Source organism: Lithobates pipiens, unplaced genomic scaffold (genome assembly GCF_037356315.1).
Source record: "Lithobates pipiens isolate NorthernLeopardFrog02 unplaced genomic scaffold, aLitPip1_a1.2 Scaffold_13, whole genome shotgun sequence".
In the NCBI taxonomy this organism is placed as follows: domain Eukaryota; kingdom Metazoa; phylum Chordata; class Amphibia; order Anura; family Ranidae; genus Lithobates; species Lithobates pipiens.
The window spans coordinates 434,929,924-435,218,281 of record NW_027507718.1 but is presented as its reverse complement, the minus strand read 5'-3'; positions in this window follow the sequence as shown (position 1 = coordinate 435,218,281).

The window sequence follows — 288,358 nt, the reverse complement described above, 5'->3', positions numbered from 1 at the left end:
ATGACCTTTGTGGACCTAGTAGCTAGTAAATTGCAGACTGTCCCTGCTCCAAACACCAAACTGTCCCTACACTGAGAAACGACAGCTGCAGAATCGGTCAGCACTGCATGCAGTGCACTATAATATGCTTTCTATATTTGAAAGAAAGTATATTATAAGTGTCTTACAACCCTATATACTGTACACCTATACCAGTCCTTAAAAGGACTTTTGTGGACCTAATAGTAATAGCTAGTGATTAGACTGACCGTCCCTGCTCCACACAGCGTCCTTTCCCTACACTGAAAAAAGACAGAATGTAAAATGGCCACCAGATCAGGTCTATTTATAAGGTGGGGGTATGTCCATGTGCTGAAATGTCTCAATTGGCTGCCCTGTACCCCATGATGGGTGTGTCATGGGTCAAAGTTCTTCACAATGTAAACGAATATGTCCGCCGCGAACAGCGCCAGAAGTCCGCTGGTTTGGCGAATCGCGAACGAGCAAAGTTTGCCGTCGGGAGAACCGCAAGGCCATCTCTAGTAAAGCATGCTTGTTATACTTACTGTGAAACCTAAGGGGTTAGTCCTCTGTATTGTGTAAAAAGGTTGTTTGATTCTGTCTTCTCTGATCCTTTCTTTATTCTTCAGTCTCCAATCTATTCCCTGATAGTACAGAGCCTTGTGGGGCACTCTGCACATGCTCAGTTTGGTGTGTAGTGCTACAGAGTTTTTTTTTTTTGAGAGGGTGCATGTAATTGGCACAGGGCCAATCAGCACAATCCAGACAGAAGGTCAGGGGTCATGAAGCCTCATAGGACAGTCAGATGCGGATGAAAACATCTCCTACAAGCTTTAACCGGTGCTCAGTCAGACACTGATAAAAGTCACAAGATTGCTATAAACTGCTGATGAGAAAAGTGATTGAAAAGTTTATATTTACTAAAATAATTGCATTCCCATGCCTTCTTAACAACCATTGAGTCATCAGCCTGGCAGGGCAGGAAAGTAGGGGGACAAGCAAGCACCCCCCCTCCTGAACAATACCAGGCCATATGCCCTCAACATGGGGGAGTGTTTGGGGCAGGGGGCTCCCTTCCAAAGCACTTTGTCCCCATGTTGATGAGGACAAGGGCCTGTTCCCCACAACCCTAGGCAGTGGTTGTGGGGGTCTGTGGCCAGGGGGGGTTCTCAGAATTTTGAAGCCCCCTTTAACAAGGGGGCCCACAGATCCAGGCCCCCACAATGTGAATGAGTAAGGGTATATAGTACCCCTACTCATTCAACAAAAAAGTAGTAAAAGCTGTCTCCCACTGTCTAACATCCCTGCATTATCGCTGCTGCTAAATAAACTAAAGAACAGAGCCCCCCACCCTAATGCACCCTAATTTTGAGGGCATGTGGCCTGATATGGTTCAGGAAGGGGGGCGCTCGCTCTTCCCCTCATTTCCTGGCCTGCTGGGCTGCGTGCACAGATAAGGCTCTAGTATGGATTCTGGGGGGGCCCACGCCATTTTTTAACAAATTGTGGCATGGGGTTCCCCTTAAAATCCACACCAGTCCTAAGAGTCTGAAATGTATTGGGGAGACCCACGCATTTTGTTTTTTTATTTTGCCGTGGGGTTCCCCTAAGATCCATACTAGACCTGAAGGGCTAGGCATCAATTGGGGGGGGGGGGGGGCATGCTATTTTCTCTTTAAATGTGATGCTATTTTAAATAGGCAATGCTAAAAAATACAACACAAATTCCAAAATTCCAAGAACAAATTGGTCCATTGACGCAATATTGGACAAATTCATCTTCATAATTTCAGAATTATTTTGGATCTGCAGCATTCCTTTTGTATATTTAGAAATCAGAATAGCTGTTTGTTAAGGAGTGGGTGGCCACTGACATCCTTAACAACCATGACTCTTTGCTGACAGTAAAGTGTAAACAAAACAAAAACAAAAAAAGAAAAAAAAAGAAAGAAAAAATGGTGTGTGTGTGTGTGTGTGTGTGTGGGGGGGGGGGGGGTTCCTTCCCAGCCCTTTGGATCTGGTATGAATTTTATGGGGAATACCATACCAACATTGTTTTAAAAATTGTGTGGAACCCCCCAAAATCCATACCAGACTATTAGGTCTGGTATGGGTTTTAAGGGGAAACCCCACGCAAAAAAAACAAGCGGTGTAGAGTCCCCCCAAAATCCATACCATACCCTTATTCGAGCATGCAGCCCGGCAGGTCAGGAAAGGTGGGGGACGAATGAGCGCACCCCCCTCCTGGACCATACCAGGCCACATGCCAAAGCACCTTATGCCCAGTGCAAATAAAAACAGTACACTGTTTTTGACAAAGCCCCAGGGCTGAGACCCCTCCCTCTCATGATGTCACCACCTGGGGGCATGATGGGGTGGTGATGTCATAAGGGGGTGGAGTCTCCGGTAGAGATCACTGCATGGCCACGCCCCATGTCTATATAAAAACTAGAGAATGGAGCTGGCACAACTATGGGAGCTAGCATCAAGAGAAGAACCAGGAGAAGAACCTGAGGAAGAAGAAATCAGCAACGAAGGGAGAAGATCCAGAGAAAGAAGACATCAGCAGTGGAGGGAGAAAACATCACCGGAGAAAAAAGACAAGGAGCTACGACGAGGGACATTCTTTATTTTTAATTAAGGACTGTACTGTTTTTATTTATTTTTTACACTTTTTTGGTGAATGGTTAGGGGTACAATGTACGGTTACTGATTCACATTGGGGGCTGAACTCTGAGGGCCCCCTTTTTAAAGGGGGTTTCCAAATTCTGATAAGCCCCTGCCTGCAGACCGCGACAACCACCACCCATGGTTGTCGGAAAAAGGCTCTTGTCCCAAACAACATAAGGACAAGATGCTATGGAGTGCAGAGCCCACTCTGCCCCAGAGTATCCACACCCTAATGTTGAGGGCCTGGTATAATCCAGGAGATAGGGGCACTCGCTCTTCCCCCCTTTTCATGATCTGCCAGGCTGCGTGCTCTGGTAAGGGTCTAGTATTGATCTTGGGGGGATCCCCACGCTGTTTTTTTTACTTTGGCATGAGGTTCCCCATAAAAGCCATACCAGATCCAAAGGGGCTTGGGGTTTTCCTTCAAGATCCTCAGAGCACTCAAGTCTTATGCCACAAGTCAGATCAGTTGAAATCATGCCCAAGTTGAACCAAAGTAGTTCAGGAACCTTTTTCAAAGCCGGACCAACTTGTGTCAGACCAGTTAAGACGGCTCTCATAGGGAACCATTGATTTATACATGTCAAGCGACATGTGCTCCCAAAGTCAGAGCGTATGTTGCACCAGTGTGATAGATATATATATATATATATATATATATATATATATATATATATATATATATATATATATATATATGTGTGTATATGTGTGTGTGTGTGTGTGTATATGTATGTATGTGAATATATATATATATATATATACATATACATACAGTGCCTTGCGAAAGTAACTTTTCAACCTTTTGCCACATTTCAGGCTTCAAACATAAAGATATAACATTTTTATTTTTTGTGAAGAATCACCAAGTGGGACACAATTGTGAAGTGGAACGAAATCTATTGGACTTTTGAAACTTTTTTAACTAATAAAAAAATGAAAAGTGGGGCGTGTAAAATTATTCGGACCCCTTGTGTTAATACTTTGTAGAGCCACCTTTTGGTGCGATTACAGCTGCAAGTCGCTTGGGGTATGTCTCTATCAGTTTTGCACATCGAGAGACTGAAATTCTTGACCATTCTTCCTTGCAAAACAGCTCGAGCTCAGTGAGGTTGGATGGAGAGCATTTGTGAACAGCAGTTTTCAGCTCTTTCCACAGATTCTCGATTGGATTCAGGTCTGGACTTTGACTTGGCCATTCTAACACCTGGATATGTTTATTTGTGAACCATTCCTTTGTAGATTTTGCTGTATGTTTGGGATCATTGTCTTATTGGAAGATAAATCTCCGTCCCAGCTTCAGGTCTTTTGCAGACTCCAACAGGTTTTCATCCAGAATGGTCCTGTATTTGGCTGCATCCATCTTCCCCTCAATTTTAACCATCTTCCCTGTCCCTGCTGAAGAAAAGCAGGCCCAAACCATGATGCTGCCACCACCATGTTTGACAGTGGGGATGGTGTGTTGAGGGTGATGAGCTGTGTTGCTTTTACGCCAAACATATCATTTTGCATTGTGGGCAAAAAGTTTGATTTTGGTTTCATCTGACCAGATCACCTTCTTCCACATGTTTGGTGCGTCTCCCAGGTGGCTTGTGGCAAACTTTAGACAAGACTTTTTATGGATATCTTTGAGAAATGGCTTTCTTCTTGCCACTCTTCCATAAAGGCCAGATTTGTGCAGTGTACGACTGATTGTTGTCCTATGGACAGACTCTCCCACCTCAGCTGTAGTTCTCTGCAGTTCATCCAGAGTGATCATGGGCCTCTTGGCTGCATCTCTGATCAGTCCTTGTCTGAGCTGAAAGTTTAGAGGGACGGCCAGGTCTTGGTAGATTTGCAGTGGTCTGATACTCCTTCCATTTCAAGAGGATCACTTGCACAGTGCTCCTTGGGATGTTTAAAGCTTGGGAAATCTTTTTGTATCCAAATCAGGCTTTAAACTTCTCCACAACAGTATTACGGACCTGCCTGGTGTGTTCCTTGGTCTTCATGATGCTCTCTGCGCTTTCAACAGAACCCTGAGTCTATCACAGAGCAGGTGCATTTATACAGAGACTTGATTACACACAGGTGGATTCTATTTATCACCATCAGTCATTTAGGACAACATTGGATCATTCAGAGATCCTCGCTGAACTTCTGGAGTGAGTTTGCTGCACTGAAAGTAAAGGGGCCGAATAATTTTGCACACACCACTTTTCAGTTTTTTATTTGCTAAAAATTTTTAAAATATCCAATAGATTTCGTTCCACTTCACAATTGTGTCCCACTTGTTGGTGATTCTTCACAAAAAATTTAAATTTTATATCTTTATGTTTGAAGCCTGAAATGTGGTAAAAGGTTGAAAAGTTCAAGGGGGCCGAATACTTTCGCAAGGCACTATATATATATATATATATATTCCATTAACTAACAAGCTGACATGAGAAATTTCAGTTTCTGACTGTCTTCTTTTTTTAAATCATTGTAGGCTCTCAAGTCTGTCTCCTCACTCCAAAGTGATTGTGGTTCCAAAATTCCAATTCCAAAAATACAGTATTTTGCCACATTCATGTATTCATCTGGAGAAAGATCTATATCTCAAAATGCTTATTAACCACTTCAGCCCAGGAAGAATTTGCCCCCTTAATGACCAAAACATTTTTTGCGATACGGCACTGCGTTGTTTTAACTGACAATTGCAAGATCATGCGACACTGTACCCAAACAAACTTGACCTCCTTTTTTTACCATAAATAGAGCTTTCTTTTGGTGGCATTTTATCACCTCTGTGTTTTTTATTTTTTGTACTATAAACAAAAAATTGTGACCATTTTGAAAAAAAATTTTTTTTTTTACTTTTTGCTATAATACATATCCAAATAAAATCTATTGGTTTGTGCAAAAGTTATCACATCTACAAACTAAGGGATCGATTTATGGACTTTTATTTATTTTTTATTCTTTTTACTGCTAATAGCGGCAATTTGCACATTTTTTGTGGGACTGCGACATTGTGGCAGACAAATCTGACCTCAAATTACACTTTTTGGGGACCAGTCACATTATTACATTGATCAGTGCTATCAGTGCTATAAAATGCACTGATCAATGTAAAAATGACACTGGCAGGGAAAGGGTTAACACTTGGGGGTGATCAAGGGGTTAAGTGTGTTCCCTCAGTGTGTTCCAACTGTAACGGGGATGGGCTTACTGAAACATGACCGAGAACACTGTTCACTGATCACTTGGAACAGAACATCCCTGTCATGTCACTAGGCAGAACGGGGAACTGCCTTGTTTACATAGGCAGTTCCTCGCTCTGCCTCTCCTCGTCATGATCACAGGCTGCTGGCAGACATCGAGTCCGCGGGATCTGTGGGCACGCTCCCACAGCGTGCCCGCTATCCTGCTTTTACAGACTGATGTACATGTACGTCAGTTTGCGCAGGAGAGCCATTCTGCCGACGTATATTGGTGTGAGCCGGTCTGCAAGTGGTTAAAGTAGTAGTAAATACCACTTGGACACTTGTACCTACAGGTAAGCTTATAATAAAGCTTCAAAAACAGCTTATTAAATCATTAGTAAACACTGCTTGGACACTTGTACCTGCAGGTAAGCTTATAATAAATCTGTAAAAAAGGTGAATATTTCCTAAACGGCCCATTTTGAAGATATTCACTGTTTCTGCAGCTGGTGATGTCACCGGCACATGCGCTCTGAAGGGATGGCATAAGCCATGTTGTCCCTTCAGAGCTCTATACTGAGGCCTTGACTCTCGCACACATGCATGGGAGTGATATCACTGCAGTTCAACCTTTCAAATGGGTGGAGCCTGCGAACCTGGAAGAAAGACCAGGTGAACATGAAAGCCCTGTCAGCCGTGACAGCGTGCTGCTGAAGGGCTTTGTTTTAAGGTACATTTTTCATTATGTGCTAGTGTGTAATGAATACTAGCACATTGGAATTTTTATTATTATTATCATTATTGAAATTTTACTACCGTTTTAAAGAATTGAAAAAAAAAATGGTTTTCTAAATGTGGTAGCATGTATTTTTCTTTCTTCATCTTTCACAATGGATAGATTCAGGAAATATGTGAAATACTCATGAATCTCACTGGTAAAATACAACCACACTAAATTCTTGTTAAATACCATGGCAAGGTCTGTTTTTGTTCAATGCCACAAAATAAAAACATTGATACATTTGGTAAAAAGTGAAATTGTCGAAGTGTATCTGAGCATTTCCTAAACACTACTGCATCTTTCTCAGGGGTCAAGTCCTGGGGAAAAAAGTGTGGGAACTCCCACCCAAGATCCACTCCCCCACCAAAAAAAAAAAAAAAGGTACGCTCATATGCATATATATTTCACAGAAAATACAGTACAACATTTATTGTAAAGTGCCAGTTTACAAAAACAAATTAAGTTAACTTGTCAAACAGAATAATCAACACAATGGGTGATGATCTTTCCCTCGCAGGGAATTTCTAACACAAATACACCCTGTTCCAAATTCAAATACAGCAAATTAGAAAATATCCCACAAACTGGAATAACATTGTCCTTGCCATGCAAGATTATCAGCAACGGATCAAAAAACTCATGGATCGGATCATTCCTTACATCAGAGTCACAGATTGGATAATTTTTCGGATCAGCAAATAATAATTGAATTTGCAAAAACCTGTGAAAATGTCACCACCATATAGTCCCCACTGCAATATACATCTCCCCCACTGTAATATCCACGTCATCTCCCCCAATAATATGTTGGCTGAGCATGGATGGGTATGGCTGGGTATTAGCAGAATATGTATTGGCAGGGTAAGTATTGGCAGGGTATTGCAGAATATTGGCAGGATAAGTATTGGCAGGGTATTGCAGAGTAATGGCAGGGTATGTCAGATTGTTACTGGGTATTGCAGATTATTGGCAGGGCATTGCTGGGTATTTCAGGGTAAGTATTGCAGAGTCTTGTCAGGGTAAGTATTGGCAGGGTAAGTATTGCAGAGTAAGTATCGGCAGGGTATGTATTGCAGAGTATTGGCAGGGTATTGCAGAGTATTGGCAGGGTAAGTATTGCAGAGTAAGTATCGTCAGGGTATGTATTGCAGAGTATTGGTGGGGTATTGCAGAGTATTCGCAGAGTAAGTATTGCAGACTATTGGCAGGGTATGTATTGCAGAGTATTGGCAGGGTATTGCAGAGTATTGGCAGGGTATGGCAGATTATTGCTGGGTATTGCAGATTATTGGCAGGGCATTGCTGGGTATTGCACGGTAAGTATTGCAGAGTCTTGTCAGAGTAAGTATTGACAGGGTAAGTATTGCAGAGTAAGTATCGGCAGGGTATGTATTGCAGAGTATTGGCATGGTATTGCAGAGTATTGGCAGGGTAAGTATTGCAGAGTAAGTATCGGCAGGGTATGTATTGCAGAGTATTGGCAGGGTATTGCAGAGTATTGATAGGGTATTGCAGAGTATTGGCAGGGTATTGCATAGTATTGATAGGGTATTGCAGAGTATTGGCAGGGTATGTATTGCAGAGTATTGGTGGGGTATTGCAGAGTATTCGCAGAGTAAGTATTGCAGACTATTGGCAGGGTATGTATTGCAGAGTATTGGCAGGGTATTGCAGAGTATTGGCAGGGTATGGCAGATTATTGCTGGGTATTGCAGATTATTGGCAGGGCATTGCTGGGTATTGCACGGTAAGTATTGCAGAGTCTTGTCAGAGTAAGTATTGACAGGGTAAGTATTGCAGAGTAAGTATCGGCAGGGTATGTATTGCAGAGTATTGGCATGGTATTGCAGAGTATTGGCAGGGTAAGTATTGCAGAGTAAGTATCGGCAGGGTATGTATTGCAGAGTATTGGCAGGGTATTGCAGAGTATTGATAGGGTATTGCAGAGTATTGGCAGGGTATTGCATAGTATTGATAGGGTATTGCAGAGTATTGGCAGGGTATGTATTGGCAGAGTATTGCAGAGTATTGGCATGGTATTGCAGAGTATTGGCAGAGTATTGCAGAGTATTGGCACAGTATTGCAGAGTATTGATAGGGTATGGCAGAGTATTGGCAGGGTATGGCAGAGTATTGGCAGGGTATGTATTGCAGAGTATTGCAGAGTATTGGTGGGGTATTGCAGAGTATTGGTGGGGTATTGCAGAGTATTGGCGGGGTATTGCAGAGTATTGGTGGGGTATGTATTGCAGAGTATTGGCAGGGTATGTATTGCAGAGTATTGGCAGGGTATTGCAGAGTATTGGCAGGGTATTGCAGAGTATTGGCACCGTATTGCAGAGTATTGATAGGGTATTGCAGAGTATGCATTGCAGAGTATTGCAGAGTATTGGCAGGGTATTGCAGAGTATTGATAGGGTATTGCAGAGTATTGATAGGGTATTGCAGAGTATTGGCAGGGTATTGCAGAATATTGATAGGGTATTGCAGAGTATTGCAGAGTATTGATAGGGTATTGCAGAGTATTGATAGGGTATTGCAGAGTATTGATAGGGTATTGCAGAGTATTGGCAGGGTATTGCAGAGTATTGATAGGGTATTGCAGAGTATTGGCAGAGTATTGCAGAGTATTGATAGGGTATTGCAGAGTATTGGCAGGGTATTGCAGAGTATTGATAGGGTATTGCAGAGTATTGGCAGGGTATTGCAGAGTATTGATAGGGTATTGCAGAGTATTGGCAGAGTATTGCAGAGTATTGATAGGGTATTGCAGAGTATTGGCAGGGTATTGCAGAGTATTGATAGGGTATTAAAGAGTATTGGCAGAGCATTGCAGAGTATTGATAGAGTATTGCAGAGTATTGGCAGGGTATTGCAGAGTATTGATAGGGTATTGCAGAGTATTGGCAGAGTATTGCAGAGTATTGATAGGGTATTGCAGAGTACTGGCAGGGTATTGCAGAGTGAAACTTACACACTAGTTACTAACCTGGTATCCTCTTCCTTTCTGTTCTCAGGAGAGAAGTAAACCGGAAGCAATGCAGCAGCTGTGGCCCCAGGAGGCCAGGACTGTCTGGCACTGGGTAGAGGGGAGGGAGGGGACAGTCCGGATCCAAGCAGGCGCGCAGCGTGTGTCACACTGCTCACTGACTCGTGCCAGTGCGTGCCCACGTGTACGGCCAACGTCATGTGACCGGTTGCTAGTCGCGAAACGGCCCCTGCCTAGCAACCAGTCACTCGGGCGGCCAAGGAGCGGCGGCAGACTACGCGCTGCATAGCCTCAACCCTCAGGCGGCTAATGGGGACAGCGTTCCCGCTGTGGAAATAGTACGGGAACGCCGTTCCCATGCGTTCCCGCAGGACTCGAGCCCTGATTGATAGGGTATTGCAGAGTATTGGCAGAGTATTGCAGAGTATTGATAGGGTATTGCAGAGTATTGCAGAGTATTGATAGGGTATTGCAGAGTATTGGCAGGGTATTGCAGAGTGAAACTTACACACTAGTTACTAACCTGGTATCCTCTTCCCTTCTGTTCTCGGGAGAGAAGTAAACCGGAAGCAATGCAGCAGCTGTGGCCCCAGGAGGCCAGGACTGTCTGGCACTGGGTAGAGGGGAGGGAGGGGACAGTCCGGATCCAAGCAGGTGCGCAGCGTGTGTCACACTGCTCACTGACTCGTGCCAGTGCGTGCCCACGTGTACGGCCGACGTCATGTGACCGGTTGCTAGACGCGGAGCGGCCCCTGCCTAGCAACCAGTCACTCGGGCGGCCGAGGAGCGGCGGCGGACTATGCGCTGCATAGCCTCAACCCTCAGGCGGCTAATGGGAACGGCGTTCCCGCTGTGGAAATAGTACAGGAACGCCGTCCCCATGCGTTCCCGCAGGACTCGAGCCCTGATCTTTCTACCACCCAAATAAGGATTGAAGTGTGTGGAAGTGCATTGCTGTCTTAGTAAGTTGTCTAGATTTTTCCATCAAACAAAAAAGTTATGTTCAAGAATGAATCTTAACCATTTCCTGCCTGCCCAATGTCATATTATGTTGAAGATTTTGAGTGGGGATTTCTGAAGGATGCCTGCAGTTACAGACATCATTCAGATATCTTCTTCTTTTCAGTGATTCCCTTCATCATAAGAACAATCATAGTGGCTGTTCAGCCACTTGATCGTTCTTACAGGTGATGGGAGGGGACGTTACCCCACTCCCGCCACTCTCTGGTGCTTCTACTGACTCTCCCATGCGATCAGAGAACCGGAGAAGTAATCGCCCACTGCCGGATGTTGACCATGGACCATAGAGATTTCTGGCGGGCCAGATGGTCCCCGAAGTCTCTATGATTGAGGCCGGGCATGATATTATAACATAATGCCCGGTCTCTGCATTTGAAACTGGGAAGCTAATTCTGTTCTTTTGTTTATTTCAGGCTTCTCAGCCTAGAGGCGAGATCTGGGGCCTTATAGACCCCAGATCTCCCTTTAAAGAGGACCTATCGTGCCCTATTGCTATTACAAGGGATGTTTACATCCCTTGTAATAGGAATAAAAGTGATAGAAAAAGATGTAAACTGAAAGCATTAAAATATAAAAATTAAAGTAAAATAAACAATAAAAAGTCCCAGCGTGCTCGCTCGCTGAAGCGCGTGCATACGTAGGTTGTGCCCGCATATGTAAATGGCGTTCAAACCACACATGTCAGGTATCGCCACAAACGTTAGAGTGAGAGCAATATTTCTAGTGCAAGACCTCTTCTGTACCTCTAAACAGGTAACCTGCAAAAAAATTTAAAGCGTCGCCTAAAGGGATTTTTAAGTACCGAAGTTTGGCACCATTGCACAAGTGTGCGTGATTTTAAAGTGTGACATGTTAGGTATTTATTTACTCAGCGTAACATCATCTTTCACATTATGCAAAATTGGGCTAACTTTACTGTTTTGTTTTTTTAATGCATGAAACTTTTTTTATTTTCCAAAAGAAAGCGTTTGAAAAATTGCTACCCAAATACTGTGTGAAATAAAAAGTTGCAACAACTGCAATTTTATTCCCTAGGGTCTCTGCAAAAACAAAACAAAAAAAAAACATATATAATGTTTGGGGGTTCTGAGTCATTTTCTAGCAAAAATATGATATTTACATGTAAGAGAAGTGTCAGAATTGGCCCGGTAGGCAAGTAGGTAATAATTTCAAAGCAGAATGTTTGTGTTTTAAAATTGTTTCTCCTTTTGTTTTGAGGAAATATTTACATGTTTTTATAACCAGGTCATATTATATGTTGCAATACAGAGTTTCAACATCAAAACTAGCAAGTAATAAGTCAACAAATACTAGGAGATATTTCAATTTCTTTCCTCTTTATTATATTATGAAATGGTTTGTACAAAAAGTTGTAAGATTGTATCAATATTTCAGTGCCCTCTCAGTAAAATTTTGATCCCTTGAAACATTCTGGCATACTTGATTAAAGTATGTATCTTGGGCAAGCAGTAAATTTTTTCCATGGTTTGATTACTGTTAATTATGAATTTATATTCCTCATTTGACAACAACTTTTTGTGTTACTTAAGATATGTAAGCACATCTTAAAATACTGATGTATATCCAGCAGAACTATGTTTTCACCTTTTTCCGCTGGTTTAATCAACAGTTCATTCGTTTTTCGATACTTTTGCAATTGTATTTCAAATCTTAGAATGCTTTACTTTGTTTAAATGTTAAACTGTTTTTCTTGACTTTCCCTTCCTTTTCTTTTTTCCATAGCAATCCTTATTTTATCTCCTCCAGTTGCACAAACAGTTGTATTCTTCTTTCTTGAGAAAATATTATATCAATGTGCACTCTTAACCACTTAAGCCCCGGACCAATTGTCAGCCTAAGGACCAGAGGTCTTTTTACAATTTCGCACTGCACTGCTTTAACTGGTAATTGCGCGGTCATGCAATGTTGTACCCAAACGAAATTTACATACTTTTCTTCCCACAAATAGAGCTTTCTTTTGATAGTATTTGATTGCCTCTGCGATTTTAATTTTTTACGATATAAAAGGAAAAAGACAGAAAATTTTGAAAAAAAAAGATATTTTCTACTTTTTGTTATAAGAAAAATCGAATAAACTAAATTTTAGTCATACATTTAGGCCAAAATGTATTCAGCCACATGTCTTTAGTAAAAAAAATGTCAATAAGCGTATATTTATTGGTTTGCGCAAAAGTTATAGCGTCTACAAACTAGAGTACATTTTCTGGAATTCACACAGCTTTTAATTTATGACTGCCTATCTCATTTCTTGAGGTGCTAAAAGGGCAGGGCAGTTCAACCCCCCCCAAATGACCCCATTTTGGAAAGCAGACACCCCAAGAAAATTGCTGAGTGGCATGTTGAGCCCATTGAATATTTGTTTTTTGTCCCAAGTGATTGAAGAATGACACAAAAAAAAGTTTACAAAAAGTTGTCACTAAATGATATATTGCTCACACATGCCATAGTTATATGTGGAATTGCACCCCAAAATATATTCTTCTGCTTCTCCTGAGTACAGGGATACCACATATGTGGGACTTTTTGGGAGCCTAGCCGCGTACGGGACCCCGAAAACCAATCACTGCCTTCAGGATTTCTAAGGGGGCAAATTTTTGATTTCACTCCTCACTACCTATCACAGTTTCGAAGGCCATAAAAGGCATTTTGGAAAGTAGACACCCCAAGCTATTTACTGAGAGGCATGTTGAGTCCATGAAATATTTTATATTTTGCCACAAGTTGCGGAAATAGTACAAACTTTTTTTTTTGCACAAAGTTGTCACTAAATGATATATTGCTCACACATGCTATGGGCATAAGTCAAATTACACCCCAAAATAAATTGCTTCTCCCGAGTACGGGGATACCACATGTGAGGGACTTTTTGGGAGCCTAGCCACGTACGGGACCCTGAAAACCAAGCACTGCCTTCCGGATTTAAATATAAAACGCTACCAAAAAAAACTGTTAGCGATCGCAGGGATCAGGCCTGACTCTGCGAACGCTGCAGTTATGTGTTTAGTGTTTTGTAAGTGACAGCGATCGATCGATACTGCACTTGGGTGGGCTGGGTGGAGGGGCAAAACGCAGGTGCTAGCAGGTATCTGGGCTGATCCCGCTAACAATGCGTTTTTTTTGGAACCCTAAACTGCTGGGGACGCTAGTATAGATCTGATCAGATCAGATATTGATCAGTAAATAAATGATCACTGCAATCAGTGACACTGTGACTGGGAGGGGGGGCGATCGGGGGGTGATCGGGGGGTGATTTGTGTGCCTACGTGTCAGTGTAGTGTTGGTGCACTTACTATCTCTGCTCTCCTCGCAGTCCGGTCAAAAAGACCGCCCGAGGAGAGTGACATCACTTACTCCCTGCCTGTGTTTACACTACACAGGCAGGGGAAGCTTCTCATTTGCCAGGAGCGATCGAGAGGGGATGACCAGAAACCAACGGACATCCCCTCATCCCGGATCGCTCCTGACGCGAAACGGACTGCCGCAGCCAGCGGGAGGGGGTCCAACCGGACCCCCCACCCGCTGGAAGGCAAGCATGTACATGTACGTGCTTGTGCCTGTCGGTGCCATTGTGCCGACGTACATTTACATGTGGCGGTCCTTAAGTGGTTAAAGAGCAAATTAGCCTAAAACATATTTCTCTTTTGAAGGTGGCGTGGGACAGGATATGATTCCATTTTAGACATTTTGTTTTTTTGCACCTCCATTCTTACAGTAATAAACTATGCTTGGCTTTCTAGTTGAGCTTCAGTTATCATATAATTCCTATAAAAAATGTACAGGGCATTAAATTATTGTTTAATACATATACAATCTAGCTATTTATTAAAAGATTTTTTTAAGGGCTTTGTAAAGAAGTCTATTTTAGAGGTGCTAATATTGATCTTTCCAGAATTCTTGTGAGCAGATACTTTACTAAAGGCAAATCCACTTTGCACTACAAGTGTACTTGGAAGTTCAGTCGCTGTAGATCTGAGGAGAAGATCTTAAATGAGGGGAAGCTCTGCTGAGTTTATTATCCAATCATGTACAAGCAAAAATGCTGTTTTTTATTCTCCTTACATGTTCCCCTCAGATCTACAGCCACTGCACTTCCAAGTGCACTTGTAGTGCAAAGTGAACTTCCCTTTAATATCTCTGAGGCCTACAGAACCACTTTTATGTTATCGAAAGGGGTTCATATCTTCTTGGTCTTGGTACACACCTAGTCGCCTGACAAGACACGCTCCATTCAGTACCATGGAACCGTTCTAATTGGATCGACTCAAGTCACTCCCACTTAGGAAAAGGTTCCTGTACTACTTTGGGGCGACTTCGGAGGGGTTTGCATTGACTTCTATTAAAGAAGTCATTTGCAAGCTATGCTTAAGTCGTGCAGTGTGGGGTGGCTTCAGAGCCGGGCGACTCCTGATAGAGAAGGGTGAAAAAGTGTTGTCATCCTAGAGCTGCAAATGTGTTACTGGCAGAATTACCAGTTGCAAAAAGGGCAAAAAGCTTTAGGAATGAAGTCACCACATCTAAGGACTGGTAAGCTGTAGGGATGAGCCTGATGTTCAAGTCGAACGTAAGTTCGACTCGAACATCGGGTGTTCGCCTGTTCGCTCAATAGCGAACAATTTGAGGTGTTCATGGCAAATTCAAAAGCCTCGGAACACCCTTTAAAAGTCTATGAGAGAAATCAAAAGTGCTAATTTTTAAGACTTATATGCATGGTATTGTCATAAAAAGTGTTTGGGGACCTGGGTCCTGCCCCAGGGGACATGTATTAATGCAAAAAAAGTTTTCAAAACTGCCTTTTTTTCAGGGGAGCAGTGATTTTAATAATGCTTAAAGTGAAACAATAAAAGTTAAATATTCCTTTAAATTTCATACCTGGGGTGTCTATAGTATGCCTGTGAAGTGGCACATGTTTCCCGTATTTAGAACAGTCCACGAGCAAAATGATATTTCTAAAGGAAAAAAGTAATTTAAAAGTACTTGCGGCTATAATGAATTGACGGTCCCGGCAATACACATAAAAGTAATTGAAAAAAATGGCATGGGATTCCACCACAGTCCAGTACCAGGCCCTTTGGGTCTGGTATGAATATTAAGGGGAACCCCAAACCAAAAGGTCTGAACTGTACCAGGCCACATGCCCTCAACTTGGGGAGGGTGCTTTGGGGTAGCCCACCAGAGCACCGTGTCCCCATGTTGATGGGGACAAGGGCCTCATCCCCACAAGGCTTGCCCGGTGGTTGTGGGGGTCTTCAGTCGGAGAGCTTATCGGAATCTGGAAGCCCCCTTTAACAAGGGGACCCCCAGATCCCGGCCTCCCCCCTGTGTGAAATGGTAAGGGGGTACAAAACGCTTGCCTGGCGGTTGTGGGGGTCTTCAGTCGGAGGGCTTATCAAAATTTGGAAGCCCCCTTTAACAAGGGGACCCCCAGATCCGGGCTCCCCCTGTATGAAATGGTAATGGGGTAAAAATGTACACCTACCATTTCTTTAAAAAAATATGCTGGGACTGACAATTCATTATAGCCGCGAGTAGTTTTAAATTACTTTTTTTCCTTTAGAAATTTTATTTTGTGCAGAGACTGTTGTAAACACGGGAAACATGTGCCACTTTACAGGCATACTATAGACATCCCCCAGGTAAAAAATTGAAAGGAATATTTCACTTTTATTGTTTCACTTCAAGCATTATTAAAATCAGTACTCCCAAAAAAACTTCAGTTTTTAAAACTTTTTTTGCATCGATACATGTCCCCTGAGGCAGGACCCGGGTATCCAAACACATTTTATGGTAACAAATTGCATATAAGCCTTTAAAATTAGCACTTTTGATTATTGATGTTAGTCTCCCATAGACTTTAAAGGTGTTTGCGCGTTCAAGCAAATTTTTTGCCTGTTCGCATGTTCTGCTGCGAACCGAACCGGGGGATGTTCGGCTCATCCCTAGTAAGCTGCAATATATTACATTTCTTTTTTTGGGTTTAGATACACTTTAGGTTATCAATCATTTGTACTGATACTTTATTCTGAAGAGCTAAAGAGAGGACTACTTACCAATACCAAGACATTAGATGGCATTAGATTTAGATCTTCATATTTATAACTCCTCTGAGGATAATAGATGTGCCTGGCATATCAAGCCTCAAATGCCCTAGCAGTAGCATTTTAACAGATAAAATGAAATAGCACTGTATGCTTGCCAGGCTCTGCAGAAAATAACTTTGAAACAAAGGATAACTCACTGGATACTCAGATAACAAAACACCCATCTAATTAAAGGAAATAAACTCACTCTGGGCTTTGATCTCAGTATACGGGAGCCAAACTGTCATGACTCCACAAGCCCCTGCCATACATCTGCCACCAAGAAAGCCAGACAATAAAAAACAAATCTGAAAAAAAGAAGCATAAAAGAAAGCAGGTGGCACAACACCCAAACTGACCAAATAAATGATTGATTACATTATCTAATACAATGAAAGAGGCAACTATATCACAGTAGAGTGAAAGAAGAAGGAACAACTCATAGCACAGAATCTGATACTTTCTGTAGCAATACTTTGCATTTGACTTTGAGCCAGGTGGTGACAATGATGAACTGGCTGCAGAGCAGAGTAAAATGGAGTTCCAGCTTGTTTTTTTTTTTTTTTTTCAAAAAACACCCTCATGATAGTCTCAACTAATCCTATACATAACAGATTTAGCGATAAATGTATGTTTTATAATTAATTTTCTTTTTAAAAAACTCACTCTGCCATCTTTAGTGTGGGCATCTGAAGCCCACTCACTCCAGGTTACGGCACTGTGGCGAAGTATATAGATTACAGGTAAACAAAAAAAAAAAGGTCCAATGAGAAATTGTACAGTGATCATGAATGCAGGGAGGGGGGGGGGGGGGGTGCCAACTATCATATCTTTTTACTCAGTCAGTGGGTTGAATAAAAAAAGTTAACAGATTCTTTAACAGAATCCTTCCCACTGAAATATTGTGCTCTGACAGCAGTTCAGAATACACTGCTCAGCACTGCACCCAATTGTCTTCAAGCCACTGACTGAACAAGGTTTTACAGCTATACTTTTTAACAGAAGCCGATCTAATGGTTGGCTTCTGTCTAGCAGGAAGGTCTACACACAAATCGAAATTCAATCCATATAAACCCAGCTTAAATTAAAGGAAAACTGTAGTACAGAATGATAATCTCTGCTCCATTAGGCCTCATTCATTTGGAGCATTTCAATCCATGCCCCATGCAGGACCATGTTTACCAGCATGGGGATGCACAGGTCTTGTCCCACGGCTGTAAATTGGGATGCGGTGGCACCATGGGCACAGCTGCTGCTCCAAATTTGACATCCATGTGGGTGTGGGTGCACATTCCTGAATGCACACATATATTGGCAGCAGCAGCTGAGTTCATACAACAGCTGCATCCCAATCAACAGCAATGGGACTGCCAGCATAGGGATGCACACAACATCTGTGTATCCTCATGTGGGTAAAGAGTCCTCCATGTGCACAGGCTTAAATGTCCCATGTGAACAAGGTCTTAGGCAGTGGCAGAGCTGTGCATATCTCAGGACAGATTGTACATAATCAAATCCTTTGATAGATAAAAATGTGACATAAAATTATTTTGTACTGTGTGCGTTACTGACAGTTTAACGCCATACAGTTTTGTGTGTGTTACTACCAGTTTAACGCCATATAGTTCTGCAAGTCACTGTATGTTTGGCGCATTATATTGCAGTATATTATGGTGTATCCGTGGAGTGTGTCTGTATAGTGTGAGTACTCAAATTAAAGTGCACCAAACACCTCTTTACATTAATAAAAGGGCTTCTACATACAGATTTCCACTTCTTCTTTATATTTGCTTATAAGTCCCAGCCCCTCCCTCCCAATAAGGTCTGGGAGGCAGACATTCCCTTGGCACTGTAAGGGGGCCAGCAACAAATGTGTTCACAGGCAAAGGTGGACGTGGTGGTCAGTCCTTAGGCAGGGCATAATTTCCGCTGTTTAGTGATTTTGCCCATGCTATCCAGCCACAGCATGCAGAAGAGGTAGTGAACTGGCTTACTAAACCTTCCTCATCCTCCTCATCCTCTGTCATGCAAACAGAGACAAGTATACAGTCCCATGCAGTTGCCAGAGTGGATAAATCTGCCTCATTGTCCACATCTATTCCTGTCATAGCCCCAACATCAGCCTTTGATGAATCAGCTGAATTATTTAGTTACTTGATCCTTGATGATGCCCATGCAATACTGGATTCAGATGTTGGTTCTGAGGTTGAGGATGACAGGAACATGAGCCTAGAGAGAGGGAGGAACACTCGTAGACAAATTAGCATTCATGTTCTCCAAGCCACAGCATATTGCCAAGTTGTCTCCAGTGGTAATGATGAAGATTGAGGAGATGGAGATGATGATGATGAGGTCACTGATGCAACTTGGGTCCAGATAGAGCAGAGGAGAAGGTGAGGTGGCACAGACCCAAGGAGGCTGACATCAAGAAATAGTAGAGAGCAGCCACCCTATTCCCATTCACATTCTGCAGCTGTTATCTCCCGGCCCACTCCCCAAAGTTCAGCTGTCTGGGCCTTTTTCAGCACATCTGCAGCAGATTGCACTGTTGCCATCACAAACTGTATCTCAGGCACATCAAACGTGGCAAAAACCATATGCCTAACAAAGCATTTAACATCCAACCACTCAGCCCATTGGCAAGAGCACTTAAAAGCCACACAAAAGGGGCACAAATCTGTACCTCCTCCTCCTCCTTACCCACTTAAGTCTGCTCCTGTTATACCAAGGCATTAGCTCTCAGCAGCCTCCACTGACAGGGATTATGGTATAGCACAAGAGGTCCCAGGTTCTAGCAACACATCTGCCAGCAGCACACCACCAGCTGTAGACTGTAGCCGGCAAATTTCTCTGCCCTATCTGCTGCAGCTGGGAAAAAAATACAGTCCCTGCCACCCACATGCCCAGCGTCTAAATGCAAGCTTGTCAAAGCTGTTGGCTCTCCAACTTCTGCCTTTCAGCCTGGTGGATTCTGCCCCCTTCTGTGAATTCACACAATGTGTTGTACCACAATGGCAGGTTCCCAGTCACTACTACTTTTCATGTAAGACCGTTCCATCTCTCTACCATGGCGTTAACGGGAATGTTCTGGCATTGTTGGGCTGGGCGAGGCAGTCAGCCATAAAATCCACCTTACTGCTGACATGTGGTCCAGCAAGCATGGACAGGGATGATATATTTTGTTCACAGTACACTGAGTAATGATGCTTGCACTTGAAAGGATGCAGGACAGGGCTCGGTGCTACAGCTTGATGTGGCCCCATGTCTCAATACAGCTGGTGGTGATGATGCCAGACATGTGCTACCCCGTCTTCCTCCTCCCCCACCTCCATGCCCTCCTCTGCAGAATAGTCCTATGAACATCAGGTATCTCCTAAGCATTCAAAGGGCTATTCCCAGAGTCAGGCTAAAAGGTAACATGCAGTGATTCAGCTGGTGTGTTTAGGGGAGAGGAATCACACTGGAGCAGAGATTCTTGCAGCTCTGCAAGGACAGGCCCAGAGGTGGTTCACACCATGCCAGCTGGAGCCAGGAATGGTGGTGTCCGATAATGGCTCAAACCTCCTGTCCCCCTTCAGACAGGGAACGTTGTCACATGTGCCATGCCTGGCACATGTCCTCAATTTGGTGGTGCAGTATTTCCCCAGTACGTACCCAGGGTTGTAAGATGTACTAAGGCAGGCCAGAAGAGTCTGTAACCATTTCAGGTGGTCATACACAGCCAGTGCTCGGTTGGTTGAAATTCAGTGGACATTCCACCTTCCCCTAAACTGCCTGATTTTTGACATGCCCACCAGGTGGAACTCAACTTTGGGAATGCTGCAGCGGCTGCAGCAGAGGGCCGTCAATGAGTACCTGTGCCAGTATGGCATGATGACAGGCTCAGGCCGCCTCTGCTTTTTCTCCCCATGCCAATGGCTGATCATTAAGGATGCATGCACTGTATTGTCATCGTTTGAGGAGGGCACAAAAATGGTGAGAAGTGACAGTGCATGCATCAGTGACACAATCCCTGTTGTGTTCCTGCTGAAGCAGACTCTGCGTGGCATTATGGACAGGGCACTTGGGGCTGACCAGCAGGAGGAAGAGGAGGACTTCCTTTCCTCTCAAGGCCCACTTTATCCAGACACCATCATTCCGATGTCACAGAACACATAGGAGGAGAGAGTGAAGTAGGATAAGGAGGAGGATTGGGGCCCTTTCATAGGCTTCGAAGGAGAGGAGGACATGCAATGGCTTTCCAACCCCAGGACCCTTGGGAGTAGTATGTGGCTGGGAGGAGGAAGTTTCAGATGCTGTCATCCTGAGTGACCCAGAGGAGTCTGCTTCTCAAGCCTCTGCAAATTTGAGGCACATGGGCAACCTCATGCTTCAAAGCCTGCGAAAGGATCCAAGAATGCGTGCCATAAAGGAAAAGGATGATTATTGGTTGGCAACCCTCCTTGACCACCGTTATAAGGGGAAGGTCTCAGAACTCATGCCGTCCTAATAGAGTGTGCAGAAGATAAAAGCTCTTGAGGACTAAAGAGGATTTTTTTAAACATTTTTCCTGACCCCAGGTTACAGTGTCGTGGAAAATGTAGTTTTGAGTCTTCTGTTGGTCAAGAGAGGAGAGTTGGAAAAGGTGTCTGCTTAAGTGAGGCATTTCAGAATTTTTTTAGTCCTCGCCCGCCCAGGGCTGTCAGCTTCCACATCCCATCCGCAGAGTCTACATCACATGGTGGATGATTACCTCTGGGCCAAAACAGAGATGGAGAGCTTTCCAGCTGATGATACACTGACTTACACTGGGTCATGAGAATAGACCACTGGCTAGAACTTGTCCAGTATGGTATTGAGTTGCTGGGCTGCCCTGCATCCAGCGTGCTTTCAGAATGGGCATTTAGTGCTGCAGGAGGTTTTGTTACTGATCATAAAACGTGTCTGTCCACAGACTCCATGGACCGTTTGCCTTTTATAAAAATGAATCAGTCCTGAATTAATAGCTATGAAGCCCTGCTGCCGATGTCACTGATTAAGTCTTTTTGGGATGTGGAATCTCTGCAGGACTTTGAGGCTGCTTAGCTTTGAGGGTGTTTAATCATTTAATCTGGAAGAATGTTTTTGGTATAGGTTTCATGGGCACAATTAACATCCAAAGACCATTTTTTCAGCACCTGCTTAACAGGTGCATATCATTGCAATTTTTTACAGCAAGGCCAATTCTTGCTTTCATCAAGTTTACATCTATAGGGTTATGGTGGCAAAGCACCACCGATACCCAAAGATCAATTTTTACACACCCGTTACTTCTATCCAAAGTCAAAGTGACACCAAATGTATCCAAAAAATCTCTTGTTACCAGTGCACTACATTATGGCCTCATCATACACACTGGCTCCCCAGCTGTTAAATAAAGGAAGCTTGCAGGTAAAATGTCATTTTTTTGGGCTTTATAAATGCAATTATTGCCGCAGAAGATTCTACACAGGGTACAGATCTGCCACTTTACAGGTAGACTAAAGGGACCCCCCAAGCACTATATTGGAAGGAATTTTTCATTTTTATGCTTTCACTTTAAAAATCAAAAAAATCACTGCTCATTTAAAAATGACACTTTTCACAAACTTTTTTTTTATTGATATATGTCTATCAGGGCAAGACCCAGACCCATATAACCATTGTATGCCCAATTACTTGCATATAAGCCTTCAAAATGGGCACTTTTTTTAATGTGTTCGTTATTCGGGTCCAAACTTTCACTGTGTTCAAAAGCTCTGGTGCAAACCGAACAGGGGTCCATTCAGCCCATCCCCATATATATATATATATATATATATATATATATAACTATTTTTGTTTTCTAAATCCCATACTTCTCTTTTAATATCCCCTATAAAGCCTGGCAGCGTGAAGGCTCTTTGAGAGCAGTTGTCAGTGCAGTCTAAAAGATCAAATGAACGTTTATAATTCTCAGTGTCAATGAGAAGCTTTCACTTAATTAAAAGGAGGAAATAAAAATGTTACATATGAATTATTTGCTTACAGGTTTTTACATTACCTCCTGATTGTGTCATCTGTACTTTCCACGAACTGCTCTAAATATATTAAAAAATCTAAAACAATTAAATTCAAATAATTAAATGGATATTCTGTTACAGTATATAGATAAAGTAGATATTTGGTTTTCACATTGCCCTACATAAATGTATATATTCACCTATAGTGGTAAAATTGCAAGCAAATGATGCTTTTCCAGATCACAATTGCATTATCTACTCCATTAGCAAAATGTGGTTAGGAATCAGGAGCTTATTCCTGTTAATAAAATAATGCCTGTAAAGTAGAATATAGTATAATAATTATACAGACTTGTTCCCTGTTTCCATCTTCAAACCAAATATTATGAACTATTTCCTTAACTAAAGTTACATATTGGGACAAAAAAAACTCTCTAATTTTGTTAGTATCCCTAACATTACATGTATATAAGAGGATGGTTGCTTTTTTGCAGCACTTTAAGGCAAGACTCAGATATCTCCTGTGGCCACCGTTACAAATGCACATCTGTTCTATTTCTCCATCAGTCTCCTTGAGACAAGAGTAAAATGCAGATGTCACATGGGTACAGTGGAGGCATAGGGAAACACAAATTAATCCCTATGCACCCAAGGGTTAGTGAGGGCCCCTACATCATGTTAAGTCAAATCAGTACCTTTTCTAAGTGAAGCTCTCACCTAATGTTCACAACCATACTAGCATAAAAGGACCTTCACATTGGAGTATATGTGTGCATAAGCTCATGCCTGAAATAGTGGATATACAATGGGCAATATGTGTATGTTGTCGAATTATATTAACAAATGATTGAGGTACCCTGTCATAAAGGAGTTCCCCCACTGGGTTTTTAAGCAGCACAAATATCACAGCTTGTTAAGTGTATAAAAGGGTCTTTACTAAGAAAAAATTGAAACACAGGCATTAAAACACGAGCTCTAGTCATGAGGCTAAAGTAAATATACCATAATACAGCGATGTCAACATGGATATATAGAAAATTACATTACAGTGATACACATGCAAGAAGGTCTGACGCATTTTGACCTAGCCGATTGTGATCTTCTTCTGGGGGGCAAATTGCTCTAGATGCATTCAAGTTTAGATTTTTTCAAAATATTTTTTTTTTCAAAAACATGCAATAGTTTCTATGTATATGAGCATTAATATATTTACCACTGAAAGCTGAAATGGATAACCTCATGATTGGTGAGTCTAAAATTGATTGAAAAGATCCAACGGACTTGGCAGACACCACCCTATGGGGAACGGGGAAAGAAACGGCCCAGAAGGCTTATGAGAAGCCACGTTTTGTGCCCCCCACACAAAGGGGGGGCAGAGGACAGCACTAATGTATGACTTCCCAACTGTTATTATATATCAAAATAAGATAATATTAGTATAATGCTACTAGAGTTTAGAAATATTTTATATATGTGTTTATACGATTCAAAGAATAATAATAAGAAAAATTGTAAGGATGTATCAACTTGTTTTTATTAATGTGCTAGAGAGGTAATTCAAATAATAGGTATTAGATCAGTGGTGTGTGAATTTCTATATCATAATGTGTAAACTATACATGTGTATTACATAAAAATGTTGTGAATGTGGTAAAGACATACAGGATAAACATAAAAACCTGTATTGGCAAGATCATTGTGTATTGTGAAAGGGATTGTTTTGTTTAATTACAAGCAAACTCAATAAGTTATATATAAATATGTGAATGCTATAAAAGTGAGAAGATGGGAGGAAAGGATTGCATGGATCATGCTAATGTGATTGTGTTAAAAAAGTAAATAATATTATGATAACTTAAATGTGCTAATAAAAGCAATCAAAACAAAAAAGAATTATAAGTGCAACAAAAAAGTAAATAAAGGTGAAAAAGATTGCATGTGACATAATTTACCTTGAATTTTTTTTATATAGTTAGAGTGAGCTTTCAGATTGTAATGAAGGATAATATCAAGCTTGAAAAAGCAAAAAAGACATATGTTCTTATGAAAAGAAGCCAGAAGAACCTAATGATCAAAAAGATGAATGTAGATTAGGTTTGGTTGAATATTGGTAAGGGTAACCTATCCTGACTGCCTAAGTAGGTATCTGTCCATCTTAGTTGTTGCATGGGATCTTAATGAGATCCTCATGCCATTTAGCTTATGAATGTTACCTATGGTTCCTGTGTCTTGCCTGATTGGTCAATGCTCTCTCCTCCTCCCTCCCCCCCAGATGGCGTCCCTGGTGTTCTGGAAGGCAATGCCTTAGACTACTGTCCACAAAAATACGTGACGTCATGACATGCTGTGCACGCTGATCTACCGTGCATGTGCGGCCAGTCACCAACTTCCAGAGTGATCTCGGGATGCCGCTGGCAGGATAATGCTCACCCTAGTAGCCAAAACTAGGCATGGCCGCCACATGGAGCATATTGTGGAGAAGACGGGGAACCACATTTCCCCCTTTCCTTCTGTGAAGCTGAAGGACTAGAGCTCCACTCCATGTGAGTTGAGGGGTGTGCCATATTGCCGCCAAGATCTGCAATCAAGCATATTCAATAATTAGTAACTTCCAATGAATACAGTTAAAAAGATTAGCAAACATTATGTATTTTTGGGATAAGTTAAATATATTTTATACAATTTGAGCTGTGTATACATTCAATGAATGTGTATATCTCTCCTTGACCTAAACAATATTGTTTTGAGAGGTATAGTATCCTATATGTTCTACTTTATCATGGTCATTATTGTCTCTTGCCTAATACAAAACCCTACAAGAATAGAGAAAAAGAGATGGACTCATTCAGGCCAGGATACATAGTGGCCTGTAACCTGAAGATCCATCTCTGCTCTCGTTGCAACAGAATTTTGTTCCAATTGCCACCTCTGATGGGAACGCATACTCGATCAAGGGCGGCAAAGGAAACTTTTGGCATTTTATAGTTGTGTTTAAAGACTACATGTCTACCAAGTGGTAAATATAAATTTTCTATCTGCATGCTGTATATGTGTTTAGTGATGCAGTGGCAAAACTCTTGTTTTTTTTTCCTATGTAGAATGCACCGCATTCACATACCATCATGTAGACCAGTCTGCGAGTCTGGCAATTAGCAAAGTGGATAGGTAGAAAGGTTTCCCCACTGGGGAGAAGAAATGTCTTCTCTCTCCTAGGGGGCAGTGGGAGCAGTGGCTACACAGAAAGGAATCCCGTGCTGGGCAGTGCTCCTTCCTGGACACCCCTTGTATTCACTTTGAACTAGTTTGTCCTTTACTGATATGGCTCTTTTGAATGTGATTGAGAGGACATTGGATATAAACTTCTGGACTTTTGAATCATCCATAAGTATTGTCCAGTGGCGTTAAACGATTTCTCTAATTTGCTTGTGTTGTTTTGAAAAATGAAAAATTATCCTGGTTGGGTCACAGTCTGAAGCTTTTTTGGGGTTAGATTTGAAGAGAAGTTTGTTTTGAGACTTTGCAGCTGTTCTATTAGATATTGTCCATACGGAATGGAATTTTTCAATGAGGTAGGGTGAAAACTATCAGCATGCAGCAAGGTGTTCCCAGTCATGTTATTCCAGAACAGAGTGCTGCAAAGTTTTCTTTCAGGGTTACAAAATATTTGAACATCCAAGAATGTGATGGTATTCTTGTTATGTACCATTGTTAAATTTAAATTCAAATCATTAGTGTTGATCTTATGGAAGAACTCCATCAGGGTTTCTTCTGGCCCCTCCCAAACAACAAAGACATTGTCGATGTATCAGACCCATGACATGGCTTGTATACTGGACAAGGTCCTCGCTGCTGAGAAGGGATTGTTCCCACTCCCCCAGGTACAAGTTGCCGTAGGATGGGGGAGGTAGTGGGAATCATCAAACATGAAAAAATTAGGATTAAGAATGTATTGAAGGCCATTAAATATGAATTCATCCAAGGCCCTATTATGACAGGAATCTTGATGGTGGAGCCCATGTACTGCAACCAAGCCCTTGTCATGGGGGATTGAGCTGTACAGGGCCTCTACATCTATGGCAACAACGATAGACTCATCTGAAATGGTTAGTTCATCAATTGTTTGTAGAAAATAAATCATGTCTTTAATGAATGAAGGCATGGTTAGGACGTATAGTTGTAAATATGCATCTATTACTCTACTGAGATTCTAGGAGATGCTTCAGTTTCTGGAAACTATGGGACGTCCTGTAGGATTTGTAGAGTCGTTATGTATTTTTAGGAGGCTATAAAAGGTAGCCACCCTCGGTGTTTAATCCTAGTGAATTCATAGAGGTCCACAGAGGTCCCCGTATCCTTATTATACCTCTAAGTAGCATGTATCTATATAGGGGAGTGTAACATTTGTCAAAAATACTAAAACGCACTAAAGGAATACATCCTATATTTGGAAGTTTGTTCTAAAGAAAAACTTTTTTAAAATAAAAAGTGTATATATAAATTGTAATCTAAATGAAAAGTGTCATAGACAATAAAATGGCATGACAAAGCTTCATGCTGCCTAGGCAAAATGGCTGCACAAGCTGAATTAGGGCAGGTATAGGAGAAAATGTTGGACAATTCAGTGTATAGGTAAAAGAGTGATGCCGCAGAGCAACCTGCAGCACCAGAGATGCAGATCAAGAGACAAGTCCAAACACAAACATGAACCCATTGTACAAATCACTGGCTAACTATGCTGAAAGTGAATATAAACAGAACTGTGATACATTAAAAACAGAAGAAAAATTAAACTCAGAACAGGGAGAACATAGGAGGTGCCAACACCTGTAGCAAAGTGGTCCAACAGGCAGCAGAAACATATATAGAAATGATAAAAAGAATATCCACAAACTTGTGATATGTATCTCCAGGCCCAGAGTGGACAGCAAGCAGAAGTGAGCAGAGAGGATGTGTGAATCAATGTGTGGCAGTGTGAGAGCCAGAGTAAATGTTTGCAAAAAAGTATGCTATCAGAAAATGGTGCCAGAGATCAATATATCCAAGCTGCCAAGTCAACTATAAAAATTCTGAAAATAAATAGGATTTAGGTCTGGCAGATTGCACTAAACCCTGCTGAAAACCCAGCTTCTTTGAAGTGCACTAAACTCTGCTCAAACCAAACCCAAGGCAGTTTGGCTCATCCCTGCCTATGGCGATTCTTAATCTTTGCTGCTACTTGTCATTCCCCCTGGCTGTAGAATTTCTCTTCTTCATGCTACTTGCCCTTCCTTCTGTGCTGTGGAAGGGTGGGCAGCTTTTTTTTATGTTTGATAAATTTCTCAATGCCAGCACCAGAGATTTTCTCCTCTTTAATGTCCACATCCAAGGAGGAAAAAGGCACATTAGCATTGCAAAAAACATAGCTATGTGCCCAAGAAAGGAAAATGCGGCAAAGACCACATGCCTGTAGAAAAGTATGGAAAGGTCACATTAGCAGCACCTAAAGTGGCTGCTATACGCTATTGAGGAAGTGTAGGCAGTATTAGGAGTCCATAAGAAAAGGCTGATGTGCACTGTGGAGGAGAAGAAGGAGGAAAAAAAAGTTGCATTAGCAGGCGCAAAGAAAGTGTTGGTATGCATTCTGAAGGGGGAGGAGGAGAAGGAGGATAAAAAGGCCTAAGAATCTTCCACTAGATTATATGGGAAGAGTTGCAGTGCAAGAAATTAAAAAATAGCTGCTATGCACCCTTGAGTAGTAAGTAGTAAGCCCCCCAAAAAATGGCTGCTAGACACCCTTATCTCATTGGGGTGATTCTCCCACCAAGCTCTTTGCTGCAGAGTCAAGTGTTTCCCCATGCATGTGATACCCATTTGGCAGTTTTTTACCATGCCTGATAAGCTGCTGGCACATGCTGAAGATCACAAAGCTACTCACAGTAGCAGATGAGTTCAAAAGGAGGTCCAGGGAATGGTGGGTTGTGATTTTGTAGTTTTTTTAGCTATATTTTGACATTTTATTAAACTTTTGTGACAATACAGTGTGGTACTGTGAAAAAAGGAAGCTGACAGATTATACTATGAAACAATTTTTCCACTGCCCTATTGTTTTCCATAGCTTTTACATATATTGTGGCTGCTACTTCCATTGCTCAATTAAATTCAGGTTCCTTTTATACTTACTTTTCATTGTAGTCCATTTCTTGAACTTCCAAGGAACTGGTGACATATATAGGACCTCACAGCTACTCTCAGGAAAGACTACAATACCAGAACAAATAGGACACTGGATTCAGATTTTCACTGAACTTGTCACTGGGCTCCATGGCAGCACTCCATAAGACAAAAACCCTCCTCAGGGGGAAGGGAAAGGACCCAGAGTCAGTGGTGGCTGGTGAAGTTTTAGGATGGGGGGGGGCATACCCCGCCCTTCCTTTTTGACCCCTCCCACTTGGTGAAAATGGGCGTGGTTTCAGCGAGATAGCGGGTGTGGCTCTAAGGTGGTGTGGTTAGCATCTCAGAGGGAGGGACAGCAGGCCCAGATCCTACACAACAATAGAAATGTGTATTCTAGAAAGTTTAACAATCAGCAGATAAAGATACTCCAAACACCTGGTGTTAGCACTTCAATCATCCCGGCACCATGGTTGTTGTGGTGTCAGGATGATTGAAGCGCATTATTTCTATTATTACATTGTCAATTACACCATCAATTTTACCAAGTGTTTATTAATTAAACCGGTCATTGTCACCAAAGGGCATCTGTAGTAATCCAAACCTCAATACCTAAATTGTTTTAATAGTGCAGATTTACCTTTGAGATATTAATAGACATTTCATTGCTTGAAAGTTGCTACAAATACATCTTCTATTACAGGAAAATACTGCTGGACACAAGGCTGAATTATACACGCCTGCATACTCCAATCAATATAAGTGCTCTAGTGCAATAACTTCAAAATTCATATATAAATTATCAAATTATCAAAGTGCTACAGTGCAAATTGTTTCACATTAGTATAACGCTATTAAACAAAAAAATAAAGTACTCTTGTGTATTCCAAATAAATATAAATATTCCAACTGGCTTCGTAAAACATAAATTGAACCGATACTGTGAGAAATCCACACTAAAGTGTAATAAACAGATTCTAACAAAGTGCTCCTGTGCCATTAAATATAAATAAACGGAGTCCCAGAAAGTTAATAACTTATTAGGTGAACTAGGTGAACTAGAATCAACTCCAGCTTCACTGCTGTGCAGCCACCACTGCCAGAACTAGCCTCTAACCAAATTAGGGGTTAAAATGGCAGATAACACTCCCCATAGGATCACTGCAAAGATCTAGCTCCCACTGTGCGCCTCTCTCCAGGACTCCAGGGATCCATCCAATCAGATTTTTTAAGTTTTTTTTTTTTTCTTTTTTTACAATTTTATTTGATTTTTTATATTTAATGTTCAATTCATTTTAACATTGTGCGCAATCTGGAGCCAGCTGATTAGTGAACTTCTGGGCTCGGTCTCTACTTGTGTGGTGGGGTGTGTGAATTTAAACCACTTCCCACTGCCTAATCGGAGGCTGAGCCCAGCAATTCTTTAAACAGCTGGCTTCAGACTGCGCATGCACAGTTCAGAATCAGACATTTTTTTCCCCCAAAGTGTTTTACTGACAACCATTTGTGAGTTGTGGTTGGCCAGGCTGCCAAGGGAGCCAGAAGTACTTGCTGAATGCTTCCCCGCAGAAATTGCAGGTAGCAGGGCCAGAATTTGTGATGACAGACCAGGCTACTGCTGAGCAAGACAGGTACTCTTAGGCTTGGTTCACACTGCAGTGATGCGGGAACCCTGCAAATCCAGTATGGGTTCCTGCATCGCATACAGCTCGCAGGCAGTTCACACTGCCCTTTGCAAACTGCTGGGGGTGTCAATACAATGTTAATAATACATCCAGTAAAGTTTGCATATCGCAGTGCGAACTGTGAATTTGGGCAGGAATCAGATCACATGGGTGTGAACACTCATGTGATCTGATTCTGGTGCGAACCAAAAAATGGGTCCTGTGTGAGTTTGGTCCGAATGCAATTTTAGCCATTTGCATCACACAGACATCACATGAGATTTGCACAGCAGTGCGGTGCGAATCACATGTGATATCTGACATCACAGCAGTGTGAACTGGCCCTAAATGTGCCCCTCTTCTACTGTGGTGTTTGAGGGATCTCAGTGAGATTCACAGCAACCAGGCATGCAGAGAAAGCAGGGACGGGAGGTGTGCAGTCTGTGAGGCTGAAAAGGAGCCATTATAGTGACCTCTGTTATCAAGCCCAAGTAGAGAGCACGAGGGAGGATCAGAGAGTCACCGTGCAGTGGTTGGAAGAACATCAGAGACAGTAGTTGGCTGGGGAGGACCACCTCCATTATCAAGCACAGGGAGAGGAGGTGGGGGCGCATGGGAAGGATCAGAGGCATCTGCTTTGTGGCTGCAGGGCTAGAGTTTTGTCAGGGACAGGCTGGAGCCATGTGATATCAAGTGTACTCACTGGCACGGCTCTTCTACTTGCTATTATGTCCAAAGTAAGTGCGGGAGGGAGAGCAAAGTTACAGCTGCCCAGGAAAGCTGCAGATCAGAACAGCACAGCTCTCTCTATGTGTTCTCTCCAGACAGGCAGGAGCAGGCTCAATCGCTCAGAGAGAAATAAAACCACAAAAAATCCAGCTGCTTTAAAGAATGTTACAGATACTCCCCCCCCCCCCCTTCTCTATGGGAGCACAGCATCAGCACTTACCTTGATAACTGTGTTCTCCTCTCCTGAGGTGTGCTCCACTCCTCATACTTCCTGTTTTCTCTCTCGGGTGCAATGGGAGAAGACAGAAAGTGACATCTGAGTCAGGTGTTAATCAAACCTCCCGGCCTTAGTAATACATACTACAGCGACGGTCGGAAACTACTCAGCGCTTCAGAAAGCGCCCCAAGGTGGGCTAAACTCCCACAAATGAAGCGCCACGCCTGCAATCTCATGATTGCATTGATATGGCGATTCCCATAGTGCACTGTGTCCAGCGCTCGAACACAGTGCACTTCCTTAAAGGACTTTTTTTCTTAAAGGGGAAGTTTTATTTTTTTATTTATTTTTATTTTTTTGTGACTACACAGAAGGGGGGGGCAGCGCCCGGGTGCCCCCTATGGACGGGCCGCCACTGCCCAGAGGTGAGAATCCAGACACAGACAATCCAATGAGAGCATGATTTGATGATTGAAGAAAAGTTGCCTGGTCTGATGAGTCTCAGTTTCAGCTGCAACATTTAGGTGGTAGGGTTAAAATTTGGTGTAAATAACATGAAAGCATGGATCCCTCCTGCCTTGTATCAACAGTTCAAGCTGCTGGTGGTGGTGTAATTGTGTGGGGGATATTTTCTTGGCACACTTTGGGCCCCTTAGTATCAATTAAGCATTGTTTATATGCCACAGCCTACCTGAGTATTGTTGCTGAGCATGTCCATCCTTTTAGGACTACAGTGTACCCTTCTTCTGATGGCTACTTCCAGTAGGATAATGCATCATCTCACAAAGCTCAAATCATCTCAAACTGGTTTTCTCGAACAGTACAATGAATTCACTGTACTCAATTGCCTCCACAGTCACCAGATCTCGGTCCAATAGAGCACTTTTGGGATGTGGTGAAAGGGGAGATTTGCATCATGGATGTGCAGCCGAAAAAATCTGCAGCAACTGCATGATGCTATCATGTCAATATGGACCAAAATATCTGAAGAATGTTTCCAACACCTTAGTGAATCTATGCCACTAGGAATTAAGGCAGATCTGAAGGAAAAAGGGGGTCCAATCCAGTACTAGCAAGGTGTACCTAATAAAGTGGGCGGTGAGTGTATGTATTATCTGATTCCAGTAAGTAGCAGGCTCAAATATAATAGGATCTTATGTATGTAAGATATTATTATCTTTGAGCCTGCTACTTACTGGAACCCGATATTATTTAAAAACAGGTATATACCATTTGACTTTATAGCCATTATATTTTTTAAATATATTATATAATTTTTTTTATTTATGACCTTTACCTTTAAATGTATGACCTTTGTATTGGTACTTGTTTTGTAGCCCTGATGAGGGGCAGTCTGTTTGCCCTGAAATGCATTGGCTCTATTCTGCTGTGAATATATTTTATTATTAAATTATGTTGAACTCTCGGACTTTTGTTTGATCCTCTCATTGGAATGTTTGTGCCCAGGTAAGGCTACTTCCCCAGTGCCTTTGAGGAAGGTCTCATATAAAAATAAAATATCTTACATGATTCATGAAATCTTATGCCGCGTACACACATATCAGACTATCCGGCGGACTTAGTCTGGCGGACAAACCGCCGGACTGTCCGAAATGAGCTACCTGCCTACACATGGTACTTTTGCGCCAGACTAGGTTCGGCGGACTTAGTCCGCTGGATTACCCACAGTACTTTTGAAATGAACGGACTTGCCCACACACACGGAGGCAAGTCCGTTCATTTTGAGCATGGTTCCAGGTAGCCGGGATCAGCGAAGGAAGCGTCGCTGGCCCTGTCACCTGGTATGGAGTTAAAGGGGAAGCCCTACGCTGAAAAAACGGCGTGGAGGTCCCCCCCAGGTCCATATCAGACCCTTATCTGAGCACGCAACCCGGCCAGTCAGGAAAGGGGGTGGGGACGAGCGAGCGCCCCCCCATCCTGAGCCGTACCAGGCCTCGTGCCCTCAACATGGGGGGTGCTTTGGGGAAGTGGGGGCCGTGTGCTTATTGGAATCCGGGAGCCCCCTTTAACACTGCACCCCTACCCATTCACCTGTGAAAAAAAAAAATACAACACACAAGGGTTAAAATAGTTTATTGCACAGCTCCGGGGGTCTTCTTCCGTCTTCGGGGTTCTTCTCGCCGGACTCCTCCGCTATCTTCTGCTCTTTTGCTAGCTCTTTCACTAGCGGAGGAGCCCGGCTTTCTTCTTCGTCGCCGCCGCCCTCTTCTTCCGACTTTGGGGGTCTTGTCCCCCTCTTTGGTTCTTCTTGCCAGGCCTCCGCGCCTTCTTCTAGCTCTTTTACAAGTGGTGGCCCGGTCTTCTGTCACCGCTGTTGCTGCTGCCGCTGTTGCCGTGTTCTCTTCTTCCGATAAGCCCCACGCCCGCAGACCCCAACAACCAATGGCCAGGGTTGTCGGGAAGAGGCCCTTGTCCTCATCAACATGGGGACATATTTTGGTGTAAAACTACTTTCTTAGTCTGCTGGACTTTTGGGTAAAAAAGTCAGCCGGAGCCCACACACGAGCGGATTTTCCACCGGATTGTTTGATCGTGTGTATGCGGCATTACAAGAACATGCAGAGAACATGTCATCGGAGGGGTAGTGGCAACAAATTCCAGGAAATAAGGGATATCATTCTTTTAGAACATTTCTAATAGTGCCTTTATTTTAATTTGGGTATTGAGGAGAACGTCCATTTTAAGATAACCAATAATGCTATTCATTAGTGATGGACGAACTTCCGACGGGACGTTTCGCGAACGCGAAACGCGAACGGACACAAACGTTCGCGAAAACGACCGTTCGCCGCGGGCTCCATTGACTTCAATGGGAGGCGAATTTCGCAAACCTTTAGGTCGAATTTGCGGCCACGGGGTAATTATTAGGGGGTAGCACGTAGTCCCACCACCTGGACAATAGCATAATACATGTATGAGGTGAATTTGGGATCGATAACTACAAGCATTTTTTTTTTATTTGGGAAATTGTTCTGACAATTCAGGACTATGGAGCTAATGAAGGCAATGGAGGAGAGGGAAGGTCAGGGACCAGGGTAGGCAAACAAGAGGGTGCAGGAGATACAGAGCACTGACAGCAGCACCGTAATACAGAGCACTGACATCAGCACCGTGACATACAGCGCTGACAGCAGCTCCGTGACATACAGCGCTGACAGCAGCTCCGTGACATACAGCGCTGACAGCAGCTCCGTGACATACAGCGCTGACAGCAGCTCCGTGACATACAGCGCTGACAGCAGCTCCGTGACATACAGCGCTGACAGCAGCACCGTGACATACAGCGCTGACAGCAGCTCCGTGACATACAGCGCTGACAGCAGCTCCGTGACATACAGCGCTGACAGCAGCTCCGTGACATACAGCGCTGACAGCAGCTCCGTGACATACAGCGCTGACAGCAGCTCCGTGACATACAGCGCTGACAGCAGCTCCGTGACATACAGCGCTGACAGCAGCTCCGTGACATACAGCGCTGACAGCAGCACCGTAAGCAGCCCCAGGAGGAAGTCAGCACAGCACAGGGATGGTGTGATCCCCTCATAATAAGAACCCCCAGGAGGAAGTCAGCACAGCACAGGGATGGTGGGAGCCCCTCATAATAAGAACACCCAGGAGGAAGTCAGCACAGCACAGGGATGGTGGGAACCCCTCATAATAAGCAGCCCCAGTAGAAATATGACACCGCTCAACCTCTTCAAAGAGGAGGGTAGGGGCATATAGTACGGTGTGCTTTTTTGGGTCAGGGAAGTGAGCCAAATGAATTAAGAAGGTCTGTGTGCTTGATTCCAAAAATTGTTTATAGACATATACATGGTCTACTGATCACATGTGTTGAATTCCTCCGAGATCCATGCCTCATTCATTTTTAGAAATGTGAGGTAGTTAACACTGTCGTGAGCTAGGCGAGTACGCTTATCGGTCACAATCCCCCCTGCTGCGCTGAACGTCCTTTCGGACAGGACACTGGATGAGGGGCAAGCCAACAGTTCGATTGCAAATTGGGCAAGCTCTGGCCAGAGGTCAAGCCTGCCCACCCAGTAGTCTAGGGGTTCATCACTCCTCAGAGCGTCCACATCGGCCGTTAACCCAATGTAGTCGGACACCTGACGGTCTAGGCGTTCCCTGATGCTGGATCCGGATGACACCTGTCGATGGGTCGGCTGAAAGAATGACCTCATATCCGAAGTCACCAACACATCTTCAAACCGGCCTCTTCTTGCAGGCGCTGTTGGATTGGTACCCGCAAATCCTTCTCTGGGAGTGGGAATTGCTCCTCTGCCAGCGCACGCAAAAGCAGAATGCAGCATTTCTCGAAGCAAGGCCTGGAAGTGCTGCATTCTGACAGCCCTCTGCGACGGCGGTAACATTTCCGCCATTTTGTGTTTGTACCGGGGATCTAAGTACGTTGCCACCCAGTACTGGTCCTTGACCCTCATGCTTTTTATACGGGGGTCCCTATTAAAACACTGGAGCATGAAGGCCCCCATTTGCACTCAAGCGGAAGGTATGTGGTGGTGGTGGTGTTGTTGGTGGTAGTGTCTTTGGGGGTGCACATAGCAGAGAGTGAAGAAGAGGGTGCAGATCGAGAGGATGAGGAGGGTGCAGAAGAATAAGGCTGAGTGAGCCACTCAACCAAGTCTGGTGCGTCCTTTAAAGTAATTGAACGCACCTTCTGCAACTTCCCACTTTGGCTCAAGGCTGTTGCTCCTGCCCTACCCCTACCACCCCTGCGGAAGGGCCTGCCTCTTCCTCTGCCTGTCATTTTTTAAATCACCCTGTGACAAAACTCTTAGTCCCTATACCGCTGAAGGACTGCTGCAGTATAGGGCAGCGGTCAGCAGTAGTGCACGTCAACCCTATGTATTGTGGACCGATAGCGGTCCTTACAGAACAGCAGACTGTACTGCACTCAGGCCTATGTACCGTAGCACCCTATACCAAGTTACCAGTCCTTATAAAAACTTTTGTGGACCAAGCAGGTTGTGTGTTAGTGTTTAGCAGACTGTGCGTCAGTCCCTATACCGCTGAAGGACTGCTGCAGTATAGGGCAGCGGTCAGCAGTAGTGCACGGCAACCCTATGTATTGTGGACCGATAGCGGTCCTTACAGAACAGCAGACTGTAACGCACTCAGGCCTATGTACCGTAGCACCCTATACCAAGTTACCAGTCCTTATAAGAACTTTTGTGGACCAAGCAGGTTGTGTGTTAGTGATTAGCAGACTGTACGTCAGTCCCTATACCAATGAAGGACTGCTGCAGTATAGGGCAGCGGTCAGCAGTAGTGCACGGCAACCCTATGTATTGTGGACCGATAGCGGTCCTTACAGAACAGCAGACTGTACTGCACTCAGGCCTATGTACCGTAGCACCCTATACCAAGTTACCAGTCCTTATAAAAACTTTTGTGGACCAAGCAGGTTGTGTGTTAGTGTTTAGCAGACTGTGCGTCAGTCCCTATACCGCTGAAGGACTGCTGCAGTATAGGGCAGCGGTCAGCAGTAGTGCACGGCAACCCTATGTATTGTGGACCGATAGCGGTCCTTACAGAACAGCAGACTGTAACGCACTCAGGCCTATGTACCGTAGCACCCTATACCAAGTTACCAGTCCTTATAAGAACTTTTGTGGACCAAGCAGGTTGTGTGTTAGTGATTAGCAGACTGTACGTCAGTCCCTATACCAATGAAGGACTGCTGCAGTATAGGGCAGCGGTCAGCAGTAGTGCACGGCAACCCTATGTATTGTGGACCGATAGCGGTCCTTACAGAACAGCAGACTGTACTGCACTCAGGCCTATGTACCGTAGCACCCTATACCAAGTTACCAGTCCTTATAAGAACTTTTGTGGACCAAGCAGGTTGTGTATTAGTGTTTAGCAGACTGTGCGTCAGTCCCTATACCGCTGAAGGACTGCTGCAGTATAGGGCAGCGGTCAGCAGTAGTGCACGGCAACCCTATGTATTGTGGACCGATAGCAGTCCTTACAGAACAGCAGACTGTACTGCACTCAGGCCTATGTACCGTAGCACCCTATACCAAGTTACCAGTCCTTATAAGAACTTTTGTGGACCAAGCAGGTTGTGTGTTAGTGTTTAGCAGACTGTGCGTCAGTCCCTATACCGCTGAAGGACTGCTGCAGTATAGGGCAGCGGTCAGCAGTAGTGCACGTCAACCCTATGTATTGTGGACCGATAGCGGTCCTTACAGAACAGCAGACTGTAACGCACTCAGGCCTATGTACCGTAGCACCCTATACCAAGTTACCAGTCCTTATAAGAACTTTTGTGGACCAAGCAGGTTGTGTATTAGTGTTTAGCAGACTGTGCGTCAGTCCCTATACCGCTGAAGGACTGCTGCAGTATAGGGCAGCGGTCAGCAGTAGTGCACGGCAACCCTATGTATTGTGGACCGATAGCGGTCCTTACAGAACAGCAGACTGTACCGCACCCAAGCCTATGTACCGTAGCACCCTAGACAGACCAAGTTACCAGTCCTGATAAAGAGCTTTGTGGAACAAGTGAGTTGTGAATGATTAGCAGACTGCAGCAGAAGGGCAGCAGTCAAGTATAATATTCTTTCTATATTTGGAAGAAAGAATATTATACGTGTACAAGCCTATTACCGTACCACTGATACCAGTCCTGAAAAGAACCTTTGTGGAACTAATAGTAACAGCAAGTCTTTAAAATTATCCTCACTGCCTGACACACTGCTTCCTGCCTGTCCCTATACAAATTGGCAAAAAAGAGTAGGCTGGAACGATTAGCTGGAACAGCTCTTTTGTGGACCTGATAGTAACAGCTAATGATGATGATGATGATGATGATGAAGAAAGACTAATCTGGCTGAGCTGTCCCTAAAATAGCAGCATACAGCGCTCTGTCCCTTTATCTAAACTGACAAAAGAAACTCAGGCTGCTGACCTAACACCTATACCAGTCCTGAAAAGAACTTTTGTGTACCAAATAGCTAGCGTTTTCTCTGTCCCTACTCCACACAGGATCCTTTCCCTACAGTGACAGAAGAAAGAATGTAAAATGGCCACCGGATCGGGTGTATTTATAGGTTAGGGGGAATGTCCAAGTGTCCATGAGCTGTCATGTCTCAATTGGTTGTCCTGTAACACATGATAAACGTGTCACGAAAGGTTAAAGTTCTTGTATACATTAAACACGTAAGTCCGCCGGGGCGAACGACGGAAAAAGGCGTTCGAACCCGCGGACGGCGAAAGTCGGAAATTCGCCGCGAAACGACCGCCGGGCGAAACGTTCGTCCATCACTACTATTCATTTAAGAGTAAAAAGATAAATTATACATTCAAGTAATGTGATGCCAGAATATTGTGTTGATGATGCCTTCATCCTAATATTACTGTTCTGTAACAACATATATAGTTGTATGAATTACATAAAAGCATCTCTCAAATACATACTTTAAAGCAGTGGTTCTCAACCTTGGTCCTCAAGTACCCCCAACAGGCCATATTTTGGGAATTTCCCTTAGATAAAATAGCTATTTTCAATACTATGATATTGATATTGATTTAAAGCAGCTGTGCAAAGTAAAGGAAAACCTGAAAACATGGCCCATTGGGGGTACTTGAGGACTGAGGTTGAGAATCACTTCTTTAAAGGATCCATGTTGTCCTTAAAGCCACATTAAAAGGAAGACACTCTCCATGATGTAATTTTAAAATGTACTTTTTGCTCTAGTACATGTCGCCTATGGCAGTGCACAGCCCCCCCCCCCCCCCCCCATGCCATTTGTTTGATCATACTGTGGCAGCAGGCAGGTAAAGTCACCTGGTTGTATCCAGGATGGGAAATATGTGTGCCCTAGATTCAGGCTTTATGCAGACTTGTACAACTAGAGGGGAAGAGTTAATGAGCCCAGCTGAAGTAAGTGGGCTCATTAAGACCTCTACAAAAAACCCCAGCATGCTTAGGGAGATGCTCCATCCTGGAACCAGTTTTGTGTTGTATAGACTGGGGAGTGTGACACCTGTTCTGTGCGGTGAGTTAACGCCTGTGTGGCAAACCTCTACAACAGGGACAGGGACTGGTGCAGCACAAGGCTGCACTCAGTTGTTAGACAGGGAATCTAAGTGTGTAGTTAGAGGTCGAGCTGACCAGGATTTATTTTCATGTTTTATTTTTGTTTGGCTGTTATATGTATCACTGTATGTAGCATAAATAAACCGCTTCTTTTGTTTTTTTGCACCTACAACACTGTCTGCTGTGCCTGATTTTGTGTTGTGAACCCATCCAGGGGGTCACACACACCCGCTGCCAAGCCAACCCCTCACAGTTGGTGGAGAATTTTGGCAGTTTTTTTTTAAGGCCAGCATGGAGGAGATACTGAGACAGCTGGCTCTAGCAAATGCAAATCAGCAGCAAAATGCGGGTTTACAAAGGAGCCTTGCAGCTCAACAACAGAGCCTTGCAGCCCAGCAGCAGACAAATGCAACTTTGCAGCAGAGTCTGGAAGCTCAGCAGAAGGCTCACCAGCAGAGTCTGGAAGCTCAGCAGAAAGCTCACATGCAGAGTTTGGAAGCTCAGCAACAAGCACAGCAGCAATCTGAAGCCCGCTTCATAGACCTGTTGCAGAAGCAGGAGCAGAGTTTTCAACAGCAAATAGAGACATTGATACAGCAACGTCCGCAGACCAATGAAGCAAGTGGTTACAATAATACCGCATCCTTTGGTGTGAGCCGTTTACTGACAAAAATGACTGGAGAGGATGATCCGGAGGTGTTTTTGACCACATTTGAAAGGACTGCTGAAAGGGAAAAGTGGCCTAAGGAGCAATGGGCTGGACTGGTGGCCCCTCTGTTAACTGGGGAATCGCAGAAAGCTTATTATGACCTAGAGCCTGACCAAGCAAAAGACTATGTGGTACTAAAAACAGAAATATTGGCACGGCTGGGTGTCACCCTGGCCGTCCGGGCTCAGCGTGTGCATAATTGGACTTTTCAGGTTGGAAAACCCCCCAGATCTCAAATGTATGATCTCATTCACCTGAGCAGGAAGTGGTTGCAGCCAGAGATTTTGACCGCACCAAACATTGTGGAACGTGTTGTTATGGATCGTTTCCTGAGAGATCTTCCTACTGCCATCCAAAAATGGGTAAGCCATGGAGATCCAGAAAATGCAGATAAACTTGTGGATCTGGTTGAGAGGTACTTGGCTACAGAGAACTTGACCACCTCTTCCAGGGACTCACGGACTTTCCATCCTAAGACCAGATCATCCCCAGTGGCGGGTAAGATGACTCCAAGGGGTGAGGGTGGAGAGAGTGAGAGGATGGGAGTTCTACCTAAGGTCTGGCGGGAGCAGCCCAGGAAGCCCATGCTGCAAGAGGCAGCAAAAAAGATTATTTGCTACCGCTGCCGGCAAGAGGGACATATTGCAGCCAATTGCCCAGTTGTGGATGAGCCTATGCAATGTGACTTTATAAGGGAGAGACGTCATTGCCATTCGGGGACCTGAGAAACATTTATGTAAAATGTGTATTAATGGTAGAAATGTTGATGTGTTGCTGGATTCAGGTAGCCTGGTAACATTGATAAAAGCTGAATTAGTTACTACAGAGGTCTCTGGGAAGAACAAGGTGGCTGTTATTTGTGTGCATGGGGACACCCGAGAGTATCCTGTAACTTCAGTGTTTTTTGAGACCCCCAAAGGTAACCTCTCTCATCAGGTGGGGTTAGTGTCTCACTTACCACATGATGCTATTGTGGGAAGGGATTTTCCAAAATTCTGGGAACTCTGGGATTGTCCTGAGCCCCCCACTGGTGCCCCTATAAACCAGGAAGATGACCAGAATTCCTCTGGGAGTGGTGAGGACTCTCCTGAATTTCCCTTGTCGGTATTGGCGGGGGAAACTCGAGAAACTGGGGAGGAGCCAACATCCTCAGATGAAAACATGCCGTCTGTGGAGTTTTCGGATCTTGAGGTTCACAGGGAAAATTTTGCCACAGAACAGTTAAAGGACCCCACCCTAATAAAGGCACGGTAAAATGTGATGAAAATAGATGGCGAGTTAGTGAATCCAGATAAGACTTGCACTTATCCTTACTTCACTATGGAAAGGGACCTGCTGTATTGAGTGGCTCAAAGGGCAGAAGAAACCATTGAGCAACTTGTAGTGCCCAAACCTTACAGGAAGTTGGTGTTAGAATTGGCCCATGGGCACATTCTGGGAGGTCATCTGGGGGCCGAGAAAACCAGAGAGAGGGTACTGCAGAGATTCTATTGGCCTGGGGTCATGAAGGAAACAGAAAATTATTGTTCCTCCTGCCCTGTGTGTCAGAAGTCAAATGCCACATTTCCGTAACCCGCTGGTACCTCTTCCTATCATTGAGGTCCCCTTTGAGAGGATCGCAATGGATTTGGTAGGTCCGATAATGAAGTCTGCTAGGGGGCATCAGTACATTTTGGTTATATTGGACTATGCCACCCGTTATCCGGAAGCAATTCCTCTTCGAAATACCTCGGCCAAAACCATAGCCAAAGAGCTATCTCTTGTTTTTAGCCGCGTGGGTATTTGTAAGGAACTGCTTACGGACCAAGGTACACCCTTTATGTCCCGGGTTATGAAAGAACTATGCAAGTTGTACAAAGTGACACAATTGCGTACATCTGTGTATCACCCCCAAACAGATGGGTTGGTTGAAAGATTCAACAAAACCCTAAAACAAATGTTAAAGAAGGTGGTGGATAGAGATGGAAAGAATTGGGACTGTCTAATACCCTATCTGATGTTTGCCATTAGGGAGGTACCCCAATCCTCTACGGGTTTCTCACCCTTCGAGTTGCTCTATGGGAGACACCCAAGAGGGCTGCTGGATATCGCCAAGGAAACTTGGGAAAATGAGAGGTCTCCTCACAAAAGCGTGATTGAGCATGTCGCCCTGATGCAAGATAGAATTGCACAGGTAATGCCAATCGTAAAGGAACATTTGACCCAAGCGCAGTTAGCACAGCAGAGAGTGTACAACCGTGGGGCCAAGACCCGTACTTTTTCCCCGGGGGATAGGGTCTTGGTGCTAGTCCCTACGGTTGAAAGCAAATTTCTGGCCAAATGGCAAGGTCCATACGAAGTAATTGAAAAAATTTGTGAGGTGAACTACAAGGTTAGACAGCCAGGAAGGCGAAAGCCAGAGCAGATCTATCACGTCAATCTGCTGAAAGCCTGGAGGGATAGGGAATCCCTAGTCGCAGAGACTTTGTCACAAGTACAGCCTGATTGCTTAGTTCCTGAGGTTGGAATAGCAGACACCTTATCGAAAGCCCAACAACAGGAGGTTAAAGAGTTTGTACTTCGCAACAAAGAGATTTTCTCTGAGCTGCCGGGACAAACATCTGGCGTAGAGCATGACATTATCACCCCGCCAGGAGAAAGGGTAAAACTAAAACCTTATAGAATACCAGAGGCCCGACGGGAGGCAATACGTGGGGAGGTTCAAAGGATGCTGGAATTGGGTGTGATAGAGGAGTCCCAGAGTGACTGGTCCAGTCCTATCATACTAGTGCCCAAACCTGATGGGAGCTGGCGGTTTTGTAACGATTTTCGACAATTGAATAAAGTTACAAAATTTGACACCTACCCCATGCCGCGTATAGATGAGTTGATTGACCGGTTGGGAACAGCCCGATATATGACAACTCTTGATCTCACCAAAGGGTATTGGCAAATTCCCCTGGCCGAGTCAGCCAAGGAGAAAACTGCGTTTGTAACCCCAGATGGGGCATTCCAATATAAGAGAATGCCGTTTGGGTTACAGAATGCACCGGCAACATTCCAGCGGAAAATGGATAAGATTCTGAGGCCCCATCAGAAATATGCTGCAGCTTACCTGGATGATGTGATTATCCATAGCACAGACTGGGTCTCACATTTGCCAAAAGTACAAGCAGTCCTAGACTCTATCCGGGAAGCTGGGTTTACGGCCAATCCAAAGAAGTGTACCATTGGACAGGAGGAGGCCAAATATCTTGGGTACACTATTGGGAGGGGGGTGATAAAACCCCAAGTCAATAAAGTCGAGGCCATACAGAGTTGGCCACGTCCCAACAGCAAGAAACAGGTACGAGCCTTTCTGGGAATCGCTGGCTATTATCGACGATTCATTCCCCATTTTGCTTCTCAGGCTGTGCCCCTCACCAACCTGACAAAAGGGAAAGAGTCGGTCATGGTTAAATGGTCCCCAGAGGCTGAAGAAGCATTTCAGTCCTTAAAAACAGCCTTATGTAGCCAGCCAGTGTTGTACTCACCAGACTTCTCTAAGGACTTTGTTGTACAAACTGATGCATCAGACGTTGGGTTAGGAGCAGTGTTATCCCAGGTCTGGAACGGGGAAGAGCACCCAGTTATTTACCTCAGCAGGAAGTTGAAGTCCCATGAGGTAAATTACTCCACGATTGAGAAGGAATGTTTAGCAGTGAAGTGGGCTCTAGATTCCCTTCGGTACTATCTGCTAGGTAGGCACTTTGACCTGGTGACTGATCACGCTCCTTTTTTTTATTTTTATTTTTTTTGTTTACAAACGATTTTTATTATTTGTAAGGTCAGAGTATAAAACAGTTAAGCCTTCTATTGGTCTCCATGTTTTGAGCCATCCACTTTAAAGGAGCGTGATCTATAAATTTGGCATAAGGCCAGCAAAGTTATAGATCACGCTCCTTTAAAGTGGATGGCTCAAAACAAGGAGACCAATAGGAGGGTAAATAGGTGGTTCCTGGCCCTACAGGAATTTAACTGTACAGTTAAGCATCGCCCTGGTGTTAAAATGGGGAATGTGGATGCTTTGTCTCGGATACATGGGTGTCTGACTGCTTGTGTTACAACCCCAAGGTTGAAACAAGAGGGGGGGGGGGGGGTATGTGGCAGCAGGCAGGTAAAGTCACCTGGTTGTATCCAGGATGGGAAATATGTGTGCCCTAGATTCAGGCTTTATGCAGACTTGTACAACTAGAGGGGAAGAGTTAATGAGCCCAGCTGAAGTAAGTGGGCTCATTAAGACCTCTACAAAAAACCCCAGCATGCTTAGGGAGATGCTCCATCCTGGAACCAGTTTTGTGTTGTATAGACTGGGGAGTGTGACACCTGTTCTGTGCGGTGAGTTAACGCCTCTACAACAGGGACAGGGACTGGTGCAGCACAAGGCTGCACTCAGTTGTTAGACAGGGAATCTAAGTGTGTAGTTAGAGGTCGAGCTGACCAGGATTTATTTTCATGTTTTATTTTTGTTTGGCTGTTATATGTATCACTGCATGTAGCATAAATAAACCGCTTCTTTTGTTTTTTTGCACCTACAACACTGTCTGCTGTGCCTGATTTTGTGTTGTGAACCCATCCAGGGGGTCACACACACCCGCTGCCGAGCTAACCCCTCACAATACCTTGACTTTTATTCTTGAAAATGGTCAGTATTAATTTTCAAGATTCGCTCCCTAATTGATTTCAATAGGGTTTACATTAAAGTACTCAAATGTTGGGCTCTGCAATGGGTTTGGTAAATGACTCCCTAGTGCTTACATGCTACTGGTGGCCAGGAGAAAATAGTACAATATTATTCTATAATGACCCTTAAGAGGAACGATTGGCTGTGGTTATTAACATACCAAAGTCTACCCAATAATGAATTATTCAAATTCATTGGAAGTATCTTTAAAAAGCAACTCAAAATAAACAAACACACAATTTAATCACTGTAAATTACTGAAATTATTTCTAGATTACCAATAAATCTGATTTATTATACAGCTGTTTTGATGATTTTATATTAAAATTTTTGTAAGCATTTCACTATTGCCAGACAGTTTTTATGTTTTGTAATTTTTAATTGGCTTGGGAATTATGTTGAATAAAAATAAATTAATTTGTGAAAAGATGCAGCAAAAAAATAAAATCTATTTAAAAGTCTTTTATATTTCCAGCTACTTGAAAAAATGAAATGAAATAACAGAAACTGGTCTTAAGTTCTGTATGTTTGAACCTGCATGTGAAAGGGGTTCAATATAGGATCTTTGAAGAAGAAATGTCCTTTGAATTAAGTCATCATACCTCTGTATGTTTGTTTTTATTGAAAAGGTTGAATTAAACAATCAAAGGAAGTTAGAACTTTGATACTAAATTATACGGAAGGTTTTCATTCCTTTAATGTCAGTGTGTTTACTTGCCTAATTGGCATTGCAATGCTATAAGGTGGTTTCAATTATAAATTCATGAAATGGTTGTTATTTTTGTGTTTAGTTTAACATATTAACTAGAGTCACTTGTTGTCTTCCTGATAGGATTTTGTGTTTAAAATGTTTTGATGTAAATGTTAATTGATTCATTCTGGTGGTTCCTTTATATTGTTTCCTAGTGAATGCCATGTTAAATCCATTTGTTTCTAAAGAAATTTGTTTTCTAGTCCAATATACAGATTCTTATTGCTCATTTCTTGTTCAGATTATTCTTGCCAAAATACACATCAGTTAGCAAATTTAATGATGATGCATGCATATTAGTGTATTTGGTGATAGATAAGACTTTTTTTCCTTCTTATAATGGGAAAGTATGCAAACTGTGCATATTGCAAAGATTTACAATATATAAACATATTTTCTAAATCTGATTTGAATGAATATAAAACAAACCGATTTTTATCTTAAAGTGCAAATCTTTGCTATAAAAATAAGAGCTGAAGTTTTCTTGATTGCTAACGGCAGCCTTAGCTGATGCGTGTAATCAATGACACTTAATGTGGCTTAAAAGTTTTCCCCTGATTTTCTACAGTACCATGCAGAATAAACTGATTTTCCACAAACACTGCTCTGGGGGATGCAGAAGATGCAGTTGTCCCCTTAATGATCACCAGAGATTATATTTATCCCACCCCTAGAAGTAAACGATAGTTTCTTCAGGATAACTGGTTATGGTCAATTAGGGAAGGTGTGTATAAGCAGTTTGTGGGGCTGCTATCAAAGGTATCCTGTTGATCTGCAAAGCACAAGTCTTTATTTGAAGTAAAAAAATTAGGAGTACCATACATAGCCTATTTTGCACTGAGGGTAGATTAATTTTTAACCACTTGCCAATCTACTGCTACAGAACGGCCTGATGTCTGCCGGCACCCACTGATCATTTGGTACACTGACAGAATGGTAGTCTGCCTATGTAAACAAGACAGATTGCCGTTCTGTCAGTACCAGTGACGTAGATCGCCCCGTACTACTTACACCATCCAGGTTGAGCATGGTTTCTCCACTGCTTCTCTACCTCGTCCGCTTCCCGGGTGGCTTAGGTGGCTTCTTAATGGCTGCTTCTGCTCATCAGTTTCCCAGGGTGGCTTTGGCGGCTTTCGCACTGCTTCTCTTACCGGCCAATCCAGGCGCTTCTCCTCCAGGAATATTAATTCACTAATGTCGATGGGGTCGGGGTGCCCTGAGCCTACCAATAAATTAGAGCCTCTGGCTCTGATAATGGACTTCTAAAAAAAAAAAACCCCAGAGAAATCCATGTATCTGGCGCCCTGCATGGAGATTAGGGGCTGGGTGGGTGGAGATGACGGGGGAGGTGCCCCTGTGACCCATATGAGCAGCTTCTACTGGTCAGTAAAGAAGGCATGGCATGGATCCTGTGTTTCTGTAGAAACACAGATCCATGTCTTGCACTAGTAAAAGCCCCTTCCCCACTACAGTGAAACATTAGCTAGGCACACAGTAAACCCTTTGATCGCCCCTGATGTTAACCCCTTCCCAGCCAGTGTCATTAGTACAGTGACAGTGCATATATGTAGCACTGATCATTGTAATGATGTTACTGGTCCCCCAAAAAAGTGTCAGTTAGGGGTCCAATTGTTTGCCGCAATATTGCTGATCACCTCCGTTACTAGTAAAAAATAAAAATAAATAAATATCCCATAGTTTGTAGATGCTATAACTTTTGCATAAATCAATCAATATACGTGTATTGGGATTATTTTTACCAAAAATATGTAGCAGAATAAATATTGCCCCAAATTGATGAAGAAATTTAATTTTTTACATTTTTTTATGTGTTTTAGAGTCAAAAGAAAAAAAACATTGTTTTTTTTTCAAAACTTTCAGTTGTTCTTTATTTATAAAAAAATGAGAAGATGGGGTTTGGCGCCAACTTCAATATCATATACTATAATTAACTGATGCTGCACCTAAAGTTAGTAACGACTAATAACATGTGAAACAATAAAGGGCGCAACAGTTGTAGAGTGTCAAATGGACTAAATAATCATTATGTGAATGCACAAACAAAAAATTATCATGAATACAAGTCCATATTTATATCAAACATTGCTATGAAACGTAAATAGATGAATCTTCTAAATATACTCCAATCACTGTGTTGTACTAAAGTGCAAGAATGCTTCAAATAAAGTGCTTCACCAAATATATCAAAGCGCTCACCAGATTACATCGGCCACCAAGGGACCACCAGGCAAGCAGTAAACAAAAAACTTCTTTCATCCAATGTACCCCTTCATGCATTTCCTGATGACACCTGAGCGTGAAATGCATTGAAAGTTGGGGGATGTCGAGGGCCTTCTCCTGTCAACTGATGTGGAGAAGGCCTTCGACCGTGTAGCATGGGACTACCTCTTTGCTACCTGTAAGCATATTGGAATGGGCTCTAATATGATGATGTGGTTGGCGGTCCTCTATCATAAACCCCAGGCAAAACTTAAGATAAATGGCACCCTTTTGGAAGCGGTGGATATCAGTATTGGCACCAGACAAGGCTGCCCCTTATCCCCGCTTCTGTTTATCTTGTCTTTGGAACCCTTTATCCGCACAGTAAATGATAATCCAAACATAAAAGGTTTCCAGATTAAGGATTGCAATTTTAAACTAGCTGCTTATGCAGATGATCTTCTATTTTTTCCTACACAGCCACATATCTCCATTCCGAACCTAATTAAAGCCTTCCAACTTTTTGGATACATATCCAATCTTAAGATCAACTATGAGAAATCGGAGGCCCTCAACCTTACCCTATCTGCTGAGTCACTAGCTAGAGCACAGGCCGCTTTCTCATTTAGATGGGTATCCTCTTCCATCGTATACCTCGGTGTTACCATTACGAGAAAATTGACAGACATTTATAGGGCTAATTTTCCCCCCCTACTGAGTAAAATTCAAATGGACCTATCAGTGTGGAACACCAGACCCTTTTCATAGTTTGGAAGGGCGGCAATAGTCAAAATGGTGGTGTTACCTAGAATTCTATACCATTTTCATACTCTCCCAGTGTCGCTCCCTTGCCAATTCTTTAAATGCCTAGGGGCCATGATCTGCACCTTTATCTGGATGGGGAAAAGACCATGTATAAAATTTGACACCCTCACCAAACCCAAAATGGCAGGAGGCATAGGCCTCCCTGATTTCACACTTTATCACTGTGGGGTCCACCTAACTAGAATCCTGGACTGGAGTTGTCATCGGGAGCAAAAGGACTGGACCTTCCTAGAAGAGGCGGCTACTGGCCTGCCTTTGAGGTTCATTCCCTGGATCCCCTGGGGTAAGCTCCCGCGGGATGTACAAAATCACCCCCTTATAGGAACAACGTTAAAAACTTTCCACAAGATAGTGAAACATCACAAATTGTCCTCCATACCGGGACCTCTCACGCCTATCACAAGCAATCTGGATTTCCCTCCTGGGGACAATCTGCATCTGACTTCCCCTCAGAACATATAAGAGCCCCTATTAGTGACACATTGTATAGAGGCCAACAAGATAAAGCCTTATGGAGTGCTGAATCAATATTTGGGTGTCCCAAAACATTTTTCATACTCGACTTTTCCCCAAATACATAACTACATTCATACTTCCAGAGAGAAGCAACATCTACCCTGTTTCCCCTAAAATAAGACCTAGCGTGATTGTCGGTGTTGGCTGCAATATAAGCCCTACCACCCAAATAAGCCCTACTCTGTTTCCACAAAAATAAGCCCTACCCTGAAAAGAAGACCTACAAGGACTTTAACTAGGGCTTATTTGGGGGGTAGGGCTTTTATTGCAGCTATCACCGAGAATCACACTAGGTCTTATTTTAGGGGAAACAGGGTAATTAGGCCTCTGACTCCTTTTGAAAACTTGTGCTTATCAGGTTCCCTGATAACTAAATCTACATCCTTAATGTATGCCACGCTACACAGTGATAAGGGCGCCAAACACCCAGGCGCCAGAACACTGTGGGCCAAAGCCTTTGACATGACCATTACTGACAAACAATAGCAACAAGCCACCATCTTTGCACATAAATGTTCTATAGGTACTAAATTACAGGAAATGTCCTATAAAGTTCTTACGCAATGGTATGCCACACCCGTGAAAGTGAAAAAATGGTTCCTGGGTCCTGCCCCAGGGGACATGGATCAATGCAAAAAAAAGTATAAAAAGTTCAGTTTTTTCGGGAGCAGTGATTTTAATAACGATTAACGTGAAACAATAAAAGTGTAATATTCCTTTAAATTTCATACCTGGGGGTGTCTATAGTATGCCTGTGAAGGGGCGCATGTTTCCCGTGCTTAGAACTGTCCCTGCACAAAGTGTCATTTCTGAAGAAAAAAAAGTCATTTAAAATCACTCGTGGCTATAATGAATTGTCGGCACAAATACTCATCTCAGGATAATCTTTTAAGCCAATATAGGCATCAATCTAGATTCAATATAGTCCGCTCATGTCACCAAAGTTAAAATCTTACCTTCGTTATAACGTTCGTCACTTCCTTTCCTCCTTCCTTTGCACACAGAACGTAGTTATGACACACATGTGTTTATGCTTAATATACACTGCGCATGCGTGAAACTCTGCCCGCATCGCCCGCATCGACTGCCGCTGATGTTCTTTCTAGAATATTCCCCACCCCGTCTCCTTCGTCGCAGTGGGAGGAACATGGCGGAGACACACCAGGTGCATAATAGCAGTAATGAGGAGGAAGAAAGCCCAGAACCAGGAATGATCCCAGAGGAGATTTAAGGCCATAAATATGTCCTTTGCTGAGATGTTGGAGATGGTCGACATCTTGAGGAGGAACGACTATGACGGGAATTATGGTCCATACCTAAACCCAAATCTGAGAAAGGTCAAGATCATGACTAAAGTTGTGTGAGTCTGTACAGGAATTTTGGGTTACAACGATCCAAGGAAACGCTGGTCAGACCTCAAATTAAGGGAGCAGGATCAGTATAGAAAGATCAAGAAAGTTCTTCGAAAAAGTAAGCATTTGTCGTGTGTTCCTATTATTATTAATATTGCATGCTGCGCCATGTGTTTTTCTTCATGGTGTTGTACATTTAAAAATGGCAACTTTCATGTTCATACGCACAGTAATCGGTCGTGGTAAACATTGTTTGTTTCCCAAATAAATACGATATTTTCCCAGAGACCTGATTAAATACATTTGTTATATATGTGTAATGTATGGAGATGACAGTCAGCAGCTGTTTACACATCTGGACTCAGGTGCACTAGTGTGGGACACATGAACATACTTTTTAGGGTTTCAAACACTTGCACGATCGACATTTCTAAAGGTTTCTACAATGTGCCTATGCCATTGTCTACAGCACATGCACCATAGACATCGGTGCCCGCCTCTTTTGCAAATATCTCCTAAACAGTGGCGGTTTAGAAGATATTTTGAGCACCTACAGGTAAGCCTTAATCTAGGCTTACCTGTAGTTAAACGTGGCTGTAAAGGGTTTACAACCACTTTAAGTGGTTAAAGGCAGATTTTTGCGATGTTGCACGAGAGACTCGTCTGTCCAGGACTCCCCTTCTCACTGGCTGAGACAGCAGCACAGCACCATTGGCTCCTGCTGCTATTAAAGTCAGTAAGGGTTCAGAGAAGAGGAGGATCCAGGCTGCTCTGTGCAAAACCACTGCACAGGGAAGGTATGTTTGTTATTGTTAATGAAAAAAAAGAGACTTTAGTATTAGTACTATTATTAGTATACAGGATTAATATAGCTACAACAGTTTAGTCAGCTCTTTACAATATAAAAGGGAGACAATCACAAGTTAAGTGCATGCATCGAGTTAGCTCTAGGTGCACAGTGGGGCTCCATATCATTACTGGGTGTGAGGTAGCGGTGATACGCTGGACAGGAGTAGAGGGCATTGGCTTTGCGTGTCCCTCCTAAATGCACAAGTAACCGTGGTGATGTAAAGTAACATTGAGTGAGCATTTTAGAGATCAGTTGACTTTTCTAGTAAATGTAAACACTGTGTAAGGCAAGTGAACATATCCAAAGTGCCTAGCGCAGCCCAGAAGAACCCACCCTGGGGAAGGCCTCCCATGTGACCGTTGCTTGGTTCCCAGTGAGGATGGAAACATGGAGGACATGATGACCACCCCTTCACACTACCATTACAAGTGGGGTTTCCGGGGTCTGGTCATTGTTTTGTTTTGTTTTTGTATCCTGTGCACTAATCCTTTCTCCTTGAAGTTTTTTGGCTTGAATATTCTCTGTTAGCTCTCCAAAAGTGAACTAGATGGACTTGTGTCTTTTCAACCTGACTAACTATGTAACTTGTACCTATCTGTTCACACCCTCACTAGGAGTTAAGAGCCTAACTCTGAGGTGAAATGTCAGCCCACATGGCCTCTGAGTATCTCTAATAGCTAACAGAGGGTGGTGCTACATGAGTTATGGTAGAACTGGTTTGTACTACATGCTAGTTCCCTTTCCCCACTCTAGTGAAAGCAAATGGGTCAGTCATTTCATGGATTTTAACCCTTAAAAAAAGGTTAGCATAAGAAAACTGTTAATACCATTGTAAACTTTGATTTTGTGTCCCTCTGATTTAATTATCTATTGTAATAAGGACTAAACCTATTGATCTTTGGGCTACACTCAGTTTAATTACCATGCCCTATACTATAAACAAAAATGCTTCAGGTTCCATTAAGGCCGCACCTATAGAGCAGTGAACAGAAAGGCCTACAGGACTTCCCCCTGAAGTAAGGAAATATTTGTTTTTTGCTTTTAATCCTCCTTTGATAGAAATTACCCAGTCCAAAACCATAAACCAGTTTTGACCCTTATAATAGGTCTATAGTTAAAAAAAAATCAAAGCACAAAGGGGTTGTGTCGGCTACAGATTCACTTGACTGACAGGGTCTAAAGGTTACAAAGGAAGCCATGGTTCTGAACAAAGTAAGGATAATAAGGAAAGGGATATGTTACACAAGCATCCTCAGTCAGTTGGTGAATTCATGGTCATGAAGTAGCACAAATGAAAGTTTTTTATAAGATTTTGTACGCGTACAGTATCATAAACAATAACAGATGTATGAATGAAAGAAAAAAGTGACAATATTGTTCGTTACATGCAAGAATCTACAATTTCGTAAGGCATGCAACAAGTAATTCTAACCAAAACTATGAGGTCATGCTTTAAGGCATATATCTGTAGGCTTGGTCTACTTAACTAAATGGTCTAATAAAAAGGGAAAGCGTATCAGGTCTTGAGATCCCATTGGAGGGATTTATTTACACTTCAGATAAGTTTGATGTCATAATGGGGAGAAGCAAATGTTCAGTTTGAGTTTGAGTTTGAGAAGCTTTGTCGTCCAGTCACCCCAATAGGGATCAGACTGTGACTGGAGAATTGGTAAGGGTTTAGATTCAAAGTTCACGAGTACCTAAGGAATAGAACAATATGGTGAGGTAATGATACTTCAGAGAAATATAAATTGAAAATAACTAAAAGCATATTCCATAACATTGGGTGAAATAAATGCAGTCGAAGCTGCCTTCCGACTGAATATCCGACACCAAAGTGGTATCTGAGTAGTAAATCTATAATGGGGCAAGGTAGGGGCGGTGGAAAGATGGTAATGTAAAAACATCAAATGGGATATACAGCCTGTTCCGATATTTTAGAATGGGTAAAATGCTCCCACTGGCATTAGTGGTTTGTAAATTCAAGTGGTTCCTGAGAATGTAAACAGAACCTCTATGTAAACATTAGTAAAAGATAAAGAGAATCTAAAAAGGGGTCTAGGTGAGTAAGGAGAGGGGGTATGGAAATGCGGTGATTCAAGATTTATTTGTGATAAATGTTATTAATATTATGATGAGTTTTCATATCATGTAAGCAGATCTCGATATTCCTGTGTGGTGGTGAAATGTTGCCAACAGAACCACGTCTGTATGAATTTGGAAGGTGTGTCTTTGGCTTGATGTATCAGGTCTTCCATTTCGGCTGTTTTGTGGATTCTATTGAACCAATCACGCATGGTTGGGGGGGTAGATAATCGCCATTTCCTGGGGATGTACATGTTTGCAGCGGCGATCATGTGCATAGTGAGGGATCGTAGGTAGGTACGGTTCGGTTTTGCAGGGTAGTGCAATAGGAATTGTGCAGGCGTGTATTCAAGTTTGTACGTGGTGATTTTTTGTATCAAATGGTGGATTTTCTTCCAAAACGGTTGGATCTTATGGCAGGTCCACCATATGTGTAATAATGAGCCGGGTTCAGTGCCACATCGCCAGCATTGCGGTGAGAGGGAGGGGTAAATGTGGTGGAGTTTAAGAGGTGTGCAGTACCATCGTGAAATGAGTTTAAAGGCATTTTCTTGCGCATAAACGTTCAGGGACCCTTTGTGTGCGATGGTAAATATTGTTTCCCAATCTTTATCTGTGAGGTTGATAGATAAATCAGTGGACCATTTTATCGTGGTCCAGCAGTTCCGTTGTTGTTGTTTCGGGAACAGTAATCCGTAGGTAAAGGAAATAAGGTGTCTACGGAATTCTGAGTGTTGGCACATGTCCTCAAATGGGGTGAGAGGTCGGGACCACTCCGATTTTGGAGCTTGTGTGTCGAGGTAATGTTTAATTTGGATATAGGTCCAGTATGGAAATGTGTTTGGTCTAAGATGGTTCGAGAGAGTAGAGTATGAGAGTAGTTTGTCGTCTGTGAAGAAGTGGGTAGCCCGGACAGGCGTGTGCGGCCATGCAATCTTCAAAAAGGGAGCGTGCATTCCTGGTGTAAAAGCCGGGTTCATTGCAAGGGGAGTCATTGGTTAATTTATCGACGATATCTTGTATTTTGAGCCTGCCATTTGAAAAACGGAGCGTGTAGGGTAAATCAAAGGGTGTGATTTATAGATAGTTGGAGTGTGTACATTCGGTATCCATGGTGTCTGAGCTAGGGGGATGTGGGATAGTGAATTTTCTAATTTGACCCAGTCATTAGTGGAAGCGTGTAGGTTCCAGTCCAGAATTCTTGTCAAATGTGCTGCCTGATGATATTTTTCGATATCAGGGAGGCCAAGACCACCACTGAGTTTAGGAGATATGAGCTTGTTATAGTTTAGTCTAGGGCGAATCGGTCCCCATATGAATCTAGTGCATAATGTATGATAGGTTGAGAAAAATGTGGGCGGTAGTTTGATAGGGATCGTCTGGAGAAGGTATAAAACCCTCGGGAGGACGTTCATCTTAAGTATGGCCGCCCTACCGAACCATGAGAAAAGTCCAGATGACCATTTCTGTAGGTCATTTTGGATGTTGCGTAGCAGGGGTAGATAATTTGAATCATATAGGTCGGTTAGAGACGCTGGTAGTTGGATGCCTAGATAGGTGACTTAAATGGGAAGTTGAGCTGGCATTGGGAGCATTGTTGTGGGGTTAAAGTAATATTTAGTGCATGAGATTTTGTGAAATTAATTTTGAGATGGGAGATTTGATTGAATAGGTCCAGTGTTTTCAAAAGATTTGGAAGTGTTGTCAAGGGCTCTGTAAGGAATAGGAGAATATCATCCGCAAAAGCAGCTAATTTGTAAGTGCGATTTTGTATAGTGATTCCTTTGATGTCCGGATTCGCTCTGAGACATCGAAGGAGGAGTTCTAAGGTGAGCACGAATATAAGTGGGGATAGAGGGCAGCCTTGTCGCGTGCCGTTGGATATGGGAAAGGCGTTCCGACAGGTGGCCATTAATACGGACTCTTGCAGTGGGCTTGGAGTTAAGCATGAGAATGTATTGGAGCATGCGGTCAGGAATGCCAATGGATTTCAAGGTCTCTGACATGTAATCCCAGGCCACTCTATCGAATGCCTTTTCCGCATCCAACGACAAAAAAAAACCTTTTTGGTCAGCTTTGTTAAGCCAATGTGGATGTTAAGGGCTTTGAGGGTATTATCCCTCGCTTCCCTGCCCGGGATAAAACCTACTTGGTCGAGGTGTATAAGGTCAGGGAGTAGGGGAAGCAATCTGTTGGCCAGGATTTTAGCGTACCATTTTAGGTCTACGTTTAGTAGGGAGATCGGTCTATAGTTGGGAACTAATAGAGGGTCTTTGCCGGGTTTGGGGATTACCGTAATGTGTGCTGTTAATAAATCTCTCGGGGGCGTAGTAGGTGTTGCATATGCGTCAAACGTGGTGGCGAAAAAAGGTGTCAATAATTGTTTAAATGATTTATAGTAACCGACAGTCAGTCCATCGGGCCCCAGACTTTTACCAACTTTCAGCATGTTTAAAGCTAAATCTGCCTCTTCTACAGTTATAGGTTTGTTGAGATCTTGGGAGAGGGTTTCTGAGATCGGGGTAGGGCTGTATTGTGCGAGAAAGTGTTTTATCATGGATTTTCGGTTGGTGGATGTTTGGAGAGTTTCTGGGGAGTGTAGGTTATATAATTTAGAGTATTATGACAGAAATTGTTGAGCTATACTTGAAGTAACTTTACGTCCCTGTGAGTCTGTGATGGAGCGGATGGTTGTGGTGGCTTTTTTGGAATGTAGGGCTCTAGCTAGGAGTCTGCTAGCTTTATTGCCATATTCGTAGAAGTTTTTTTGGGACAAAAGACATTTGCGTCTAATTTGTTTTCCTAATAATTGCAACAATTCCTTCCTGGCAGCCATTAATGAGTCAAGGGCCGCTAGGGCTAGGGTCTTTTTATGGAGGTTTTCTAAGGACCTAATTTTTTGGAGTAAAGTTGTTTGATGTAGCTCCCTGAGTTTCCGTCTTTTGGAGGCTGCAGCAATGAGTATGCCCCTAATCACACATTTATGTGCTTCCCATGTAATTTGTGGTGAGGTGTCAGAGGTGTTATTTTCCGCAAAGAATTGTTGTAATCCTGTTGTGACATCTGAGACAATAGTCATGTCAGTAAGTAGGGAAGGATCTAGTTTCCATGATTGGGGACGGGGATGTGATTCAGGAAATGTTAGGCTTATTGAGATTGGGTGATGGTCAGATAAGTACATAGGATCTATAGAAGCTTTCTGAATATAAGGGAGGGCTGATTGGGACACAAAGAGGTAATCAATTCTAGAATATTTGGCATGTGGTGGAGAGAAGAAGGTGTAATCTTTGCCATCTGGGTAAAGTGTGCGCCACGTATCGTGGATTAGGAGTGATTGTAGTTCAGATTTAATTGTCTTTAGGGCGGTATATGGTACAGAAGAGTTACCATTCGATGTGTCAACTAGGGGGTTCAGTGGGGTGTTGAAATCACCACCTAGTATTAGTGTACCTTCTTGGAAGTCTATCAGGCGCCGTATTAAGTCGTAAAAGAAGGGCACTTGTCCACTATTCGGGGCGTATAAATTTACCAGGGTGAGTTTCCGATCGTGATATGTACCCTTAAGGAAGAGGAATCTGCCCTGATCATCAATACATGAATCCATAATTTGGAAGGGGGTATGTCGGGCCAAGAGTATAGAGACTCCTTTCGTTTTTGATTCTGTACTCGTTGAGTGGAAGACTGTGGGGTACTGAAAGTTGTGGAGTTTTGGAATAAAGTTTGTGCGGAAGTGGGTTTCCTGTATAAATATTATATCTGCATGGTTGCGTTTCATATTGAGAAGGAGTTGTGATCTTTGTTTGGGTATGTTTAAACCCTTAATATTCAGGGAGATAATCTTTAGTTGTGGTACAGGTGGATGCATCGATTTGGTAGCCATTATGCGTTAAGGTGGAGAGTACCCTTAAGGAAATTATTTGGAGTGGCCAAGTGTGTAGAGGCAGTCCGGGAGTTTGATTGTCGAGGCTGGACTTGGGGTAAGATGGATAGTCAGTTAATCGGAATACAGAACACTCCTAAATATGTGGTTGAAAAAGGGTATGTGGGGCAGGGGAGTGAAGAATGGATAGGGGTGGTGTGGTGGGTAACAGGGAGACCGGCTATAGGTGAGGACCAGCTCACCTATACAAGTGGAAAAGGGTGAGAGCCGGAGTAGATCAGTGGTAACGAGAATATATGTGGAGAGATAAAAAGTAGCAGGACAGTGTACCACTTCGTGGGAGGTGGTTTGGTTGAAAAGAGGTGTGTTCTTAGAGTAGTCGTCAGACTGTGAGCCTAAGAGCTATGATATTTAGTGCAATTTGGGGAGAAATGCGGTTTTTAGAGTATAGGGGGAATAAACGTCTGGTGTAAGTTGACATGTGAGGAGGGGAGAGAATGGGATTCAGGGGTCGCATTACCTATGCGGCTATATTTGAGGGCACTGGGTGAATTGCATATCTTGGGTTTTGGCAGTACAGCATGTATATTCAGTAGTCTGATATTAGGACAATAATGTAAAACTGTGGGTAGGTAACTTATCAGCCAGCATATATTTAACAGTGTAAAATAGAGGAACCGCTGTAAGAGCAGTTCAGTCTGAAACAGAAATATATGATTTTCAAACTGCAAGATAACCATAGAACGAATATAACAGCAAAAACTCGGGTATAACCCGGCAATAAAGCTAAGTATAGCACGTCTACTGGAAGTTCTATATCATTGTTAGTGTAAAATATAACAAGACATATATTTCTTCCTCTAATATAGTCAGGATGCGGGAAAAAGAAAAGAAAAGACGAGAAAAAAAAAACACACAGGGGAAGAGGATAGAGAGGAGAGGGTGGGGTTGCTTCCTAAGAGCAGATAACCTGGTATATTCTGTATACCTACAGGGGTCCTTATAAGAGGAAGTTCGTTTGTCATCCATGTCAGCCCATTTGGAACAGTCACTGCAAAGATGCATGACCTTTATTAGTCTCAATCGGATCCTGCAAGCAATGGATATCAGGGAAGTATCCTTCTTTGCAAAGCTCGAGTGGTGAGCCAGAAGGTGGATCAGAGGGGTAGAAGACCCATCTCTGGATGTCAAGGAGATAATTTGCGGTGGACATGAATCAGAAAGGTGCAGAGCAAAAAAACGGGCACTGGTGTTAGCGACCGTGGAGATGGAATCAGGTGCGAAGGTCATAAGCAAATATGAGGCTAAGTGTAAAGACCGTATAGCACTCGAGGTGATCTGGGTATAGTACATAAGTTTGTGGTACCTACTGAAGCCCTGTTGACAGCAAACAATGCTGGGCGGGTCCAGAGTATGCAGGAGGCCCCAAAGTATGATGAAAAACAAAAAAAAAAGGGGGGGGAAGTCTTTTGCCCGCATCAGTTTGGTGGTAGGATAGAAATGGGTTGAAAGGGATCTAACGATCTGTACGAGCTCTTCTTGGTAGAGGGGCAGCCATAGGGCTTTGTTGTGGTGGATGTGAGGTCGCATGAGGACTCAATCTCGCAATGGATGGAGAGCGGCGTCTCCCAAAGTGAGAGGCCTGTGTTTCCATGCAATCTTCATTCAGTACCTTGGAAGTCGGATTGGAGGCGTAAAATTCCGCATACCAATTCGGTACCGCTGTGAATGCAATATCCAGGGCTTGGCAGAAGGAATCTAATTCATCAGGGTTCCTAAGCACTGATGAACGGCTGCGGTATGTTGCAGATAACGTGAAGGGAAATTTCCATCGGTATGGTATGCCTTTAGCTTGTAGCACTTCCAGTAGAGGGCGCAAATCCTTTCTATGCCGCAAGGTTATGGCCGATAGATCTTGGTAAATGGTAATCTTGCATCCATCATATTCCAGTGGTCCTTTGAGTCTTGCCTGTTTTAAAATGTCTTCTTTTAATTTGTAGTCATTGATATAACATATTATATCCCTAGGGGGATCGGATTCCCTACCGCGTGGTCTGAGGGCTCTATGGATACGTTCCATTTCAATGATGTCTGTGGCAGGTTTCTCTAATAAGGCATTGAATAGAGTTGATACTGTGGGGGTTAATTTAGAGTTATCCACACTCTCAGGCAGACCTCTCACTCTCACGTTGTGCCTTCTCCCCCTGTTATCAAGATCTTCTATATGTCTTTGCATATCTCTCGAATGGGCTGTGTGAGAATCTATTACAGTGGTGACCTTTCGCAGCACACAGTGTTGTATAGCTGTTTTCTTCTCTACCTCCTGCACTCTTCCCGCCATTGCCTGCAGTTCATAGCGGAGGTCCGTGATCGCGGCGGTAAAGGTGCCTTTTATGTCAGATGCCACCGCTCGGAGGTCTTGCAGAGTGGGCTGTTGGGGGGTAGGGGGACCCGCTGCGGTGTCAGTCGAATGTGCGGTAGCCGGCGCCAGAACGATCTCTTCGCGGGCTTGTGAGGCGGCTGAGGAGACGGTCGCCATATTGGCTCTCTGAGTCCGGAATAGTTCCGGGATGTTATGGCCGCTGTGGATCCTATTACCCCTCGGGGATCTTGATCGTGAGGCAGAGTTATTGTGGGATGCCGTCCCCATACTCGGAAGCTCAGAAGAGAGGGTAAGTGTCCCATGATAGCTGAAAGAAGGCTATAGTCTGACGGAGGTGGTGAGTTAAGCGGCCATCTCTCTTCAAGGCAAGCCACGCCCCCAATTATACTATATTTTAATTAATGTTTTACTATAATTTTTTAACATTGTGACATATATTTAAACCAGAGAAATGTTTAAACTAACCACAAATGTTTTGTTAAATAATTCAACCTGCATACATATTTATTGTAATGAAATAGAAATCCCTATTGAGCAATGTTCCATGTTCTTTAACAATGCCACTGATTTTCTAAACAGTTTAACTTTTTATTTATTTTTGAACATTTCATCTTTTTAAAATGTCCAGAAAATCATACCCGAGATGGAAAAAAGGATATAATTTAATGTAGCCCAAAGGGACAGTTGCTAAAACAACCTCATGTATTCAAACAGAGAACAGGCAAATGGATTAGAAATACATTGAAAATATAACTAAAAAAAAGACCTTGCTTTGACTTCAGCTGAAATTATAAAGTAATCAACCAAGCTACACTACAAGATTTCAAAGTTTGACCAGGGGGTCAGCAGTTCAGTGGCAATAGAACATAAGGTCCACAGCTATTTGCAGATTATAAGAATTTGAAAGTCAATATGGTGCCTGGCTCTTAGCCAATGTTAGGATTTGAGATACTGAATAATAACCTGCGACAGGACCCATCGTAGCACTAAGCATTTATATGCCACTGCTTAGGCTTACCAGGAGTCTAGGTTATAGCAAACTTAAAAGGTCAGGGAGAGTGCAGTCTTTTTAAACTGTGAAGTATCAGCCACAGCCTGACTGGAATAAACAACTGGCACATTCTGTAAGATCAAGAAAGATCTGAAGACAAAAGATATAGGATAATCAATGCTCACTACAGTAAAAAATAATAACCGTGTCATTATCAGCTGGGGTCAGACTACTGGGGCTCATCATTAGAGCTAAGTGTACATCATGGTATCCATTCAGCCTCCGAGGGTGAGGCACATTTGAAACACTTATTCAGCTCAGCGGGTTAATTGATGCTGTTCATTAAAATGATTGTGTCTGTTTCTGTTCCAGAAGGAGGCATGAAAATGAAATGTATCTGCTGCTATTCTAGTGAAATATTCCTACCTGGAAAAAAGCAACCCATTATGCTGCTACTGTAAACAACAGTCTATTTAGTTCAACTGTTGATTTGGGTAATTGGATATCATATTTTTGTTGTATACAGAAAATGAGACAGTCCTGAAATATATTATATGAGATATAGCATTTGCATGTACAGTATACTACATAAAATTATTTAGGTGACAAACTGATGTTTTTACAGTAAAATTTAATTATGTGGCATGTAATGAATTTAGCATGTTTTTTCGCCCCACCATTCATACTCACACATATACCCAAGCACACACACATGGCACAACAGGAAACAGTTATAAAAATCCTAACAAGAATTATAAGCTCAGCTTACAAACTAGTAATTACTTAGTTAAAAGCTCTCCATAATTTGGATACACCCATGGTTATCCCACTTCTGTGCAAGAAGACAAAGCCATTGCCGACAGTTATTTGACTTGTATGTTCCAGCTGTTACTCTTGATGTTGTCAGAAACCATAAAATCAGACCGAGACAAAAGTTCAGTTAAATCACACTCGTTTAATAATAAAAGTAAATAGAACAAACGTAGTCAAAACATAGCCAGAGTTCAGGAACCAGAACGGATAGTCAGACAAGCCAAACGTAAGGGAGACGGAGATGAGTGTATTCAAACAGCAAGCAAGGGTGTGTCAACATGTGCTATGTGCGACGACAGGGAATGGGAGGAACCGTGGACACGTAGCGGCCGTCGGATCGCGTCCTTTCCCCCCGCCGCACCCGCCCATGCCTCCTGATCCACCCGCCCCGCCCACCCGCCGTCAGCTGTTCGCTTCCACGAGGCGAGCGGACGCCCCGGATCAAGCCAGGAGAGAGAGCGAGCGGAGAATGCTTCCTGTGAAGCGGAGACACAGCGGTGGGAAGGTGGCTCTGTAGGAAGCCTTACGCCCCCCCCTCCTTTCAGCGGAGCAGGCTTGACGGCACGGACCTTCTCTACCCTCCATAGGTCGGTAAGGCAAAGAATTAGAGGGTCATTGACAGAGTGGAGGAGCAGTGAGAGGTGAGCAACCGTATGGATGAGTGGAGGGGAGATGGCCCGCTGGAGATTTGGTCATTATCAGTGATCAGAAGTTATCATTCTAAAGACCTCTCTTTGAAAGCGGTAAGGTACATACATGTATAAGCTGGTTAACGATTGCTGCTAATGTGACGTCTACTACCTGTCTATCAGTGTACTACCAATATCGCCTGATTAGCCGGACACGGACCTTTCCACCCCTGCACAGGCCGGCAAGGCTATGAATGAGATAATCAGCGATAGAGTGGAGGAGCAATGATAGCTGAGCAATCTGTGTGAATGAAAGGAGGGGTGATGGTCGGCTGCATATCTTGTCATTATCATGGACTAGAAGCTGTTATTGTAATAACTTCTCTTGGAAAGTGGTAAGGCGGATATATACATAAGCACGCTAACAACTGCTCTTAATGTGACTCCTTCTCTGGAACTATCAGATTGTTACCAACACTGCTTGATTAGCTGGATATAAACCCTGCAGGGGGAGGAATGATGAGAGGTGAACAGATGGACATTTGAAGGATTGATAATCAGTAATGCTATGCAGAGTTTTTTCTTTTCCTTTTTTTCTTTTTTTTGTCCTCTATTTACAATGTTAGATAGAGGCATAAAATAGCGGTCGGGTTGGGGGCTCATTTCACAATTGTTGGTCCTTCGCCCATTGTGCACCCAGCACTCCCTGACAGCAATTTTGTCTTGTAGTTGCCTGCAGGCATACAGATACAAGGGAATGAGGTATCCCGCCCCCAGAAAGTGATTTGAGCAACCCGGACCCCATAAGAGTCATAGGGAAAGGGACAGGGCCTGGATCTGGGTGTTAACCTGCAACAAAGGAGAATGCCGGGGAAGATGAATAAAAGGGGGGGTACGGGACCTGTTAGCCCGGGGGGGATACAACGATACTTAGTAGGGGAGACAAGTGTGCTGGAAAGCAGCCAGGAAACCCCTAGCCAGAAGACATCAAGAAAATCAGGTGCAGGCACGAGTAAAACTATAGACACGGGAGAAGTGCGGGGAGCAGGAAAACCTAAGGACGTAGGCCCAACTCGTACCAGGACGGGGGGGGGTAAGCCCCCGAGAGGAAGATAAAGGCAAAAAAAGGGAAGAACTGGGGAGAAAAGGAGAGGCTACCCCCCTACCCGAAATTCAACCTGAATTCCAACCCGAATTAGAAGGAGCCCTAGTGCTGGCAGACTCACAAGTGAGCCTGAGCATGCTGAGAGAGGTATTTACAGAGGCATTGACCAAGGTTGAAACATCACTTAAATCTGATATAGCCGGGATTAAGACAGATATTGGCCGAGTGCTAGGAAGGGTGGAAGAGTTGGAGGAAAGAATGAATGGATATGAACAAAATATGAGGGATCTAAAAGAACAAGTGAAATTAGCCCAAAAAACAAACAGAACGATCCTATATAAAATCGAGGACCAAGAAAATCGCGGAAGAAGGAAAAATTTAAGGATAAAAGGCCTAGAAGAAAAATTTAAAAATGAAGAGCTCCCTAGGGTGATGCAGGATTTGTTCAATCCCATTCTAGGCAGGGCGGAGAAGGACAAATTAAAAATAGACAGAGTACATCGAGTCACGGGATACCGCGCCCAAGCCACAGAAAAACCAAGAGACGTAATAATTAGATTCCATTTTTACGAGGATAAAGCGTTAGTGTTGGAGAATATCCGAAGGTTGGATAAAATTTTGTTTCAGGAGGCGGAGATACAGATATTCTCGGACCTAGCAGGGGAAACATTGAGGAGAAGAAGGCTCCTTAAACCTCTGACAGATCTGATGAGGTCACTAAATGTCCCCTATCAATGGGGGTTCCCAGCATGCCTTAGGGGAAGGAGAGATGGCCGCTCCGCAGTACTAAGGTTCCCAGAGGATTTAACGGACTTTTGTAATAAGTTAGAAATCCCCCCACCAGCACTACCAGGATGGGAGGAGGTGTTGGGGAACGAAGGAATTAGTAGGGTGGTGCAATGGTCTCGGGTCCAGGACGGGGGGGGGAGGGAGGGGGTATAATTACCATCATTGGCGGGTGAGGGGGGGAGGTGTGGGCACGCGGACAGGCCGTGAATGAGGCGGTCCTCCCAAAGAATGCTAGGTGGGCAAAAGGTGACCTGTGGGTCACCGGGACACCTAAGCGAGGAACAAATGTGGAAATTGTTCACTCCTCCGAATGGAGGAGGGGGAAGGGGGGAGGGGGGATGGGAGGGGGGTGGAGGGGGGGGTGGGTTAGGGGGTAATCTCTCTCTCAAACAGGGTTTAGGTGCTCTCTCTCCTGCTCTCTCGCCCCCCCCTTCTCTCTTCCCCCGCGTCGACCTCCGGTGGGGGGGGGATGTCTCCCTCCCGGGGGGGCGGGGGAGGAGGGGAGGGGGAGGGGATCAGTGAGATATGACAAGACTGAAATTGATAACATATAATGTAAGGGGTATAAGTACTCCCCAAAAAAAGTTCAGAGTTAATAGGGAGTTGGAATTGTATGGAGCGAATGTGGTCTGCTTGCAGGAAACACATTTATCACACGAGGCTACAGGGAGACTGACGTCCCGGGGGTTCCCAACATGGTTCTACGGTGACTCTACAGCATGTAACGCCAGGGGGGTAGCAATAGGCTTTGAGAGAAGTGTGAGGTTTGAAGTCGAGAAACAGATGGCCGACCCAGAAGGGAGATTCTTGTTTATAAGAGGGAAACTATCGGATGGAATATACACCTTTGCGAATATATACTCCCCAAACAGGGACCCAGATAAATTTTTAAGGAAGGTTTTGGAACTATTAGCGGAGTTTAAAAAAGGTAAACTGATAGTAGCGGGAGATCTGAATATGGGCATCGACCCTCGGGTGGACTCCTCAGCCGGGTCCCCGCGTTGGCCGGAGCTTAGATATAAAAAAATAAAGGCCCTGCTCTTAGAATTTCAGTTGGTTGACGCTTGGAGGATTAAACATCCGAACAGCAGAGACTATACTTTCTACTCTTCGGTGCATGGGACATTCACCCGAATTGATTATGTTCTGATTGAACATCAAATGCTCCCAGCTCTCAAAGATACAGTAATAAAATCTATCTCCTTATCTGACCATGCTCCAGTCATGGTGCAGCTGGAGCTAGTAATAGATCAGGCTAAAAGAGAGACATGGAGATTAAATGAAGCTTTGATCCAGGACCCAGAAACTAGAAGCAGAATTGAAATAGAACTAGAAGAGTTTTTTATAAGAAATGATTCCCCTGGGGTTACGAGGAGTACGATATGGGAGACCCACAAAGCATATATACGAGGAATCCTAATAAGCATTGGGACAGGGAAAAAAAAGGAAATGGGGAAAAGGTTACAAGATCTAAATAAGGAGATTTGGGAACTGGAGCAACAAACTAGATCAAAGGGGATCCCAGAGAAAGTAGAGCTAAAAGATAAGAAGCTACAATTAGAAGAACTTATGGAGGAGGAAAGGGTGCGAGTTAACCACTGGGCAGAGAGCATAAGATACCAGGAGGGGAACAAACCTGGGAAATGGTTAGCGAGAGTAGTGCGGGAGAGAAGGAATTCGTCTTTCATACCCAAAATTAAAAAAGAAAAGGGGGAAATGAAGCACTCCACTCCTGAAATAGCGACGGTCTTCCATAAATATTATAGTCTGTTATATAAGGTAGGACAGGGAATGGAGAAAAACAGAGATAAGGAGGATACTATTGAGTATTTAAAAGGGATAGATCTTCCTAAAGTCCCGGAGGAAGAGCTGGAAATGTTGGAGACCCCGGTCACGGTAGACGAGGTGGCGAGGGCAATAAGAGGGATGGCAATAGGGAAAAGTCCAGGCCCGGATGGGTTTCCAATTTTATATTACAAAAAGTTTGAAAAGATATTGGCCCCCAAATTATGTGAGTATATGAATGCAGTTGCAGAAGGGGAAGATCTGAGGGAAGAGGCATTGATGGCTTACATAACTTTGATATTAAAGGAGGGGAAGGAGCCAACAACCCCTGGGAGTTATAGACCAATCTCTCTTCTGAACACGGATGTGAAGATATTCTCAAAAGTGATAGCAGAGAGATTGAAACCGTTGCTCCCCCAATGGGTCCATAGGGACCAAACGGGGTTTGTTACGGGCAGGGAGGGGAGGGATAATTGTCTTAAAACCCTAATGTTGATTCATGGGGTGGAGAGCAGTGGACCCCCAGTCGCCCTGTTATCGGTGGATGCTGAAAAAGCATTCGACAGGGTAGACTGGGGCTTCATGTTTGAGACCTTAAGATATTTGGGGTTAAAAGAAAAAATATTACGATGGATAAAAGCATTTTATTCCCGCCCGTCGGCAAAAATTAAAATTAACGGTAATCTCTCCCCGGTAGTGAAGCTATACAATGGAACTAGACAGGGATGCCCCCTGTCTCCAATGCTGTTTATACTCGCCTTGGAACCCTTGTTGGCTTCAATTAGGAAGAATGGAGACATAAGGGGGGTGAGAATGGGCGGAGAAGAGTATAAGATCTCTGCGTATGCGGATGACATATTATTTTATGTTTCGGATCTCAGGGTGACTTTGCCAAATATAATCAGGGAGATCCATAGATATGGGAAGCTGACAAATTTTAAGATTAATATGTCAAAAACTGAGATTCTGAACATAACGGTACCAAAAAAAGAACAAGAGGAACTCCAGAGGTTCTTCCCCTTCATCTGGTGTAGGGAAGATTTGAGGTACCTGGGAGTAAAAATCACACCCACATTGTCATCCGCATACGCAGCTAATTATACAGATATATTAAATAGGGTGAAAGAATGTATTAAACGCATGAGATATAAACCCCTGTCGCTAATAGGAAGAGTAAACGCGTTGAAAATGTTTATTTTACCAAAACTGATATATGTGTTCCAAATGATCCCAATAAAAGTTCCGCAAGAGTTCTTTAGGAAACTCCAAACCCTAATTTTAAAACATATATGGGGACGTAGGAATCCTAGAATCTCATATGCGACTCTGGAAAGGGGGAAAGTAGAAGGGGGATTAGCCGCCCCGAACTTTAGAAGATATTATCAGGCAGCAGTAATTTCACGGGTGGTGGATTGGGTGTATGATAAAGGCGATAAAGGGTGGGTAAATATAGAGAAAACACAAAGTGGAGTTAATCTAGGAAAAAGGATCTGGATACCTCGGGACTACCGTGACTTGGGGAGAAGCACTAACCCACTAACTACTAATCTGTTTAGAATATGGGATAAAGTGGGCGAATTAAATCACTGGCAGCACAATTCACCTTTAATTTCTTTATTAGACACAAGTTTTTTTAAACCAGGGAAGGAAGAATATGTTTATTTCACAAGATGGGCAAAAAGGGGTGATATTTTTTTGAAAGATGTGATGAATGGGGACAGAGTTTGTACTTTAGGAGAAATAAGACAAAAATGGGGATGTAGGAAATTAGACAGCTGGAGATATGCACAAATTAAACATTTTGTTCAGGCGCTACCCCGACCACTTCGCGGGGAAGGAGATCTTAGACCTATGGAGAGAATGCTTTCAGACCCGAGCTGTAAAAAAAAAAGTTTGTCCAAAATCTATAAAATTCTGGAGGAGGAAAAGGAACCAGGAGAACCACTGTTTTTGAAAAAATGGGAAGAAGAGTTGGGTACTCTGGGAGATAAGGAACGTAGAAAGAAGATTTTAAGAATAGCAGGTACAATATCTAAGGACAATATGTCAGCGGAAATGTCATTTAAATTAATGGCAAGATGGTATATTGTCCCACAAAGAGCGCATAAGAGAAGGCCGGACATATCAGCACTATGCTGGAGGGGTTGTGATAAGGTGGGAACTTTTGCACATATCTGGTGGGAGTGTGGTAAGATTGGCCCTTATTGGGAGAAAATAATAGGAAACATCTTCCAGATAACAGGGGAACAGGTAAAGAAGGATCCTTGGACATGTCTATTTCATGACACAGATAAAACAATAGGGGAATATAAAAATTCATTGATACCTCACTTATTGATTGCTGCAAAAAGCCTGATCCCAAAGAGATGGGGCTCTGTTGAACCCCCATCCATGAGGGAATGGTTAGCTAAAGTAGAGTGGTTAAGATCAATGGAGGAATCAATATTTAAAAGAGGAGATCAAGTGGAAATTTATCATAGCAAATGGGGAAAATGGTTGGAGTTTAAGAAACAAGGGAATGTCCCAGAATGAGTGGTCCCGAGGGGAGAGGAGGGGGGGGGGCGGGAGAGAGAGACGGAGAGAGAGAGGGGGGGGTTGGGGAGGGAGATCTGAGGGGGAGGGGACGGGAAGAAATAAGTTTATGGAATAGGAAGCATATTTTTGTAATATTCCTACTTTTTCGCAATTCTTATAAAATAAATAAAAATAAAATGGAGGAAGATGTTAAAAAAGAAAAAAGGAAAAAGGATTGCATGTGATGTCAAAGTAGCACTGCCAATAGGCAAAATAGTGGCGATGAGAAGAAGGGCACCAAAAATCACAAGGGCGTAAAACTTGCCACAAATTTGTTGACGAGAGATTATGGCGTGCTATAAACTGATGCAACTTCAAAAAAAAAAAAAAAAAAAAAAAAAAAACAAAAAAAAAAAAACAAACAGCAAGCAAGATCTGGAGCCAGGAGGGATGTCAGCCAAGCAAATCTTTTAACAGGAATGCAGGAAAGCATCTCTGTGATGTTGAGTAAAACAAAGGCAGAGATCCTCTGGGCTGGACGGCTTAAGTAGGCAGGACTGACGAGCAGGATATCATCAACAGCTCGTTAACTGTGGAGAGATAGGAGCTGGCAACAGCTGAGTGGACAGCTCAGAGAAGGAAGGGCTGAGCTCAGCCCTGACAGTACCCCCTCCTCAACGACCCCTCCCCCTTGGAGGACCACCAGGCTTGAGGGGAAATGTCTATGGAAATCATGGAGGAAAACAGGGACATGTATGTCCAAGGATGAGACCCAAGTGTTTTCCTCTGTACCCCTTCCAATGCACCAGGTACTGTATGCACCCACGGAACCTATGGGAGTCAACAATGGACTGTGCTTCATATTCCTCATGGTTCTCAACATGTACAGGGTGAGGAAGTGGCAGCAGTTGCAGCCCAAATGTTTTCTAAAAAGAGACATGAAATACATTTGAAATAAACATGTTAGAAGGAAGGTCTAATGTGTAAGCCCCTGGGTTAATCCTGCAAAGAATACAGAAAGGTTCAATAAACCGAGGTGCGAACTACAGTGAGGGAACACGAAGTCGGAGGTTGCGAGATGACAGCCAGACCCTGTCCCTAACCTGGTAGGAAGGTGCGGGGCAGGCATCTGCGGTCAGCATGGAGTCTGTGCCTATCATTGGCATGACACAAAGCCTCCTGGACCTCATTGTTCCAAGCAACCTCTGCTGCCAGAGTATGGAATTCAATGGCGTAGGCGGCAACAGTTCTCGTACTCTGTTTGATGGACATGAGGCACTTAGCAGAAGAAGCGGAGCACGCGGGAACGTCAAATACCCTTTTAAAGGAGGCCGCAAACTCAGGGTAACTCAAAACAACAGGTTTTTGCATCTCCCATAGAGGGTTTGCCCAGGCCAAGGCTCTCTTAGAAAGCAAATATATCACAAAACCTAATTTGCTTCTGTCTGTGGGAAACGTCTGGGGCAGCATCTCAAAGTATATCTCAACCTGGTTGAGAGACCCTCTGCATTGATCTGGATCACCCTTAAATCACTGGAGAAGCAGAGCGAAACCAGAAATACCTCTTATAGAGATAATACTCGAGGCAGGTGCCTGTACAGAGACTGGCACAGCAGCAGGGATGGCCTGCAACTCAGGTTGTACCGGAGCAGCCACAATGGGAGATTCCAGGTGAGCCGTGTGACAGGAGCGTTTGTAACACCAAGGCAAACTGCTCCATGCAGTGATCTTGCTCATCCAATCTGGAAAAAAATTTACCAACAAGTGGATTGACTGTATCTTCTGAATTCATGGCCTTCGCCTACTGTCAGAAACCATAAAAGCAGACCGATACAGAAGTACAGTTAAATCACACTTGTTTAATAATGAAAGTCAAAACATATCCAGAGTTTAGGAACCGGAACGATAGTCAGACAAGCCAAACATAAGGGAGCCGGAGATGAGCGTAGTCAAACAGCAAGCAGGATCTGGAGCCAGAAGGAATGTCAGCGAAGCAAGTCTTTTAACGGGAATGCAAGAGAGCGTCTCTGTGATGTTGACTAAGGTGAAGACAGAGATCCTCTGGGCTGGACGGCTTAAGTAGGCAGGACTGACGAGCAGGATATGATCAACATCTGAGTAACTGTGAAGAGATAGGAGCTGGCAATTAGCCTACAGCTGAGTGGCCAGCTCAGAGAAGGAAAGGTTGAGCCCAGCCCTGACAGATGTTGAGTTACTTCTGAAGAAAAAAAAAATTACTTACAGTTCATATTCTAAAGTTTCTTCTTCTAATTAGTTAAAATATTTTTTTTACGATCTTACTTTTTCAAGGATAATCGTTTCTAACATATAAAATAGATGGTTCAACCTACTTGTATATAGTATATTAATGTAGCGGTGGCTCTGGAAGAGAACACGCTATGCAGGTTTTTCTAAAATTAAACTTGCCTAAACTGCAATTTGGTTTGGGTGTAATTATCTAAATTGGGCCTCAGCATCAGTCTGACTGGACTGTGAGATGTTCAGCCTGGCCACAGGGGGCACTGTCTCTTCTGGCAGGTATGGAACTATGGTCTGGTCAGGTGCTTAATTTAAACTCTCTCGGAGCCCGCCCAGTGGGAGGGGCGTTCTCACTGTGCTTTCTGGGAGAGGGTACGTAAGGTGCAGAGGTCACATGGTTCGGGGATGCATCCAGTATGATGTGCTGACTACACTGGAAGGCTTTGGCCTGGGGTGCGGATTCACCTGACTTTAATGTCTTTGGGCTGGCTAGCTTGAGGCAAGGAAACTAAAGGAGGATTCTGAGGTGGATGGGTGCCGTCTCCGGTTCGGGAGAGACCCAGTGTACTTCGACCATTCCAGGGGAGGACTCTTCAGAAGAACACCGCATACGGGTTGGTTTTCTTAGCAAGAGCCTGGAAGGGCTGAAGTAACCGAGAGAATCCGGTCTTGTGGATATCGCCAAGCAGGCTGAAAGATCCAGGTATCCTACAAGTGTTTTCAAGCTTAGTTTTCCTACGGGTTTTACAACAACGTCTGTGGCAGAGACATTATCTTGTACATTTCTACAAAGTCTGTGGCAAAGACTTGTTCCTAAGTAAGCACCAAGTTGGCTGCTAGGCCTTGTGAGAGAGGGACTGTCCAACCTGAGTGACCATCCAGCTGTGAATGGCTTTTCTCTGGATGCAGTCAAAGTAAGCAAGTTCTTCAATGTGTTTTTGACTTTGACACTAAGAGTACCTTAATTTCCATTCCAACTCTCTGATCCCAAGTTGAAAGACTGTTCACTGAGTTTTGCAAATAAAATCCATTCAAGTGGATCTATTGTCAGTCTCAAGTTACTGGGCCATCTACCACGGGACATCCCCTAGATCCCCGGGACATCCCCAACAAGGAGAATGAAGGGTAACAGTTAAAATTCTTAGCTACATATTATGAGTATCGCCTCTGGTCTAAATCATTATAATATTGTATAAAGTACCATCATCCAGAATTTGTAGTTTTTAAAGGAAGGGGGGCTTAAATGGAAATACCGGGTAGTCGCTCACACCAACCCCATATGTAGTTCCATTCAGCCATATAATAGATTGGACTATACCGGTACTTGGTAATGAAAAAACACTAATAAAATTTAAAATCAATATAATTTTAATAAGGATATAAAACAAAACAGTAATGAAATATCACTTGAAGAAGTACAGTAATATGCACATCACAGTTGAGGTATTCCTGACGGGTTCTCCATGGGGAACATTCAACCGTAGAGAGTGCACAACAAATTTCCTCGACTAGTTTCGCGGGAACAAGCCTGCTTCCTCAGGAGGATATCTATATAAAGGTATCACAATCATTAGATAATACATACATATAAAGATATAAGCAATACAATTATCACAATGTTATTGATTTTACATACACAAATTCCCTACATGTTTAAAAAGGAGATCAGCTCACCCTACTTCAAGGAACAGGCTGCAGGCAGGGAGATCCACAAAGTCCCCCCACGGTGAACATGGGGGATTGGTAAACGCCGGCTCTGGGTAAATAATATTATAATAATTTATCAATTGAGTAGAGGTATATCTTGAATTAAGAAGGGGAAGGGAGGGGGAGGGGGGGGGGGAAGGAAGAGGGGAAGAAAGAGGGGGAGGGGGGAAGGGAGGGGGGGGGTGGGGGGAAAGGGGGGGGGGGGCGGGGAAAGGGGGAGGGGGGGAAAGGGGGGGGGGGAAGGGGGGGAGAAAAAGGGGGGCGAAGGATAGGGGGGTGGGGGGGGGAGAGAAAGGAGAAAACAGACCTCGTGATGGATAAATCAGTGAGGTTAGGTGAGGGGAAAGATGGGGGGGGGGGGAAGGAAAAGGGAAAGAAAGAGGGGGGGAGGGAAAGGGGGGGGGAAAGGAAAAGGAGGAGGAAAGGAAAATTCTTAGCTAGTTGAGGAATCAAAGTTTAAAGTGGTTGTAAACCGCTGATGTTCAGAAAAAAAAGGCAAGGCAATGGCATAATGTACTAGTAATCATTGCATACTAGCACTCACCTTGTAACCAAGCCCTCCAGTGCTTTAACGTCACTACTGAGAGGGCAAACATATTCCCCCTGTCTGTCTTGCGGGTTTGCGAGCTCCGGCTATATGAGCTCCTATATACATCACTCCTGCGCATGCATGCAGGAGCCAACATTTCCGGTACAGGCTCTGAAGGTCCGGCACTGTAAACTGGACCTTCAGAGCGCATGTGCAAAGTTTAGGAGATATTCACAGTACCAACAGGTAAGCCTTTTTATAGGCTTACCTGTAGGTACAAGTGGTAGTAGAGTTTACTACCACTTTAAGTGTATGTGAACCTTAGCAATAAACTTTTTCCATATTTGTTCTCTTATGGTCTGTTAAACACACTGTTGAAAGCATTTTGCTTTATTTGTTCACTACATGCTAAAAAGACTTATCCTGCCAGAAATGATGTGGGCTAATAATGTCATGTGTTCTCTGCACCTGCTGACTATTATTATACTGCTACCACCAGCATTGTTCCTAGTTCTCTGGAATAAAGAACACCTATTAATGTTGATTTAGATACGTTGGACTGCTGATGTAGCATGTTCAACGTTACCCGAACCTTTGTTCTTTACGGACCCCCGTGCCCGGGCGGGCCGGCCAGCCTCCCTCCCCCTGTCCACTCTCCTTCCCCATTCCTCCCTACTTCACATTTCCTACCTCTTTCTCTTCCTCTCCTTTTCTCAATATATCCCCCCCACCGAAAATTTTCCATCACACAGTATGACGATCCCTACCCGGGATCGACCCACAAATTCAGGAAGGCTCTGTCTCTCGCCTTAAGTGTCTCTTAACTTATAACCTTCCTTATCATATATTTGTTGTGCATTTTTAATCTATCTTTTCGTGACCACTCTACTTTACTGTTCGGGTTTTGACGCCCATTGTGTATGCAAAGTATTTGTTACATTATCGCAAAATGATCTGTAATCCTGCACTTCAACAAGTGATCTGCACTGTGTAACTGTTATGATGCATGTTAATAAAATGTGTTACCAGAAAAAAAGACAGAAAATGTAAAAAAAAAAAAAAATATTGGTTTCTCTGATAAAATTTTGCAAATTATTATTTTTTCTTCATAAATTTTAGCCAACATTTATACTGCTACATACCTTTGGTAAAAATAACCCAAATTAGTGGATATTATTTGGTCGTTGTGAAAGTTAGACAGTCTACAAGCTGTGGTGCAAATCACACAAAATTGAACACATCTGATGTACTGGTGGCCTATCTCATTTCTTGCGACCCGAACAAGCCAGGAAAGTACAAATACCCCCCAAATGACCCCCTTTTTGAAAATAGACATTCCAAGGTATTTAGTAAGAGGAATGGTGAGCTTTTTGATGTTGTCATTTTTTCCCACAATTCTTTGCAAAATAAAGATTTTTTTATTTTATTTTTATTTTTTTCCACAAAATTGTCATTGTAATAGGTTATTTCTCTCACTTGGCATGTGTATACCACAAATAATGCCCCAAAATAAATTCTGCTACTCCTCCTGAGTATTACGATACCACATGTGTGGGACTTTTTCACAGCCTGGCCACATAGAAAGGCCCAACATGCAGGGAGCGCCAATCACGTGTTCTAGGAGCATAAATTACACATCTAACTTGTTGACTACCTATTACACTTTTGAAGGCCCTGGAGCACCAGGACAATGACACGTGACACCAACGTGGCACTGATGACAGATGGCATTGATTCTTGGCACCGATGACAGATGCCACTAATACATGGCACTGATGACACGTGACACTGATGACAGAGGGCACTATGTGGCACTGATGACAGATGGCATTTATACATGGCACTGATGGCACGTGGCACTAATACGTGGCACTGATGACACATGGCACTAATACGTGGCACTGATAACAGATGGCACTAATACGTGGCACTGATGACACGTGACACTGATGACAGATGGCACTGATACCTGGCATTGATGACATATGACAATGATAACAGATGACACACACATGACACTGACAGGTGGCACTGATGACAGATGGCACTGATACGTGGCACTGATGACAGATGGCACTATGTGGCACTGATGACATGTAATACTGATGACAGATGGCACTATGTAACAATGATGACATGGGGCACTGATGACAGATGGCACTTATGCCTGGCACTGGGGACAGATGGCACTGACGACAGGTGGCACTGGGGACAGATGGCACTGATGACAGATGGCACTGGGGACAGATGGCACTGATGACAGGTGGCACTGGGGGCAGATGACACTGACAGGTGACACTGGGGGTAAATGACACTGACAGGTGGCAGTGGGGGCAGATGGCACTGACAGGTGGCAGTGGGGACAGGTGGCAGTGGGGACAGATGGGCACTTTATTTTCCTTTTTTTTTACACTAACCGCTGCAGCGGTTCATCTCTCTCTCATCACACACTGTCTGTGTGAGAAGGGGAGCCGGTGTTCTGCCATATAGTGTCCGGCCATCATATAGTGTCTGCGCCGTACTGCGCATGCGCAGTACGGAGCAGACGAAGCTTTGGAAAATCTCCGAAGCTGAACGGTGCCTGCGCCGTGAGTGGAGGTGGTAGCCCCACCATCCAAGCGGACATAGGGTTGTGAATATTAGAGGGCCCCTCGCAGGCGAGCTTCGCTCGACATGCTTCAGGCTCGGCCTTACTGCGCTTGGCTCTTTTATATTCCTACTCTATGTCCACTTGGATGGTGGGGATAGAACCTGGACTCACGGCGCAGGCGCCGTTCATCCTCAGCAATTTTCGGAATCTGTGTTGCTGTGTACTGCGCATGCGCAGTACGCAGCGGACACTATCGGATGGGGGATCTTATATGATAAGACACCGGCGATAAGAGATGATCTCATATGTTTACATATGAGATCACCTCTCATTGGACACGCCGATCACGCTGTAAACGGCCGCTGTGATTGGCCGTTTACAGCGATCTGTGACTGGCTGTGTCCGAAGGACACGGCCAGCACAGAACTTCCCCGATGCACGCCCGCGATGACGTGCAGAGGGGAGGTAAACAGGAGGACGTCCAGGGATGCCCTTCCCGGCAGTTAGCATCCGCGCTGTAGCCGTCTTTTGGCTATAGCACGGGCACGAAGTGGTTAAAAAAAAAGCATAATAATATTATTCTTGATATCACTAGAAAAAAAAAAGCCTTTGAAAATTCGTTTTACAATAACACCATCAGTATCACTAGCAAAGCAGCTTCATTATTATCCCACTAGGCTTAATGTACATGGGATGTTTTTACAACCTCTGAACAATTTAACTTGACAGATAGTAACCAACGTTTAAAACGTCAATTTTTTTATTTTTATTTTCAAAATAGCCAAAAATGAAAAACGCCTTTAAGCGAAAGTCAGTTTTAACTCGTGTTTAGACGCGTTTAGAAGCCTTTATTGCTTGAAATGCCTCTAAACTCAGCGTCTGAACTCACTTTGCTTTCCAAAAAAGACCTCTAAACTCAACTGCCTAAAAACGACATTAAACAACCCTGTGTACATGTACTGATAAGATAACATTAGATGAGTTCAGGGGCAGCTGAAATCAGCCAACTGCCTCTGAATGTCAGTTTACCAGTAGCAATGTACACGAGGCCTTAAAGAAGAAGAGAATTGTGTGCTGCATGCTAGTTTACAAGACCGACTGCTTCTGGCTCGTTCTTGCTTTCGAGCATGCGTGTTTGTACTTTTAACTTTTGTCTGACGGACTTGTGTACACACACTCAGAAAATCCAACAACAGACATTTGTCCGCGGAAAGTTTTAAAACCTGCTATCCAACATTTGTCTGCGGAAAATCCGACAACAATTGTCTGATGGAGCATACAAACGATAGGATTTTCCGCCAACAGCCCGCCAACAGCACACATTTCCCGTCGGAAAATCAGATTGTGTGTAAGAGGCATAAGACTTTGGCCATCGATGGTTTTAACCTAAGTTGTTTTTACAGCTGTTGTTAGGGGTGTCTGACATTTTTTTTTTAACTGCCTCTAAACGCCCCTTCGTGTTAGCCTATGTTTCCATGCACACATAAACTGTCAGAGGCATTTTGAAGTTTAAGCATTTAGGGGCAGTAGAAAAAAATGACAGCCTGTGATTCCAGGAGCAGTAAAAACAACTTTAGCCGCATTTGGCATTTTTAGGGGTTTTTACATTATAGTGAGTGTTTCTACTGAAAAAAAGCCAAAGAACACTAAAAATATCCATAAACATTATTCAAAAACGTGTCTAACAGCACGTTTTTAACTCTGCTTTTTCCTGGAAGCAGCGCTGGCGATTTTTAAACATCCTGTGTGCATGGGCCCATAAAAGACTGCTTTTCCAGCAGCAGTTTGCCAGTTTGTTGGGAGATCAATGAAAGACAGCTGACATTGCTTTGCAGGAGAGAGAGTTAATTAGTGTAGTGTAGTGTAGTGTACAATTCATAAACTATAGCCTAATATTGGCTGTAGATATAACTTTATTTATAGACAATTTTCGAATTATGCTTGTGGATTTATTTATATACTTTCGTTTTTAAATCTATTTTATTTTTTAATCAATTTTTTTCATATTTTATTCATCATTTTTTATATTATTATTAGATAGTTATTGTCAATATTGTTTTTGTAAACTGGATGTGAGTTGATGATTGGGCCACCTTTATTTAGTAGTCCTTCCTTCAACCAATTTACCCTTTAAATTTTTTTTTTCCATGGGGGTCACCCTAAAAATCCATACCAGACCTAAAACACCTGGTGTAAATTTTGGAGGGAGCTCCTTTTTTATTTTTTTATATTAGCCCTGCTGTTTGTTTACATTACCAGTCAGTTGGGAGCCCCCAGCTGAATGTGCTTGCCAGGGATAAGTGCTTGCCAGGGATAGTTCTTAGGATACCGGTGAATGCAAGCTCCCTAACAACCAGATGGAAACAGTTATATTTAGCAGTGGTAATAATACCACTCATAAATCTTTCACTTCATGCTGCAGCTGGAGGTTCGCTTGGCCGCACACCCATTTGTTCAGCTGTTTGCACAGGAATCTGGTCTCCCTCATATTATTTGCTGTTTGAATGTTCTTAGCCTATAGTGTTAAGCTATTTTCTCTGTTGGTGACTGTTGACTGTCATGCTCAAATCTTCTTAAAGTAAAACTAAATGCAAAACTTTTTTTTTCCATTTTGGATAGACTAATGGAAGTTGTAACCCCTATCTGTTTTTTTGCTATCTGTGGCCCAGTGAGGAGATCTTCCTTCACTTCCTGTCTCATAACCAAAACAGGAAAAGAGAGGAAATTCCTCCAAAGTGAGGGAATCCAAGGATGGCCCCATGGCCCCCCTAGTGTCCTATTGGAAAATTTTCTACATAAAATGGTTCTGGAGACAACCCAAATTTGTTTTTTTGTTTTACTTTCACTTTTGGGGATAATGGTAAACAGGATATACCGAGAGGGTAAATCTCCCTAATGAACAGATGTTCAAATTCGACTTTATTCAAAACAGAAAAAAACGGGTTTGCCTTTAGTTATACTTCACAGCTTTTTTTCTCTTAGGATCTAATATTAGATTTGCCCAACAATAACACTTACACACCTATTGCAAACATTAAGGGTATTATGTGTTATGTTTGTACAAATGTTGGGACATTCACAAAGCCCTTTTTCTATAAACAGACCCCTACATTTATGTAGGACCCAATTTTTGGGCTTCGTGATTTGCAGTATTTAAAGCTGAGGGAACACATGGCAGTTGCCCTTTTCCATTATTTATCTATCTACCTATCTATCTCTTTTCTTGGAAGGAAATACTCAGAACAGTTTAAAAAAATTTGTTTCCAATGATACTCTTTAATATCCTCAGTTATCATTCATCAAGCAAATCACTCTGAAAAAAATGTTTGACAAATTATCCAAGAGACATTGCTAAAACAAAAAATAGTCTTATTCAGTGCTATAAAACCCAAACACTACCTAGAATAAAGACTGATCCAAGTTTCCTGTTATTTTACACTATAAAGAAATAAGTTTATGAATGAGATATATCAGTATTGACTGTAAAACCCAATGTCCACACTGTACAGTGCAAGGTCATATATACCTCCAAGGAGGAAACAGTGCATTAAGTGAAAGTCATTTTGTTTCCAAAGTATTAGTAGCAAAACAGCTTTACTTCCCATTGACTGTACACTTTGGAATGTCAGTGTCTTGAAGCCTTAATAATAATAATTGTGTATATATATATATATATATATATATATATATATATATATATATATATATATATATATATATATATATATATATATATATATATATATATATATATATATATATATATATATATATATATATATATATATATATATATATATATATATATATTTCTGCAGCATACTGTTTTTGATCTTCCAAAGTGCCTTTCAGGATCTTTAAAACAGCATATGATTTTTTTTTAGCTTCTTTGTTTGCTCCGCATATAAAACACATGCAAGTTTTTTTTCCTCCAGATATTTTCACTACATTTCTTTTTCTTCTGTGGCTAATCCCTCTACAAGACAGAAAGAAGGAAGGAATACAAAAAAAGGTTTTCCCTAGAGTTTGCATCATTATACAGGCAAACATTTTCTATTCAGTTATGGACAGGTTCAGAGAGTTGATGTTCCACATCATAACAGTTTTGCAGTGAAAAGCAAAAATACTTTGAAGTTCAGATCCCTGGGAAAATGCGGATATAAAAAAATAGATGACAAAGCCTCTTCAAACTTTTGAATTATTAGTGTGACTAAAACACATGTATTTTATGCAGATAAAAATATTTTTGACATGCAGTTTTTACTGTAAACTAATCATTTGCTATATGAACGCAGTATTGTAGTACATTTATTAGTAACCTAAAATTGCTTTTAAATGTCATTAATTGCACATCTCACAATTATAATATCAGTAGTACACTGGAAAAAAAATTGTGATGGGTTTACTCAAGAAAAAAATGGGGCAACTATTTGCATCAGCTTTTTAAGTACTGTCAACTAAACATATTTTTGTCTGACTCATTAGACTTTTCATGTTTTCAACTTTTTTGTTTTAAATAAAGCCAACTCAATTGTTTTCAGTTTATAGACCATAGTGTTTTAAGTTAGGAATACATACCTTAACTTGTCTGGAATGATAGTTTTAAGTAAAGCCAACTTCGTTTTTCCAGTTTATAGACCATAGGTTTAAATAAAGCCAACTTAGTTTCTAGAAAAGTTCAAGTTAGGAACACATACATTAACTCATTTAGTTATATATAGCACTGTCAATTTGCGGAGCGCTTTACATATACAGGAGCTTTCAATCTAAAGATCCCTAACTCACATTCATACACATACTAGGGCCAATTTACACAGGAGCCAATTACCCTACCAGCATGTCTTTGGAAGTGTGGGAGGAAGCCTACGCAGGCACAGAGTAGAACATGCACACTGAAGGCAGGTAGTGCCGTGGTCTGGATTTGAACCAGTGACCCTTTTTCTGCTAGGTAAAAGTGCTAACCACTACACCACTGTGCTGGCCTATTACTTACGTACTTAGTTTTAAGTGATATTAACTTGTAACTTACTCATTTTTTTTAAGTTGGTAAAATGTATTTTCCAAATGTATTTGATATATATTTGAAGGTTTTTATATAAAAATAATACAATAATATGTTTTTTTTTTTTTAAGAAATAGTCTCATGAAGCAGGCTTTCAAAACAAATTAACATGTTTTATTTATAACGTGTTACAAATGTAATATTATTAAAGCAGCATCAAATGTAAATGTAAACATACAAAAAAAATGCCTCTTTCTCAGTTAACAAATCAAACTGAAACACACACATGTATATACAGTATATCTGTAAAGAACATAGAATACAGAATGTATTAACTTTTTTTTAAGCCTTTTAGCAAAGTAATTTGTACTTTAACCACTTCAGCCCCACAAGGATTTGTCCCCTTATGAAAAAGCAATTTTTTTCCATACTGCACTGCGCCGTTTTAACTGACAATTGCACAGTCCCCAATTGCACACTGTACCCAAAAACAATCAATGTCCTTTTTTCCCATAAATAGAGCTTTCTTTTGGTAGTATTTGATCAACTCTGCAGTTTTTATTTTTTTACGCTATAAACTAAAAAAGAACGACAATTTTGAAAATATATATATATATATATTTTTACTTTTTGCTATAATAAATATCCAAAAAATAAGAAAATCTAAAAACAAAAAACAAATGTATTCATCAGTTTAGGTCGATATATATTCTTCTACATTTTATTGGTTAAAAAAAATCGCAATAGGCGTATATTGATTGTTTTTTGCAAACGTTACCATGACTACAAACTGTGGGATAGATTTAGGGACTTGTATAATTTTTACTGGTAATGATGGCGATCTGCATTTTTTAGCGGGACTGCGACATTGCGGCGGGCACATCTGACCCCACACTTTTTGGAGACCATTAACATTATTACATTGATCAGTGCTATAAAAATGCACTGATCAATGTACAAATAACACTGGAAGGGAAGGGGTTAACAGTAGGGGGCGATCAAGGGGTTAAGTGTGTTCCCTGGATGTGTTCTAACTGTAGGGGGATGGGCTACCAGATCCCTGTTTTGCCTCTGTATACCGCGATCATGAGTCGCAAGTGGACATTGAGTCCTCCCAATCTGCGGGCACGCTCCCGCAGCATGCAGGGGGTGCGCAAGCCCGCTATCTCCTGTGCAAAGACAGATGTAAACCTACGGCGGTTTGCGCAGAAGAACTGACCTGTTGCAGTATAATGATGGTGGCTGGTTGGCAAGCAGTTAAAGTATGAACTTTGAAGATAGATTCCGCACACTTAGCTCGAAAAAGATCTTCTGAAAAATGTCAAAGGTATATTTTAGGTTTTTAGGGTAGCTCAGGCTAAAAGCATAAAGGCGTTCCATAATCATTCATTCTGATACAAAATGAGAGTGATATATGAAAAAATAAACTATACCAATATGCTTGTTTTTCCTACCAATGCAGCATATATATGGTATATTTGCTTTTGAAATCTAATAACAGTGCTAAGTTACATAGGTTACATAGGTTACATAGGTTACATTATGTAACATAGGTTACATAATCTAACGTTGGATGTTCAATATCTCAAAAACCAAACAAAGAAATTTTGTTTTTGTGGTACAAATCAGCACAAACGCAGCACAAACAAATTATAAAATGTTTTCAAAATGTAATAACATGTGGTGCAAAGTGGGAGAGGTTTCATCAACTATAATGCACAATATCTCTGAAACCAAACCAGCACATACATTTGTTTTTACACAACAAATCAGCACAGATGTAGTGCAAACTAATGCAATTTTTGTTCTTAAATTGTAATAACATTGGGCGAAAAGTGGGCGGGGCTTGAAGTTACATAATCTGAATTTGAATTCCAATGTCTCAAAAAACTAACCATCTGAAACATACATTTTTGGAGCACAAAATTGTTTTTAAGCTTACCAGCTGGCGGTCCCTCATCCTGCATCTTCGTTGCGTTCTGTTGCATGCAGTAAGTGCAAACTTTGCGTGCGCAAATATGAGTTGTCTCAATAGGTGCATACAATGGACATATGTCCATTTATTATAAATATATTCATCTGCAAATAAAATAAACATTTTGAATTGTATGTTAAGCAACATTTAAAGCATGTGAATAATAATTTGTTCAATGTTCACTCTTACCTTTTAATGGCATTGCATGGCTTTGTAGTGACTTGGAAAATTCTTGTCACTGGTGGCGCTCTTCCTGATGAGCCTCAAACATATGGGAACTGCCTTGTGCAGGCTTTCAAACTTCCAAAAGACGTCTAAGGCTGCATTCACACCTGAGCGTAGCGTTTTCAAGCATTTTTTACCACGTTTTGCGGCGTTTTTTTTACCGCGATTTGCCGCGAATTTGTGCAGGGCAAAGGGTCACCAATGTTAAAAGAAGAAAAACGCCCAAATCAGCCCGATTCGCGCGACCATTGAGAATAATGGATTTTTTCCCCTCCAGCGTTTTGTAGCTTCAGGCGTCAAGCTACAAAACGCTCAGGTGTGAATGGGGTCTAACTCTTTAAAATATACAGCATCAAAACTTGTGCATTTGCATGTTTGGCAAACATATACTTCCCGCAATTACAGTCAAGTGAAAAGAACATTTTTTCAAGTAAATGTAACTCAGTTAGAATATGGAAATACACATACCTTAAAAGTTTTGTCTAGATTACTCAATATTATACATTATTCCTGTAAATGTAAAAGGTGTGTTTTGAGAACAAATTACATTAAGTAAGGTACTTAAAATATCAAAGTAAATTAATTAAAATGTATTTTTATGTTAAAAAGATACATTTTTTTTACGTTAAAATTACAAGCCAACGGAATAATATTTATCAGTGTAATAGTTCTTGTCATAGCATTCCCAAAATAGCTACAAGTCCATTTAAATACCATGGGCACTGACATAATCACCAACCACCAGCTGCACAATAATGTATGACTGGGAACTTGATTTTTCAAAATCAAAGTAAACCAAGGTACATTAATGGTATATTGGTACATAGGGGAGCTGGATTTTAGAAAAAAAAAAGGGCTTCCTCCTCTTTTTGAGCTGCTAATAATGCTACTATCTATCTGGGATTGCTGATCGTGAGAATTGTCATGTGACGCTGCTACACACGGGGAAAGCCGATCCATGAGCTTTTGGTGTATGGAAAAAGACACAGATGGTTCAATAATAAGGCTCTATTTGTGTTGCTATCTGGTAAGCGCATCCACTTCTCGGTGACGGGCACCTGTTTTCTGTTTTGTGTGGATTCACCGTGGTGTCCTGAAAAGAACCCTTACAGAGGATTTTATTTTATAAGCCCTGTTTACTTCTTCTCGGTTGATGAACTGTGGCCTTGAAGTCTTCTTATTAACTTATGCGGGATTAATGTGATTCATATATCAATTAATTAATTTATTTACATATAAATTATTTATTTATTTATTTATATACATTATACATCTGGTCATCTAATAGGGTCTGTGGCACAGCTCTTGAGCCCCCTTTTCCTATGACTGGGAACTACCACAAACATTTTCAGCATCTCAGATAATACTAGATCATTGGGAAGGATTTAGTACACAGTACAGACCAAATCCAGACAATAACATATGATTGACTGTGGTTGATGTTTGTGTTATTACTTGATTAATATTCCAAGTTATGAAGATAGCGCCCAGTCTAGTTATGAAGATAGCCCCCAGTCTATGTACTCTAAAGTATTTGTATTGTCTGAACTACGATTGATAATTGTGTTTGTTGCAAAAAAAAGTATGGACTGAGTACGGGCCTCAGTTTTTTAAACAGCTACTAAACATTTTATGACCATACCCACATCTGTGAATTTCCTGTTCCCCATTCCATAGCTCTATTCCTTGTCTCCTGGAACAGTAACTGTACTCAACCGTTTTTGTACATATTCTGAATAAGCAGTAAAAGCACTAAAAAAGAAACCCCCATTCCCTTCTCTAGATATAGGCTAGGGATGAACTAAAAAGTCAAAGTTTGATTGGAAGGACATTCAGCAAACCCTGAAAAAGTCTGCTAAACTTACACATAGTGCCAGACTCCATTGGAGTCTATGGGAGCTGATTTTTTTTTTTTTTTAAGTACATTTTAAGATTTTGTTAAAATAAGTGCATGGTGCCATGGGGGACATTTTCAACTCAAAAACATAAAAAAAAAATACTGTTTAGCAGGGAGAAGGTATTTTAATTAGTCTTAAAGGGCAACATTAAAAATACACAAATCCTTAACATAACATAACATATTCTGGCCCACTTTGGGGCTGCCTTACATCTCCATCTGAAGTTGCAGAGCACTACAATATACTTTTTCAAAAGTGACTTTTTATTTTTACAAATAGTGGCTGAGGACTGGTGATTTAATGGTAGAAACACTACAACAGCTGCTAAATGACAGATCCCATCAAGCCTCTGTTTGTATTGTATACAAATAAGCAGAGGATCCTGGGTGAAGTCACTAACCAAATATGGTTATGACTTAATTTAGTTCATGATTTCCTCCAGCAATCTCGACTCCTTTGTCTACACAAGAAAGCCAGCAGAGATCATTGTCATGTTGGCAGGTCATTGTGATTTACATGAATTTTCATTACTGGACAATGTTTCTGACATTGAATTTACATCATTGGACATTATTTATTTATTTTTTATTTTTTAAGAATTTTTGTCATAGTGTGTTTTTTTTTATTTACATTCCATTTTTTGTAAATGCGTAACATGAGTAATATATACCCTGTACTATATATTCATTTGGGGATGCCTTGGGACTCTATTCTAAAGGGGACTTCCAGATCCTGATAAGTTCCCCCAAAGAACTCCCACATGACGTTTAGTGGACATGATGTGGGAATGAGGTCAATGTCCTACTTAAATTTAAGTGTGTTGAGGGCATGTGGCCTCGTATGATTCAGAAATGGAGTCTTGGGTTTGTTTAGTCCCCCTTCCCACCCAGTATAAGGGTCTCTTTGAGTTATTAAGGGGACCCCATGCTTTATAGGGACCCCATGCTATCCCCCCTCCAGCCCAGGTGAATGAATAAGCAATACTACATATATCAAAAAAAGTCCTTCACCTGATAAAAAAAATAAATAAAAAACAGACAATGCCCCATAGCAATCACGATGGACATGTTAACCTGCTGCCACGAGGACCCACTGCACCCACTGATCTTCACACACCACTACTTTTATCATAAATGGCAGAACCCTGGTGACTTCTGTTTGTAAAGATGTTGTCAAGAATCCTTAGTGATGTATTTGACAAAATACAGAAGCATACTTGGTTAAAAGGGTCATCCAGGATCCCATTTAGTCTGTTTACAAAAAGAAACCAGAGGGATCAGTCATATCATTTAGCAGCAGTTGCCCTAAATGTCAGACATCCAGCTGATGTGTATGTTCTAACATCAGCTGGAGGTTCAAGCAGGTGAGGTGACCAACAATGGCCAATATGTTTGCCACCTTTGTCAAGCTTTGAACAAGCTAGGATTGGACTAAACTAAACCCAAGAAACCCACAGTTTATGAGTACCACTGACATTGTGGTAAACTGAAATTAGGGATGAGCCGAACACCCCCCTGTTCGGTTCGCACCAGAACCTGCGAACAGACCTAAACTTCGTGTGAACTTTAGAACCCTATTAAATTCTATGGGACTCGAACGTTCACAATCTAAAGTGCTCATTTTAAAGGGTAATATGCAAGTTACTGTCCTAAAAAGTGTTTGGGGACCCGGGTCCTGCCTCAGGGGACATGGATCAATGCAAAAAGAAGTTTTAAAAACGGCAGTTTTTTCAGGAGCAGTGATTTTAATAATGATTAAAGTGAAACAATAAAAGTGTAATATTCCTTTAAATTTCGTAGCTGGGGGGTATCTATAGTATGCCTGTGAAGGGGCGCATGTTTCTGGGGCTTAGAACTGTCCCTGCACAAAGTGTCATTTGTGCAGGAAAAAAAGTCTTTTAAAATCACTTGCGGCTAAATTTTCGGCTCCCGTAATACAGAGAACACTCAATGAGTGTTCTCTGTATTAGCCGACAATTCATTCATTCATTGATAAAAAAAAAAAAAAAAAAAAGCGTGGGGGTTCCCCTAAATTCAATTACCAGGCCCTTCAGGTCTGACATGGATATTAAGGGGAACCCCGTGTCAAATTAAAAAAAAAATTGACGTGGGGGTCCCCCTAAATATTCATACCAGACCCTTCAGGTCTGATATGGATATTAAGGGGAACCCCACATCAAATTTTTTTTAAAAATTGACGTGGGGGTCCCCCTAAAAATCCATATCAGACCCTTTATCCGAGCACGCAACCTGGCAGGCCGCAGGAAAAGAGGGCGGGACGAGAGAGTGGCCCCCCCTCCCTCCTGAACCGTACCAGGCCACATACCCTCAACATTGGGAGGATGCTTTGGGGGTCTGTGACCCCTCAAAGCACCTTGTCCCCATGTTGATGAGGACAAGGGCCTCATCCTCACAACCCTGGCCGTTGGTTGTGAGGGTCTGCGGGCGGGGGGCTTATCAGAATCTGGAAGCCCCCTTTAACAAGGGGACCCCCAGATCCCGCCCCCCCCCTGTTTGAAATGGTAAGGGGGTACAAAAGTACCCCTACCATTTCACAAAGAAAGTGTCAAAATGGTTAAATAAGACAAACACACTTTTGAAAAATTCCTTTATTAAAAATGAAAAATAAATAAAAAAAAGATTCCAGCGGTGCTAATCCACTCTTGCTATCCAGCGATGGATCTCCGGGGTCCAGCGATGGATGATCATATCCAGCGACGGGGGATCTCTCAGTCGAGCGCTGTCCATACCTCCTTCTTCTGTCTCCACTCCGGAGACACTGCAGAGATCCCAGCGCTGACGTTTCTTATATTAGGAGGGCGGGGCCACCCGTCACCTGACCCCGCCCCTCTGATGCTGGAGAGGGAAGCCAGGGATTCCCCAGTGACGTGTGGGTGACCCCGCCCCCTCTGATGTAACGCAGGTTTCCGTTACATCAGAGGGGGCGGGGTCACCCATACGTCACTGGGGAACCCCTGGCTCCCTTCACCAGCGTCAGAGGGGGCGGGGTCAGGTGACGGGTGGCCCTGCCCTCCTAATATAAGAAACGTCAGCGCTGGGCTCTCTGCAGTGTCTCCGGAGTGGAGACAGAAGAAGGATGTATGGACAGCGCTGGACTGAGAGATCCCCCATCACTGGATATGATCATCCATCGCTGGACCCTGGAGATCCGTCGCTGGATAGCAAGAGTGGATTAGCACCGCTGGAATCTTTTTTTTATTTTTTTCATTTTTAATAAAGGAATTTTTCAAAAGTGTGTTTGTCTTATTTAACCATTTTGACACTTTCTTTGTGAAATGGTAGGGGTACTTTTGTACCCCCTTACCATTTCAAACAGGGGGGGGTGGGATCTGGGGGTCCCCTTGTTAAAGGGGGCTTCCAGATTCTGATAAGCCCCCCGCCCGCAGACCCTCACAACCAACGGCCAGGGTTGTGAGGATGAGGCCCTTGTCCTCATCAACATGGGGACAAGGTGCTTTGAGGGGTCACAGACCCCCAAAGCATCCTCCCAATGTTGAGGGTATGTGGCCTTGTACGGGTCAGGAGAGAGGGGGGCCGCTCTCTCGTCCCCCCTCTTTTCCTGCGGCCTGCCAGGTTGCGTGCTTGGATAAAGGGTCTGATATGGATTTTTAGGGGGAACCCCACGTCAATTTTTTTTAATTTGATGCGGGGTTCCCCTTAATATCCATATCAGACCTGAAGGGTCTGGTATGAATATTTAGGGGGACCCCCACGTCAATTTTTTTTTTTATTTGACACGGGGTTCCCCTTAACCACTTTCAGACCGGACCATTTTGCTGGTAAATGACCAGAGGTCTTTTTACACTTTGGCACTGCGCTGCTTTAACTGGTAATTGCGCGGTCATGCAATGTTGTACCCAAACAAAATTTGCGTCCTTTTCTTCCCACAAATAGAGCTTTCTTTTGATGGTATTTGATTGCCTCTGCGATTTTTATTTTTTGCGATATAAACGTAAAAAGACCGCAAATTTTGAAAAAAAATGATATTTTCTACTTTTTGTTATTAGAAAAATCCAATAAACTCAATTTTAGTCATACATTTAGGCCAAAATGTATTCAGCCACATGTCTTTGGTAAAAAAAAAGTCAATAATTGTATATTTATTGGTTTGCGCAAAAGTTGTCACATCTACAAACTAAGGTACGTTTTCTGGAATTTACGCAGCTTTTAGTTTACGACTGTCTATCTCATTTCTTGAGGTGCTAAAATGACAGGGCAGTACAAAACCCCCCCAAATGACCCCATTTTGGAAAGTAGACCCCCTAAGGAAATTGATAAGAGGCATGTTGAGCCCATTGAATATTTTATTTTTTTGCCTCAAGCGATTGAATAATGACAAAAAAAAAATTTTTTTTTTTTTTTTACACAAAGTTGTCACTAAATGATATATTGCTCACACATGCTATGGGCGTATGTGAAATGACACCCCAAAATAAATTCTGCTGCTTCTCCTGAGTACGGGGATACCACATATGTGGGACTTTTTGGGAGCCTAGCCGCGTACAGGGCCCCGAAAACCAAGCACCGCCTTCAGGCTTTCTAAGGGCGTAAATTTTTGATTTCACGCCTCACTACCTATTACAGTTTTGAAGGCCATAAAATGCCAAGATGGCACAAAACCCCCACAAATGACCCCATTTTAGAAAGTAGACACCCCAAGCTATTTGCTGAGAGGCATGTTGAGTCCATGGAATATTTTATATTTTGCCACAAGTTGCGGGAAAATTACAAACTTTTTTTTTTTTTTTTTTTTTTTCACAAAGTTGTCACTAAATGATATATTGCTCATGCATGCCATGGGCATATGTGAAATGACACCCCAAAATAAATTCTGCTGCTTCTCCTGAGTACGGGGATACCACATATGTGGGACTTTTTGGGAGCCTAGCCGCGTACGGGGCCCCGAAAACCAAGCACCGCCTTCAGGCTTTCTAAGGGCGTAATTTTTTGAGTTCACTTCTCACTACCTATTACAGTTTTGAAGGCCATAAAATGCCAAGATGGCACAAAACCCCCACAAATGACCCCATTTTAGAAAGTAGACACCCCAAGCTATTTGCTGAGAGGCATGTTGAGTCCATGGAATATTTTATATTTTGCCACAAGTTGCGGGAAAATTACAAACTTTTTTTTTTTTTCACAAAGTTGTCACTAAATGATATATTGCTCACGCATGCCATGGGCATATGTGAAATGACACCCCAAAATAAATTCTGCTGCTTCTCCTGAGTACGGGGATACCACATATGTGGGACTTTTTGGGAGCCTAGCCGCGTACGGGGCCCCAAAAACCAAGCACCGCCTTCAGGCTTTCTAAGGGCGTTACAGTTTTGAAGGCCATAAAATGCCAAGATGGCACAAACCCCCCCCCCCAAATGACCCCATTTTAGAAAGTAGACACCCCTAAATTTAGGGGTACACTAGTGAGACTAGGTAATAAATGGCGGGTGCCCTGAAACTATAAAAAAATAACTAACCAACCAGCGTCACCTGTAACAGTTATATGGTGATCACTGGTGAAAGGGTTAACTAGGGGGCAATCAGGGGGCTTTATGCGGTAGTATATGGGGGTCCCTGGCGCTATAAAAAGCTGCGGCGAACCTAAATACCTACCTGCCTAACTAGCGTCACCTGTGACACTAATACAGCGATCAGAAAAACGATCGCTTATTAGGCTGGGTTCACACTGGAGCGATGCGGGAACGCCACGAATGCGCGGCGGGTTCCCGCATCGCATGCCTCCCGGCGGCAGTTCACACTGCCCTATGCGAACTGCTGGGAGTGTCAGTGAAATGTTAATGACACCCCCAGATCAGTTCGCATATCGCAGTGCGATCTGCAAACTTGGATCGCATGGTGTGAACACCCATGCGATCCGATTCTGCTGCGGACCAAAAAAAGGGTCCCGTGCGAGTTTGCGGCGGGTGCGGCGGGTGCGACACGAATTCAGCCATACTATCTGTATAGCTGAACTCGAATCGCACAGAGATCGGATGTGATTTGCACTGCAGTGCGGTGCGAATCACATCCGTTCTCATAAACCGCTGCAATGTGAACCCAGCCTTAGTGACACTGGCGACGGGGGGTGATCACGGGGTTAAACCTTTATTGGGGGGGTTAGGGGGGTACCTTAGAACTAAAGGGGGCTAACCCTAACTGCCCTAACAGTTATTAGTCACAAATGACACCTGCCGGGTGATCAGGGGGTTAAACCTTTATTAGGTAATAAATGGCGGGTGCCCTGAAACTATAAAAAAATAACTAACCAACCAGCGTCACCTGTAACAGTTATATGGTGATCACTGGTGAAAGGGTTAACTAGGGGGCAATCAGGGGGCTTTATGCGGTAGTATATGGGGGTCCCTAGCGCTATAAAAAGCTGCGGCGAACCTAAATACCTACCTGCCTAACTAGCGTCACCTGTGACACTAATACGGCGATCAGAAAAATGATCGCTTATTAGGCTGGGTTCACACTGGAGCGATGCGGAAACGCCGCGAATCCGCGGCGGGTTCCCGCATCGCATGCCTCCCGGCGGCAGTTCACACTGCCCTATGCGAACTGCTGGGAGTGTCAGTGAAATGTTACTGACACCCCCAGATCAGTTCGCATATCGCAGTGCGATCTGCAAACTCGGATCGCATGGTGTGAACACCCATGCGATCCGATTCTGCTGCGGGCCAAAAAAAGGGTCCCGTGCGAATTTGCGGCGGGTGCGGCGGGTGTGGCGGGTGCGGCGGGTGCGGCGAATGGCTGAACTCGAATCGCACAGAGATCGGATGTGATTTGCACTGCAGTGCGGTGCGAATCACATTCGTTCTCATAAACCGCTGCAATGTGAACCCAGCCTTAGTGACACTGGCGACGGGGGGTGATCACGGGGTTAAACCTTTATTGGGGGGGTTAGGGGGGTACATTAGAACTAAAGGGGGCTAACCCTAACTGCCCTAACAGTTATTACAGTCACAAATGACACCAATGCAAAAAAAAAAAAAAAAAAAAAAAAAAATGACATTGGTGTCACTGTGACTGGGGGGCAGGGGTAATTGGGGGGGTGATCGGGGGGTAAAGGGGGGGTGTGAGTGTGCCTGGCATGTTCTACTGTGTGTGGGATGTGTTGGTGCAACTCACTGATCCGCTCTCCTCCGTGTCGGAACGAAAAATACCGACACGGAGGAGAGAATACATCACTTCCTCTCCTGTGTTTACATTACAGGAGAGGAAGTGATGTCACCGGGGATTTCCATTCGTCGGGAGCGATCGCGAGGGGGTGGCCATGAATGAATGGCCGTCCCCTCGTCCGGGATCGCTCCCGAACGAAAACCGACCGCCGCAGGCACCGGGCGGGGGCCCGATCGGGCCCCCGACCCGCGGGAGGCAAAGCACGTACATGTACGTGCTTATGCCTGCCCGTGCCATTCTGATGACGTACATCGGCGTGAGGCGGTCGGCAAGTGGTTAATATCCATGTCAGACCTGAAGGGCCTGGTAATTGAATTTAGTGGAACCCCCACATTTTTTTTTTTTTTTTATCAATAATGAATGAATTGTCGGCTAATACAGAGAACACTCATTGAGTGTTCTCTGTATTACGGAAGCCGACAATTTAGCCGCAAGTGATTTTAAAAGACTTTTTTTCCTGCACAAATGACACTTTGTGCAGTGACAGTTCTAAGCACCAGAAACATGCACCCCTTCACAGGCATACTATAGATACCCCCCAGCTACGAAATTTAAAGGAATATTACACTTTTATTGTTTCACTTTAATCATTATTAAAATCACTGCTCCTGAAAAAACGGCCGTTTTTAAAACTTTTTTTTTACATTGATTCATGTCCCCTGGGGCAGGACCCGGGTCCCCAAACACTTTTTAGGACAGTAACCTGCATATTACCATTTAAAATGAGCACTTTAGATTTCTCCCATAGACTTGTATAGGGTGTTCCGGCTTTTCGAATTTGCTGCGAACAGCCCAAATTGTTCACTGTTCGCTGAACAGGCGAACAGGCAATGTTCGAGTCGAACATGAGTTCGACTCAAACTCGAAGCTCATCCCTAACTGAAATAACATCTTCTTGTATATTGCACTGTATGTACAGCACAATCTTTGCAGACTGCTAGCCTTTAACTGTAAGCACATAGTATAAGCTGTTAGCAACAGATGAAAGCTGGACTTCATAGTGTCTGTTAAGGATTTTGATTTTTAAAAAATAAATTTTTAAGTGAGTATCAGTGATGGCTTGTTTTACTTCCTATGATGTCTATATTGTGAGAACAGGTGCACTTTAGGAAATATATTAATATATATTTTGTTAATATATTAACAATATATACAATCATATAGCGCAATATAATATACAATAAAGATGTAGCGCAATATTCCCAAGATCAAAAAAAGTATAAAAAATATTTAGTCAATGAAAAGTGCCTCAACCAGAATACAAACAATTATCTTCCTGTTTATCACATATCACCCATACTCCACATGCTGCACCTCATGTAAAAAGTGAATGTTCACTTCTAGTATTTGACCTTAATGATTAATCAAGGGCAAATGCACTCCCCCCCCCCCCCCCTCCTGGGCTTTATTTACTCAGATGGGTTCCAGGATCACCTTCATACATCCATCACTTGTACCGCGTATGTGCATTAATACCATGTAAAAATAAAAATAGAAATGGCATCAATAGTGTTCTCTGTTTAAAACATTTAATGAAGCAAATAAAATTACAAAGATAAGATAAGATAAATTTACACTTGTAATAAAGCACACCCAAAATGATATGGGACTCGCATTGCTTTAAAAGTTGCATATGGCAACATCACCTTCTCTTCATAGACTCGCCAGATTCAAAGAGGGCTGCAATGGGACGTCACCGACATAGCTCTGCCACTATATATGTTACCCCTGGAATCAGGCTTCCTCAGTAGAAGTGGAGCAGGCAGGTCACAATATACAGTAATTATTAATATTTTACCACTATTCCTAGTATTAATACTTGTATTAACAGTTATAGTGATAACAGTTGAGGATCTGTAAAGTATAAAATAAAACGGATTAGTAAAAAACAAAAAATGGCGGTATATCTATGTAAATTTTAAATAATTTTCTTTTATGCATGCCTCCTCCTTTTTCTCCTCCTCCTCCTTCTTATTTTTCAGAGTGGTGGTGGAGAGTGAAAAAAGTACATTGGAATTCAAAATGTTTTATGAGGGTAATCTGTGTGTTCAGAGATTTTCAATATTTTTTCCTAATATTAAATAAAGTATTTTCTTATGGATTATATGCATTAGTCACATAATATAATAAGCCTTTTAGTTATTTATTTTTTATTTTTTATATATAATAAATGTGGATAAACAATATCATTACTTTTTCTCTCATTAATTAGAAATGTTCTGTAGGGCTGTAAATAATAAGTCTGTAGTGCAATGTTTAATGAATAGTATCAAAGGTTTACTGGGTGCCCACTGACCTGGGCACACACTTAATTCAGCATTCACTTTATTAGAAAAAGAGCAGCCAAAGCTAGCCAAATCTAGTTAAAATGGGAATAGGGTTCTTATCCTTATTCTTAAACAAAGTTATACCAACAGTATCAACCGGCACTTTACAATATAAAGCAAGACAGTACAGTAACAACACTATTCAATAAAAGAGGGTTCGGAGGGCTCAGCTACTAGCTTAAAACCTAACAGGGACGGTAAGTGGAACAAAAGGTAAACACTGTGAGGGATGATCTTATGGTAGAAATAAAATTATCAGTTGTTAGCTGAAGGCTGGATATCCTTCTCTGAAGATATGAGTTTTCAGGGATTGCCTAAAAGCAGGGCCACCACCTCTGGCTCAGGTCTTCTGCTCCCTGCTCACCACTAGCACTTGTTAACACAGAAGTCCAGCTGCTGCATTTACAAGTGACAGCTTATCTCCTAGTAGCTCCCACAGATCAGGTCTCCTGAGTAGATCCCACTGATTGCAGGACAGGGACAAGCAAGATACAGAATAGGTGCTCAGTGCAGTAGGGTTCAGTGCAGTCATGGGTGGGAGAGGGCGCATTGGAAGGCTGCATCCTCTGTGGTCTCCATTTTTTCCCTGGTGACCAGTTGTTGATGCTCCCACTGCACAATCTCCCTTGTAAGTGACTATAGTATAGTATGCTGGGAGGTACTACAGCCGGATGGGTGCTTCAGCTTAATATTACAACAAAGGTAAGACACATGGAAGATGGTGAGCTTTTAAGAAGGGGGAAGAAGATGAGGGCAGTGGAGGGAGGGGTTGTATGCAGAGGGAAGAGCTACTATTTGATGCCATTTGGCAGGTATGTGTGTGTGGCAGGCATAATTGAGTTCCTGCACCTATTCTCTGTGAAAAAAAAGCCCTGCCTAAAAGTTTACAGAAGAGAAATTGGGACACATTGGGGAAGAGTGTTCCAGAGAGTGGGAGAGGCTCTGGAGAAATCCTGAAGAGGAGTATGGGAGAAGGAGACAAGTGAGTTAGAGAGCAGAAGGTCTTGGAAGAGTTTAGAGGATAGTTTTGGTGATATATTGAGACAGAATTGGTGATGTAGTTTAAGGCTGAGTTGTACATTGCTTTATATGTTGTTGTTAGTATTTTGTATTTATTCACTGGGCAAGCGGAAGCCATTGAAGGGATGGCAGAGAGGGGTGAAGGTCACTGAGCCATTGGTAAGTTTGATGAGTCTGCCAGCAGTGATCATGCTAGACTGAAGGGGGGATAGCCTGTGTAGAGGTAGGCCAGAGAAAGCAAAGATCAGTCCAAACTTATGTTCCGGCCGAGACAAAAGTTCATCCTTAGAGAGGAGTATCGCAAAAGTAAAAATTGATAACATGTTCACTTATTTAAATTATTACTTCTGCTAGTAATTTTTAAAAAATAATTATTTTCTGGCCTGTGCATGTATCATACTTTGTTTATCATTCAATCTATCTGCAAATTAGTAGAGAGAAATAAAACCTTTTATATGTGGACATTATCATGTAGTCTAATGTAAGAAAGAATAGTGAAGGCTTGCAAGCAGCATCTGTGTTTGGAAAGTGTGGTGGCAGTTAGAAATCCTGCAGACTGCTTCAAGAAATGTTCTTACAAAGTAGTAGTAATTAGTGCATTTCAGTTTCAACAACTGTAATTAAATTTGACCTTTTAGTTAATTATGTCTTGACATTTATGATTTTAAACTAACTTTCCCTGTAGTGTCAATGTGTTATATATATGGATGCTAATAAGCAGTTTCTGCATTTCGATACCATAGTTACCCAGTTCAGATGTTTCTACATTGTGATCTGCATCATTTCTGACACATACCCGTGAAAAGAAAAATGGTGTGAAATTTCCATGTACAGCTTTCCTCGCAGATGCCTGTTGTGTCTACACTGCATACCATTTTACCTAGAACAACAATGTAGTTGATCATTTCCTGTAAAAACATGTTTAGTAATGTTCAAAACTGCAAAACAGTAAAAACAGTCTGATCAAAACATTGTTTATGAGCTATATGGTGCCATACTATACATGTAACCAACTTATTAAAAATGTTTTCACAACATTATGAGTTATACATTGAAAAACAATATTTAGACTGTAATCTGACGTTTTAGGATTATAAATAACGAATGACTAGGTAATTGATTAGTATTTAACAATCAATTAACATTATGACCACCCACCATAACAGGCATGGAAGCCACTAGGCTCCACTAGACCTCTGAATATATGCTTTGGTAACCGGCAGCAAGCCTTCACTAGCAGATCTTTTAAGTCCTGTAAGTTGTGACCTCCATGGATCAGACTTGTTTTTCCATTACATCCTACAGATGCTCGATTGGACTAAGATCTGGAGAATTTGTAGGCCAGGTCAACACCTCAAAGTTATTGTTGTGCTCCTGAAGCCATTCTTAAATTCATTGGCCCAGACCACCTTCTTTCATTACTCCGTGGTCTAGTTCTTATGCTCATGTGCCCATTGTAGGCACTTTTGGCAGTAGACATGGGTCAGCATGGGCATCCTTATTGGTCTGCGGCTACACATACACAACAAGCTGCTTTGCACTGCGTGTTCTGACACTTGTCTATCGAAACCAGCATTAACTTTTTCAATAATTTAAGCTACAGTAGTTCTTCTATTGGATCAGATTACTTACATACACTAAAACTCACAATTTCTAAAATAATTAGCTATGCTATCTCAAATACTAACTATTATCTTTCATATTAGTCTTTGTCTGTGACTTTGCACTATTTGCTTCATTATATTCATTGGGTCCCCAGAATAATTTTTGTAAACATTTAAAGGAGCAGCATTGACAAGCTTTTTTTATTTTTTAATAAAGAACTGCTTTGTTGCCAGTTAACTGAATATAAAAGCAGTATAACCAATTGCCAACCTACTCCTGTAGATATATGTTGGCAGAATGGCACGGCTGGGGAAAGTAACGTACCTATTGGTTACTTTGAATTTTCTGCCGTGTTTGAGCATGCATGCCTGCCACGAGCTCTGTGATTGTGCCCGCGGGAATCGATGTCCGCCGGGTGCCCGCGGTCATGTCACGGAGCTGAAGAATGGGGAGATGCCGATATAAACACAGCATCTCCCCGTTCTGTCTAGTGACAGGACACTGATCGTCTGCTCCCTGTTATGGGGAGCAGTGATCAGTGTCATGTCACTGCTATCCCATCCCCCAGTCAGTTAGAATCACTTCCCAGGACACACTTAACCTCTCCCCTGCCCCCTAGTGGTTAACCCCTTCACTGCCAGTGACATTTTTACAGCAATCAATGCAATTTTATAGCAATGATCGCTGTATCAATGCCAATGGTCCCAAAAATGTGTCAAAATTGTCCGATGTGTCCACCATAATGTTGCAGTCACAATAAAAATCACTGATTGCTGCTATTACTAGTAAAAAAAATATTAATAAAAATGGCATAAATCTATTCCCTTATTTTGTAGACGCTTTAACTTTTGCGCAAACCAATAAACGCTTATTGTGATTTTTTTTTTTTTACCAGAAATACATAGAAGAATATGTATTGGCTTAAAATGAGGAAAAAAAAACATTTTTAAATATTTTTGGGGATATTTATTAGAGCAAAAAGTAAAAAATAATGTGTTTTTTCAAAATTGTTGCTTTTTTTTGTTTATAATAAATAAAAGATGCAGAGGTGAGCAAAATACCACCAAAAGAAAGCACTATTTGTGGGGAAGAAAGGACGTCAACTTTGTTTAGGAGCCACAATGTACGATTTAATTGTCAGTTAAAGCGACGCAGTGGCGAATCACAAAAAGCGCTCTGGTCTTTGGTCAGCAAAATGGTCCAGGGCTTAAGGGGTTAAGCAGGCCATATGCAAGTCAACTGTACATGCAATTTTGAATGATCTTAGAAGAATCCTAAAAATGTTGGAAGCGTGCAGCCCACTAAATAAACACAATTTAGGATGAGATTTACTAAAGGAAATAGGCCTTTTACCTAGAAAAGTGGCGTCTCACTTTGCAAGGGAAATGTCCTTAGCGTAGTGAATAAGGCAAAGCTTTGCTTGCTTCCATCACCCAATCTTATGTAAGCCAAAATATTTTTTTTTCAATTTTCCTTGCTTGTGATTCGGTTTTGCAAAGTGAACATGCTCTACTCCTTTAGTCAATCAACCCCTCTGTGTCTCAGTGTCATCAAAGTATATCTACTGTAAGTCCAAAAACAAAAACTTAATATATAACATCTTACAATGTTTTGATGAAGTAGCTGTATTACTTTTTTTGTCAGGCTTCTTTTTCTTTTCTTTTCACTTGGGGATCCTGACACTTCCTGTCATAGGGTATCAATGCTCACATAACAAAATTAGATAGATTTACTAAAACTAGAGAATGCAAAATCTTGTGCAGCTGTGAATGGTAGCAATCAGTTTCTAACTTCAGCTTGTTCAGTTAAGCTTTGACAAAAAAAACTAAAAAAAAACTGGAAGCTGATTTGTTTTTATGCAGAATTGCATAGAAACACCTCTTCAGTTTTTATTTTTTTGTGCTATTAATAAAAAAAGCCATAATAAAAAAAAACAATATTTTTTACTTTCTGCTATAAAAGAGTCCCAATTTAAAAATCTAAAAAATCAAATTTCTTCATCAATTAAGGCCAATATGTATTCTGCTACATATTTTTGGTAAAAAAAAATCACAATAAGCGTATATTGATTGGTTTGTGCAAAAGTTATCGCATCTACAATTTATGGGACATTTTTATGCCATTTTTATTTTTACTAGTAATGGCAGTGATCAGTGTTTTTTAGTGGGACTGTGACATTGCTGCGGAAAAATTGGGTGCTAAGTGACACTTTTTGGTGACCAGTGACACCAATACTGTGAAAAAAAGTCACCAATACAGTGCTAAAAAAAAGCACTCTCACTGTATAAAAGACACTGACAGGGAAGGGGTTAACACCAAGGGCAGCCAACGGGTTAAGAGTGTGCCTGGGTGGTGCTTTCTAACTGTGTGGGGGGGGGGGGGCAGATACACTGGCAGAAAAGAGAGATTGTGTCTCAGTTTATCTGAAACAAAAGATCTATTTTTTTCTCCTTGACACATCAGCGGTTTGCCTTATTTACATAGGCACACCGCTGCTCCGTCTCTCCACAAAACGATCGGCAGGTTGCAGCAGCCATCACGGCCACCAGACCTGATGATTGTCTCCCCCTGTGTCCAAATCACAGCAGGAGTGGCACTCCGGCGGCATGCACACGCCTCCTACACCATATGCACAAAATCACATGCAGGTACGTGATTTTGTGCAGCCGGGTCACCCTGCTGCAGTATATATATGTGAGAATCAGTATGGGTACCCCTCAGGGAGGAGACAGATATCTAGCTGTATGGGAACAACTGTCCCCACTGTCCTGTATTTTAATTGTAATCACCGACAGGCCACTTATGATCTAGTTTACACAAAGCATACTAAAGCATACACCCATGGAGGACACAGCTGCCGCTCTCAGTTTGACATCCTTGTGGGTTCAGGTATGTGCGTATGTCCCATATAGCCAACCTGGCAGCACCCCCCCCCCCCCAAATAAACAAAATTTACTATGCCTCAGTTATGAACAAACACAGTGAGTGATCGGTACCGATCACTCATTGTGTTCATTCAAGAAGGAAAGGAACTGGTAATTGTAACATACTTATTGGATCCTTTCCCTGCTCTTCATCCTGAAGAATCCTATTGTGTCCTTTCGGGTACCTGTGGGAAGGAGAGGAGGGAAGCCAGCAGCATGGTGGAAAGAGGGGCACACAGAGGGGCCTGGTCAGCAGGGGGAAACATATGATGCACAGGGAGGATGGTGATATGATTGATATATGGTGATATGATTGATATGACAGGGGATGTTACTGGAATCGATCCCTTGTATGGCTCTCTCTGCAGCACCTGAATGCCAGCGAGAGGGAGAGGAGAAGAAGCCAGCTTTCTGCTGCAGAGAGAGCCATACAAGGGATTGGTTCCAGTAATTGCCCCCCCCCACTGCGCCGATCACCCTCCCTGCCCACATCCGATTCACCCAGCTGCCTAGGCCTCATACCCCTTTATCAACGGCCCTGTATGGGTGTGTGTCCTCAAGTGCACACTGTGTACAGTAAGTTAATGGACATACACCCGCATACATTCGCACCCACACAGATCAAATGTCAAATTGGGAGCAACAGCTGTGTTCATGCATCCGCTGCAACCCAATTGATATGAATGGGAATGCACAAAACATCAGCACACCCTCATGTGGGTAAATACAGCCCTCCAGGGTACATCCTGTATGAACTTGGCCTAGCACCCTGAAGTGGATACTTTATGAATATTATGCATTAAAGTGGTTGTTAAGCCACTATAATCTATTCATGCCACACGCTCTGTTATAGAACAATATGTGTACCAGTATCTGATCTATATAAAAAGAAAAAGCTGATTTTAGCTTATATCAGAGCATTCCCCGGCACTCATGTGACTCCTGGGTTCTCGCCTCTCCTCAGCTGACAGCTATAGCTGGTGGGGCAGTTGGGGAGGAGAGAGAGCCGAGGAGTCATGTGAATGGCAGTAGAAGCTCTGATATAAGGTATAATCTGCATATTTTTTATATAACACAAACACTAACATATTGTTATATAACAGAGGGGATGGCATGAATAGATTATAGTTTTGAAAAAGCAGCAGGATGGGCAGGCAGTGTCTCGAGCTGACAGGCAGGGAGGAAGGGGGGATTAGAGGACAGAGAGGGACAGAGCAGCTCTGCGGATGACGGAGGCACGTTAATTGACCACGGTATCAGGGCTCAGCAGCCATGATAAACCGTGGTCAGTTTACAGGGGGGGGGGGGGCAGAACCAGGCAGTATCAGCCAGGTTATTTAGGTTCTACAGGGGACAAAATTACACAGAACAAGCACTGTGCTGTGTAACATGCTTTAAGGGAACAGGATCTATTTTTTTTTAGGTTAACAAACACTTTAATATGCATTACAATACAATGTTTTGTATTGCTGCATAGAAAAAAGTAAGACCATCACATGACCCAGGCTTCACCTTTTGGTAGTTCACATTTCTCCTTTTTCCTGCAGTAAAACACATTCATATTGCTGCACAAAAATGAATGCAAGTAAAAAGTATTTTAAAAGTGGGGCATTTTGTGTTTCTAATACATGTTGTGCTTTAATTGGGCCTGTGTATTATAGAATTTTGTGCATGCTTGATGCATCTGAACATAATTCATTCAGTGTATCACAAAATGTGTAGCTACATAAGTGTGTACAAAAGTAAAAAATGTAGGCATACTTATGAAAGGGCCTTCACGTTCATTATCAAAAAAAATATATAAAAAATATATAAAAAACAAGAGCATTGTCAAACACCTTTAATGGTGCTCATATATCTCTATTTTTGATAGATATATTTTATCTACAATATATATTTTGCTATATGTTCTTATACTATTAATATATATATATATATATATATATATATATATATATATATATATATATATATATATATATATATATATATATATATAGACAATATGGTACAGGATGACTGAAAACAAATTCTAATTGCAATGTAAGACTAGATGAAGAAAAACACACACATACTGCATATTTAATGCAGCCAATTATTAAGAACAGTTTACCTAAAAAAGAAACACAAGAGAGATCACTGAAGAGTTCAACCACTTACTGGAGTAAACATGCCGCAATGTATTGACATGGAGTTCACACCATGCACAGAACACGCTATCCTATTTCATTATTGATCTCATATTTTACCAACGTTAAATCTCATTTTTAATGACCTGTGTCTCCGAGTGTTCTTTTTTTTGCTCTCCTTTAGGCAGTATGACAAGATTTAGATGAATACTGATTTATTTACTTGTCTGGTACACCGTAAAGAGATTTCCACTGATGAAAAGGAGTGTCAAGAGAATAAGCTAAACAATCCTGCAGGCTCAACCTAACACCGTGTCCCTGGACTTTAAACAGCTTGACCTATTCATTGACTGTGTTTACTAATTGGGTAGTCATTGCTGTTACCGTTAGCACTATATTGGGATGATGCTTGGTTGTTTAGCTGGAACACGGAAATCAATCTGACAATAAGTGGCCAAGAGGGCATAGCAAATCCTACAGAGGAAGCGGAGTGACCCTTTTGCCTTGACACATATACTGTAGCTATAGCGTATCACTGTGAAAGATTTATATGTATTTCAGATAATTAATAGTACGTGTTGTGTTGGGAAAAGAAACGTTTCACAGAAAATACATTTAAAAGGTATAATGCTAGTACATGCTTAAGGCTACCTTTAAACGATGGCTTAAAGCATTATTCGTAGATGTATCCTCTCTATTGTTTTCAGGGTGAAAAAAAAAAGTATTTGCAAGAAAGTGAGACTATAATACTCAAAATCACTGAGTATAAAGGAAAGAAGAAGTGCCCCATGTTTGTTTGGGGATTATAAAACTTACAGCGTAAAGTAGAAGTGTTCTTTAGTTTTATATAGGTGAAGATTAAAACCTTTTGTTGTTGCTTTCTGGGTCTCCTGTGGGGATTTATCTCCTTATTTCCTTTCCTGGTGATACTCAAGGCATTGCTATGAGCAGAACTTTTTGTTTCCCCTTTCTGATGTGAATTCTCTATATACTGTAGTCCTACTCAGAATTCTTTAGGGGCTGGTGACAGTGTCACTGGTTCCCTAATACGTTCTTTATGGAAATAGTTGGAGAACACGTTGCAGTGAAGGCAAATAGGATATGAACCATTTCAACTGTAAAAGGTTTATCCCCCTTCATGATCAGGCCATTTTTTGCAATACGGCACTGCGTTACTTTAACCACTTCAGCCCCAGAAGGATTTACATCTTTCCTGACCATAGCACATTTTGCGACTCGGCGTTGCATCGCTTTAACCCCCCCCCCCCCCCCGGCGGTATTCCCGAGTCTGGCTCGGGGTGGAAGTTTTATACCAAAAGCGGTAACCCCGAGCCAGACTCGGGACCGCATTGCTGAATCCAGGAGGAGGTTTACTTACCTTCTCCCTTGGATCCAGCAATGTCCCACCGCTGTACGAGCGGCTCGTCCTCCGCTCGATTCATCACTGAGCCGATCTCCGTTCCCTGCGAGCGTTGCAACGCACGGGGACGGAGATCGGCGCCAAATTCAAAAAGTAAAACACACACATTACACACAGTATAATGTAATCTTACAGATTACATTGCTGTATGTAATAATTTCACATCCCCTTTGTCCCTAGTGGTCTGCCCAGTGCCCTGCATGCAGTTTTATAATATAAAAACTCTTCTTTATGCCTGGAAACTGGAGATTGTCCATAGCAACCAAAACTGTCCCTTTACATCAAAAATGATTTTAGAACAGCTAGAAAACAGCAATAATAAATTAGAATCACTCGCAGGATTGAGCGATAGCGATTTGTGGGGAGATCCATCATCAAATATTGAAAAGTAATGACAGTGACAATTCTGCAACTGAGCAAATTTCAGTGTTTTTGATTTGATTACATTATTGAATATTTTTTATTATTGTTATATTATTATTTGGTATAATTATTTATAGTTATTTATTATATTATAATTTATGATTTCATTTTTCAAAACGTTATCATACCCGGGATGTCTGCTAGACTCTGGTTTGGACAAATTTAAGAGAGTTATTCCTAAGAATTACAGGACTACAATATAAAATGCCAAATTTTCATGCAAAATAATTGTACCCTTTTAGCACCTAAAATCCGAAATAATCGTACCGCCAGGGAGGTTAATGGGTACGTTACTTTGCCCAGCTATGCCATTCTGCCGATGTATATCTACAGGCAGCGGTCGGCAAGCGGTTAACTGACTATTGAGCAGTCCATGCGATACTGTACTCAAATAAAATGTATGTCCTTTTCTCCCCCAAAAATAGAACTTTTTTTGGCAGTATTTGATCACCTCTGCGTTTTTTTATTTGAAAAGCAACAATTTTGACTCAAATAAAATATATGTCCTTTTCTCCCCCAAAAATAAAACTTTTTTGGTGGTATTTGATCACCTCTGCATTTTTTTATTTGAAAAGCGACAATTTAAAAAAAAAAAAAAAAAAAAAAAATATATATATATATATATATATATATATATATATATATATATATATATATATATATATATATATATATATATATATATATATATATATATATATATATATATATATATATATATATATATATATATATAGATTTTTTTTTTTACTTTCTGCTTAAAACACATTCAGTTAAATAATGTAAAAAATCGAATTTCTTCATAAATTTAGGCCAATATGTATTCTGCTACATATTTTTGGTAAAAAAAAAATTCCACTAAGTCTATATTGATCGGTTCGCACAAAAGGTATAGCGTCTACAAACTATGGGATATATTTATAGGATTTTTATTTAGTTTATTTTATTTTTTTACTAGTAATGGTGGTGATAAGTGACTTATAGTCGGACTGTGATATTGCAACAGATAATTCGGATACCTAACTGACACTTTTGACACTTTTTTGAGGACCAGTGACATTATTACAGTGATCAGTGTTTTTACTAGTGGAAGTCATGGATTGGTGTTCCTTTACATAGGCAGACTGCCGTTCTGCTTGTGTACACAATGATTAGTGGGTGCTGGCTGACATTGGGTCCATGGGTAAAATCACAGCGGGAGTAAGCCGTGGCCGCCGCCGGTGCGCACTGGCGTCGATTCCTGGAAGTGCAGAACCACATATGTATATATATATATATATATATATATATATATATATATATATATACATGATCCTGCACAGCACAGTGCAGCTGCCCTGTAGCAGTAAATGTGTTATAGGGCAGTCAGCAAGTGTTCTTCTATCGCTAGGATAAAAACATGTTTTTTTGGTGTAGACCTTTCCTGCAATACAACCCAGCTATTAGGATTTTTAAATTTGTGCATGCAATCTAAAATAAAATAAAAAAAATACTCTGGATATAATTTCACTTTTGAATTGATAAAAGTAAATATTCCAAATTAACTTATCAACAAAAAAGTGACATAATTCATCTGTATAGTTTACAAAGCAAAATTGCACTACTGCATTCTCGCACAATATACTGTGAATTACAGGGATATAAGGAAGTGGAACCCCCAGCCATTAATACATCTAAAAAGACGTGGAACTTTGAGAAGTTTAATTGCAATATTTTTGACTCAGGCACAGGGACGGCCCCATCCATTAAGAGTGCACTGGCGCCGCTCCTCCTGTGCATCACCACCTCCCTATCCATGTGTCCGGCCCCTTTCAGGACATCGGCACATGGATTCCAATGCGGAGGGGCTGTTTTTTTTTGAAGCACCGATTAGAGCCAGAGCCTGCCACCCAGCCACTGCCCACCACCCATAAGAGCCCACCACCTGCAACCAATGGGGTAAGTGCCGGGGTAGGCGGGGTGCTGCTGACCTACCAACCAACCAACCGGGGGGGGGGTGGTGGGATGGTTGTTTGCTAGGGCAGAAAAAGTTTGAAGTGTTTCAGAATATTTACCTGAAGAATACATAAGTAGGTTTCCTCTTCTTTATCCTGAAGTATGAGAAGTAGGACATTGTATCTTTGGTTTTCCTCTGGTCCTAATAACATTCCCTTACTGTCCACTTCAGCATTGGTCCGGCTGATAAAAGTTCTAGAAGTTACAAAGCATCGTTGTGCCACCACTGGCAAGAGTGAGTAACTGGGGAGACATTTAAGGAATGTCTGGTCTTCATCAGAGTTAAGGATTTTAGCTGATCCTTATACATATGTCATAGTCCTTAGATATGCCCTGTGGGTGATACCTGGGTTCATGCCTCCAACTGACCATGTGCCGGTTGCTGTTTGTTGCACTCGCTGCCAGGGTTGGTAAGTGTGCTTTGCTAATTCTCTTAAGTATATATTCTTTTTTATTCTCCTCTATATAGAGTTGTGGTTTACCATATCTGTAAATTTGCATGAATCTGTTGCATCTGCTCCTGATGAGTGATTAATGCTACAGTGATATCTTACAACCTGATGATGTCATAAATATCAATTCAGTACATTATGCTTATACCATGCGATTACAGACATAGGTATTGGGTATGTCACTCTTGGCACTTGCAGGCCATATTACTGCTCGACATACCATAGATTAGGGATGAGCTTCGTGTTCGAGTCGAACATACGTTCGACCCGAACATCGACTGTTCGCCCGTTTGGCGAATTCCGAACGTTATGGGCCGTTTGCGCCAAATTCTTGTGGCGCTCACGGCCCACAATCGGCTCATGATTGGCCAAGCATGCACTGTGACCCCGCATGCTTGGCCAATCACAGCGCCGGCAGCGAGGAGAGCCATGATTGGCCACAGGCGTCTGTAGGAGTTAGTGGGTGTTCTGTGTACCTTCAATACAGTATACACCGATCGTTATCGGCCGATTTTTCGTTCTTGCTCTTCTGTAGTGGTTGTTGTCTGCCTGCCCTGACCGCAGTATACACCGCTATATTCATCTATATAGCTAGCTATATTTCTCTTTTTTAATAGAGCTTGCAGTCAGTGGTAAGAGATTGTGCGTGCTGTCTGCGTGCCCTGACAGCAGTATACACCGCTATATTCACCTAAGTAGCTAGCTATATTTCTCTTTTTTAATAGAGCTTGCAGTCAGTGGTAGGAGATTGTGCGTTCTGTCTGCATGCTCTGAACCCAGTATACACCGCTATATCCACCTATATAGCTAACTATCTTGCTCATTTTAAATAGAGCTTGCAGTCAGTGGTAGGAGATTGTGCGTGCTGTCTGCGTGCTCTGAACCCAGTATACACCGCTATATCCACCTATATAGCTAACTATCTTGCTCGTTTTAAATAGAGCTTGCAGTCAGTGGTAGGAGATTGTGCGTGCTGTCTGCGTGCTCTGAACCCAGTATACACCTCTATATCCACCTATATAGCTAACTATCTTGCTCGTTTTAAATAGAGCTTGCAGTCAGTGGTAGGAGATTGTGCGTGCTGTCTGCGTGCTCTGAACCCAGTATACACCGCTATATCCACCTATATAGCTAACTATCTTGCTCGTTTTAAATAGAGCTTGCAGTCAGTGGTAGGAGATTGTGCGTGCTGTCTGCATGCTCTGAACCCAGTATACACTGCTATATCCACCTATATAGCTAACTATCTTGCTCGTTTTAAATAGAGCTTGCAGTCAGTGGTAGGAGATTGTGCGTGCTGTCTGTGTGCTCTGAACCCAGTATACACCGCTATATCCACCTATATAGCTAACTATCTTGCTCATTTTAAATAGAGCTTGCAGTCAGTTGTAGGAGATTGTGCGGGCTGGCTGCGTGCTCTGACCTGTCCTGTGACTGTGAGAGCTTCCAGAGAGGTACAGGAGGAGAGGGAGCTGATGGCGTCTGCCAGCCCAGGTTCGGGGCCCTCTTCCCGGCCTGGGCACACGGTTCATCCCCCTGGAGTGAAAGACCTCTCCAGGGAGGAGAGGTTGTTCCTGCAAACACAGTTTGAGCTGCTGGATTGGACCCAGGCCCAGCCGGGAAAGGACCCTGGAAGGATGCAGAAGCGTCGGTCAAGGATCAAAGCCCTTGTGCAGAAGGCCACGTTGGCCTATGTGCTAAAGTCTGAGAGACTAGCGGACCTGCGGAATTGCAGAGACCGCTCAGCCAGTAGCAGAAGGGGGGAGTACCGGGAGGCCATTGAGGGCCTGAAACATGAATGCAGAGACCTATGGCGGCTGCTGGGCGGTCTCTGCGAACGCGGTGTTGGTGAGAGGGGCTTCCTCTCTGAAATAAAAAAAAAACTCCTGAGGGCGAGCCAGGAAGGATCCCAGGCAGCCAGGAGGAGAGGCTCTTACCAGAGAGTGTTGCTGGACACCAGGGAGGGTGGGGGCGGGGAGGTGGATGTGTCACTTCCTGTTTCCGGAGGTGTGGCCAGAAGTGACCTCCGTGAACCGGAAGTGCCACTTGCAGTGACCCCGGAGGTTGTGAAAGAATGTACTGAGGAGGTGGGGACACCCCGGGCCTCGGTGACCAAGTCTCCTGCTCCTCTGGGTCAGGTAGGGGCTTTGGGGGTCTCGGGGGCTCCTCTGGTGGCTACTGCCTTGGGTACCCCAGAATCCTCCAGTGGAGCTTTACCGGGTGGACAGACAAGTTGGGGGGAGTCCCCTATGGGGGAACTAAGGGGAGAATGCCCGGCCTTGGACTTCATCAGGGAACTGGAGGGGTCCCAGCGGCAGGAGCAGGATATGGCATGGGGAATGGAAGTGGCTTCCTCTCAGGCCCCCGCCACTGTGGGGGGTGTGGCTATGTCTCCATCTGCGGAGGTGGTTGGGAGCAAGGCACCTGTTGGGGGAGGGATAGAGGGTGGGAGTGGGGGGATGTGTGCTGCTCCGTCAGAGCCCATGGGCTCATCTCAGCGGGGGTCTGACCCTTCCCCCACAGTCCCCAATCCCATCTTGGGCACGCGGGAAGAGGCAAACCTCTTAGGTGCCCTGAAAGCTGGGCGCTCATTTGCCCAGGTGGCAGGTTCCTCTGTTCCTCTGGGCCCCCTGTATGGCCAGTTTGGTGCCCAGAACTTCAGGGCCCCCCCTGAGGAACAGCTCCAGGGGGCACAGGCTTGGTCAAGGGGTACGGGGGGTCCGGAGAGGCGCAGGCGGAATGTGGTGCAGCTCAGGTGGGAGGGGACGGCCGCGTGTCCCAGTAGGGGTCAAGTAATTGACTACCTGCTGGGATTACGCTTCAAGGTTTCTCACTTGTTCGCGGTCATACATCCTGCGAACAGCAAGGAGTTCCATGTGAGCTTCGTCTCCGTGGTCTCTATGGAACTTTTCCTGACCCTGTACGAGATCGTCAGGAAGTCAGATCCGTGGAAAAGTTTCTGTGTAGTACCTCTTTCAAGGCAGGAGGAGATAAAGAACGTGACCGTCTTGGTTAGAAACGAGTCCCTTCCTCCTGAGGACATCGCAACCTGGCTGGCGCGGTATGGGCAGCTCCAGACAGGGTTGAGGAAGAATTTGGACGATCGTGGGGTCTGGACAGGTGCTTGGTTGGTCAGGATCTGGCTCAAGCGCCACAACAACACCGTGGCGCATGTACCCGGGATTGCGTTTATAGGGAGAGACCGGATCCTGGTCTTGTACCCTGGCCAGCCCCGTCGCTGTTTCAAATGTGGCAGTCCCACGCACCTTAGCGCGGACTGCACTATGCCTCGCTGGGTGAGGTGTAATGGTTTCGGCCATTCACCTGAGGGTTGCAGACTCATAGTCTGCAACCTCTCTGGGGAAATGGGGCACCCCTTCAGCCGCTGCCCCAAAGCTTTTAGGGGGTGCCAGGCTGAGGAGAGTGCTCCAGGCCCGGAGGGTGGGCGGGTCCCTAGACAAAGTGGGGGCCCCAATCCTTCTGGGTCACAGAATGAGGGTGCCCCCCTCCCTCAAAGGGTCAGACCCCCCAGGCGTGAGCAGGGGGCGGGTACTGCAGGGGTGGGTATGTCAGCAGGTTCCCCGGCCCCGTCCGGTTCTGTGCCCGATGGGGCGACGGTAGGAAATCCAGCAGAGGTTCAGGCTAAACCAAAAAATCCCTCTGTTAAGAAGCATCCTCCCCCCCTCCCCCAGTTCCTGCCCCTTCCCCCCCCCTTGTTTCCCCTCTCCCTGCCTCCCCTCCCTGTCCCCCGCCACCTTCCCTTTCCCCCCCTTCTTCTCCTTCCCCGTCCGCCTCTCCCCCCCCAGATGTACCATGTCCGCCTCCGGATCCGGCAGCCCTTCTCATGCCTCCTCCCGCCTCCACGGAGGTGGTGGGTGGTCGGCGGGTTGACTTGGAGGGTGGTATCCCAATGGACACCTCTGAGGTGGGTAAGGGGGTGAATAAGCGCCCCAAGGAGGTGTCTAGTGGGAGGTTGGACGGCGAGAGTGGGAGAGAGCCCCCCAAGTCGGGCTGGGTTAAGAAAAAAAGAAAAAAACGGAAGAGGAGGGGCCTGGGGAAGGAGGGTGGCGAGGACCCTCAGCCCAGCACCAGTCTGGGGGTGGGTGGGGGACCCTCGCTCGCCCTCTAGAACTGTTTTGGGGTCCTATCCTCTGATTCCGAGGAGGATTAACTTAGGTTTGTAATATAGAGAGGAACGCAAACTTTAATCACTAAGGATGACGGTACCCGCTCCAATACGCCTTGCGACGATTAATGTTGCAAGTGTGCGTTCTGTGGCGGCTAGGTTTTCAGCCTTTGATTTTCTCGGCCGCGTTGAAGCCTGGCTTCACCTGGCTGGCATCTGGCTGGCATCTGTGGCAGAGATGCACCTAGCAAAGAGGGAGTGGAGACATGGGCCCTCCCTCTGGTCTCTTGCGGCCGAGCCCTGCAGTGGTGTTGCGGTCCTTTTTAAGACCGGTTCGGTGGCTTGTCGACGAGTGATTGAATTAGAAATCGGTAGGTGTTTGATTGTGGATGCAGTCGTGAGAGGGGAATTTCTCCGCCTCATAAATTTCTATGGTCCCCAGTCAAGGAGAGGGAGGAAGGACCTTCTTGCGCTGCTGAAACCATACCTGTTTACATCCCAGCAGGTGGTCTTTGGTGATGACTTTAACTTAGTCACCAGGTCAAAGGACCGGGCAGGCACCTCAGGCCCTCTGGGATATGATAGTATATTTTTGAATCGCATAGTGAGGGAGGCCGGGTTGGTGGATGTGCACGTTCACCACTTCCCCAACCTCACTGGTTTCACATACTCCAGAGGTAGTAGTAAGAGTAGACTAGATAGTTTTTTTTTTGAAGGGGCAAAGGGGCACTCGTCCTTTGCGGCTCCTGTGCTGCATGCGGTCGAGTTTTCCGATCACTGTATGGTGTCGGTCACTCTGAATGTGGCAGACACCCCTCAGAAGGGTAGGGGCCTGTGGCGACCAAATGGGTCGCTACTTGAGGACCCTGAAGTCAGGTCGGCCTATGAAGACTTCTTTATGGAACAAGCTTCGCTCCTTGAGAGCGGCTGCTCTCGCCAGGAATGGTGGGAAGTAGTGAAGAAGAGGTCGGAAGGCTTCTTCCGTGAAGTCTCTGGTCGTCGGGCAGCTTCCCGGTACCAGGCCTACCAGAAGTTGCGCAGGCGGCTTGACCGCTTGGTTTCTGATGGTGGCCCTCAGGACCAGATTTCAGGTCTGAAGCTTCAGATGAAGGAGTGTCAGTATGACCGTCTCGCCTCCCTGGTTCTTGAGAGGGATTACGGCAAGTTCACCAACCCGGACCCCTACAAGAGCTGTGGTGACGCGGTGAGTGGGAAGGTCATACACGGACTGAGGGATCCCTTGGGTTCTTTGGCGAGGTCCAGGCTGGGAATCCTGGGGATCGTCAGAGCCCATTTTTCGGACCTCCTGAAGAAGAAGCCTTTGGACCTGGGAAAAGCCAAGAAATTTCTTGATGAGACTCCACTTGAGGTGGGGTCTGACCCCCTTGACTCTTTGACAGAGGAGATCTCTGTGGCCGAAGTTGAACAGGCCATAGACTCTTTGTCTCTAAAGAAGTCGCCGGGACCCGATGGGTTCACGGCAGAGTTCTACAGGACCTTTAAGGGCCTCTTGGCTCCTTGTCTGAGGGAGGTGTTCAGTGAGTGTTTGGCGTCTGGCCTGCTTCCTCTCTCGATGAGAAGGTCGGCCTTGATCCTTCTGTCAAAGGGGAAAGATCCGTCCCTGGTGGAGAATTGGCACCCTATCGCCCTTCTCTCCACAGATAGAAAGATCCTGGCGAAGATACTGTTTGTGCGTATGTCTGCAGTCGCGGGCAAGCTACTGTCTGTTTCCCAGCACTGCACGGTTCCTGGCCGCAGCACCTTTAGTGCTGTCCTCAACGTCCGGGAGGCTGTGGAAAGGTGCAGGGCAACGGATGATGGGCGGTATCTGTTGGCATTAGACCAGGCGAAAGCTTTTGACCGGGTGAACCATGAGTATCTCTGGCTTCTCTTGGGGAGATACGGTCTGCCTGATCAATTCATCGATTGGCTCAGAGTTTTGTACAGGGGGGCTGAAAGCGTCCCTCTTGTCAATGGTTGGGTGGGTCCTACCTTTCCGGTGGACTCTGGTGTTAGGCAGGGCTGCCCGCTGAGTCCCCTGCTCTACGTCTTTGCGGTTGACCCCTTCGTAAGGAGGCTAGACTGCGGACGCCTGAGGGGGGTCCAGGCGGAGCCCTGCAGTGGCACGGATAAGGCGGTAAGGGTGATGGCCAATGCGGACGACGTCTCGGTAGCAGTGGCTAGCCGAAAGGAGGCCCAGTTTGTGGAAACACAGATTGGAGATTATTCCGAGGCATCCGGTTCGTTGGTCAACTGGACTAAGAGTGAAGTTCTCTGGTTGGGGAGGGAGGGAGAGCAGTTTGCCCTCCCGGACGTGTTCCCCACGCCCCGGCCAGAAATTAGAATTCTGGGCATCCTTTTTGGCCAGGGTGACTATCCCAAACTAAATTGGGAGCGCAGGCTGGTGAGTGCCACCCAAAAGGTTAATGCCTGGAAAGGCTGGAAGGTGTCACTAAGGGAAAGGGTGAGTCTGGTTAAAACCTAATTGCTTCCGGAATTCCTCTTTGTCAGCTACGTTTGTCTTCTGCCAAGATCGCTCTATGCGAGGATCTGCGGTCTGTTCTTTCTGCTTTTGTGGGGAAACAGGCTGAATGTGATAAAGAGGGAGGTCACGTACCGACAGAGGAGGCAGGGTGGGTTGGACATGATTAATCCCACGGTTTTCTTTACCGTGGTGTTTTTTAAGTTCAACCTACAATCCTACAATACAATTTTTCAGGACGAACCCTCCCTGTGGGAACGCTCATGTAAGAACTGGTTTCTGGTTTTCCTGAGTGGGTGGGAGGGGGGCGGTCGCCCCGGTGATCTACGGAGATCCCATGGGTACCTCCCCACCTATGTTCCAACTGCCCTAAGGGTACTGAGGTGGTGGAGGATAACAGCCCTGGAGGTGGGCTCGTTGGGTCGGCGCGAGCTGTACCAGCGGGTCATGACCTCAGACTTTTTGAGACCACTAACCTTAAGGGATTGTCCGGACAGGGTTCTCAGGGAGGGATTAGCCCTTCTGAATTCTAAGAGAATTCCGGCCAAGTTCTGGGATCTTGCATGGAGGGCGTTCCATGGACGGCTCTATGTGAGGTCGAACTTAAAGTACCGGAGTCTTGAGGACAGGGGCTGTCCTCGTCCCGAGTGTGGAGGGGCACTGGAGACCATGGACCACTTTTTGGTTGAGTGCCCTTTCAACTTTGAGGTTCTGGGGGAGGTTGGGGATGCCATTGGCTATCCCCGTCTCCGGGCCCTTACCTATTCTGAGAGGGTGTAAGGCGACTTCAGGGTCCGGAGGGGTCATGAGTTATCGTCACTGTTTTTAGTTAGTACAGTTTGCCTTTATTACACCTGGCACGTGCGGTGCTTAGTGTCCACTAGGGGCAAGTTCCTGCCCGTGCATGAGGTGGCGGGTGATATCTTTCGGGAATTGGTGAAGGTGAGGTATCTTGAGGGAGAAAGAACGGGCAGGGAAAGGTGTGCCAGAGTGTAGAGAGGCTTTTCTTTCCGGCCACCTTGATGATCCTCCCCCTTTTTCCCTAGGTGGTGGGTCTGTCTGTCCTGTCCTTCACGTTTCGTTTTTTGGGCAATCTAATTTTAAAAGCATGGTAAGTACTGATGGTTTCGTTACGTTCCTGTCTATAAAGGGTGTGTAGTGTATATAGATAGGTTGTTATTGTAGATAAACTGTTTTAATCTGAGTGACTTTTCTTTTAAGCTGGTGAAGAAAGCATGTTTTCTTTTCTATTTTATAAAGTCTGTTTAAGTTGGTTTTCCTTTCTTCTTTTCAAGAATGAGTATTTATGTCTTTGTTTTGTAAATACAACTGGCAGCAGTTTTTTTTAAATAAAAACCTCCACCTATATAGCTAACTATCTTGCTCGTTTTAAATAGAGCTTGCAGTCAGTGGTAGGAGATTGTGCATGCTGTCTGCGTGCTCTGAACCCAGTATACACCGCTATATCCACCTATATAGCTAACTATCTTGCTCATTTTAAATAGAGCTTGCAGTCAGTGGTAGGAGATTGTGCGTGCTGTCTGCGTGCTCTGAACCCAGTATACACCGCTATATCCACCTATATAGCTAACTATCTTGCTCATTTTAAATAGAGCTTGCAGTCAGTGGTAGGAGATTGTGCGTGCTGTCTGCGTGCTCTGAACCCAGTATACACCGCTATATCCATCTATATGAATGAATGAATGAAATACTTGTATAGCGCACAATGCGAACTGAATCGCCTCTAGGCGCTGTGGCGAGCTTTGATTATCTGCTAAAAGAGGAAGGTCTTGAGTTTTTTCCTAAAAGCCAGGTGATTTTCTTCCAGGCGGATGTTGATTGGTAGAGCATTCCATAGCCGAGGCCCTTGGACAGCGAATCTCCGATCACCCTTGGATTTATACCGGGCTTTGGGCACGAGGAGGAGGTTTTTGTTGGCTGATCGAAGACTGCGGTTTGGTGTGTAATGATTTATTTTCTCCATTAGGTATTGCGGAGCTTCTCTATGCACGCATTTGTGGGTGAGGCAAAGGGTCTTGAACGTGATCCGATTTTTTACAGTTAGCCAATGTAAGCTCCTCAGCGAAGGAGAGATGGATTCCCAGGGTTTTTTCCTGTTATCAGCCTTGCCGCCGTGTTTTGGATCAGTTGTAATCGCACAAGTTGATATTGTGGTAATCCTATGTAAAGCGAATTTGCGTAGTCCAGACGTGAATTAATGATTGTTCCAACTACCACTGCTTTGTCATTCTTTGGGATAAAAGGGATGAGTCTGCGAAGCATGCGCAGCAGATGGTGAAATCCACTGACTACAGATCCTATTTGCGCATCCATTGACATTTGTGCATCTAAAATAACCTTCACTTTGGTCTTTGGGGAGATAGTCTGCCCAAAGACGGTTGGTGGAGACCAGGCTTATGATTTGGGTGTAAGATAAGAAGCTCTGTCTTTGATTCGTTCAGCTGGAGGGAGTTAGTGGTCATCCAGTCCTCTATTGATTTGAGGCAGTTTTCAAGTTGTTGTTGGTGATCTTTTTTTCCATTGATCCGGAAATAAAGTTGCGTGTCGTCAGCGTAAGAGTGGAAGCAGAGATCTGAGCATCTGATGATTTGAAGGAGTGGGCGAATGTAAATGTTAAAGAGAACAGGGGTGACAAAGGAGAACCTTGAGGGACTCCGCAGGTGACTGCCCGAGTTTCGGAGACAAATTTTCCTAGTTTCACTGTCTGTGACCAATTTCCTAGGAAGGACGCGAACCATTGGAGATCTATGTCTTGGACTCCGGCTACTCCTGTGAGGTGGACGAGTAGAGTATTGTGATCTACTGTATCAAACACTGCACTTAAGTCTAGCAGTACGAGGAGACACGGCTCTCCATCATCTGCTGCTTCGAGGGCGTCACCCCCAAATCTTAAGGAGAGCTGTTTCTGTTCCATGACCCAAGCGGAAGCCTGATTGCAGCGGGTCCAGGAGTTTGTGAGTATCCAGGTGAAGTTGTAGCTGATGTACTACAGCTTTCTCCATGATCTTCAAAATGGTGTTGATGCTCGTAATTGGCCTACGGTTGTTTGGATCCTGAGGGTCCAGGTTTGGTTTCTTGAGTAGAGGTTTGACGATGCCTTGTTTGAGGATGCTGGGAACAATCCCTTCGTGAAATGATCGGTTTATGAGGTGGGTTATGGTTGGAGCCACAATGTCGGAGCATTCTTTCAGTAGTTTTGTGGGGATGATGTCAATAGGTGAGGTACTGTCTTTATTATTAATGATGTTTTTTGCGGTGTCTACGGTAATTGGGGATAGTGAAAATTTTGGCGGTTGCGGTATGTATATAGCTAACTATCTTGCTTGTTTTAAATAGAGCTTGCAGTCAGTGGTAGGAGATTGTGCGTGCTGTCTGCGTGCTCTGAACCCAGTATACACCGCTATATCCACCTACATAGCTCTTCTCTATTTGAGCCATCTGCCATCTGCAGGAGTTAGTGGAAGTTGTGTGTGCCTCCAGCACAATATACACTACCCAATTGCTGGTTTTCCCAACTCCCTTCAGGCCATTACCATGTCTGGAAGGCCAGCAAGGAGAGGCAGACAGGCGCGAGCCGATAAAAGAGGGCAAGCAGGCTCTATGTCTAGAGACAACAGTGCTGGTCGTGGACGCGGTGCATCATCATCATCAGCACGTGGCCATGGGACACGCTTGTCCTTCTTTTCGGCAGCTGGACATGTTGAGCTGCAACATGCCGAAGACTTGGTAGAGTGGATGACCAAGCCCTCTTCATCCTCCTCATCCTCTCTCACCCAGGCTCAGGGTACTAGCAAAGCAGCTGCCAACGCATCGTCTTCCCTCCTCTCAATGTCATCATCAGTGACTCCTTCCCTAGACCCACCACGTCCTCCTGAGGAGTCTCCTGAACTCTTTGAGCACAGTGTTGGGTACATGCTCCAGGAAGATGCCCAGTGTTCTGTAGGCTCTGATGATGATACTCGGCTAGAGGAAGGAAGTAGCATGAATGCAGAGAGAGGGGATGCTCAAGAAGGACAGCAATCTGGCAGTCATGTTCCATAAGCTGCAGCATACTGCCATTTAACAGGGGCGTTTAATTACAATTTTTGATGCAATGCTTTGCAGCAGGGCTAATTCCTGCACTAAAACGAGAGTATATGGGAGAGGTTGCAGTGTCGTGGCACCAGTGCCTAAGGCCCAATTTTTCTGCCCCTGTTTAACAGGGGCGTTTAATTACAATTTTTGATGCAATGCTTTGCAGCAGGGCTAATTCCTGCACTAAAACTAGAGTATATGGGAGAGGTTGCAGTGTTGTGGCACCAGCACCAGTGCCTAAGGCCCAATTTTTCTGCTCCTGTTTAACAGGGCGTTTAATTACAATTTTTGATGCAATGCTTTGCGGCAGGGCTAATTCCTGCACTAAAACTACAGTATATGGGAGAGGTTGCAGTGTCGTGGCACCAGCACCAGTGCCTGAGGCCCACTTTTTCTGCCCCTGTTTAACAGGGACATGTAATTACAATTCTTGATATAATATTTCACAGGAGGGCCGTTCCTGTGCCCACCCAGAGTAACTGTGAGGACTTATAGTGTTGTGGCACCAGCACCACAACCACCAAAGGTCAATTTTTCTACCACTGTTCAACAATGGAATGTAATTACAATTCTTGATATAATCGTTCACAGCAGGGCGCTCCAGCGCCCACCAAGAGTCACTTTGAGGGCTTACAATGTTGTGGCAAAACCAACACCTTGTTCTGCCATTTCTGCAGAGCATATAGGGCAGGCCCCTACTTTCAAACATCCAACTTACAAACATCTCCTACTGCAAATGGAAGGAGACAACATCAAGTGAGATGAAAAAAGAAGGACAGCAAAGCAAATTATACAGGGGTGATAACCCTTCCCTATGTTTTCCAAAAAGCTTAAAAATACTTTTTGACTGGAGCTACACTTTAAAAATGTACCAGTTGAAAATTACAAACAGATTCAACTTAACACAACAAATCTACACAGTCCCTGTCTTGTTTGCACCGCCTGCATACTGCTGTTCTGAGTATATAGGGCCTGGGGGCCTATATATTTCCTTTTTTTAATATGGGTACGGGGTTCCCCTTAATATCCATACAAGACCCAAAGGGGCTGGTAATGGGCAGGGAGGGCTACCCATGCCATATTTCTCAATGATTTTCAACCATATTGCAGGAACAAGATATAACATTAAAACCGCAAGCAGTTTGAAATTACGTTATTTCCGTTAAATGTCATTTTGTGCAGGGACTGTTCCAAACACAGAAAACACGTGGCACTTCACAGGCATACTATAGACACCCCCCAGGCATGATATTTAAAGGAATATTTCACTTTTTTTTTCACTTTAATCATCATTAAAATCAGTGCTCCCGCCAAAACAGCCATTTTTAAAAACATTTTAGGCATTGACCCACGTCCCCTGGGCCAGGAGCCAGGTCCCCAAACCCTTTTTAGGACAGCATCTTGCATATTAGCTGTTAACCACTTGGTTCCCACACTACGTCTATTGACGTCATGGGGTTTCGGTGGTTATATCTAAATGATGCCTGAGGCCACAGACATCATTCAGATATTGCCGTTTTCAGCCGGCGATTCCCTACACCATAAGAATGATCATAGCGGCTGTTCCGCCGCTTGATCGTTCTTACGGGCGGCGGGAGGGGACGCCCCCCCTCCCGCCGCCCTCCGGTGCTTCTACCGACTCACCGTTTCCATCGGTGAGTCGGTCACAGGATCCGCCGGCCCCAGCAAGTAATCATAGAGATTTCCGGCAGACTAGATTGTCCCCGGAGTCTCTATGATCGTTCGGATGTTATGACGTCACGCCCGGCCTCGGTATTCAAATTAACGGCGCCGATCTGGCTAGGAAGCCATGATCGTTTTTTTTTTTAATTCTTCCCAGCCTAGAGGTGAGATATGGGGTCTTATTGACCCCATATTTCACTGTAAATAGGTCCGATCGTGCCATATTCCTATTACAAGGGATGTTTACATTCCTTGTAATAGGAATAAAAGTCATCAATTTTTTTTTTGGCGCCATTCCACGAGCGCGTGCAATTTTGAAGCATGACATGTTGGGTATCTATTTACTAGGCGTATCCTCCTCTTTCACATTATGCAAAAAAATTGGGTTAACTTTACTGTTTTTTATTTTTTTTAAGCATGAAATTGTTTTTTTTCTGAAAAAAACGCGTTAGAAAATTGCTGCGCAAATACAGTGCGAGATAAAAAGCAGTGACCGCAATTGTATTCTCTAGGGTCTTTGCTAAAAAAAACATATATAATGTTTGGGGGTTCTATGTAATTTTCTAGCAAAAAAAATAGGAATTTTACATGTAGGAGAGAAATGTCAGAATTGGCCTGGGTCCGAAGTGGTTAAAATTAGCACTTTTAATTTCGAACATCGAGTCCCATAGACTTCAATGGGGTTCTAACGTTCGTACGAATTTGGGGTCTGTTCGAAAGTTCTGGTGCGAACCGAACCAGGGGGTGTTCGGCTCATCCCTACCATAGATTGTCTATATATTTATTTTGATTAATATGATTACATATACCTTGATATTATTATGCTCATACCTTGTGCTAAACAGATGTACATGTATGTATGTATATATATATATATATATATATATATATATATATATATATATATATATACCGTATATATATATATATATATATGTACATATATATGAATTTACTTTTTATTATACATTGTCATGAATTTTATTAAATATATTTCAACTACTACCTCCGCATTTCAGCTGCTTAATCAAAAGCCCCAATCGCCTTTCAATGTACGTGATACCTGGAAAAGGGATGTAAGGCCAAAGGAGATGTTAGTTCTCCTTGAAGAACTAACTAGAATTTTGTTCATTTCTAGTAAAACTTTTCTTGTAAGATGTAAGATGTAATTTATAATTCAAATAGTTTCATTTTCTCTGAAGGCATACAGTATTTATAATTATTTAAAAATGTTGATTTACAATGGCAAATCTACCATAAGGCTGGATTCACACTAGTCCGGTGCAAATTCCAGCTCCGTTCTCTGCGCAAAGAGAAAAAAGCAGCTGTTCAGCGCTTCCTCTCTGTCGTAGCTGTGGATAAGTTGAGCAGGGGGAGGGGGAGGTGTAGTGAGGAGGGGGAGAGAATGCCTGTTCTCAATGGAACACATCTGCGAATCAAATGCATTCCCATGGAAGAATATGTGCCTGCAATTCGCACCACACTGCCTAGAAAACTCATACTTTTTTGGGCAATGCGGAGTGCGAATGCAAAGCACGTATGTGAACCAGACTGATTGAAAGTAATAGATTTTAAAATGTTCAGCAAATTTGATGTGGTATAGGCCTCATCCAATTCGCATAGGTGTGAACCCAGCCTAAGCCTAGATTTACACATTTCGAACCTCATCCAATTTGCATGACATGTGAAAAAACATTGATTTCTATTGTGCCTGTTCACATATGTCTGGTGCAGCCGAAGTGTGGATTCAGTGCATATTGAAAAAGAATTCTGTCAGTTTTCTGAGCAGTGTGGCCCCGCTCGGGTGCAACTTCGGGCCCATTGACTTCTATGGGAATGCTTCTGAATCATACATGTCATTCAGTTGTGAACAATATAAAATCCTGATCTGATCCTGATCAAAAACTGACCTGAAACGCTGAACAACTACTTTGTCTATTAGCTGTGAGCTTTGATTCACATTGCACTTGTGTAAAACCAGCCATAAGGCTAGGTTCACACTTAGTGCAAGCAACGGAGCATACATGCTCCAAGTCACTACGTGTAGGGCCATTTATTCATTTCAATGGGCTGACCTACATGTGAGAAATGCACATAAGAAGTCCCTGACCCTTTTGCAAAATCAGGCTGCACCGAACTGCATGGTGCTGCGGCACTTGTGTGAGCAGTTGCTAAAGGGCAGCTCATTTCTGTGCATGTCTGGAAAACACGATTTTGCACATGTTCACAACATGTGCAAAGTGTGAACTTAGCCTCAGGTGGTTTTTTTTTTGTCTAAATTTGATGATTAAAGCCCAAGAGAAAAGTTGTATTATAGTGCAGCTTACCAGTCCTTGGGGCTGACGGCTGCATTATATAGCCATCCTAGGACAGGACTACAGAACACCTACTCCTTCCCTTCCATAACATGGGGCAGGGCTTTTGTATTCCACAGAGGTTGCTGCAAACAATGTAACTGATAAGAGAGAAGTACAGATAGAATACACAAAGTGGTCAGCTCAGTTTTTTTTTTTTTTGCTCTTATTGAAGTGATATATCAAAGTACTTTCAATTGTATATTTAACTTCCTCCCACTCGCCTTAATTGCCAGGAGGGGGTCAATAGACGTTCTCTAGTGCATGAGCTGCATGAGCTGCCTGCGTGCCCCCTGAGAGGTACGTGTGGGGAGCGTTGTGATCACTGTCTCACGTGATCACCGATCCCAGCCCCTTACCATAGCCAATGATAGCTGATCACTTAATGTAAACAAAAAATTGTTAATCTGATTTTTTTTCCCCCTAGTGTTGACATTGTGAAAAAAAGCTGATCGCCAGCTTCTGAAAGAGGGATATCGGAGAAGAACAGGGAGAAGCACTGCTGCTATGCAGTGCCCTTCAGTGCCAGCTGCCGGTGCCCAGTAGTGACACCTACAGGTGCATATCAGTGCCACCTACCAGTACCACCTAATAATGCCCACCAGTGCAACCTATCAATGCCCATCAGTGCCTCATCATCAGTGGCACCTATCAGTGCTGTCTATCAGTGCCACCAGTACACTTACAGGTGCATATCAATGCAACCTACCAGTGCAACCTAATAATGCCCACCAGTGCCACCTATCAATGCCCATCAGTGCTACCAACCAGTGCCCATCAGTGCCTCATCATCAGTGCCACCTATCAGTGCCCTTCAGTTACACACATCAGTGCCCTTCAGTGTCGTCCATTAGTGCCACCCATTAGTCCCCATCAGTGCCACCCATCAGTGCCACCTATCAGTGCCCACAAGTGCTGCCTCATCAGTGCCCACCAGTACTACCTATCAGTGCCCATCAGTGCTGCCTTATCAGTGCATATCAGTGAAGCCTATCATTGCACATCAGTACCCATCAGTGCTGCTTCATCAGCGCACATCAATGATGGAGAGAAATTACCTGTTTTCAACATTTTATAACAAACTATGAAACAGTTTTGTTTTTTTCAAAAAATGTTAGCAAAAAAAAGCAGTAATTAAATACCACCAAAAGAAAGCTCTATTTGTGTGGAAAAAATGATAAAAAAGGAAATTTGGGTACAGTGTAGCATGACCGCACAATTGTCATTCAAAGTGTGACAGTGCTGAAAGGTGAAAATTGGCCTGGGCAGTGCCCAGTAAGCCAGCGGTTACAGGGTAACTCCACTTTCATGAGGAAAAAAATTCCAAATAAAGAGAAAATAGTATTGACCAATTTTCCCAGAAGTCTGCATTCAGATACAAGTCAGATTTAAGGCATCCCCTGCAACAAAAATGTCATTTTTGGTGAGATACTCCCAATAGGAAATCGTGGCTAAAGGGATGCAGGCCCAGCAGAATTTCTTATCGGAGCCATACAGGTGCACAGCTGATTGATAATTATGAAACCACTCCCATTAGACAAATTTTCCCACATGGGCACAGCGAAACACACATAGATTTCAGAATAACAACGAGTAGGAATCTGCAACAAAGTTTGTTAAAATCCTTGCAATGAACATCGATAACCCAGAGGAGAATGTTTTTTTCTCAACAAAAGTGGAGTTACGCTTTAAAAGACCAAAAAGACCAAAAGGAAGAAAATAAGAAAAGTTCAATGTGAGGGTTTACATATGTTTTAACCACTTGAGGACCGCCGTATTGCCAATGTACGTCAGCACAATGGCACAGGCAGGCACAATCACGTACATCTACGTGATTGCCTTCCAGCGGGTGGGGGGTCCGATCGGACCCCCTCCCGCTGGTTACGGCGGTCCGATTCGGTCCAGGAGCGCTCCGTGATGAGGGGATGGCCGTTGGTTTTCGGCCACCCCCTCTGGATCGCTCCTGGCCAATGAGAAGCTTCCTCCCCTGTGTATTGTTTACACAGGAAGGAGGAAGTGATGTCATTCTCCTCGGGGCGGTCTTTTTGACCGGACTACGAGGAGAAAAGTAAAAGTAAGTGTGCACCAACACTACACTGACATGTAGGTACACACAGGCACACAAACCCCCCCCCGATCCCCCCCCCGATCGCCCCCCGATCCCCCCCCGCCCCCCCTCCCCCCCCAGTCACAGTGTCACTGATTGCATTGATCATTTCTTTACTGATCAATGCATTCAGTGTCAGTTGTGACAGTAAAAACTGTCAGGACAGTTAGTGTTAGGTCCAGGGTAGCCCCCTATCACCCCCCAATAAAGATTTAACCCCTTGATTGCCCCTAGAGTTAACCCTTTCACCCCCTTTTGCCAGTGTCACTAAGCGATCATTTTTCTGATCGCTGCATGTGTCGCTAGGTAGCTAGTTATTTTTTTAGGTTCACCGCCAGGTTTTTATATCGCTAGGTACCCCAATATACTACCCAATAATGGTTTTAACCCCTTGATTGCCGCTAGTTAACCCTTTCACCCCCTTTTGCCAGTGTCACTAAGCGATCGTTTTTCTGATCGCTGCATCAGTGTCGCTACAGTCGCTAGGTAGCTAGTTATTTTTTTAGGTTCACCGCCAGGTTTTTATAGCGCTAGGTACCCCGATATACTACCCAATAATGGTTTTAACCCCCTGATTTCTGCTAGTTAACCCTTTCACCCCCTTTCACCAGCGATCACAGTATAAGTGTCACTGGTGACGCTGGTTAGCCAGTTAGTCATTTAGGTTCCCCGTCAGGTTTTTATATAGCGCCAGGGACCCCCATATACTACCTAATAAAAATTTGAACCCCCTGATTGCTCCTAGTTAACCCTTTCACCACTGATCACCGTATAAGTGTTACGGGTGACTCTGGTTAGTTTGTTTTTTATAGCATCAGGGCACCCACCATTTATTACCCAATAAAGGTTTAACCCCCTGATCACCCGGCGGGTGATATCAATTAGGTTTTAGGGTCAGGGTCTGCGTCGCCCCAGGCAGCGCTAGGTTAGTGCCAGTACCGCTAACACCCACACACAAAGCATACACCTCCCGTAGTGGTATAGAATCTGAACAGATCAATATCTGATCTGATCAGATCTATACTAGCGTCCCCAGCAGTTTAGGGTTCCAAAAAAACGCATTGTTAGCGGGATCAGCCCAAATACCTGCTGGCACCTGCGTTTTGCCCCTCTGCCCAGCCCACCCAAGTGCAGTATCGATCGATCACTGTCACTTACAAAACACTAAACACATAACTGCAGCGATCGCAGAGTCAGGCCTGATCCCTGCCATCGCTAACAGGTTTTTTGGTAGCATTTTATATTCAAATCCGGAAGGCAGTGCTTGGTTTTCGGGGTCCCGTACGTGGCTAGGCTCCCAAAAAGTCCCCCACATGTGGTATCCCCGTACTCGGGAGAAGCAGCAGAATTTATTTTGGGGTGTAATTTGACTTCTGCCCATAGCATGTGTGAGCAATATATCATTTAGTGACAACTTTGTGCAAAAAAAAAAAAAGTTTGTAATATTCCCGCAACTTTTGGCAAAATATAAAATATTCCATGGACTCAACATGCCTCTCAGTAAATAGCTTGGGGTGTCTACTTTCCAAAATGGGGTCATTTGGGGGGGTTTTGTGCTATTTTGGCATTTTATGGACTTCGAAACTGTGATAGGTAGTGAGGAGTTAAATCAAAAATTTGCACCCTTAGAAATCCTGAAGGTGGTGATTGGTTTTCGGGGTGCCGTGCGCGACTAGACTCCCAAAAAGTCCCACATATGTGGTATCCCCGTACTCAGGAGAAGCAGCAGAATGTATTTTGGGGTGTCATTTCACATATGCCCATAGCATGTGTGAGCAATATATCATTTAGTGACAACTTGGTGCAAAAAAAAAAAGTTTGTAATATTCCCGCAACTTGTGGCAAAATATAAAATATTCCATGGACTCAACATGCCTCTCAGTAAATAGCTTGGGGTGTCTACTTTCCAAAATGGGGTCATTTTGGGGGGTTTTGTGCTATTTTGGCATTTTATGGCCTTCGAAACTGTGATAGGTAGTGAGGAGTTAAATCAAAAATTTGCACCCTTAGAAATCCTGAAGGTGGTGATTGGTTTTCGGGGTGCCGTGCGCGACTAGACTCCCAAAAAGTCCCACACATGTGGTATCCCCATACTCGGGAGAAGTAGCGGAATATATTTTGGGGTGCAATTCCACATATAACCATGGCATGTGTGAGCAATATATCATTTAGTGACAACTTTTTGTAAAAAAAAATTTTTTATTTTTTTTTTGTCATTATTCAATCCCTTAGGACAAAAAAAATAAATATTCAATGGGCTCAACATACCCATCAGCAATTTCCTTGGGGTGTCTACTTTCCAAAATGGGGTCATTTGGGGGGGATTTGTACTGCCCTGCCATTTTAGCACCTCAAGAAATGAGATCGGCAGTCATAAATTAAAAGCTGTGTAAATTCCAGAAAATGTACTCTAGTTTGTAGACGCTATAACTTTTGCGCAAACCAAAAAATATACGCTTATTGACATTTTTTTTACTAAAGACATGTGGCTGAATAAATTTTGCCCTCAATGTATGACTAAAATTTAGTTTATTCGATTTTTCTTATAACAAAAAGAAGAAAATATCTTTTTTTTTCAAAATTTTCGCTCTTTTTCCATTTATATCGCAAAAAAAAAAAATCGCAGAGGCAATCAAATACCATCAAAAGAAAGCTCTATTTGTGGGAAGAAAAGGACGCAAATTTCGTTTGGGTGCAATATTGCATGACCGCGCAATTACCAGTTAAAGCAGTGCAGTGCAAAATTGCAAAAAGACCTCTGGTCCTTAAGGTATTTATTGGTCCGGAGCTGAAGTGGTTAATATAACCTCTGGGGTCTTTTTATAAAGCAGTGACTGCGACATACATCAAATGTTCTCTAGTGGAAAATTAATCGCTGTCATTTAAAATGCATGGATCTGAAAGAGGTCCCCCTGCAGAGAATATATGCTGAATGTTAGATGCACTGCTAGTGTTTATGTGGTCATTGAACAGTCATAACATATGTAGGAATTAAAAACATTAGGAGCCCCACCTGTTCCTCCTCTGAATATCATAGCTGTGATTAGTGGTGGCAGACATATATGCCTTCCTACTGACTATCTATTATATTAAAGAAGGGTGGGCGAAGAAAACAAATTATTTTGAAAAGTTGGCTTTAGATGTTCGGCTGACTTATACATTAGCAGCCCACCAGCTACAGAAAATCTATACAAATTGTTAGTTATATTTAAAGATTCATACATCTCCACTGTGGGTAGCTATGTATACACAAGTTCTTATTCAGACTGAAGTTCTTGAACAAACAGCAAAGAGCCTTAATATGCAATAAGCTGAAGTACTGTACCAGGGCAAAATTCTTTAAACTAGAAACTATTTAGCTGTGGCTTTTTAAAACTTGAAATGATCCCTAGCAAATCAAAGTTTGCAGCAGTGGTATTTCTTTATCGTACATCACAGGACACAGGGCAGCCGTTATTATCTGGGTTATACGCCACCTACTGGTGAATGGACACTGGTAGATCTATCAAACAAGAAGTCCTTCTCTATATAACCCCTCCTACACAGGAAGTACCTCCCTTTTTTCACCAGTGTCTGTAAGGTGGTGGTCACTGATGTAATACATATTTGGAGGTCTGAACGGTTCTATTAACCTCCCTAGCGGCATTCCCTAGTGTGGCTTAGGGTTGATTTTCAGTAGGAAAAGCGGTAACCTCGAGCCACACTCAGGATCGCATTGCAGGATCCAGGTACAGTTACCCCCCAAACCCCCCAAACACTAAAAAAAAAATAAAAATAAAAAAAAGTCAGCAGCTACAAATACTAGGGCATTTACCTGTCCAGGCATCCAGTGATGTTCACACCTAAGCCGATTCTTCAGTCGACAACTGGTTCTGGTGCCGCCATCTTGACTAAAGGAAACTGGCAGTGAAGCCTTGTGGCTTCACAGTCAGATTCCTATTGCATAACGCACACTGTGCTTTGTGAATTGGCTGCAGTCTTCTGGGACCTGTGAAGTGTCCCAGAAGGCTGCATAAGAAGGGGGGGGGGGCGTCCGACTAAGTTCACTGCAGCAAACTGAGCCAGAAGTGGGAGCAGATGCCTGTCAAAACAAGGTACTCAACCCCCCCTCCCCCCAAAAGGTGCCAAATGCAGCACCAGAGGGGGGAAGAAGGCAGATAAGTGGAGCGCCCCCTTTTGAGTTCACCACTGCTTTAAATGGAGTGCATTCAACAAGCAGGTTTTCCTACTGAATCCAATGGAGAGGGAGGGGGTCCTGGAGGGGATGTTGGTAAAATCATGTCATAACTGCCTGTTTTACCACCCCCACAGCCACAAGTCTAAATGAGGCTGGTAAAAGCAGGCAGTTGAGCCATGGCTTTACCAATCTGACCACCCATTTCAGGGCTGTACGCATGGCAAAAATTAAATAGCCTGTCACCATGAACGGGATTGCACCATAACTGCCATGCAACCATGTGCAATGCACATGGTTTGCACCATAGTGGATCAGCATTTTCAGCATTTTCAGGGTTATAGCATGCAGTGCGCAGGTGATATATCACTCCCTCACTGGGTGTTAAACACCAGGAAGGACAACTGCACATCTCAGCAAGCCCTTTCAGACCCTCTTCCTCCCTCCAAACCCCTCTAGATCCCTTTAGTTTCATGCACTAACTAATTATTGACTTGTGAATGTGTCTCTTTCTCTTTCAAAAGTGAGACTTCAGGGGTCTATTAAGACCCCTGATATCGCACCAAAGACTCCCCAACAGCATTGTGAAAAAAAAGTAAATAGTTATTTTTAAAAATGATGAAGAAAAGGAAAAACATCAGACTAAAGATCCACACCCAATATATAGTATATTTTAGCCACACCCACTGTTTGTTGAGATTACCATCCCTCTTGTAGGGGACCCAGCGCATTGCTTTTCCCAGGTGCCCATGATGCTATTAAGATGGCACTGAAATTTCTGACCTCTGCATGATTTGCTTCTGACCTCTGGACTCTGTGCCACATACCACTGGCCTCTAAACTCTCTGCCACTTAATACTGACCTCTGAACTTTGCGCCACTTATTACTGAACCCCTGCACTCTGCTTCTATTTTAACCGCGGCCAATAGTCAACACGATAAAAAACACACCCAATTACTGTGGTGCACTGCACACTCCTCATTTTTTTATTATTGCTCAGAAGGGCCCAACATTACTCTCTACGTCACTGTTACCACATATTTTAGTTTGGGATAGAATACTACATGGTTCAGTGGTTCATCCCACACCCTACTCACCCAACCAACCCCCCCTCCCCTCCCCTCCAGTTGGTGGCATATTCACCCTAACATGAGCTTATCCTGCTACTGGGGGGGGGGGTGAAAACTTTTTGCCCCGGGTGAAAGAATGTCTAGTTTCGCCACTGTTTGTGGCACAGACTTTTTACATGGCTATTTGGTAAATGGAGGATTTCTTTCCCTTTCATAATTGTTATTAGGTTTTGGGGTCTTGCCATGTTATTTTTTAGCCTGACTATTTTTGTTTGTTTCTGTTCTATCACAGGGAAGATTCTCTTTATTATCTTTACGAGAGACACTGTTTCATTAACAGCTTCCGGACTTTGAGGTCTGGGGCGGTAGCCAATCAGTGGGTCCGGCAGCCGCTATGGCTGCTGGGACCCACCGACTGTTCACAGGAGAGGCAGAATGGCAGTCTGCCTATGTAAACAAGGCAGACCACCATTCTGTCAGGGAGGAAGAGAGAGATCTTGTGTTTCTGCTAATCAGAAACACAAAGCTCTCTTTTCCTCCAGTTAAATCATCCCCCGCACAGTTAGAAAGCACTCCCTAGGAGCACACTTAACCCTTTGTTTGCCCCTGATTTTAACTCTTTCCCTTCCAGTGTCATTTATACAGTGACAGTGCATTTTTTAGCACTGCTCACTGTATTGGTGTCACCGTGTCATTTACTAAGATTTCCTGGGAATTACTAACGCTCTACATGTAATAGCAATGATTTTGGGCAATTAAGAAGTGAACATGTGCCAGAAAAATCTCTCTATTAGCGGCAAACATGTCTTAGTAAATTTGGAATCGGCACTAATCGGCGATTCCACGGATCTGTAAGTGCCAGTTGCGAACCCCATTGAAGTCTATGGGAGCCAAACAGGAAAAATCTAAAGTGCCCATTTTGAGGGCTTATATGCAAGTAATTGGCCATAAAAGGGGTATGTTTAGCACAAAAAAATTACTTTTTTTCCTTTGTTTCAGTTATAAAATGTTGTTTTCCACTTCACAGACAGGCACTGATGAGGCAGCACTGATGGCTTGGCACTGATAAGGTGGCACTGATGGGCACTCATATGTAGAATTAATGGGCACTGATATTCAGCACTGATGGGCACCGATATGCAGCACTGATATGTGGCACTGATGGGCACTGATAGGCGGCACTTATGGGCACTTATATGTGTCACTGATGGGCACTGATAGGTGTCACCATTGGGCACAGGGGGCTATAATGGGCACTGGCTGGCGGCTGTGGTGGGCACTGACAGGCAGCTATGGTGGACACTGACAGGTGCCACTGATTGGCACTGATAGGGGGGCGCTGAGGGGGACACTGATGGGCAACACTGATGATGAGGTACTGGTGAGGTACTGACAAGTTTTACTGCTGGCCACTGATTAGCACTGTGATGGGCACTGACTGGCACTGTGGTTGGCACTAATTGGCACTGATATGGGCACTGTCATCTTTTTTTGGGGGCCACTGACTTGCAGCTTATGGGAACTTTTTGGCAGCAGAGGTGGCACATCTGATGGGGCTATGCTAATAATCAATGTGCTGATTATCAGCACAGACCCCCCTCTGACAGGGAGAGCTGCCGATCGGCTCTCCCTGTCAGTGTGAACCAAGAAATTACCAGTACTTCCTGGTTCATGCGATGATCAGTTGTGATTGGTCACAGCTGATCACGTGGTAGGGAGTCACCGTCAGAAGCTCCATACCACGATCAGAGATGCGGTGTGTCAGAATGACTCAGTGGACGGGGTCTCTGGATGACGCTATCTGGTGGCCATCCTCCTATAGTTGCATATGAAATGTGTGAAATGTGTGCTTGGTGGTTTGCACTAATGTTTACAAAGCACTCAGGTTATGAGTTTGAATCCCAGACAACTTACCACCCACCTAAGGTGTTGATTTTTGCAGTGCATAAGCAAATTAAATCCCCAAAAAAGTAAACTAACACCCTGCACATTAACTAGTATGTGATTTATTGGAATCTGCTGCTGAGTGCAATGCAAGTTTTCCACAGGTGATACCATCGGTGGGATTCAAATCAATGGCTTGGACCTTTGAAGGTAGCAGGGCTCACCACTATGGTACTGAGCTGACCACAAGCATACATAGGAAATACATGTACTAATGTTTGATTCTTTTAATTCTATACAATAATATTTTTCATTTGAGGCATTAATATTATGGTAACAACCATGCTCATGAGCCAATGGCTTTTAGGCATTTGCCTATTGTCAGCATATGCTGCTTATTAGGATGTAAGCATTGCGGTTTTTATTTTTCACAGTATATAGCTGGCTGCTAAGCAAGGGGCCGGGAAGCCAGCCACCGCATCCTTAACAACTGATGAGTCATCAGCTGTCAGCGGGATTCCCCACTGACAGCTGAATGTAAAAAAATTGCCCGCAAAAAAAGTGAAAAAAACTGTGTGGGGTCCTCCCAGGTCCGTTCCAGGCCCTTCAGGTCTAGTATGGATTCAGAGGGAACCCCCCATGCCAAAATGTAATTTTGAAAATGGCACGGGGTCCCCTTAAATTCCATACCAGACCCTTATCTGAGCATGCAGCCTGAAGGTCAGGAAAGGGAGGGGACGAGCGAGTGCCCCCACCCTCCTGAAGCATACCAGGCCACATTCCCTCAACACATGGGGGTGGGTGCTTTGGGGTGGGGGGACTCTGTGCCCCCCACCTCAAAGCACCTTGCCTCCATGTTGATGGGGACAAGGGCCTTTTCCTGACAACCCTGGGCTGTGGTTGTTGGGGTCTGTGGATGGGGGGCTTTTCAGAATCTGCAAGCCCCCTTTAACAAGGGCACCCCCAGGTCCCGCCCCCCCATGTAAATGGGTATCGGGTACATTGTTCCCCTATTCATTTAACCCAAAAAGCAGTGACATTTAAAAAGGAAAACAAGAGCTGGTTTTTGACAAGTCCTTTATTGTAAAATAGCTCTGAGCTGTCTTCTCTCTAAGCCGTCGTCTCCTGCCGCTGTCTCTCCTGCTGCCATATTCTCCTGCCACCATCTCTCCCACCGCCATCTTCTCCTGCTGCTGTCTTCTCCTGCCATTGTCTCTTCCGCCACCATCTTCTACTGCTGCTGTAACTTCCGCTGCCATCTTCTCCTGCCGCTGTCTCTCCCGCCTCTCCCACTGCTGTGTTCTTCCTTGCTGTCGGTTATCTGCTAAATAAAAAAAAGCTGCTCTGAGGCTGTCTTCCTCCATTGTGTTGTCGCCCACTGTCTGGCACCTCTTATATAGCCATGGGACATGGCCATCCTATGATGTCAACCGGACAGCCCGCCCCTGCTTTTTTAGCGACTAACCAGTGGCAAGGAAGAACACAGCAGCGGGAGAAGATGGTGGCAGGAGAAGATGGAGGCGGAATATACGGCTGCAGGAGAGACAGCAGCAGGAGAATATGGCGGTGGAAGAGACAGTGGCAGGAGAGATGGCGGCAGAAGAATATAGCGGCAGAAGCGACAGCGGCATGAGACAATGGCTGCCACAAATGCGTTTTAACATTCACAATATTTGCTGTAACAGCGCTGGTCTAGAATATTCACTGTCATTCCAGACAGGGATATAACAGAGGTCAAAATTTGGTAACTTTCTTTAAAGAGCAAGGATTCTTTAGTTCTTATTTAGGAATAAGGTTTAACGATTTTAAAATGTTGTTAAAGAAAGAAAAGGAAAAATAAAGAAGGATAATATTTACGAATAGATATTACAAAATAGACAATAATAGTAACAGTAAAATAAACAAGAATAAATGTGAAAAGTACAAGGTTTTGCCTTGGCTGTGGTTCCCACAGAATCATATAATTTCAGTGCAGGTCTGATCTGACAGAGTCAAATCAAATACATTTCAACCTTTATGAATAGATTCAATTCTGTTTCAGCAGCTTTTTTGGACTCTCTACAGTCTGTTTCTGAGCCCACAACACCCAAGTAAAATACTGAGGAGGTGTGGGGTAGAAGGGCAAAAGTGTATGGTTTTTCTTCATTGGCCATTGGCCTGGTGAGTTAACCACCTCAATACCAGGCACTTAAACACCTTCCTGCCCAGACCAATTTTGAGCTTTCAGCACTGTTGCACTTTGAATGACAATTGTCATGCTACACTGTACCCAAATTAAATTTTTATCATTTTTTCCCCACAAATAGAGCTTTCTTTTGGTGGTATTTGATCAACTCTACGATTTTTTTTTTTTGCTAAACAAATAAAAAAAATTAAAAAAAATGTTTGTTTCAGTTTCAAAACTTTGTAAATACCTACATTTTCTCCTTCACTGATGGGGCTGCACTAACGGGCACTGGTAAGGCGGCACTGATGAGGTGGAAGCAATGAAGTGGCACTGATGAGGTGGCATTGATGGGCACTGATAGGTGGCACAGATGGGCGACACGGATGGACACTGATAGGTGGCACAAATTGGCACTGATAGCTGGCACGGATTGGCATGGATAGGCGGCATGAATGGGCATGGATAGGCGGCACAGATGGGCATGTATGGGCACTGATAAGCGGCATGGATGAGCACTGATAGTTGGCAGGGATGGGCACTGATAGGTGGCACGGATGGGCACTAATAGGTGGCATGGATGGGCACTGATAGGAAGCATTGGATTGTTTTGTACTGATGGATGCCAATCAGTGCCAAACAATAATGCATGCCAATCAGTGATGCCCATTGTGGGCACTGATTGCCATCCATTGTGGGCACTGACTGGCATCCCTGGTGGTCTAGATGGCATCCCTGTTGGTCCAGTGTGGGCATCCTTGGGGGGACTGCGCTGATAATCGATCAGCACAGACCCCCCCGTCAGAAGAGCAGCGGATCGGCTCTCCTCTACTCGCGTCTGACAGACGCGAGTGAGGAAAAGCTGAGCACCTGCTCTCACTATTTACACTGTGATCAGCCATGATTGGACACGGCTGATCACGTGGTAAAGAGTCTCCATCAAAGACTCTTTACCGAGATCGTAGTTGCGGGGTGTCAGAATGACACCCCGCAATCACCGCAATGCACGCCCCCGGGGGCATGCAGCGGCTCAAAATCCTGAGAACGTCATATGACACCCAGTCAGGGTTTTGAAACCACTTTGCAGCCGTTATTTGCCTATAGGCCGGGCAGCAAGTGGTTAAGCAACCCATATATTATTACACAGAAAAAAGCCATGAACTGTCAACTGGAGCAAATTTAGTGTCAATATGGTGACTATGGATTTGATTTACTAAAGTCAAATTTACTGTGTACTTTTGAAAGTGCAGTTGCACTCTGCAAGTGCAGTTGCTCCAGAGCTTAGTAAATGAGGGAGAGTTCTGCTGGCTTCCATCATCCAATAATACTTCTTTGTAAAGTGAACCTTTACCTGATTTACTAAGCTCTGGAGCAACTGCACTTGCAGTGTGCAACTGCCCTTTCAAAAGTACACAGTCTAAATCAACCCCATTGTACTGCTGTGACAGTGATGTACAATGGTTAGCTGTTCTGATAAAACTGTATGTCAATGTAGCTATCCATTGTACATAACCATCGCCATAGTGGAACAAGAGTTTGGATCGCTCTTCAGAGAGAATTTGACAGATGGTAAGAAGGCATTGTATCACTTCTTGAGTACCTCCTTTAACCCTTCGGACCCCTCACAAGTGCCCCCATTCACATGAATGGGACGTAATCAAAAGTAACAGTTTATAACTCCTGCCATGAATGAGAAATAAAGCTTTGCAACTGTGGCATGTGTACACCCTCAGGCGGTAAAGCGGGTAGATGTTGGAGGGCAGTAAAATTGCAGCTCAACTGTAAGGGTTTACCATCCCCCAACCTCAGGTGTGAAAGAGCCCTAATAGCACTGCCAGCTACAGTATCCATAAATGTGATAGGTAGTCAGGAAATAAATGTGTAAAAGCTATGAAAAAGCCTAACTATGTAGCATCGCCATTCTCAGAAGGAGTAGCATAATGTGTTTTTGTGTGTAATTATAAGTATGTTTATGATGTGTGTTAGAAATATCTTATTGATTGACAACTTTGTGTAAAAAAAAAAATAATAATTTTAATTTACTTACCTACATTTTGCAAAAATCTGTTGCAAAAAAATTACATTTTCAAAAAACTCTCTATGCCTTTCAAAAAATACCTCAAAATACCTAAAAGACTCAAGAAATGTGATGGGTAGTCAAGAAATTAGATGTGTAATTTATGCACATAGAATGCCTGAAGGTGCTCCTTGGAATTTGAGCCCTCAATGTGTCTCGTGAAAAAGTCTCAGATGTGGTGTTCTCATACTCAGGATTAATAACAGAATATGTCAAAGTATATAATTGTAAGTATACTGATGCTGTGTGTGAGAAATGGCAACTTTTTGTAAAAAAAAAAAAAAAAAATGTGCTTCTGTATGTTCCATATAATTCTGCTTATTTACTTATTTCCGCTTATTAAATACCTTAGACTGTATACTTTGAAAAAAAGGGGTAGTTTGGGGGGTATTACCTTGCATTTTTGAAGGTCTCAAGAAATTAGACAGGCAGTAATCACATCAGGATTGATCACTTTTCAAATTTATAAAAACATTATTTATATAGTTTGTAGACTCCAAAACATGCACACAAACTAAATAATATATAATGATTTCTTCACCAAAGAGATGTAGCAGAATACAATTTGGCCTACATTTATTTATTTGCAAAGTTTTATAAACAGAAACTAGGATTTTTTTTCCAAAATGTTTTTCCTTTATATAGTAAAAAAAAAATCCAGCAGCGATTAAATATCACAAAAAGAAAGCTTTATCTGTCTCAAAAATGATATAATATTAATTTGGGCATAGCATTGCATTCTCATTTAAAGAGTGAGCACAGAAAACTAAAAAATGGCTTGGAAGCGTGAAAAAGGAAGGTCTTAAAATGGTTAAAGTGGTGCCAAAGTCAAAATAAAAAATTACATATATGATGCAGTCTGTCACTACCATTAATACAGCAACCTTTGTTTTTCTGATTATAGCATACAGTATACAGTGCAATATATTACCAGTTCATCCAGATAGCAGATCTGTTATTTTTTAACTTCCTTTACAGACCAAGCTGTACAGGAAAATTGGCAAGTAGTGGGTTGAGATAAATCATTTAACATTGACAGGAGTGCTTACAGTGGTCAGTTTTTATTAATCTATGTAAAATCTTTATCCTAAAATTAACCCAAAATTCAAAAAAAAAAAGCTTCAGCTTCAATTTGCTAGTCACTTATGCTAAGTTCATCTAAATCTACTAGTCTATCTCTTGTGATATCTCTTTCATAGTTAGAGGTACCACCCTAAAGCAGGTCATACATGGCTCGAATTTGAAAGAATTTTCTTATGGAAATCGTAGCTAAGAATTATCTTTCTAACTTCATACCATTAGTGGGCTGCCTATTTTTATTGAATTTGAGTGACCGGGCATATTTGGACATGTTGGAAATTTTTGGAAGAACAAACAAATTTCTAATCAATGATGGGAGAATTATGTAAGAAATAAATGTACATGAGCTGTGACCTGGAAAGAAAAGAGGATTCCCGGCCACAAAAATTATTTCTGTAGCATCATGAGGTGAAATTGAAGGTTTGGTTGGTCAAGTTTCGAAATCAATAGTGGCACCATCTGATGCACAACATTTCTGATATTCAAAAGAAAATTTGTTTGGAATTCGACCCATGTATAGCTTGCTTTAAGGTGGCACCTCTACCTATGAAAGAGACATCCTAAGACAACAGCCTGGAGAGGGTAGTGCTAGATGGACTAGTAGATTTAGATGAACTTAGCATAAGTGTCTAACAAACTAAAGCTGAACTCCAGCTAACTTTTTAAGCAGTTACAGAAACAGTAAACGTAATACTGTCTAAATTACCAGGTGAAAAAAATGAAAATAGAAAATCAGTGCAGCCACCACATATTATATTCTTGTTTTTGGGTTTAAATGCACTTCAATCAATTGTGGACTGTCAGCTTAAAAACGTTTGGGTATTCCTCTCTGAAATCTGTCCTTAACAACATTTTTGCTCACTGAACTGTCATTTGCAGATTTTGTTTTGTTTTTTCATGGCAGTCTTTGTAAACTCAATGCGATGACTATAGTGTATGAAAATCCCAGGTGATCAGCATTATCTGAAATACTCTAATCAGCACATCTGCCACTACAATCATTACACAATTAAAGTTGCTTCATGTCCATTCTAATGTTTGGTAAAATACTAAACCTAACCTCGTCCTCGCCCTGGCATCATCAACACACCTAGTACATTTTCAAATGAGGCTGACATATTGTGAGTGGTGAACAATGTAGTGCTAAGGAATAAACACTTATGTTTATATATACATAAATAGTACGAAAATCAATTGTGCAAAAAATGAGAAGAATGGCAATGTGAAACAGTCAAATAAATGAGAAGGTCTTGGAAAGCACCGCTGTGAGTCTACCACCAAATAGTGGCTGATCAGGGATAGAATACACTGACACTGTCCAGCATAGAGAGCATCAAGGGTGGTACATCTTTAGCCAAAAAAGGGAAGTATATCTACTCTTACCAGAACAGGTGGACTCGAATGTCAGCGACAACGAGTCATTAAGGCATGGATGCCAAGAAGGGCGGTTAGCTGCACCCCTTTATTCTTTAGCGTTATATTATTCACCGCTCACTATTTAGCATCTTCGTCACATTCTTTATGTAGCAAAGTTTCACACATTTTTTATTGGAGTTAGCGCTTTGACATATTGTGCCATATTAGGGGTACAGTGTTGGCCAGATATATGGAGGTAAAACATTTAAGGGTATGTAGCGGCGCCACTTTGGAAAAGGTGTCTGCTATGTACACATTTAGTTTTTCCTCAGAACAGTAAAGGGGTTCTGAGGGCTGATTTTGTAGGTTTAACTTTGGCATCAGTTTGGTTGGGCTGCGTTAGAGTTCTACCTGGTCATGTGTACAGTTAGGTGCATATGACAGGCTCAGAACCAGGCCTGGTTGGATGCTTTGGGTACCAGCTTTCCCCAGAGCCAATCAGTGGGTGCGTCTGGCCCCGCTGAGGATTCTGGGGAAGGGTAATTAAGATGTTGAAGTCACGTGTTCAGGGTCGTTCGTGAGGCCATAGCTGCCTGTTCCTGTAGCTGGACCGGGGTAGCCCTACTAGGGGTCCCAGTCACGGGAGCGTGTGCCGCCCCGCAACATGGTCGATTTGACTAGCCCCATGAGACTCGCATGGTCTGAGGGGGGGATCCATCTGTTCCCGAGTCTCGGAGCCGGCTGGTCCGAGGCGCAGTAACTGAAGGAGTATTCAAGGCGTCGGGGTGTGCTCTCAACTTGGAGGAGCACCGCACACCTTGTAAGCAATCGGGAGAGGACTCTTCGGAGGAGGGCCAACAAGCTGGCATCCCAAGAAGTGCCTGGTTGCTGGGTTGTCAGGGACACTAATGAATCCATGATTTTCCAGTACTGCCAAGGAGACAGAGAACATTCCAGGTACTGAGGAAAGGGTTCCTGTTCATTTTCAGTTGAAAGCTTTATTCAAGGTCAAAGACTTTGTAAATTCTGGATCAAAGTGCTGACTGCCATATTCTCTGGCTAGAGATTTGTTCAGCCTTGAAGTGCCCAGCTGTGAGTGGCTACTCTCTGCGTCGTATTAGAGACTTTCTGGTGATTAGCAGTTCAAGATGCCTGAGTTTATTCACCCTTGCCCTCTGTTTCCATATGAGACTGTGTTACCCCTGCAAATAAAAACCTTTCTAAAGGACTTTTATGGTGTCAGCGTCCAAAGTTGTTGGGTACTAACCCTGGGAACCCCTAGATGTGGAAGAACGAGCCAAGCGAAGGCAACCGGTAAGCCCAAAAGTCAAGACAGCCCTATAGAGGGTTAAGGCCGCTACAGGTATTTACATCAGATGATTGTAAAATAAGGGGTGTACTCCAGTTAGGGAGATTTAACCTTTTCATTTGTTCTGTTTACTGTTATCAGTGAAAGTGAAATACATAAACCTAAATTTCGGGTTTTCACTAGATAAAGACTAGAGTGGAAATCCTCTAAGAGGGACACTATTCCTGGTGTCCTTGGTGGCAACTAGGGATTCCTTCACTTTGAAAACATTTTCTCTCAAATCCTATTTTGCCTATGGGACAGGAAGTAAAGGGAAATCTCCTCAACAGAACACAGATAGCCAAAAATCTGGCAGAGGTCAAAACCCTCCCTTATTCTATCCAAAATACAAAATTCTATTTTATTTTTTGACTATTGCAATGCAATTTCAGAAAACAATCAATTCAAGTGGTATTCTACAGTATAGTGAGGATCTTATTTTGACATTCATAAATATCCACAAATCAACCTTTAATATGCTGAATGTATGAGATATATGGGTTAATTTACTAAAGGCAGATAGACTTTTCAACTTTGCAAGGGAAATTGCAAATTATAATGTAATTATGTCCAGAGCTTAGTGAATGAGGTGAAACATTTGCCTTCCATCATCCAATTGTGATAAGCAAAACTACTGTCTTTTCAATTTTTCTTGCACATGATTGGGTTGTCCTTATAAAGTGAAACTTCACCACCGTCATTAAACTCTGAGGCTAATTCTTCTGCAAAATGCAACTTCCCTTGCAAAGGAAACATCATGTTTCCAAGTATTTCTAATAAATCAACCTCACATGATGATCCACAGTTGTAAAATAACTTATCAAGGCTATAGCTCTGGCAAAGCAAGGTGGTTAGTTCCATGTGTTTATACTTCACAGCATCATGAAGGTATTCAGCATTTAAATTGACAAAGAAGGTTAATGCAGCCATGCAAAGGCATGCACAGAGAATGCAGAATCAAAGCAATGTGCATGATACATGTGTGCGTGATACATGTGTAGCAATTCAGATTTCCAGCACAGCATGGCATGTGCAAAAGCACAGCCGAGCAGAAACAGCTTTGCATAGCATAACATGCCAATATACTTGGTTCAGATGAATCCAAAATAATTGCTATTGCTTATTTAGTGCATATACATGTTTTAAACTGTATTGAAGAGAGTATAATTTCAACCATTAACAGACACCAATACAAACCTGACAGGTTTAATCACTTTCTACTCTGTCTATTGCTAAACCTTTAGTAATACTTTAATCACATGCTGACCAGCCGCGGTCATTATACTGCAGCAGTTGGCTCTATTGCATAAATTGGCGTAGCTGTACGTTGATTTGAGTAATAGATACAGTGGGCACGCAAACAGTGCCTGTGGCGCAGTACCAGAGCTGATGTGCGTGACTGGCATTGGTGATGTCTGCCAACCACCTGCGATCGCTGGTAATACTTTAGTAATACTTTAATCACATGCTGACCAGCCTCAGCCACTTGACCATTGTTCCCTTAATATTTTTTTATCTTCTTACAAGGTCACGAACTTCCAAGATGCACAATTGGCCAAATGAGTGCAGATATGATACAGTGTTTAAATGATCTTGAGCAAAAAAGGAGGCTGGCACTGCTTTACAGAGAAGAATACGTGATTATGTCAACATTCTTGCCAAATTTTTCATCTGGCCTGGGCTGAAATTTTGTTCCACTTTTTGGCTCCTGTTTGCACTTTTCTTATTTCACATGTTTTTCTGACTGTTAAGCCCTGGTTCACATTGATGCTACTTGGAAATTGCGCTACTTCACATGAAGTTGCTCAATTTCGAAGTAGCAAGGTCAGCGCGATTTCCGTTGCTACTTGATAGACATTTGTGTGGCTTCATTCCAAGATGTCTACTGAAGTCGCACTTGAAATTGGCAAAAGTAGTGCAGGAACTACTTTTATTAATTGTTGCGGCTCCGCTAATTTGGTGTCCAAGGTCAGTGTTTCTCCACTCCACTTCTCTAGGTGCTCAACCAGGTCCTGATTTCTGTATTTTCAACAGTATAAAAATGACTGTGTGAATTGCTAACCTTGAAAATTACATTATTACCTGTGACGAAAGCAAAAAATATGGAAAACATGACCTGGGAAAGCATAAGGAGAGTTGGGAAACAGTGCCGTAAGTAATGTTAATTGTAATCTTTATGTGTTTTTAAGAATCGCAAAGCCAAAATTTGAAGATGCCCACAAATTGTGCCAAAAGATACTTATTTCCCTCATGATCCAATGCCTAAAATGTGTGTCTTTCCCTACATCTAGTTTGCTAAAGCCACAAAACACACAGTGGGTCAACATGTGCTAGATCGCATCATGATGTATCAATGGACATGTTCAGAGGGTGTTATAAACAATGTGTGGCTTATTATTTCAATGCTCAATACCAGTGTATTTGTTAAGTTGGTGTAGTTGCAGTGACAATGTGCTCTAAAATGTGGCCAACTCAGGCAATTTTATGACCTTAAAGAAATTAAAGTTGAAGTTGAAAAGGCATAATGTTTTCAAACCTAATGCATTAGATACATTAAGAACAAAAACATTGTGTGTGTGTAGCAGACCCCCAGCACAACATAATAGTTAGCTGAAGAAGAGATTGTTGCCTCATGTAGCAGATAAGGTATGTTTGCACTATTGTATAAAATTGCCAAAATAAAGGCCATTTGAGAACCTGTTATACAGATAAGAAACACAGACAACAGTAGTTAAAATGAAATAGGAGTTTATGATCAAATACAAATATTAATCTGGATCAACTACAGTTTGCTGCCAAGCCACTGCCCCTCTACCCATATAATAATAATCCATGTATTTTTGCCGGATATCGCTGGCATTTTGGGAGGGCAACCAAGCACAGTCAGTTTTGAGAGCCGTCATCACGCCCACCGACGGACGAGCTACAGCCTCGTCTGTCCCAACTGATGTGGACCCACAACGGGGTCCACATTAGTTGGCACTGAGGCAAGGTAGCTGCTAGCATGCCTCCGTAAAAAACTGTGGAGAATACAACAGCACAATTCAACATGTTTTTTTTTATATTGTGCCAGGTTAATAGGTGTTAAAAACAGCCTGAAGCAACTGGAGAGGACTCCAAAGGCATTTTCAACCACCTTTCTGGCGTGAGAGAGACTATAATTAAAGATTCTCTGCTCTGAGGTGAGGTTCCTCATAGGAAAGGGCTTCATAAGATGTTACCTCAGAGCAAATGCCTCATCTACCACAAAAACAAAATTGAGGCCCTCAACATTGTCCTCAGCAGGTGGCAAATTTAAGATGCCATTCTGGAGCCAATGGTAGAACTCTGTCTGCATAATGATGCCTTCATCCGAGTCGCAACCATTCTTCCCAACATCCAAAAACAGGAACTCATATGTTGCAGACACTACAGCTAGCAGGACTATGCTGCAAAACCCTTGTAGTTAAAATAATATGAGCCCGAGTTGGGTGGTGGGACAAATCTGACATATTTGTCATCAATAGCACCAACACAGTTGGGAAAATCCCACTGATGCTGGAACTGGGCTGCAACATCCTGACATTGCTATGGGTTGGAAAGAAACTGTGGTGTCAAAAATGAAATAAGAATTTACTACTTCCACACATAACATTGCAAGCAAATTTGACACAAAAATTATTGTCCAACATAAGTATAAAATTTAAATTAGTGTTTAAAGACAAAAATGTAAGGTCAACTTAGCAGATTCCTCACCCCCTCTGGTGGCCCATTCGAAAAAACATTTTTGGTGGGGGGAGGTAATGGGTAGATGTTTTGGACAGGTAACCTTCTCCACTGCCATGAGAGCTGAATGCGTAAATAATGTGTGATACTTTGGCCAAATATGGGTTCAAATTGAAGCACATTTTGTCATTCATAAATTACCTATCAAGATAATAGGAGACAAAAACTTTCTACGCTACAATTTGAAGGTACTACATCCTTTGGTGAATTCATCCAGAAATATGACCACAAAAGAGGTATAGTGTGTATGGGTTTTGCAAAGTCAGCACATAGAGTATTTGTATCGGTTGACTTAGCATTTTTAGGGGGAGGGTTCCAAATGAGTTTGTGCCCCAGAAAATTGCCTCTTGCATTCTGCCTGAATTTGAGGACAACAATAACATTTGGAAACATTTTAGGGGGTGTTTAGGGTAAGCACAAAAATGGAGCTGACAAAATAAATTTTTACGTTACTAGGCTAGGTGTTTTGGCCCAGGATAGCATGCTGGGGAGGTTAGTGAAGGAAAATATGCATGAAGGGCAAAAAAGAGCATAAAAAGCTTACAGCATGCATGAGGACAAAGAGGACATTCACATATTACAATTACAATATTACAATAATGGTAAATAATGGTAATTATTGAATAAATAAATTAATACAATACATTAGCAAGCATTAAATACATAGAATATGATGTTAAAGGCTAAAACTTACCCAATAAAGTCCTTCTGCAGGACTTGAATAATGGCAGAACAGGTCTCTGGAATAATGAGTCCCAGAGCCTGGGGGAGATCCCAGTTGTAATCTTGAGGTCCTGGATGTCAGGAGTAATGGCAAGCCTCATGCATGTGTCCTGCTTCTTAACCACCTCAGTACAGTGCAGTTACACCCCCTTCCTGACCAGACCAATTTTCAGCTTTAAGCGCTCTCACACTTTGAATGACAATTACTCAGTCATCCAACACAGTATCCATATGAAACTTGCGTCCTTTTTTCCACACAAATAGAGCTTTCTTTTAGTGGTATTTAATCACTAGTGGGTTTTTTATTTTTTGTGCTATAAATAAAATAAAACGTAAATTTTGTGAAAAAAATGCCTTTTTCTTAGTTTCTGTCATAAATTTTTGCTAATTAGTAATTTTTCTTCATAAATTTTGGCCAAAATTTATACTGCTACATATCTTTGGTAAAAATAACCCACATTAGTATATATTATTTGGTCTTTGTGAAAGTTATAGAGTCTACAATCTATGGTGCCAATCACTGAAAATTCATCACTTCTGATCAGGCCTTCAGTACATCAGGTGTATCTCATTTCTTGAGACTCTAACTAGTCAGGAAAGTACAAATACCCCCCAAATGACCCCTTTTTACAAAGTAGACATCCCAAGGTATTAAGTAAGTAGCATGGTGAGTTTTTTTAAGTTGTCATTTTTTCCCACAATTCTTTGCAAAATGAAGATTTTTTTTTTTTTTTACTAAATTGTCATATTATCAGGTTATTTCTCACACACAGCATATGTATACAAAAAATTACCCCCCAAAATACATTCTGCTACTCTTCCCGAGTACGGCGATACCACATGTGTGAGACTTTTACACAGCCTGGCCACATACAGAGCACCAACATCGATGTAGTACCTTCAGACGTTCTACGAGCAAAAATGACGCATCTCATTTCTCAACCACCTATTACACTTTTGAAGGCCCTGGAGTACCAGGACAATGGAATTTCCCATAAAATCACCCCATTTTGGAAAGCTAACACCCCAACGTATAATCTGTGAGGCATAATGAGTCTTTTGAATGGTTAATTTTTTTCCAGAAGTTTTTGGAATATGTGGAAAAAAATTTAAACGCATTTTTTTTTACACAAAATTGTCAATTTATAAGATATTTCTAACACATAGCATGTATATAGCAAAAATTACACCCCAAAATACATTCTGCTACTCTTCCCGAGTACGGCGATACCACGTGTGTGAGACTTTTACACAGCCTGGCCACATACAGAGCACTAACATTGATGTAGTACCTTCAGACGTTCTATGAGCAAAAATTACGCATCTCATTTCTCAACCACCTATTACACTTTTGAAGGCCCTGGAGTACCAGCACAATGGAATTTCCCATAAAATTACCCCATTTTGGAAAGCAAACACCCCAACGTATAATCTGTGAAGCATAATGAGTCTTTTGAACGGTTCATTTTTTTCCAGAAGTTTTTGGAATATGTGGAAAAAAATTAAAACGCATTTTTTTTTTTACACAAAATTGTCAATTTATAAGATATTTCCAACACATAACATGTATATAGCAAAAGTTACACCCCAAAATACATTCTGCTACTCCTCCCGAGTATGGCGATACCACATGTATAGGACTTTTACACAGCCTGGCCACATAGATGGGCCAAACATTGAAGTAGTACGTTCAGGCGTTCTAGGAGCATAAATGACACATCTTATTTCATTCCTACCCATCACACTTTTGAAGGTCCTGGACCACCAGGACAGTGAAATTACCCACAAAATGACCCCATTTTGGAAAGTAAACACCCCAACGTATATTCTATGAGACATGGGCTGCAAATAGGTACTCGGGTACTCTGATGGGCTGGAGATAGGTACTCGGGTACTCAGGTGGACTGTGACAGGTACTCGGGTACTCAGATGGACTGGAACAGGTACTCGGGTACTCTGATTGCCTGGTGACAGGTACTCGGGTACTCTGATGGCCTGGTGACAGGTACTCGGGTACTCTGATGGCCTGGTGACAGGTACTCGGGTACTCTGATGGCCTGGTGACAGGTACTCGGGTACTCTGATGGCCTGGTGACAGGTACTCGGGTACTCTGATGGCCTGGTGACAGGTACTCTGATGGTTTGGTGACTGGTATTTGGGTACTCTGAAGGGCGGTGACAGGTACTCAGATGAACTGTGACAGGTACTCGGGTACTCAGATGGGCTGTGACAGGTACTCGGTACTCTAATGGACTGTGACAGGTACTCGGTACTCTAATGGACTGTGACAGGTACTCGGTACTCTAATGGACTGTGACAGGTACTCGGTACTCTAATGGACTGTGACAGGTACTCGGGTACCCTGATGGGCCGTGACAGGTACTCGGGTATCCTGATGGGCCGTGACAGGTACTCGGGTACCCTGATGGGCCGTGACAGGTACTCGGGTACTCTGATGTGCCGTGACAAGTACTCGGGTACTCTGATGTGCCGTGACAGGTACTCGGGTACTCTGATGTGCCGTGACAGGTACTCGGGTACTCTGATGTGCCGTGACAGGTACTCGGGTACTCTGATGGGCCGGGACAGGTACTCGGGTACTCAGATGAACTGTGACAGGTACTCGGGTACTCAGATGGGCTGGGACAGGTACTCGGGTACTCAGATGGGCTGGGACAGGTACTCGGGTACTCTGATGGGCTGGGACAGGTACTCGGGTACTCTGATGGGCTGGGACAGGTACTCGGGTACTCTGATGGGCTGGGACAGGTACTCGGGTACTCTGATGGGCTGGGACAGGTACTCGGGTACTCTGATGGGCTGGGACAGGTACTCTGATGGGCTGGGACAGGTACTCTGATGGGCTGGGACAGGTACTCGGGTACTCTGATGGGCTGGGACAGGTACTCTGATGGGCTGGGACAGGTACTCGGGTACTCTGATGGGCTGGGACAGGTACTCGGGTACTCTGATGGGCTGGGACAGGTACTCGGGTACTCTGATGGGCTGGGACAGGTACTCAAATACTGTGATGGACTGTGACAGGTACTCTGATGGACTGTGATTGACAGGTACTATGAGGGGTGGTGACAGGTCCTCTTTATTGGGGGGGGGGGCAATCAGTATGTTTGGTGTACACTGTATGCGGTAACGAGATGTTACCGCAATCTCCTCCTCACACATGATCGGTGTGTGAGGAGGAGAACCCGGTAACATCCCGTTACCGCGGTTTGTTTACATTTTAGTGATCGGCTGTGAAAGGATCACAGCCGATCACGTGGGTAAACAGCCAGCCAATGGCTGTTTACCAGTGTCGGTGACGAGCAGTGTTCCCGGGGAACACGCCGCCACCGACGTGCACGCGCAGCGCGCTCGCGGTCGCGCGCATGCACCGTGCACGTAGGGGGTGTGACCATCTGTGATCGGCCGTGACTTCATCACGGCCGATCACGTGGTAAACAGCCATAACGAATGGCTGTTCACCCCCTTCGGTGGCGAGCGGTGTCTCCGTGACACGCCGCCACTGAAGAAACAGGGATGCGCGCGCACGATCGCGCGCATCCCTGTTTAAACGGGAGGCCGTCATATGACGGCCTCCCGCCACAATAGCTGCGCCGCCTGGCCGTCATTTGACGGCCGGCGGTCAGCAACTAGTTAATATAGGGGGTCAACAATGCCAAGAAACAGTGAAATCAGGGGTCCGTCATCTGGAAATAATTCCTAAAATCATCAGGATTATTCTCCTGGAGCTCCCGCAGCAAAGGCATATGAGATAATTGGTCATGATTAAACAACCAATTTTTTATCCAAGAACTCCTCCTCCTCCTGTTCCTGGACTGGACTTGGGTCAAAGCAATAACTCCAAGCCCAATGATAGCACATTCTCTCCTCCGACTCTGCAATATGGCTGGTTGATGAATGGCCATTCAGAAATGAAATGAAAAGCAAGATCTGAAAAGCAACACTTACCAAACTTCTACTACAAAATTAGCAGAAGGAGCACAAAGGGTGGCGTATGACTATTGAACTTTCTCTTCATCACCTTGTAGTATGTCTAATATGTCACTAAGTTTGTGTTTGTTGGCCGACAATTGTGTGCCATTTGTATGCTTGTAAGACAAGTTTTGGGCCAGTGCCCTTCGGACAAAAGTCCGAGCCTTTGTCCATGGAAAATCCAATTGTGTGTACGAGACTTTAGTTATACATCATTTAGAATACTGTGCCCAGTTCTGGAGACCTCACTTCCAAAAAGATATTGATAGGATAGAAGCACAAGCACAGAGAATGACAATAAAAATTGTAAAAGGTCTGAGAGATAAAACCTATTAAGAGAGACCTCAAGAACGTAATATTAACAGTCTGGAGGAAAGAAGGGAAAGGGGAAACATGTCTGAAACTTTTAAATGCATCAAAGTGGAACTGAACCTATCGATTTAACCGTTTGAAACAGCTACATTCCTGGCATGCAGGCCATGCTTGCCACATTTGCTTGTGCTTTAAACCAAACTGTCAAACCATGGCTGATTTCATAACTGATTACATGTTCAGCACAATGGACGTTACAGTTCAAACAGAGGCTAAGGTGGCAGCTTTCTTGGCTGAAAAGGATAGGAGGGTTTAAAATAAATAAATAAATAAATAAAAATGAACAATGCACTCTAAAATGTGTAAATGTAATAGCATGTGTTACTTTAGTTACTTATTGAGTTGAATTGTTAATCCAAGATGAGTAAGGCCCCTTTCACACTGATATATGGCCCGATCGGATCTGCCTGAAAAACTGACAGGCGGACCGGATTGGGCCATCCATTGCTCTCTATGGAGTGGCAGATGTCAGCAAACGTGTCCTGTCCGCTAAGAATAGACAAATGGGAAAATGTCTCAGATGATATGTACAGTAAAAATTGAGAGCCAGTGGTCACTGTAATTGCTTCAATATATGTAATTTTTTGTTGGAGTTCCTTTAAACAAATATTTGATAGTAGGCTGAATTGTATGAGTAGAGTAAAAGCATGAGGACAAACATGTTCTGAACAGCATTCCCCAGTAACGACTTGTAAATCTGTTCTGGGCTTTAGTGAATATTTAACTGCATGTTCAGAATATATTGCGTTATACAGGTTTCATAATATCTTGAAATAACTGGAAACACTTATTTCAAGGGAGTATTATAGGCTTACACAAGGAATATAACAAGGCAGTGGTATTAATCTGCATGCTTCGTTTTATTGTATTTTCCATGCAGCTTAGCAAACATTATGTGTCCTCCTTCTGTCGAATCCTTAATGTTATCTTATTATCACTTCTCTGCATATTGTTAGACACACCACTTCCTTCAGGCATAATATACCATACATAATATACCGTATATATATGGGGGTTTTTTTTGTTTTGTTTTTGCAGCATTGATACAGTTCATAAAACTTTGCAAAATACTGCCATGTGATAAAACTGTGCAAATAAATTTTCACGTTTTATTTTATCACTGAGATGAATTTTAATGTGTTTATAGTCATTGTTATTTATCTATGATATAATAATACAAAGTGTAATTGCCGGAAAACATAAATATCTTGCACATTATTTTGTCCCACTTCCTTTGTGCAAAAAGACTTTTAATAGTGCTCATAATTTAGATTTCTGTATAAACAGCAACAGAAACAGCAAGACTGAGGACAAATGCAGCAGACACTTTCTTTGCTATGATCAGGGACCAATGTATTGTACTGCCAATTAGACTTCTCAGGGTGTCTGGACATATGGATTCTGGTTGTACAGAACAGAGAAGAAATCTATACTGTGTGTCCTTTACTGTTGACCTCACACATTAGCAAAAGAAAAAGCTCAGTTTCAGCAGACATATACAGTCATATTCACATATTGATAATATATTGATTACATACTCTCCAACATTTCAAAAAGAAAATAGTATCAACCATGTGCGCCGCCTTCCAAGCACGCATGATCAATAGACTGTGGTAATGTCAGGCATAGCTCAGAATTGGTCTCTCGTTGACTGTTAATGGTTGAAATTATACTCTCTTCAATACAGTTTAAAACATGTATATGCACTAAATAAGCAATAGCAATTATTTTGGATTCATATGAACCAAGTATATTGGCATGTTATGCTATGCAAAGCTGTTTCTGCTCGGCTGTGCTTTTGCACATGCCATGCTGTGCTGGAAATCTGAATTGCTACACATGTATCACGCACACATGTATCATGCACATTGCTTTGATTCTGCATTCTCTGTGCATGCCTTTGCATGGCTGCATTAACCTTCTTTGTCAATTTAAATGCTGAATACCTTCATAATGCTGTGAAGTATAAACACATGGAACTAACCACCTTGCTTTGCCAGAGCTATAGCCTTGATAAGTTATTTTACATCTGTGGATCATCATGTGAGGTTGATTTATTAGAAATACTTGGAAACATGATGTTTCCTTTGCAAGGGAAGTTGCATTTTGCAGAAGAATTAGCCTCAGAGTTTAATGACGGTGGTGAAGTTTCACTTTATAAGGACAACCCAATCATGTGCAAGAAAAATAGAAAAGACAGTAGTTTTGCTTATCACAATTGGAAGATGGAAGGCAAATGTTTCACCTCATTCACTAAGCTCTGGGCATAATTACATTATAATTTGCAATTTCCCTTGCAAAGTTGAAAAGTCTATCTGCCTTTAGTAAATTAACCCATATATCTCATACATTCAGCATATTAAAGGTTGATTTGTGGATATTTATGAATGTCAAAATAGGATCCTCACTATACTGTAGAATACCACTTGAATTGATTGTTTTCTGAAATTGCATTGCAATAGTCAAAAAATAAAATAGAATTTTGTATTTTGGATAGAATAAGGGAGGGTTTTGACCTCTGCCAGATTTTTGGCTATCTGTGTTCTGTTCAGGTGATTTCTCTTTACTTCCTGTCCCATAGGCAAAATAGGATTTGAGAGGAAATGTTTTCAAAGTGAAGGAATCCCTAGTTGCCACCAAGGACACCAGGAATAGTGTCCCTTTTGGAAGATTTCCACTCTAGTCTTTATCTAGTGAAAGCCCAAAATTTAGGTTTATGTATTTCACTTTCACTGATAACAGTAAACAGAACAAATGACAAGGTTAAATCTCCCTAACTGGAGCACAGACACCAATACAAACTTGACAGGTTTAATCACTTTCTACTCTGTCCATTGCTAAACCTTTAGTAATACTTTAATCACGTGCTGACCAGCCGCCGTCATTATACTGCAGCAGTTGGCTCTATTGCATAAATTGGCGTAGCTGTACGTTGATTTGAGTAATAGATACAGTGGGTACGCAAACGGTGCCCGTGGCGCAGTACCAGAGCCGATGTGCGTGACTGGCATTGGTGATGTCTGCCAACCACCTGCGATCGCTGGTAATATTTAGTAATACTTTAATCACGTGCTGACCAACCACCCTCATTATACTGTAGCAGGTTAGCTCTATTGCATGAATTGGCGTAGCTGTACGTCGATTTGAGTAATAGATACAGTGGGCACGCAAACGGCGCCCAGCAGTGGCGCAGTGCCAGAGCCATTGTGTGTGACTGGCATTGGTGATGTCTGCCAACCACCTGAGATCGCTCCACAGAGAGTCAGATGTTAACAAACAGATCCCCATTCTGCCAGGGGAGTAAAGAGAGATTGTCTGTTCCTAGTGACTAGGAACAGCGATCTCTCTACTCTTTCAGTCAGTACAATACCCCCACAGTTAGAAACACCTACCAGGGAACACATTTAGACCCCTTGATCACCACTAGTGTTAACCCCTTCCCTGCCAGTTTCATAGCACTGATCTCTGTATAAATGTCACTGGTCCCAAAAAAAAGTGGGAAATCCTTCTGGTCCTTAACCACTTACACCCCGGACCATTTTGCTGGCTTAAGACCAGACCACTTTTTGCGATTCGGCACTGCATCGCTTTAAGTGACAATTTTGTGGTTGTGTGACGTGGCTCCCAAACAAAATTGACGTCCTTTTTTTTCCAAAAATAGAGCTTTCTTTTGATGGTATTTGATCACCTCTACGGTTTTTATTTTTTGCGCTATAAACAAAAAAAGAGCGACAATTTTGAAAAAAAAATATTATTTTTTACTTTTTGCTATAATAAATACCCCCCCCCCCAAAAAAAAAAAAAAAAAAAATATATATATATATATATATCCACTTCCCACACGGCCAATGTATATATACGGCCGGGTGGGAGCCGCCTGCTCCTGATAGGACGTTCAGGAACGTCATTCAGGAGCAGCGGGATCGCGCGCGCGCGCGCCCGCGCAGCGGCGCGATCCCGATGTGCTCGTGTCACCCGGACACGGCACATCTCAGATCGGCAGGAGGGCTCTGTGATTGGCCCTCCTGATCACATGACGGCCGTGTCCAATCACGGCCGTCATGTGATGTAAACAAACAGCCGGTTGCTAGGCAATCGGCTCTCCTCTCCTCACACGGAAGTCACCGCTGAGAAGAGGAGAGCAGAACGCTGCAGCCGGCTGATGATCAGTGAGTATGGGCTGCTTTTCACAGCTTTTTACTCACTGATCATCAGTGTAGTGTAAACACACAACACACCACACAGTGAAAACACAGTCCCCACATATGTCCCCAAAACACACATGTCCCTAAAACATACATGTCCCCAAATAATAAAAACACATGTCCCTAATAATAAAAACATGTCCCCCACATATGTCCCACTAAAATCACATGTCCCAATGATTATCTGCACACATATGTACGTGATCACCTGCACACATATGTACATGATCATTTGCGTACATATGTCCGTGATCACACAAACCAATTATTATACACTTAGCGGAATTTTTTTTACCAAAAACATGTAGCAGAATACATTTTGGCTTAAATTTATGACAAAATTTGATTTTATTGGATTTCTTTTCAAATAGAAAAAAGAAAATATTGTTTTTTTCCCAAATTTCCGCTTTTTTTGCGCTTATATCGCAAAAAAAAAAAAAACGGAGTCGTGAATAAATAACACCAAAATAAAGCTCTATTTGTGCGAACAAAATGATAACAATTTCATTTGGGTACAGTGTAGCATGACCGCGCAATTGTCACTGAAAGCGCTAGAGCGCTGAAAGCTGAAAATTGGGCTGGGAAGGAAGGGGGTGAAAGTGCCCTGTATTGAAGTGGATATATATATATATATATATATATATATATATATATATATATATAAATTTCTCAGTTTAGGCTGATACGTATTATTCTACATATTTTTGGTAAAAAAAAATCGCCGTTTACAAAATAGGTGATAGTTTTATGGCATTTTTATTAATATTTTTTGTTTTACTAGTAATGGCGGTGATTAGCGATTTTTATTGTGACTGCAACATTATGGTGGACACAGCGGACATTTTTGACACATTTTTGGGATCATTGTCATTTATGCAGCAATCAGTGCTATATAAATGCACTGATTCCTGTGCAAATGACACTGGCAGTGAAGGGGTTAACCAGGAGGTGGCAGTGTAGGGGTTAAGTGTGTCCTAGGGGCATGTTTCTAACTATGGTGGGCGTGGCTGTGTTTTACAGATTACTAATCTCTGCTCCAATCACAGGGAGTAGAGATCAGTGTCACTTGTTGCTAGACAGAATGGGGAAATGCTGTTTACATTGGCATCTCCCCATTCTTCCTCCCTGCGAGACGATCGCGGGTATCATCGTGGCAATTGAGTCTGCCGGATCCGTGGTCGGAGTCACAGAGGTCCCTGACTGGCAAGAGCACCACCGGCTGGCGCGCACGTGATGGCACGACGGCAAATTCAAAGGGACGTACCTGTACGCCCATTTGCCTGTCCTTGCCATTCTGCCGTCGTACATCGCCATGCGCCAGTCAGGAAGCGGTTAAGTGGTTAATATACACAGCTCCATAAGTATGTATGAGCTATCAGATCGACAATACATAAATCCATGTAATTGATATAAATGGTGTTTTCATGGTGCACCTGATTAGATTGATTTCAATTTAATGAAACCAATTTATGGTACAGGTCCCCGCTGCTAAACATGATTTAATAGGTTTATTGGAGATGTTACATGGTTTGTAATATGAATTCATTAAAATGTATAATTTTGTATTATTTATTGTTCATTACTGTTTATTACCAGCTTTAGTCCATGGTCTGTAGAATCTGTTTCTCTTATTTTGCTGTAAAAAAAAAGCAATGGAGTTGACTTACTAAAGTCAAGTACACTGTACACTTTACAAGTGCACTTGCACTAATTTTCCAAAAAAGCTTAGTGTATGTGGTGAAGCTTCATTTTGTAAAGAATATTTGAACACGTGCAAGAAAAAAAAATGAAAAAGACTGCATTTTGATTGCATATGATTGGATGATGGAAATCAACAGATCTTCACTGCATTTACCAAGTTCTGTGGAAAATTAGTGGAACTGGACTTTTAAAGTGTACAGTCAATTTACCTTTACTAAATCTCCCCCTGTATGTCAAAACACTAAGATACAATGTGGCCATCTGTAAATTAGTGCCCAGACTGTACTGACGAAGATGAGTGCCTGCACTTCTTTTCCCAATTAATGAAAGCTGTGTAGGAAGGAGATATCAAGAGACTTGGTTTGTGAGAACAAGGGAACCTGTTCTTTGGTAGTTGACCAAATAGTGATGATTCCAGCCATTATTGGAAATCACGCCCACCTGCGTGTGTAATAATGAAGGGCGAAAATTGTTAAACAGATGACTGTAAATTCAAAATTCTGATTTATATGTAAATCTCCTTTAAAACCAAATTAACAATCCAACCCTAAAGTAAGGAATATATTGAAATTTAGCTTTTTAAGCTACTGAGAAATGACAAATAATAACAGACCTAAACAAATCTCTACAATTTCTACCAATTTTACATTCTGCTCCACGAGGTTTTAATAAATCACCAAGCAAATGAGCCTGGTGTGATAGAGCCATAACCTGCAAATCTCTTTATGTTTGCTCCATGCTTCAGTGATTATTAACGATGGCTTTTTAATGTATTCATGTAATAAACTCCTAATTTACAGCAAGCAGGGAACATCTTTCTTTCTCGCAAATTACCTTGTGAGAATAGTGACTGTCGATTGTTTATTATAGGAAATTTACTCTCATATACAGTACATTAGTATTATGCCATTTTTGACATTGACCTCCCTGCAAATTACATGAAAAATACTACACAATACACAGAGGTCATGTTGCTACTTAGATAAAAGGGAATTAAAGGAAAGCTTGTGATTTTTTTTTACTTGGAGAAACTGAAGTATGTTTAGTGCCGATAACATGCAGTGGAGGCCTTAAATAATATTCTACTTCTGAATTCCATTGTTTCCTCAGAAGACTTGTGTTTCTTTCTATAGTACTCAGAAAAAGTGTTGGGTAATAGCTAGGTAAACCTAAGCCCATAGAGATAACACAGAAATGATTCATGTTAGATTTGTGTTAGCATCTAGACATCATAGTCTCATAGAGGTTGATTTACTAAAGGCAAATAGACTATGCACTTTGCAAAGTGCAATTGCACTCTGCAAGTGCAGTTGCTCCAGAGCTTAGTAAATGAGGTAAAGCTTTACATTGCAAAGAATACCCAATCGCGTGCAAGGAAATGTAAAAAAAAAACATCCTTTTTGCTTGCATATGATTGGATGATGGAATTCAGCAGAGCTTCTCCTCATTTACTAAGCTCTGGAGGAACTGCTCTTGCAGCGTTCAACTGCACTTTACAAAGTTCACAGCCTATTTTCCTTTAGTAAATCAACCTCATAGACTATTGCTTCCCACCCTTAATTCAGTCATGTGCTTTTATTACCCCTAAACTCCACTTATAATCATGCCATAAATAATTGGGAAAATTGTTTTTTTTAGGCATATTAATAAAGATGTCCTACCCTTAAGTGCTACATATACGTGTAATAATCCAAAGAAACCAATTAGAATCTGGTCTGACTTTAGTATTTCTGAAAATGGAGTTGGTGATTTAATTTTAATTGATGGCAATCCCACCACTGAGAACTACAGGTAGATTTTTTTTTATAATGCAATATCATTAAGAAAGTTTTGCTTTGTATATACTTATCTTTGTGTCACAATGCAATTATTCTGTACAAATGGTACTGAAATCTAAATGTATTTTCCTCTTAAATGGCACATAATGAGAGTTTTTTAAGTCTGTGCCCAAATTACCTACTATGAAGAAAACAGATTTTAAAGTGGCGCTATGGAAAAACACATATCACACAGTCTGTCAATAACAATAAAGCAGCAGTTTTTGTTTTTCTGAGCATTCCTTGTAACATTACAATATTTTAATGCCCGATGAACATGGCAGAAGATCTGATATTTTTTAATTTCCTGCAAAAGGTCAACACCCTTGGACAGGGTGGTCCTAGATGAACATGAACATTTTTTTTTTATTTTTTTTACTTTTTGCTCTACTATTTTATGGCATCACTTGTATGTTGACTAAGTTTTCTTCAAAAGCTCACAAAATGTAGGATCTTTCTGTTTCTATTAAACATCTGCTTAGACTAGTTAATTGGAACGTGACACATGGCTTGATAACTTTTGTACAGGGCTGGATTTCACACTAGCTCTACTATTTTCTCAAATTTATCATTGCCACTTACCAAGTGTTTTGCGAGCAATCATTTCAATTAATGATTGAGTAGTTCCAAGTGAGATTCTCAAAATGATGAAATTTTACTCTACAATAATTATTATGATTTTATAACATATTTTCTTATAGTAGAATTCTATTAAACAATATTTGCATCTTATCTTATCTTATCTTGCATCTTATAACGCAATGTAATTCTATTAAAAATAGAAAACTTTTTTTGTGACGAAACCTCTTAGGAGTTTATTTATAGAAGATGAATCTTCTATAATATTCCATCCTTTTGAAAGTTCCCCGTGTTCACCTGACATTTCATGTCCAAAATCACCTCATTAATAATAGGTCAAATGTGCAACAGACAAATGCGGGTCTCCACTGAATGTCTTTTTTACAGTAAGCTGTTAAAAAACAGCTTTTAACCAAGAAAGGGTATTTGCTGGCTAAAACTATCCATGGTGCTGAAATTGTATTTTTAGAAAGTTTCAGCAGGGTTACATGTAACTTTTTTTTATAAAAAGCTGTGTTTTACTCACTTCTTATAGACCATACTACCCAGAACACCAAGCATACCAGCTGGTGTCCCCATGGCAATGGGGCAATGAGCTTGCAGCCTGCACTATGTTGATACCCACTCACATGCCTTTCAGCATTGGGAGGATGCATAGGGATGTGTTACCAAATTGGGGTACCCCTACTAAAGCACCAGTGGTTTATGTGCCACCTACTTCCCCCCCTGGGGGACAAGTAGAGGGTTCCAACATACCTTAAGAATTGACTTTTTATGTCCCTAACCGATTCATTGTGTGTAGGAAAGTAACAAAAAATAAACAAAACACAAAAATACTCTAATGTGTTAATTTTACAAATATTTGCCTTTCAGTTTCCAGCAGCATCTAAAACTGTTCCCTGTTGAGTCTCCTCCAGCCTCCATCACTTAAATCTGAAGAAAGGGATCACCGGCTCTTTCCTATTTACTTCTTTTATGTATTTTATTTGAAAAAAAATATATAAACAAAAAATGAACCTCAGAAGTACTGACCCGGAGTAAGAGAATAGTTCAGCACACCCTAAAGTAACAATTGCAATTTAAAAAAAAAGTTTAATAATCCAACATTTCAGACCTATAGATTTTATTTTGTAATGTTTTCAGTGAATGTAACATGAAGGTGCTGGTAAGGTAATGGTAATCCTTTCATAAAAGAAGAACACACATTTCTGTAAGGCCCTTTAACAATGCAAGCACATATGTTGCTGAATGTCAGGAAATGCATTTTTCACCAGGCAAGCACTTGGCAAATATACATGAAAATGTGTTTTATGAACAGGATGAATTTTACCCAATGACTTTTGGTGGAATGTATGGCAAATGTCCCAGTAAATTCTTTATCAATATGCTGCAAAATGTTTATTGGATTGTAAAGAGAAAAAATAGAACCTATGAGAAGCCTACTGGCTTACTTGAGAGTAACTTTTTTGTTCCCGATTCTGAACTGTTGTGTTTGAATTGTGAAGTTTTACTGGGTTTATGTAAGTGATCGTTGGAGTTTTTTCAATATAATTCTTATAATTTTCAAAATTCTGTATGTTTTGGTTTGTGAAAATTTAGCATGTTTGTTTTTGACGTTGGGAATGTTCATTGTGGAGAGAACTGGTGCATAGTCTCCACCCAGGTCAGAAGAAACGTAAACTCCCTTGCCACTATGGTGTTGTCAGATTAGATCCGAGGCATTTGATGAGCCTGAAAGTTTTCCTAGAGCAGACACATGTGAATCGTCCTATCCAAAAACAGGAAGGGCCTCTCTCACACTGAGAGAATGATATATTGTAGATATCTTGTGTGAAACTGAGAAAATGGAACCTAAATGAGACTTAAAGTCTTCATGCGAAATCCCAGAGAAGACTGAGGTTGACTGCTGATGTGACAGACCAGAAACTTCAACTTTAACAGTTTTTACTGAGGTAGAGACATTCTTGTGTAGGACCCTCTACTTATTTGGTGTGAGAAGTTAGGATTTTTGTAGTGCTGGCAAATTTAGGCAGGCCTAGATGGAAGCTAGGCCTGTTTGTTTTGATTAACTGTTTACTGCTAGTGATATGCACAATGTGTTTGATGTTCTAATTGACAACTTATTATACAAAAAATGTAATGCAGTTGCCTTATATGTATGCTTTGTATTCATCCTCCTATATTTATTACAAATTGTGCACCCCTTTATGTGAGATGAGAGTCCTCCAAGTGACCCTGAATGTTAAAAGCTGCCTGTCCAATCTTGGATGAACAGGTAGGATGGGCCGTATTTCCAAACAATGGAATATTGGAAAGATATGAGATGACAGCTAACCTGGAGAGATGTAAGAGATGCTTCAAAGTGGAAGGGAAGGAGGGAGCTAATTATCATGGTGAAAATTTTACCCTATTGAAGCTAGGAAAAAATGTAAATTCCTATTTCAGTCACTGCTTAGATCATCCAGTGAACCACAACACAAAAGGTCACCCTTGAAGGAGAAAGCTAAGCACTTTGGGAGTGTTTACCAGTAAGCCAAATGATTTTGGGACCTGGACTGATAGGAGGGTGATGCAACAGTACATGACTGGTATCTAGCACTACATTGCATGAAGCCAAGGTTATCTAAGTGGCACACTTGACCTATACAAAAAGAAAGTAGTCCACGCTGTGTGTAATTCACAAATAAGTGTTAGTGAACAGCTGCACTCACTGTATTTCATACAACAATACTCAAATAAATATATCCAAAAAAATAGTGTTGTGCTGTTGATAAACTAAAATAACTCAATAATGCAATGTTCCCACATTATCAGTATTAAAGTGCCTTATAAGTGCAAAAAATGTATATGTATACACAAATGAAAACATATACGATTAGAACTAATCATATGCAAATAAAATGCCAAATCATCAGTGCTAACATAAAAAAGTTCATTCAAATGCCAAAATCAGCAGATATGGCACAGATAAGTATTTAGTAGCAGAAGCAAAGGATAGCCCTAATTACAATACCTGTGATGAAGATGGTACTACACAGGTATTAATTTCTGTTCAAATGGTGCTCCAAGTGCTCCACCACCATGCAAAAGGTGGATGCTTACCAGACAGAGAATTCTGTTATAAGGTCTATCCATCAGTGATCAAAGCCGCCCACAACGGGCATAGAGATAGGGCAATTGTCCTGCTCCCCGGCATGCATGCTGGAGTCACTTTTATTTCCTCCACCCAACATACGTTTTGTCTTCGAAGACATCTCAAAGGAAGGAAATAGTTGTGTTGTCAGAATGTCTGCCAGGGGGCATGAAGATGTGTAAACTGAATGTCTGAAGTTTTCATCATACCTGGAGCCATATCTCTATGCCCAAAGCGGGGGGCCCACTCATGGGGTGTATGCCCGTAGCAGGATGCTCACTGATGTGTGGCTCACTGATGGGGTATATGCCCATAGTGGGGGGCTCACTGATGGGGATGTATGCCCATAGTGGGTTGCTCACTGATGCATAGCTCACTGATGCATGGCTAGACCTTATAACAGAGGTCTCTGTGTCTGATAAGTGTCTATCTTTTGCACGGTGGTGGAGGAGCACTGTTAATTGATCACTTGGAGCACCATTTGAACAGACGTTAATACGTGTGTAGCCCCATTTTCATCACAGGTATTGGAATTGGGACTATCCTCTGCTTCTGTCCTAAATACCTGCTGATTTTGGCATTTGAATAAACCTTTTATGTTAGCACTGATGATTTGGCTCTTATTTTGATTAGTTATAATTGTATATGTTTACATTTGTGTTTATATTATTTTTTTTTGCACTTATAACATACTTTAATACTGATAACGTGGGACCACTGAATTATTGAGTTATTTAAATTGATCAACAGTGCAGCACTATTTTTTGGGATACACTTGACCTAAAGTTGGATGGCACTTGTAGCAGATAAATTTCTATGGATAAATATAGACCAAATTAATAGGGACTGAGATAACAATGCCAGCACTATGCAGGTTACAGGGTTGACCCCAACAACCTACAATGACCAGGATAAGTATTCCAACTACTTATGGTTGGATCCTAACAGGGATGAAGCTGAAGTAAAATAGCCTTGGAGCTTGGAGAACTCACCAAGGAATAAGGGACCCGTCAGAGGCCGAAGCTGAACTATGAGGCAAAATGCAATGTTCCTTATAGGAAGCAAAACTGTACACTACACAGGGAACAAGCCTAAATATACCCCCTGTATTCTGAGAGGAGAAACCATTCCCTAAAACGCAAAAACAGGCATGCTGGCAAATGACACTGAGGAATAAGAACAAGACCAACCAGTAATACATAGGTTCCACTGAACCCCCTATGAGCAACCAGGCCACCAGCCTCAGGATCCTGCAGATGGTGGATGAAGATCCACAGAAATTTCATTCAAGGGCACATGCAAGTAGAGCACAACTACAGAAAGACAAATAGAAGTGAAATCTCTACATACTTCTCCAGCATTCTGACAGAGCAAGAAAACATGCATATGGCTCAGCCCTGCTTTGTTGCATCATTGACTTGGCCCTGCATGGTGAGGAATTGCCCAAAATGACTGCCCTAACACTACCTTGCATTGCATGATCCCAAGATATTATCAATTGTTGTCTGAGGAACTTGAGCACTCTTTTATCCATGTCCACAGACTTATTTTTTTTTTGGATTTGTCTTCATTTGGCAATATAACCGGGTACTTCTTGAGTTTAGATCTATTGTAGCTTAGTGGGGCCTGTTTGCCTTTTCTTTAGCAATCATGATGATTTATAGAGCCCATAATAGTTGTGAATACCTTCTCTTTTTCTTTTCAGGTGTTTTGCCATACTTACATCATGCCATTCAGTTTATGGGATGGGCACCTGTTGCAGTGTGCTCCCCTCGCAACAGACCACACATTTGGTATACATTATTTCGAGCCCCTCCTTCTGGTAAGCTTTCCCACCTATACTGCAAAGATTTTTGTTCTTTCAAAATTTTCCTCCCTAATTTTCACATCTACTTAATGCATTGGGCATAACTAATTAAGTAAATAATCTGTGTTAGAGTACGTATGCACTGCTATGTCTAAAAAGAATAAAAACTCAATCAATAAATCCATAGTGAACTCAGACACTATAGACCAGATATTGATGAATGTGTGAACAGTGCACTCGTTCAAAACCCTTCTGTACTACTATACAGTGAAATACTATATCAAAAAATTATTAAATAAAGTAAATAATAAAAAACTCAAAACTGACTCTAATGCCGCATACACAAAACTGGACTTTCCAGCAGACTAGGTCCAACGTTCTTCCCGACTGACTTTTCAGCGGAGTTCCGATGGACTTGGCCACACACAATCACACCAAAGTCCAACGGATTCGAATATGATGACATACAACCGGACTAGAATAAGGAAGTTCATAGCCAGTAGCCAATAGCTGCCCTTGCGTAGTTTTTTGTCCGTCGAACTAGCATACACACAAACAGGTTTCTCGATAGGAACTGGTTCCGGTGGAAAAATTTGAAACATGTTCTATTTCTAAAGTCTGTCTGATTTTTAGACAGCGAAGGTCTGATGAAGCCCACACACGAGCGAATTGTCTGGTGAATTAGTTCCGTCAGACCTTTGCTGTTGAAAAGCCCGGTCGTGTGTACACGGCATTACACTGCCAGAGTCACATGAAGGGTGCAGAGGGACAATAAAGCTGGACCTGTAAACGGGAAGCTTGAGGAAAGGACCTAGATAGCCCCAACAGGGGGGACCGCTGGAGAAAAGTGTGGATAATCACATTAGAGGGATTGCTGGTGACACATATTACATCTGGAGCATCTGACAAGAATCTGGAGACCAGTTTTTTATGATAAAAAGTGTTATCTGACCGTATGGTCTTTTCCAAAGGTGAGCGGACAATTCACTAGAAGGTGGTTGGGGGAGGTCACTCATTCACTATTTTATAACATTTGAGCATGTCTGGTAACAGGGGTTAATCAACTATGGATGAAGCACCTGCATGTTTGTTTGGACTATAACAATGTATATGTTTTTTCTTAAACCAAGGTTTTGAACACAATTTCCTTTGGATTTATTTTTAAATAATAATATTGCACATGCAAAAGGGACATTGAATATTGGTATTAGTTTTGTGTTTTTTTATTATTTATTTTATTTAAAAAAAAATGGCATAGTACTTCCCTGTATACTAGTACAGAAGTATTTTGAACAAGTGCATCATTCACACATTCATCATAACTAATTGAGTGCTACACTGGTCATGCTCAAGGCTGGGTTCACAGCAGGGATCTGGTCCATCCCTGTTGTCCATTTCAGGGATGAATCAGGGCCAAATTTTAGGCTGAATTTGGACCTGAAATGGAGCCAAAGACACACAGCACTCCTGTGCAAGCCATTCCGGAGCCGCAATGGAGATATGTGAAGCGGCTCCATAGAGAACACTGAACTTTGAAGAAATTACACTTTGCTACAACATAAAGTAATACAACAGCTTAACCCAACGTATAAACCTATCCCCAAGGCCAAACAAACCCATCACCTCACCCAATATGTCCACTCAATGCCTCAATGCTATCAAAAGCATTTGCAGTGTTGAGTGACAAAATTTCTCTCTTCCATGGTTATCAAATGGTATTTGCATATTTAAAAAAAAGCCTCCTTAAATGAATGGCCGTAGACCTTGTAGGGATAAAACCAGACTGATCTGCATTAATCAAGCCCTACATATATCTGCTTAGTCTTGTTGCCAGGACCCTAGCTAGAATCTTAGCATTCAAATTCAACAATGATATCGGTTGGTAAGATTCCAGAGCCAAAATGTCCTTTCCTGGTTTTGGTAACAGAATGATACAGGCATCCCTCATAGAGTCTGGAAGCTAAAATGATTCTAAAGCCTGGTTAAGGACTTTTAACAGTTCTGGAAGCAAGACATCCCCACATTGTTTATACACTTCTGATGGTAGACAATCAGTACCCGGGGCCTTATCATTTGGGCAATCTGCCACTGCTTTGACAAGTTCCTCTAACATCAGAGGGGCATTAAGTTGCTGTCTAGAAATTACAGAAAGAGAGGGGAGTTTTCATGGGTCCAGGAATTCATTAGATGCTTGTCTTAGAATATTTAACTTTACTCTGATATAAATTACTTTAGAAGGTAACAAACAATAGCAGTATTTCATTCTGATCATAAGTAATAGCACCCACTACTGTAAGAATAGAGGAAATAATTTTGATATTTTCATGAGACTTTTCGATTACTGATAGCATTTTACCCGATCTTTCCCCCTCCTCAAAACCGTGGCGTGTGCAGCTTTGTTCAATGTTGCCTGTCTATACAGTAATTGTGCATCCTTCCAAACTTCACGGTTAGAGGCGGGAGGATCCTGAATATACTGAGCTTCTTTCTGCTGCACCTCGGCTGCTGACGGGGATTTCCATTCCCACCTAGTTTTTTTTATAAACACTTATGGCTTTAAACAAAACTCCCCTCAAAAAAGCTTTGATAGTATCCCATGCCACCTGTGGTGAAGCTGAGTTATCATTAAGCCTGAGCATATAGCCCAATAGTGGAGGAGTTCTGTATTGATATCTGTTTATATTTGTTACCAGTTTATATGGTTAATATACATGCAAAACGAAGATAACACCAAATTTAACACACCTGCTCCTCATTCACACCTGAGGCCTTGTAGCATTAACGAGTCACATGACACCGGGAAGGGAAAATGGCTAATTGGGCTTGATTTGGAAATTTTCACATAGGGGTGTACTCCCTTTTGCTACCAGCAGTTTAGACATTAATGGCAGTGTGTTATTTTGAGTGGGCAGCAAATGTACACTGTTATACAAGCTGTAAACTCACTAGTTTACATTGTAGCAAAGTGTAATTTCTCACATGAAAAGATATAATAAATATGTTACAAAAATGTGAGGGGTGTACTCAGTTTTGTGAGATACTATAGGTGTTCATTTTTAGAGGACATGAGGGCCTCCAAGATCTATACTAAACCTTTGTTCAAGCATACAGCTTGGCTAGCCAGTTAAGGGAGCTGAAGCAAGCATTGAGCCTCCTTCCATCCTTAACCATACTAGCCGATTTCTGTGAGACGAAACAGAATTCTTATAGTACCATGCAGCCTTTGTTTATATATATATGATTGTTTTGATTGGTTAAAGCAATCACATGGCACAGGCCCAATTTCATTGGACAGATCTGTGATCTTCTGTATACAAAGGACAGAGCATGCTTAGAGGATAAACATAAGCGGTGGGAGTGGGAGGATGCTTATATATGCCCCTCAGGAGTGAGCCATCAAGCTGTTTATGTACAACAGCCAACCAACAAGTGGTTAAAGCAGAACTTCAGCCAAAAGATAAAATTAAAAGGCCATTAAAACATAAAATAAAAAAGCAGCTTTTATTGCAATATTCACCCTTAAACCATTGCTACTCCCTCCCCCTAGTAACTGTTTTTCACTATTAGATGTCTTCAATGTGATGTCTAGCATCATTCATCCCACTTCCTTTAAAGTGAAAGTTCAGGCAAATGCTAAACTTGCTCTCTGCCACATTCTAAACCTAGTCTATTTAACCCTGTAAAGAAAAAATCTCTGTACTTACCTATTCCACAGCTGATCCAGTCTGGACCCAGCATCAGCTGTCAGTGGCAGCTTCAGTGTGGCGGCAGGTGCAGGAGAGGCAGCCGACAATGGAAGCCCCATAGTATGTCTATGGGTGATGCCACTTCCCAGCCATTTCACAGCCATGGTCGGTCCTCTCCTGCACACAGCTTCCACCGCTGGAAACCAGACTGGATCGGCTGCAGAATAGGTAAGTGCGTGATTTTTGCTTTACAGAGATAGATTAGGTGTAGAATGTGGCAGAGAACAGGTTTAGAGTATGTTATTTTTTGCCTGGACTTACACTTTAAGCCCATGCTTCCCTTGCAACCCATCTCAGCCTCTGACTGGACGATAGAAAGAGAAGTAGCTCATCTATCTGTTATTTTGCTTTCTTTTCCTATCAGCATGTTTCTTGTTAGAACAAAAACCGATTTGCTCCTTTTACTGCTTTTCCTCTCACACTCAATCCCTATGATATAGAGACTGCAAGATGATGATACCATGTCAAATTCAGGTTTTTGCATTGCTTGCCTTGTGAAAAAAAAAAAAAACATTTATTTATGCATTATTTGTTACAGAGCTGTGTCAATGTGTGTCTCTTGCCCTCAGCTTGAAAACAAAATTGAAGAATATTAAAGGGGTTGTAAAGCTTGTTTTTTTTATTTTCTAAATAGGTTCCTTTAAGCTAGTGCATTGTTGGTTCACTTACCTTTTCCTTCAATTTCCCTTATTCGTTTTTTTTTCTTTGTCTGAATTTCTCACTTCCTATTTCTCTCAGTAAACTTCACACCATCATCTTAGAGGTGTTTAGTCAGCCAGAACAGCTTACTGAACAGCTTACTGAGGAGGAACAGGAAGTGAGAAATTCAGACAAAGAAAAAAAACATTTAGAAGGGAAATAGGAGGAAAAGGTAAGTGAACCAACAATGCACTAGCTTAAAGGAACCTATTTAGAAAATAAAAAAACAAACCTTTACAACCCCTTTAACAGTATGTAAAACAATGTGATCATAAGCTATGCTGTCTTTAAAGTGGACTCATTACAGAAAGTCCTACTTCACATGAATTGAAGAGGAAGATATCAGAAATACTAGATTAAAGAAATAAACTGACTAACAAAATATCTATATACAATTTACTTGCCATGATTACAAAACTGCTGCTCTTGAACTCCCTGTCAAAGCAGCCTAGATTATACATTTTCTGCCTGGCAATCATTAAAGTATGCTAGACTAGACAAAATCCACACTTCTTAAGCCTCTTTAAATACAATTTTAGTGAGATACAAGGATCAGCATCAGGTTGAAAAAGAAAAAAAAAGGGTGTGGAAGATTCCTTTGTGGGTCTGTTCTGGCGTTTCGGCTAGTGACTGACTACACAAGTGGGCAGCACAGTGGTATAGTGGTTAGCACTCTCACCTAGCAGTAAGAAGGGTCGCTGGTTCGTATCCCAACCATGACACTACCTGCCTGGAGTTTGGATGTTCTCCCTGTGCCTGCGTGGGTTTCTTCCGGGTACTCTGGTTTCCTCCCACAATCCAAAGACATGCAGGTAGGTTAATTGGCTTCTGTCCAAAATTGGCCCTAGTATATGAATGGGGACCTTGGATTGTGGGCACCTTGAGGGTAGGAACCGATGTGAGTGTTCAATGTACAGGTATAGGGACAATTGTAGACACTCACTCAGGTTGAACTGGATGGACTGGTGTCTTTATTCAACCTTACTAACTATGAAACTATGAAACAAGTATTAAGAGCTGAACGGTGGGGAGGCAAGCAAATGTACTGGGCTAAGGGGCCTCAAGGATGTGCGAGGAAGATAAGTAAATTATCATTTCATTCTCTATAGAGACATAGGTCTGTTATTTTGCTGAGTATAGATTCATTGTAAGCATTGTCTCTGATTGCTCTGTAAAATAATATCTAGAAAAGACAGGTTAGTCTAAGCTAGGTCTGATCCTCAATAGCCTATATGAAGTTTACTTTACCATTTTGACTGCCACTATGATCTTAATATAAACCACACAACTCATGCTAAAACTGTCATTTCTATGTTATGTGTAACATTCTAAGTAAATTGTAGAATCCTTCTGGAATCTGTAAATAGCTCAAAGTGGCATTTTAAAGTTCCTTTCAGGGTTAAATCCTGTAGCAGTAAAGTCAGATCAATAGTGCAATGAAATATTTTTTTTTTTAGATATAAAGGTCTCAAAATTATAGCAAACAGTTCAATCCACATAGTACAACAGCTCAGTGTCCATGTATAAAAGCTTTATTGGCTGAATCCCCAATCCCCTGCATAGCACAGAGATCAAGTACTGCCATGCACTGGGCATTGTGTGACAGGTGAAGAAATAAGATATAGATCTTTTTCTCTTGTACACATGAGTTTTAATCTCTGGCACATTCTTTTCAGACCATCAAATCCTTTGCTTTACACTTGAATATTGGGTGTAACAAAAGTGGATAGATGGTATTTTAACAGTATACTGTAAAAACAGTATTTCACACGGTAGCTCAAATATATATCACCAGTATTTCTGAATAAATATTACATAAATTAGTATGCAAATGCATAAAAATGGGTGTTTCCCTAATGCACAAACTAATTTTCCTAGGTTCCTGGGTCATTCAGTTTGAGAGGCATGTGCATCTGGCTTCTGTTTTACTACATGGAACAAAAAGTCTACAAATGCAAATCTAATCTCACAGCACCTAGGCAAGACTAGTATGTTGAATGAAAAAACAAAAAAAAAACAAAGATTTGATTCATACAGTGTTGAGGGGGGAACCCCTCCCATGGAGCTATTGTATTCTGAGTTCCGCATTGTCAGAATACAATGATCAATGTTGCCAGCTATAGCATCACTGAGTAAATGAAAAAAAAAAAGAAACAACAACAACAAACCAACAGGCCGATTGTAAGGAAGTTGATGAAGAGATAGCCTTCTCTATAACCAGCCCGACCATAGATGGATTAAATTTTGATCCATCTACGGCCAGCTTTACACATATGAGATAGAAAGGTAATCTTTGAGTCAGAGACACCACCTAGATCCCTCACAATGACTCACTCTAGAGGTAACTTACAACTATGAATGAGGTTAAGATTTAAAAAAAAATTCTGGGTAACCTAAAAATTATCACTTTCCCTGGGACTGTACTTTCATTGCAAGGATCAATTACAAGTTTTGATCTATGGAAACAAAAAAAAAAAGAGATTTACTTACCTGATCCTCTGTTTCTCCCCACTGCTAGACTAGTCCTTGCAGCTTCTTCTCCCTGATGCTTCAGCAAGCCAGGGTTCTGACATCATCAAGAACAAAACAAGGTCCATAGCTCTGCAATGGATATGATGACACTGAGAGACAGTCCACTGCCAGACTGGGGGGAGTTCCATATGCTGGAGGAGGATCAAGTAAGTAAACCTGTATACTAGATAAAATGAGTCATGTAGCCCCATTGCAAAGGATACTTTTTTAGTCGCTTGGAGTTCAAGTGGGCAAGTTAATTGTTTGTGGATAAGCGTATATTGGAAATTTAGCATTCATTTAAGGGTTTATGTTATGTTTAATGGCTGAAATAGTAAAAGGGAAATGTTAGGTAGAAACAGGGGTGAAGTGGGCAGAGGGGCAATTACCAAGGCCTGCTCTGATGCCTCATAAAAAAAAGGCCACTGCTTCCACTGCAGACACTGGGCCCCCGTAAAAACATGGCCACAGGCTGACTTTGGAACTGTGCATGTGCAGTTTTGAAATCGGGCAGGGTCAGCCATGCTCAATCTAGCTTAGCCGTTTTCACAGGGACATCATGGTGCCCCTTGTCGCCTTTTATCTTGGCTGGAATGAGAATTTAAATGTGAACTATACATGAATCCTCCTCATCTATGTGTGTGTGTGTGTGTGTGTGTGTGTGTGTGTGTGTGTGTGTACCGAGCCCATTGCACTGACCTGTGTAATGTACTTACCCCACTAGTATCCCTTCCCCCATACACAGAACATTGTACACATGCATGGCATGTGTGAGAAGCCTCTGCTGTCAGCTGTGTCCTTAATCCTGTAATATGTCCGTAGTCTATGACCATCTTTGGTATCATGTCCGTAGTCTCTGGCCATCTCCAGTAGTATGTCTGCAGTCTCTAACCATCTCTGGTATCATGTCCGCAGTCTCTGACCATCTCTTGTAGTATGTCCACAGTCTCTGACCATTTCATGTAACATGTCCACAATCTCTGACCATCTCTTGTACTATGTCCGCAGTCTCTGACCATTTCCTGTACATTTTCCAGAGTTTCTGACTGTCTCCTGTAGTATATCTGCAGTCTCTGACTGTCTCCTGTAGTATGTCAACGGGCACTGGCCATCTACTGTATTAAACAAGAAGGAGAGGCACCTCTAGGTGTAGGAGTAAAACCAGTTTAATGGGAACCAAACAATTGGCAGCTCGTAGGTACGTAGAATAAAAAAGGCACATCTGTTGTGTAAAGATCCCAGAGGATGTCATCAGTAGGTGTTATCTCTGTCCACTAGCAGCGCCATGTGATGATAAAATCTCTACTAATCACCATTGATGGAAAGCCGTCGTGTGGGGAGTAGGATCCCAAAGTGAGGCTTGAGGCACAGGTGGCTGGGCGGTGTAGGTTCCCATTAAGCTGCTTTTACTTTTACACTTAAAGGTAACTCTCCTTCTTGTTTACTTTCAGCCTTGCTGAACTTTGGCTTCTATTCCTATGTTGGTGGCAGCCCTCAGTGAGGGCTGCCCCCAACAGTAATAGGCAGTGACAGTAATAGGCAGTGACAGGTACTCTTTATGGAGGGATCTGGGGTCTAAAAGACAGTATTCAAAATTACAAAATCCGCATTTTGGCACACTAGAGTTTTTTTTTTAATTGCCGCCATTGGCAGCCGAGTAAACCGTAACTAACGTTGTGATGTCACTTCTGGTTTACTACATCAGAGACCTGATCAAAGCCGATTCCGGCTTTGTTCGGGATCCTAGCCAGCCAGCAGGCATGCTGGTCGCTCAGGTCTCCCAGTGGGACGGGAGACCCGGGTGAAGCAGCAGAACGTGGTGGAAGGGGGCTTGTCCCCTCCCGCTACTTGTGATAATGGCCTAGTGGTTACTGAGCCACATCCGTTGTTATCATCAGAAATCCGACTGCCAGCTCTAAAAAAAAAGGTACCGGGATGATGCCTGTAGCCACGGTACAACCACTTCCTCAAAACGACATATAAGTGGTTAAAGGGGAACTCTGCATGCTGTGTTACCATCTCTGGCAAAGTTTATTTCTCTTAAAAAGGAGACTACACTTCCATTGTGCACCAACATAAAGAGCACCAACAAGCTGGTAGAGGAGTTCCTCCTACATTGTATGATAGGTTCTATATGGAAGCATTTGCTTTCCAAAATCCTCAGAGAGTTAAACTCTTGTTCTGACCTGCAAGCAAGCTAGCCTAACATCCCTTGTTCTCTCCCTCTTGCTCATTTGGGAAAATCCTCTCAGTAGGAGAGCCACGTCTAATTTTTTAGTCCTGCATGACAATTACGTGTATTTAAAGTGGCACTGTTCTGTGTTTTATTGCTTGCTTTGTTATATGTGTTTTGCTTTGGTGTATACCAGTTGCTGTGTTTGTGCCTATACTACTGCCCATCTGATTTTCCATATAAACTAAATATTTTCTTCATTAAAAGTGTTGTGCCTATCATTTGTGTGATAACCAAAGTGACTTGTGGTTGCAGGTTTACGGTGGTTTCAGTAGAGGTTGTGCCTCAATCAGGGCTCAGAAGTGAACAGGGGTCCCATTATACTCAGCAGCTTCTGAGGGGGTAGCACTACACATGTTTGAAGAACAACACAAATAGGAGCTGAAAATTAAATATCATGACTTGTGTTCAAGGGTCCTGTGCAGCCTGCTCATAAATCTAAAGAACAATACAATAACACATTTCTATTAATAAAAGTGATACTGAAACTTAAAACTTCAGTATTCAAGGAGAGAGTAAAGAAAATAGCATAAGCTAAGGTTCATAAGGTAACTGAAGAGAATAAAGCAATATAGGGAAGCCCGAAAACGCAGGCTGGACGGAGGTGCAGGGCTGGCATGACTGATGCTAGGTAGCCCCTATAGGGTTAATCCTAGTGAGAAGACAGAGGGAGGGGTGGAGCTGCAGGAAGGGAAGAGGAGAGGGCGGAGTGATATAAAAGTAAGGGGAGGAGTCATGGCAGGAAGCGTGGGGTCACAAGGAAGAAGTTGGCCAGCAGTGAGGACGCACAGGACGAGCTCCGGCGGCACGGCGGTATCGCGGGCGGGACGGGTGGGTTTTGGCACACGGGGGGGCTTTTGCTGGACAGTAATAACCATGGGGGACGTAGCGGAGCTTTTGGAGCGGCTCCGGGCGGCAGCGGGAACACGTGGGGCGGACTGGTTACAGGAGCAGGTGGCGGCCATAACACGTGCGGCGGCGGGGGGGCCAGTAGAGGGGGGGGATGGCACACCACGCGCTCGGCGGTCCAGGCCACCGGAGCGCTTCTCACCTGGCCCCTCCACCAGAGTCCAGCGCCCTACCAGGAGCCCGATAGCGGACCCGCCGGCCCCCCCGCGAAACGGTCTTCAGCGGGGGCTCGGGGGGGTCCGGGCGGAATCCTATTCGTGGGCGGGACTCGGGGAGCGGGGGCTTGGAGTCAGCAGTCACCCCCTCCCCACCGGCGCGGTCAGGGGACGGACGGAGCACGGTCCCCCTTGCGGCCGCGGTGCTGCCGCCGCGGGGGGAGACCCGGCGGAGGAGATCCAGCGACACACCTGCGCGTCCGCTACCAGACGCGGCGGGCAGGTCGGAGCGGAGCGGAAGTGGAGCCCGGAGGGTGGACGGGGACAGGCCTACGGGGCCCGCACGGGGACGCAGTGCGGGCGCCTTGCTCGGCAGGAGGGTCGGTCGGGCCTGCTGCGACGACAGAGCATCTACTAGCACAGCTGCTGCACCCCCGGGCTGCTCCACGGCTGAGGGTCTGCTACGCCTATGCCGTCCGAGGCAGATGCGCGGTCCGAAGGGGAGCTGTCGGGTTCCGAAGAGGACGTCCTGGGTCGAGTGGCGGCGGCTGGAGTTTCCGGAGGGACGGCTGACGGGAGGGGACCCACGCAGCCAGGTAAGGGGCTTCAGTTTCCTTCTCACATTTTACCTGATGCTTTGGGGTGTCTGTCGGGGGGAGTAGGTGGGGGCGCGGCATGGGGCCGCGCGGGGGGGGTGCCGCGGGAGGCGGGCGGTTTGCCCGCCTCAGGCGGGACCCAGGGATCGTTGCAGGCGCTGTTGGGGGGTTTACAGGATCTGCTGCAGAGGTTTGCTGCCGGGGCGTCCGCGGGCCCCCCGCAGGTTGCACCTTGGGTGGGTGGTCTGGGGGCTGGGTTGGGCTTGAGTTCCCTTCCGGGGGACGGGGCGTCCCGTGGGGGTGAGGTATTAATGGGGCCCGGGGCTGGGGTGTCAGCGTCGCTGGAGGCGGGCTCCCCCTCTGGGGTGCAGGCGCCGGTGTCCGGGAGTGTGGAGGTAAGTTCGCGGCAGGAGGCGACGGTGGCTGGAGCATCCTCGGTAAGTACGGGGGACGACCTGACGGCAAAGGAGGCCGCGGCTCGGGTGGATTTGGTGCGGCTGGCGGAGGCGGCTAGGTGTGAGGTTTATGTCTGTTACGAAGGGCCGTTGGGGGCGCATCTCAAGCAGGAGGTGCGGGAGAAGATCAAGAAGGGTGAGTATGTGGAGATCTTTTCGTTGCTTCCCTTGGAAAAATTCAATTTAGATAGGGTAAAGCCGGATAGCTCCAAAAAAGATGATGAGGAGAAGAGGCGGTACCGGCTGATACCGCGGACTTTCCCCAATTGGCTGCAGGCGTTTGCCATTCTAGCCAGCGTGATTGGCGAAACGGCGCCGGAGCATTGCTCGGCCCTGTTTTGTTACATGGACGCTATCGGGGAGGCGCATAGGGTGTATGGGGGTACGGCTTGGCTGCGTTACGACGAGCAGTTTAGGCAACGGCGGGCGGTGCGGCCTGATATTCGGTGGGACCACAAGGATATCAGCCTTTGGATGCGGTTGATGGCGTCTGCGCGGACGCCGTCGCAGTTTTTTCAGGGGGGGGCCGGGGGAACCCCCGCCTCGGGACTTCCGGCCGGGAAAAAAATGGGCGTCTGCTGGCAGTTTAACGAGGGGGCCTGCAAGTTCGGGGGGTCCTGTCGATTTAAACATGAGTGTTCCGGTTGCGGTGGCTCTCACTCCCTCTCCCGTTGTTTTAAAAAGGGCAAGCGCGCCGGGGAACCTGCGTTCAAGGGGAGCAACCCCGGTGAGGGTGGAAAGGATGCGTCCTTTTCTAAATAGGTACCCGGACAAAAGGGCTGCGCGGGTGCTGGGGGAGGGGTTTGCGGTGGGGTTTCGGATTCCATGTTCGTTAGAAGTTGTTCCACCGTTGGCTAGGAACTTGAGGTCCGCCCTGCAGCATCCGGGGGTGGTTAGCGAAAAATTGGCTAAGGAGGTTGCCTTGGGTAGGATGAGTGGCCCGTTCGTGGAACAGCCGTTGCCGGTTTTGGTGGTGTCGCCGTTGGGGGTGGTGCCTAAGAAGGAGCCTAACAAGTTCCGGCTTATCCATCATCTGTCCTTCCCAAAGGGGGGTTCCGTGAACGATGCCATCGATCCCGAGGCCTGCACGGTGTCTTACACGTCGTTTGACGCGGCGGTGGGCTGGGTGCGGCGTTACGGTAAGGGGGCCCTTATGGCGAAGTCTGACATTGAAGCGGCGTTTAGGCTGTTGCCGGTGCACCCGGAGAGCTTTTGGCTCTTGGGGTGTTCTTGGCAGGACCGGTTTTACGTGGATCAGTGCTTGCCCATGGGCTGTTCCGTCTCCATGTGCCTTGTTTGAACTGTTTAGTTCATTCTTGGAATGGGTGGTGCGCGACGTGTCGGGCTGGGCGTCGGTGATTCACTACCTGGACGACTTTCTCGTCGTGGGCCCCCCGTCCTCCAATGTGTGTGCGATCCTGTTGGCCACGTTGCAGCACATTGTGGATCGTTTTGGGGTGCCGTTAGCGGCCGACAAAACGGAGGGGCCGGCCACGGTCTTGAGTTTTTTGGGCATTGAAATAGACACCGAGGTGATGGAGTGCCGCTTACCGGAGGACAAAGTCGAGGGACTGAAGCAGGAGCTGAGGGAGTTGGTCGGCGTGCGGAAAGTGCAGCTGCGGAAGTTGCAGTCGGTCCTGGGTAAGTTGAATTTTGCTTGCCGGATCATTCCGATGGGGCGGATATTTTGCCGACGGCTGTCGGGGGCTACGGCGGGTGTTCTGGTTCCGACCCACTTCATTCGTTTGACAAGGGACCTTAGGGAGGACTTGAGGATTTGGCAGACTTTTTTGGAGGGCTTCAACGGACGGTCGGTGTGGATGAAGGGGCCGGTGAGTAATTTTGACGTGGAGTTGGTGACGGATGCGGCAGGGTCAGCGGGCTATGGGGCCTTTTTCCAGGGGCAATGGAGCGCGGAGGCGTGGCCCCGGTCGTGGGTGGAGGCGGGGTATGCGAAGAACCTGGTGCTGCTGGAATTGTTTCCGGTGGTGCTGGCTATGGAACTGTGGGGGGAGTCGTGCCGGGATCTGAAGATCAGGTTGCACTGTGACAACATGGGCGTGGTGCAGGTGATCAATCGGATGTCGGCGTCTTCGCAGCCGGTGATCCGGCTGCTGCGCCACCTGGTGCTGAGGTGTTTGCAAGCGAACATATTTTTGTATGCAGTTCACGTACCGGGGGTGGACAATAACGTGGCTGATGCCTTGTCTCGATTCCAGTGGAAGCGGTTTCGGGCGTTGGCTCCGGAGGCGGCGAGCGAGGGGATCCCCAGCCCGGGGTGGCTCTGGGAGGTTGCGTTGGAATCGCCACGGACTGGATCAGGAGGTCGGTGAGCGGTGCGACATGGGCGGCATACAGTAAGGTGTGGAAGGAATGGATGGACTTTACACGGCTAGCGGACGCTGAGCTGGGTGGGGGTGGCGATCAGGGGCTGTTGGTGTTGTGCTTTGTAGCTAAGATCATGGAACGCTTGGGGTCGGTGTCATTGCTTGAGCGTAAGCTTGCGGCGCTGGCCTTTTGGTTTAAGTTGCGGGGGGAGGTTGATCACACAAAAAGTTTTTGGGTCAAGCAGGCGGTTAAGGGGTACAAGAAGGGCAATCCGCGAAGGGATATGAGGAGGCCAGTGACCTTCCAGGTCTTGCAGGTTATCTGCGAGCGGTTGGGGGAACAGTGCACTTCTGATTATGAGGTGCGGTTGTTCCAAACGGCTTTTTCGTTGGCGTTTTTTGGGGCTTTTCGGGTGGGGGAGTTGGTCAGTCCGGCAAAGACTGTTGGGGGGGGTCTGTTGGGTCCAGATGTGACCTTGGGAGCTGATAGGGTGCGTTTGCGGCTGCGTAGGTCTAAGACGGATCAGACTGGGAATGGGGTGGACATATGGTTGTTTGCGCTGCCGGGGTCGGGAGTATGCCCGGTGAGGGTGGTTTCGGAGTTCCTGGGGGTTCGGCCGCAAGGGGTGGGCCCGTTGCTGGTGCATCAAGATGGCACCTTTTTATCTCGTTTTCAGTTTGTGGCTGTGTTTAGGAGGTGTCTGCGGGCCGGGGGTTTGGATTGCTCTCAATTTGCCTCACACTCCTTCCGCATTGGGGCAGCCACTGAGGCGGCCAGGTGCGGGTTGGACGAGGCTGTGTTCAAGAGGATTGGGCGCTGGGAATCACGGAGGTTTCGGTCGTACGTGCGGCCACACCTGATGTGAGCGGAGTTCGGGGTTGGTTCATGTTGTACAGGTGGTGGGGGGGGGGGTGTATGTGTTAAGGGGTCGTGGTCGGGTTTTGCATAGTTGCTTTAGTATTTTGTTTTTTCCTTTCAGATGGAGGTCGCGAACGCCTCGTCTGGATTTTGGGGCACTCCTATGTTTTTTGGGGTGCCAGGAGAGCAGATGTCAGGCCGGAAGGAAGGCAGCTGGGGATTTCCCGGGGGGAGGCAAGCATACGGTGGTTGGGGATCCCCGGGCTTAAATGGGAAAGGGTGGTGCCGGAGTTTCATAGGTACGCCAGACTGGATAGGCCCCCGGATGTGTTGGTGTTGCATGTGGGGGGGAACGACTTGGGGGTCCGGTCCACCAGGGACATCGTTTCGGATGTAAAGAGGGATTTTCTCATGCTCCGGAGGGATTTTCCGAGTATGGTGGTGATCTGGTCGGACATTGTTGCGCGGACCGCATGGCGTATGGCTCGCTCGGTGGTTCGACTCAACAAGGCTAGGATTAAGGTTAATAAGGCCCTGGGGAGGTTTGTGTCCCGGAATGGGGGATTGGTGATACGGCACACGGAGTTGGAGGTGAATGTGGGCATGTACCTCAGGGGGGATGGAGTACACCTCACGGCAGTAGGAACTGACCTTTGGACCCTGGGGGTGCAGGGGGGGATTGAGAGGGCTCTGCGGGTGTGGAGGGGCCCTTAAGGCTAAGGTGGTCAGCCTTGCGGGCGGTGGCGGTGTCTTTGGTCTTTGACGGGGTAAAGGAAATTAGGTGATGGAACGGTGTGGGGGGCTCATAGGTGGTATGTCCCCCTTTTTGGTGTATCCCAGTGGAAGGGTAGGCTGGGATACGGGTTTGGTGACACTGCGGGAAGGTGGGGGTTGTCTCCGGGCTGTTAAACGGCCGGAGGCCTTGTATGGTACAAAATTTGGTCCCGCAGTGGGTTTGGAAAAGGGTAACGTTAAAATGGAACCGAGGTACCGTCAAAGACCAAACGACTGGGAGTTGTAATTGCTGCTGCAAGATATATATATATATAAGTATGTTCTATTTAACATTAAAGTTATTTATTTTATTTTGGTTAAAGGTTTTGGTTAAAATAAAAGGCTGCTATGGCCAATTTATACTCCAAACTCCGGTGTGGTCTATTTATTGGGAATGGGGGAGGAAAAAGGGAACGGTACAGGTATGAGTAGTAAAAGGGAATATTTACGGAAGGGGTAATTACCGAATGCATAGGTCAGGGGAAGCCCGAAAACGCAGGCTGGACGGAGGTGCAGGGCTGGCATGACTGATGCTAGGTAGCCCCTATAGGGTTAATCCTAGTGAGAAGACAGAGGGAGGGGTGGAGCTGCAGGAAGGGAAGAGGAGAGGGCGGAGTGATATAAAAGTAAGGGGAGGAGTCATGGCAGGAAGCGTGGGGTCACAAGGAAGAAGTTGCCCGCCCACCCGCCCTTTAGGTTAAGATGCTATGTTTGTTTTCAGGTGGTTGTCGGTTGTCTCATTTTTCTTGCAGGTTCGGTTGAGGAGGTCGTCATAGCAGTGGAAGGCGGTGTCTTTGGTCTTTGACGGGGTAAAGGAAATTAGGTGATGGAACGGTGTGGGGGGCTCACAGGTGGTATGTCCCCCTTTTTGGTGTATCCCAGTGGAAGGGTAGGCTGGGATACGGGTTTGGTGACACTGCGGGAAGGTGGGGGTTGTCTCCGGGCTGTTAAACGGCCGGAGGCCTTGTATGGTACAAAATTTGGTCCCGCAGTGGGTTTGGAAAAGGGTAACGTTAAAATGGAACCAAGGTACCGTCAAAGACCAAACGACTGGGAGTTGTAATTGCTGCTGCAAGATATATATATATATAAGTATGTTCTATTTAACATTAAAGTTATTTATTTTATTTTGGTTAAAGGTTTTGGTTAAAATAAAAGGCTGCTATGGCCAATTTATACTCCAAACTCCGGTGTGGTCTATTTATTGGGAATGGGGGAGGAAAAAGGGAACGGTACAGGTATGAGTAGTAAAAGGGAATATTTACGGAAGGGGTAATTACCGAATGCATAGGTCAAGTCAAAGAAGGAGTGCACTACAAAAATAATTAGGGCAGCACAAATGTGAGAAAAAGCATTATCTGAACAGGAGAACGGACAAGAGCAAAAAAAAGAGCAGTAATTGTCAGGCAGATAAGGATTACATTAGGAAAGAAAATAAACATTCTGTTCCTGCAGCACAACGCAGATTCAGCTGGTTTCCTTCAGCTCCTCACTGCTTAAGTCTCTTCAGGTTTCTGCAAACTGTTCCAATAAAAAAAGAAAAGAAATGTTTTGTAACTGGCTAGTACTTTGTGTTTTCTGCCAAGATTTCAGACCACACAAAATCTAGTGGTAAATAAAATGTTTGTGAGAATACTTAAGCATCCATGCATCATTCGCTTCACCCATCTTTGTTATTCACACAGGGATTTATTCTGTCTTTCAGTAAAGAAAAGTCTATTAATCCTTTTATCCCTGTGACCAGCAACACATTCGATAAAGCAGCAGCTGGTGACTAAAAATGTATGGCAATATATTTTTAAATAGCAGAGATGAGATTTGGGTTTGCCGCTATCATGGGTTCGAGGTGAATCTTGCGTGTTTGCAGTTCACGGACCTGGCATACTGATACAGGAATTCACCATAATAACCATAATGCATGCACTGTTTGATCTTTGAATTTAGATCAGCTGGCTTAGGAGGACCAATAAGAGGTTTTTTGGATAAGCCAAAATAAAAAGAATTATATAACAATAAAAACAATTTAGTTGTGATTGGGAAATCATAAAAAGTGCTGCTGATAAAGTGCATAGAAAAAAATTAGTTTAGGGCTTGTAGGCTCCAGTGGGACTCTTAGCCCTTGTACACATGGTCGGAAATTCCAATCACCAAATCCGTTGGATAATTTTCGATGGAATTAGTCTGGAAGTGGTGTTGCATACACGCGGCCGGACAAAGTTGTCGGAATTTCCGGTTGACAAGAACGCAGTTATGTAAATCGCATATGACAGGACTAGAAAAGGGAAGTTCACCACCATGTGCGGCACCCTTTGGGCTCCTTCTGCTAATCTCGTGTTTATTGCGTGTTAGAAGATGAGACGATTTGTGCTTTTCAGATTTGTGCTTCAGATCTTTACTGCTCTTCAGTTTGTGCTTGTCGGTGCGTATCTGCTTATCAGTGAGTGTAGTCAGTTTGCATTTGTTGGTCATAGCGGACTATATCTTGGTATAGTACGCTTTGATTTTCTGTTGTCCATTCTGACCAGCCGACCGCTTTGAAGCCATGTTTCGTGTACGTACTCGTCGTAGAGTTTGTGCTGTGCAGGGGTGCTTGGTGTTGGGCTTTTAGATTTGACAGAAGCCCAGTCCATGAATAGGGTGAGGAGGAGTTCATGGAGCAAGAATTGGTTGCTCCAGCGTGACCAATTCTCACACATGCCTTTGCTTTGTGTGACCCGGGAGAATAATCCTGATGATTTCAGGAATTATCTCCGGATGACGGACTCCGTTTTTCACTGTCTGCTGACTTTGCTGTCCCCTTATATCAGCAGGCAGGATACCTGCATGCGGCAAGCCATCACTCCGGAGCAGAGGCTCATCGCCGCGTTGCGGTACTTGGCAACGGAGAAGTCTTCAGGACCTCAAGTTCTCGACGGGCATCTCCCCCAGGCTTTGGGAATCATTATTCCAGAGACCTGTTCTGCCATCATACAGGTCCTGCAGAAGGACTATATTAAGGTAAGTTTTCTCATTTAACATCACATTATATGTATTCAATGTTTGCTAATGTATTGTATTTCTTTCCTTATTCCCTAATTACCATGATTGCAATATGCTGTAATTGATACGCTGTGCCCCTTTGTTAGCTTTTAAAGTTCCTTTTTTGTCCTTCATGCATATTTGCCTTCACTAACTTCCCCAGCATGCTCTTCTGGGCCCATAAACCTATAGCCTAGTCACTTAGCAATGTATTTTGTCAGCTCAATTTTATTGCTTTCCCCTAAACACCCCCTAAAATGTGTACAAATTTTAAGTGTGTGCTTCCATAGTGTTAGGCCCTCTCGGCTACACTCTTTTAGCTCAGAGTGCACGCCAATGCATGGCCCTTATGGCAACCTGGAAAGTCAAATGCCAAGTTTCCCTAGTTGGCATGCACCCTTTAGAGTTTGGGCGCATGCCAACACGTGCTCTTAGAAACACAGAAGGGTGCCCAGTAAAAGGTCCACCAAAATCCTCAGCACCAAGCACATGATGCTCTAAATCCAGCCCTGCCCAGTTAGTGCTCCAGGCAGTTCCCTTTTAATATGCATACAACTTCCCCATAATTAGAATAGATGGACAAGCCAGGGGTTCGTGATAACATTACTTTACCACAGTAATGGTGTCAGATGAAAGCATACACTGTAAGTGTATTAAGAAATATCTTGCTCATTTAGACCTCAATCTCTACCAGTCTCTGTGTCCACTATCCTGGAAGACCCCCTCACAGAAACAGAGCTAGCTCAGGCAATTAAATCTATGAATACTGGTAAGTTCTGAAGGGATGGCACCGGTATGCTGTCGTTTTACAGTGACATCACAGTTTACATCTAGTGTGAATATCTCTTAAACACCGCAAGATTAGAAGATACCTGTAGGTACAAGGCTTATTTGTAGGTACAAGTTCAAAAGCGAAGTCTACTACCACTTTACGTGAGAATGTTTGATCTGACCACCAGTGTACTCAGTAGATGGGAGAAACCCAAATGTGAAAATGATTAGAAAGCAAATTAGAAACAGTTCAGCTTTGTAGATATGAAAAATTCAGGAATTATTGGAGGCCCACTATTGCATTGACGTAAGTAGGACTCGACAAAGTGCCTGAAGAGCTTTAGGGTGACAACAAGATTAATTGAGTATCAAACATAAGAACAAAATTAACATAGAAAAGCAGGAACATAAGAAACAGGCAGTATATGGTTTAAGAAAAATGAAAAAACACAACTAGAGGTGTGTAGGGCTAGTCATTAAGAAATAGCAAGTTCATGGAGGTCAAGCACTGTGGGAAGATCCCTGATGCAAACTAGGAGCAACAGATAGACTGTTGGAGGTCAACCCATGGGGACCTCAGGAGTATGGGTTGGAAATGTGAAATGGCCTCTTTGTCATCGGTGGTGTATCAGGGGTAGCCAGCTGAACATCTGCCAGTATAGGCTGAAGGTCCTCAGAAGTATGACAGGTGTGTCGTTTTCCCTGGTACTAAAATGAGACTCCAAATGGAAAGCTCCATTTATACTTGAACTGTCATTGTTGCAGGATTTGCAGCTGGGGTTTCATTGTCCTATGTTTGGCTATAGTGCAAGATCTATAAATATATGGTAGGCCAGAACCTGAAAAATAAGGGCGTTCTTTTCACAAACAGCTGACAATGATCGCTCTTTCACCCATTGTTCCTCCCATCTGGGGAGTGACAGGTGAGATTCCTATGAACTTTGTAGATTTTAAGATGTTCAATCAGGAGTGAGGGTGAGAGTCCAGGAGTGAGGGTGAGAGTTCTTGGTAAAACTATAATCATGATCTGTAATCATGGACTGGAGGTCCTGGACTGATTTGGGATACCCTGAATCCTCAGATTGGAGCACCAATATCTAATTTTAAAATTTTCTAAGCGGTGTTGAAGAGTAAAGTTTCATTCCTGAGAGTCTCCAGCTCCTCATTGTGGGTTTGCATGATGGTTGCCAAGCTCTCTACACAGGTCCCCTAAGCATTGCCTCAGGTTGCAGATGTCATGTGAGAGACAGTCAGTTTTCTGGTCTAAGGTCGCTTTAAGGATTTTCTGCAGATTTCTGTAAAATTGCTGTAGAATTGTTTATGGAGAAAATACCCCTTGTAATTGCCCCAGGTGGATATCAGTGTCTGTCTTAGAGTCCCCATCCACACCTGTGGCATGCTGTGTTGAAGAGAGGTGGCATGGTAAATGTAGTACTGGGAGCAGAGAGAGGCTCCATTTTAGTGGGGGCTTCGGTCAGGTACCTGTTAGAACCATCCTGGTGGGTGTAGCTAGTGGAGGGTAGGATGTAGAGCTTAGGCGCTATAGCAGAGAGGACCGGGAGCATACTGTAACCTGCTGTTGTTCCCTGGACACAAAGGGCTCCAGCAAGAAATGTCTGGTTTCACTGTGCTTTGCAAACATTTGTAAACATTGTTTAAACCTGCACAGCTTTAAGTTATGTATTGGGGCCCACTTGATGGTATAGACTATTTTCTTTAAAAGGTGCCTTTAAGTGAAACATTCTTATATCACAAAGTAACACAGACAAAGAATAGCTGAGATGGCTGAATGGATGTAATTTCAGATTAACTCTTTTTTTCTCAGGTTTGCAGGTATTCGAGGAGAGCATTTTGCAATCTGCCAAAAATATTCAGCATTTATTTTTAACTATACCATTTTGAAAAAGAATACACAATTGATTTTAATTGTCTTGTTTTGTTTAGCTCATAGCATTATGCAGAGAAATCAAAGGGAAAAAGTGATTATTACGATTTTGATAGATTTACTGAACCTGTGATAAATGGTAGACTACAACAGGATTGCATGCTAACGCTTTATATATTTACACTACTTTGAGAGAGGAAAGAAGGAAAGGAAAAATCTGATTTTTCTACTTACTGTAAAAAATGAATTTGCTGAAACACACAGCATTCAGAAACAATTATACTGCTGCATAATGGAGGATTTGAACACTGACAAAAAAAAGAACAGTAATCAGACTGGTGTAACCCCTTCCACTGTGAGCATGACACCTTTTTATCAAGTAGTGCTGAGAACAAGACCATAAACATAGAGAAGTGGGACCTGAGTCCCTCAATGAAAATAATTTTATGGTCAGTAAAGAAATCCTATTTCTTTTTCTCATTCATTGAGGGAAATAGGATTTAGAGACAATTGTCATACCCCAAAACAGTCAAGCAGTGTTCAATACAGTGATCAAACGCTACAGGTCCAACTATAAACAACAGAGAAAATTAGGGACTGCCTGAAGGTCAAGGAGCCACATGAAACAATTGTATGCCTGACGCTGGTATCAGATGAAACCTAAACATGTACCTCATTGACCTGAAGAACAGGTGGACAGAAGATCAGGTGGCAGTCTTGAAAATCTGGCAAACAGTATCTTAATGGTGAAAAGCCCAGAAAACACTCAAGGGTGGAACTCGATCCTTAAGACAGTAAGCTTGAATGATGATCTCTGTGAGCCACCAAGAAATGGTGGAATAATAAACTATTTCTCTTTTTTAGGAACCATCTGAAATGACAAAAAGAAAAGTGAATTTTTACAATGGAAGCAGTGGCTGATAGGAAGTGACACACAGGCCAAACTACATCCATCATGCATGCAATTGCTAAACCAGGCCTAATTGCAAAAAAGTCAGGATTTTTTCCATTGAATATTTTCTAGGACAAAACCTTCTTTACAAGCTAAGTATGCTTTCTATGTGCTATGCTAAACTTAGGGAAGTCAACTTCCTGACTGTCTGATAACATTGCGAGGATCAGCAAATTGGAGAGGCTTCTGTGCCTCAAGACATGGGCTTTAAAGTTAATGCTGCTGGAGCCAGTGACTGTAAAGTAGGATGGTGAAACATTCCTAGTGATAGAAAGTAATCTCAAAGAGCTCATGGAGCGTCGGTCAGGAGTATGACCAGGTCAAAGTACATATGCCTGTGTAAGTTTGGCATTATGGGTATTAGTGAAATGCCTTCCAACTTGATCCTGTGCAGCAGATGAGGAAGGAATTTCAGGGGAGAAAAGGCATATGTAGCACCACCCCCAAAAGATCTGATTGGTAATTGCGGGCCCTCTGTTCTGAACCTCAACCCCAAGAACAACCTCAGCCCGTCTGACACACCTAGTTGAGTATAAATCACTGCAAGAATGTAAAAAGACACCAATATGAAATACCTTCTGCTTGGCTGTGGGTTGCTACTAGAAAAATAGACACACACCTGTTTAGTAATAAATTCATGACTTATAGAGCCCACACAGTGCACCAGCAGCGGGAAAGGGGGGGGCAGCTTTATGATTTTTTTTGCATGATTTTGTCACACTTAAATGGCTCAGATCATCAAACTAATTTTATTATTACACAAAGATAACCCCAATAAGTACAAATTGCAGTTTTTTAAATTATGGTTTCCTTTATTAGGGCAAAAAAACTGTCCAAAACTGTTTGGCTTTATGTGAAAAAGTAATTGCCCCCTAAACTTAATAACTGGTTGTGCCACCCTTGGCGGCAATTACTGCAATCATGCACTTGTGATAACTAGCAATGAGTCTTTCAAATTTCTGTGGAGCAATTTTGGCCCACTCTTCTTTGCAGAATTGTTTTAATTCAGGCATATTGGAGGGTTTTTCAGCATGAACCGCATGTGTAAGGTAATGATACAGCATCTAATTTGGATTTAAGTCTGGGCTTTGACTAGGCCACTCCAAAACCTAAATTTTGCTTTGTTTGAAGCATTTGGAGGTGAACTTGCTGTTGTGTTTCAGATCATTGTCCTGCTGCATAACCCAAGTGCACTTGAGCTTGAGGTCACAAACTGATGGCCAGACATTCTCCTTTAGGATTTTCTGGTAGAGCTCAGAATTCATGGTTCCATCAATTATGGTAAGTCATCCAAGGCCTGAAGTTGCAAAGCAGCCCCAGACCATCACACTACCACAACCATGTCTGACTGTTGGTATAATGTTCTTGTTATGAAACACTGTATTCATTTTATGCCAAATGTAACGGGACACACACCTTCCAAAAAGTAAAATTTTTGTCTCATCAGTCCACAGAACATTTGCCTAAAACTCTTGGGGATAATCAAGGTGGTTTTTGGTAAATGTGAGATGAGCCTTCATGTTCTTTTTTGTCAGCAGTGACTTTGGCCTTGGAACTCTCCCATGGATGCCATTTTTGCCCAGTCTTTTTCTTATTGTTGAATCAGCAACACTGATCTTACCTGAGGCAAGTGAGGTCTGCAGTTTTTTAGATGTTGTTCTGGGTTCTTTTATGACCTCCTGGATGTGTCATTGTCATGCTCTTGGAGTAATTTTTGTAAGGAAGGTTCCTGGGAAGGTTCACCACTGTTCCAAGTTATCTCCATTTGTGGATAATGGCTCTCCCCGTGGTTCATTGGAGTTCCAAAGCCTTTTGCCGCATACACACGATCGGAAATTTGGCCAGCAAAAGACAGATGAGAGCTTTTGGTCGGAAAATGCAATTGTGTGTAAGCTCCATCAGACTTTTGCTGGCCAAATTTCGGCCAGCAAAAGATTGGGAGCATGTTCTCAATTTTTTGGTCGGAAAAATTCCTTTCTGAAAATGTGTTTGTGTGTATGCAATTCTGATGTGCAAAAACTCACGCATGCTAAGATTAAACTACGAGACAGAAGCTATTGGCTACTGGCTATTGAACTTCCTTTTTCTAGTCCTGTTGTATGTGTCATACATCACCGCGTTCTTGGCGGTCAGAATTTGACTGTGTGTATGCAAGACAGCTTGAGCGAAATCCCATCTGAATTCCGTCGGGAAAACCATCAGAGCTTTCTCTGACCACAATTCCGATTGTGTGTACGCGGCATTAGAAATGGCTTTGAAACCCTTCCTAGACCGATACATGAACATTACTTTATTTTGTAATCTGTTCTGGATTTTTTTTAGATTGTGGCATGATGTGTGGCTTTTTGTAATCTGTTAGCAAACTTCACTTTCTCAGACAGCTACTATTTATGTGATTTCTTGATTTAACAGGTCCGGTAGTAATCAGGCCTGGGTGGGGTAAGTGAAATTTAACTCAGCTTTCCAAATAATTGTGGTTAATCACAGTTTATTTATGATTCAGCATGGGAGGGGGCAATTACTTTTTTGTGTAGGGCCAGGCAGGTTTGAACAGCATTTTTCCCTTAATAAATAATAATTGAAAAATTGCATCTTGGATTTACTCGTGTTATCTTTGTGTAATATTAAAATGTGTTTGATGATCTGAATCATATAAGTGTGAAAAAATATGCAAAAAAATAAAACATCAGGAAGGGGGAAAAAACTTTTTCACAGCACTGTACTTGTGCCACAGAGCCACCAGGAGAACTCTGAATCTGGAGACAAAGTCTAATTTCTTGTTGAACCTGAAGGCCAGGAGGTCCACATCTGCCATTCTCCATCTGTGACACAGGCTCTGACGCACCTGGGTATTAAGACGATTCCCCTGGGTCCAGGGACTGCTAATTGAGGTAGTCTACCTGCCAATTGTTTGCACCTGAAATGTGAACAGAGTATAATGCTGGAATGTGAAGTTTTTCCCATGGCAGAATCATTTCTGCTTCTCTTGGAGTGGCAAGACATCTGGCTTCCTGATAATAGTTGATGAATGTAACCATTGTGGAATTGTCAGACTTTTTCCCTTCAGTTGGGATGTCCAGATTTGAAAGGACAACCAAATGGCTCAAAGCTCTAGAATTTTCTTATCGGGAGATTGAATTCCTCTGGTGTCCAAGTCCCCTGCTCCAACAATTTGTCTAGAATTTCTCCCCAACTTGACAGTCTGGCATCTGCATAATGAAGGAATACCTGATTTTCTTGGAAAATAGGGAACTATAAATAGGGATGGGCTAACGCTTCAGGCCGAGCAAGTTCAGACCAAACTTCAGCTTTTCGGACATTCAACAAACAGCCGAACAAACAAGTAGTTTGACCGTTTGTTCGGCCCCTGAACTGACCACAATGAATTGCAGTGCTGAACAGTGCATTGCAAGCCCTGATTGGCTAAAGCAGTGAACGTGTCAGCCAATCAGGGCACAGAGCTCTGTCAGAGTCATGATTGAACAATGTCATCATGATTTTATCCAATCATGGCTCATTCCCGCCCAACAGTATAAACGTATTCTTTCAATGGCAGCCATTTTCAGTGTGATTTTGGTGTGGAGAGAGATAGAACAGGTCTCTGTGCAGTGTATCAGTTAGTTAGTGTGCTATACTGTGCTATTTTGCTTCAATTGTCAGTGTATAATATTAGTTTAGTGTCAGTCGAGGGATAGTGTGAGTGTAGTGAGGAAGACCAGCATTCAGATTTGCATAGTGTGCAGCTAGAGTAGGGACAGCTCAGATAGTTTCACTGTAGTGTAGTGAAACCATGTCATTTATACATACATTAGTGTAGAGTTGTGATGCCGGGACCAGCGTGGAACGCAGGACCCAGAAATTACGTCAGCAGGAAGCAGCTGGGGCCAGCGTCAACCGCATATGTCTAGAAATAAGGAAAAAGGGGCGGGACATGTTTTGTAGCATGCAATTGGCTCCATTCATGCTTGGCTTGCACTATTGTTTGCACCTTTGAAATTCACTTGCACTTTATATGAAATTTATTTGCATTGTGTATGAATTATTTTATGCTTTAATGTAGTTTTGTTTACACACAATTTTGAAATTTACTTGCACTTTATATGAATTATTCTAAGCTCTTGTGAAGTTTTGTCATGTTTATGTGTTTATAGACTGGCTGCGGCACTTTTTAGTAGTGGCTTGCAGTCAATGTATATCTTTCTGTATTTTTTGCATTTTATTTAGCGCCACATACTTTTTATTTACATTATGTATTTTGAGGGACCTTTGGAGGGGCCTATAATGTTTTTTTTTTCTATATTTTTTTGTTAAGGAGCTGACAACAAAATGTAATATGGCAGCAATTTAAACTATGTATCCTACAGCAAAAATTAAGAAAAAAACCCACCTTCCCCCAAAATACATCCCAGGTCCTTGAGTTTGGTGGGTTTTAAGGGAAGGCGTCATAAGGCAGGCATCCTGGCTTTCCAGGAAAGGAAGGAGGGAGAGCATGCAGACCCCTTCTCCTGAATCATACTAGGCCACAATCCTCTTGGCACAGCGCCCTGTCCCCATGTTGAGGGCATGGGTCTCACCCCTAGAACCCTGGCTGATAGTTGTGGGGGTTTACAGTTGGGGGCTTAAAGGAATCTTAATAATAATGGCGTGCTCAGTTACCACTACCCACATGACTTAGTATTGGTTATATAGTACCTTTATTCATTCACAAAATAAAAAGATGTAAACTTGAAATAAAAAACTTGAAATAAAAAAAACAACTCTCTTTGGGAGCTTTTCAACTTTTACATATGGGACTTCAATTGGGCTGTTTTTTTATTTTTTATTCAATGTGGGGCCAGTTCTATGGGGAATAACATTCCAGACTGACCCCACTCCCCTGGAATTGAGACCCATTTTCTTCTCGGGATTTACCATTCCTTTTTTCTGTTGCTTTCTCATAGCTCTCATTTTCTATGCCCCATAGGTTATCCATGGTTGGTCTCTTTTGGATGGGAACACTTGTCATTTACATGGGGTAGGCTTTCAATAGTCCTGACAGGATATCCATGTCCTTTGGAGGAATGCTTCTGCCAAACATGCATATTTTTTGTAATTATCTGAATAGATGCACATTTATAGGTATGAATTTGCATTGATGTTTTACTAATATGGGCTGTTTTTTTCAGAAAGTGGTATTCCCTGAAGAAGATGTACAGTATAATTTTGAAATTTCTGCAGCGTTCCTTATCAGAAATCACAAGCAAAGGGAGCAGCAAGCAGACTGGGTCTACCACTTCATAGTTTAAAAATAGTCTATGTGCAATGTCTGTAATGTTTATTTGTTTAGTGTGCTAGGTTTACAATATTTCAATGATATGTTGCATTTTCAACATGTGAGATTTTTTTAGAAATTTCTTAATTTAATTTAATTTAGAAATACATTTTTTTGCATAAATACATGTATATTTTTTATTGTCCATAAAATCCCACTTTTTGAGGTTAATTATACATTATCAAGGTAGCAATTCACATGTGTTGGCTTCATGGTAGCAATTCACATGTGTGGCTTCATGAATTATTATAATTATCACGTCTGATGCTGATGACCCTCTGGCTGAATGGCAGCTCCCTGAGCTGTCTCAGGGAGAGCTGGTTCAGCTATGTAAGGGAAGGGGCAGGTAAAGTAGTGACATCAGTCACCAAATATGGTCAGTGGCCATATTTGCTCAATAACATCATTGCTATCTCCTTCTATTTACTTATGAGGCAGGGATTCCTGTTGATGTCAGTGGTTTCTAAGGATGCAGTAGATGCAGGCAACCACTGCTCCAATAGGAACCAGTGACAGCAGGATGCTGTCATATATATAAGAAGTAGAAATAATGCTTCTATGTCTACAGTAATGCTTGGCACCCACTAAACGGGGGGATGAACAGGCAAATGTTTGAATGCCTGAAGAGTCGAAGTTCTGTTCAAAGCAAGGTTTGAACTAAGCAATTGGTTCTTTCCAAATGCTGAAGAGGATTTGTCAGCAGGTTTGGGGTATTTAGGGGTCAGAGGATATAAGTTGAAGCTTGGGGGTAATGTAATAAAACTCTTTTTGGCCTCTAAAGGAGGGCTGCTTCTTCCAAGATGGAGGCCTAAGATTATTCAGATGGAATAGATGTGTACTCTTCCCTCCAGCAGCATCCTTGATGAGAATTTCCAAGGAAGTTCCAAATAGATGTTGTCTCTTGACAGTTATGTGCAGTAAGCACTTTTTTTGGATAAACCCTTTCAACAGCCCAACATTTTACCAAAAAGTGTTAACAATAGGAAAACTAATTTTGGAAATAAATCAAAAGACATTCACTAGCTTGGCCACAGTACTGCAGATCTGTCAGCATGAACTTTAATCACTCCACAAACACAATAATAACGTGGATAAATCTAGATTCCTTTCCATGAGTTTTGTCCATTCTCTGAATGTTTGACAGACTTCTATCACGGCTATGGCAAATTGCAATGTAGGGCCTGCTAGAGAAAACAAGGTTTCAGAGAGAATATCCAACGATTTTTCTATGGGATCTCTAACTTCTGGTGCAATATCTACAGTAATTACAATGCTTTTTTTAAGGTGGGACACTGCCGGATCAACTGTGAAAATCACCCACTTCTTAATTATGGCTTATTAAAATGGATATTGAATTGCAAAGGTTTTGGGAGGTGTTAACAGTTTATCAGAAATTTCAAGTCATTATATCAAACATCTGAGAATAGTGTGGGGGAAATTGTATTAGTATTAGGACCTTTTAAGACTCCTAGACTGGTGGCGGCATTGTAGGACGTTTCAGGTTACTGCTGCATCTTTAGGTTAGCATGCACTAAAACAATAAGGACCAAAATGGTCTCTCTCAGTCTAGGAGTTATGGTGGCTGCCTGCGACTCCTCAGGTACAATTTAATTCTGCAAAATGTGTGAGATTCTTTATCAGAAAAAGCCTCTTCAGCTGAAGGTTCTGCTTTTTATTTTTTTAACCTTATTTTAGAATTACTTTAAGAAGCCTGTAGATTTAAATTTGATTAAAGAAAAAAAATATTTTGAAAAATAAGAAGGAAATAGCTAATAAAAACAGCTACACTTTTGTCACTAGAGAAAATACAACCACCCTCCTAGGACAGTAGCAAAACACCTGCTGTGAGTTGGAGGAGTCATACGAGGCTGATTACTGTTTTTTTAATTGGTAAGTTTCAAAATTCTCTTGTAGGTGGCTTGATAACAAAATTCTCTCTGAATCTTGTTTTTTAATGAACTTTAAAGGAAACAAGCCTTTGTTGAATGATACTCTAATATCTCCCAGGTCTAGACCCCCTTGCTAATGCTATCAAACTAGTTAAATCAAACTCTGACAACATTTTATTCTATTAATTATTCTGTATGCCTTTAGTTTAAAGACTGGCTCCTGTTTCAGCTGGAAATTTATATTTCATCTGCAGACTCCAGTGACGAAAATAACTTGGTGTGGAGTAGATGGTATATACTCGTTCTTCCCAATCTCAGTGACTGACCATCTGTTTAACGTGCTGCCCTCCAGCTAAAATCAAGTTTCCTGTGTAGAAAATGTCCATAAATAGTTATCAAGTTGGACACTGAAATGATGCAAACTGTCTGCTTTTTATCACCTACATGGTGTGGTTAATGAGAAATGTAAGTTTGTCATTGCAGAATCGCAGCTTTTTTTTACTGGGACAACTCAGGGCAAATATAAATAAACATCCTGTAGTGCACTTATGTATTACTTAAAAAGTCATGCAATCATTTTTCAATAGGGCTAGTATAATTACCTGAGATCTGGCTTGAAGCTATATTTAAAATTATTTTTTTAAGTGAACGTATCTGATGTTTAAAGAAATTATGTCACCTTGTCCGTTAAAAAAGGATAAAAATGACAGGCTCTGTGAAAAACATTCACCACCCTCCCATTCCACCTTCTGCTTATACTCTCCTTGTTCCCTTTCTGTTCTGTTTATCTATTAGAACTCTTGCAATATTGGCTCTAATGCAGGAATGAAAGGGCAAGGGAGTGCAGCAAGGTATCACGTGTGTGTGCGCGTGTAGGTGTTTTTTTTTAAAGTGGTATAAAACTCAGTTTACCACTTGTACCTACAGGTAAGTCTATAAGGCTTACCTGTAGGTACTTGTATATCTCCTAAACTTGCACTGTTTAGAAGATATGTACACAGCATGCAGCCAGTGACGTGGTATACCGTCCAGTAAACAGTGGCTCCTGTGAGTGATGTCTTCTGCCACTCATGTAATCGGAAGCTGCGAACCCCGAAGGAAGACCGGGTGAAGATGGAAGCCTCTGCAGCGGAGACAGCGTGCTGCTGGAGGGCTTTGTTTTAAGGCAAGTCTTTCATAATGTGCTAGGATACAATGTTATTGCCTTGCAGGGGAATGAAACAAGAAAAGCCGCTCTAGGTGAGTGAGCCTCTGGTTAATCCCCACACACACACTAGTCAGGTGCTATACCCAGCTCGCATGCTGTGTAACGTGAAGAAATAATTTCCGGATGGTTGTATTTCCAAAAATACTTTTATTGAAACTTCATATGACAAGTGGTTGACAGATGGAGCAGGGGACAAAGTGTTAGACGTGTTTCGTGAAAATGTTAGCTCTTAGTCATTACCTGAAGTAATGACCTGAGGTGACGACTAAGTGCTTACATTTGCGCAAAATGCAATGTAATGACCTGAGGTAATGACTAAGTGCTAACATTTATGCAAAACGCGCCTACCTCTTTGTCCCCTGCTCCATCTGTCTACTACTTGCCATATGAAGCTTCAATAAAGGATTTTTGGAAGTGCAGCCATCCGAAATTATTTCTTCATGCCTTGCAGAGGACGTTTTTCTTTTAACTGTGATTTACTACTGCTTTAAGAGAAATTTAACAGGCAAGGTGATTGAGTTTCTATAAGTAAAATGTGAGTTGGATGAAAATACATAAGCTACCATTTCTAACATTTCCTGAAAATGCCAGTTGCTTCGCTTTTGTGTTAATCTAATGGAACAATTTACATTACTAACCCACAATAAATATTAAAAATTATACCTCTAATGTTACTTTCTGGGCTAATAACTCACAAAGGTAGCCAAGTGCCCAGAATTTTTTAAAAGAAGACAAAAATGTGTGGCAAAAACTTCTAAATGGAGCAATGAAGTTGCCAGGTGAGAAAATCACAGCAACCAATGATAAGTTATAGCCATGAAAAATAAATTCTGATCCCTATGGAATAAAGTGTGTTCCATATTATATTTACCCTAAGAAAAATATTCTGATTCCATTAAATGTTATCTCAGCATCTTTGACTATCTACACATTGCAGTTATCATTTAGCATCTGGAAATAATCAACATATACATTGGGGGATCTGTACACCTGTTCAAGTGATTGTAGAACTTACACAACAAAACAATCAAAGCCAGTCGGCAGAAACATTTGCTGTAAAAACTCAGAATATAATCAAAAAGGAAAAAAAAAGTAAATTATTGCTATAATAAATGACTAGTAATCCATGTTTCTGTATATAATAATTAGGTAGCACTTCGCAGGGTACATCAAACCATTCACATCAGACTCTAGCGAAGACAAGCTTAAACATTAGACAAGAACACACCAATATGGCTAGAAGACAATTAACCTTCTAACCTGTAAGGAAAAATACTTAAAGATTTAAGGAAAGCATACACACTTTGTGCAGATAATATCCCTGGTAGGAACTGACCCCAATTAATGCAGTGATACAAAGCAAGTGGCTAACAAATAAGCTAGTGTACTACTTCTCTGTATAGGAATAAGCCGACTTTTCACCATTTATGAGCAACTTAAATCATTCAGGACCAGTTCAATCCACTATTTGCTTTTAAATTATACTCTTGAACACTCTAAACTGGCTACACAATCATAATTCAGGCTTTTACCAGTGGTTGCACACACCTTCAAGGCCATTTGTGTGCAAAGCCCATTGCATTAGGGTGTGCGAACCATAGCACAAACACACGTGTATATCAGCAGAGCAGTGGATGGTGTCAGTAGAGCAGAGATTGGTGTCAGTAGGGCTGTGGATGGTGTCAGTAGTTTTTATTAATGTTTATCAGTTTATTTTTTGTTTCTTTTTTACATTTCATATTATTGTTTATTTATTTAATTTTTTTTTTACATTTTTTTTAGGTGCCTTGTCAGAGGGCTTTGGTGAAATATCATGGGTCTAAACAGAGAGAAAGGAAAAGAGGACAGGGCTTCCCCAGTCCCTTTCTTTAAAGCCTCATTTGCACTGGACAGAGAATGAATGTGCTTTTTTCTGAGGGGCTTTCTGTTCATTTAAAAACTGAAGCATAGTAAACATAGTTTTTCTGTGCTTCAGTTAAGAATGAACACAGGAGTGATCAGTACAGATCACTCACTGTGTTCATTCATTCATCTATCCTGAAACACCCCCCGCAGTCGCCAGACGGAGAGGAGAGGAGGGAAGCTGGCAGCACTGCAGGGAAGACACAGGGAGTGCCAGGAAGCAGGGGGAATTGGCACCACACAGAGTGATAAGGGTGTGCCCAGGCACACCCAGCATGCCCTGTGGGCACGCCTATGTTTAAAGTTCTTTTTTAGCACCCTTACAGCCCTGAAAAACAGGGCCCTTTAGTATACAAAATGTCCACACTCTTTTTCAAAGACAGTCTTGCTTCCTCCCGCCTTTATACCTTCCTATTAGATCACTGTGATGAATGCCTTTACTGGCTATATGTATGTTCAAGCAGTGGAAGGAAGCAGAAAAAAACCCTTGATATTGCAAAAAATGTCCATGATTTACAAATTAGAACATCTCAGGATTCAGAACTATTAGGGCCCCCAATAAGTTCTTGTAAGGTGCACTCAGGCACCAATGAGGGAGACAGTTTAGATATGTACTTTAAAAATGTCTAACCTGAACATTCACTGACATTGCATTGCAAGCACCTTCAGGTCAGGCTAGTTTTGTGCTTTAGCTTCCTGAGACTCCATAGGCGTCTCTGACATGTATAACATATCGTTTTGTGTGCGTTACTGCCAGTTTTAACGCCATATCATTTTTCGTGCATTACTGCCAGTATAGTTCTGTGTGCGTTACTACCAGTTTAACACCATAAAGTTCTGTGCATCACTGTAAATTTGGCGCATTATATTGAAGTATATTATAGTGTATCCGTGGAGTGTGTCTGTGTAGTATGAGTACTCAAATTAAAGTGCACCAAACACCTCTTTACATTGATTAAAGTGAATCTACGTACAGATTTCAACTTTTTCTTTACATTTGCTTATAAGCACCGCCCCCTCCCTCCCAATAATGTCTAGGAGGACAACAAGGAGAGGCAGATGTTCCCTTAGCACTGCAAGGTGGCCAGAAACAAATGTGTCCACAGGCAAAGATGGACATGGTGATCAGTCCTCAGGCAGGGCATAATTTCCTCTGTTTAGTGAGTTTGCCCATGCTATCCAGCTACTGCATGCGGAGGAGGTGGTGGGCTGGCTTGCTAAACCTTCCTCATCCTCCTCATCCTCTGTCATGCAAGAAGAGACCAGTGTGCAGTCCCCTGCAGTTGCCAGAGTGGATAAACCTGTCTCCTTGCCCACATCTATTCCTTCCATAGCCCTGACATCAGCCATTGAGGAGTCAGCTGAATTCTTTAACTTTCAAAAGATTTTATTTTACGATAAAGGCACTTACAAACATACACCAGAATATAAACAATCTGCAGCAGGGAGGGCCCGCTGACACAATGTAAGTAATGAAAACAGGAGACATTAGTGAAAGACAGACAATATCAAAAGGGTACAGTCAGCATGCCCCTCCTCAGCGAGGGGCTAAACAAAAAGAGAGATAAACAAAGGGTGACCCCCCAGGGAGAGCCCACCCAATAGAACCGTAAGGGGTAGCACCCAGGAGCCCCCACCCCGACACCCCTAATAGGGAACTTGCTGTGCCAGGATGGGGGAGTATCCTCCCGGGCCCCCCCCTCTCAGAGGGATAACGAAGTTGATGGGCCGTCCACAGTGGGCACCGCAACATTAAATTGGACTGTACGGTGAACCTGTCAATTACAGCTCTGTTGAGCAAACCTAAAACTTAGAACGTCTAGAAGGACAGAGGAAAGAAGAGAGGAGGAGAAGAGGAGGACAGAGGGGTAAGGGGATGTAAGCTATGTCCTAAAAGGGTGGAAGGGTGTAGTGGGAGAATGTTTAGCATTCAATGCAATAGGGGGCGCTTTAGGGGTGAGGTCTGGTCACTAGAGGAGAGCCTGGGGGAACCCCAGGCAGCAGAGAAATTCCCATGTAACGGGCCCAAGGGTCCCACACCTTTCGGAATTTAGGTGTGGTATCTGACAGAATACCTGACAGTTTTTCTTGGGACATTATCCACGATATCTTCCTCTTAACTGCGAGGAAGGAGGGTCTGGGTTGCTTCCATGCGGAGGCAATCGCAATTTTGGCTCCTAATAGGATAAAATAAGTTAGTTTCTGAGTGTTACCAGACAGCAAAGGAACAGGGGCGTTGAGTAACGCAACCTCTGGAGTTCTTGGAACCCGGCAGCCTGTGACTATGTAAATCAAGTTAAAGATTTTAGTCCAGAACGATCGAAGCCTAGGGCATTCCCACCAGATGTGGATCATGGAGCCACGAAGTTGGCACCCCCTAAAACATAAGGGGTTAGCCGTGGGGTATATTTTGGCTAGCCTGGCTGGAGTGAGGTACCACCTGGTTATCAATTTGATGCTAGCCTCCATTAGTGAGGTGTTTTGGATCCCACGGAAGGATCTGGCTAGGGCCAGCTGCCAGGTTTCAAGACTGCCAGAGGTCTGGAGATCAGATTCCCATGCCGTCATATAGGGGGATTTGCCCGTTGGGGAAGTGAGAGCCGCATAGATCACTGAAATACCACCCCTCTGCTCCCCGATCCTACCACACCAGGCTTCATATTCAGTAAAGGGAGGAGGAAGGGGTTTGTTTTTCCAAAGCGAGTTCAAGAAGTGAGATATTTGTTGGAAGCGGAACCTCTCTGAGTCTGGTAGCTCTAAGTGTTCAATACAATAAGCCAGGGAAATCGGACCCCTTGAATTGAAAAAGTGACCTATCCGGTATAGTCCCTTGTCCAACCACCATCTGAAGGCCTCAATGTCCAGACCAGGGGGGAAGTCATGATTACGGAACATGTGAGCAAGGGGTCTTAAAGTGGAGACTAGGGAAGGCTCTTTGCGAAGACCGTCCCATAGGGCGCAGGAGTGAGATAGGGATGGAGACATGATGGGCGGCCTGGCTTTGGGCGGGCACCACAATAGAAAATCTAGTGTAAAGGAGGGTACGGAACAGCGTTCTATGGACTGCCAATCCGGTTTCTCGTATTTGGAGTAGATCGAGGAGAGTTGGGCTAGGCGAGCTGCAAGGTAGTATTTGTGAAGGTTAGGTAAGCCCAGCCCCCCCTGCGTCTGTGCAGGAAGAGTGTGTTTTGCGATAGACGGTACCCCTTGTTACCCCAAATATATTTCAGTATTTTGCTTTGCAGAGAGCAGAGGTGGTCCTTCCGAACTGGTATTGGAAGGGCTCGGAAATAGTTGAGGATTTTGGGAAGAAGGGTCATTTTTATGGAGTTAATCCGGCCAAGCCAGGAGAGTTCGTGTTTAGACCATGAGGAGAGATCAGTTTCCAGCTGTCTGTATAATTTGGGGTAATTGTGGGCATACAACATCTCTATTTTAGGTGTAAGGGAGATACCCAAGTATTGGATGGCAGTGTCACTCCATTGGAACGGAAAGGATTGTTTGAGTGAGAGGACTTGGTGGGTGGGGAGAGAAATATTCAAAGCCACAGACTTGGAGTAATTAACCCGCAAGCCTGAGACCTTGGCAAAGTCGTCTAGTACCCAGGATAAGTTGGGCAGGGTTGTGAGGGGGGAAGTAAGGAATAACAGTATGTCGTCCGCGAAGAGTCCGCATTTGTGCGTTTGACTACCGCACTGGACACCTCCAATGTCTATGTTGTGGCGGACTGCGATCGCCAGTGTTTCAATGGCTATTGCAAATATGAGGGGAGATAGGGGGCACCCTTGTCTGGTCCCCCTGGTGATGGGAATTGGAGTGGAAAGGTATCCCTGCATTCGAATTTGGGCCCTCGGCTGGGAGTATAAGGCCCGTAATAAGCCCAGGAAACGAGCCCCAAATCCCCACCTGTCAAAGAGCTGGAAGATGTACTGCCATGAGACCGAGTCGAAAGCCTTCTGAATATCTAAGGAAAGGAGGAAGCCAGATTGTTTGGGTCCCCCTTCCCAATTAGACTGCAAAATGGAGATAATATCGATCGCCCTCCGAATTTGATCAGGTCCCTGTCTGCCAGGGATAAAACCAACTTGGTCCTTGTGGACGTAGCGTCCGATGAAGGAGGCTAGCCTATTGGCCATAACTTTCGTGAGAATTTTGAGATCATTATTAATGAGGGAAATCGGTCTGTAGTTGCTGACATCCTCTAAGTTCTTGCTAGGTTTGGGGATGACCGTGATATACGCCGTGTTAAGGTGGGGATCCAGGGGGCTTCCATTAGCTTTATGATTACCGAGATTGGCCAGGTGGGGGGCAAGCGTGTTGGCAAAGGCTTTATAGTAAGGGATCGAAAGACCGTCGGGTCCAGGGGCGGAGCTTTTTTTAAGATCCTTTATGACTCCCAATATCTCCTCTACCTGGAAGGGGCATTCCATGACTTGTTTGTGAACGTCCGATAAGGCAGGGATGGGGAGTCCCTCCAAAAACTTTGGAAGGAGGTTAGCTTTGGGAGATGGGGGGGCTACTGTAGAGAGAGGTGTAAAAGTTCTGAAAGGCATTCAGAACTGTGACCGGATTAGACGTGGGCGGGTGTCCTGCACTTCTGATCCGAGGGAGGGTGCTTAGCTTGGTTCTAGGGGAGAGTCTATTAGCCAGGAGTGTGCCTATTTTGTCCGCCTGTGAGTAAAACTTGTGGCCAGACCACCTAACCGATTTTTCTGCTTTCGTGGTGAGGGCGAGATTAAGTTCTAAGCAAATCTTGTCTAGTAGGGAGGTGGGGATGCGGAGGGGGTCCTTTTTGTGAAGAGCTCTGAGTTTAGAGTATTCCTCTTCTAGCTTCAGGATGGTTGATTGCCTTTCCCGTTTTATTTGAGTACCTAATTGAATGAGTTTTCCCCTAATAAACGCTTTGTGCGCCGCCCACAGGGTTTCGGGGGAGACATCAGGAGTCGCATTAATAGAGAAATATTCCTGCAGTGCTTTGTCGAGATCCATAACTCGTGATGGCTCTGATAGGAGAGATTCATTTAACCTCCAATGCCTGGGGTGTCTCCCACTCGAACCCCCGAGGGCCGTCACAATTACCAGCGAGTGATCCGAGATCACTGTGTCAGTGATGGAGGCTTTGAGCACCCTGGGAAGGAGCGAGGAGGGGACAAGTATGTGGTCTATCCGTGCATATGATTGGTGTGGCGCTGAGTAGTGAGTGTAGTCTCTCTTTGTGGGGTTTAATTCCCGCCAGACATCGGATAACCCATGAGCGTGAAGCAATTTGGCGATCCGTAGGCTCGCCTTCGTGGGCCTGGTTAACCGGGAATGTGAGGGGGAGGATTTATCAAGGCCTTGATCAAAGGCGACGTTAGAGTCCCCTCTGACAATAACCGTTCCCTCCAAAAGAGGCGCTAAAGTGCGCAACAGGGATTCGAAGAATTTGGCCTGACCCGTGTTCGGGGCGTAGTAGGAGACCAAGGAGTAAAGTTGGTCCCCCACAGTGCCCTTTACAAGTAAAAACCTGCCCTCCGGATCCGCCTTTTCAAAACTTTTATTGAATTTGCATGTTTTGGCAATCAAAATGGCCACCCCCTTGGTCTTGGATTCCGCGTTGGCTAAGTAGAACTGAGGGAAGTGGGCATGTAGGAACTTGGGACTATACCGGATAGGAAGGTGCGTTTCCTGAAGTAGAATTATATCTAGTTTCAGAGATTTGTAGTAATCAAGGGCTTTTCTCCGTTTGATGGGGGAATTAAGACCCTGAATGTTATGGGTGGCTATCTTAAGCCTAGCAGCCTGTGGATCAGCCATGGAGCAGAGGGGGAGCCCAGCTTCTGAAAGCGACCTCACTTACCCAATCCATAGCGGGGTTCTCGGCAAGAGCATTGGGATCGGTGGCCCGTGGTTTTCTCCCAGAATACAATGCCGCCTGGGTTAGCTCAGCTAGACCTGGGGGGAAAAAAAATAGTGTCATGTAAACATTCAACAGGGGTAGCTTACCATCAAGGGGGGAGAGAGAAGGAGAAAGGGCAAGGAAAGAAAGCGTTCCTGAGAAGAGAAAGAGGAGATCAGGGCAGGAGACACCCCCCGAAATCCCAAGAAAGAACAATGTAGACAACCGACCCATAAGGTCAGAAGTCCCGACCCTCAGGCGCCCGGGAAAGGCCGAGGGAGGGGGAGTTACACATGTGGTCCCTCGCGGAACTGGGGACCCCTAGTCGGGTAACTACCCGATCTGTTGAATCAACATTAAGTAACAATAGAAGATAAGCAGCAATAAAAAAAAACTTAAGGCACGGCTGAACATAATGATTAGAAGACACTGGGGCTAAACAATGAATGCTGGTCATTAGGCAAAAGGTAAGATGGTATATCCAGGGAGGGTGCTGGGGACTGCAGCCCCCTGAAGAGTCCTCAAAGCAGCCCTTAGGGCCCATTTCGAGGGGGCGCAAATAATATGAGGGGTTACGGGCAGTCCAGTAGATGGACGAAGTACTGCATAGCGTCCCGGGATATTGAAGGCAATGGGGAAGAGGGTAGCACAAGTCCTAGGCAAGGGGAGGGCAAAAAAGGGTGGAGGGCCAAACTTTCAATGTTTGGGGAGAAGTCCTCCGGCCCTCTCCAGGACCTCGGACGGTCAGGCACAGAATGGAGAGTCTGAAAAGGGGTCTGAATGTTGCTCAGGTGGGTGCATTATCCTTGACCTTCTTGGCTCTTCCGGAGGTCCACAACGGGGATTGTGGGCTGTTAGGAGTGGGCCGTTTGTTGGAGCTCTGGCTAGGGTTAGAAGTGTCCATATCAGCTTCTTGAGAAATGATTTTCAGCCTGGTGAGGAGCTTTTCCCCCTCGGGGAAAGTGGAGAAAGCAAAAGACTTCCCTTTGTCCGTGAACCTGACCGCAAATGGGAATGCCCATTTGTATTTTATGTCTTTTTGCGACATTGCAAGCAAGAGGGGTTTCAGAGCTCTCCGTCTCTGTATGGTGGAGGGGGAGAGGTCCGCAAAGATCTGAACCTGGTGGCCCTGGTATGTGACGTGTTGCAGGGATCTGGCTCTCTTCATAACTTCTTCTTTCACCGAAAAGTGATGTGGCTTGGCCAGAACATCACGCGGAGTGCCATCCTTCCTAGGGGGGCCGAGGGTTCTATGGACCCGGTCAAGTTCAAGCTTAGGAGCTGGGATGTCAGGGATTAGCTGTGTAATGAGGTCTTGCACCGCCCTGGACACATCAGTTATTGATTCTGGAAGCCCGCGAATTCTGATGTTATATCTGCGTGACCTATTTTCGAGGTCATCGATACGGGCCATGGCTAGGTCTAATTGCTCCTGTACTGAATAAATGTGCCTGGAGTTTTGGATGGATCTGGCAATGGTATCCTCCATTTTATGTTCGATCGTTTCGATCCGGGAGCCTAGGTTAATAAAGTCAGCTTTCAATTCCCCCGTGATTTGCAAGGCAGTTTGGGAGAGGCCCCTTTCTAATAGTTCAGAGAATTTGCCAAACAGGGCATCCATGTGGGAGACTGGGTCTGCATGAGCAGCCTCATGGGAGGCCATGGCGGCCTGGGTAGCCCTGTATGTCCCCGCTGGGGAGGGGGAGAACTCCTGGAGGGTGCGTTCCAGCAGAGAGACCGTGGAGGCCGGGGACAGTGTGGCTTCCTTGGGAGGACCCCTGAGGTTGCCTGGGGTGGCGTGGAGAGGAGGAAAGTCTGTATCTGACCTGAAATCCACTGTGCCTGCGGATCTGTGATCCTGAGATAGGAGCTGTGCTGCGGTGGCCATCTTGGATTTCTCCCACACGTCCAATGAAGCGAACAGCGGGCCCAGATTGCGTTTAGCCAGTCCACCGGTCATTCGGTAATGTGCCCCAACTCTTCGGGAGACCGTCCCTATAGCTCGGGAAGCGGAAGAGTAGCCGTGTCGTGCGGTAGGGGTTCCGTCGTTCCGCGAGGCAGCGGAGCTTTAGATGATCGCGGCCATCTTGGAAGCCTCGCGCATGTGCACCCAGCTGAATTCTTTAACCACAGCATCAGCCACTTGTGCCTTGATGATGCCCAGCCATTATTGGATTCAGATGTTGGTTATGAGGTTGAGGATGACAGGAGTTTGAACCTAGAGAGAAGAAGGAACACTGGTAGAAAAATTGGTATTCATGTTTCCCAAGCCGCAGCGTATTGCCAAGTTGTCTCTGTTGGTAATGACGAAGATGGAGGAGATGCAGATGATGATGATGAGGTCACTGATGTGACTTGGGTGCCAGATAAAGCAGAGGAGGAAACTGAAGGTGAGGCGGCACAACCCCAAGGAGTCGGACATCAAAAAGAGTAGAGAGCAGCCACCCTATTCCATCACATTCTGCAGCTGTTATCTCTCAGTCCACTCCCCAAAGCTCAGCTGTCTGGGCCAGTCACATCTTTCAGCACATCTGCAGCAGAGTCAGGCTAAAAGGTGCCATGCAGTGCTTCAGCTGGTGTGTTTAGGGGACAGGAACCACACCAGATCAGAGATTCTTTCAGCTCTGCAGGCACAGGCCCAGAGGTAATTCACACCACGCCAGCTGGAGCCAGGAATGGTGGTGTCCGATAATGAATCCTTCCTTAGACAGGGAAAGTTGACACATGTGCCATGCCTGGCACATGTCCTCAATTTGGTGGTACAGTATTTCCTAAGTACATACCCAGGGTTGCAAGATGTATTAAAGCAGACCAGAAGAATCTGTAGCCATTTCAGGCAGTTCTACAAAGCTCAATTGGCTGAAATTCAGCGGGAATTCCACCTGATAAACCGCCTGATTTGTGACATGCCCACCAGGTGAATTTACTGTGTGGGGGCATGTGTTTTGGGGACATGTGTGTTAACACTGTGGGGACACTAGACTGGTGATCATTGAGTAAAAAGCTGTAAAAAACAGCTTATACTCAGAGGAGTAGGAGGAGAGCTGATTGCCTAGCAAACGGCTCTGTATTTACATCACATAACGGCTGTGATTGGACATGGCCGTCATGTGATCAGAAGGGACAATCACAGAACCCTCCTGCTGATCCGAGATAAGCTGTGTTGTGTTCCTGCTGGAGCAGACTATGCATGACATTATGAACAGGACACCAGAGGCAGAGCAGCAGGAGGAAGAGGAGGACTTCCTTTCCTCTCAAGGCCCACATTATCCGGACACTATTATTTCTATGTCACAGAACACACAGGAGGAGAGAGGGGAGGAGGATGAGGAGGAGAATTCTGGCACTTTCTAGGCTTTGAAGAAGAGAAAGGCATGCTTCAATCTGTAAGCGATGGCTTTCCAACCCAATGACCCTTGGGAGTAGTTTGTGGCTGGGAGGAGAACGTTCCAGATGCTGTCATGCTGAGTGACTCTGAGGAGTCTACTTCTCAAGCCTTAGCAAATTTGAGGTGCATATGCAACCTTCAAACAAGTGTGATTTAATGGTACTTCTGTCTCGGTCTGATTCATGGTTTCTGACAATAGGTTTCATGGGTACAATTAACACCCAAAGACAAATTTTTCAGCGTCTGTTTGACAAGTGCACATCATTGTAATATTTTACAGCAAGGTCAATTCTTGCTTTCACCAAGAGTACCTCTATAGGGTTATGGTGGAAAGGTGCCCCTGACACCCAAAGAGTAATTTTTCTGCACCTGTTTGAGGGGTGCATACCATTGCAATTTTTTACAGCAAGGCCAAATCTGGCTTTCATGAAGACTACCTCTATAGCGTTATGGTGGAAAGGCGCCACAACACCCACAGACCAATATTTATGCACACGTTACTTATATCCAAAGTCAAAGTGAAACCAGAATGTATTGAAAAAATCTCTAATCTCATTCCCAGTGCACTACACTGTGGTCTCATCATACACACTGGCTCCCCAGCTGTTACTGAACAAAATAAAGGCAGCTTGCAGGGAAAATGTCATTTTTGTTGGCTTTATAAATGCAATTATTGCTGCAGCAGATTCAAAACATGGTACAGATCTGGCACTTAACAGGTAGACCAAGGGGGCCCCCAGACACTATATTGGAAGTCATTTTTCATTTTTATGCTTTCACTTTAAAAATCTAAAAAATTACTGCTCGTTTAAAAATGACGTTTTTCACAAACTTTTTTTTATTGATACCTGTCCCACAGGGCAGGACCCGGACTCTCATAACCATTGTATGCTCAATTACTTGCATATAAGCCTTCAAAATGCACACTTTTAATTTTTGATGTTCGAGTTCGTTATTCGTGGTCCAAAGTTTCAAGGTGTTCGAAAGTTCCAGTGCGAACCGAACGGGGGTCCGTTCGGCCCATCCTTAGTGCACAGAATTATATATACTATTATAATCTATTTATTCACTTTCTCCTGTCCCAGCACTCTAGCAATTGTGAGATCACAGCTGTGAAAAATAAGCTTTACCTTCAAATTTCTTGTTTAGTGTGCCTGGGTACAATTACATAATTCCCCCTTACCAGATTTCCCAGGACAAAGGATGAGGGCAGTTAAAGTAAAAGGAGGGGAAGTTGATTATTATACAAAGTTTTCAGAGCTTAGAATATGCTCTATGCATAGGTGGCCTAGCAAGAAGCGTGGCATAGGACACTTTACATCCCATCTGGAGGTACCTGATATGTTGTGCCAGAAGCAATTTAAGTAGGAAGGGAATACCCTCACCATGCCAACATCCAATATATAATTGTAATGATTGAAAGACTCAAAAAATTGGTGGACTTTATCGGCACAAAAAGTATACATTTTATTACAGCATAGTCAAAAAACATATAAACAACATACAAAACAACACCCTGTATGAACACAGTTACCTGTTACCCAATAATGTAGTTACAGAGGGCTGTATCAAAAATATAAAACTTGACTTGGTAATGTATCAGATATGGCCCCAAAGTTGCAATACCAATATGTCAGATAGATAGGTATAGAATCGCCTTGATTATAAAGCTATATGGCATATCTAGGAAAAGATTATCAATGCCTGAGTGTATGAGTATTACACTTTTTCCAAATGGGAAGGACTATTTGTAAGACCCAGACAGATAATGCCACGTAAGCAAGGGAGAATATATACCCCCTTGATACCCCCTTGATCACTGCTCCAGTGTGTACAGCTTTCCCCTCTGTGTGTTAATTATATTCTAGTAAAACGTGTCAACAAACAAGTTCTTGGAGACATTACTAGATCAATTATTTTTTTCACTTTGATTGACACATTACCAAATCAATCTTTATATTTTTGATCCAGCCCTCTGTAACTACATTATTGGGTACCTGGTAACTGTGTCCATACAGGGTGTTGTTTTGTATGTTGTTTATATGGTTTTTAAACTATGCTGTAATAAAATGTATACTTTTTTAATGATTTCTCCTCTCATTATGTGCCCATAAAGTCCACCAATTTTTTTGAGTCTTTCAATCCATACATAAGCAATTTAAGTAATTTTACATCAGTGAAAGGGGGGTTGCAGGGGTATACCCTGCTATTGCTGGATTTTAATGACATGACATGAGACAGAAACCATTTAAATATTAAAACATAGTTTTATTATAACAAATGAAAAATTCCAAAAGGTTAAAAAAACATAACATTAAAGAAATGGTGCTTTAATATGATACAATTGCCTTTACCACCTACTATCATACTTAAACTGAATAGGCTTGAGGTGTACAGGTAACTTAAAGGGTTGACACATTTTGCATGATTGTGTAGCTTCTTCAGGACCCATAGGTTGAGTATCATACTGACAGTATATGGCGAAACATTGGAGGCATGAAAAACATCTGTAAGGTGGACAAAGGGGCTATTACCCCTTAGGTGTAACCTATAGCATGTAGATCAATGAGCCAAAAACAGCCTTGTTATTGGGTAACTATTATATATGCGGTTCTCGGAAATGTCCTTAGATATATATATAGCAGTTGAAAGTATATTTTCACCCGATTAGGTTATATGTGAAAGTAGATCCTAATGGGTCTCCAAATATGCTAGCGTGTAAAGCCTAGGAACTAGTAATGAGTATTTCCTGGGAAATCCAGTGATATGTAGCCAAAGGCCAGTCACTGCGTGTTCTCTCACATGAAGCATGCAATGATGTTGTCAGTATGATACTCAATCTATGGGTCCTGACGAAGCTACATAATCCTGTGAAACGCCTCAACATTGAAGGATTGAGTTACCTGTATACCTCAATCTTATTCAATATAAGTATGATACGGGGTGGTAAAGGCAATTGTATCATATTCAAATTTCTTTAATCTTATGCTTTTTAACCTTTTGGAATTTTAAATTTGTTATAATAAAACTTTGTTTTTATATTATAATGGTTTCTGTCTCATGCCATGCCATTGAAGTCCAGCAATAGCAGGGTATACCCCTGCAACCCCCTTTTCTCTGTTCTATGATCATTTGTATGTGACATGGGTAGAGGTCTTCCTTTTGTACTTTTATATCAGGTTTGCTTTAAGCCAGGAAATGCTTCTGTCAGTCTACATCTTCCACTATGTATCTGTTGCTGCATTGATTTCACTGACATTTATTTTTACAAATGCAGAAAGTGCACACTGCACTGCACATGCACCATATCACAGTACTCCCCCTGACAACTTTTCCATTGGCTTCTCTATCCAAGACTGCTGGACTGCAGTTAGTTGTAAATCAACAGGGGATATGTCACCTTCCACACACTTATTTGAAGAAGAGTTTCACACCAAAATGCCAAATGTGGCATGCCATACTTTGTTGTAGTACAATCTATATTGGGCTGTCTGGCTTCCATTGCTTTTGCCTTAAAATGCAAAATGAGGGGAATTAATTCATGCATTGTAAAGTTAGTTAAAAGTCCACTTCATATGATCCCTAATATTTTCATAATTTGCATTCCTAATTTGAAAAAGATCAGTGTGACTGTTTTGTTTTCTTAATTATTGTGCAAATGAAATAACTGTGAAGATATGTGAACATATCACATTCTGGTAAAAAAAAATACACCAGAATGCAATGCCTGCAAGCTATGTTTATTCACAGGGGTGTCAGATATTTGTCTTCTAATTATTTTTCATCACATAATTTATTTTCTACTGAAAGACACAAAAAAAAAAAAAAACTTAAAGAAAGCGTTTTCAGAAACATAGATGCATAATAATCAGGCTGCATGGGGACAAAATCAATTAAAGAGTATGTGAACCCAACATTTCATATTCCTTATATGTGCCTGCAAGTGTATTAATGTACTTGTATGAAAAACAAAAAATATCCTGTTCTCTTTGTATTGCTTCCTTTGTATGAAATCTCTGGTGTTCCTGCCAGTCCCTCTGTTTTTCTATTAAAAACTGACCTCACTACACAGGAGAACACACCATGGTCATTTCTCTAGCCATGCTGACACTAGAGCTGCATGATAAATTGCAATCTTGAGTCAACCCCTCTCATGATCTTAATACAGCATTTCCACAATTCATTCATGTAACAAGTGCACAGACCTTCTCTGCTCACTCTGAGTTGTCAACTCCCCCCCCCAAAAAAAAACAACCATCCGGCAAATGTTTATCAACATTGCTCAGTGCCGGGAAATAAAAGGAAACATTGTAACATTAAGTTCTTTTAGATCAAAGGGATGGTCTGTAAATTAGGTCAGTTTAACTACATAAAGACTATGCCTTTTTTCTGACATTTGTTGCTTACAAGGTAAAATCAGTAAAATATCACAGGATCTCAAGACACCCTCTCCAAACAATTGATCCTACCCCTGCGTCAAAAATATGTATATGCGGATGTGAATTCTATTCAAGCTGACACTTTAACCACTTGCTTCCTGGGCACCTAAACCCCCCTCCTGTCCAGACCAATTTTCAGCTTTCAGCACTGTCGCACTTTGAATGACAATTACGCAGTAATACAAAACTGTACCCCACAAATAGAGCTTTAGTTTGGTGGTATTTGATGACCTCTGCGGTTTTTATTTTTTGGTAAAAAAATTTAAAAAGTCCGAATTTTACAATATATATATATTTTTATATTTTTTTATAAAATTTAGCAAACAGGTAATTTTTCTCCTTCATTGATGTATGCTGATGAGGCTGCACTGATGGGCCCCGATGGGCTGCACTGATGGGCACCAATAGGGCGGCACTGGTGGGCACTAATAGGGCAACACTGGTGGGCACTGATAGGTGGCACTGAGAGGTGGCACTAATGGGTGGTACTGAAGGGCATTGATAGGTAGCATTGGTGGGCACTGAGAAGTGTCAATAAAAGGTGGCACTGATAGGTGGCACTGATAGCTGGCAGTGATGGGCGGCAGCGATGGGCACTGATGGGTGGTAGTGATGGGCACTGATTGGCACCACTGGTGGGCATTGATAGGTGTCACTTGTGGGCATTGATAGGTGGTCTCATGGGAATTGATAGGTGGCAGTGGTAGGCACTGTGGGCAATGTCAGGTGGCACTTGGAGGCACAGAGGAGGAGGCAGATGTGCCTCCTTCCTCTTCGGGACTGATGTCCCTTGAGCATAAGCCGGTGATTGGCTTTTTTTTCTCCTCACGCTATCAGCGTGAGGAGAAAAAAAAGCAGATTACCGAGATTTTGTTTATACACGTGATCAGCTGTCATTGGCTGACAGCTGATCACGTGGTAAGGGGCTGGGATTGGCCCCTTACTCGGATCGGTGATCACCTGAGTCTTGGTGACTCTGTGATCACAGCACACACCGCGCTTGCCCTGCAGGGGCTGTGCGGGGAGCATGTAAAGGGGAGGACATCCTATGACAGCCTTTCTGGAAATTCAGGTCCGCGCTGTGGCCGTCATTTGGCTATAGCACGGACCTCAAGTGGTGAATTGATTAGTATAAAAGCAATAAAGTTTACCAAAGAAAGAAAGGTAAATAGTAGTGCTGAAAACATTTCACATATTACACTATATAACACCCAGTGATGGCAAAGTGCAAATAGTGATTAAAAAAGTCCAAATGGGAATAGTTTCACAACTAGACAGGCGTATTCATCAGTCCATGAATGATACATCCAGATAATGTCCCTTTCACACCATGTGTCACACGTGTCACCGCTCCCCCATAGGGTATACACTCACCAGCAGTATTTTCCTCACACTCTCATGCTTGGCAGTAAGGTATTGTACCCCTCAGGGATATTGATGGTCAACAGTGTATCCTCTACTCTCATGGATGAATGAGCAACTACAGTGTATAAAAAACAAAGGAGATTCCAATAGTACAAAGACAAGTGAAACGTTTATTAGAAATAGAATAAAAACAGTCCACAGTTAATGCATTCATGTGTAGTCAAGTTATAGAAAGCATATGGTAGAGAACTCAGAAGCCATAACATGACCGTGGTGGGCCCAGGGCATAACCCGACCACTGCTGCTGCTCTAGCTATACGTCACTTGCTATACGTGCTGTGAGATCACTTCAGGTTGCCTTACAGCCATATCCCCTCGCGTTTCATCATTATGACTTCATCCTAGGATTGGCTGTATGGCACGGCAAACAGACTAATATGTGCTCTCATATGATAATGATGGATTGTCATGCTAGCATTACCACTGTGTCCCCGTGACCATGATATGCAAGGCTTATGCCAAAAACATCATCACAGAGTATTAATAATCCAGTGATAGCTACAATACAAGATAAAATACAAAATAAAAACTATACAAATCAAACAAAAAATTTCCCCTGCCAGTATAGGGAAGTGAAAGAGGTGTTTAAGAGACACTGGCATATCTTGTGCATGAATAGAGATTTGAGACTGGTATTGCCAGCTTGTCCCAAATTCATCAATAGAAAAGCTTCCAATTATGGTGACTGGGTTGTGAAAAAACATTTCTTGATGCACCGGGTCAACAAAAAATCCATATTGATAAAAAAGGCTTCTATGCATGTAGAACATGTATCTCATGCAGGACAGTACAAACCAGTAATAGAGCCCATATTACGTTCACAAATATGGAAAGCAAATTGTTCGATATTGATTAATCCATCACATGTAATACATCCCATGTTGTGTACCTGTCATGGTGCCCATGTGGCTTGTACTATGTGGGGAGGACAAAAAGACTCCTGTCATGGTTATGCATTAGAGTTGTTCTCCTTACCTGTCTGCATGTGTTCATTTCTAGAGACCAGCCGAGCTTCACCTGACTGCTTTTATTTCCTTCCTCTGGAATGGCTCCACCCTAGCCCCTATCAGACTACACTATATTAACCTTTGCACTGCTAGCCTATCCTGCTGATCAACCTTTGTGTATTAGCTTCCTGTTTCCTGTCGTGTGCTCTGCTTCTGATTTCCGTTACCGACCTTGGCGTGTTCTGACCATCCCTGCTTGCCTGTGACCCTGACCTATTGGCGTGTACCCGACTATTCTGTTCTGCTTGTGGCCCCGACCTTGGCTTTGTCCCTCACCATCCCTATCCTCCTGTTACCTACTGTGGGTGTGAGCTGGGGGACCCTGGGGGTCGCGACCTGGAGCCAGTTGCAGCCAAGACCATCTTCACCACTCGAAGCTCTGGTGAACACCAGCTGGCTCTTAGACTCCGCGCCCCGGGGAATCTTACGCTCTTACCCCAGTGGGATCTGTCCCCCGTCTGCAGCCGTCAGCCGTAGGGTCCACAGCCTTGCGGTGCATCCCCAACCCTACGGTGTGCACCTGTCACCTGGGCTCTAGGTGACCTGACAGTTTGATCAGCCATGGACCCGGCTGACGTGCCGCTCCCTGCAGTCGATCCATTGCAGGGCATAGTGCGGAGACTCGAGACCCAGGAATCTAATCAGACTCAGGTGATGCGATTCCTCCAGGATCTGGCTTCTCGCTTCGAGCAGCTACAGGCTTCCTTGGGAACCCCGAACCCGCAGCCTCAAGTACAGTCTGCGACTGCACCTATCGCACCAGTCGCATCCACGCATTCATTAGTACTGCCTGCTCCGTCCCGTTTCTCTGGGGACTCCAAGGCCTGCAGGGGCTTCCTCAGCCAATGCACCATTCATTTTGAGCTCCAGCCTCAAAACTTTCTATCCGATCGGGCAAAGGTAGCCTATATCATTTCCCTCCTCTCCGGTGAAGCTTTAGCCTGGGCTGCCCCCCTGTGGGAGAAAAATGATCCAGTGGTTTCCAGCCTGTCCGACTTCTTGAAGCTCTTTCGTAACATCTTTGAGGAGCCAGCTCGGGTTTCTTCTGCGGCTAGTGCCCTTTTACGCCTTCGCCAAGAATCTGGTTCAGTGGGCCAATATGCACTTCAGTTCCGTATCCTTACAGCGGAATTGAGCTGGAACAATGAGGCCCTGGTCGCAACCTTTTTACATGGCCTCTCAGACCGAGTGAAGGACGAATTAGCAGGAAGAGCTATCACCGCCGGTCTAGACGAAGTCATTTCCTTATGTAATCAAATTGACATTCGCTTCCAGGAGAGGTCCTTAGAAAAAAGACGCCAGCACCCCCCAGGTTCTAGTCAGCCTGAGCTTTTTCCCCGTCGCCCTGTGGAGCATCCTCCGTCTGCTGAGGAGCCCATGCAGCTGGGCCGGACCAGACTAACCCCCGAAGAACGTGCTAGACGCAGAACTCTGGGCTTGTGTCTTTATTGTGGGGGAAAGGGTCATTTTCGTGACTCCTGCTCGCTCCGTCCGGGAAACGCTCGGGTCTAATACATTTGGAAGGTGGAGTATTGGACCCAGAAACATCACCTTCTCGTCTCCTTCTTCCGGTGTTCCTCCATGTAGGCACTTCTCCCCAATCAGTCCTAGCATATCTGGACTCCGGGGCTGCCGGCAATTTTATGGACTGGAGAACTGCCTCTTCTATGAAGCTTACCCTTTCTCCCCTCGCTACTCCACTAGTAGTCTCGGCAATTGATGGCACTGTGCTCCCAGGGGGTCCTATCCGTTTCCAGACGCTACCTATTAGGATGTCGGTAGGGATACTCCACCAGGAGTGGATCTCCTTCCTCATCCTACCCATGGCCTCTACCCCCATTGTATTGGGTCTTCCTTGGCTGCAGCTCCACTCGCCACATGTGGACTGGGTATCTGGGCAGATCCTGGCCTGGGGTCCTTCGTGTTTCTCGTCTTGTCTTTCCAAGGTGACCCCCAAGAGGAAACTTCCCATTGCTACCACATCTGTCTCGTCCGATCTTCCTGCGGCTTATAGCGATTTCCGGGATGTGTTCTGTAAGAAGTCTGCTGAGGTACTTCCTCCTCACAGATCTTTTGACTGTGCTATTGACCTTGTCCCTGGAGCAACCCTGCCCAGGGGTCGTACCTACCCTTTATCCATTCCAGAGACCCAAGCCATGTCTGAGTATGTCGCTGAGAATTTGGAGAGAGGTTTCATCCGGAAATCCTCATCGCCTGCAGGAGCAGGGTTCTTTTTCGTTGCCAAAAAGGATGGCACCCTCAGGCCCTGCATTGACTATAGAGGTTTAAACTCTGTGATTATTAAAAACCGTTACCCCTTACCTCTAATATCTGAGCTATTTGACAGGTTGAAGGGGGCTTCCATTTTCACTAAATTGGATCTCAGAGGTGCATACAATCTCATTCGAATACGAGAAGGTGACGAATGGAAGACCGCATTTAACACTAGGGACGGGCATTACGAGTACTTGGTTATGCCTTTTGGTTTGTGTAATGCTCCAGCTGTGTTCCAGAACTTTGTCAACGAAATATTCAGGGATCTACTGTACCAGTTTGTTGTCATCTATCTGGATGACATTCTCATCTTTTCCCAAAATCTGCCTGCTCACAGAAACCATGTACGCACCGTACTTCAGCGCCTTAGAGAGAACAATCTCTATGCCAAGATGGAGAAATGTTCCTTTGAATGTTCCGAGGTCCTGTTTCTGGGATGTTTTGTTTCTAGTGAGGGTCTTCGCATGGATCCCGGAAAGGTCTCTGCCATTACCAACTGGCCCCTTCCTGCTAGCCTCAAGGCCACACAGCGCTTCCTTGGCTTCACAAATTATTATAGGCAGTTCATAAGGAATTACTCTTCCATTGCTGCGCCTATTATCGCTTTGACCAAGAAGGGTGCTAATGCCAAAGACTGGTCTTCCGAGGCTGTCTCTGCGTTTCACGATCTGAAACAGGCCTTTGTCTCTGGACCCCTCTTGAGGAGACCAAATCCTGAAGACCCATTTTTTATTGAAGTAGACGCTTCTTCGATGGGGGTGGGAGCTGTGTTTCTTCAGGACTTTGAGAAGAAACGTCAACCATGTGCGTTCTTCTCCAAAAAAAATTCTCAGGCAGAGAGAAATTATGCCATTGGTGATCGGGAACTTCTCGCAATTAAATTGGCGTTGGAGGAGTGGCGTCATCTCTTGGAAGGTTCCCCTCACTCCATAACGATCTTTACTGATCATAAGAATCTACAGTACCTACAGAATGCTAAACGTCTGAACCCCAGACAGGCCAGGTGGAGTCTCTTCTTTTCTCGTTTTAAATTCACGATTACGTACAAACCTGGTTCCTGCAACGGTCGAGCTGATGCGCTCTCTAGGTCATTTGACACCTTGGACGAGGAGTCCAACCCTGATCCTGAGCCGATCATTCCTACCTCTTGCATTGTTGCCCATTCTACCACCCTGGAATCAAAGATTCCTCCTGGTAAGACCTTTGTTCCCACGGAGCTAAGAACCAAGATCCTTCGTTGGGGACATGATTCCAAGATGGCAGGTCATGCTGGGTTCCTCCGATCCTTCCTGCTTATCAGTCGTCACTACTGGTGGCCTAATCTCCGCTCGGATGTTAAAGACTATGTTAAGGCTTTTCACGTCTGTGCTCAGTCTAAATCTTCCACTCAAGCCCCTGCTGGTCTTCTCATGCCCTTGCCCATTCCTAAGGAGCCCTGGTCTCATATCGCCATGGATTTTATCACTGATCTTCCACTATCGGAGAATAATACGGCCATTTGGGTAGTAATCGATCGGTTCTCCAAGATGGCTCATTTTGTTCCTCTTCCTGGTCTCCCTTCTGCCCCTGCCTTGGTTCCCATTTTTGTACGAGAGATTTTCCGCCTTCATGGTGTTCCTTCGCATGTCGTCTCGGACAGGGGTGTGCAATTTACTTCTCGTTTTTGGGGAGCCTTTTGCAAATCCCTCGACATTACCTTGGATTTTACCTCTTCTTATCATCCCCAATCCAATGGCCAGACTGAGAGAGTTAATCAGGAGTTAGAGGTCTTTCTCCGTACCTTGGTCTCTGCCCATCATGATGATTGGGCATCACTATTACCGTGGGCTTAGTTCTCCCACAATAATCATGTTAACGTCAGTTCTCAGAAAACACCCTTCCTCACTGTTTATGGAAGACATCCTCAGCTTCCCCTTCCTATGATTTGTTCTTCTGACATTCCAGCTTTGGCTACTGTTCAGGAATCATTCAATTCCATGTGGGCTGACGTTCATGATTCCCTCCAGAAAGCTGCCAACAAATTCAAGAGTTTTGCTGACCGTCGCAGGCGTAAGCCACCCTCTTTTCAGCCAGGAGACAAAGTCTGGCTCTCCACCAGGAACATCAAACTCCGGGTTCCTTCCCTCAAATTTGCCCCAAGATTCATTGGTCCATACACCATAATTTCTAAACTGAATCCGGTTTGTTTCAAGCTCCAGATTCCCAAAAGCCTTAAAATCTCTAACTCCTTCCATGTTGCCCTTCTAAAGCCGTTAGTCCTCAATAAGTTCTCTCGTCCCTCCCCTACCATAGCACCAGTCTCTGAGGATGATCAGGAGTACGAGGTTAGCCAAATTTTGGATTCCCGACTCTGTAGAGGCATTCTCCAGTACCTCGTGCACTGGAAAGGTTTTGGTCCTGAGGAGAGGTCGTGGATTTCGGCTTCCGAGGTCTTTGCACCTCGTCTGTTGAGGAAGTTTCATTTGAAGTTCCCCTCTAAACCTGGTCCCAGGCGGGGGAGGGGGAGGCCTCGTAAGAGGGGGGGTACTGTCATGGTTATGCATTAGAGTTGTTCTCCTTACCTGTCTGCATGTGTTCATTTCTAGAGACCAGCCGAGCTTCACCTGACTGCTTTTATTTCCTTCCTCTGGAATGGCTCCACCCTAGCCCCTATCAGACTACACTATATTAACCTTTGCACTGCTAGCCTATCCTGCTGATCAACCTTTGTGTATTAGCTTCCTGTTTCCTGTCGTGTGCTCTGCTTCTGATTTCCGTTACCGACCTTGGCGTGTTCTGACCATCCCTGCTTGCCTGTGACCCTGACCTATTGGCGTGTACCCGACTATTCTGTTCTGCTTGTGGCCCCGACCTTGGCTTTGTCCCTCACCATCCCTATCCTCCTGTTACCTACTGTGGGTGTGAGCTGGGGGACCCTGGGGGTCGCGACCTGGAGCCAGTTGCAGCCAAGACCATCTTCACCACTCGAAGCTCTGGTGAACACCAGCTGGCTCTTAGACTCCGCGCCCCGGGGAATCTTACGCTCTTACCCCAGTGGGATCTGTCCCCCGTCTGCAGCCGTCAGCCGTAGGGTCCACAGCCTTGTGGTGCATCCCCAACCCTACGGTGTGCACCTGTCACCTGGGCTCTAGGTGACCTGACAACTCCTCAAAGTACGGATAGCAGAACACGTGGACACCAAATTAAAAAAGGTTTTAGGAAACATAGTGTGTTACTTCATTTTAGGGAAAAACACAATAGGGACCCCACACTATTACAATTTTGTGGGATAGACTGTGTATACCCAGCATGGAGATGTTCTAATTGAGTTGAGGATTTATTGTAAAGAGAAACCAAGTGGATGTTTTTGATGAATAGTTTGACACCTAATGGGTTAAATATTGAACTAGATCTCAATTGCATTATAAGTCATTTTTAGCATTACAGTTATAAGTTTATACTGTTGTTCAAATGTATTTATAGCTATATGGTTGAGATGAAGGCATTTGTAGTGGTAATCACAGACATACATAACGTGGTCTCCTGTAATCTGAGTATTTTGTGAAGTTTCTATCTTATTATCCCATCGGTTATTTCATTGTATTGTGTAATTAATTAATATGTTAGGATTGCAGATAAAAGATGGGGGTGACCATTATATTATGTGGGTAATTCACTTTGATGCCCCCCCCCCTTTTTTGATTTGTATAGTTTTTATTTTGTATTTTATCTTGCATTTTAGCTATCACTGGATTATTAAAAGTCTTTGGTGATATCTGGATGGTGCAAGCCTTGCATATCATGGCAACGGGACACTATGGTAATGCTTGCATGACGGTCCATCATTAGCATATGAGGGTGTATATTAGTGTGGTTACCCTGCCATACAGCCAATCCCAGGACGAAGTTGTAATAATGAAACATGTCTGTTCGTGGTTGTACGGCAACTGGAAGTGATCTCACATGTAGCACCGGAAGTGATGTCTACCTAGGACAGAAGCAGTGGTAGGGTGAGATACGAAGGTTATGCCCTGTTATGCTGGCTTCTGAGTTATCTAGTATATGCTTTCTATGTCTTGACTACACATGAGTGCATGTGTAGGCTGTTTTTATTCTACTTTTAAACTTATCAGACAGCTTTGCACTATTAGAGTCTCTTTTTATGTTTTTTAGACACGGGAGTTCATTTATTCATTTAAGAGAGTGGTGGATGTGCTTTTGACCACCAATATCCCTGAGGGGTACAATACCTTACTGGCAAGCATGAGAGTGTAAGGCAAATACTGCTGGTGAGTGTACATCCTATCGTGGAGCAGTGGCACGAGTGACACATGGTGCGAAGTGGACATTATATGGATTTATCTTTCATGGACTGATGAAAACACTTGTCTAGTAGTGAATCTATTCACATTTCAACTTTTTTAATCAATATTTGCACTTTGCCATTACTGGGTGTTATATAGTGTAATATGTGAAATGTTTTTAGCGCTACTATTTATCTTTCTTTCTTCAGTAAAATGTATGGCTTTTAAGTTAAATTCAATATTTTCTGCTAGAAAATGACTTAGGACCCCCAAACATTATATATATATTTTTAGCAGAGACCATAGAGAAAAAAATGGCCGTCATTGCAATATTTTATGTACATTTTTGGGAAAAAATACTCCCAAATGAACTAACAGGAAAAAACAGTAAAGTTAGCCCAATTTTTAGTATAATGTGAACAATGATTTTACTCCTAGAATTGTGATGTTTATTCTAAGCAAAAAAATTGTGATTCTCATTTTCTCAGAATCGTGCAGCTCTAGCCGGCACCCTTTCAATCTCCCGTACACCCTTTTAGTGGGAAGATCAGTGTGTAGTTCCTTCTCCACCCCCCACCCCCCAAACCCTTATGCAGCTGAGAACATGGGAATGTGGCCCCAAATTTCTATTTTAAACTGCACAGGTTGTTTTACAAGGTGATCTTGTGCAAAAATAAATTCGGCCCTGATTTGTCCCTGAAACGGAGAACAGGGACGCACTAAAACCCTGCTGCGAGCTGCATCCAGCAGCAGCGTGATCCAAGCCTTAAACTAGAGAGTGTGAAATCCAGTCAGCCCTGCATATAGACCAGTCAGCTTCCAGTTTCTTTTTTGTCAAAGCTAAATTAACAAGCTGAAGTTAGAGGCTGATTGGCTACCATGCGCAGCTGCACCAGATTTTGCACTCTCCAGTATTAGTAAGGCCCGATTCCCACTGAGGCGACCTGTCAGAAGATGTAGCCCCCTGACAAGTGACACTCCACTCAGTGCAATGGAACCATTCTAATCGGAGCGACTAGTCGCTCCAACTTAGAATACGTTTTTGGCTATTACAGAAGTCATTGGCAAACCACGCTGAAGTCACGCAGTGTGGGGCAGCTTCAGAGTCTGGGGACTTTGAAGTCGCCCCAGTGTGAACAAAGACTAAATCAACCCCACTGTCTCTTTAACGTCTCAGGTGGTGAACTGTATTTAAAAGTGCCGCCACCACCATGTTTCACTGTGGGGATGGTGTTCTTTGAGTGATGTGATGTGTTGGGTTTGCACCAGACATAGTGTTTTCTTTGGTGGCCATAAAGTTCAATTTTAGTCTCATCAGACCAGAGCACCTTCCTGCACCATACATTTTGAGAGTCTCCCACATGCTTTTTCCCAAACTCAAAACATGCCATTTTGATTTTTGCTGAAAGTAATGGCTTTCTTCTGGCCACTCTACCATAAAGCCCAACTCTATGGAGCGTACGGCTTATTGTCGTCCTATGAACAGAAACTACAGTCTCTGTTGTGGAACTCTGCAGCTCCCCCGGGGTTACCTTTTGTCTCTGTGCTGCCTCTCTGATTAATACCCTCCTTGTCTTGTCTGTGAGTTTTGGTGTTGGGCCATCTCTTGGCAGGTTTGCTGTTGTGCCATGTTCTTTCCATTTGGTTATGATCGATTTGATGGCGCTCTTAGGGATCATCAAAGATTTGGATATTTTTTTATTACCTAACCCTGACTTGTACTTCTCAACAACGTTGTCCCTTACTTTTTTGGAGAGTTACTTGGTCTTCATGGTAGTGTTTGGTTAGTGGTACCTCCTGCTAAGGTGTTACAGCCTCTGGGGCCTTTCAAAAATGGTGTGTATATGTAATGGCAGATCATGTGACACTTAGATTGCACACAGGTGGACATCATTTCACTAATTATGTGACTTCTGAAGGTGCAGTAATTGGTTGCACCACAGCTTCATAACAAAGGAGGTAAATACATAAGCACATGCCAATTATCCGTTTTTTTATTTCTGATAAATAGTTTTATGTATATATTTCTATATCTAATTTGACATCACCAACTTAGACTATTGTGTTCTGATCGATCACATATAATTCAGATAAAAACAAAACAAAAAAAACATTGAACTAAAGGCTATAATGTAACAAAATAGGTAAAACCAATGGGGGTAAATACTTTTGCAAGGCATTGTATGAAACTATAATTTAGCCAACACATTACTTATTTCAATAATTCCTTTTAAGAAGCAGCTTTGGGAATACAGCCTCCTATGTTTTCTTTTTCTTTCCTTATTATGTCAGAGTTTTCATCGCAGACTCAAGGTAGTTTACATTTTACGTTCTTTAAATTACGCTTTTCTAAACTTTTCTGTTAAAAAAAAAACACGCTTTTCTGCCTCTTCATATTATGTGAGAGCTAGGAAGGAATTATACGTGTTTAATTTAAATCATATCTAAACCTCAAAATAATAATGTAATATATTGCAGCTTACCAATCCTTAGATGCGGTGCCTGCATTTATTGTTATTTTCCATCATGAAACATTCAACCATTCATATTTTCAACATGTGCACAAAAAAATGCAGCAAAATATATATTTTTGTTTCTTTTGTAAACTACTAATCCTATCAATAAACCATGTAATGGAGATGAACAAAGGCAGATACTTTTTAGGTCCAACCTGTGTGACAACCATGGTTTCCTCCATAGACATGTAGCACTGGCCCCGAAGGAGCTGCTGGTTTTACCATTACCTCACCTGCTTGCTTCTCCGTCTTGGGGTTTCCGTGGTAGATGGCCCAAAGAATGTTGAAACTGACGCTGAATCCTCTTTTGGGTTATTAATTTAGAACAAAACAAAGTCTCTCAATAGAGGGTAGAGGGTTAGGAGTGAGTTCAGGCACTTAGATTGCAAGATGGAAGTCTTGAGAGAAAATCCAGAGAATAAAAAACAGTTTCACAACTGGATTTAACAACCCCTATATAGACCTCTCTCACTAGGCCTAGCAGCCGGTGGGGTGCTCAACAAAGTCTCTGCCACACACTTGTGAGATACACTTGTGCATTACTGAGGGATGTGGATAAATTTAAAGAACTGACATACAGTACCAGTTTCTCTCAGCCGATCCGGTGATACCATATGAGTGTTGATCCAGGTTGCATCCTTCAACTAAGCCTCCAGGCTCCTTCAGAGAAACCAGCCTTGCGCACGGTCTTCTCCTGAAACAGTCCTCCCCTGGGGTTCTTCAGTTGCTGGGCCTCTCCCTTCAGATGAGATGGCACCACACCATCCTTGGATCAGTAGGCCCCAAAATTCGCTCGAGCCTGTCCCTGCAGTTGCGTCGTGACATGGCGTTGGTACCTTAAATACCACCCCCCAGAATGCACAGCAGGAAAATATTACCCCAGGGCTAGTTTCCGAGAGATAAGTGGCATTCAATGCACCCAGCTAGACTGCATTTCTACTCTTGCCGGTGGTGACAGAGACACCTGTGGTCAAGGAGAACCCAGTGCAACCCAGCTGGACTGGTACAGAAACCAGAAATTTAGAGAAATAGTTCAGAAACCCAACTGTGGCTGCAGGCAACTTAACTTTTCAAAAACAATAGCGCCTGCTCGTCAGGAGCCAGCGCTACAGACAGAATAAAGAAGTAGGTTTTGCCACAGAGGAAGCGTGTTATTTGTAGTATTATGAGGTAAAAAAACAGGGTAAGAAGCCTGCAAAAAGTAAACAAGTGCAACCACTATTTTAAAGGACTGATAAGCTGCAATATTAATCAGTTTTGTTTTCTGAGTTTAGATGTTCAGTGCCATGGCCATAAATTACAGTATATTTTTATGCTGAACTGCAAAAAAGAGCCACCCTTGCATAAGTTTAGCTAAGACCTGCACATGTCTCATCGCATGTGATGCCAGATATGCAACTATAAGAAGTAGAATAAACAGGTCCCTGATGCTCTGATTTATAGTTTGCAGTTCTGGTCCAGACATATATGATCTCTACAGTGCAGTTAAACTTGTTTAGGGGCTGCTTGTTTATAGTAGTTTGTATTCACCAGTGATTACCAGAGTACAGTGCAGTGTAGAAATGATAAATTAGAACTCCTTGCATTGAATGAAACAGCAACTGCCTTTATTGTTCTAAGTTTAAGAGCTGCTATCCAATACAGGAAAGCAGGCAAAAAAGTATCAGCTTGTTGCATTGAGGGATTTACACAGTCCCTAGTTTTAATACTAAACTCTGCTCTTATATTAAAGTGATATTAAAGGCAAGTTTTTTTCTTTAAAAAAAATAACAAACATGTCATACTTACCTGCTCTGTGCAGTGGTTTTGCACAGAACATCCCCAATCCTCCTCTCCTTGGGTCCCTCAGAGAAAACATCTCGCTGTGTGGGCACCCAAGCAGAGCCGCTGCTCTGCATGTCCATTTGGTGAGACACAGAGATGTGGCTCGGCCCCGTCCCCTCTCCTCTCATTGGCTCACTAGCTGTGAAGCACAGCAGTAGGAGCTAATGGCTCCCTCTTCTGTCTCAGCCAGTGAGGAGGGAGAGTCCCCAGAGAGCCAAGGCAGTCATTCACATCGCTGGATCGCAATGGGGCTCAGGTATGAGGGAAGGCTCCTGCATAGGTATGGGCTTTATGTTCAGATCGAAAATGAGTTAGCCCCTGTACACACGGTCGGAGATTTCGACAACCAAATCCGTCTGATTTTCTCCGTCGGATTTTCTCCGTCGGCTCTTGTCTGAAACTGTTGCATACACACGGTCGAACTAAGTTGTCGAAAAATCCGATCTTTCACAATGTGATGACATAATTTCCTTACGATGGGACTACATTCAGGCTAGTAGCCAATAGCCTTGATGTAGGAATTTGATCTGAGCATGCGTGGCACTTGGTCCGATCAAAATTCGCTACACATGATCGGAGTATGTCCAGTTGATCGGGAAATATTTCCAACATGTTGGAAAATTGGGTCCGACGGATATTCCGATGGAATTAGTCCGATGCATACCACACACAGTCGGATTATCCGACGACACGGTCCGATAGGACACATTCCGATGGATTCTCCGACCACGTGTACAAGGGCTTAGACTTGAACATTGGCTGTTTGCCTGTTAACCAAATAGCGAACAATTTGGGGTGTTTGCGGCAAATTCGAAAGCCGTGGAACACCCTTTAAAAGTCTATGGGAGAAGTCAAAAGGGCTAATTTTAAAGGTTAATAGGCAAATTATTGTCATAAAAGTGTTTGGGGACCTGGGTCCTGCCCCAGGGGACATGTATCAATGTAAAAAAAAAGTTTTAAAAACTTCTATTTTTTCGGGAGCAGTGATTTTAATAATGCTTAAAGTGAAACAATAAAAGTGTAATATTCCTTTAAATTTCATATCCGGGGGGTGTCTATAGTATACCTGTAAAGTGGCGCATGTTGCCCATGTTTAGAACAGTCTGACAGCAAAATTACATTTCTAAAGGAAAAAAAGTAATTTAAAACTACTCGCAGCTATAATGAATTGTTGGTCCCGGCAATACACATAAAAATTCATTGATAAAAACGGCATGGGATTTCCCCACAGGGGAACCCCAAACCAAATTTTTTTTTTTAAATGCGTGGGCCCCCCCCAAATTCCATACCAGGCCCTTCAGGTCTGGTATGGATATTAAGGGGAACCCCATGCCAAAATAAAAAAAATGGTGTGGGGGTCCCCCTCAAAATCCATAGTCTGGTATGGATTTTAAGGGGAACCCCGTGCTAAAATTTCTTAAAAAATGGCATGGAGTCCCCCAAAAATCCATACCAGACCCTTATCCAAGCACACAACCTGGCATGCCGCAGGAAAAGAGGGGGGGATGAGAGAGCGGCCCCCCTCCTGAACCTTACCAGGCCACATGCCTTCAACATTGGGAGGGTAATTTGGGGTAGCCCCCCAAAGCACCTTGTCCCCATGTTGATGGGGAGAAGGGCCTCATCCCCCCAACCCTTGCCTGGTGGTTGTGGGGGTCTGTGGATGGGGGGCTTATCAGAATCTGGAAGCCCCCTTTAACAAGGGGACCCCAGATCCCACCCCCCATGTGAATTGGTAATACCCTACCATTTCACAAAAAAGTGTCAAAAATGTTAAAAAAGACAAGAGACGGTTTTTGACAATTCCTTTATAAATTTCTTCTTCTTTCCCTGCTTCTTCTTCCATCTTCTTTCTTCTGGTCTTCTTTTGGTGTTCTTCTACTTCCTCCATCTTCTTCTTCCCCCGATTCTTCCTCTATCTTCCTCTGCTTCTTCTTCTTCTCATCCTGCATCTTCTTTTCGCTTTGTCCTCTGCACAAACCACCTCAGTGTGATGCTTCTGTTCAAGAGAAAGTTCTTATATAACGGAGGGCAGGGCCACCCAGTGACCCCGTCCCCTCTGATACAAAGGGACTTCCCTATGGCTTTCCCCGTGTTGTCAGAGGGGGGCGGAGGCATACATGTGCCCTGGGGGGACACCGGGGGGGGGGGGGGTTTGGCCCATTCCTTCTCCTGCACACAGAAGGTTTTAGAATGCATGAAGGTAAAAAACCTTCAGCCATTACAGCCACTCTAAAGAGTAACTCCACTTTTGTGGATGAAAAACATTCCCTTCACTGAATGTACATGCACTGCCTTGAAAAGGCATTCATGCCACTTGACATTTTTCATATTTTGTCATGTTACAACCAAAACGTAATGTATTTTATTGTTATTTTATTTTGATAGACCAACACAAAATGGCACATAATTATGAAGTGAAAGGAAAATGATAAATGGTCTTCAAAATGTTTTAAAAATAATTATGCGAAAAGTGTACATTTGTATTCAGCCCCCTTTACTCTGATACACCTAACTAAAATTTAGTGGAACCAATTGCCCTCACTTAATGAATTAAATATCAGTATAAATACAGCTGTTCTGGGAAGTTAGAGAGGTTAGGTTTAGGTTTGTTAGAGAGCCTCTGTGAACAAACAGCATCATGAAGGCCAAGAACCACACCAGACAGGTCAGGGATAAAGTGGTACAAAAATTTAAGGTTATGGTTAGGTTATAAAAAAATCCAATGGAGAGCATTAATCAGAGAAGCAGCCAAGATGGTATCTCTGGAGGAGCTGCAGAGATCAACAGCTCAGGTGGAAGAATCTGTCCACAGGACTAACTATCGTGCACTCCACAAATCTGACCTGTATGGAAGAGTGGCAAGAAAAAAGCCATTATTGAATGTAAGTCATAAACAGTGCATTTGCAGTTTGCAAGAAGCCATGTGGGAGATACAGCAAACATGTGGAAGAAGGTTCTCTGGTCAGATGGGACCACAAATTAACATTTTGGCCTAAAAGCAAAAGGTTATGTGTGGCTGAAAACTGACACTGCACATCACCCAGAACACACCATCCCCACTGTGAAACATGGTGGTGGCAGCATCATGTTGTGGGGATGCTTTTCTTCAGCAGGACTGGGATGCTGGTCAGGGTTGATGGGAAGATGGATGAAGCCAAATACAGAGAAATCTTAGAAGAAAACCTGGTAGAGTTTGCAAAAGACCTGAGACTGGGCAGAGGTTCACCTTCAAGCAGAACAACAACCATACATACAGCCAGAGCTACAATGAAATGGTTTAGATCAAAGCATATTTATGTGTTAGAATGACCCAGTCAAAGTCCAGACTGAAATCCAATTGGGAATCTTTGGCAAGACTTGAAAATTGCTGTTCACAGATGTTCTCTATCCAATCTGACAGAGCTTGAGCTATAATCGGAATGGGCAAATATTGGGCACATATTTCACTCTCTAGATGTGCAAAGCTGGTAGAGACATATCAAGTAAAAAGGTGGTTCTACAAAGTATTGACTCAGAGTGGCTAAATACAAATGCACACCACATTTTTCACGTATTTATTTGTAAAAAATGTTGAAAACCATTTTTAGCATTTTCCTTCCACTTCACAATTATGTGCCACATTGTGTTGATCTATCATATAAAATCCCAATAAAATATATTTACGTTTTTTGGTTGTAACATGATAAAATGTGAAAAATTTCAAGGGGTATGAATACTTTTTCAAGGCACTGTAGATCACATGGGTTATCTATGTACATTGCATGGATTTTAACAAACTTTGTTGCACATCACCACCTTTAGTTATTCCCCAGATAGAAATGATAACTTGCCAAAAATGTATGGCAATGTTGAATTGTAAGTCTGTTGACTTGCTGTACATTTTTACTGGCAAGTTGTGCACTTGCAGAGCACTTGAAGCACAGTTTGTAGCTGACACTAGTCTAGTTCCAGTTTGTAGCAAATTTTTGTGGCAAGTCTCAAGTAAGAGCAAAGTTGCAGTGGTGAGTCTACAGCAACAGCTCTGCAAGTCTACAGCATGAAAATTCAACCACAGTGACCCCTGTGGTGGGATGAATATTGCACAACATAACTGAACCAGAACTTGCAGCAAACTTGAAGAATCTTTGCAAAGAAAGTTAATCTGGAGTCATGCAATGCAGACTGTTTGTCTGTGACCATGTGAAAAGTGAATCTAATGGGAGTAGTTTCATAATTATCAATCAGCCTCTGCACTTTCAGGGCTCTAATGAGGAAACTTGCAGGGTCTACATCCCTTTAGACATGATTTCCTGTTGAGAGTATCTCACTGCAATCAACATTTTTTGTTGCCAGGGATGCCTAAAATGTGACTTGTAGTTTAGTGCAGACTTATGTGAAAATCAGTTAGCCAATCACACAAGCAAAAATTATGTTTTTTGAGGAGTGTTCTGTACACATTCTGTAGCCATATTGCATTGCATTTTCAGAAAATGACAGCGCAACGCGAGTAGAGGAGAGCCGATCGGCTGCTCCTCTGATGGGGGAGACTGTGCTGATCGATTATTAGCGTAGCCCCCCCCCCCCCCGCATGCCCACACTGGACCATCAGGGACGCCACAAGACCACCAGGGATGCCCAGCACCAGGTATGCCACCCTATACCACCAGGGATGCCAGTCAGTGCCCACAATGGATGCCAATTAGTGCCCACAATGGGCATCACTGATTGGCATGCATTATTGTTTGGCACTGATTGGCATCCATCCGTACAGTAATTTACACTACATTGCCACCTATCAGTGCCCATCTGTGCAGCCTTTCAGTGCCCATCCATGCCACCTATCAGTGCCCATCCATGCTCATCCGTACCGCCTATCCATACCCATCCGTGCCACCTATCCATGCCTATTTGTGCCACCTATCAGTGCCTATCTGTGTTGCATATCAGTGCCACCTATCAGTTCCTATCAGTGTCGCCTATCAGTGCCACATATCAGTGCCACTTCATTGGTGCCACTTCATCGGTGCCCATCAGTGCCACCTTATCAGTGCCCGTCACTGCAGCCCCATCAGTGCCCATCAGTGAAGGAGAAAACTTACTTATTTACAAAGTTTTGTAACTGAAACAAAAAAAACATTTTTTTTTCAACATTTTCATTTTTTTAAATTTGTTTAGCAGAAAATAAAAATCCCAGAGGCAATCAATCACCAAAAGAAAGCTCTATTTGTGGGAACAAATTGATAAAAATTTAGTTTGGGTACAGTGTAGCATGACCGCAGAATTGTCATTCAAAATGCGACATTGCTGAAAGCTCAAAATTTGTCTGGGCAGGAAGGTGTATAAGTGCCCTTTATTGAAGTGGTTAATAACATTCAGTTAACATATGACTTGTGCTGCAATTGTATATGTTATATTATTTTTTTATTTACTATTTTTTTCCCTTGAAAATGGAGTTAACATTTAAACCAGGGTACCTCTTTAAACTCAACATACATTTATTGCATTGAATGATTACTCCCCTCTCCCATTCCACTTAAATTATTACCAATTGACTGAAATCACTAAAATATGAACTTTCTTTGAATGCCAAACACTTATTCCACATACAACCTCCTATTCAATATGAATCCTCTATGTTAGAGTGACTGCATGAATCAAAGATTAAAGATAACCAAGCAACAAGAGGACATGCAAGAAAAATATAGATCGGTGTGCTATACACAAGGGCTCACATAGAGATAGGAATCGAAAAAGAGATGAACTGGTCAAATGACCCTGCTGTCAACTATTAAGCAAGTATTCTTGTTGTAATTATTACCAATTATCTTGCAAAACACATACTTAAGCTGTTTTAGACTTTCTAATTAGAAGCTACATATGCTGACATTGCTCTTGTTTGGTCTTTATTTCAGTGGTTTTATGTGAACAATTTGCTTTGAAAAAAATAAAAAAATAAAATGGTACATCACTGAAAAATCACCTTGAAAAGATTTTTGTTCTAGTTTTCACAGTAATATCTTGCGTATCGCTACCACCTAAGGAGCTGCTTGGTAATTTTGGGCTCTCTGTTCTGTGCCCCAACTGGTTGAATGAAAACCACTGCAAACGTGTAAGAACACGAGTATAGAATAGATACCTTTAACCTGCTTGTGGGTTACTACCAGAATATAGACACAAGACTGTTTAGTGGTAGATGGATACAATATATTTATACAGGTTGGCATAAAGGTTGAACATAAATGAGCACACAGCAGACAAATTCAAACACAGTCTGCTAGACAGAGTAACAGCTATACCAAAGTAGTTTGGAATCAAGTTCCATACCACTAAACGGGAATCAACATGTGAAACAGCAAATGCAGCAATAAACAGTGCATAGAATTGTTAACTGCAATGTTGTCTGGAAATCTATGCTCAAGACCGTGCTCAAATGAATGTTTGTGCTCCAAGTAATGCTTGTGTTCAAGGGAATGTGCATGTGTGCAGAAGAGTCCATAGATCTGTGCATAGCAATTGAACCCTGTGCACATCGACACGAGCTTGTGCGCATGCATTCGCTTTCTGTATGTTCTCATTTGTGTGAGCATGCTTGTTTTAGCTTGTGTGAGCATGCTTCTTTGTCTTTGGTGCCCAGTGGCCTGTTTAAATTAAAGCCATACAGGACTGTTGTTCATTTCTGAGTGGTTGTCAGCTTCTTCTGCTTGTGACCCGATCCTGTGTTTATTCATATCCTGATCCGTCTTACTGTGCCTGCTTATTCCTGAATCTCTGTTGCTGACTCTGGCTTGTATGCTTCCTGCCTGCTGTTCCTGTAGTTCTTCTACTTGCCTGACGCTGACCTAGACCTGGCTCTGGCTCTAATCCTGGTTCCTGACTCTGTACTCCTGCCCCGTTGTTGTTGACTACTGTCCATCTGCCTACACATCCAAGATCCAGAATTTGCCTGCAGCCAGCTGGTCTACTTCAACTCTGCATCTGCTATCAAGATATTCAGAATCTGATTTCCTACAGACACCCGTGCCACGATGTGCCTGTTATACCCTGTCATCAACACCCAGGGAAACAGGACAAGAGGTGTAAGGACAGCCCTCTCATCAACTCGACCTCAACTAGGTATTTGACAAATATGAATAATATAACAACAACTGGATTAGAGTGCACTCTAATGGAATGGCTAGATATGGTATAGTATCCACTGAGAAAGTACCTCTTAACTAAGGAAGGGGCACTGGTTACTGGGTAGCAACTGTAAGGGCAGTCTTCAATCCTGACTCTTCAGCTGCCTAGCTTTTGGGCCCAGTACCACTATTGGTGCGCTTGGCAGTAATAATGCTATTAACAGTTTAATAGCTAGTGCCTACGGTCTCTAATCATAGCAAAAAGTCATGGCTGCAAGACCCTCTCACCAGACCCAGTGATACAGCAGCATTGGTCCCTCTGATTAAGTATCTGATCTCTCTGGGTTGCCTAGGAAGACTTCAATCCTTACACTAGAATTTGGTTTGGTTTGCACCAGAACTCTCGAACATCGCAAAAGTTTAGGCCCCGAACTCTGAACCCTATTAAAGTCTATGGAAACTTGAAAAATCAAAAGTGCAAATTCTAAAGGTTAATATGCAAATTATCAGCCAAAAAAAAGGGTATGGGGGCCTGGGTAATGCCTGGAGGACATGTATCAATGTAATTTTTTTTAAAGAGCGTTTTTACAGGAGAATTAATTTTAATGATGCTTAAAGTGAAACAATAAAATGAAAAATTCTTGTCAGGTCACCTGAGACCAGGTGACAGATGCACCCCGTTGAGATCAGGAGTGCACCTCTAAGGTAGTGGCCCTAAGGCTGACTGCTGCAGATGGAACTTGGGGTGGTTCAGGAAGGCAGGTCTGCTAATCATGTGTGCAGTACTTTGCAGGCTCATATTAAACCTGCTAAAAGAGGTGCATTTTTTTCTTTTCTTTTTTTTTACACACAGTAGATGAACTTATCCTTTAAGCTGGATGGAATAGGTGCTTCTGTGCCTGTAGTGCCTTTAGGCATTTGACTAGTGTTTCTGATGATTAACCCAGCCCTGGTGTTTTCCTTCTGCAGGGCTCATACATGTCTTATATCCCTTCCAAACCAGAATGCATACCCTGCTTCCAGACCAGGGTAGGGTTGCCACCTCATCCCTTTAAACCCAAACAAATATGAATTACACAGGTTATGAGGCAAATTTAATGCAGATAAGGCACCAAGTGAGTTTAATTATACCTTAATCAGCCACAGCACCTGTGTAATTCATATGTGTTCAATTTTAAAGGTATGGGGTGGCAACCCTAGACCAGGGCTCGGTTTAGATTTAACTCAGATAGAGTTGCCTGGTGAAATACATCAAGACTGTGTGGCACCAATGTGTAAACCTTTGGCTTTAACCCTTCTAGAAAACTAGTTTTGCAGACTGTTATTGTTAAAAGTCACACCAGGAAACCTTCTACACACCGACACCGCCATCTGTTGAACCTTTCTCTCAGTGCATGCAAATCCCACTGTATGCATTTGAGTACTGGATTTTACATTTAATTTAGTCTAGGCATTAATTTGCATTAACAATGGGGATCATGTATGTGAAATTATCAGGGACATTGAGATGCTTTGCTGGAATGCATGCGGGGTGTAGGACCTGCCAGTTGCCTACAGGCCACTGACGGGTATCGCAGTCTATGACACACTGATCCTATTTACTACAACTGCACATTGATCACCAAAGTCATTGAGGGATTGTTGGATATTATCTGTTTATTTTTACAAACTTTCTATGGATATGTGCTAGCCTGGCTGTGAAGGACTGTTAATAATGAAGCTTGCACTACCTACTAGCTTCTCATCATTCCACTGTCATAGTTTGTTCTGCCCCCTTTCTCTTGTTTTCCAGGTGTTTTTGTGCTCTCTCTTTAGTCTTTGACTGATCTTCCAGTTCTTGACCTTGGCTTTTGTTTAGACATTGACTTCAGTTACTGAATATGATTCAAATTCCTGGGTTTCTTGTTCCAGCTTAGAAGTGTTCAAAGGCCAGACCCTGAAAAGCAGTTACCTGCTGGCTTTACAGGAAATGTCCAGGACCAAAATGTCTACAATTCCCCTGCAGTGCTTGTTTACTGACAGAGTACCATCTAACTTACTGCAATAGAATGCTTGAAAACGTAAGTGAAGGACATGCAAGAAAGCAAAGTTACTGATAACGGGGAGAACACAAACAAACTGTGTTGCAATATCTGATCTATGAAGCTTGAAGAAAATATGTATTGATATACAATGCACGGTTTACTCCCACATTACTACTCCTAGAATCAAATACACTTGTACAGTGATTGGAATGACAATGTTTTATCCTCATACACAATAGCATCCCCTGAGAAAATAAAGTGTGTATGGTCTTTGATGTAGCTTTGTTGCAGCATCAAACACCCCTTTGTGACTCCCTGGCGTACATATTTTATTAAATGTGCAAGTTAAACATTTTCAGTATTGATAATACATTCAGTCTATTTTTCAAATTTCTTCTATCTTCTAGTTAATTATGATCGCTATTTTTAAAATATTGGAGCATGTTTCGCTCAGTGTAATTTATTCTGTGTTTAATATATTTTAAGTTTGTTCTCCAGTGAATCAATAAATTTGACAGGAATTTCTGCAGAAATAGTACAGGGATAAGCCATGTATTATTAAAGGAAGGAGTGAGGCAAGGTTTGGTATATTGTAACTTAAATTCCAGACTGGCCATCAACTGTCTAAATATATATGGTAAATCAAATTTGTGGTTATCTTATATATAGTTATAAATATATACAGTCGTGGCCAAAAATATTGACACCCCTGCATTTCTGTCAAATAATGCCCCACTTTGTCAAGAAAATTGTTGCAATAACAAATGTTTAGGCATTTTCATGTTTATTTCTTATGTTTGTTTTGGTATGACACAAAAAAGTAGAGAAACAAAAATCCAAATCTGACACACTCCACACAAAACTCCAAAAATGGACTGGACAAAATTATTGGCACCTTCTCAAAATTGCAAGAAATAGTTGCTTTCCAAGTTCGTGATGCTCCTGTAATTTGTTATTAAACTTACCTGTATCGATTAATAGGTTCTGACAATATAAAAATTACACGGGAACCAGTTAAAATGGTGAAAAATTGATTCAACCTTTCTGTTGCATGTGTCTGTGTGCCACATGGAGCATGGCGAAGAGAAAGAGCAGCAACTGTCAAGCAGTTTACAGCCCATGGCACTGTTTTTTGTCAGTTTCCTCTGTTGTTGGTAAAATACATTTGGGGACCTGGAGCCTGGAGATGTGGTCCAATCTTGCCATGATTGTCATGTGAAAAAAATGTGTGAAGATCAGCTGGTTAAGGGTAAAATTTGGTTCTTGAGCTTCTTTAAAACACGTAAACAGTGCTGCGCAAAAAATATATTAAATGTCCATAATCTATGGAAGACAATCTGTGGAAGACAATCCGAAAAGGTGCAGGGGGATAGATGTAGATCGATAGATCTGATATTCAGTGATCCCTTCACCACATAAAAGGATGGCCTCTCACCTCCAACCTTCGACCTAAAAGGTCACTATGCAGTAAACGATCGGCAGGATCCACACATCTTACGACCAACAATCTATTGCCAATCACTAAAATGTGAACGAACAGTGAAGGAAACAGGTCCTTGTATCATGGAAATATCGGGATCTGAAGTTTCAAAAGGTCATGTGTAAAAAATAGAACATACGATCTAATGCTCTCTGTATTGCATTTTTAATAATAAAAAACGAACGCAATTGCAGTTACAAAATATAGCACTCAAGCCGAGTGCTGGGCATCCAAACAACAATGTGTATCAATCCGATGTGATGACTGCGGGTAACATCGTGCGTGACACCTGACTCCTCATACGCGTTACGTCCGTAGGCGGGACTTCCTCAGCACAGGGCAGGGTGTACGCAGACGGCCCGCAAATGTGTATAAATAACCATAGAAACCCACAGTCTGCCTATCAGTGAACCTGGAAACCACAGCCTAATCACAGCTATTGGCTCCAATTGCATACACTGGTGACAAGGGTAACATATAAAATGTAAAAGTATGAAATATAAACACCAAAACAATAACCCTTGTCAATCCTTTAGCGTAATTTATATTACATTAATGATCAGTTAAAATGCAATATATAAGAGAGGAGCTAAAACGCCTAAAAGATATATAGGAGACAAAAACATCTCACTTAAAGGGGTACTCTAGACTATAAAATCAAATTACACTAAAGTGTAAGACGTCAGCCCGCAACCATCACATAGGTACATAATGATTATCAAACACATACAAAAATAATAATAAAACCTAAAAAAAAAATATATTAAAAAAAATCATCTATTAGAAATAAAACAATTAACATTAAAATCCACATTCATTCCAGCAGGAGTCATAACTTTAGTCTCAAAAATCCAATACAATTCTCTGCGACTCACCTGCCAGATATAGTGGCCACCTCTCCAATGCAGAGGGACTTTTTCAATGCCCCAAAATTTCATACATTTGGGGGTGTAAAAATGCTAGCAAAAATATTAAGAGACGGAAGGACTTTGTGGCCACTGTTACAGGTAAATGGTACAAAATCGAAAGTTTAATTACCTGCGCCTCTGAGGGAGTAGTATATATGCTTGAATAGGAAAAATGTAAACCGCGCTAGGAAAAATAGTGTAAAATTAACAAACTAACAAAATAGGCAGCAGCAATAAATGCGATATGGCATTCGACAGTAGTAGGTATATATAAAGCTGCGCCAACCCTCTAATAGATACAATGTGAAATAAATAATAAAATAAGACTGATACAATTATGCAAAAAAAAAAAAAAAAAAACCTCAAATAATGTGTAAATAACAAAAAGGGCCAACAAAATGGCAAAAAGAGAGAAAAAAGTCCAATCTAAGAAAAGTTCATAAGTGAATCCAAATAACGGACGTTAGTGTTTTTAAATGACATTACCACAGTGGTTCAACACTTTCCAAAGCGCGTGAAGTGCCCGTCACCATATGTTGAATGCGCTTACCAGAAAATATATGAAATGAAGCATATATGAATGGTCGGTGGATAACATCCAGGTTAACCTTCCTCAGCTGGGTCAGCACTCCATCTCTTAGCGATATTTCCAAGATAGTAATCTGTTCAGTGGTCTCGATAAAAAGCACTCAGAGGCCCACGGAAAAGAAAGGGACTGACATAGCGTAATAACGTAGGAACAGTTTAATAAATAAAAGTATTGCACTTACAAGTACGTAGATAAAACACAGCATATAGGAGCAATGTAAAAAGCCGGCCGGCAAACAGGAGCCCGTCCTCCTCTCCTACAACGTGGTGGCGTCACTGCGTGCCTTCCCAGACGCGTTTCGTCATACCTAACGTTGTCAATGGGTTCCCCATTGACAACGTCAGGTATGACGAAACGCGTCTCGGAAGGCACGCAGTGACGCCACCACGTTGTAGGAGAGGAGGATGGGCTCCTGTTTGCTGGCCGGCTTTTTACATTGCTCCTATATGCTGTGTTTTATCTACGTACTTGTAAGTGCAATACTTTTATTTATTAAACTGTTCCTACGTTATTACGCTATGTCAGTCCCTTTCTTTTCCGTGGGCCTCTGAGTGCTTTTTATCGAGACCACTGAACAGATTACTATCTTGGAAATATCGCTAAGAGATGGAGTGCTGACCCAGCTGAGGAAGGTTAACCTGGATGTTATCCACCGACCATTCATATATGCTTCATTTCATATATTTTCTGGTAAGCGCATTCAACATATGGTGACGGGCACTTCACGCGCTTTGGAAAGTGTTGAACCACTGTGGTGCTGTCATTTAAAAACACTAACGTCCGTTATTTGGATTCACTTATGAACTTTTCTTAGATTGGACTTTTTTCTCTCTTTTTGCCATTTTGTTGGCCCTTTTTGTTATTTACACATTATTTAAGGTTTTTTTTTTTTTTTTTTTGCATAATTGTATCAGTCTTATTTTATTATTTATTATTTATTTCACATTGTATCTATTAGAGGGTTAGCGCAGCTTTATATATATATGCTTGAATGCAACTGTGGGCTATAATACGTAGGCCACACATCCAGAGCATTACATGTAAGGGTGGAAGAGCATATTAGTAATATAAAAAGGGGTGTCAAGACCCATAGTGTATCGCAGCATTTTAGGATGTGTCACAACAGGGACCCCAAATGTATGAAATTTTGGGGCATTGAAAAAGTCCCTCGGCATTGGAGAGGTGGCCACTATATCTGGCAGGTGAGTCGCAGAGAATTGTATTGGATTTTTGAGGCTACAGTTATGACTCCTCCTGGAATGAATGTGGATTTTAATGTTAATTGTTTTATTTCTAATAGATGATTTTTTTTAAATATATTTTTTATATGTTTTATTATTATTTTTGTATGTGTTTGATAATCATTATGTACCTATGTGATGGTTGTGGGCTGACGTCTTACACTTTAGTGTAATTTTATATTATAGTCTAGAGTACCCCTTTAAGATGTTTTTGTCTCCTATATATCTTTTAGGCATTTTAGCTCCTCTCTTATATATTGCGTTTTAACTGATCATTAATGTAATATAAGTTACGCTAAAGGATTGACAAGGGTTATTGTTTTGGTGTTTATATTTCATACTTTTACATTTTATATGTTACCCTTGTCACCAGTGTATGCAATTGGAGCCAATAGCTGTGATTAGGCCATGGCTTCCCGGTTCACTGATAGGCAGACTATGGGTTTCTATGGTTATTTATACACATTTGCGGGCCATCTGCGTACACCCTGCCCTGTGCTGAGGAAGTCCCGCCTGCGGACGTAATGCGTATGAGGGGTCAGGTGTCACGCACGATGTTACCCGCAGCCATCACATCGGATTGATACACATTGTTGTTTGGATGGTTAGCACTCGGCTTGAGTGCGATATTTTGTAAGTGCAATTCCGTTCGTTTTTTATTATTAAAAATGCAATACAGAGAGCATTAGATCGTATGTTCTCTTTTTTACACATGACCTTTTGAAACTTCAGATCCCGATATTTCCATGATACGAGGACCTGTTTGCTTCACTGTTCGTTCACATTTTAGTGATTGACAATAGATTGTTGGTCGTAAGATGTGTGGATCCTGCCGATCGTTTGCTGCATAGTGACCTTTTAGGTCAAAGGTTGGAGGTGAGAGGCCATCCTTTTATGTGGTGAAGGGATCACTAAATATCAGATCTATCGATCTACATCTATCCACCTGCACCTTTTTGGATTGTCTTCCATAGATTATGGACATTTAATATATTTTTTGCGCAGCACTGTTTACATGTTTTATGCTATTTGAGGGATTGATTGAATTTACATTGAGTGTCTGCTTGCATTTAGCTTTTAGTATATATACATTAGCGCTGAATATTCTATTTATATTTTGACCTTGAGCTTCTTTGCCATGACAAATGTGCATAGCGCAGCGCATTCACATAAAATTCAATATTATCTTAATCTTTAACTATATTAAATATAATAAAACAATTTGTCTTAACATGTGGTATGAATGGCCGCGGCCCTTTATTACTAGTATGATGATATATAACCAATAATAACCAATATATTTTTTGACAATTAAATATTTTATAACCTTACATAGATTAACATACCAGTGGTTCAGCTATAAAAGCTTGAACCAACCAATTAATAGCAAAAAAAACACTACCACTTTCAACAGAAAGTATATTCAAAAACATGGAAGGACCGCGACAAGGGGAGCAAGGGAGGGGTGCTGATGAAAACCGTTGGTCTGATTTTTTTTTATAACCTCTTCTTTTTTCTTTTAGGTTCGTTGAATCACCTGACCAACTGTAGATTCTTCTAGAAGTCAAATGTCAGCTGACAGGTAAGTGACCAATTAATAACTGTATTTAATTTATTTACAGTGAACTGCCCAATTGATGTGTCCCTATTCCCATAGGTAGGGGGCACTATTGTGTTCCCCCTACTTTCATGGGAACTAGAGACCAAATTCAATATTATCTTAATCTTTAAATATATTAAATATAATAAAACAATTAGTCTTAAAATGTGGTATGAATGGCCACGGCCATTTATTACTGGTATGACGATATATAACCAATAATAACCAATATTTTTTTTGACGATATAACATTTTATGACCTTACATAGATTAACATACCAATGGTTCAGCTATAAAAGCTTGAACCAACCCATTAATAACAAAAAACGCTATCCCACACACCAGGTTTATTATTTCAAATGAGCCTGGCACCCCACCCAGTCCACGGCCAATTCTATACAAGAATTAACAACCGATATCAGATAGATGGACCTGGTCAAAATGATAAAAACCAGGCAAACCACCTTCCAAATCGATATGACGGAAGGACAATCCATCAACTGAGGGCATCAATTTTGCTATCATTCTGTTAACCCATTTACAGATCTTCTCCAGATATAAAAATTCCAGATTAATCAACAATTTAAAAGAATAATCTCAGAGAAGACTAAAATGGTGGGTGGCAGAACTACATGAAGATGCAAAAGATCTACTTTAATCTGAGCAATTAAATCTAACGTTTTATAAGTACCTTAATCATTGCCAGATAAATGTAAAATAATAACAGCAGGAGGAGGCTAAAAGGAAAATAAAATAGTCAGCAGGAGGAGGCTAAGAGGAAAATAAAATAGTCAGAGAAGGACGAAGATCGAACTAGGACATGCCTCTGCAGCCCTACTAAAATATTTCGTAAGCAGTACTGTCAAGACCTAAGTTGAGTCAATAACTTCTTAGGGAAGCTCTCCTGTTTGCCCAATAAACAAAAGAATGTCCTATAATCCAAATATAACAGGGGGATCCTATAAAAAATTACAAAAAGCACAAATTAGGCCTAACATATGACCAGAAACAGTCAGATTTCCAACCACCCAGACTTGATAGAATGAGATGACAAACCCAACCTAGAGACTTCGGTAGCTGCACTAATTTGAAAAGAATGTAATGTTATATGCAAGTGGTCTAAACCAATATGGCAAAGGCGTCTTGAACTGGTATTGAGTAAGGGGAAGGCCGGAGCTATGTGTTAAAAGAAGACCAGACTGTTCGGGGCGTAATAAAAAGTATCTTGATAATAAACACAGAGAACCATGCATTTTATGACTGACAATCCTACGACCTTTCCCCAGTTGGTCCATTTTGCTAAAACGTAACAAAATTCTGACACAATCAGTATTCATAATGACATCAGGAATCAAAAGGGCTCCGGAAGATGATGAAGACTTCGGTAGTAATTTGGAAATACGAAATGCCCCGTAGAAACAGAGGCAAAAAGAAACTTGCAAAAGAAGAGTTTCGTAATCCGAGAAACAAATGGTGGAGGAGACAAATAAAAGGCAATGCAAAATATTAGAAGTAATCGGCACCCTGTCATCAACCTGAAAATATTTTTTACGGTACCCTTTAAGGGCCTACATAACAGAAAAGAAATGCGAACAAGGAGGAAAACCTCTCATTTTATTTAAAAAAAAGAAATACCAACCAAAACCTTAACCAAACGAGAATAAGAATATTTCCGAGAAATAATGTACAGTCAAATGGGCAGCTTGTAGAAAAGAGCACCACAAGGACCATGTGGCGTTGTATTACTCCCACGTGGAAGAGGCCAAAGAATTTAAGATAGCCGATGTTACCGAGGACAAACCACTGATAATAACTGTTTCGGGCATGGAGAACCCAATAGATCTGCATCCGGCACCAAACTGCAGAATCGTTCCAGCTGAAATCAGGATAAAGAATCAGCAATATTGTTAACATGACCCAGAATATATTTAACTTTAATCCACAAATTAAAAACAAGACATTTGAAAACCAATCGTCTTAATACTGCTAAAACTGGTAAAGACTTAGATGACATACAGTTGATAGCAAACGCAACATCTTTGTTATTGGAATGAAAGAGAATACGAGAATTCCGTAGTTGATCATCCCAGAGCTACTAAAATAGGAAAAAATTTAAGTAACACAATGTTTTTTGTTAATTCTTGTTCCATCCAATCCAAGAAGTAGGCCAAAAATCCATAGACCAACAACCTTGCCAAAATGTGCCATAACTGACAGAACCTGCTGCATCAGTAAATAATGAAATAGCAGAGGCATCACAAAATGTATTTTTTTCCAAAAAGAACAGCCATTATAGATGCTAAAAATGCATCCCAAACCAAAAGATCCAAAACTAAATCAGACGTAATATGTATAAAATTAAAACTTGATTTAAAACCCGCTAAAGCATTATATAATCTTTTACAAAAAACACAACTGATAGGGATGATTCGAGTCACAAAAGCAAGAGCTGCCAATAGGTTGAAAGGTTCAAACTGTCACTTTAGATTTAGAAAGAACAAGAGATACCATAGCGTGCAAACAAGCAAATTTAGTTGAAGGGAGAAAACACTCCATCAAAACCATGTCAGTTGCAATGCCCAGGCAAGTAGTAGGCCAAACAGACTTTTCTTTTGCTAGCGGAACACCAAAACTTCTACAGATGACCTGGAATTCACTATACAAATAAAGACAATGCGAAGAATCAGCAGGACCCATAAATAAGAAGTCATCCAAGTAGTGTATTGTATTAGTAAAATCAGCTTGAAATTAGACTGTCCATTCAAGAAAGGAAGCAAAAGCTTCAAAATATTTGCAAGACAAGGAATAGCCCACGGGCAAACATTTATCATAATAATAGGCTGCATTAAAGTAAAAACCCAGAGAGCTAAAAGCGTAATGATGAATAGGTCATAAACGGAAAACCGATTTAATATCAGCTTTGGCAACCAAAGCAGACTGTCCACGCAAACGTATTTTAAAAACTGCGTCATTAAACGACACATAAGAATCAGAACTTGCAATAGGATCAATACTATCATTAAGAGATGAGCCGATACCATACGACAGGTGGTGTATTTTGTAAAAGGCACAGGCTCTGAAGATTGAGAAGGCAATATTTATTTCCTAGGGATCAACAGGTTTAGCCACCAACCCACATCTTTAGAACCTCATTTCAAGTTTTTGTGAACCGCCAATTTTTGTCTGAAGGATCCGTCGTAATAGGACCACGAAAACCTAAAAATGTTTTAAAAGCTTCAAGGATAATTTCAACTTGTTGAAACATCCCGCAACATAAATCAAGGCGTTTCTCACCCATAATGCTAGCATATATGCAAAAGTCTTGAAGCCAATTGTTGAAAGAGCGTGGTACTGACTTGCGCCTATCATCCTCAAATTTATCAGAATCCTTCTTATCCAGACGATGGAAGGACAGAAAGAAGGTCAATGTATTCGCCTCTCCAAATATTATCTTTAATAAAAGCAGACAAATGAAAACCAAGAGGTGAGACTTCACAAACTAACTCTTCCTTAAAACAACTTTAGGAACTGAAGGAACAAAAACTCGGTCGTTTACAGATAAAGATGACATAAGTGGCAATACATTCATTGGGGCAATGAAGAATAGCAGTGATAGAGCACCACAAGGATGCATTCACACGCCAATGACTGAAACCAACGAGCGTAAGTGAACGCTATTTTAAAGAAGCGTCAAACATAAAAATATCCATGGCCATATAACAAAAAATAAATAAATATATAAAAGATTAATAATTAATAATTAATTAATAATAATAATAACATTAAATGTAAATTTAATATATATAAATTAAAAACTGCAATTTGTTAGTTCTGATGACATAAGGGCGAAAGTGCCATCTAAAGGACAATTACCAAATGACACATTAAAAGTACAAACAATAACAAAATAAAACTAACTTACAGCAGAATTCATTCAGGACGCATTCACACGTCAATGACTGAAACCAATGAGCGTAAGTGGACGCTATTTTAAAGAAGCGTAATAACAAAGCACAAACAATGACAAAATAAAAATAACTTACAGCAGAATCGATGATGCACCGATTGGTCACATCAACAAAGAAAATTAACTATTGTTGATGAAATAATTTATGTCCCATTAAACATTCAAACCAAAAGGACAATGAGCCTTGAGTTCATATATTCAGGGGATTTCCCACCTGGATATTTCATAAACATTATTACTGCCCCTCCAATGTGGTACAAAATTCTCAATTCAAACTCATTTCAAACATGATGGATCTCTTTGATGCTTAATGGAATAATGCTTGGAGAGGCTATGACCACGAAAGCCATTTTGAATGTTAGTGGAATGCTCCCCTATCCTAACCTAGAGTCCTTTTGGTCCTGCACACATACTGCAGGCCTCAAGAACACTACAGGAGGTTTAACATTCATGGTGGAATAAGTAATAAAACTTTTGATTTTGTAAGTTTTATTTGTTCCAGTGGATTGAAAAACTTGGGTCCTAATAATAATATCCACAGCACTTACATACAAGACATCTGAGGCAAGAATAAAAAACCCTCAAATTTCCAAACATAGAAATGCATATCCGTCTCTCAATGATATTAGGTTCTATGAGATGTCTTAGAGTAGGAGCCTTCTTAAAAATAACTTTTGGTTCACTAGGTAAAACTAGGCCTAAAACCGCATAATTCCCCAGGATCCCCCAGTGTTTATTAAGGAGCTTATAAATATATTCATACTGATTAGAATAGGTGGTAGAAAAAGATCATTCAAAGACAGAGTTATTCTCTGCTTTAAGCAAAAAAAGGTCTTCCCTATCCAGGAAGCCACTTGTTGTATTGTACCATGTAAACTCTGGGTAGAATAACCCTTATCAATAAATCCCTGTCTAATAATTGCAGCCTGTGTCCTGAATTCTTCCTTTGGGGACACCCCTTAGTCAAGACAGACAATGGAAACTTTGTAACGGAACAAAACCTTTACTATCCTGCCAGATATTTAAAGTGGGGTTCCACCCTAAAGGGGAACTTCCGCTCATCGAAACCCTCACCCCCTCCAGTGTCACAGTTGGCACCTTTCAGGGGGGAGGGGGGTGCAGATACCCGTCTAAGACAGGTATTTGCACCCACTTCCAGGCACAGACTACCACGTGAGTCTATGCTTCTTCCTGTCCCGGCGCACTGTCTGCTGGGACACACACGGGTCCCAGAGACAGCACGGACCATTCCCATTGCGCTGTGCAACTCGCGCATGTGCAGTAGGGAACCGGGAAATGAAGCCACAATGCTTCACTTCCTGATTCCCACACCGAGAATGGCGGCGGCAGCAGCCGAGAGCCGAGCGATCGGTCAGCCTCGGCTGCCAACATCGCTGGACCCTGGGACAGGTGAGTGTCCATTTATTAAAAGTCAGCAGCTGTAGTATTTATAGCTGCTGGCTTTTAATATTTTTTTTTTCTAGTGGACTCCCTCTTTAAATACAAAAAATAGATTTCTGAAAGGCTGCATTCATAATTTCATCTGATCCCTAAATAATTATAGAGTTCAGGTTGATCATAAATTGACGTAATTCAACCTTTGTGCTGTCTCAGATCATGAAGGCATCATCTGTATAGCAACGTCAAAAAATCAAGGGGAGCCAAAATCACACTTTCCTCCCAGTGGGCTATAAACAAATTGGCCACATTGGGAGCAAACTTGGCTCCCATTGCTACCCCCTGTCTTTTGCAGATAAAAAGGAGTGTGTTAGATTTATCCAAAAAGTGTTTAACAGAAGTCCAACCTTATCGTGAGGTATAAAGGGAAGACATATCCGCAGGTACCAACAAACAGTTTCCCTCTATCATTAAATTACTTGATTGTTGATTGTATCATGGGTGTCTTTCAGATAGGCTGGGGGTATCTGTTACTAATGGTTGAAGAAAAAAATAAATTTTCCTGCTCTTATGACCTATACACACGGTCAGAAATTCCGACAGAAAAAGTCTGATCGGATTATGTTGTCAGAAAATCCGATTGTGTGTGGGCTACTGGCCTCTACGTAGTCCCGTCGTACGTTTTGTACGTCACCTCGTTCCAAATGATCAGATTTTCCGACAACTTTGTGCGACCGTATATGCAAGACAAGTTTCGGCCAAAATCAGTCAGAAAAGATCCAACGGATTTTGTGGTCGGAATGTCCGACCGTTTGTATGGGGCACTAAAGTAACCAACTCAATCCCGCTCCCTATTGATCACCTGGATGGGTGAGTCAGAGATTTGTGAATGTTAGGCTCTCTTTCTTATTGAAAATACCATACTTGAAACATTTCATAACCAGAGAATCAAGGTCCCTATACAAGGTGTTATACATTGGCGGAGCTATTGGAGTTACACTCCCCATACACCTATCCATCCAGACGGAGCATTATGGTTATTCTGGTTCCATCCATGCATTCATTCCCTCAAGGTGTGTCCAATTGGTCTAGAAGTGATTATCCATCCATCTTGGAATATAATACCCAAATGTGATCTGACCCCTTATTATTCAAGGTCAGAAGATCTGGTAAATGGTTTGTTATTATCTGTGGGTTTTCACAGTGGTGAAATGTCTACCGAACCATACAGTTATTTTGGTCTTTGGATTCACATAGTTACATAGTTACATAGTAGGTGAGGTTGAAAAAAGACACAAGTTCATGAAGTCTAACCCATGCGTGTGATTATATTCACATTTTATTTTGACTCTATTTTTTATTATTTTACTTTATTTCAGCACTGTATTTGCATATATATATATATATATATATATATATATATATATATATATATATATTTCTATTGAACTTGCACATGTTTTTGGACCTTTTATATATTTATACATTATTCGCTTTGTTTTTCAATTATTTGACCTTTTTAGGTGATTGATTTATCTATTTCTATATATTTACATAATTGCACATTGCAGTTTATGGCAGCGCAACACAATTTTTTTGGACTTTTTTAATGTATCTTTAGCACAAGAATTTATTATTAGTAACACACATATGATAACTTCAACACACGGTACTAAACATGCATTCAAAATGGCCTTCTCATTCTTTGTCATCCAACTGCTGTAATGCAGAGCGCATGAAAGCACAGCCACTATAATGCAATATCATGCAGGTTAACAGTGACTAAGACTGGATTCACACGTATACATTTTTTGTGTTTTTTTTGCTTTTTGCAGATTTGCACTACAGTCCATTTAACATGGTTTCCTATGGAACACTTTCTGTTTTCTGTAGGGCAAATCTACAAAATGCAAAAAGCACTAAAAATGCATCAGTGTGAATCCAGCCTTACAGCTTAACATACAGGCACTCATTGACGTCGTTATGGGGCCCATGACATCGTCAAACTTGTGACGAAATGCGTTGGATGAGCGATGTGCTGACGTCACCACGCGATATGTCTGTCTGGTTGTAAGCACGGTGTGTGTTCTGTAGCCAGCCGGCCACAACTTTTTATGCGGATTTTTAATATAAGTGTCTTTCTGTTTATACGCTGTGGCATTTTTGTTTTTGAATAAAATACCCTATAGGTTTTACCTATGATTGCTCCATCTTTTTTTTTTGAGCAAACATACACCTACCCTTTGCCATATCACCTGTCATCAATGGAGAGTTAAAGTAATAGTGCTGAGGCTGGGAGCCCTTTACAGAGGTGCCGATTAGATTGTTGAGCGACCGGATTGTCCGGTGAAAATCCTCTGAGGAAAAGGCCCCGGCCAGGCCATGGCCACATGTGCTTAAGTCTTTACAGCTGGTAAGCTGTATTTCACTTGGTGGTGGAATTCATTCAGCACAAGTCACCATATTGTGGAAATCATCACAAGCTGTCACCTGATTTTTCATGAATTGTGGACTTATATATTACTCTTTTACAGGACATTTTCTCTATATGAATTTGTTTATGAATTATCTTTCACTGGTATTGGAACCTATGAGAATTTTTGGGTTTATAGTAATCAATATTTATTCATCTTTTTAATTTAATTCTTCACCATATTAATTTATTCATTTATTTATTTAATTTGTTTAATTAATTTATCTTTAGGAGTGCAACTTTTTTAGATTTTTATTGCTTTTGGTGTGTATCTCACATGGTGTTTGCTGCTATTTAAGGTTTTTTTTTTTTTTTCTGGTCCAGAGCAACTTTCTTTTTGTTAAACTCTTTTTTAAACGTTGGCATGATTTTACATTTTAAGTATCATTTATGTGAATTGTAGATTATTTTAGATGCAAGGTACTCTTGAATTAGTACCTTTGGCAGGAATTTTCATTTCAAGAGACAGCGTGAGGTATAGCCATACATTGTAAAGAGATCCATTAGAGCAAGACATACTTCCTGTGCAACCTGTAGTGCTTTGCTCTTGGAACTGTTAACTGAATTTTGCTGATTATTCCAATTATTCAAAGGCAACCAAAAATTTTAATCCAGCATTCAAATGACCTGACAAAAAAATCCTGCATGGCATCTTTGCTGTAAACCCTGGTATTTGCCTTGCTTGTTTTATCATATCTGTGAGCCCAATATTACATCTAAAAACCTACGACATAGGACTATAGTCTCTCTGAATGTTAGAGCGTTGGGAGATGCTTATAGTGAGGGCTGAAACCACTTGAACCTCCTATTCCCCCGTGGCTGTGGGGGAATAGGAGTTTGAACACAAAAAAGGAAAAAAGAGAGAGAGCCTCTTCACATTAAGTCTAACTGGGTATTAATCTAATTGTCAAAATATCACTTCGCCTTAAGTCAAGGCTGCTGCCGTAGCCAAAATACGATACATAAAAAACTATATCTCCCCGAGGGGAACACAAGAAAGGTTCCCCTTCAAAGAGACCAGGGGAGAAAGGCAGATAGCTACTATGGGCTGCAATAATGAAGTATAAATAAATAAATAGATAGAAAAATTATTTAATTAATTACCAATAAATACCATAATTGCCAAAATTCATAAAATACAGTACAATGACTAATTCATAAATAGTCCTAAAAAAAATTTATATACCATCATAACTTCATACCACCTATGTGATTATTCAAAAAATGTTTCCATATACCTGCAACCAAAAATAAAAAAAGACACATACACAACAATAGACCAACATAAAACACAAACGGAGGTACCTCACACACCAACCATGTCCAGAGATTCCAAATAGGACAATAGTCACTTTATATGTAATCGAATAATGAATAATTCGAAATAATTGGAATCTCTGCACATGGATTTCCCAGGAATAGTGAACGTCCGGACTTAGAGCTTCCCTTAGTAAAGCAGTTCAAATAAGAAGATTTCTATACAATTATAAACTAACTATCAATTATTTTAGAAGGTGCTTTTCTGGTGTCAGTTAACTTCCAACTTTTCAAAGCGTTAAGTGCACTTTAAAGAAATTCTTATTTTAGCCAAGGTCCATTGCTCAAAGTAAATGCCTATCTTCCATTGCACGATTAAACGGTCATTCGATATTGTCTTTAGTTATCTAGATAACAAACTGCGGTGCTTCTGAGAGGCATATAACACGATGTTTCACTTTGCATACCGTGCACAACTATATGTATCAGTGTTCATCAATTTTTATACTTAGCTTTCAGGTGGTTTTCAGAGAACTGCTAGCAGGTTTTGCTAATATGCGGGCTCCTCACAGATCACTTAACCTTGATGATATAACTCAATTAGTAGTGTCCCAATAGCCAGATTTTCTCGTGTACGATAACAATCGTAATCCACGGTCATACACGGAACCACTTGTCGGCCAAGTCAAATCAACGCCCCGCTCTTTAAACAAGCTGTGTATTGGGCTGGCTCGTAATTCAAGTGAGACCCTAGGGGCCATGACCTGGAGCCAGACTGCAGCGAAGTCCATCCTCACCACTGGAGACTCTGGCGAACACCCGCTGGCTCTTAGACTCCGCGCCATGGGGAATCTATGCTCCAGCTCCCATTGCGATCTGTGTTAGTTATTCTGTAGACCTGTGTCCTGAATCTCCCTGGGTACAATCCGCAGCAGTCAGTCCTAAGGTCCACTACCTAGCGGTGCACTTCCGACTCCTTTGGAGTGCATCTGTCACCTGGTCTCAGGTGACCTGACAGTTTGATCAGCCATGGACCCAGCTGATGTGCCGCTACCCGCTGATGATCCATTGCAGGGCTTAGTTCGCAGACTTGAGACCCAAGAATCACATCAGACCCAGGTGATGCGATTCCTTCAGGATTTGGCATCCAGTGTTGAACAGGTTCAGGCCTCATTAGGACCCTCGGTTCAACAACCTCAACCGTTATCTGCCGCTGCACCTATCGCATCAGTCGCAGCCACACATTCATTCCAACTACCAGCTCCAGCCCATTTCTCTGGGGACTCCAAGGCTTGCAGGGGGTTCCTTAGCCAGTGCACAATTCATTTTGAACTTCAGCCCCAAAACTTCCTGTCCGATCGGGCGAAAGTAGCATATATTATATCCCTCCTGTCCGGCGAGGTGCTAGCTTGGGCTGCCCCTCTGTGGGAACTGAATGATCCAGTGGTTTCTAGCCTGTCTGATTTCTTTAAACTTTTTCAGAATATCTTTGAGGAACCGGGTCATGTCTCCTCAGCGGCTAGTTCTCTTTTACGTCTCCGTCAAGAGTCCGCTTCTGTGGGACAGTATGCTCTTCAGTTCCGTATCCTCACAGCTGAATTGAGCTGGAATAATGAGGCCCTAGTTGCAACCTTTTTACATGGCCTCTCTGATAGAGTGAAGGATGAATTAGCAGGAAGATCCCTTCCTGCTGATCTGGACAGTGTCATCACCTTGTGTAACCAGATCGATATTCGCTTTCAGGAGAGGGCCCTGGAAAAAAAGATGCCAGCACTCCCCGTTCTTTAGGCAGCCTGAGCTCCCAGTCCCTTCTCTTCGATCCGAGGAGCACCCCCTGCCTGCTGAGGAACCTATGCAGTTGGGCCGGACAAAGTTATCTCCCGAAGAACGTGCTAGGTGCAGAACTCTGGGCCTATGCCTCTATTGTGGGGCCAAAGGTAATTTCCGTGACACTTGTTCTCTTCGTCCGGAAAAATGCTCAGGGCTAATACATCTGGAAGGTGGAGTATTAGACCCTGAAATATCACCTTCACCTTCTCGTCTTCTCCTTTCTGTGTTGCTTCATGTTGGTGCTTCCTCTCGTTCGGTCTCAGCACATCTGGATTCCGGAGCCACTGCCAATTTCATGGATTGGGAAACTGCATCCTCCATGAGATTTACCCTTTTGCCCCTTACAACGCCATTGGTGGTCTTGGCAATTGATGGCACTGTTCTCCCAGGGGACCCTATCCGCTTCCAGACCCTTCCTGTTAATATGTCAGTAGGGACACTCCACCAGGAGTGGATATCCTTCCTTGTCTTACCTAAGGCTTCATCTCCTATCATATTAGGTCTTCCTTGGTTACGGCTCCATTCTCCACACGTTGACTGGTCTGCTGGACAGATCCTGGCTTGGGGTTCCTCCTGTTCCTCTTCCTGCCTACTCAAGGGTACCCCAAAAGGGAAACTTCCTGTTGCCACCATCCCAGTATCTTCTGCTCTTCCCAATCTATATAGCGATCTCTGGGATGTGTCTTGCAATAGTCGGACTGGTGCACTCTCTGGGTCATGTGGTACTCTGGATGAGGGGCCCACCTGTGAACCTGAGTCGGTCTTTCACTCCAGTTTGCATGACCATTTACCTTTGCCTGTCCCTAATCTCCCTTGGACAGACAGCCAGGCTAACTTGTCTGCAAGTTCCAGAGTCGCTATGCCCTGTGATTCAATTGAGATGGTCGCTACACCTGACAATACTATTCAGTCGGCCTCTGCACCAGTTATGCCAGTCCAGCCCATGCCCAATGAGCTCCCTGCTTCTTGTTCAGGACCTTCTGTAACCTGGCCTCACCCTACTTCTACTATGTCCGTTCAAACCCGTTTAAGAGGCTCAATCCATTCTTTGGATAGACTGCCTCATTCGGCCAGGTGGGTTTTTCAATCTTTTTCTCAGGGCTCTCTGCATTCTGTTTGTGTTTCAGCTATCCAGCTTGACTCTTGTGACATGTCACCTTCTACCCAACCTGACCTCAGGGATCCACTGACCCCTGCCCAGTCTGGTGGTCCTGTGCTGGATCTTTAGCTCATCTTTAAGGGTCTGGGGGACCCTGCTCAGACTCCTGATCTTCTCATGCCCTTACCCATTCCTAAAAAGCCTTTAGTCCTCAAGTCCTCTCGTCCTCTCCCTACCTTGGTTCCGGTCTCTGAGGATAATCTAAAATACGAGGTTAGTCAAGTTTTGGATTCCCGGCTCCGTAAAGGCATTCTTCAGTACCTCGTACATTAGAAAGGGTTTGGCCCTGAGGAGAGGTCTTGGATCGCTGCATCTGAGGTCTTTGCTCCTCATCTGTTGTGGAGGTTCCATCTGGAGTTTCCCTTTAAGCCTGGACCCAGGCGGGGGAGGGGGAGGCCTTGTAAGAGGGAGGGTACTGTCATGGTTATGCAGTGATCTTCCTCTGGTTGCTTACCTCCCCTCAGGTGTTCTGACTAAGAGGCCAGCCACTTCCACCTGGTGGTTTTTATAACCTCTCCTCTAAGCACCCCAGGCCCTTCTCGAGGTGTTAGTGTATTCATTTCTAACTATTTACTATTTTCCAGCAGACAGGTTTGAATGGGCCCATTAGGATGGTATGTTTTTATATATTGTACTATAGAAAATACTGCTTGCATCTTGAATAGTGTATGCATACCGCCTTCCTGCAGGTGCCGGTTTGAAATCATGCAAGTTTAACTGAACTCGCACGATTTCAAACCTGCCCTCATTTGAATGAGGCCATTACTTCTGTGTGTTGTGTGCATGCTGTGAACTGTGTTATTACTATGTTACTGGCCTTAATTTTCTGTATTATACTTTGCTATTAATTGTTTGCTTCAAGGCTTTTGCATCTTTTAAAAAAATCATGTTTGTAAGCCGCAAGGTTTGTCATTAGCCATGTGGTCAGTTTTGGGAGTATCATTGCTGGGGCAGGACAGAAAAACAATACCTTCAGGGGTGAGTGCTACATGCAGTATAGTGAACATATCTACACTGACCCTTATTCAACATTACATGGTGGGGGAAAGCTAGGTCAAACTCCTGTGAGGAGGGAGCAAGGGTGTGGCTTAGTGGTGCTGTGTGTTTCTATGGACACAGCCCAGCTCGGGAGTGCATGCACACAGGTGCTTCGATGGCACCCGTCTTGCTAAAGAGGCACTCAAAGGCAGGGGCGGATCCAGAGTCTAGTCTCGGGAGGGGCACTGCCAGAAAATAACGTGTACCTGTACGCGATTTGTGCAATAGCCAGCAAAGGCACATGCGCTGATTGGCCAGAGGGGGAGCCAATCAGCGGGAAGTGATGTCCTCCAGCCACCTGCAATCGCTCCCCACAGAGATGGAACAGCGGTCTGCTAATGTAAACAAGGCAGATCGCCGCTCTGTCAGAGATGAACAGAGTGATCTTGTGTTCCTGCTAACCAGGAACACGGATCACTCTGTTCAACTAGTGAGTCCATCCCCACACAGTTAGCGAGCACCGTTAGGGACACCGTTAACTCTTTGATCACCCCTGATGTTAACACTTCCCAGCCAGTGTCATTAGTACAAGTGACAGTGCATATTTTTAGCACTGATCACTGTATTCGTGTCACTGATCCCCAAAAAGTGTATGATCTGTCTGCCACAATGTTGTAGTCCTGCTAAAAAAAAATCACTGATTTCCGCCATTACTAGGAAAAAAGAAATAAAAATGGCATAAATCTATCCCCTATTTTGTAGATGCGCTAACTTTTGTTTAAAACAATCAATATACATTTATTGGGATTTTTTACCAAAAATATGAAGCAGAATACATATTGGCCTAAATTGAGGAAGACTTTTTTTTATAGCAAAAAGTTAAAAATATTGCTTTCTTTTTCAAAATTGTCGCTATGTTTATATTGCAAAATATAACATTTTACCAAAAGAAAGTGCTGTTAGTAGAAAAAAATGGACATCAATTTTACTTGGTTACAGCATTGCACGACCGCGCAATTGTCAGTCAGTTACAGTAACGCAAAGCAGTTTCGCAAAAAATGGCTTGTTCATGGGGGGGTAAAACTTTCCGGAGCTGAAGGGGTTTAGATTGAACAAGACTAAAAGGGCAGCATTTGTTTTCCATAAATAATGACAGTATGCAACACAAGATTTGGCAATTTTACACATTCACATTCATTCATTCTTTTACTCACTTTTATATAATAATTTTGGTGCTCTGGTGGGGGGGATTGGCTCCCATGCAGAAGCAATGCAGATGAGTGGGATCCGTTAATTGCACTGTCTGCAGGTGCAGTCAGCAGCATCAGATGACAGTGACATACAGTCACTGCTTCTTCCTGTGTTCCCGCCGTGCTGTGGAGAAGATGGAGGGAGGAGATGGATGGAGCCAACACTCCCACTCAGGGGCGGAGAACGAAGAAGGCTGCGCTATGAATGCTGGGGTTCTCCTCCTCCTCAGCAGTGGCTCCAGCCTCCGACGTGACTGACGTCACTGGTTGCTACACGCCAGGCGGCACAGGCATTAGCAACCAGTGCAAGGAACACTAGCCAGCGGCGCAGCTCCACACACCTCCTCCCTCCATCTTATCTTCTTGTGACCACAGAGTCTCTCTCTCAGCGCCGCCGATCGGCTGATTATACTGATGTGTGAGAGAGAGAGACTCGGTGGGGACTGCAATCAATGATATTTTCGGAGGGGGCAATTGTCCCGTTGCCCCCCCCCCCGGATCTGCCCCTGCTCAAAGGTGGGAGGAGCAGACAGCTCCAATAGAGGTCTGACAGAAAAGGAGGTGAGGGACCTTTCTGTGCAATATCACAATATCATTGTACATAGCAGATATATGTACAGTATAACATTTATATATATTTTTTTTACCCAAATCATGTTATACTTTAGTATCACTTTAACCACGTGCCGCCCGCCCTATTACAAATTGACGGCGGCAAAGTGGTTTCATTATCCTAACCTGACGTCATATGACGTGATTAGGATAATGAGCCGCTGCGCGCCCCCGGGGGCGCGCATCGCGGCGATCGTTGTTGCGGGGTGTCAGTCTGACACCCGGCAACTACGATCTCGGTAAAGCGTCTCCGACGGAGACTCTTTACCATGTGATCAGCCGTGTCCAATCACGGCTGATCACAGTGTAAATGGGAAGAGCCGGTGATCGGCTTTCCCTCACTCGCGTCTGTCAGACGCGAGTAGAGGAGAGCCGATCGGCTGCTCCTCTGACAGGGGGGGGTCTGTGCTGATCGATTATCAGCACAGCCCCCCCGAGGATGCCCACACTGGACCACCAGGGACACCACTAGACCACCAGGGAAAAGGTAATAAAAATCCATAATCCTCCCTAGACCACCAGGGTGCCAGTCAGCACAATGGGTGCCAATCAGTGCCCATAATGGATGCCAATCAGTGGCCACAATGGGCATCACTGATTGGCATGCATTATTGTTTGGCACTGATTGGCATCCATTACTATAACACCGATGCCGCCTATGAGTGCCCACCTGTGCCGCCTATGAGTGCCCACCTGTGCCGCCTGAGTGCCCACCTGTGCCGCCTATGAGTGCCCACCTGTGCCGCCTATGAGTGCCCACCTGTGCCGCCTATCCATGCCCACCTGTGCCACCTATCTATGCCCACCTGTGCCGCCTATCTATGCCCACCTGTGCCGCCTATCCATGCCCACCTGTGCCGCCTATCCATGCCCATCCGTGCCGCCCATCCGTGCCAGCTATCAGTGCCAATTTGTGCCACCTATCAGTGTCCGTCCGTGTCGCCCATCCGTGTCGCCCATCCGTGTCGCTCATCCGTGTCGCTCATCAGTGCCGCCTATCAGTGCCACTTCATTGGTGCCACATTGGTGCCCATCAGTGCCACCTTATCAGTGCCCATCAGTGTAGCCCCATCAGTGCCCATCAGTGAAGGAGAAAACGTACTTATTTACAAAGTTTTGAAACTGAAACAAAAAAAACATTTTTTTTTTCAAAATTTTCGGTATTTTTTTATTTGTAGCGCAAAAAATAAAAACCGTAGAGGTGATCAAATACCACCAAAAGAAAGCTCTATTTGTGGGAAAAAAATGATAAAAATTTCATTTGGGTACAGTGTTGCATGACCGCGCAATTGTCATTCAAAGTGCGACAGCACTGAAGGCTCAAAATTGGTCTGGGCAGGAAGGTGTTTAAGTGCCCTGTATTGAAGTGGTTAAGGTAAGGTAAGCTCATGCTTTTGTGTGAGTTTAGTGAACAACATACACATTGGTTGGGTATGCTTTCCTTTGCATTTAAATAAGCGTGCATAATTTGATAAAGACAGAATGAATGATAGGTGAAAGGAGTCCCAATAGGGAGCCTCTTAAATGTTATCTAACTGAGAGGTATATGTACCACCAATGGCATGCTGGCGAACAGATAGAGGGAGTTACATCAGGCAAGCCATTGCTCAAGGGGGCGGGGATAATGACTAACAATATATCAATATAAATCTGTTTATCTGTAATGTTGACATGCAATATTTTTTTGTCCATTAATGTGTCATATATTTTTTTAACATTTGTACAATAAAATATTGACTTTTTTATATATGTGTGGTACCTTTAAAGTTCTCCATTTTCTTGTTAGGGCATTTTTTTTAAATAAATAGTTTGATATTCAGACATTTTTCTTATATGTCACTTATTCTGTATTGCTATTGCTCAGGCTGCATTGGGGCTAAGCAAGTGTATTGATGCTAAAACACCTGGAAAATCAATTTATGTAACATTTGTTCTATTTACATGTCTTTTGCTTTCCAGAGTTCTCAAGCTGAACTGTATTGCTTTTTAACAAAGTAACAAAAAGAAAACTTGTAAAATGTTAATTATGTAAGTTTGCTCTGTCATGGAATAGAAACAAGAAAGCGTTGACTACGTTAGCATGCAATGCACAAAGGGGGTTATCTACTAAAAGAAAATCCACTTTGCACTGCAAGTGCACTTGGAAGTAAAATTGCTGTAGATCCGAGGGGGACATGTGAGGAAAATAAAAAACAGCATTTTAGCTTACACATGATTGGATGATAAAATCAGCAGAGCTTCCACTCATTTCAGATCTAACCCTTAGATTTAGAGCAACTGCCCTTCCAAGTGCACTTGCAGTGCAAAGTGGATTTGCTTTTCGTAAATAACCCCTAAAGTGTAGTGCAGATTGGTATTACACTTATTATGTCATGTCATATAGCTGTTACATTGATCATAATGACAAAACAGACTTGTGTTTATGTGCATGTACTAAGCTAGTGTAGGTGAGGCTAGGGCCCCTTTCACACTGCCGCAACTTGAAAGGTGTGTGATTTCACAGCCATTTTGCCAGGATTTTGACACAATTTCAGGGAATGCCTGTGTAAACTTGAGATCTATGGACCTCAACTCACATCAAAGTTGGACCAAAATAGTACAGGGACTACTTTGAAGCCGTTGCTACGTGAAGTCGCACAGATATGAATGGCTATCATTGGGAATCATGGGTTACGACTTGTCATGCAACTCTGATGTCCAAAGTCACAGGAAAAGTCGCACAAGTGTGAAAGGGGCCTAAACCAAAGGAAGGTGCTGCTGTTTTGTATTTTAGCTTTTTACTTTTTGTAGCCAATAGGCTTTTTTTTTTTTTTTTTTTTTTTTTTTTTTTAACCACTTGCCGACCGCCGCACGCCGATGTACGTCGGCAGAATGGCACGGGCAGGCATAAGCACATACATGTACGTGATTTGCCTCCCGCGAGTCGGGGGCCCGATCGGGCCCCCGCCCGGTGCCTGCGGCGGTCGGTTTTCGTTCGGGAGCGATCCCGGACGAGGGGACGGCCATTCATTCATGGCCACCCCCTCGCGATCGCTCCCGACGAATGGAAATCCCCGGTGACATCACTTCCTCTCCTGTAATGTAAACACAGGAGAGGAAGTGATGTATTCTCTCCTCCGTGTCGGTATTTTTCGTTCCGACACGGAGGAGAGCGGATCAGTGAGTTGCACCAACACATCCCACACACAGTAGAACATGCCAGGCACACTCACACCCCCCCTTTACCCCCCGATCACCCCCCCAATTACCCCTGCCCCCCAGTCACAGTGACACCAATGTCATTTTTTTTTTTTTTTTTTGCATTGGTGTCATTTGTGACTGTAATAACTGTTAGGGCAGTTAGGGTTAGCCCCCTTTAGTTCTAATGTACCCCCCTAACCCCCCCAATAAAGGTTTAACCCCGTGATCACCCCCCGTCGCCAGTGTCACTAAGGCTGGGTTCACATTGCAGCGGTTTATGAGAACGAATGTGATTCGCACCGCACTGCAGTGCAAATCACATCCGATCTCTGTGCGATTCGAGTTCAGCCATTCGCCGCACCCGCCGCACCCGCCGCACCCGCCGCAAATTCGCACGGGACCCTTTTTTTGGCCCGCAGCAGAATCGGATCGCATGGGTGTTCACACCATGCGATCCGAGTTTGCAGATCGCACTGCGATATGCGAACTGATCTGGGGGTGTCAGTAACATTTCACTGACACTCCCAGCAGTTCGCATAGGGCAGTGTGAACTGCCGCCGGGAGGCATGCGATGCGGGAACCCGCCGCGGATTCGCGGCGTTTCCGCATCGCTCCAGTGTGAACCCAGCCTAATAAGCGATCATTTTTCTGATCGCCGTATTAGTGTCACAGGTGACGCTAGTTAGGCAGGTAGGTATTTAGGTTCGCCGCAGCTTTTTATAGCGCTAGGGACCCCCATATACTACCGCATAAAGCCCCCTGATTGCCCCCTAGTTAACCCTTTCACCAGTGATCACCATATAACTGTTACAGGTGACGCTGGTTGGTTAGTTATTTTTTTATAGTTTCAGGGCACCCGCCATTTATTACCTAATAAAGGTTTAACCCCCTGATCACCCGGCAGGTGTCATTTGTGACTAATAACTGTTAGGGCAGTTAGGGTTAGCCCCCTTTAGTTCTAAGGTACCCCCCTAACCCCCCCAATAAAGGTTTAACCCCGTGATCACCCCCCGTCGCCAGTGTCACTAAGGCTGGGTTCACATTGCAGCGGTTTATGAGAACGGATGTGATTCGCACCGCACTGCAGTGCAAATCACATCCGATCTCTGTGCGATTCGAGTTCAGCTATACAGATAGTATGGCTGAATTCGTGTCGCACCCGCCGCACCCGCCGCAAACTCGCACGGGACCCTTTTTTTGGTCCGCAGCAGAATCGGATCGCATGGGTGTTCACACCATGCGATCCAAGTTTGCAGATCGCACTGCGATATGCGAACTGATCTGGGGGTGTCATTAACATTTCACTGACACTCCCAGCAGTTCGCATAGGGCAGTGTGAACTGCCGCCGGGAGGCATGCGATGCGGGAACCCGCCGCGCATTCGTGGCGTTCCCGCATCGCTCCAGTGTGAACCCAGCCTAATAAGCGATCGTTTTTCTGATCGCTGTATTAGTGTCACAGGTGACGCTAGTTAGGCAGGTAGGTATTTAGGTTCGCCGCAGCTTTTTATAGCGCCAGGGACCCCCATATACTACCGCATAAAGCCCCCTGATTGCCCCCTAGTTAACCCTTTCACCAGTGATCACCATATAACTGTTACAGGTGACGCTGGTTGGTTAGTTATTTTTTTATAGTTTCAGGGCACCCGCCATTTATTACCTAGTCTCACTAGTGTACCCCTAAATTTAGGGGTGTCTACTTTCTAAAATGGGGTCATTTGGGGGGGGGGGTTTGTGCCATCTTGGCATTTTATGGCCTTCAAAACTGTAACGCCCTTAGAAAGCCTGAAGGCGGTGCTTGGTTTTTGGGGCCCCGTACGCGGCTAGGCTCCCAAAAAGTCCCACATATGTGGTATCCCCGTACTCAGGAGAAGCAGCAGAATTTATTTTGGGGTGTCATTTCACATATGCCCATGGCATGCGTGAGCAATATATCATTTAGTGACAACTTTGTGAAAAAAAAAAAAAGTTTGTAATTTTCCCGCAACTTGTGGCAAAATATAAAATATTCCATGGACTCAACATGCCTCTCAGCAAATAGCTTGGGGTGTCTACTTTCTAAAATGGGGTCATTTGTGGGGGTTTTGTGCCATCTTGGCATTTTATGGCCTTCAAAACTGTAATAGGTAGTGAGGCGTGAAATCAAAAATTTACGCCCTTAGAAAGCCTGAAGGCGGTGCTTGGTTTTCGGGGCCCTGTACGCGGCTAGGCTCCCAAAAAGTCCCACATATGTGGTATCCCCGTACTCAGGAGAAGCAGCAGAATTTATTTTGGGGTGTCATTTCACATACGCCCATAGCATGTGTGAGCAATATATCATTTAGTGACAACTTTGTGTAAAAAAAAAAAAAAAATTTTTTTTTTGTCATTATTCAATCGCTTGAGGCAAAAAAATAAAATATTCAATGGGCTCAACATGCCTCTTATCAATTTCCTTAGGGGGTCTACTTTCCAAAATGGGGTCATTTGGGGGGGTTTTGTACTGCCCTGTCATTTTAGCACCTCAAGAAATGAGATAGGCAGTCGTAAACTAAAAGCTGCGTAAATTCCAGAAAACGTACCTTAGTTTGTAGATGTGACAACTTTTGCGCAAACCAATAAATATACAATTATTGACTTTTTTTTTACCAAAGACATGTGGCTGAATACATTTTGGCCTAAATGTATGACTAAAATTGAGTTTATTGGATTTTTCTAATAACAAAAAGTAGAAAATATCATTTTTTTTCAAAATTTGCGGTCTTTTTACGTTTATATCGCAAAAAATAAAAATCGCAGAGGCAATCAAATACCATCAAAAGAAAGCTCTATTTGTGGGAAGAAAAGGACGCAAATTTTGTTTGGGTACAACATTGCATGACCGCGCAATTACCAGTTAAAGCAGCGCAGTGCCAAAGTGTAAAAAGACCTCTGGTCATTTACCAGCAAAATGGTCCGGTCTGAAAGTGGTTAATAGTGATGGACGAACTTCCGACGGGACGTTTCGCGAACGCGAAATGCGAACGGACCCAAACGTTCGCGAAACCGACCGTTCGCCGCGGGCCCCATTGACTTCAATGGGAGGCGAACTTTGCAAACCTTCATGTCGAATTTGCGGCCACGTGGTAATTATTAGGGGGTAAAACGTAGTCCCACCATCTGGACAATGACATAATACATGTATGAGGTGAATTTGGGATCGATAACTACAAGCATTTTTATTTTATTTGGGAAATTGTTCTAACAATTCAGGACTATGGAGCTAATGAAGGCAATGGAGGAGAGGGAAGGTCAGGGACCAGGGTAGGCAAAGAAGAGGGTGCAGGAGATGATCACCAGCAGCGTGACATACCGGAATGACACATGCACCGTGATAGAGGCATCTGACAGCAGCACCGTAATACAGAGCACTGACAGCAGCACCGTGACATACAGCGCTGACAGCAGCACCGTGACATACAGCGCTGACAGCAGCACCGTGACATACAGCGCTGACAGCAGCACCGTGACATACAGCGCTGACAGCAGCACCGTGACATACAGCGCTGACAGCAGCACCGTGACATACAGCGCTGACAGCAGCACCGTGACATACAGCGCTGACAGCAGCACCGTGACATACAGCGCTGACAGCAGCACCGTGACATACAGCGCTGACAGCAGCACCGTGACATACAGCACTGACAGCAGCACCGTAAGCAGCCCCAGGAGGAAGTCAGCACAGCACAGGGATGGTGTGATCCCCTCATAATAAGAACCCCCAGGAGGAAGTCAGCACAGCACAGGGATAGTGTGATCCCTTCATAATAAGAACCCCCAGGAGGAAGTCAGCACAGCACAGGGATATCATAAGCAGCCCCAGTAGAAATATGACACCGCTCAACCTCTTCAAAGAGGAGGGTAGGGGCATATAGTACGGTGTGCTTTTTTGGGTCAAGGAAGTGAGCCAAATGAATTAAGAAGGTCTGTGTGCTTGATTAAAAAAATAGTTTATAGACATATACATGGTCTACTGGTCACATGTGTTGAATTCCTCCGAGATCCATGCCTCATTCATTTTTAGAAATGTGAGGTAGTTAACACTGTGGTGAGCTAGGCGAGTACGCTTATCGGTCACAATCCCCCCTGCTGCGCTGAACGTCCTTTCGGACAGGACACTGGATGAGGGGCAAGCCAACAGTTCGATTGCAAATTGGGCAAGCTCTGGCCAGAGGTCAAGCCTGCCCACCCAGTAGTCTAGGGGTTCATCACTCCTCAGAGCGTCCACATCGGCCGTTAACCCAATGTAGTCGGACACCTGACGGTCTAGGCGTTCCCTGATGCTGGATCCGGATGACACCTGTCGATGGGTCGGCTGAAAGAATGACCTCATATCCGAAGTCACCAACACATCTTCAAACCGGCCTCTTCTTGCAGGCGCTGTTGGATTGGTACCCGCAAATCCTTCTCTGGGAGTGGGAATTGCTCCTCTGCCAGCGCACGCAAAAGCAGAATGCAGCATTTCTCGAAGCAAGGCCTGGAAGTGCTGCATTCTGACAGCCCTCTGCGACGGCGGTAACATTTCCGCCATTTTGTGTTTGTACCGGGGGTCTAAGTACGTTGCCACCCAGTACTGGTCCTTGACCCTCATGCTTTTTATACGGGGGTCCCTATTAAAACACTGGAGCATGAAGGCCCCCATTTGCACTAAAGTGGAAGCGGTGTGGTGGCCTGGCTCCTGCTCATCATCCAGGATAATGTCGTCCTCTTCATTCTCCTCTCCCCATCCTCGCACAACAGGGATCCCAGAAAGGTTTAAAGCATGCTCTTCTTGCTCCTGCTCATCCGCCCCGGCACCATCCTCCTCTGACTCCTCATCAGACTCCTGTTGTTGACTTGTCTCAGATAGAGTAGCCCCCCCTGGGAATTCATCCAGCATTGCGACTTCCTCATCTTCCCGCTCCTGCTCCTCCACAGCCTGATCAATGACACGACGCAATGCACGCTCCAGAAAGAAGGCATAAGGTACCATGTCACTGATGGCGCCATGGCTGCGACTGACCAGTTTGGTGATCTCCTCAAATGGCCGCAGAAGTCTGCATGTGTCGCGCATGAGCAGCCACTGGCGCGGTGAAAAAAAACCCAGCTCCCCAGAACCGTTTCTTTCGCAGAGTTCATACAGGTAGACGTTAACTGCACGTTTCTGCTGGAGCAGCCTATCAAGCATATAGAAGGTTGAGTTCCATCGCGTCGGGCAATCGCAAATAAGACGTCTGACCGGCAGATGGTGTCGCCGCTGAATGTCAGCAAGGCGAGCCATGGCCGTGTAAGATCTTCTGAAATGGGCCGAGATTTTCCTTGCCTGCCGCAAGATGTCCTGGACCCCAGGGTATTTGACAAGGAATCGCTGCACGACCAAGTTTAAGACGTGTGCCATGCACGGCACGTGCGTGATTTTGCCCTGTTTCAATGCGCTAAGCAGATTGGCACCGTTGTCACACACCACTTTACCAACTGTCAAATTGAGCGGTGTTAGCCACTCATCTGCCTGTGAACGCAAAGCTGAAAGGAGTGCCGGGCCAGTGTGGCTCTTTGCTTCCAGGCACAACAGACGCAGCACGGCATGGCAACGTCTCACCTGGCATGTGGAATAGGTTCTGGGGAGCTTGGGCGGTGCAGTGGAAGAGACGCTAGCAGCGGAAAAGGAGGAGGCAGCTGAGGAGGAGAGGGAGGAGGATGGAGTAGGAGGAGGAGAAGAAGAGTCAGGCCTGCATGCAATCCGTGGCGGTAAAACCAAATCTACACGGGTGCCACGGGTTACATGCTTGACGGCCGTCAGAAGGTTCACCCAGTGGGCAGTAAAACTGATATACCTTCCCTGCCCGTGTTTGCTAGACCACGTGTCTGTGGTCAGATGTATCTTGGCACCGACACTGTGTGCCAGAGATACATTCACTTGCCGCTGAACATGGCCATATAGCTCTGGGATGCCCTTCTCTGAGAAATACTTCCTTCCTGGGACCTTCCATTGTGGTGTTCCAATGGCCACAAATTTGCGAAAGGCCTCCGAGTCCACCAGTTTATATGGCAGTAGTTGGCGGGCTATGAGTTCTGACAAGCCAGCCGCCAACCGTTGGGCAAGAGGGTTATCCGGCATCATCATTTTTTTACGCTCAAACATTAGGCCCACGGAAGCCTGCCTTTTTGCAGAAAAATGTGAGCTTGGCGTGATGGAAGGTGGAGTGGAGGACAATTGTGAGGAGAGAGGAGAAGGAGAAGTAGAAGACGAGGCTGGACGGTGAGAGCCTGCAGTGTGGCTTTGTGTGTTCCGTTGCTCCCACTGGGCTCGGTGATGGCTGCTCATGTGCCTTCTTAAGGCGGTCGTCCCTAGGTGAGTATTGGGCTTACCGCGACTAACGCGTTGACTGCAAAGATTGCAGATGGCAACGCTATTGTCAGCAGCGGACACGTTAAAAAAAGCCCACACTGCGGAGCCATGTGCCGGTGTCCTGGGAGCGCCAGATGTGACCGTACATGGTCGATGACTCGCTCCTGATACATTTGCAGTCTGCTTTGTCCCTGCTGTGCAATGTAAGTCATTGCTGCTTCTCCTCCCTATCTGCTGGTCCATATCTCCCTCTGAACTCCCCTCCTCTTCCTCTCTTGTGGGCACCCACGTGACATCACTAGACACGTCATCATCAACGTCACCTTCCCCACCGCTATAAGTAGAGATCTCGGAGTAGGCAGCAACACCGGGGACCAACCTCCTCCTTGGGCTGATCTGGGTACTGGCGTCAGACTGCTGAGTAGCGCTTGTTGCTACCTCCTCTTCCTGATCCAATACCAAGAGTGGCTGCGCATCAGAAATGTCCTCTTGATATGGATCGGAAAATAATTCCAGTGACTCAAGCGGAAGGTATGTGGTGGTGGTGGTGGTGGTCGTGTTGTTGGTGGTAGTGTCTTTGGGGGTGCACATAGCAGAGAGTGAAGAAGAGGGTGCAGATCGAGAGGATGAGGAGGGTGCAGAAGAGTAAGGCTGAGCGAGCCACTCAACCAAGTCTGGTGCATCCTTTAAAGTAATTGAACGCACCTTCTGCAACTTCCCACTTTGGCTCAAGCCTGTTGCTCCTGCCCTACCCCTACCACCCCTGCGGAAGGGCCTGCCTCTTCCTCTGCATGTCATTTTTTAAATGACCCTGTGACAAAACTCTTAGTCCCTATACCGCTGAAGGACTGCTGCAGTATAGGTGAGCGGTCAGCAGTGGTGCACGTCAACCCTATCTATTGTGGACCTATAGCGGTCCTTACAGAACAGCAGACTGTACCGCACTCAAGCCTATGTACCGTAGCACCCTATACCAAGTTACCAGTCCTTATAAGAACTTTTGTGGACCAAGCAGGTTGTGTATTAGTGTTTAGCAGACTGTACGTCAGTCCCTATACCGCTGAAGGACTGCTGCAGTATAGGGCAGCGGTCAGCAGTGGTGCACGTCAACCCTATCTATTGTGGACCGATAGCGGTCCTTACAGAACAGCAGACTGTATCGCACTCAAGCCTATGTACCGTAGCACCCTATACCAAGTTACCAGTCCTTATAAGAACTTTTGTGGACCAAGCAGGTTGTGTATTAGTGTTTAGCAGACTGTACGTCAGTCCCTATACCGCTGAAGGACTGCTGCAGTATAGGGCAGCGGTCAGCAGTGGTGCACGTCAACCCTATCTATTGTGGACCGATAGCGGTCCTTACAGAACAGCAGACTGTACCGCACTCAAGCCTATGTACCGTAGCACCCTATACCAAGTTACCAGTCCTTATAAGAACTTTTGTGGAACAAGCAGGTTGTGTGTTAGTGATTAGCAGACTGTACGTCAGTCCCTATACCGCTGAAGGACTGCTGCAGTATAGGTGAGCGGTCAGCAGTGGTGCACGTCAACCCTATCTATTGTGGACCGATAGCGGTCCTTACAGAACAGCAGACTGTACCGCACTCAAGCCTATGTACCGTAGCACCCTATACCAAGTTACCAGTCCTTATAAGAACTTTTGTGGAACAAGCAGGTTGTGTGTTAGTGATTAGCAGACTGTACGTCAGTCCCTATACCGCTGAAGGACTGCTGCAGTATAGGTGAGCGGTCAGCAGTGGTGCACGTCAACCCTATCTATTGTGGACCGATAGCGGTCCTTACAGAACAGCAGACTGTACCGCACTCAAGCCTATGTACCGTAGCACCCTATACCAAGTTACCAGTCCTTATAAGAACTTTTGTGGAACAAGCAGGTTGTGTGTTAGTGATTAGCAGACTGTACGTCAGTCCCTATACCGCTGAAGGACTGCTGCAGTATAGGTGAGCGGTCAGCAGTGGTGCACGTCAACCCTATCTATTGTGGACCGATAGCGGTCCTTACAGAACAGCAGACTGTACCGCACTCAAGCCTATGTACCGTAGCACCCTATACCAAGTTACCAGTCCTTATAAGAACTTTTGTGGAACAAGCAGGTTGTGTGTTAGTGATTAGCAGACTGTACGTCAGTCCCTATACCGCTGAAGGACTGCTGCAGTATAGGTGAGCGGTCAGCAGTGGTGCACGTCAACCCTATCTATTGTGGACCGATAGCGGTCCTTACAGAACAGCAGACTGTACCGCACTCAAGCCTATGTACCGTAGCACCCTATACCAAGTTACCAGTCCTTATAAGAACTTTTGTGGAACAAGCAGGTTGTGTGTTAGTGATTAGCAGACTGTACGTCAGTCCCTATACCGCTGAAGGACTGCTGCAGTATAGGTGAGCGGTCAGCAGTGGTGCACGTCAACCCTATCTATTGTGGACCGATAGCGGTCCTTACAGAACAGCAGACTGTACCGCACTCAAGCCTATGTACCGTAGCACCCTATACCAAGTTACCAGTCCTTATAAGAACTTTTGTGGACCAAGCAGGTTGTGTATTAGTGTTTAGCAGACTGTACGTCAGTCCCTATACCGCTGAAGGACTGCTGCAGTATAGGGCAGCGGTCAGCAGTGGTGCACGTCAACCCTATCTATTGTGGACCGATAGCGGTCCTTACAGAACAGCAGACTGCACCGCACTCAAGCCTATGTACCGTAGCACCCTATACCAAGTTACCAGTCCTTATAAGAACTTTTGTGGAACAAGCAGGTTGTGTGTTAGTGATTAGCAGACTGTACGTCAGTCCCTATACCGCTGAAGGACTGCTGCAGTATAGGTGAGCGGTCAGCAGTGGTGCACGTCAACCCTATCTATTGTGGACCGATAGCGGTCCTTACAGAACAGCAGACTGTACCGCACTCAAGCCTATGTACCGTAGCACCCTATACCAAGTTACCAGTCCTTATAAGAACTTTTGTGGAACAAGCAGGTTGTGTGTTAGTGATTAGCAGACTGTACGTCAGTCCCTATACCGCTGAAGGACTGCTGCAGTATAGGTGAGCGGTCAGCAGTGGTGCACGTCAACCCTATCTATTGTGGACCGATAGCGGTCCTTACAGAACAGCAGACTGTACCGCACTCAAGCCTATGTACCGTAGCACCCTATACCAAGTTACCAGTCCTTATAAGAACTTTTGTGGAACAAGCAGGTTGTGTGTTAGTGATTAGCAGACTGTACGTCAGTCCCTATACCGCTGAAGGACTGCTGCAGTATAGGTGAGCGGTCAGCAGTGGTGCACGTCAACCCTATCTATTGTGGACCGATAGCGGTCCTTACAGAACAGCAGACTGTACCGCACTCAAGCCTATGTACCGTAGCACCCTATACCAAGTTACCAGTCCTTATAAGAACTTTTGTGGACCAAGCAGGTTGTGTATTAGTGTTTAGCAGACTGTACGTCAGTCCCTATACCGCTGAAGGACTGCTGCAGTATAGGGCAGCGGTCAGCAGTGGTGCACGTCAACCCTATCTATTGTGGACCGATAGCGGTCCTTACAGAACAGCAGACTGTACCGCACTCAAGCCTATGTACCGTAGCACCCTATACCAAGTTACCAGTCCTTATAAGAACTTTTGTGGACCAAGCAGGTTGTGTATTAGTGTTTAGCAGACTGTACGTCAGTCCCTATACCGCTGAAGGACTGCTGCAGTATAGGGCAGCGGTCAGCAGTGGTGCACGTCAACCCTATCTATTGTGGACCGATAGCGGTCCTTACAGAACAGCAGACTGTACCGCACTCAAGCCTATGTACCGTAGCACCCTATACCAAGTTACCAGTCCTTATAAGAACTTTTGTGGAACAAGCAGGTTGTGTGTTAGTGATTAGCAGACTGTACGTCAGTCCCTATACCGCTGAAGGACTGCTGCAGTATAGGGCAGCGGTCAGCAGTGGTGCACGTCAACCCTATCTATTGTGGACCGATAGCGGTCCTTACAGAACAGCAGACTGTACCGCACTCAAGCCTATGTACCGTAGCACCCTATACCAAGTTACCAGTCCTTATAAGAACTTTTGTGGAACAAGTGAGTTGTGAATGTTTAGCAGACTGCAGCAGAAGGGCAGCAGTCAAGTATAATATCCTTTCTATATTTGGAAGAAAGAATATTATACATGTACAAGCCTATTACTGTACCACTGATACCAGTCCTGAAAAGAACCTTTGTGGAACTAATAATAACAGCAAGTCTTTAAAATTACCCTCACTGCCTGACAACACTGCTTCCTTCCTGTCCCTATACAAATTGGCAAAAAAAGAGAACGATTAGTGGTTACTGGAACAGCTCTTTTGTGGACCTTGATAGTAACAGCTAATGATGATGATGATGATGATGATGATGAAAGACTAATCTGGCTGTCCCTGTAGCATACACCGTCCTTTCCCTTTCTCTAAACTAACAAAAGACACTCAGGCTGCTGCAAGAATCAGCAGCACAGCAAACCTATCAACACCTAACACCTATACCAGTCCTGAAAAGAACTTTTGTGTACCAAATAGCTAGTGGTTTATCTCTCCCTACTCCACACAGGAACCTGTCCCTATCTTAACAGAAGAAAGAATGTAAAATGGCCACCGGATCGGGTGTATTTATAGGTTAGGGGGAATGTACAAGTGTCCATGTGCTGTCATGTCTCAATTGGCTGTCCTGTATCACATGATAAACGTGTCACCAAAGGTTAAAGTTCTTGTATACATTAAACACGTAAGTCCGCCGCGGCGAACGACGGAAAAAGGCGTTCGAACGTGCGGACCGCGAATGTCGGAAATTCGCCGCGAAACGACCGCCGGGCGAACCGTTCGGCCATCACTAGTGGTTAATAAATCATCGGTATTACTTATACCGTGAAGCACTTACTATGGTAGGTCAGATGATATTCCAGATTAAAGCTGGCAGATAATTCTGAAGCAGTTGCAAGAATTTTTTTGGCACAAAGCTAGCAAACACATTTCCTGCCAAGTGCATCAAAAATGTGTGCAGATAGCAGATTCAGGAACAATAGACTTTTCAATTTGCTTGTACTACTTTAGCATGAGAAAAAAAAAATGTCAATGCAATGATTTTTGATGCATTGCTTCCTAAAATTTTAACCAAAAAAAAAAGTTTGTTCTCAAATAACAATGCCAACTTCCCTTTGAATAGTATTTACGATTTGTTCTAGATTTATGATATGGGCAAAAATGTGCTTGTAGAGAATTTAGCACTTACTGTTTTAGTCACAGAAATGAGAGGACATCAATAAAACACTACTTTTCCACTCCATCTGTAATCTATAGTTGTATTGCAAAAAAAATAAAAACATCTACCTAAAATCCCTAGTTCTTATATGTATAATAATCAAACTTTTTTTTATATATATATATATATATATATATATATATATATATATATATATATATATATATATATATATATATATATATATATATATATATATATATATATATATATATATTGCAGTTTATCAATCCTTAACTATAGTGGCTGCATTAAAGGAAAATTATTTTTTCCTTTATTTCACCTGGTGATCCTGCCAATAACACATTTCCTTTCTTAGTGTGTCGGCATTCTGAATGAAACAGTAAAGTAGTAAAGCAGAGATTGTCAGTATTGCAACATTGTCAGTCTGGGGAAAGAGTAGTGTTAGCAGATTTAAATAGGCTTGACTAACAAGTTGAAGCTGACCTCCAGCTATCTAACATGTTTTAATCAGTTACAGCAACAGTCTTTTTGGGATAAAAGTTTTACATAAATGGATATAGGTTGACTATTGTAAGCACCCCTGTTAGTGTTAAGTAGTTTGCCTCAACCCTGTAACTTCCACTTTGCCTGGACAGCTTAGTCTGGTAAAGTAAGTTGAAAAATAGCAGACTTACTGGATAGATCACTTGGTGAAAATAAAATAAAATAAATCCTAAAAAAAAGAAAACAAATGCAGCCACCATATCTAAGAAATGTTATTGTAGCGCCAGCTCCAGAAGAGCATGCGCTATGTGTTTTGTCATTTAACTTTTCCTGGAACCGCAGTTTGGTTTTGGGTTTAATTGTTCGAAATTTTGACCTCAGTACCAGTCTTGAATGCCAGCTAGTGGGTTATTAACCATTTCACCCTCCATAGCATCTTTAAGTTTTGTGTAATTACTTGTTCATTGATTTACCTTCTGTTTGTTTGCATTGCCTTAATTTCCTTTAATAAATGATTTCCAAGATGTTTGTGGCCTTATTCTTGTGCATTCTTAGAGTGCCAGCCTACTAACCCTTAACTGGTTCCCGACCAGCGCACGCCGATGTACGTCGGCAGAATGTTACGGGCAGGCATATTGGCGTACAGGTATGTCCAATCTTCAATTCTGCCCTGCCATCGTGAGCGCTGCCGGCGGCACACTCGCGCGCCGGTCGGGACCCCCGTGAGTCTGGTCGCGGGTCCCGCGGACTCGATCACCGCGGGCATACCCGCGATCGTCTCGCGGGACGGCTGAATGGAGGAAATGCCGTGTAAACAGCATTTCTCCATTCTGCCTAGCAACTAGTGACGCTGATCTCTGCTCCATGTGATTGGAGCAGAGATCACTGTTCACTAAATGAAAGCCCAATCCCCCCACAGTTAGTAACACACCCCTAGGAACACTTAACCCCTACACTGCCACCCACTAGTTAACCCCTTCACTGCCAGTGTCATTTACACAGGAATCACTGCATTTATATAGCAGTGATTACTGTATAAATGACAATGGTCCCAAAAATGTGTCAAAAATGTCCGATGTGTCTGCCACAATGTCGCAGTCACAATAAAAATCGCTGATTGCCGCCATTACTAGTAAAAAAAAATAATAATAAAACATTATTAATAAAAATGCCATAAAACTATCCCTATTTTGTAAACGCTATAACTTTTGCGCAAACCAATCAATAATCGCTTATTGCGATTTTTTTTACCAAAAATATGTAGAAGAATACGTATCGGCCTAAACTGAGGGAAAAAAGTTTTTTTATATATTTTTGGGGGATATTTATTATAACAAAAAGTAAAAAATAATGCGTTTTTTTCAAAATTGTCGCTCTATTTTTGTTTATAGCGCAAAAAATAAAACCCTCAGGGGTGATAAAATACCACCAAAAGAAAGCTCTATTTGTGAGAAAAAAAGGACGTCAATTTTGTTTGGGAGCCACATCGCACGACCGCGCAATTGTCAGTTAAAGCAACGCAGTGCCGAATCGCAAAAAGGGGTCTGGTCTTTGACCAGCAAAATGGTCCGGTCTGTAAGTGGTTAAAGTGGAGCTCTGCCCTTCCCTCCAAAAATTAAAAGCCAATACTGTAGCTGCTGACTTTTAATATTAGGACACTTACTTGTCCTGGAGTCCAGCGATGTCGGCACTGCAGCTGATGCTTCCATCAGCTGTCGGGTGCTGCCTCCACCATTGCTGCTAAGGGAACCCAGCAGTGAAGCATTGTGGCTGTGCTCTCTTACTGGCCCACCGGCGTGGGAAAGAGGAGGGAGGAGGAGGGAGCAAGACCTCTGAGGTACCTCACAGAGGCGAGGTACGGCGGAAGTAGGGACAAGGTCCTTGTCAAAAACAGGTACCAACCCCCAAAAGGTGCCAAATGTGGCACCGGGGGGAGGGGGGACAGATGAGTGGAAGTTCCACTTTTGGGTGGAGATCCGCTTTAATTTAACTCCTCGGGTGTAAACATCTTTAGAGTGTCAGTGGGGACCGGGCAGTTAGGAGAGTGATGGCAGAACAGAGGACCCATCATCATCAGCAGCTCCTTCAGGGGTTGGCGCTGCATATACATTTTTTTTTTACATTGGATTTTTATTGAGTTTTAACAAAATAAGTATAACCATTTCAGCCCTGGATGAATTTACCCCCTTCTCGACCAGGCCATTTTTTGCGATACGACTGCGTCGCTTTAACTGACAATTGTGTGGTCGTGCAATGCTGTACCCAAATAAAATTGACATCCTTTTTTACACACAAATAGAGATTTCTTTCGGTGGTATTTGATCACCTCTACGGTTTTTATTTTTTGCACTATAAACTAAAAAAGACTGACAATTTTGAAAAAAAACAACAATATTTTTTACTTTTTGCTATAATACATATCCCCAATTTTTTTTTAAAAACAATTTTGTCATCAGTTTTGGCCAATATATATTCTTCTACATATTTTTGGTCAACAAAAATCACAATAAGCGTATGTTGATTGGTTTGTACAAAAGTTATAACGTCTACAAAATAGGGAATACATTTATAGCATTTTTATTATTTATTTATTTTACTAGTAATGGCAGCAATAAGTGATTTTTATCTGAGCTGCAACATTGCGGTGGACAGATCGGACACTTTTGACACTTTTTGGGGACCATTGACATTTATACAGCAATCAGTGCTATTAAAATGCAATGATTACTGTGTAAATGTCACTGGCAAGGAAGGGGTTAACATTAGGGGGTGATCAAGAGGTTCAATGTGTTCCATAGTTTCATAGGTTGAATAAAGACACCAGTCCATCCAGAGTGAGTGTCTACAATTGTCCCTTTCCCTGCACATTGCTACACCCACATCCCTATCCTCAAGGAGCCCACAATCCAAGGTCCCCATTCATATACTAGGGCCAATTTTGGACAGAAGCCAGAAGCCAATTAGCCTGCATGTCTTTGGATTGTGGGAGGAAGCTGGAGTACCCAGAGGAAACCCATGCAGGCACAGGGAGAACATGCAAACTCCAGGCAGGTAGTGTTGTGGTTGGGATTTGAACCAGCGACCTTCTTACTGCTAGGTGAGAGTGCTAACCACTACACCACTGTGTTTCTAACTGTGAGGGGGTGGGGCTGTCTGGTGGAGGAGCCAGATCGTTGTTCCTACTTAGTAGAAACAATCTGTCTCTCCACCCCTGTCAGAACCAGGATTTCTGTGTTTACACACACAAATCCCCATTATGGCTCTGGTGCCCACGATCGCGGGTGGCCAGTGGCGATTGCGCCTGCTACAGCTCTTAAAGGAGCTGCCATGCGGGTACGGTGGTTCTCCCAGCGGTGCCATTCTGCCGACGTATATCAGCGTGAGCCGGTCGACAAGTGGATAAAAAACATCCATGTGATGTGAACATGAGATAACTACAAGGTAAGAAAAGGGGTAAAAACAATGGAGAACAGCACACAATTACTATAGTAATAGAGAAAAATGTCAACATGGTAACGTTACACTTTTCCCAACCATAAAAATCCACAGTTTTCAAGCTTTCACACAAGTTGGATGCATGTCATTTCTCACTGTAAATAATTTTTCACATAAGAAATGGGTTTTGATTAGTTCAACAGCTTCTGAAGGATTAGGTGCAATTGTTCCTTCCATTACTTGGTAATCATAATTGTAGCGGCTAGTATGATTTGGGAAAGAGTTGTGCTTTGATGAAAAGGGAAACAATTTATTCTCAGGTTTAGAATAGCTAAAGCTGGGGACAGGGATGTTAGAAACCAGCGATTTTAGATATTAGCTGAAAGATTTTCTTCCAGAAGCTGGTGAAGTGTTTACATTGCCATAAGATGAGCATTAATGTACCAGAGAAATCTCAATTTTGTACACTTATTTTCAAGCAAAAATAAATAACAGTTTACATACGTATATCTGAACTTTTTTGCTTATCAAAAAATTTATAATTCAGTTCAGACAGTATTGTGATCATAATACACCTGCAAGACAATATTACCAAATCAATGACCTTACTTTTTCTTACTTCCACAGCAACACAACTAGGTGAACAAACTACTCTCAATATGTAATTCTAATAAAATAAAAGCAGTACACTAATAGGGCCATCTTTTTTCCTTTAAGTATAATTGTATCGTAACCCATTGCCTTCATGAACCCTCATTCAAGGTGATGCTACAATATAGAGGCTTCTAGAGTACAGTTTGTATATTACAACTTATTTAAACATTGTCTATATGGGCCAATAATAAGCAACAAATAACATCCATGACCCAAAAAGCGATCACGTAGGACATAGACAGGTAAATTTCCTCATCAGCGCCCTACTGGCCACAATGAAATGGTCAGTATTTCATATCTATACATTTTATAAATGTAAATAATATCTCCAATCCATCAATAAAAGCCCCTTAAGCCCCATACACACTATCAGATTATCTGCTGAGTTTTTCCTTCAGATTTACCAAAACCATGTAGTAGAAGGGCCTGCCTGATTGCATACACATTGAAACTCCTAAGGTTTGTCCTCATATTATATGGTTTTGGGAAATCTGAAGGAAAAACTCAGCAGATAATCTGATAGTGTGTATGGGGCTTTATACAATTCATCACAAAATGAATCATAAAAAGAAACCACAAAACCATACAAATAAATAGATACCTATATACATAAATCATAATATTTGAGCTTCAGGAAACGTGATTAGCAGAATTACCTATAATTGTATGAAAAAAAACAAAATAGAAATCATACCTAACTAATAATCACTAATAAAACAAGTGTCAATGTTAACATTCATCCCTTTTGGAGTTAAAGTATCTGTCTGTATATCAGCTTCTCTTTTAGCTGAATCTCTGACTCTATTAGAACCTCTCCATGAGGGCATTATCATATCCTTATCCTATCAATCCCCCAAAATGTCAAACCTGATATGGTCTAACACTGCATAAAGTGAAGAGATGATGTTTATAGCCTATTGAAATGTTATGTATGTGTTCAGCTATTCTTTTTTAAGTTTTTTTGTACGTCCAATATACATAAACTCACAAGGGCATTTTAAGGTGTACACTACAGAACATCAGTAGTGTATCATGTGATAAAGTCCTTAAAAGAGAAGTATGGGAATATTGTTTTGTTAGAATCAAACTTACCTAGGTGAATGCAGCATCGGTCTGATGCTGCATCTGTCCCTTGCTGGCTCTAAGGCTGAGAACCGAGCAATCAAACACCACCGATTGCTTGGTTCTCAAAGCTCCTTGAGCAGAGAGCTGGTGACTGTCAGTCACCAATGTCTGCTATCCCCATCCCCACATGCTCATTGAAGCACTGGGTGTGGAGGGGGGAGTGGCTGGCTTAGGCTCGCTGAGAGGCTGAGAGGCTGAGAGGAATTCCGGTCCAGGCATGTGGGCGGATCCTGACCATATGGTTGCAATCATTTTCATGAGAGCAAAAGAAACTGCACTCCTGTGATCCATAGAAGTACAGGCAAATGAGCTTTGGCTGGATTTCTCCTTTAATTTAAAATTCCTTATTATTGTCAGTAGATCCATATCTAGTTATACCCCCAAATGTATCTTTAACCTGTCTACATACATTGCCCTTACGGTATACACAAAAAACAGCTTTAGCCCAGGACATTAATGATTTTACAGGGGGGATCAAAATCTATTAACCATCCTGTCTCCAAATTTAGGGGCAATAAATAAACAATGGATTCTCAGGAATCACCAGTCCCAACATCTTATTAATACACAGGATGTACCAGTGTCTTCTAAAAATCACCTCTACTTCCTTGCATTGTGAATGAAAATCTGAAATGAACCCCCATTCCTGATTATTATTCAATTCCTCTTTAGTATTATCCCATAGACATTCCTCCTGTGGTATGTCCAAAACCACCTGTATTGTTTTATTTATTCGTTCACTATTATATCTTTTTTTGGATAACCCACTCCTTAATTCCTTAGGACTGAGTCAGAAAAGCCAACACTAGACTACAGTTTCTTCTCACTCTCATTATTTGACCCTTATGAATATTACTTAGCCTTAATGGGTGATGTCAACTCTATAAGGGGAAAGTAACTATTAAGATCAGTGGGTTTAAAATAAACCTTAGTGCATAGATTATTTCCTTGTCAATAGATATTTACATCAAGGAAATGGATGTGTTCCCTACTCCACTAATAATTCAGCTTGATATTATTTTTTTTTGTTCAATCATAATAGAAACTCCTGCAGGGAGCTCTCTGTACCTACCCAAAGCAATAGATCTTCAATAAATCTTCTATAAAAAAAAGTAATTCCTCTATTGTCTTACCAAATACTCGTCCTCCCATTCTCCCATGAAGAGGTTTGCCAAGCTAGGCGTAAACTTTGCACCCATTACAACACCCCTCTTCTTAAAAAAAAATATGCTGGTACCAAAAGTAAATATGGGATAAGCAAAAGTCTAAATCCCTACTTACAAAGGCTTTCTGTGTGTGAGGGATATCTTCCCTTTAAATCAAGTCCCAATTAAATGGCAGGAATATGTCATCATGTTGGATTATTGTGTACAAATTGACATCAGCTGTTACCAGAAAGACCTCTGATTTGTCTTACAAGTTAACCTCCTTAAGCAATTGTAAAATATTTTTGTATCCTTAAGGTAGGCTTTGGTTTGAGTCATTCTAGCCTGTAAAAAAAAGTTGTGGACCTAATCTCGCAGTAACTGACCCAATTCTATTAACTATTGGGCGAGCTAGATGGTTATTCAATCTTTTATGAATCTTTGGTAATGTTTATATATTTGGTACTTGACAAGCACTGGGTATTAGATATCTTTTTCTTTTTTAGTCAATACTCTAGTTCTGTAACCAAATTCTGCAAGCTCTTTTAGTTCCTTCTTATATTTATTTGTAGGATTGCTTTTTAGTCTAACATATGCTTCCTGATCCAACAACATATTATTAAGCTGTGTGTGATAAAAAGATTTATCTAGGATAACCACTGCTCCTCCTTTATTAGCAGGTTGTTGGATTATTTCTCTTCTCCTTTCTAATTGTTCAATATCGTCCTGTATACATTTCACATTAACCTTTTTCTTTGGAGCTACTTGTTCCAAATCTCTCAGGACAAAAATCTTAACCACTTGCCGCTGCCATATAGCAAAATGACGGTGGCAAAGTGATTTTAATATCCTGCCCGGATGTCATATGACGTGATCAGGGTATTAAGCCGCTGCGCATCCCCGGGGTGCACATCACGGCGATCATTATTGCGGTGTGTCAGTCTGACACCCCGCAACTATGATCTCAGTAAAGAGTCTCTGCCGGAGACTCTTTACCATGTGATCAGCCGTGTCCAATCACGACTGATCACAGTGTAAATAGGAAGAGACGGTGATCAGCTTTTCCTCACTCGCGTCTGTCAGACGCGAGTAGAGGAGAGCCGATTGGCTGCTCCTCTGACGGGGGGAGTGTGTGCTGATCGATTATCAGCACAGCTCCCCCGAGGATGCCTACACTGGACCACCAGGGATGCCACCAGACCACCAGGAATGCCCAGCACCAGGTATGCCCCCCTAGACCCCCAGGGATGCCAGTCAGTGCCCACAATGGATGCCAATCAGTGCCCACAATGGGCATCACTGATTGCCATGCATTATTGTTTGGCACTGATTGGCATCCATCCCTACAATACTGTACACTACAATGCCGCCTATCAGTGCCCATTGTGCAGCCTATCAGTGCCCATCAATGCTGCCTATCAGTGCCCACCCATGCCCACCCGTTCCGCTTATCCATGCCCATCCGTGTCACCTATCCATGCCGCCCATCCATGCCAATCCATGCCACCTATCCATGACAATCCTTGCCACCTATCAGTGCCTATTTGTGCTACCTATCAGTGTCTATCTGTGTCGCATATCAGTACCACCTATCAGTGCCGCCTATCAGTGACACTTCATTGGTGCCACCTTATCAGTGCCTGTCACTGCAGCCCCGTCAGTGCCCATCAGTGAAGGAGAAAACGTACTTATTTACAAAGTTTTGTAACTGAAACAAAAAAATATTTTTCTCAAAATTTTCTGCCTTTTTTTAATTCGTTTAGCAGAAAATAAAAATCCCAGAGGTAATCTAATACCACCAAAAGAAAGCTCTATTTGTGGGAACAAAATGATAAACATTTTATTTGGGTACAGTGTATCATGACGTGCAATTGTCATTCAAAGTGAGAAAGTGGTGAAAGCTCAAAATTCATCTGGGCAGGAAGGTGTATAAGTGCCTGGTATTGAAGTGGTTAAAGACTTTTCCGGTAAGCATTTTTAAACTGACAAAATTGTGAAAAGTAATAGAGAATCAGCTTAAAACGTTTCTCATCCTGCATGGAATCATGTAGAGATCCCCTTTGGGAGGAACCATCGAAGGAAGGTGTTGGCTACTGGAGCAAAGAAATGAAGGCCTTGTTGAAACGAACTGAAACTGTCTCCACATATGGACACCAGGGATGAGCTGACAGTTTAGTCCGCACCATTTGCCCTTTCAGTTCCCAGAGCATCATAACATAGAGGTGATATTTGTACAGCTTCTTTATATGGCAGTTTCCCACTGTCATTGGTTTTTAAAGTGGTTGTAAACTGAACAGAGCATATCCTCTCTGGTGTGCACTTGCTTCAAACCAAAGTGTGTTTTCTGTCTGCAGTCTGGTTCCTGTGCTATCTACATGAGTAATTTCTGACAGGTTGTGCCAGCATCAAAGGATTATGGGGACTGGGGGAGAGAAAGTCCTGTAAATATCCTGTGGTTTACAACCACTTTAGGAAAGCAGCTGGTTCTTGCATTTGGTAATATCAATGCCCCATCAACATGGATTTTTAAGAGATGGGAACCCAGTAGCTTCACTTGGTGGAATTGTGCTTTAACCCATATACATGTAGATATTTTTCTACAACATATAAAGCACATATAGATATATTAAGAGATACAGATTATCACGATAGATCCTTATTCAAAAAGTAACTAAATACGTCAATTTAAACCTATATTGATAAAAATTATTCTGTTGGCTTGTAATTTTAACATAAAAATGTTACAAAATGTTTCAGTAAATAAATAAATGTTAATTAATTTACTTTGATATTTTAACCACTTGCCATCTGCCATATGGCAAAATGACGGCGGCAAAGTGGTTTCAATATCCTGAGCGCAGGTCATATGACGTCTTCAGGCTATCAAGCCGCTGTACGCCCCTGGGGGCACCCATCGCGACGATTGTTGTTGCGGTGTGTCAGGCTGTGTCCAATCATGGCTGATCATGATGTAAACAGGAAGAGCTGGTGATCGGATTTTCCTCTGTCAGACGCAAATAGAGGAGAGTCGATCAGCTGCTCCTTGGACAGGGAGGTGTGCGCTGATCGATTATCAGTGCAGCCCCCCTGAGGATGCCCATACTGGACCACCAGGGACGTCCCCAGACCACCAGACCACCAGGGATAATCCCCACCAGGTATGCCACCCTAGACCACCAGGGATGCCAATCAGTGCCCACAATGGATGCCAAACAGTGCCCACAATGGATACCAATCAGTGCCCACAATCACTGATTGGCAGGCATTATTGTTTGTCACTGATTGGCATCCATCAGTACAATACATTGGTATCACCTATCAGTGCCCAACCATGCCGCCTAGCAGTACCCACCCATGCCACCTATCCATGCGCATCTGTTCTGCCTATCAGTACCCATCTGTGCCACATACCAGTGCCACCTATCAGTGTCCATCAGTGCCACTTATCAGTGCCCCATCAGTGCCGCATATTAGTGCCCATCATCAGTGCCACATCATCAGTGCCACCTCATTGGTGCCACCTCACTGATGCCCATCAGTGTCGCCTAATCAGTGCCCATCAGTGCAGCCCCATCAGTGCCCATCAGTGAAGGAGAAAACTTACTTATTTACAAAGTTTTGTAACTGAAACAAAAAAAAACATTTTTTTTCTAAATTTTCTGTCTTTTTTTTATATGTTTAGCAGAAAATAAAAATCCCAGAGGTGATCAAATACCACCAAAAGAAAGCTCTATTTGTGGAAACAAAATGATAAAAAATCGAGTGTAGCATGACCGCGCAATTGTCATTCAAAATGCAACAACACTGAAAGCTGAAAATTGGTCTAGGCAGGAAGGTGTATAAGTGCCCTGTATTGAAGTGATTATGTACCTTACTTAATTTTCATTACATTTACAAAAATAATGTATATGTAGCACCCTGGAGTTTAGGCAGGGTTGCTCCTAAATTTACCTGCCAGGAATAACTACCTTGGCTAATTGTTATGGATCAATTGATTTCGCCCTAAGGCCGCGTACACACGGGCGGACTATCCGTCCAACTAAGTCCGTCAGACAATCCGACAGACAGTCCGTCCTACTTTTGAATGAACGGACTTGACCACACACGATGAACAGACAGTCCGTCGAAAGCTTGCGCGATGACGTGTACAGCACGTACGACGGGACTAGAAATACGACGTCCAATACACTGCAATGCAACCTTCGGCCGTGTAAATCCTTTCTGAGCATGCGCCATACTTAGTCCGTCGAACTAGCCTACTCACGAGTGGACTGTCCGCTGAAACCAAGTTTGGACGGACAATATTACGGAAATTCCGAAAGACTTAGTCCGCCAGACTGTCCGCTGAAAAAGTCAGCTGAAGCCCACACACGAGCGGACTGTCCGCTGAAACACGTTTCAGTGGACCAAGTCCGTCAGACAGTCCGCCCGTGTGTACGCGGCCTAAGTCTAGCATTGCTGCACTTTTCTCTTCTGACGCTATGTGGTCGGGTGCCTGATGGCATTAGATGTGAGAAAGGCGATGCAAGGTCATATTATGGGTATATGGAGCATCTCAGCCAATGAGAAGGGGTTTTCTTGAATCACTTGGCCTGCTGGGAGAACCTATATATTTGGGTGGAGTCAGGTGATTGGTGTTCTGTGCCTCCTGGACGGCTATCTGCGTGGACGTGTGTTGTATTGCCCGGGCTGCTAGGAGTTTGGGCCTATCCCGGGCACATCTGCCTGCTAGGCTGTCTGAGGGCCTATCCAGAAGCAGGAAAGAGCAGCGCATTGTTGGGATTGCAACTTGCACTCCAACCAGAAGTGACGCTTCTGCCGGCTGGAGAACCTGTCATGGAAGGAGGTAGAGGGGAAGCTGTCACCACTAAGGGACCAACCACCTTATTACAAAGGATCACAGTGAGTAGTTGAAGCAAGTACCAGAGGAGTAATCTCACCAACCGGGGACGGTGAAGAATCTGGAAACTTTAGTGGGTATCAAGCCAGGGACCAGCCAGCAGAGGTGACACTTGCAGAGCAGCCTTGTTTGTCAAGCCAGGGACCGAACAGGTCCATGCGGTGAAGCTTGAAAAGTGTCTTGAGTGCCAAGTTAGGGACCCAGCAGAGAAAGAGTGGGGACGCTTAAGGAAGATACTACCATGAAGGTTGGAGGAGCTCAAGGGATTCAGTGCCAGTGAATCAACTAGTCTAGTGAGAGACTGGGAGCTCAATGGGTTGAAGAACTACAAGGAGTGATTGTAGTGGAAGTGAAGGAACTGTTACACTTTTGTTAGAAACTGTTATCATAGGAGGCAGCATTACTACATATGCAGATGTGGTGTCTTGCTGGATGCCTTTCCCTGCATGGCGTTCCTCCTGTTGAAGTCTCAGAGTGTGCCAATTAATCTTGTACCTACCTAAGGGTGTTTTGGCCCTAACCCTCTCTCCCAAGGTTCTGTTAAGTGAAATAAAATCTCTTTTGCCTTCTAGAAGTGGCTGGCAGCCAATGACTCTAACTGCTTTGTACCCACCACTATGCCTTACAACCCACCATATACAGAAGGAGGTCAGCTATCTCTGGCCTTGGAGGTTCTCATTAGACAGAAGGAGGCCGGGGACCTTGCTACATATAATATTGAGTAATCTAGATAAAACGTTTAAGGTATGTGCATTTTTTTATTCTAATTGAGTTACATTTACTTAAAAAAATATCTTTTCATTTGCCAAACATGCAACTGCATACGTTTTGATACTGTCATTTTAGAGTTTGATGCTTCTGCTTGATACCTATCTGCTATATCGGCTACTGGCCCCCGGCTTGCTCACCCCCTGGTTGGGTGATACCGAGGACTGTGGCCTGGTGCTAACACGCAGCAAAACCCATCTCCACCATCAGGAGCTCTGTTGAACACCGGTTAGTACTTACATTCCGCACCTCTAGTGTGACATATGCCAGGGTGACCTGCCTGTGTTCCTGTCCTGCTGGTTCCTGTGTGGGCTTCCACTGCTATAGCAACTGGTCGTCAAGCCTGACTCCTTTATCATGACAATACCATTTGATTGTGCTGCGTTTGTGCCACAAAAACAAACATTCACTGTGTTCGGTTTTTGAGATATTGGACATTCAACGTTAGATTGTGTAACCTAAAGCCCCGCTCACTTTGCACTATGTTATTACATTTAAAAAACAAATATACCATAAGTTTGTGCTGCATTTGTACAGCAAAAACAAGCATATTGGTATAGTGTATTTTTTTCACATAGCAATCTCAATTTGTATCAGAAAGAATGATTAATGGCTGTTCATTTTGTGTGTAGGCGAAATGGTTAGCATGTCATAGGGCATTTATTTGGGTACCAATGCCCTGGCTCATGATTTACACTATACAAATACCAGTTATTGAAGCACAAACTCAGCACAAACATGTGGTTTAATTGTTTTTGAAATTTAATAACATGGGGTCCAAAGTGGCTGGGGTTTCATCAACTATAATATCTGAAATTCAACCCATAAACGTTTGTTTTAGTGGCACAAATGCACAAAGTTAGGAATACATATGTATTCCTAACCTATACCTACGATCTATAAACTGAAAATATTGAGTTGGCTTTACTGAAATCGATGGTCTATAAACTGAAAATATTAAGTTGGCTTTACTTAAAGTGGTTGTAAACCCTTACAAACCACTTTGACCTACAGGTCAGCCTAGATTAAGGTTTACCTGTAGGTCCAAAAAATATCTCCTAAACCTACACGGTTTAGGAGATATTTACTAAAAGGCAGGCACTGCTGTCTACGGCGCATGCACCGTAGACAGCGGCGCGCAGGCGCACTATATGCCGCTCGTGGCGGCGCACGGGAGTGACGTCATCGCTGCTCCGGCGCTGTGAGTGGCCGGAGCAGTGACACCCGGAAGAAGATGGATGCTCTGGACTACAGGGGACAGCGGTGACATCGCTGGCTCCTGTGTCAGGTAAGTGACACATAATGGGCTACTATGCGATGCATAGTAGTCCATTATGCTTTACCTTTGCAGGGAGACAAAGAAGAAGTAAACCCATCAGGGTTTACTTCCTCTTTAAATCTATGGTCTATAAACAGAAAAAATAAAGTTGGCTTTACTTAAAACAACAAAGTTGAAAACATGAAAAGTCCAACGAGTCTCATAAAAATAAGTTTAGTTGACAGTACTTAAAAAGCTGATGCAACTAGTTGCCTCAATTTTTTGAGTAGACCCAGCACAATATTTCTTTTACAGTGTACCTCCAGTATCACTATGTGCCCAAAAAGCAATGCATACTGTATTCCAAAAAGCTTACAAACCGTACTTTAGGCTACAAAGGGTTTTCTTCCTATTCATCACGGGGCCATGCAAGGTCCCCTATGGTAGCAATATCAAAATTAATCTCTCCATCAAGGAGAGATCAGCAGCTCAACCCCCCACCACAACACCAAGTCTGTAGTTAAATATCTTATTTTTGCATAACAAATTTATTTCTGCTAACAGCACCTGGATATTCACAAAATACAAAAGGGCTGGGAATGGGAACTCAGTACTGCTCCTATATAGCCAAATTGGTCACAGGTGGCAGACCCCCGCCCAGCACACCAGCTACCATACGGGTGGTTCCAAGATGGCCGCTTCAGATCACAATTGCGCATGCGCGCGTGTGCCCATCCATCAGCCCCACAGTGGCCAACATCGCCCATAAACATGATTGTGCAGACACACGCACATGCTCGCTGGACATCGTTTGGCCCCATGGAAGCTGCTAGCATGCTGTAATACCTGGACGCCGGAGGTGCGCATGATCCGGAAAGACATGGAACATGCGCAAAACATCACTAATAATCCATGAAAGAAAAGTGGTGCCCTATTACCAATAATGGATTTGTCTACATCGCTCCAGGGACCCAGACCTACAGCCACCCCAAGGTCACCCAATACGCCCAAAAGGTGTACCCTCCATAAGGATATTCGTCACTAAAATAAAGCAACAAAAAGAAAAATATAAGATAAAAAACTTTCAACATCTTGCCTAAAGCTGCCAAAAGCCAGTAGAATACAGTAACATATATAATAGCATGCAAATATTCTACAGCCTGCAGGTATTCTAATACCATGCAGGTATGTTTTAAAATAAAAATAATAAAATAAAAAAAAACGATGAAGAAGCCAGCAATGAAATGTAATTTGCCAGCAACTTAAAACATTTATTTTCCTTTGTAAGGCCCCTTTCACACGGGCGGATAGAATTGTGCTTTTAGCTGCAGATTTTATAGTTTTCTACCGCAGCTGAAAGCACACAATGCTTTCCAATTGCAGTGTACTATTTCACCTGCGGATAGCAGCGTGAGAAAAAAGTTATAGATGGAAATAGATCGTTTGAAATGCAGAGGACCGAAATGCATCATGGGTAGATTCAAGGGACCCAAAAATAAATAAATAAAAAAAGGGTTGCCATGAGAATTACTACCACAGCTAAACCTAACTGCATGTAATTGCATTGTACAAATTCACTGATCGCAGTGCCTGAAGTCTTGAATTTCACAGAACAAATGTAATGCTTTTAACTGTGGCAGAACAGCCGTCCGTGTGAAAGGGGCCTTAATTCTAATGCAGCTGCAGCACAGAGATGCCTCCCTCTCAGGAAGGATTAGGGCACCCCAGGGATGTTATTTAAAGGAATTTAGCATTTTAATGTTTTTGGATCGCTTTGATTTCATTAGGATTTAGAGTTCACTATACAAACTTCTTTTACATTTGCAAAGTAAGGCCACGTACACACGGGCGGACTGTCCGCCCAACTAGGTTCGTCAAACAGTTTGACAAACAGTCCGTTCAAAATTTGCATGAGCGGACATGACCACACACGACGAACGAACAGTCCGCTGAAAACTTGCGTGATGACGTGAACGGCACGTACGACGGGACGAGAAATTCGGCGTCCGATACACTGCAATGCAACCTTCGCCGTGTAAATTCTTTCTGAGCATGCGCGAGACTTAGTTTGCCGAACAAGCCTACACACGAGCGGACTGTCCGCTCAAACCAAGTTTCAGCGGACAGTCTTACGGAAATTCCGAAAAAATTCCGACTGTCCGCTGAAACTGTCCGCTGAAGCCCACACACGAGCGGACTGTCCGCTGAAGCCCACACACGAGCGGACTGTCCGCTGAAACACTGTTCAGCGGACAAAGTTGGACAAACAGTCCGCCCGTGTGTACGCGGCCTAACACTAAAACCAAACCAAGGACAGGTCAACCCATAGAGAGTCACAATTGATTAGTGAGTGACTAGTTGAGTGACAACACATGAACCTTTCAATGTTTGTCTGCCTTGGGAATTAAGAAACTCAATGGCAAGTAATCTTGGGAGTTCTTACTGAGTTTAGGAGTCTGGGGGATTTACTAAAGCTGGTGCACTCAAAATCTGGTGCAGTTGAGCATGGTAGCCAATCAGCTTCTAACTTCAGCTTGTTCAATTGTGCTTTGACAATAAAACCTGTAAGTGGATTGGTTTCAGTGCAGAGCTGCACCAGATTTTGGACTCCCCAGTTTTAGTAAATAACTCCCTTTGCTATTTAAAAAGGAATCTAGAGAGACTTTAGAGAGAAAAGATAAAAAGAGATTATGGCTTAGTTTGTTGTGGAGATCCAGTGTACTATGGGGATATCCTGATCCAAACCTCACCATCCTTCCAATATTACACATGCAATAAATGCTTTCATGTTTTAAAATCGACTAAGCTGAATGGCACCCATCAATTGATATATCTTGAGCAAAGAACCACTCCTGAATGTGAAAGTTTCTGGGACTTTACTGCCAAAAAAAGTGGACCTAGGACCAGGGCTGAAAACAGGGAGGGGGCATGGGTGCATGTCAGGCCTAGACTGGGACAAAAAATAGGCCCGGGCATTTTAGACTGAGCAGCCGGGGGGGGGGGGCTCTGGACCCCTTTACATTACATGGCGCCCTGCACTTATGGACCCCTTTACATTACACAGCACCCTGAACCTCCAGTTCTGGACCCCCTGTATGTTTCACAGACCCCCTACAGTGCAGATGCCCTCTCAACAGTGCGGACCCCCTCCCTACAATACAGAACCCCCTCTCACTACAGAACCCCCCCTACAGTACAGACCCCCCTACAATACAGAACCCCCCCTTCATTACAGACCCCCCTACAATACAGAACCCCCCCTTCATTACAGACCCCCTACAATACAGAACCCCCTACAATACAGACCCCCTTACACTACAGAACTCCCCTACAATACAGACCCCCCTACACTACAGAACCCCCCTACATTACAGACCTCCCCTTCAGACCCATAATGTACCTGAGTCTCAGGTCCTGAGATCAGCACAGGACTGCAGGTCGAGTCCCCTCCCCCTGTGTAGACATAAAGGAGGAGGGGGAGGGGGAGGCGGCTTCACTCTGCTCCGCTGTGGGAGACAGCTGAACCAAGACTAATCAGAGCCACTTCCACCGTGCCAGAGAGAAGGGGAATCGTTGCGGGTTCTGCCCCCCCATGTGCCTACGTGTGTCACTGGAGTGCGGCTCCGAGGCTAGCACGCACCCACCCCCCACTGCAAAGAGCAACTACAGCTCTCAAAGAGCCTGTCACTGGCGGCCCACCCCCCACTTAGAACACCACTGGTGGAACATCAACGGCCTTTTTAGTACACCGATCCTGCATGTCAGAACCCGCGGCCGACTCCCGGGCCACCGGGCAAATGCCCGCTCTGCCCTATGGCCAGTCCGGGCCTGGTGCATGTGCTCCGGGCACAGCATTGAGGCGGCACTGCAGCTGGTACCAATCCTCCTACAGCAGCTTAAAGCCCTCTTCTCCTCTCTCCCACCAACCAGTATTCAGCTGCTGCAGAAGGAAAATACAGCAATCTGTACCGGTATGCCACCCCAGCTGTCCATGCCCCTTCTTAACCTGTCTGCGACAGGCTGAATAATGGCATAATCCTCACCATGGAGAAGTTCAGCATGATCGATAAGACAGCCATAAATTTGTTACAATATAACCCTCCTCGGCACTCATTCTCCTGGTCTTCTCTTCCCCCACTCTCCATCCTGAATAAGGAAGACCAGGAGAATGAGTGCCGAGGAGGGTTACGTTGTAACTATTTTGTGGCTGTTTTACCGATCATGCTGAACTTCTCCATGCTTAGGATTATGCCTTTATTCAGCCCGTATGCTTACTGCACAGCTAGCCAGAAGGAGAGGAATTTAGAGCTAGGGAGAGCTGGGGGGAGCAGGGGGTGGAGAGGAGCACAGAGGAGGATGGGAAGTGGGGAGCCAGACAATTGACTGCACAGCTATTGCCTGAGATTCTGAGTTTCTTATATCACCCATTGTACACTGTGCATAGTGCTCCCCTAAACCTTGCACTCTGTACACAGCACACCCCAAAACCCTACACTCTGTATGTAGTGGGCTTCTTGACCTTGCACTCTGTACACAACACACCCCTAAACCCTACACTCTGTACACAGCACACTCCTAAAACCCTGCACTCTGTATGTACTGCACCCTGCACTCTGTACACAGCAAAACCTTGAAATCTGTACTTAGCACACCCCCAAACCCTGCACTCTGTTCATATTACACCTCTGAACCCTACACTGTGTCTGTAGCGCACACCTAAACCTTGCACTGTGTATGTGGCACACCCCTAAACCCTGCAATCTGTATGTAGAGCACCCCAAATCATGGGGGAGTTCTAAACTGAGTCTTTGCCCTGGGTGAAAGAATGTCTAGCTTTGCCTTTGCCTAGGACAGTGATGGCAAACCTTGGCACCCCAGATGTTTTGGAACCACATTTCCGATGATGCCCATGTACTCTGCAGTGTAGTTGAGTACCATGTAAAATGTAGTTCCACAACATCTGGGGTGCCAAGGTTCTCCATCACTGGCCTGGGATACTAAAAGAAGAGTTGTTTTTTTTTTTATTCATGTCTGCGTTTCTTTAGGAAATTTTTTCTTAATTTCTTTTCATGAAACTTGTCACAAGGGCAAGAAGTGAGGTAAAATCGCTCTAATTGAGATATGGATAACAGTAAAAATCTGACAGATGTTCTATTCCTACCCTATTCAATTGAAAACTTAAAAAGGACAATTGGTTAGGCATATAAATTGAGATAAACTGTTAACTTTGATGGAGTGCTTAGCATACTTCACTATTGTATCACATGTAACTTGCATAAAGAGTGGGAAATCATCTCTTGACATGGGTTTTTAGCACCCACAGAGCATTTGCTAAGCTTTAAAGCTGAACACCAGACATAGCTAAATACTGAGATCAAATACAACATTCATAAACAAGAGTTGCTGCACTTGCTAAATGGTTAGTATTTCTGTCCATTCAGTCCTGAGATTTCCACTGACTTTTCACATAGCACAGTCCTGTCTGACACAGCAGACCTGATTTTTCTCTGCTGCAGTTAATTACCACTAATGCCGCATACACATGATTTGATTATCCATCCATGTGTGGACTCCAGCGGACTTTTTGTTCCCAAAAGTCCAGCGGACTTAGAAATAAGTTTTGACTCAAAATTGAAAACAATCTGCCAGTCCGTGTGCTAGTCCGCCGGACTTTTGAAATGAACGGACTTGCCCACACATGGAGTAAAGTCCATCCATTTTGAATGTGGCTCCAGGTAGACGGAACTAGCGCATGAAGTCAATGTCGCCGCCTCCATCGGCGAGATTGACACCTCGTTAGCCCCGTTGCCTGGTATGGATTTAAAGGGGAAGCCCTACGCCAAAAAAACAGCATGGGGGTCTCACCAAAGTCCATAGCAGACCCTTATCTGAGCGTGCAGCCTGGCCGGTCAGGAAAGGGGGTGTGGACGAGTGATCGCCCCCCTCCTGAGCCGTACCAGGCCACATGCCCTCAACATGGGGGTGCTTTGGGGAAGGGGGGCCCTTTAATAAGGGGCCCCCAGATTCAGGCCCCCCACCCTATGTGAATGGGTATGGGGTACGATGTTCCCTCCATCCATCACAATTCCCCTTGCATAGTGGCATCCTTGATTGGCTGTTTATGCTGCTGGTCTCACCCCTAGTCTAAACGGTGCTGTACAGAGATTTCAAGAAGCTGATACCAAGTCAGATTTGGGTACTTTCTCTGCTTGCCTTTAAAAATACATGTAATGATGTTTTATTGAATATAGAACTGCATTAATTAATTGTAAACATGTCTAGAGTTCAGCTTAAAAAATAAAAAATAACTTTGCAATCAGTTACTTAGTCCGGGGTTCATATTCATGTAATAGAATACAGTCATATGAGTGTTGGTTGGCTTTGCTTGTGCCCCTAGAGACACATATATTTTGTCACAAGCATCATTGCTTTCTATGATAGATATTGGTTAAGTATGTGCACTCACTTTTTATTACTTCAAGAAGCATATAAAATATGTACAGCTTTCAGAAAATCATCTTTCCTGCAATTGCCTTAGAGATAAGTGAACATAATAGGGAAAGATGTGCATTCTGTACTTGGATGCTGTAAATTCAAAAGCACTGAAATGCAGAAAAGATGTCTATAAGTACTCTATAAGGAGCCAAAATGTTAAACAACAAGGAAATGTACTCACTTTTACTATCTTACAAGAACACTGCATATTGAAATACAAATTGTTAGTTCATCCTTAAATACCCAGCAGGAACCATTCTGACGCCATACACACTAATGCACTGCATTTTCACAAATAAAGAAAACGTTTATTAAAAAGTGTAATTGCTTACAATTCAATGTATGGCTTGATTTTTTTTTGGCAGAGGTACCTTCCTTTTTAAAGAGAACTAAAGGCAACATTTATTTTTATTTTTAGATAGCTTAACGTTTGTCATTCTTTTTTAGTTGTTTGTATTTCTGTGTTTTTGCATATTGGGGAGATTTGTATTCACTTCCTGTTCCATAGCTAAAACAGGAAGTTAGAGCAAATCCCTCAGACATGAAGAATCCCTGGTTATCAACAGGTTCAGTAAAACTAATTTCCCCATTGGAAGATTTCCCCTCTATTCCTGTTCTGGTGACATCCCAAAATTTGAGATTTTCATTTACTTCCACTCTTGGTGAAAAGGCTAAACAAGACAAATGGAGAGGGTTACTCTCCTTAACAGGGGTATAGACGGCAATAAAAAACAGACAGGTGTTTGAATCCCTGTCTGAAAGAACATACTTGTTCTTCCATCTCTGCTCAGGTTCTTCATTTTAACTATGTTGGAGTATAGGTTCTTTTTTTTTATCGTTCAATATTTTTTATTATTGAAAATTTTCAGAAACAAATTCAGAAACATATTTATACAAACATAATCATCACCGGTGTAGAAAAACATGTGAAAACAATGGAATTACAGAGTTCTAATATTATAATCATGAGAGTTGCATCGGTATAAGGGGAGTTACCAAAACGTACGCTTCCCTTAATAAGAAAAGATGATGAACAACAGTAAAACAGATATTATTATAACAATGAGGAAACCCACATGGAGAACCTGGCTAAAAGTCATACCTCAAAGGACCCTTAATGAAAGGACGTATAATGCCGCGTACACATGATCAAACAAGCGGGTGGAAAAGTCCGGCAAACTCAAGTCCGCCGGACAATCCCCCGTGTGTAGCCTCCGGCATACTTTTTTGACCCGAAAGTACTGTGGACTTAGAAAGTAGTTTTGCACTCCAATCTTCCCGCCGGACTCGCATTTCGGCGGACAATCCGGCAGTGTGTGTGCCATTCCGCCGTACTTTTGAAATGAGCGGACTTTTCCCGCCCGGAGAAAAGTCCGCTCATTTCGAGCAGGTCTCCAGGTAGGCGGGTCCCGCGAAGGAGACGTCGCTGGCCCCGCCACCTGGTATGGACTTAAAGGGGAACCCCAACATCGAAAAAAAACGGCGTGGGGGTCCCCTTTAAGTCCATACCAAGTGGCGGGGCCAGCGACGTCTCCTTTGTGGGCCCCGCCTACCTGGAGATGCGCTCGAAATGAGCGGACTATCCTCCGCGTGTGTGGGCGAGTCTGTTCATTTCAAAAGTAGGGCGGATAGTACGGCGGACTTAGTACGCCGTATTAGTTCGCTGAAAAAGTGCCGTGTGTGGGCAAGTAGCCCGTTCGGAAAGTCCGACGGACAGTCTGACGGGAAGTCCGCCAGACTAAGTCCGTCGGACAGATGGCTACGTGTGTACGTGGCTTTACAGAGGTGGGAAGTCCCCACTGGGAGATCCCCAGACAAATATCCTTGGATTATTTCTATTTTCTACATATACTGTACATTATACAATATATTAATTATATACAATTTATCAAATAAACAGGAGTGGTAGCCCATTATCACATCACTTGAACTATTTTCTATTGGGGAATCCTTATGTGCTCCAGGTTCTTCCATATGCCCCAGTTACCTCAGCTCCCGTGGCAGATGCCTCTGACAGTCCTCTGGCTACATATACACAGCTCATGTGAGTTTTTAAAGAGATGGTTATTCTGTCCCCTCCATCTACAATACTTACCTTCATTGTTTTGGTAATAGACCATTTGGCTATCATGCTTTTTTGTAGATTACCAATGCATCCGCAAAGTATTTTACTTGAATATTAGTCTACACTTTCACTTTCTTCTAAGGAATACATTTTTCCCTTGGAATAATAAAGTCCTAACATCTCATGTAGCATTTTTACACACTTCTCTTTTAGGTTCAACAATTTTTATATTGTCTTCCTTTCCTCATCCCTTTCTCTTGCTGGCTGAAAACAGATGTAGTCACCAACCACTTGAATGATTGGTGGTATCAATTAAATATGCAAATTTTCTGTGACACTAACATGATAGGTCAATTATGTAGAGGTGGAGCTAATATATGTGCATGTGAGTGTATAAATATCTTGCCATATCTGTTTGAAACTAGCTATGACTAAGGCTATAAACGGGTCAATATTATTGTTTTATTGTCACTCTGATGTACCAATAAATAACACTTCAAGGATTACAGTCTTGCCGGCTTTTCTTACTATTGCTGCATTAGAGTGTGTTGGGATACATCAAGCCTCAGCACCTGTGAGTGGACCTGGTGTATGGATTGGGTTGTCCCTGCAGAGTGTGCTGTTACCTTTTTCTTTTCCATGTTGGATTATCCTTTCACGGCTGCCCCAGAGACTTCCATACCACCATTGCTATAAGCTACTGAGATCCATTCATCCCTCATCCTTATTTTTGGAATGCAGCTACCAGAGTGACATTGGAACACAGAGATATGGATCGTTTGTTGATCCAACATAGTGTGTATGAAAGACCTGATAGACTGTCCAAGATTTTAAAGGTATATTCTAAAGACACTACGATTTTGTCCTCAGATACTATGTGTGCTGCTACCTTTGACAAATGAACCACTTGTCTACCAGGCACTAACACCACCTTTCTACCCAAGCCATTTTTTGTTGCACTTTAAATGACAATTGCGCGGTCATGCTACACTGTACCCAAACAAATTTCTTATAATTTTCTTCACACAAATATAGCTTTCTTTTGGTAGTATTTATTCACTGCTGGGGTTTTTATTTTTTACAAAAAAAAGATCAAACATTTCGAAAAAAAAAGTTTTTTACTTTTTTCTGTCAGTAAATTTTGTAACTAAGTCATTTTTTGCCTTCACCGATGTGTGCTGCTGAGGCGGCACAGATGGGCACTGATAGGTTGAACTGGTGAGCATTGATGAGGTGGCACTTATGGGTACTGATGAGGCGGCACTTATGGGAACTGATGAGGTGGCACTGATGAGGAGGCACTAATATGCCGCACTTATGAGCACTGATAGGTGGCACTGATGGGCACTTTTAGGTGGCACTGATGAGCACAGATAGGCAGCATGGATAGGTGGCATGGATAGGGGTACAGATGGGCACTAATGGGTGACACTGATGGGCGACGCTGATGGGCATTGTTGGACAGCAGTAATGAGCATTGATGGGCAGCACTGATATGCAGCACTGATTGCCAGCACTGACTGGCATGGCTAATGGGCACTGATTGGTGGCACTTGTGGGCAGTGGTGGACACTGATTGCTGTCACTGGTGGGTACTGTATGCTGGCATTGATGGGTAATGGTGGGCACTGTATTGCGAAACTATATTTCTTTATTGTAATCAGGGCACTGATGATCAGTGCCCTGATTACATTCCTACATGTCCCCATGTGAGTAAATGCCGCTGATCAGCTGCCCTCGCCACACACTGTAAGTGTGAGGCGAGGAGAGCTGATTACCGGCATCTCCTCGTTTACATGTGACCGGCTGTGATTGGACACAGCCGATCGCATGGTTAAAAAGCCACGGATATGGCTCTTTAACACAGAATGGGGTCGCGCCGTGTCCTAGCAATATT